Source organism: Hyperolius riggenbachi, chromosome 3, assembly GCF_040937935.1.
Source record: "Hyperolius riggenbachi isolate aHypRig1 chromosome 3, aHypRig1.pri, whole genome shotgun sequence".
Lineage (NCBI taxonomy): Eukaryota > Metazoa > Chordata > Amphibia > Anura > Hyperoliidae > Hyperolius > Hyperolius riggenbachi.
The window spans coordinates 263,919,003-264,165,161 of NC_090648.1; the positions used below are offsets into that span (position 1 = coordinate 263,919,003).

General features: G+C 43.6%; 2 protein-coding genes across 2 annotated transcripts; both read left to right on the forward strand.

Annotated features, from left to right (window-relative positions):
• The first annotated feature begins 37,443 nt into the window (after positions 1-37,443).
• LOC137561390 (pendrin-like) lies at positions 37,444-102,012 on the forward strand. Its single transcript, XM_068272684.1, has 20 exons — positions 37,444-37,581; positions 41,303-41,442; positions 45,128-45,238; positions 51,253-51,431; positions 54,779-54,943; positions 56,358-56,510; positions 59,974-60,056; positions 63,167-63,314; positions 64,201-64,314; positions 68,829-68,906; positions 77,447-77,542; positions 81,795-81,901; positions 82,162-82,231; positions 84,981-85,073; positions 85,151-85,246; positions 90,722-90,940; positions 92,984-93,038; positions 94,427-94,566; positions 98,448-98,540; positions 100,802-102,012. The coding sequence occupies exons 1-20, from the start codon at positions 37,445-37,447 to the stop codon at positions 100,817-100,819; spliced, it is 2,295 nt and encodes a 764-aa protein (XP_068128785.1). The 5' UTR covers position 37,444; the 3' UTR covers positions 100,820-102,012.
• Positions 102,013-119,378: 17,366 nt separating this feature from the next.
• Positions 119,379-219,276, forward strand: BCAP29 (B cell receptor associated protein 29). Its single transcript, XM_068276285.1, has 8 exons — positions 119,379-119,457; positions 126,698-126,804; positions 152,993-153,093; positions 170,647-170,797; positions 175,064-175,199; positions 177,644-177,755; positions 215,943-216,043; positions 217,686-219,276. The coding sequence occupies exons 2-8, from the start codon at positions 126,713-126,715 to the stop codon at positions 217,719-217,721; spliced, it is 729 nt and encodes a 242-aa protein (XP_068132386.1). The 5' UTR covers positions 119,379-119,457; positions 126,698-126,712; the 3' UTR covers positions 217,722-219,276.
• Positions 219,277-246,159: the final 26,883 nt, after the last annotated feature.

Sequence of the window (246,159 nt, forward strand, 5' to 3'; positions counted from 1 at the left end):
ATTCTGTGTATGTGCAGTATGCGAGAATTGCTACTGAGCATGCTCAGAGTGCTTCTGGCAGCTCGGGGCTGCGCCTACACAGTAGCCGCCGACTGGCAGCAACCGGCCAGCTTTTTAAGGGTCGCCGCTGCTTTGTGGAGGTCGCCGGAGCTCGATGGAGGGACTCGGGAGGACGGCAGAGACACAGGATGCCTTTAGGGGCAAGAAGCCCCAGGTAAGTTAAACTAATTTTTTATTTTGACTTTGGTAAAAAGGAACTTCAGCCTAAACAAACATACTGTCATTAAGTTAAATTAGTTATGTTAATTAAAACAGATAGGTAATATAATCTCTTACCCACACTGTTTTAAAAGAACAGGCAAATGTTTGATTTCATGATGGCAGCCATCTTTTTGGTTGAAAGGAGGTGTCAGGGAGCATGAGACACAGTTCCAACTGTCCTGTATCCTGAGCACCTCTCCCAGTTGCTAGGCAACGTGAATAAAAACATAGCAAATCCCATCATGCTCTGCACAGCATCAGGGGAAAAAAGCCTGGGCTTTTTTTCTTTGATGGGTGGAGTTTAGCTAAAAATGCAGCTAAAAATGATGCTTTGGTAAGAAAAACAAAGTTCTGATGCTGTGAAACTGTTAAAGAAACACCAAGCCTTTTCAGTTCTGCTGAGTAGATTTTTAGTCCTGAGGTTCACTTTTAAGTAAATCTGAAATGGGACAAGAATAAAAATGTAGATACCTCAGCAGAAGTTAGTCTCTGGCAAGTTGAGAGGCTTCCCGATTCATCCACGAGGCCACTGTTCCTGCGCAGTGCCCTTCTGAGCATTTCTGAGGAGCTTTTTGGATATGTTCTTGTGGCTGCACACCTCTCCATGTACAAGCTCAGCCGTACTGCGCTTGCATTTCGTGCCTATGCAGTAACAGGAAGCCATTCGTGCTCAGGTTTTATTTTGCACATGTTCAGTAAGGCTTAGTTCACATCTAAAATCGAAATCGCTGTCGCCAGCGATTTTTCTGCATGTATTTTTTCTCTTCCCGGTGCTTAGCTGCGCGCTACAGTTTTTGTGTACAGCACTTTTCAAAGCGCTTTTGCAGAGCGATTTTTTTTCACTTCCTGACTCAAGTCAGGAAGTGAACTCTTTGACCCGGAAGTGAATAAATACAATGTAGTTATTCATCAAAGCGTGAACGCAATCGCTGTACACAGGGACGGATCTAGAGCAAGTTGCCCCAAGTTGCGCCTGGGGCAAGGTCAGGTTTTGGCGCCTAAACTGCCATTCCCCATCCAAATTTTTCCGCCTTTTTAAGAATTCAACAAACTGCGCCTGGGGCAAGAGACCCGCTTGCTCCCACCTAGATCCGTCCCTGGCTGTACAAAGCAATTTTGTGAGCGTTTTGCGCTTTTCCTATATTTTCCATTGTAGCAAAATCGCCCTAAAAATGGTACAGGCAGCGCTTTGCTGAGCGGATCAGAAACAAACCGTTTAAATGTGAACAGTCTCATAGGGAATCATTGCACAAGCGCTTTCGCCGGCGCTAACAAAATAGCGAAAACCCCTTGCACTCCTACATGCAGGCAGTAGATTAGCTTTTTTTTTTTTTTGGTCTAAGGTTTGGATGGTATCAAATCCAATTATTCCACAGGTGGTGGTATGGTATAAAAATAGCAAGTTATCAACACATTTATCTTGCTACTTTCAAGAAACAATGGGAAAGAGCCTACCTTCTTTATAAATAAGTCATAGTGATGCTTCGAATGAGACTTATTTCACAGTCAGCAAATCATGCTCCTCTTTCTGCTTCTCCAGATTTTTCTTACAAATTAGCTGAAATAGCGTCACTGCCACTCCGGTGTAAAAAAGAAAATAGGAGCACAAAGTCCAGCCTGCTTCCAGCTTCGCACTGTGACACCATGGAAGATAGATACCCGCCCGCTTGGCGTCTCTAGTCTTCCTGAAGACTGCCGTAGGCGTTATGGCAAATCAGACCGTGTCCGCGCGTGCTAGCGGTGCACGAGTGAATCTCCTGCACGCCAGAGAGGGCGGCACATCTGTCTGCACTGATTGTATTGAATGCAGAATGGCACATGTCACCGGGAGTACAGAACAGAGCAGAGAAGCTGGCAGCGCTGTGCACTTGTAACTGGCTCCGGTAAGATTACCGCTCGCTCGTCATTGCATGCTCTTGTGTGACTACAGTGATTTCTTTCTGCTAGGACGGTAGGGGAAATCACTTGCAAGGTAAACTTGTAATAAGTTTATATTCTGTCATCCTTGTGTTATGGATGTGCATGACGACCACCTGGAACTTAGCTGGATGTTTCGTTTTTATTATATCAATGAGAATTATAACCAATCTATACTTTGCTTTTGTTATGATTTATAATGGTGTTTCATTATCAATCCTACACTTTAATATTTTTTACACCCCTATTACTGTGCTCACCTCTGTCCTAGTGATGTAGCAATAGGGGTCACCACCAGGTCTTTCAACCACTGTATTAGCTCTTCATTGATGCTGTTACATGTGATTTGGATAGTGCTGAGTCTGACCATTAACAAAATGTTTCCCTCCCCAGGGAGAGCGTGAGAGGCAGGGGGTAAAAGAATTGATATTTACCTGGGGCTTCCTCTAGCTCCATGACTACAGTTGCCCTCCTTCCATTCACCTGCTATCGGTCCTGGTAATCGTCATTCAGTCACATCAGTTTGGCTGTTCTGCACAAGTGCGCGGCTCGGCCGCATTTTTGTCGCTGAGAGCTTCTGTGTGAGGCTCAGTACACTCCAGGCGACTTGAACACGATGGCCACGCTCGGCCGGGTCGCACATGAGCAGAAGAGCCCGACTGACGCGACTGGACGAGGATTACCGGGGCAGATAGCAGGTGAACTGAGCCACCCAGGGAGATGGCGAGGGAGGAAACGGTAGTCATGAGGCTGGAGGAAGCCCTAGGTAAGTATTAATTATTATACCCTCTTTTCAGGTTTTCTTTAAAGCAAACCTATGAGGAAAAAAGGGGGAAAAGTTACTCATACTTACCTAAGTGGTTGGCCGCTGCTGCCCGGGACCCCTGCTCCTTGTTTGAATGAGTGAGTATGGTCCACACCGGTGCCGTGCACAAGTGGGTTTATACTACTGCGCTGGTGTCAACTGCATATGCACAGTACGACCATGCTTATACACAGATGGGAGTGCATTCACAAGAACGTATCTGACAAGCCCTTGTCGGATATGCTTAGAGGACCCCTGTTCTAGATCAGTGGGGTTGAGAATGATGGGTATCTTATTTTGTTTCCTACTCCCACTTTAGGTTCACTTTAACATAAACCTGAGATGAAATTGAGGATTTTACTTACCTGGGGCTTCCCCTGGCCATCAGTAGTCCATCAGTTCTGTCAATATCATTTGGTTTGAACTGCTGTGCTCCTGTGAAGTCCACGATCCAGCTGGGTTGCAGGCCACTGTGCATGTACTTTTCCTGGCTGTTCCCCTCCTCCATTGTGCTTCTATGGCCAGGAGTCTTCTGCGCAAATGCAGTTAGGCATGGTTCCCACTTGTGCATACAGCACCTCTGCTAAACCCAGGAAGCAGATCCTATTTTTAAAAATAAGATCTGCTACCGTGGCAAACAGAACACAGGGTCTGCACCTGCTGCATTTTAACAGAACACAGAACATTGGGTGCATTGACACAATTAAAGCGTATGAGAACAGACAGTGTCAGTTCTCACTATGCTGGTTGCCACATCCACTTTGATCACCGTGTTTGATTGCTGCCACGCAAATACATGTCCTCTGACTCTGGCACTGTTGACTCCTCCTCCAGGCAGCTTTCAAAAGACCAATGGGAATTCTCAGCAACAGGTAGAATTCTCATTGGTTTATTGTTCACCAATGAAAATTGTCCCTGTTGCTAGGTAGAATTGGTCTATTATAATCCTGTGGGGAGCCCTTGCTCCTTCTGGCGTCCAGCCTTTTTATTGTCTTTGGGACAAAGTGGAGGAGTCAGCATTGGCGGAACCGGTGGACGTTGGAGTATTTATGTGGCGGGGGCAGGCAAATCGGACCGTAGAGCAAATGCAAAATGGACGCCAAGGGACCACAACTAAGTGGATTCATTTACCATACTATTTTACTTAAATAGTAAATGGTCATTTCGATTAAATGGAAACTGAACCTTACTGTCTCAACAAACCGCATGCGCAGAACACTCCCAACCACAGGAGCACAATCGGAGGGGTGCATGGGGCCAGGAACATGCATACCTAGTAGTCCGCGACCTAGCAGAGTCACAGTGTTTACGGGGCTGACTGCGACACAAAAGAAGGGATCGGGAGGACCACAAGGGAGCTGAAGGACTACAGCCGCAGTTGGACGGCTTGCTGCGCTAGACCGGGGCCGGGAACGGCGGATCAGAGGAGGACGGCATGGGACATTACTGCTACATGGGGCTGATAGAAGCCTCAGGTAAGTGGCAGTTTTTATCCTCAGGTTCCCCCTACAGAACCCCTTTAAATGGTTAATATGTTTTGCACTGTACATACACGTTTATCTCATCATGTCACACTTTAACCAGATCCCCACCACAGGTTATTTACCCTTAAAAACCAGAGCAATTTTCACACATCACGCTCCTCTTATTCATTTGCCAATAACTTCATCACTACTTATCACACCAAAATGATCTATTTATTTTTATTTATTTATTTTTTGCCCCAAATTAGTCTTTCTTTGGGTGGTAATTTTTTTCCAATTTTTTTCTTTTTTTTCCCATTAAAAAACATTTAGAATAAAATAATTCTTAGCATAATGTACCACCCAAAGAAAGCCTAATTAGTGATCAAAAAAACAAGATATAGTTCATTTAATTGTGATAAGTAGAGATAAAGTTATTGGCAAATGAATGGAAGGAGCTGAAAGGTGAAAATTGCTTGGATGCTAAAACCCCTCAGTTGTGAAGTGGGATGACGCTAAATGAAATCTGCGTTTTGATGCTGTTGTGGCTGCCAAGGCGCAAATTTCAAATCACTGATGCCGTGCATTCTCCCGCTCCCGCTGTCGCGGTTCCCAACGAGCGGTGTGGATGGCTGTTGCGGCGGGTATGTGCGCGAGTCGTTGGTATTCCACGGTTTCTGGTACCAGCGGTAATGCATTTTTATTAAAACATTTAAAAATCGTTTTAACGGTTATGACCTGTTCCTGAACATACACAATCGTACTTGCTCCTCGAAAACGTTACCTTGTGTTCGATAGTATTTTGCATCTACAACCTGTATGCTTGGATTGAGCACAAGTAGACAGATCTGGTGTCGATCCCTGCATACAGCTAAGGCTTAGTTAAGTGTTCTCAGTTTGTTATTATAGTTTACGGTCGTGCGCCGTTACGCAAGTGGTGGCAAGCATTTGAAATTGTATGTGTGTGGTGAATCCTTTGAAATCAGAATGCTCCTCTTGGCTATTGGGTTCATAGATTGCGAAACCACACATGGGCATCTATGCTCAAAGTGACAGCGAGACCGAGTTTCTGAATCTGAGCGATTAACCCAATCACGGATCAGCCCTTGCAGTCTGTGACAATGGTCACATGTGAACAATAAACAGTTAAAAAAACAAGTATTGTCCTGTGAATAAAAGAGATGTTACATAAGATACAGCCTGGTACTACAATAGCAGAATAATCATTATCTCTCTTTGATGAAGAATATAAGGGTATTGTTTTTATTGAGACCCCTAGGCTGAAAAGTTTTTAATTCATATATCCAAAAGGCTTCCCTCTGGAGTAGTCTATTGTCTCTGTCACCGCCTCTCTTGGGTTTCACAACTTGTTCAATAACAATTGATGTACTTGATGTCCATTTTCAATGGAATGTACTGCTGCAGGCTTGGTGTAGTCCTGTTTTTCACCCTTTCTGATTGCTTTCCGAGCTGTATTAATATCGTTCCTGTGTTGTTGAAGTTTTTTTGAAGGGTGAGGTGGTTGTTTTTCCTATATATGCTAGGCACATTTTAACATTTAGACACAATGATCAGTGTTACTTACAATTGTACTAATCTTTAATAAGATATTGTTTACTACTCAATGAGACTCTGGACCAACTATGATAGAGTTGCAGATATTGCAATTCAAACATCTGTAGCATCTTTTTCTTGTGGAACACACAAAGTCCTTTGAGTACTTTAAGCAAGGGTCGGCTTGTACCAGTAGGTTTCGGAGATTCGCTTCTGACCAGTATGCAAACAGAGGTTTTTCTTTCACAAGAGGTGTCAGTGAATTATCTGCTTCTAAAATATCAAGATTCTTAATGACAGCCTGTTTCACGAGCCCTGATGCTCCATTAAAGGTTTGCATAAGTGGAATGCTCTTCTTCTCTGGTTTAAGAGACTCTCCACTGACTCTCCACTCTAAATTTAGCTTTCTCAAGAATCTTTTTAGGGAAACCCCATTTCTAAGAACCTCTTTCAGATGCATGTTTTGGAGATCCGGATTGCTGCATATCTGCTGCACTCTCAAAAATTGAGATGTTGGAAGTCTGTCTCGCAGGAGTTTTGGATGTGGACTTTCATAATGCAGAAGATATTTCTGCCAGTAGGTTGACGATATCTGATAACAAGAACATCAAGAAATGAGATTTGGATGTTTGAGGTTTCGGGATTAAAAACTATTCCGGTGTGTATGGAGTTCAGATAGGTTAGAAAGTTATAGAAATCTTCTTTGCTACCCTGCCATAAGACAAAGATATACAGTGGAGGAAATAATTATTTGACCCCTCACTGATTTTGTAAGTTTGTCCAATGACAAAGAAATGAAAAGTCTCAGAACAGTATCATTTCAATGGTTGGTTTATTTTAACAGTGGCAGATAGCACATCAAAAGGAAAATCGAAAAAATTACCTTAAATAAAAGATAGCAACTGATTTGCATTTCATTGAGTGAAATAAGTTTTTGAACCACTACCAACTATTAAGAGTTCTGGCTCCCACAGAGTGGTTTGACACTTCTACTCAATTAGTCACCCTCATTAAGGACACCTGCCTTAACTAGTCACCTGTATAAAAGACACCTGTCCACAGAATCAATCAATCAAGCAGACTCCAAACTCCCCAACATGGGAAAGACCAAAGAGCTGTCCAAGGATGTCAGAGACAAAATTGTAGACCTGCACAAGGCTGGAATGGGCTACAAAACCATTAGCAAGAAGCTGCGAGAGAAGGTAACAACTGTTGGTGCGATTGTTCGAAAATGGAAGGAGCACAAAATGACCATCAATCGACCTCGCTCTGGGGCTCCACGCAAGATCTCACCTCGTGGGGTGTCAATGGTTCTGAGAAAGGTGAAAAAGCATCCTAGAACTACATGGGAGGAGTTAGTGAATGACCTCAAATTAGCAGGGACCACAGTCACGAAGAAAACCATTGGAAACACATTACACCGCAATGGATTAAAATCCTGCAGAGCTCGCAAGGTCCCCCTGCTCAAGAAGGCACATGTGCAGGCCCGTCTGAAGTTTGCCAATTAACACCTGAATGATTCTGTGAGTGACTGGGAGAAGGTGCTGTGGTGTGATGAGACCAAAATAGAGCTCTTTGGCATTAACTCAACTCGCTGTGTTTGGAGGAAGAAAATGCTGCCTATGACCCCCAAAACACCGTCCCCACCGTCAAGCATGGGGGTGGAAACATTTTGCTTTGGGGGTGTTTTTCTGCTAAGGGCACAGGACAACTTAATCGCATTAACGGGAAAATGGACGGAGCCATGTATTGTGAAATCCTGAACGACATCCTCCTTCCCTCTGCCAGGAAACTGAAAATGGGTCATGGATGGGTGTTCCAGCACGACAATGACCCAAAACATACAGCAAAGGCAACAAAGGAGTGGCTCAAGAAGAAGCACATTAAGGTCATGGAGTGGCCTAGTCAGTCTCTGGACCTTAATCCAATAGAAAACCTATGGAGGGAGCTCAAGCTCAGAGTTGCACAGAGACAGCCTCGAAACCTTAGGGATTTAGAGATGATCTGCAAAGAGGAGTGGACCAACATTCCTCCTAAAATGTGTGCAAACTTGGTCATCAATTACAAGAAACGTTTGACCTCTGTGCTTGCAAACAAGGGTTTTTCCACTAAGTATTAAGTCTTTTATTGTTAGAGGGTTCAAAAACTTATTTCACTCAATGAAATGCAAATCAGTTGCTATCTTTTATTTAAGGTTATTTTTTCGATTTTCCTTTTGATGTGCTATCTGCCACTGTTAAAATAAACCTAGCATTGAAATGATACTGTTCTGAGACTTTTCATTTCTTTGTCATTGGACAAACTTACAAAATCAGTGAGGGGTCAAGTCATTATTTCCTCCACTGTAGATATCATAAATGAATCTAGCCCACCATAATACATGGAGTTGGTATGCTCTGGTCGAGTAAATATATTTCTTCTCAATTAGTCCCATGAATAGACTGGCAAGGGTGGTGCAGCCGAACTGCCCATTGCCGTCCCTTGACATTGACTGTACAATTGATTTTCTAATCTAAAACAGTTGGATGAAATAATCAGTTTCAGTCTGTTCAGGATAAACTCTATTGGTATTCGTGTGTAATCAGATTCCCCCAAGAAGTGTCGGACTGCCTCTATACCTGCCTCATTAGGAATACGGTTGTATAAAGCTCCTATATCCATCTTGTAAAGTAATACATCATCTGGAATAGTGTCCATGGCATGTAGCTTACTCAAAAAGTGATTTGTGTCCTTAAGGGAAGCATCAAGCAAAACGTGTCTCCCCATGATATACTTACCCAGGGTTTCCTCCAGCCCCTTGCAGCTGACATGTCCCACGCTGACAGCTCTGCTGGCAGCCACTGCCCTGGGGTCCCCGTCGGTGCAGAGGCCAACCTCCTCTATGGTGCCTGCGCGAGCACTGCTGTCAATCAAGTCCGGGGGCTGCAAGCGGAGCTGTCGGCGTGGGACATGTCAGCTGCAAGGCGTGTGGATGCATGCATACACTGAAAAATCACCAATACCCTACCCCCAACAGTGACCAGAAAAATGACATCGTGATTAGCATCAACATGTAAACATACCATAAATCTTACTGATACTGCTCATCACCGTTATATGTGAGAGCTATCTATACTACATGACTATTTCATGTTGCTAGTGGAATACATCTTACCTGCTGCTGCTGGCCCTTTAATTGTTTGTGGCCATTTCAAATCACTGCACCGCCTGTAAGCTGTTACAGATGGTGCCGAATGCCTCAAAGTCCCGCCATCATTCCCGTGTGGTTTGCTGTTTCGCCCCCTCTGCTGTGGATGACAGCACCCGATAGGGCAATACTGCCTTGACTGTCGCCGTTCCTATGGAAATTTCTGTCATTTCTCTGGTCACTGTTGGGGGTGGGGTATTAGTGATTTTTCAGTGTATATATGTCTGTTCACTTGACATTACATGCATCCACATGCCTTGATAAAGGGGGACCCTGTTTGGCCCCCGAAACAATTGTCGGTTTGCACTATGTGTACAATGGAACACAAAAAAGCGTGCTGTTTGAATTGCAAAATTGGTGTGCTGATATCGTCTGGATTCTATGAATGCTATGGTGACATTGCCTATGCCACCCTATCAAACACCCAACTGATGGAAGGAGTGCCCACTCAAAGGACTTTATGCTGTTATGACAAAAATTTAAATTCGATTTTCATAAAAGTACATAGATTTTTAGTTCCTTTGAAAAACAGAGCAATGTGAATTTTTCTGTATACTGGATTCATTATAAAAAAAATCAGGTGTGTCACATGATTGGTCAAATTATATAAACACTAAGCTCAATTTTAATAATACATCAAATTAATTTATATCATGAGCCAGGTGAATTTTAAACTCACGTGGAAGCAGTCCTAGAGCTGAGAATAAACACACGTGTTTACAGTCACATGAACTTGTCCAAACACATTACAGCTAAAATAAACAGCTGAAATGAGAACACTTTTTGTAATGTACTGTAATCCAGATTAAAATGTATGTATGAATGTCAGGTTGCTGATCAGCTCAGCTGGACTTCACACAACTAGTACTGGGATTTATTTTTACAGCAAAAAAAGTACTTTACCATGACTATTATCTGTGACCTATTACAGTTTATGATACTGTAAGTTTTCTGTTTCAAAATGTTTATTGACATTTTTAACATAACATAGGTTTATAAATCAGATCACAACGAAGAGCATCTCACATCATACAGTCATTCATAGAAGACTGTGTCTCCATATATTTTCTTGTGTAGGCGTCCTGCCACAGATAATTACTGTAACTATAGCAGAGGAGACACGAAAATAGATGCGGAACTCGACCTTATTTGTTTATAAGAGGCCAAACATGGCCTGTAACTAAAGTAAAGGAAATGAAAAAAGGAGCAAAGAGAGAAGCAGAAATAAAGGAAGAAGGAATTGCGCCAAATCGTCCCAGCCAAGCTCCCTCGCATAATACTGTAAGTTTTCATGACAATTTACATTTTTTAAAATGCCAGGTACCAAAGAATAGTTTCTGACCCTTATTCCACAACTCCAAATTCCACTCCACAGCCCTGCTGTCTGGTGCGTAACACAGCAATGCACATCATTCCAGACAGTGGATGGGCTGCTGTTCATGAGGTGAATGGCATGTGTCTTCACCTGGGCAGCAGTGAAGTGGGATACTGGAGGCACATTGCATTTCACTGATGTATACTTTTGTGGTGGGCATACTGAATGCACATTGCATTCCACTGATGTATACTTTTGTGGTGGGCGTACTGGAGGTACATTACATTCCACTAATGCAGTGGTTCTCAAACTTTTTTTGGTGAGGGCATCCTTGATGGCTTTGAAATTTTTTCAAGGCACCCCTTTGTAAAAACAACCAGAGTTTGTAGTTTGTATGTTCTCCCTGTGCCTATGTGGGTTTTCCTCAGGCATTCTTATTTCCTCCCATATCCCAAGACCATACAGACAAGTTAATTGGCTTCAACATAAAAAATAAAAATTGGCTCTAGACTATGATGGACATACAGAAGTTGGACAAAATAATGGAAACACCTTGAAAATCAACAAAATATATTTTAATATGGTGTAGGTCCACCTTTTGCGGCAATTACAGCCTCAATTCTCCGAGGTATTGATTCATACAAATTGTGAATTGTTTCCAAAGGAATTTTATCCCATTCTTCAGTTAAAATACCCTCCAGTTCTTTTAGAGACAATGGCGGCGGAAATCGACTTCTTACTTGAATCTCTAATAACGACCATAAATGCTCAATAATGTTGAGGTCTGGGGATTGTGGTGGCCAGATGAGATGCTCAACTTCATTAGAATGTTCCTCGTGCCATTCTTTAACAATTCTAGCTGTATGGATTGGGGCATTATCATCTTGAAAGATGGCATTCCCCTCCGGAAACAGTTCTTGAACCATAGGATGAACTTGGTCGCCCAAAATTCCTAAATAGTCTCGGCTGTTAATTCTTCCATGAAGGGAAATCAATGGCCCGGCGGATTTCCAAGAAGTAGCACCCCAGATCATCACAGAACCCCTCCATGTTTTACGGTTGTGAGAAGGCAGTCTGGATGAAATGCTTCTTTCGGCTGTCTCCAAACGTACACTCGGTCGGAGGTCGGAAGTAAGGTAAACGATGATTCGTCAGAGAAAATCACATTTTCCCACTGATTGAGGGACCAACTCTGGTGGTTTCTATACCACTCTAAACACTTTGAAACATTTGTCTTTGAGAGGAGAGGTTTTCTAATTGCAGTTCTACCGTGGAATCCAGAATATGCAGCTCCCGCCGAACAGTTTTTGTGGAAACTGGCTTCTGTAGGTAAAAACAAGGAACACCAAGAGCCCCAATAGTGTAATATGTACTGGTAAATGGTTACTAGATAGAGTAAATATTAATACTCACAAACCAGAGTTACCATTAGGCAACCACTGTAAAGGCAGGTGGGGAGATTTTCCTGACCCCACTCAGGAATAAGAAGTTGCTCTCTGTAGATGAGAAAAAAGGGGGTTCAACCCTCCACCCAGGGTGGACTCTATATTATGCAGGAGAACAGAGGCGCCAAAAGGATAAAAGTAAGCTAAATGAGCTTAAAAACCAAATTCTTGGTAAATAGAGGAGGTAGTGGTAGACTTACCTTTTCCAAGTAGACACACAACGACTGTAGAAAAGACAGTCAATATATTTTATTTATGAACTCCAAATATGCAACGCGTTTCGTAGGTTTGATCCCGCTTCATCAGGCAATAACAACGGAGCAATAGCATATGTGGTCAGTAGAAGAGCCAGGCACCTCTTTGTAGAGGTGCCTGGCTCTTCTACTGACCACATATGCTATTGCTCCTTTGTTATTGCCTGATGAAGCGGGATCAAACCTGCGAAACGCGTTGCATATTTAGAGTTCATAAATAAAATATATTGACTGTCTTTTCTACAGTCGTTGTGTGTCTACTTGGAGGAGGTAAGTCCACCACTACCTCCTCTATTTACCAAGAATTTGGTTTTTAAGCTCATTTAGCTTACTTTTATCCTTTTGGCGCCTCTGTTCTCCTGCATAATTTTGGGTTCTGTAGGTGTTCATTCAGCTCTGCAGTAATTTTAGGAGCTGTGGTCTTGCAAGCTTTTCTAACAATTCGATTTAGAGTCCGACGGTCTCTCTAAGACAACTTAAACTTTCGGCCACAACTGTGCTTTGCTGAGGACGTTTTTCCTTTTCTTTCAAAGGCAGTTATTACTTTTGAGACAGTACCTCTTGAAATGCCAAGGATTCTGGCAGTTTCTGTTACAGTAGCACCTGCCATACGAGCACCAACAATTTGGCCTCTTTGAAAGTCTGAGAGATCTGCCATTTTTATAAATTATAACCAACTTTGGTTTAAATATCTGTAAAAAAAACCATTATTTTAATTAAACATATCATATAACAAAAATAATAAACAAAAGAAAAATAACATATGTCAAGTTTTGATTGCTTAAAGGACTTACGAGGTGAAAAATCGTAATTTTGATCTTTACCTGTTTACTATGTGAATCCATAGGTGTGTTACAATGCATCCTCCGTTGCATTCCGCCTCAAAAGTATCTTTTATATTCCCCCCAGGCTACGACCCGACCCCACAGCACGGGTCGTCTCCTTTGCCACATTCAAGATGGCCGCCGCAAAGATCCGCGGCTGCGCAGTACGCATGGCGGAGACTGCGGCTGCGCAGCTCTCCGCCCTCACTGTGAGCGCGCCCGCTGTCACAGTAGGAGGACGCTAACAGCGAGTACGCGGCTGGGCGAGGGCGGAGAGCTGCGCAGCCGCACTCTCCGTCATGCGTACTGCGCAGCTGTGGATGTTTGCGGTGGCCATCTTGAATGTGGCATAGGAGACGAGTCCTTTAAAACATGTTCAAAGATTATGATGCCAAAATGTTAGGTGTTTCCATTATTTTGTCCAACCCCTGTATGTTTCCTATGCACCATTGTTGTGCTTTTTTTTGTTGCAAAACCTGCATTGGCCGCCTTGGCATGTGATTAATTTCTGTATTAAGCTGATGGAGCTAAAAACAAAGGTATGTGAGGAAACCTCAGTCCCACTTCTAGCCATAGGTACTCACTCTACTTACTAGCCACAGAAAATGCTTATACACTTATACAAATCTGTTATCAATCAGACTGACCATTAGGTTTTCTCAGGGCCGGACCATCAACCAGGCACTGCAAGCACCTGATTGGGGCCCCATGCGGTGTCTAAAGGGCCCCCCTCTGAGCTGCATAGAATGCTGTGGCTGCCGTGCTGTATGTGGATCAGATGGCCCCATCACCAGCATCAGCATGCTGCGCTGAGCCAGTGAATCAATGAGTGCACAATTATCCCTGCCCGGTGCCGTGCCCGCTCACGGCGCTCCGCTCTGCCTACAGAAGAAATACTGAGGCTGGCTGGCTGAGCGTCGCCGTTGCCATGGCAAACAGACGCTCTCCAGTCCAGTCCTCAGCAAGCGCGCGAATCAGCGTGCGCCGGCATCCTCATTCCCTCCTCGTCATCATGTCAGCTGCTGCTGACGTCATTGGCCCTCTCTCTCTCCGCCTCCCTCCTCGCTCAGTAGTTAGAGAGCGCGCACAGCGCAGGCTGAGGCAGGTCAGTGTACATGAGCAGAGGAGCCTGCCATTCAGCAGTGATATTATGACATAATCATTATATACATATATATGTACAGTATGTATATGTATATATATATATATATATATATATATACATGTGTGTGTGTGTGTGTGTGTGTGTATATGCATATATATCATATGTGTATATAGTACAGTGATGCTTGAAAGACTAAGATACTTCTTCCGTGAGCAGCTGAAGATGGTGAGCTTACCGCCTGCCAGCTGCACGCACCAGTTCATCGTCCAGGCACTTGCTAGTATTGTTGCTCTTACCGAGCAGCTACGTACTTATAGCTATTCGAAATATAGATTTAAAGGGAACCAGAGATGAAATAAAGAAAAGATTTTATATGTACCTGGGGCTTCCTCCAGCCCATACGCACGGATCGCTCCCACGCCGCCGTCCTCTGCTGCCTGCAACTACGAGAACCGGCTCCCATCACTGACGTCATCGGAGCCAGGCTACGCAGGAGAAGTGCGCCCTCTACGTATCTCACCAGCAGCTGCTGGAGAGATACACAAAGAGCGCACTTCTCCTACGCTAGACTGGCTCTGACTGCCGGCAGTGATGGGAGGCGGTTCTCGTAGTTGCAGGCAGCGGAGCACGGCAGCGTGGGATTGATCCGTGCGTATGGGGCTGGAGGAAGCCCCAGGTACGTATAAAATCTTTTCTTTATTTCATCTCTGGTTCTCTTTAAATTAGACAACTTTGACCATGGGAGAGGGGGGGTGGGGGTTAACTTACCCATGCAGCTGTCTGATCTGATGCGCTCCATTTGCGGCACACGTTGCATACCACGTCACTCCCTTGCTTCCTCCTTCAACCTGGAAGTAGAAAGTGTGACGTGGTATGCAACAAGTGCCGCAAATGAAACTCATCAGATCAGACGACCGCATGGGTAAATTAACCTCCTTCCAGGTCACAGCTGTCTAATTTAAATTTTGATTCCGAGTAGCTGCGAGTACGTAGTTGCTCATTAAGAGCAATAATACTTGCTAGCATGGGCAGTGGATATCATAGGCACACACCATGTTTGTCACTTGACACCCCAGACACACACACAACACAAACCCCCCCCCCCCACACACACACACACACCCCCACACCACACCCACACCCCCCCAAAATCCCTTTGTAGTAAACTACAAGGGACCGGGCACTGTAGTGTTCTGTATTTGAAAAAGGCATACTTCAGCATATAAAGTATACTATCTGTACTGTATTTAAGAATTGTGAGTCAATTTTTAATTTCATTGCTTCAAGCAAGCACAGACAGTGTCTACCTCCCACTGCAATACCTACTCTCCCTCCTACCTGCTGCAGCTACCTAACTTCAATACAGCCCACCGCAGCTACCTATCCTCCATACCTACCACCTACCTAATCTAGCTACCTACTCTCCATTCGCCTGCCCAGCCCCAGCTACTTACCCACCCTACTGCCTTCCCAGCTATATATGTGGATCATTGCTGCATTTCATTTCTGGAGATGATAAATTAAATGGGGTTTGTAGGGTAATTGCTGCATGTTTAAATGTGTTTGGGGGTAATTGCGGTCATGCATATGTAGTAATTGCTGCTTTTCATATGTGGGGGTAACAGCTGCATTTTATATATGAAGGTAATTTCTGCATTTTATATATGAGGGTAATTTCTGCATTTCATATATGGCAGTAATTGCTGCATTTTAAAGGTAGAGTGGCCTGTAATGTAGGAGTTTTTTCTTAACTAAAACCACCACCGTACCCAGTATAAAATTGCTGTGTTGGCACTCTGTGATAAATAAGTTGATTTTGGGTCGCAGTTTGGTCACTGGGGGGGGGGGGGGGGGGTTGGTTGGGAGAGGGGGGGCCCAAATCTGCCACTTTGCTTAGGGCCCCATTTGGCCTTAATCCAGCTCTGGGTTTTCTGGCAATGAGTTGTGTGCGGGGCTTAGGAGCTGAAGCAGGTATCAGTATACCAGCCTTCTCTATTTTAGTAAACACTCCACCTTGAAGCCCAACTTTTGAGGAGTTTATTCATTCACTTAGAGAGGCAGCACTGGAATCCTCAGCTGACGAGGAATAGAACGCTACTTACTGGCTGCCCATATGTCTCTACTACTAAATGAGACTTGTCAGCATTTCATTATTAGTGTTTTGGCTGTCTATACATGAATGTAGTGCGGTCTCCTTTGTCCCGACACTGTCATTGACATTTTCCCCTCATCTTTTCTAAAAATTGCGGATCTAGCAGTGCTGACTGGACAATTTGGGGACCAGAAGCATTAGAGTTTAGCTATTATATATAGAAACTCTGGTTATCATAGGAGGGGACGAAGTGGCAGCACATGAAGTTCCCCTCCAATGTAGCCAAACTCTAAATAGCGGCGGAGGTCTGTCAGTGGAGCCAAGGGTTTGCCAACCAGGGGTTTAGCAAGGAGCCACCACTCAGGCGCGGCCAAAAAAGCTGTGCTACTACACAGGTGTGAGCCGTCTGTGCACTGTGGCCTAGCTCAGTCGACAAGCCCTAGTTGATGATATTTGAAGGGTCCCAGCACTGGAACAGCAAGGTGGGTGGGGGGGGGGGCAGCCGCTGGATTATCCAGAGGCTTCCCTCTGATGAGGTATGTACCCTATTGGGCACTTTTTTCCCTTCAGGTTTCCTTTAAACTCAAGTCCTGTCTCTTTACAGGTGATGAACAAGGTGTCTTTACTTTTGAAAGCAGATTATAAGGAAGGGGAATGGGAATAGTTAATTAAAATTGCTAGCAGTATTTTTTGGGGGGAATTTATACATTAATGTACCGTATCATCTCCCTCCAACAGTCTAGTACCTGGTTCTAGAATTAAACATACATTCTCCTAAAAATGAGCAATAGAAAAGCATAGTCAAGTCAGGAGTTAAAGCTTAAGTGGCTACTACGCTATTCATGTAAGTTTCCACAATTTTTTTGTATCCTAAAACTTTTTGTTTATATGAGCTTTAAGTCATGTGTGCCTCTTACAACTTCATATCAACATTTTAAATGTGACTTTGATAATAAATCACAGAGTAACTGTAAAATAGTTAGTTACTGGATAACATGTCTTAATGTAATATTGACCTTCTGTTGCCCTGGTGGTTCAGCTGCTTTTTGTGACAGTCTGGCGTTTTGGCTGAGACAATTGGGACAAACAGGGATTATTTGAATTTGGCTGTTTATCTCCATCTTTCACTTGTGGTTGCATTGTTTTTTCCCAATTAGGAATAACAGAATAAGAGGTAAGTGGCACTGTGTACTTATTCATAAACCAAAGGTCTGGCATGTGTCTTGACACATACATGTTTCAAAAGAAGCTTAATAAGATTTGCTAAGGGTTGGAAACAGTGAATAACTTATTGTATGTTATCCATGAAATCTGGCCCATGTTTTATTTTCCAAAATTTTCTGCTATTAGGTTGTTTTCAACCCTCTCCTGGTTATAGCAGGCTCCAGGGAGGATTAGGTCAGTGAACCAGTAGCCATGCGAATGCAGCTGTGTGAACAAACCTGTGATAAGAATTCTAAGTCGGAAGTAATTATTGGGTACCTGGAGTTGGGAGTCTTCAAGATGCACTTACTCTGACTGCTATTAAATTGTAATGAAAAAATACATTTTAAAAAGCCCCGTTTCACAGATAATAATCTTACTAAAGCATGGGAAGGGAGCGCTGGGTTAGGCATGGAGATGGAGGCTAGTGTAAGGCATATAGAGAAATGTTAGTGTTAAAAAGGGAGAGCATGAAGACATTTCTGATACTTTGAATATCTACGACCTCCTTCACCAAATATCAACTGCAGAAAAACTAATTGTCCCCCTTTGCCTGTGTAACTATATGCCCGCCCCCCCCCCCCCCCTCCCATGTCTGACTACCTGCATTGTTTGCGGATCTCCTTGCTGCTGATCCACTGGCTGGCTACCAGAATTGTTATTTACTTGGTCTATCAACAAGCACTCCTGACTTTTGCTACCCAGAGATGCTTTTTTTAAGTATGAGAGCCTCTGGGATGGGGAGCTACAAGAGAAGCTGTTCTCAATATCAAGGTCACCACATTGCAGTGTGCCTGACAGCTCCATAATAATTGATTGGATCCACCATACTTTTTATAGGGGGCGTAGGGAATATTACCAATCTGCAAGTTATCAACAGGTTATAAATCATAGCAGGCAGAAAATGGGTGTTATAAGACCAAGAGAGACATTCATCTCTAAGTAAAGGGTTTATATCCCATCTTACTCCCCCCTATTAGCTAGGAATTAAGTAACGCTCTAACTTTAAAAAAAACAATACTCAACCTAACTAACATCAGTCATAATCCCCTCCTATAATATAGTAGGTGAACACAAATGCATGAGTTGAAATGACAACATAAGATATGAAGTGGATATGATAGTCTAAGGCAGGGACCACACTTATCTATTTTCATGAACTCATGTTAATTAAATGGGATAGTTCAAACTTAAATGCATTTTTCGCACACAGAACAAAACTGATATCCTGCAGTATAATTTTGCATGTTGTGTGCATTTTCTCTATCAATTAATTACATAAGGTCCTGTGAGAAAACGTGTGTTTTTATGCATCCAAACGCACATGATGTGCAGGAAATGTGTGTAGAAAAATGCGCACAGAAAACTGAAAGCCAAGTGTGACCTCAGTCTTATGCCACTTTCACAGCGGCCCTTGCATTCTCTGTAAAAGAGTGGGAAAGTTGCACCGCACATTATCCACACTTTGCATTGCATATAGTGAAGCATAGAGTCAATATTAACAACAAAACATTTGTAAAGCGCTTTTCTCCAGTAGGACCCAATAAAAAGTATGCTTCGCTGTTCCTGTTAACATGCGCCTCTTGCAGTAATGCACTACATGCAGTGGGTTGAGATGCCACATGCCGTTATACCGCACTAGGAACTTTGCATAGGTAGTGCATTGCAGTGCAACGGTTTGTGTTACAATGCAGCAGTTAAGACACAATGGCCTCGATTCATAAAAGTGCTGTCGGTAAGGTAAACTCGAGTGGGGAAACACCGCTGTCGGTATTTCAGCCTTCAGGGTGGTAATTCATAAAAAATTTTCTAGTTGTGATAGGCGTGCGGAGATATTCCGCTGTAGGCTAGCGTTAGGCTGTCGGTAGGCATGCGGAAACATGCGGTGTTTCCCGTGTTCTGCGGTGTTCTCTCTGCAGCTGCTTGGGAGGTCTGTCCCATTCACTGCAATGTATTCCGCACGCTTCTCGCCACATCAGAGGTAGCGGTAATCCCCGTCTGCATACCGCTTCCTCTAACCTTTATGAATTGACATTTGTTACTTTTGTTAAGATAATCACCGCACAAGGCGGTGATTTATCACTCTGCTCGCGAATGTCGGCTTTTCATGCGGAAAAAGCCTTTATGAATACAGATTTTGCTGTGTGGTCGGTAAAGTTAGCCGTTTTCAGCATTTCCGCATGCGGAAATGCTTTATGAATCGAGGCCAATGTGAAGCACCACTGTGAAAAAGCATTTTTCAACACTGTTCATCCCACTTCCAGTATGCGGGATGCAGTCTGGATAAACCATTAGAGGAGATGCTGCAGCATAACTAGCAGTCAATCAGCTGTGAAAAACACCAGAGCTGATTGCGTGCTAGTTATACATTAATTATATTACAGCACTTCCCTGTCTGGTTATCTGATGATCTAAATCTTCCTCCTCTGGCTAATTTCAGTATAGAGTGAGAGAGACAGTGCTGAAGGAGAATCATTTTGAGAACCATGTGAGGAGTCAGGCTTGAATGATTTTAGCATTTCTGTTTTTTTTTTTTTTTTTTTGTAGATTATCAATGATTTTAGCAGCATATTAATCTTTTTGCATGAAAAACTTTTATGTCCCTGTGATGCTCTTAATGGACTAACATATGATTTGGTAAAAATGTGATTGCTAAAAGTTTACATACTGGTCATCTCTCCTCCCCACTGCAAAACACTGTAACCTGAGATAGTCATTTCCTAAAGGGACTCCGAGGAGTAGTTAAAACAAAATCGGAACTTACCTGGGGCTTTCTCCAGCCCACCGTAGGTCGGGAGGTCCCCCGGCGTCCTCTTGGCTCCTCTCCCGGTCCCTCCGCAGAAATCACGAATGGCAACACCGGGGTAGAGTGTCGGGCTGACAATTCCTGAACAATGATACTCGTTGTCATCACGCCGGCCGCTACACGTCATCACGCCGGCCGGCATGACAGTACTGTAAATGCGCGGTTTTCTAACTGTAAACCGTGCATGTGCAGTACTGTCCTTGGAGTCCCTTTAAGTGGTTTGGAAACGACAATGCAAAGAAAAGGACACAGACAAAGCAAAGAAAAGGACTCCTATCTGTGATTACCAGAATATAGGTAATCACAAAGAAGTAATACAAACCAGGGTTACCACAAAGGCAACCACTGTAATGGCAGTTGGGGAGTAGACCTGACCCCACTCAGGTTAAGAAGCCACTCTTTGTAGATCGGAAAGTTGGGACAACACCCCTCCACCAAGGGTGGACTAGACCAGTGTTTTTCAACTAGTGTGCCGCGAGATGTTTCCTGGTGTGCCGTACGGCAGGGGTCCCCAACCACCGGGCCGCGGCAGGTCTGGCCTCTCGCTCCTCCCCGCGGCCGCCGCTCCTGTTACCTTATCATGAGCGGGCGGCCGCTTGTCCGATTAGATTCCCCCGTAGCCGCTCTTCTCAGTGGCATCTCCTATTACAGCAGCGCGCTCGGCGGCTGCTGTGATGAGCAAGAAGCGGTACAGCGGTTCCCATGGTAACGGCGATGCATATCGCCTCTACAGGAAGCCGCTGTACGACTTCCTGCTCATCACAGCAGCCGCCAAACGCGCTGCTGTAATAGGAGATGCCACTGAGGAGAGCGGCTATGGGGGAATCTAATTGGACAAGCGGCCGCCCGCTCATGATAAGGTAACAGGAGCAGCGGAGGGGGGAGGGGCACTACCTACCCATACTAGGAAGCTATATGTAACGATCGGTGTCAGCTCGCAGAGAGAATCTGATTATTGGTGATCTGCAGTATCACCAAGAATACAGATTTATACCTGATTATGGATGATCTGCAGAATCACCAATAATACAGATATAGTGCTAACCTCTGGACACCTCTAATAAAGTATATAGTGAGTGTTTGGTGTAACAGTATGACTTTGAGTAACCCACCTGAAGAGCAGGTGGCCCTAGGCAGTACAGAAACCTTCCAGCAGCCTGAGACTCTCCAAGGGGTGGAGTCAGGCTGAAGGTAGGAAGGACCAGAGAGTGAGTGACACCTGGAGGTGGGTGTCACTGACAGATCTGGAGACTATCTCTTAAGTGGAGAGAGATAGCTCTCAAGGTCGGGCAAGCCAGGTCGGCAACACACGGACAGACAAAGTACAAAAGACAGAAGGCTAATTCGGTATCCAGGGCAGTCAGGGTTTGGCAACGGTGTATCAGATATGCGTGGTACCGAATCAGAAAGCAGAGGGATAGTCAGGAAAGCAACAGGTCATAACAAATATCAAACAATGCCTAGTCTTGGGTGTGAGGTCCGTGGTCTCTACACCCTGGAACTAGTCTGATGTATAACAGAATGATAACACAAGTTCCCTAGTCTTGGGTGTGAGGTCCGTGGTCTCTACACCCTGGAACTAGTCTGAAGTATAACAGAATAATAACACAAGTAATCTGGCTCAGTGTGAATTCCCAGGTCCTCCTGGTTCAAACACACTGTAGGATCTGACTAAGGTCTGAATGCTTCCACGTAGTGATCGCAACGGCAGACAATTTGAGAGTGGCCAGCAGTAACCATATATAGAGCAGTGCTCTCTGGCGCCGCCCTAAAGTGATCAACCAATGGTTACCAGCTCTGAGGTCAGCTGACCAGCCTGGTCAGCTGATCCCCCCTTGGCCATCATAAAAGTTCTACCTTTCAGCGCGTGCGCGTGTATTCCTAAACCTATGTGAACTAACAGGCTCAGCCACCCCAGCTGCACGCTGCTGCGTGCAAACCGCCGCGCTAGACGCGGAACCAGCCGCCTCGCTATCAATACATGCGATGGCTTTTCCGCGTTCTGCCATGTCACTAGATGCACGCTTCCGCGTGCAGACCGCTGCGTTGGACGCGGAATCAGCCGCCTTGCTGCTAGTACACGCGGCGGCTTTTCCGCGTTTCTTCACACTATACTGGGCACTATACTAGCTATACTGGGCACTATACTGGGGCACTACCTACCTATACTGGGCACTATACTAGCTATACTGGGCACTATACTGGGGCACTACCTACCTATACTGGGCACTATACTAGCTATACTGGGCACTACCTACCTATACTGGGCACTATGCTACCTATACTGGGCACTATACTAGCTATACTGGGCACCATACTGGGCACTATGCTAGCTATACTGGGCACTATACTGGGCACTATACTAGCTATCTGGGCACTATACTAGCTATACTGGGAACTACCTACCTATACTGGGCACTATACTAGCTATACTGGGCACTTTACTGGCTATACTGGGGCACTACCTACCCATACTGGGCACTATACTGGAGCACTACCTATCCATACTGGGACTATACTAGCTATACTGGTCATTATACTAGCTATACTGGGGCACTATACTAGCTATACTGGGGTAACTATACTAGCCATACTGGGGCAACTATGCTAGCTATGCAGCCGCACCCCAGCCCCCCTCCCCCCATAACCCGCTGTGCACGACACTGTCCACAAGGTGTCTTCTTGGAGGAGGTAAGTCCACCACTACTGCCTCTTTTTAAACTGTTTTTAAACGCTTGCCACTATGCCACCATGGGCAGCACGGTGGCTTAGTGGTTAGCGCTTTCTCCTTGCAGCGCTGGGTCGCTGGTTCGAATCCCAGCCAGGTCAACATCTGCAAGAAGTTTGTATGTTCTCCCCGTGTCTGCGTGGGTTTCCTCCGGCACTCCGGTTTCCTCCCAGATCCCAAAAACATACAGATAAGTTAATTGGCATCCCCCTAAATTGGCCCTAAACTATGATACATGCACTACACTATACATACATAGACATATGACTATAGTGGGGACTAGATTGTAAGCCCCTCTGAGGGACAGTTAAGTGACAAGACAATATACGCTGCGTAATATGTCGGCACTATATAAATAAATAAAATATTTTTATACTATGTTGCCACCTCTGTTATACATCTTAGTATATTTTTTAAGGGGTGTACACAGCTTTGATTGATGTCACCCGTTGGGGATAAAGACCCGATCCGCTTGGGCGATACTCGGCCAGGCTGCACAGACCCATGTCAACTGTGTTGCCGACGATCCGCTGTCTTGCCATGTGGGGAGGCGGAGGGACGATGAAGTGGCATGTGTGTGATGCGGGGGACGGGGGACCAGCGTGAACAATTCGATTGGCAGTTGCTGGAGGTGAGTTGATCCTCCAGGCGGATCGCTTGGGGGTCGGGGGCCACTGTACCCATACCTGATTATCGGCTGAGACAGTCATTATCAGCTGCCTCGGCTTACTTTTTTGAAAATATATTTTATTGAACTTTTAAATATATTTAACATACAAAACATTACATAACCCAAGTACCTCCCACCCCCCTTCCCAATTGTATTGGTAGGTGATAAAATTGTGTCTCAAACGCATGCCGGAGCTGCAGGTACCTAAAAAACATAGAATTGGGAAGAGAAAATTGAGCTTTTAATACATTCAATGGAAAGAGTCCCTGCTCTCCCACAATATCTCTCAATTTAAGGATACCTTTATTCGCCCATACAGAGGGATCAGGAATTGTAGTAAATTCTTTCAAACTGACATTGTTCCACAAAGGGGTATGCGGAGACCATTGATTATCTTTTAGCAGAAAGCGTTGAGCTATTTCCCAGACCCGTGCTGTAGTCTTCATTGGAACTGTCAGGGAGGGAATGGCTTTAGGACCACGGTATGGAAGGGCAGATAGTGCCATGTAAGATCCTATATAGGTGGCTTCTAATACTGTCGCTGGATTATATATGGATTGTTGAAACCACCAATAGATCGTATGTAGGACTGCTGCCCAGTAATAAAATTTAAAATTTGGCAAAGCCAGCCCCCCCCCCCCTCTCAACAGGCAGCTGAAGAGTGGACAGGGCAATTCGTGGAGTTGATGATCCCCAAAGAAAGGAAGTAATTCGTTTGTTGATAGCAGAGAAGAAGCAGTTTGGTATTAAAACAGGTGTATTTCGAAATACATAAAGAAAATTTGGTAGAATACACATTTTTATTAAATTAGCTCTGCCTATAAGTGACAAAGGTAAGGTGCTCCAGGTGCGGAGTTTTGTTTTAACATGGTTTTGTAGCGGTAACACATTGAGACCATAATAGGAAGTTACTTTTGGGGATATTTCTATCCCGAGGTATGTTATCTGTGTAACTGTCTGTAGTGGCGCAGTAATAGCTGGGTGTTCCGGCAGAGGATCTAGGGGTAAAAGCAACGACTTAGTCCAATTTATCTGCAGGCCTGAGAATTCGCCAAACGTGGATATAAGATTGAGTGCCGATGATAAGGAATCGTAGGGGTCTGCTAGATATAGTAATAAGTCATCGGCATACAATGAGACTTTTTCCTCCAGATTTGATATGCGTAAACCTACTATATTTTTATTAGACCGGAGGGACGCCGCCAAAGGTTCCACCGCAAGTGCAAAAAAGAGCAGGTGAAAGTGGACACCCCTGGCGTGTACCCCGGCCTAAGTTGAAGAAAGAAGAAATTCTCCCCCCAGTTTGCCTCAGCTTACTTTAATCAGGTGTGTTTATGAGCTTTTAGAAGCAGTGGAGTTAGAGATCTTGGGCACAGACCACTTACACACACCTCCTTCCTATGTTCTGGCATTTGTGTATTTATCCACAGTCCTGGCAGACGCCCCATCCGAACGCAGTGGCGCAAATGCCCTGTCCGGAATGGTCCATGTCGGGTCAACCCTGAGGGTAGCGGACCGCGACCTGTCCAGGTGAACCGAGCCGCAGGCTCCAATGGGGGCAACCCGAGACCCGTCCGCCAGGTTAGCGGCGCCGCCACACATCTTGCGGGTGTGTGTCTAAGCCGCTGACAAGAGGGGGGGGGGGCTGTCACAGACGTTGGGGGCCGCAGACGCGTCCTAGAACCACCCATGAAGAAAATGCGATCGCAATCGATTCTCTGCATCGATTAGGATTCAGATCAATAGAATCTGGATTGGTTGTGTAGGGGCTACCTGTAGCAACCTAGAGTTTCCCTTTCTCCCAGCTGTCACAGAACAGCCGGGAGGAACGTAGGCGAATCTGGAAGATTCGCAGTCAGTTTCTCCGATTTCTTGGTCAGATCTACTAGTCATTGCAGCGAGCAGAACTGACATTCCTGGTTTTTCTTTTTTTTAATAAAGACAGTCCGTTCTCTCCTTCCCCCCACAAAGGCAAGAGCCTGCTGCAGAGTGTCCCTGGATTCAAGCTGTGCTGATGGCCCATCCATCAGATGTAGTTGATAAGCAGCATGACAGAACCAATCTAGTTGGGAAAAGTTAGACATTCTGGCTACAATCCCAGCAGGGGAGCTGACACGTAGCTGGCTGCCTCCAAACTTCAAAAGAGCCTTTGCCTAGGAATGACCTGCTGTAAATCCCAGATGTACATCATATTCCATAACTTGCTATATGTGTCATATTTTCTGTATTGCCAGGCTGGCAGACCCTCCAAACTAACAGAGCATGTAGGGCCCTGTCTGGCGCTGGTTCTGAGAACATTTCAGAACATTTTGAGGAAAAGACTGCCAGTTAGGCCATTCGAAAGGGCCCTGATGACACCACAGGGGTCCCACCCCTCATGTTTGGTATCAGACTGCTGGGTAAATCGAGACAGATCTGAAAATGTTAGTAAATCTGCCCTGACCTGTACGGTTCTGTGAGATAGAGCCCATATATGGTTAGATATGATTTCTGGTCCCCAGGACAAGGGGAGGACTCATCTCATCTTCTAAGGGGGTGTGTGGCTCCCGCCCTCACTCCCTCCTACTGGATCAGGGGCATAAGAATGGCAGAGGAGCCAAACTCAGTGTCCTACACCCTGAAACAACATCTTGATCTCATCTGTGCCAGCTTGAGGATATGGTGGCATCCACCTGGTCTGAACTCTGAACTTTGATCTGAAACAAAGGATTTTACCAAAGACTTTATGATTCTTCCCACAAAAGGACATCTTTCCATGCAACTAAGTATTTTTCTCCCTTTCTTTTCTTTTTCATACTGGCTATTACTGTTTTAATAATTGTTGATTTTAATAATTGTCTGTATATATTAATTATTTATATTGCCCGTGAATAAAAGACTGTATCAAAGTCATTCACTGTTCCGTTACCCTATTATTCAGCATACACAGAAACTGAACTCAGGTCTCTGAAGAGACGCTACTATTGTTGATATCTAGACAGAATACAGTGTGTTTAACAGTTTTTATTCGCAGGACCAGTCAGTCAGTCGGGTTCACTGGCCCATACCAGTGGTGGTGGCAGATACCCTGAATTAGTGTGTAAAGTTGTAATTACCATACCTCACAGGCTCCCTTCTGGTCGGGCTGCTGCCCAAATTTCTGTCTGTTTCTGCGCAAAGATCGCGACCAAAGCTTGCATGGTCTGTGTGCTGAAACCTATTGGAAGGCAATTTGCGGTCTGACCACTAGGGCTCCTGTGACAGTGGTGTCTTCAAAGTAGTCAAAACAACTTTGTATCAAAAACAACTATTTCAGCTTTGAGCTCTTACCCTTTGATTTTCCTTGGATGGAAATATAAATCAGGACACAGACAGTATGTATACAGTTCACTATAAATAGTGCAGCTAGCCAATCAGGCTCTCACCCAGTGCCTTGGCTCACAGGACACAGTCAGAAGCAGTACTCTCTTCATTCTCATCTTCTCATCTTCCATTCTCAACCTTTTTGCTTCAGTGCATTTTTGAAAAAACAAAACAAAAACATATACATCTTTTTTAGATCCTAATCTAAATGTGTAACAATGTGTTAGGACATAAATATTATGTTTTGCTTTGTAGTGTGTGTGTGTGTGTCTGTATGTTGTTCATATACCCCTACCATAAAGCTCTAAATTCAATTATATGACTATTATTATACTGTATATGAGGTTGCATAGAACAAACATGTGGTCTATGTCTCTGATTAACCCTCAGATAGATTAAAGTGAAAATAAACTGATGAAATAAACTGTTGTATTTATCCTACTATAAGGATCCCTCCTGTAGCATATTCTGTCCGTTGCAGTGGAGCTGCAAACGGACAGTTCTGGCTTATCTGCTTGCATTCGGTTGTGCATTTGCAATGGGTCTCATTGTCGTTTGCAATCGCTCTGCAGTTCTGGGCAGCTCAGGATGCTGTCATCATTCCACCAATTGCTTGTTGCAGCTGAGCTGCGGCCAGATAGCCCTGGATTTCCTGCATGCATGTTGTTACATAATACTGCATGTATTTCTTATGGGGGTCCTTTGCATTCACAGCCAGCTAGCAAATGGTAATCAAGCCAGCTCAGGATTGAGTGATTACGATTCAGCTGTTCGGAGATTTGCATACCTGCTTCCATTGGCTGATGCCAGCATAAAAGTCTGCCTCCCATTTCATACCGCGCCCGTCATAGTGGTCAGTACGCTGATCTGCTGGGCACCTTGTTACTCTGTATAGTTCTGTTATTGTAGTTCTATGCGACCTTATTACTTGTGCTTTAGTTAGTTCTTGATAAATATATATGCAGACTTGCTAATATATATGTATTCGTTAGTTAAGCCGTTTGTTATTTTTCGTATTATTGTGTATTGCCTAGTTCCATGCTTGATGGACGTTCGCTGTATCCGGGGTGGGTCAGTGAAGTCCGTTATCCAGATAGCTTGGATTCTGCCATCACCACGTTGGTGACTGGTAGTATTCCTGCTACTTTAGTTTCTGGGAACGTAACTATAGGCTGCAGTTGCTATTAGTTACGTTCTATCCTGTAGTCTTGCCTGGGTGGATGCTTGCTGGTGACTGTTGTTATCCTGCTTGCTCTGCTTCTGTGTACGTGACTGTGAGCTGCGGTTGCTACTAGTTACGCCCCAATCTATAGTCCTGTCTCGCACCTGTCGGAATGCTTGCTATCGCTAAGGCAGCACAGTGCGAACTAAGGCAGCGCAACATCGCACTGCGCTGCCATTGTGTTTTATTTGTAGCGATATCGGAAGCCCAGAGCTGCAGTTGCTCTGGGCAGCCTGTGTAATCTCTTCCATTATCCAGCTCTTAGCCTTCTTGCGCTGGGTGGTCAGAAAGTATGACCCCCCCAGCATTACACCTACTTTTAAAAACTACCTTTTTTCAGATATCCCATGGTTTTATTTTATATTCAACCATTTGCAAAGTAGATTGAATGTTTTATTGTCTCTGCACAATGGCAGGCGATTAAGTGTCCCAGAGGAAAACGTTTATGGTTTGTGATTTGCTTATCAGTGTGGTTTACTATATTCCCAACATGGTACTGACAAGACAGACATAAAATAGGAAAAACAGTCTGGTTATTAATGTTTTGCACTGTACATGCACCTGTTTATCTCATCATGTCACATGTCATCTTGGGTACACTTTCAGGCAATTTCATCTTCTTGACTGTTAAACAGTTCAAAACATATAATTATTTACCATATAGAAGTATGGTGTATTGAAATCAACAAGATCAGATTACTACTAGTAATAGGTAAATCATATCCATCCATCTCAAAACACTGTTGTTAGGATTCACCTCTGTAATTGTTTATGTTCATTATCTTATTGATTGTTAGACTCTATAAATAACATCAAGTGTAATAGGGAAAGATTAGTCTCTTTGTAATGGTTTGTATTCACTGTTGTTTAGACTTTTGAAATATCTACATTGTATAGTAGGAGAAGACTAAACAATCTGTTGCCTATCTGCACAAACTCATTGTCTCATATATGTACAGTACATGTTTACATTTTTCTCAGTGATTTCAGCCAGACAAACAGCCTTTCAAGTCTCAAGGCATAAGCATCAAAGATCAGTTAGAAGGACAGCTCTCCATACTGGTTTACCTTCCTCAATCCGGACTTTAATATACAGCTCGTGATTGGACTTCAGCTGTATACATTTTATGATGTCATGATACCGCCCACTTTTTGTATGGTATGAATTAAAGTTCCCACTGTCAGCAAGTCAGATATTATACCATAGACTACTTTTTGTCTTATAAAATCTCCACATGTGTGCAAAATAAATAGTTTTCTTTTAATTTAAAAACTGCTCAACGTCCTTGTTTTTATATCTGAAAATTGACCTCCCGCACATGCGCAGTAGACCCGGACTGACATCACTGAGCCTGTTACCGGGGCTCACTGCGGCTGAACAGCAGACCGCGGGAGGATGGTGTGGTACTTAGACGTGTTTATGGGGCCGGAGGAAGTCCCGGGTAAGTATCAGAGCTTTAGTATTCTTTGTCTCTGAGCCTGTTTAAAGCCCCTATTCTAGCACTTTTTTATTTTTTTGTTAAATACCTTCTGCTCTATACCATTGCTAAGGGCAATCCCCCACCCCTCAATACTCCCTCTATTCATACTTGTCTGCAGTAATTTCAGGGGTCACATGGCTCCACCCTCCGCGAAGACTGCCTCCTAGTCTCCTTTTAGCACTAGGGCTGTTGTGATTACACCCCCCTGGGCACACCTTCTTATATGGAGAAATATAAAAAAAAAGGAGTGGTGGTCTAGCTGCTCTCCTTCCCACAACCCCCAGTAATGCATTCTTGCGCCTGCAGTGCCCCTAATATAAGGCCATACCCCCAAAGTTAAGATATCCTCACCTTCCACCAGACAACAGACTAGGAAAGAGTGTTTGTTTACTGTGACAGCCATGTTCTCCCTCCTGTAGTGGACAAGGGGAGGGGGCAATTGATCCATGTGCCATGCCCTCTCTCAGATGTCTGTAGGAAGCTGGGCTGCTGTAATGACATGGCACCTCTCCTATATATATATATATATATATATATATATATATATATATATATATATATATATATATTGCAGTTTGTTCTGTAATATGTCCTAATATGGATAATTATGAATAATACTGCCAACTTATATACTTAATATGTATATATTGGAGTCTTAATACTCTGCATAGCAAGATAATAAGATTTTTGAGTATAAGTTAGAATTGTTACTGTATCAGCTGGGTTTAGAATATTTTCTGTGTACGTTAAAGAATTCCGAGTGAGATCTTCAGAGAGTGATTCTCGTTTATCCTCTGCTCCTCAAGGAAAGTAACTACTTCTCTTTCCTATACATCTCCTGGCATTAATGGCTGAATAGTTAACTAGTGTGGGGGTATTTTTGAATGATCAATATGCAGATGCAATCACACAGGATCATTCTCACTCCAACTGGCTTCCCCCCAGGCTATGTAGTCTTTACATTCCAAATCCTTTGCACTTTTGTGTTAGTTTGCCTTGGTGACTACAGGGGACACAAAGAAGGTACTGTGATGAAATTTTGTTATTACCATCAGTATGTTCGTTATTCTACTAGCATTGCTTTATGTCACTAAATGTTGATATTTTAGTTCTAAATCTTAAAATCCATGGCTTTATTCATTTTATGCTTTTTTATGTATACTTTTTTTCCATTTATCTTAGGTTAATCATCTCAGATTATCAAATAAGTAATAAAATCAGAGAACACTGAGAATTGTTTTCCTTCAAGTGGTGAAATAGTGATTATCTAAATTCTCCATAGAGGAAAGCATGTAGATTTGTTAACAGAGACTTTTTAATTATGTAAATATGCTTATGAAGATCTACTTGAAAAGTTTACATTTTCCTGAACCTGGGAACAAAGTGGTGGTTAAAACAATTACTTTTTCTTATGTCAGGGATGTGTTTTTATGTAAGGATTCAAGTGATGAAATATTTCCTGTGGCTGTATAGGAATGGCATGTACAGTATTAGCAAAGTACATAGAAAGTTTCACTTCTACCCCTTAGACTGCCAATATAATTTTAAAAAGCCCCACATGGTTGCTGGCGTTATAGCATGTAAGGGGCGTGTGACATTACCTGTGTGGGCCCCCCCCCCATGTGCTATATACCTGTAGTCATGCGGGGCCCAAATGCGGAAATAGGGCACGGACACTCAGCGCAGATGGCGGATGGGTAAAGTATAACTGCACAGGCACCAGGAGGACATAAAACATTAGAAGTACAGTGGCCAGGGGTTTGCGTTGCATTTATGGTTTGCTACCACTGCACACCCGATCTAGCATGTCGGCTCGAGATTTTCCAGTGTGTCTGATCAATACATGCAAAAAATTTCCCACCGAAATTACTTGAATTGTCAATCGGGCATGCACCGATTTTCATCAGATTTGATAATAATTATTAAATCTGATGGTCTATCAGCCACCAAGTCTACAGATGTTTGGCCACCTTTATCTGTTAGGCTTTGGAAATATCTACATTGTATAGTAGGAGAAGATTAAACAGTCTGTACCTGCACCAACTCATTGTCTCATATATGTACAGTACATATTTACATTTTCCTCAGTGATATCAGCCAGGTAAACAGCCTTTCAAGTCTAAAGAAAAACTTGTTAATGATGAATGAGAAGGACAACTATCCATGCTGATTTACCTTCATGCTTGGACTTTAGTTGTATACATTTTCTGATGTCGTGATACTGCCCATTTTAGTTTGGTAAACTAACCCCCCACTCCCAGCTCCCGCTGTCAGTGAGTCAGACATTATGCTATAGACTACTTTTGGTCTAAATATGCAGAATAAATTGTTTTCTTTTAGTCTGGAAACCCGTTCAAAGTTCTTGTTTTTATATATATTAAAATGTCTCCAACACTAGTGCCAGCTATAGGGAGGGAAAGAAGTATCTGATGATTTTGCTTGTTTGTCCCCTGAGCAAGAAATGACCCACTCAAAAACCCAGTGCCCCCAAATCAGAGCTTGATGTGAACTGTAATGAGTGAAATAAGTATTTGTTCCCATATAAAAAGATGATAATCACAGAGATCAGACGTATCATGTAGCTGGCCACCAGGTTTGCATACATCTCAGGAGGGATTTTAACCCACTTCTCTTTGCAGATCCTCTCCAAATCAGTAAGATTTTGAGTCTGATTTTTGGCAACTCAAACCTTCAACTCCCTCCATAGATTTTCTATTGAATTCAGGTCTGGAGACTAGTTAGACCACTCCATGACCTGCATGTGCTTCTTCTTGAGTCACTTCTTTGGCTGTGTGTTTTAGACCAATCAAATCCCACTAATGTAAACATTCATGGTATATAATTGGTCAATTTTCAAGCTGCATAAATTTGCATTCAAAATTTACATAATCCTGCATGTACTTGGAATTATTTGCATCTCATTGATCATTCTTAAAGAGACTCTGTAACAAAAATTGCATCCTGTTTTTTATAATCCTAAAAGTTCCAAAAGCTATTCTAATGTGTTCTGGCTTACTGCAGCACTTTGTACTATCACTGTCTCTGTAATAAATCAACTTATCTCTCTCTTGTCAGACTTGTCAGCCTGTGTCTGGAAGGCTGCCAAGTTCTTCAGTGGTTCTGCTATGAACTCCCCCTTCCAGGCCCCTCTATGCACACTGCCTGTGTGTTATTTAGATTAGAGCAGCTTCTCTCTTCTCTCTTATCTTTTACAAGCTGGATAAATCGTCCTCTGAGCTGGCTGGGCTTTCACATAGTGAGGAATTACAGACAAAGGCAAAGCTGTTTGCAGGAAGAAAAGAGCAGCCTGAAACTTCAGTGCATGAGAGATGCAGGGGAAAGAAACACACAAATGATCTCTTGAGATTCAAAAGGAAGGCTGTATACAGCCTGCTTGTGTATGGATGTATTTTCTATGTGTGGACATACTGTACATCAACCTACTTCCTGTTTTGGTGGCCATTTTGTTTGTTTATAAACAAACTTTTTAAAACTGTTTTTAACCACTTTTAATGCGGCGGGGAGCGGCGAAATTGTGACAGAGGGTAATAGGAGATGTCCCCTAACACACTGGTATGTTTACTTTTGTGTGATTTTAACAATACAGATTCTCTTTAATGTCCAAACTACAGTATATGTTGCCTCCATCTCTCCCCCCGCTGCCTCAGGAAACCTTAGTTCATATTGTTATGGCTCCAGATCTCTTCCTGTGACTTGGGCTGAAAGCCTCCAGGAGTACCCTACTTCTGCTGCAGCATATCTTATATCTTTTAGTACATGAGTATGATTTATAGTAACAAGAAAAAGTATGTGAACCCTTTGGAATTATATGGATTTCTGCACAAATGGGTCATAAAGTGTGATCTGATCTTCATCTAAGTCACAACAATAGACAATCACAGTCTGCTTAAACTAATACTACGCAAATAATTAAGGGTAGGAGTACTAGGCAGAATCGCATATGCGTTTTTCATAGCACATAGTGGAAACGCATATGTGATTCTGCCTACTGTGTTCCTACCCTCAATGTTTCCATGTTTTTATTGGACACACCATGTAAACATTCACAGTGCAGGTGGAAAAAAGTATGTGAACCCCTACTTTAATGACATCTCCAAGAGCTAATTGGAGTGAGGTGTCAGCCAACTGGAGTCCAATCAATGAGATGAGATTGGAGGTGTTGGTTACAGCTGTCCTGCCCTATAAAAAACACACACCAGTTTTGGGTTTGCTTTTCCCAAGAAGCATTGCCTGATGTGAACGATGCCTCACACAAAAGAGGTCTCAGAAAACGTACGATTAAGAATTGTTGACTTGCATAAAGCTGGAAAGGGTTATAAAGGTATCTTCACAAGCATTGCAGTTTATCAGTCCACGGTAAGACAAATTGTCTATAAATGGAGAAAGTTCAGCACTGCTGCTACTCTTTCTAGGAGTGGCCATTGTATAAGGATGACTGCAAAAAGACAGCACAGAATGCTCAATGAGGTAAAGAAGAATTGAAGAGTGTCACCTAAAGACTTACAAAAGTCTCTGGCATATGCTAACATCCATGTAGCGAATCTACAATATGTAAAACACTAAACAAGAATGGCGTTCATTGGAGGACACCACAGAGGAATCCACTGCACCTTTAAAGTTTGCAAAAGAGCACCTTGATGTTCCACAGCAGTACTGGCACAATATTCTGTGGGCAGATGAAACTAAAGTTGAGTTGTTTGGAAGAAACACACAACACTATGTGTGGAGAAAAAAAAGGAACATCACACCAACATTATTATTATTATAGATTTATATAGGGCCAGCATACCAACTGTGAAGTATGAGGATGGGGGCATCATGGTTTGGGGCTGCTTTGCTGCATCAGGGCCTGGATGGATTGCTATCATTGAAGGAAAAATGAATTCCAAAGTTTATCAAGACATTTTGCAGGAGAACTTAAGGCCAGCTGTCCACCAGCTGAAGCACAGCAGAAGATGGATGTTGCAACAAGACAATGACCCAAAGCATAGTAGTAAATCAACAACAGAATGGCTTAAACAGAAGAAAATATGCCTTCTGGTGTGGCCTAGTCAGAGTTCTGACCTCAACCTGATTGAGATACTGTGGCATGACCTCAAGAATGCGATTTACACCAGACATCCCAACAATGCTGCTGAACTAAAACAGTTCTGTAAAGAGAAATGGTCAAGAATTATTCCTGACCGTTGTGCACGTCTGATCTGCCACTACAGGAAACGTGTGGTTGAAGTTATTGCTGCCAAAGGAGGTTCAACCAGTTATTAAATCCAAGGGTTCACATACTTTTTCCACCTGCACTGTGAATGTTTACATGGTGTGTTCAATAAAAACATGAAAACATTGAATTATTTATGCGTATTAGTTTAAGCAGACTGTGATTGTCTATTGCACAGTGGGAGACATGGCAGCGCTTTCAAACAAAACTTATACCTGAATGATTTATCTGCCTTGATGTGTAGAGCTCCAATAACTGGACTATATTACACACCTAGCACTCACTACAGGCAAAGGGGGGTGTTAGCTTCATTGATATTGTGTGCACAGATTATTACCTAATAGACTTCTCTACTAGCTGGGTAATGGAAGAGGCTACACAGGTGGCCACAGGAGTAATGAACAAGGGAGCAAGACTGCCCAGAGCAACTGCAGCTCTAGGCTTCCGATACCACCTATAACGCTAGATGCTATGTGATACAATACACAACAGACGTAGTCGGTAACAGGCTAGGGTCATACACGTTAGATCAAATGGCAGTGGTACAGTGGACTAGACAGAATCAGAGTCAGTAACAGGCTAAGGTCATACACGTTAGATCAGATGGCTACGGTACAATGGACTAGGCGGAATCTGAGTCAGTAACAGGCTAAGGTCGTATCTAAGTAAGTCTGGCAGTCGCATTAAAATACATTAATTGAGTAATGAAAGTCACATTAATATACAATGGCTGCTTAGTGCAACACCGGGCTGAGTAACAAGACAAACAACAGACAGACAGATGGAATGCTTTGCCAATCTAGTCGCTTCCCCAGTGACGGCAAAAATTCACAATGACATAGACAAGACAATCAGGTAGGAGCGTAACTAATGGCAACCGCTGCGATAGTTACATCCTCAGGAACAGACTAGTAGGAATACTACCAGTCACTAACGTGGTGAGGGTAGAATCCAAGCTATCAGGATCAGAAGGACTTCACTGTATCCCTGCGGATACAGCAAACGTCCAAGCAAGAAACAATGTTAAACAATGCAATATACAATTCACATGAATGACCCAGCAACAACTCAGGGAGCTGTACGCTATGTCGGGCGGAGTCTGAAATGGGAGGCAGACTTTTATGTCGACATCAGCCAATGGATGCAGGCATGCAAATTCCCACACAGCTGAATGGTAATTACTCAATCCTGAGCCAGCTTGATTACAAGCTGCTAGCTAAAGGACTCTCATAACAAATACATGCAATATTATGCAACAACATGCATGTAGGAAATCCAGAGCTATCTCGCTGCAGTTCAACTGCAGCAAGCAATAGGAGGAGTCATGACAGCATCCTGAGCTGCTCTGAACTGCAGAGTGATTGCAAATGACAATGAGACTTATTGCGAATGTGCATCCAAATGCAAGCAGATAAGTCAGAACTGCCCGGTTGCAGTTACACTGCAACCGACAGAACATGCTACAGGAGAGATCCTGACATCAGTATTGTCAAAAATATCAGTGCTTTTCTATAGTTACCAAGCCCAGTTTATTTACTGATTATGCCTGATTGCTACCTAACTTGATACCAGCATTGTGTACTGGTCTCCTACTGATTTCTATCTGGTTCTATCTCAGCCTGTCAGGCTCTGTTCCAACTTGAGTGGATAATGGACATTTTTTGTCCATTCTCCACTCATTGCTAAACAGATTTATAAATAGGGGCCATTCACACTTGTCTAGCTAGATCCATTGCAGTGCAATCCGTGATAATCCCAGGCAGGTGGATGAGTTCCCCCCATATAGCCTATGGGGGGAGCGCATCTGCCTTGGGCTACATCCAGAGCACGGATTAGACATTACACTCTCCATTCCCGCTGGCCGCATTTGGTCCTGCCACAAGTGGGAACAAAACCTGAGAGATCCTTGCCATAACCTCCAGCCTGTTCCACGACAATTCTGTTTACCATTTGTATACCATGTACACATTTCCGCTACTGTTAATGTTTACCCAGACCGTTATAGATGGGTGATATGGAGGGTCCACTTCTCTTTCCTAATTTGTAACAGTTTGCTCAAGTCATGGACTCTGCTGGCATGTTGCTACCTGTTGCAGTACAGGACTGGCTTTGACAGGTAAAGCATGAAGAGTCCAGGCAAATTCAGATTATTGACTTTCATTAGAAGATTATGCGCAGACTATATGAAATCCATTTCAAGTTTATCTCTGCTTCCTGTCATGTATTCAGTAAAGCTAACCTAATTAAGGATGCTCACGAGCCTCCTGCCCAGAGGAGGCCTGCCCGATCTAGATTTTCTGCAGTTCCTATAAATCATTTTGATTGTTCAGGTAATCAAATGGTTTCAGTTGATTCTGATGTAGTGAAGCACTTTTTAGCAGATTCGATCAAAAGTATGAAAACTTTTTAAAATTGATCATTTTAGTTGAAGCATATATGGCATGGGTAGGCAAAAATTATTTGTTATATCAGTTTTTTTTTATCCTCCTGACATATCTATTATTGTGTGCCTTTATCAGATTGCACCAGGAAGGATGGATGCAAATACTCTTGAATACGATGGGTATCATGTATCACGATCAATATACTCTGAGCCAGACTTCCAGCAGGAGAACGGCAAGAAGGACAATATTCGAGAGAGTATTTCAGAAAGGCTGATGAAGAGCTGCAGGTAATAATATCGAACTCAGGGCCGGATTTAGAACTCAGGAGCCTGTAGGCACAGGTGCTCTGGCGCCCTAAACCCCGCCCCTTAACACAGGCCACACCTCCAAGTAAAAATATTCTAAACTCTAATCCCTGTGTCATCACTAACTTTCCTTAGGTTTTTACATGCTAATCACTGTGTCATGTCACTAATTATGAAATTAACCAGTGATTAGAGTGTAAGATCCTAAGGGCAGTTAGTGACATGACACAGGGATTAGAGTTTAGAATATTTTTTTAAGGATTAAGGTGTAAGATGCTGGAGGTCAGTGATATTAAGCAGGGATTAGACTGTAAAATCATGAGAGTGAGGAGAGGCAGGGATAGAGGTCAGAGCAGTGAAGGATGAGGATTAAAGAGCAGTGAAGATGGGGGATGAGAAGGAAAGAAAAGTGACGTTGGGGGGTGGGGAGGACAGAGCAGTGAAACAGGAGGATGGGGAGGACAGAGCAGTGAAACAGGAGGATGGGGAGGACAGAGTAGGCAAACAGGAGGATGGGGAGGACAGAGCAGGCAAACAGGAGGATGGGGAGGAGGAGAGAGCAGGCAAACAGGAGGATGGGGAGGAGGAGAGAGCAGGCAAACAGGAGGATGGGGAGGAGGAGAGAGCAGGCAAACAGGAGGATGGGGAGGAGGAGAGAGCAGGCAAACAGGAGGATGGGGAGGAGGAGAGAGCAGGCAAACAGGAGGATGGGGAGGAGGAGAGAGCAGGCAAACAGGAGGATGGGGAGGAGGAGAGAGCAGGCAAACAGGAGGATGGGGAGAAGGAGAGAGCAGGCAAACAGGAGGATAGGGAGGAGGAGAGAGCAGGCAAACAGGAGGATGGGGAGGAGGAGAGAGCAGGCAAACAGGATGGGGAGGAGGAGAGAGCAGGGAAACAGGAGGATGAGGAGGAGGAGAGAGCAGGCAAACAGAAGGATGAGGAGGAGGAGAGAGCAGGCAAACAGGAGGAGGAGGAGAGAGCAGGCAAACAGGAGGAGGAGGAGAGAGCAGGCAAACAGGAGGAGGAGGAGAGAGCAGGCAAACAGGAGGAGGAGAGAGCAGGCAAACAGGAGAATGAGGAGGAGGAGAGAGCAGGCAAACAGGAGGATGAGGAGGAGGAGTGAGCAGGCAAACAGGAGGATGAGGAGGAGGAGAGAGCAGGCAAACAGGAGGATGAGGAGGAGGAGAGAGCAGGCAAACAGGAGGATGAGGAGGAGGAGAGAGCAGGCAAACAGGAGGAGGAGGAGGAGGAGAGAGCAGGCAAACAGGGGGATGAGGAGGAGGAGAGAGCAGGCAAACAGGAGGATGAGGAGGAGGAGAGAGCAGGCAAACAGGAGGATGAGGAGGAGAGAGCAGGCAAACAGGAGGATGAGGAGAAGAGAGCAGGCAAACAGGAGGATGAGGAGAAGAGAGCAGGCAAACAGGAGGATGAGGAGGAGAGAGCAGGCAAACAGGAGGATGAGGAGGAGAGAGACCACTGTAGTAGGAAGATAAGGAACAGGGATCACCTTGATGTTGTAGCTACACTTCTGCTCGGTGACCTTCCATCAGGCACTGCAGCTGAGCTGGTCTGTCCTCCTCTTACTGCTCCAGGAACTCGGCGGCGGTGCTATCGGCAGACATGTGACACTGCAGCACCGAGGTGTGGAGCACGGAGACTGCCTGGCTACCATTACTGCAGCCATGCTGGTTGGCTGCTTTAGTACAGGAGTCAGGAGAGGGGGGCGGGGCGGACCTTTTTGCCTGCAGCCTACCTGTGCTGTGCCGCTTGAATCGTTCTCCTCTTTATCCCCGATTCCCTCTCCATCAGACTGTGGGCGCATCGGTGCAGGCAGGCTAAGCCTGTGCGACTTGCCAGTAAGTGATGCCCGCCTCACCTTGGCCGCCCACCCACGTGGCTCCTCAAACTCCCGGCCAGCCCAGCGGGCAGCAGACAGACAATCGCGCCGCCCCCCCACCGCCTATGCACGCAGCTGTTGTTCACACAAGCTGCAGCACTGCGTGCAGGCATAGTAACGGTGGCCAGTGGGTGGGGAGAGTGGCGTAATGACACTGTGTGTCTGTGTGTGTAACTAGCCGCCCGCGGCCCGCCCCTCACTTTAGTTGTGGCCGCGGCCGCTAGATTATAATGTAAATAAGGACACAAGTGGCTGCTATTGCGTTCTTTCAGTCTTAAATTTACAGGGGACATTACATAAACCCGCCCCTTGACCAATTAGGCGCCTGTAGGCACGTGCCATGTGTGCCTTATGGTAAATCCGGCCCTGATCAAACTACAATAATTTAGAAATAAAACTATAATTTATAGTACATGTCAGTCTCTAGGTCAAATAACTAGTGCAGGAAGCAAATGTTTTCCCCTCCTGAGGCATTGCTGGGGAACAGGTAGATCCAGGCACCCTGGGTGTGGCCATAATAGATTGTGGGTAGAACCAAACAATGGACATATAAAAGTACATGATCTCAGGTTCCAAGTTGTAGGCACTGTATTAAATCCATAATACCAATCAACCCATAGAGTATGCATCACTGCTCTTCCGCAGGCCACAACATCAAATATGCTTCTAAAGAAAAAGATTTAGAATTTAAAACGGAAATAAAAAATGGTAGGAACACACAATTTACTAAGTATAACAGGCAAATTAAACACTGGCATGGATATGGGTCTTGATGACTTTAGTTTGACATCTGTGATGTAGTGGTAGGGAGATAACATAATTATACTACAAAAATATGCAAATGTATACACGTAAGTGCTTCCAGTAATATTTCAAATAATAGTCACAAGCAATTCAGCAGACTTACACTTGACTCACCTGACGTATTGACACAGTGGCAGTGTGGCTACAGATGCAAGCACTGTCCACATCAAAAGTCTTATTTTCAATACATTCAGAACAGCCTGAGTTTAGTAGGAAAGACTTTTAACTGTGGGCACAAGCCTGAGGTTGAAATAACACAACTGTTAGGGCCGCTTCACACAGGCTGCTGCTCAACGTTTACTGCTGGCCGTGGCACGTCATTAAAGTGCTGCCCATTAGCTCCGTTTACCGTAGTTTGTGCAAACACCATACTCTGATCCCGATTTTTCACGCTGTTTCAGCCCATCCTGGAAGCAACCTGCTGCTTCCAGGGTCGCTTACTGCCGCATCTCCATGTCCTCCTGCGAGGTGAAAAACACTGGAAGCCGCTGAAAGCCACCAAAAGCTTTTCTGTACGCTTGCAAAAAAAAAAAAATTTCACTGACACGCAGAGCCCTTAACTTACTAAACCTCCAGCAATCCCCACTGTGTCAGTGTGACAGGTGAGGGCTGCAGTTCTTCATCATATGGCAACAGGTTTTTGTTTTTCATTTTTAAAGGGTATCTGGGGTGAGAGACATATGGTGGCTGACATATATAGTCTCTCCTAAACAATGCACATTGCTTGGCTGTCCTACTGAGTCAATACTTTTAGCCATAGACCCTAAAAAAATTAATTTCTGTCTTTTAAAAATGAAAAACCTCATCTGTTTCTTCATGATTCTCTATGGAAACTTGCTCTGAATCAGATGTTTTACATATAGACCAAATATGTTCATATTCATTATTTGATTAAGTTTAGGCAAGAAAATCTGCTTTGTACTGCCAGTATTCAAAATGTGTAAAAGGAATATCTGTGGTTTATGTAGTTTTATACCAGTAACAGTAACGTTTCTCTGACAGATTCTCACCTGTAACAGCACGTCAGAAGTTTAAGAAACTATTTCCAGTGTTGACCTGGCTGCCCAAGTACCGATGGAAAGAATGGCTTATACATGACCTGATCTCCGGACTTTGCACGGGACTTGTTGGCACATTACAAGGTTAGATACCTCTTTGGTTTGAAAAAGTGCAATACAGATGTTGTTTGGTGCTTATGATCAAACAAAAAGTATCATATTCGGGTTTGGTGTTAGGCTCCTGTAAATCGATTATAGTATCTGAATCAGTACCATACAAATTAATGTGCCAGGAGATTAATCTCAATTTAAAGTTCCTTTATTCTCCAGGAAGAAACCAATGGCCAAGCCAGATCATTTACTGTAATACTAGTAGATGATATACCCGATACGCACCTCTTTAACAATGCCAGCTAAGCATGCATGCACTGTTGTCTTCTCTCCTATCAAAATCCATCTTCTTGGTGTTCATTGTGCCAACAATAGTAATATTAAAAACAGAGGGAGATTGGATGTTTTGTGAATTGAAGAGGACCTGTACTGAAAGTAACATTATGAATAAGATGCTTTTTTTTTTTTTCTTATTATGGTACGGTATATTTTTTTTATTACGGGACTTTATAAATTATTTAGTCAGTGTTTGCACATTGTAAAATCTTTCCTCACCCTTTGCATTTTGAAATTTATCACAGATGGTGACATCTTTAGTGCTAGCAGGTGAATCTCTACTAAATGTTTGTATACTCTATTTTCTGAAAGCCAATAGAAGAAACTCCTGGTCTCCCAAAATACCCTGGGAGGAGAAGTCCACATAGCTAAACAGTCTAGGCTGTGACATCACTGGAAGGGCAGGGCTACATACTGCAATAAATAGAGAAAGTATTTCTCATGCAGAAACTAGGATAATTAATGTGGGTAACCTGAATAATTTACTATATGTACTATATATTATTTAACCATTTCACCACCGCCGGATCGTGTATTTACGCCCCCCTGCTGTCCCCGCGATGAATGAAAAGCCGGCATCATGCTGATGCCGGCATTTCATTCACGTAAACAGATACACTAACTACTTCCGAGTACTGTTTACGTACTCTGAAGTTAAAGGGACACTTAAGTCAAACAAAAAAAAAAGAGTTTTACTCGCCTAGGGCTTCCAATAGCCCCCTGCAGTTGTCTGGTACCCTCGCCGTCTCCCTCCGATCCTCCTGGCCCCGCCGGCAGCCACTTCCTGTTTCGGTGACAGAAGCTGACAGGCTGGGTACGCCGGCATTTAATTGACTACCCTATATGCATTGAGAGTAGCATAGGTGAAGGCAATAGTGTAATTTCTGCAGAAATGAGTCAAGATGAGATGTCAGATGAAATGGACTCACTATCAAAGCACTCCAAAATGTGCAGTCTTAAAACAGAAGGTATTTGCAATAATACAGCTTTAACCACAAATTTTTGTCCAGTTAGGCTGCGCGTGCTCCCGCGCGCTGGTAAATAAAGTACATAGGTTTTAATTATGGTAGCATGTATTAATTTCAAACTATAATGGCCAAAAGCTGAGCAATAATGATTTTTTTTCCATTTATTTCTTAATATTCCTGTTAAAATGGATTTAGAATAAATTAATTCTCAGCAAAATGTATCAGCCACAGAAAGCCTAATTGCTGGTAGAAAAAACAAGATATAGATCAATTCATTGTGATAAGTAGTGATAAAGTTATTGGCAAATGAATGGGAGGTGAAAGTTGCTCAGATGTAAAAAAAATCTCAACCCTGTAGGCTGAAGTGGTTAAATGAGCAAGACAAATCTCCCATGGAGCATCACTGCTCAATATACAAATGACCTGCGTATACCCCTTAAAACCAAACACACATCAAAGCTGGTGTTATGTGTGCCAATGTCTTATAGAACTTACAGAGCCATAATAATCCAACATGCGGACAGCTGTTTGGGAGCTTTTGTGCCCCATCAGTGTAAGGCAGGGATTAAGACGTTCGGACAGGTAAGGTTGGTTTGGACCGTGTAGTACATAGTATTCAGATAGCTCATGGTAACCAAGAACTACGAGGATCTTATCAAGACATGATTTTCATATTCAGCAGTGGTGCATCATGGAAAATCTTCATTGCTCATATATTCCTGAATAACTTCTGTTTTAACCTCCCTGGCGTTCTATTAAGATCGCCAGGGCGGCTGCGGGAGGTTTTTTTTTTTAAATAAAAAAAAACGATTTCATGCAGCCAACTGAAAGTTGGCTGCATGAAAGCCCACTAGAGGGCGCTCCGTATGCGGAAGGAAACAAGGAAGGCCGCAATGAGCTTTCCTCGACGAGCGGAGTGACGCCATGGATGTCAGCCGACGTCCTGACGTCAGCCGCCTCCGATCCAGCCCTTAGCGCTGGCCGGAACTGTTTGTTCCGGCTGTGCTGGGCGGCTGGGGGGACCCTCTTTCGCCGCTGCACGCGGCGGATCGCCGCGCTGCGGCGGCGATCAGGTAGCACACGCGGCTGGCAAAGTGCCGGCTGCGTGTGCTCCTTTTTATTTGATAGAAATCGGCCCAGCGGGGCCTGAGAAATCCTCCTGCACAGGTTACCCCGAGCTGAGCTCGGGATAACCGGCAAGGAGGTTAAGAAACAAAAATATATTAAGCTAATTGCACGCAATAGTGTGTTGTGTGAAAGGGAGGTGGTGTATATACAGTATATTTATTTGAAATAGTATATGCTGGGTTAATTTGCATTTGGACACTTAGGGAATATAGATCAAAATGTGAGACACACTGCAATGTAAGATGTGACATTTGTATAGGGGGCTGGTAAGATTAATAAATATGTTTGGGAGCATGGGATATTGGTTTGTGATGTTTTGGGAGGGTATAATATATTCAGAGGAATTTTATTTGTACAGTATATTATTGCTAACTAACCTTTATGAATGGGAACTATGTTCGTAGTGGTAGGAAAGCACTTACTATTGTATAACAGAAAACCCAAGCAGCGCGGAATCACCCAAAACTACTAGGAATGTATAGGGGGGCCAGAAAGGCCCTCTTAGTTAACCATTGCTTTTTAGTAGGAGGGATTTTAGGTCTCTTTTAGTCCCTTATACTTTCCTAGTAGTTTTGGGTCACCCCAAGCTGCTTGGGTATTCTGTTGTACTGGATCAAGCCCTATCCCATACAGCCATATCAATCCCTGCCATATACTGATGAGGACCAAAAGTCCGAAACAGGCTGTCTGCATGTTGGTATGATGTGGCTCTGTAAAAAATATAAGCTATATCGCGAATACCTTCTGCTTTAAGAAGGCAAATCACATTAAGCATTACTATTTTATGTGTTACTAGTGGAAGTAAGCCTGTTTAAAAACGGGATAGGTCTTCATTGCGCATGCACCCTCCGTGCACGCACCCGAGGCCACGTGCGCCCGCTCGAGCACGCCGCACGTGCCCCCATCGCGCACACCCTTCTGCCCGCCTGCCCCTTGGCCGTGCGGCTCACGTCACTCCCCCTCACTGTCTCTGCGTCCCTGCACATGCGCAGAGCGCAGATGGGATACTCACAGGGACACGGGACGCATAGACAGTAAGGTTTTATTATATAGGATTAAATTATATAGTGACTGGTGCTTTAATGCTTGCATCATCACAGAGATTAGGTCAAGGGGACGTGGAGACTTTTTTTATGGGGACTTTTACCTATGTGCAATTTAATTAGTTTTATTACCAACATTATCTTTGTGCAGTTTAGTTCAGTTTAAAAACTAGGTAAATTGGGGAGTGCACCTTATCTGACCCTGTGTAACTGACTAAAACTGTATTACATCTTTGATTGTAGGTTTGGCCTTTGCATTACTTACTGAGGTCCCTGTTGGATATGGCCTGTATTCATCATTCTTCCCCATCCTCACTTACTTCTTCCTGGGAACATCTAGGCACATTTCTGTTGGTAGGTATCTTCCTCTTCACTGATTACCAAGGTTTGCTGTGGACAGGGGCATTTGGGATTTGTTCACAACATTTGTTCATTTAATGACCTTGAAATTAACTTTGTGCAACAGTGCCACCTGAATCTATAGTTGCTTTTGAGATACATTTCCTTATGTCTACGACTGTAAAGAGATAAGAGATGGGCAATTTCTAATGCTGGGTACACATGATTAAATTGAGACTGGTAATCGGATGGGAAGTTGTATTGCGTGTACATGTCCAAACCGCTCCCGATTGATAATGGGATCGTTTCTCCCATGTTAACTTTGGAAAATCGTTTCCATTATCAGGAGCTGATCAGACATGTCTGAAATAATCGTCCGATTCCCATCAATTGGACAATAAATTGCATTGTGTGTACTAAGCATTACATGTTAATTGCCCTATTCATTTCTAGTTTACTTAAAGGGAAAGTCCAAGGAGGATAAAAATAAAAAATCCATTTACCTGGGGCCTCCTCCAGCCCCAGGGCAGCCGTCCTGTGCCCTCGTCGCAGCTCCGGTGCCTCCCGGTCCCCTCCAGTGGAGAAGCCTACCTCACCAGGTCAGCTTCCAGGTCGGCTTCTCATTCGCTCCAGGATGTGACTCACTGAGTCGCACTGTAGGCAATCGGGCTGTAATGTGCAGGCACAGAGCTAGAGCGCCTGTGCAGTACAGTCCAGATGATGTCTGCGCGACTACATGAGGTGCGCACTGGAACGCAAGCAGGTACCGGAGGGGACTCCAGGCCATTGGCGGGGAGAGGACAGCTGCCAGGGGCTGGAGGAAGCCCCAGGTAAGTGTTTTTTTTTTTCTTTATCCTTCTCGATTGTATCCTTAAAATCTAGCAACACAACTCAAGGTTTGGTTAGTGCGTGCTGGGAAAACAATAGGTACTTCTAGGATGGAGTGCTTGTTAAGAGCAGTGTAAGGTATGGCAGTTTGATTTCTAGATATACAGAGTTACCAAGCAGCTCTGGGTGACCCAAAGCACTAGGAATGCATAGGGGGCTTGAAGAGACCGAAAAGCCCTCCTACTAAAAAGCAATGCTTGGTGTAATTTGCCCTCTTAAAATAGTAGGAAACTTGCAATAATTCAGCTATAAGGGAACATTTGTGGTTACCCACAATGCACCACTACTGTATATGCAAATTATCTATTTTTCTAGATATACAAACTGAGTACAGTGCAGTTCCTGTACCCTTCTGCAGGAAGTGGTATTAAGTGCGTATGGAAACCCTGAGAGGAGCTGATAGTCATAAACAGTATATCTGACAGACATACTGCCCAATGTAGCTTTCCATCTGTCCATTTGTACACTGCATACAGTTTTATTCACAGGGAAATGAAGAAAGATGGTGTCATTCTCAGTTGTGCTTAGAACTTTTATCTTAAAATTTTAGCTATTTGTTATTCTGTATTAGAAGCCCTTTAGTGACAGAATTGAGTCAAATTGGTATGCAATCTAAAAAAACACACATCACATTATTTCAAACTGATCTCAAGAACAATGTACAGTATCTCATAAAAGTAAATACAATTCTCACATTTTTGTAAATATGTTTTTTTTTTTTTGGGGACTACACTGAACATTTGATACTTTGATATACTGTACAGTAGTCAGTGTACAGCTTGTATGACATTGTAAATTTGCTTTACCTTCAAAATAACTCACTACATATAGCCATGTCTAAACCACTGCCAACAAAAGTGAGTGCACCCCTAAGTGAATAATCTCAGAATTGAGCCCAAAGTGTCAATATTTTGTGTGCCCACCACTGTTTTCAAGCACTGTCTTAACTGTTTGGGGCATGAAGTCGACTAGAGCTTTACAGGATGCCACTGGAATACTTTTCCACTCCTCCACGAGACCTGGCCTTTCTCCACCTTCCCTTTGAGGATGCCTGACAGATGCTCAATAAGGTTTAGGTCTGGAGACATGCTTGGCAAGTCCAGCACTTTTGTTACCAGTGGTTAGATCAGGCTTTCTCAACCAGGGTTCCTTGAGGACTCTGCAGGGGTTCATTGGCATTTTACCCCATCATGAGGGAAGTATAATAGAGCACATTATAATATTGGGTATTGTAAAATGAAGCACTAAAATTAGGGTCAGAATAATAATGAGCACAGTATAATGAGTGTCAGTGTAATAGGAGGTAGTGAGATTAACAGCCTCACCTACTTTTAAAGACCATGCCTCCTACAAAATAACTGCAGAGGTTCCTCAAGATCACAAAATTGTTTGCAGGGGTTCCTTGAGATCCAAAAGTTATTTGCAAGATTCCTCAAGGGTAAATAGGTTGAGAGAGGCAGGGATAGATTCAGAATCAGAATCATTTATTTCGCCAAGTACATCGAGGGTTGTACCCGGAATTATTTTTGGCACATACAGGGTCGGTGATGGTACGGTAACAGCAGAATCATAGAAAAAAAAAACAAAAGGTCGTTTCAGAGATATACAAGCAGACATCATGTTACAAAAATGTACACGTTGCACATTGCACAAAACTTAAGCTAGATGGCTCCGTCTGAGTGCTATGTCGAGAGGAGCTGCCTGCACTCTGTGTGGCGCTCACTGCTCTGCAGCAATAACAGGCACCCCACCGCACGTTTTGGAAAATGTAGGTGTGAGAGAGAAGGAGAAAAAGAAAAGGAGCGATAGACAGTGAGAAGAAAGCAGTGAAAGGCAGGACCCCCTAAGATTGCAGCGCAAACCAGTCCATACAAATCAAATGTCCCACCTGGCAGGCCGCTTCGGGTCTGCAGCTGCTGCTCAGGCACTGTGCGGCAAGGTGCCAGTTCGGTGGGCCCCTGCCAGATCCTGGCAGACCCCGTGGGGGAGGTGGCAGCACTCGGTTGTTGGAGCAGGGCCCCGGTAGCCAGGATGGCCTCTGCAAAGATCCTCTGTGGAGGGCCCACAGAGCAGTGCCTGGGCCTATGTTGTGCTTGTGAAGGCTCTGGAGGCGGTGGAGGCGAGACTCCGATGGGGAGAGCAGCAGCCTACCATGCCTGTTTCTAGGGCAGACACAGATCCTGATCTCAGCAGTGGTGGTGAGGAGGTCCCCTTGTGCTGGTCCCAGACTTGTTGATAGTCTCCGGAGCGGCTACGTGGAAGCCAGGCAGGAGCAACGCAGTGGCAGACAGTACACTGGCTCGGCTGAGGGCCAGTGTGGTTGCTGCCGGGGACACCTTTCCACGTGGTGATGTGCGTCGGTGTCCAGGGAGCCGGAGCGGTGCAGATGTCTCCAGGCTGTGCGGTGGCTCAGGCAGCGGAGGAGACCCGGACAGTTGCGGTGGAGAGGCATCGGTGGGGAGCCACGGAGGGCAGTGCTGCGTAGTGGTGGCAGATGAGATGCTGCCGGTGAGCAGAAGCGGTCTGGTTCCGACATCCACGTCCTCAGCAGCTCGGGAACTTGCGATCCCAGCGGAGAGTGGAGAGCCAGGGCCGGCGTCACGTGGGCCATCAGCTGCGACGTCCCACGTGATGAGCCGGTCCTCACAACAAGCGCTGGGGAGTCGGATCCCGGAGAGCCAGGGAACCGGTCGCGGATCCGATGGTGTGGGGAGGCTGGCAGGAGCTCCTGCAGCGATCCATGGCTGGGGGCCCCCCGGAGAAGAGCCAAAAAGAGAAGTTACAGCCGGAGCCCTGTGGCCGTGGCTACCTGCTCAGGCGCCATCTAATAGGTTAGTTGAGTTATTTTGATGGGACTGTTATAAAAGCTGCACTGACTACTTTATATTGTATCAAAGTGTTATACCTTCAGTGTTGTCCCATGAAAAAATGTAATAAAATATTTACATACTAGTAGACCTAAGCCAGTTTAAAAACGGGCTCTAGGCCTCTGTTACATCGCCGCCACCGCCACATGTTAGTGCGTATGTGCGCACCCGCCCGCAAACACACACCCTCCTGGCTCCGTCCTCCTGTCCCAATGCTATCCATGCACATGCGCAGTAGCGCAAACACACGGACAGGATGATGCAGGGACAGTTAGGGTTTTATTATATAGAATATGTGAAAAGTGTACTCACTTTTGTGAGATACTGTAAATGTATCCTAAATGCTGTGGTAAGTGTATCTTAAATGATTCATAAACCAATCTTTTTATTCTTCAAAATTTATGATCTTCCCTGGCTGGTTTTATTTGCTTCAGAGTCACTCCTATGTACGCTCATTTTTGCTCTTAGGGCCCTTTTACACTTAATCAGTTGCAGATTTTCCAGCGCCAGTTGCGGGCGAATGGAGATGGAGAAGAAGACGTCGTGGGAGTGATCAGGCCGGAGGGGGCTGGAGTAAGCCCCAGGTAAGTATATTTTATTGCGGAGTCCTCATCTCAGGTACACTTTAAGGGAGGATTGATAATTTCTGTAATCAGGCCTCAATAGACTTGTAAATGGCTATCTTTAACTACTTGCCGACTGCTCCACTCCAATTGGCGTGAGCAGTGCGGCAGCCCCAGGACCGCTCCACGGTGATCGGCGTGAATGGCCGTCTATGGGGCTAGCAGGAGATCGCGCGCAGGCTGCGCGCGCATCTCCTGCTTAGAAGATGAAGCTCTGCTCTGCCTTGACTGTTACACGGTGAAACCGCCGTCTAATTGCTTTGTACAGCGCTGCGATCTGCAGCAGCGCTGTACTGGGAACAGCCGTGTGACAAGGCTGTCCCCACTGGAGATGCGGAAGTGATCCGCTGTCATAGGCTGAAGCCTATGACAGCCAATCACGCTGATTGGCTGGCGGGGGGAGGGCAGAGGGAGGGGGGGGCAGAGGGAGGGAGGGGAGGGCAGAGGGAGGGAGGGAGAGGGGTAAAGTAAAAAAAAAATTCAAAAAAATTAAACAAATATTTATAAATAAACAAACAAACACTGGGGGGGGGGGGGCGATCAGACCCCACCAAGAGAGAGCTCTGTTGGTGGGGAGAAAAGGGGGGAGGAATCACTTGTGTGCTGAGTTGTACGGGCCTGCAGCTTGGCTTTAAAGCTGCAGTGGCCGATTTTAAGAAAAAGTGCCTGGTCTTTAGGGGGGGGGGGGGGGGGGGTGTTAACACTGCGGTCCTCAAGTGGTTAAGAGATGAGCTCTCTATTATGCTGGATACACATGATGCAATTTTATCATCATTGATCATTTCCAGCATATCTGATTTGCTTCTGATTGAGAAAGGGATTGATTTTGTAAAGTAAAGATTTTGTAAAGTACTAATCTTAAATCAATCCTTTTATTGATCGGAAGCAGATCGGGCATGCAGGAAATTATCAACCATTCAGTCTATCTGACGTGAACATTGCATTGTGTGTATCAGCCTGAGCCTGTTGGCTGAATGAGCAGCAAGTCATAGAGCCTGATTCCAGACAGACATAGCTGAGTAAACAAGACGCCTGGAAGCTATGGGCGTGTACTGAGTTTATAACTAGTGGCTCATAGCTTTCCCTTATTTTATGGATGCAGCAGTAAATTCAGTATGAAATATTACATTTATTCTTTAGGGCCCGTTCAGATCAGAAATGCGGATGGCCATGTGTGCGGAACGCGTGCGGACCGCAACACGTACGAACGCATGGCCATCCGCGTTTGTGTGCGTTGCGTGGTTGATCCCATCACTGAAAAGTGAATGGGACAGCCACGCGTTTTTGCAAAATCTGCGTGCAGCATGCGTTTCCGGACCGCACCGGTCCGGAACGAATGCAGTGTGAACATCAGACATTGCACTCTATGCAATGTCTGATGTCGTGCGTTTTGGCCACCTGCACGCGTTTCCAAAACGCGGCTGGAAACGCGTGCAGTGTGAACGGGCCCTTAATGTGTATCTTTTCTTATTTCTGTTCTGTTGACATTCATGTTCCATGCATACAGATAATGTTTAAAATAATTTAAATAGCTGTGAATGAAATGTACTGTATGTTTCTTTTGTATTATCAGATAGATTGCTACTGTTTTCAGATACAATAGAGACCTGGTATAAAGTGAAGTTTAGTCATACACATTTCTTACCAACAGGACCATTTCCAGTGATATGCTTGATGGTGGGACAAGTTGTGTTGGCCATGGCTCCAGATGAAAAATTCATAATTACCAATTCCACAAACTTAAATGAAACTGTGATCGACTATGAAGCTCGGAATGCAGCAAGAGTTGTCATATCAAGTACATTGAGCGTTTTAATTGGAATCATCCAGGTAGTGCATTTCAACTTTATACTGTGTCACCATACTTTATGAAGAGGTCTATTTACGGTGCATGCTAGCATAGGGGCAGGCGACGTCTACTAATGCTTGTCAGAAAAGTGTGACTTAACCCATGGTATACATTCAGGCTGGATTCACAGTGGTCAGTTGCAAAACGCACGCCTTAAAATGTGTTAGGCTCCCTGCACACTGCAAATCCGTATTCCGATTCCGTTTCCGATTCCGATTCCGTTTCCGATTTTCCTTGAATACATTCAACAGAAAAACGGATCAAAAAACGCAGCATGCAGTTAAGATTAAAAATCTGATTCGGAATCGGATGTAAAAACAGATTAAAAAGCGGAATCGGAATCTGAAATGCATGCAGTGTGCAAGAGGCCTTATAATGAGTGTGAACTGCAATGGAGACTGGACATAGACTTTAATACAAAGCTTGCATGCAGCAAGTTAGAATAACATGATCCATTACAATGCAGTGCAGTGACCAGCTCCATAGAATTGTATGGGCAGTGAAATGACATGCAGAATTATTCTGCAACGCAACTAAACACTGTTAACTAGGCCTTAGTATTACCTTTATGCCGAGGCCATTGTTCTCCTCCTTACTACTCTTGTTTGTCTTGTGCTGTGCTTTGTCCCTCTTCCCTATTAACAGTATGTATCACTACCCTGTGTCTGTACAGCACTCTAATGGAGGGTTCACACTTATCATTGCAGAAAACTAAACTTGTGCATTTTTTCACATTAAAATTCGCATACATATGCATATGTTCTAATGTGGATTTTCAGAACAGCTAAAGAAAGTCAATGGGAAAAATCAAATGCAATGTGCGAATATATGCTGCAAGAAGTACGTTTTCTTCACGCATGCAAAAACTTAAACACGAATTTTAGCATAAGTGCAAGTTTCCATTGACTTTCATTAGATGTGCGGCAGCCTACTTGATCTATTGTTTGAGGAACTGAGTCCCGAGTGTGTACTCACCTTTAAGAAACGACAATTTTTATTAAACACTTTTTTTTGGGACAAAAATGGATTCATAAGCATAGATCCATTACAGGGTCTCTTAAAGCGGATCCAAGATGAAAAACTAACTATAACAAGTAACTTGTCTATATATCTTATGGACCGTTTAGATGGTTTAAACAGCAAATCTGTCTGCATACTGCTTTAATAGAATATGATTATTTCTTCCAATGATACAATGACAGCAGCCATGTTGTTTGTAAACATTACACATAGGCAGGCTTATCTGCATATTGAACACTCAGCATGTGAAAAAAACCTAATCCCCCCTCCTCCTCCCTCCTCCCCTCTGCCTCTGAAATCCCTGGCTAGTAATACCTCCCCCTCTTCCTGCCCAGACTGAGCTCCCATGAGCCCTTGCTACTGCCAAGGCTCTCTGAAAACTGTGGGTGGGGCTTGTTTATAGGGAATTAGAGTAGTAAAACAAAAACAAAAAAGTATTTGGCTTGAGGAATGCCCTATAAACAATAGGAAAGGAACACAATTATGCAATGAGTAAAAGTTCATCTCGGATCCACTTTAAGTGTGCCTGCAGGGAAAAAAGTGCCCTAAATGGGTACTTACCTCAGTAGAGGGAAGCATCTGGATAATCCAGAGGATGCCCTATTCCCCTCCACCTTGCTGTTCCAGCTTTGGGACCCCTTGAACTTCTTTGAAAAGGTCTTGTCCAAGAGGTGTGTGCAGTCGCACTCCTGTCTGTGAATGCGCATGGCTGCACTGCGCAGGACACTCCACGCTACAGTACAAGTGCGAGCCGCTTTGCGCAGTGCAGCCGCGCTCGTTTATATACAGGAGGGACGCTAAATTTTCAGAGGTTCCCAGCGAGAAGCAGTGGTCTGGAGGAGGACATCTGACGCCTCTGGAGGATCCAAAATTTTTCCTCTACTGAGGAAAATCTCAGATTTTTCTCTATTTTAAACTTACAGCGTCACTTTAAAGTGGACACAAGTTCCTGTCACTTTGCCTCACTAATATTCTCCATTAGGAAACCACCTTCCAAGTCCAATATGCAATCAGGCTAGCACTAGTGATGAGCAAAAAATGTTCATAATCCGCACATTTCCACAAACCCCAGAGGAGAAAGAATTTGAGCTTATCAATGCCACCAGGCTGGGTTCACACGTAAAAGGTGTCTAGTCCTGTCCTGTCAGCTTCTGACAGTTGGCATCAGTTTTTTTATTAGTTTTCTATGCCTTGGTTCACACATCAATCTGTACATTTCTGGTTTAGCTCTGTCCTGTCGAGTCAGTTTTGCATCAGTATCTGAGTTTTCTATGGCTAGGCTCACGCATAAAATGTGTACATTTCTGGTCCAGTCCAGTCCTGTCAGATTTGTATCAGCTTTCTATGGGTGTGAACCAGGCCTGACTGGCAGCTGGTTACTTGCCAAAGGCTAGAGGCTTTGACAGGATAAACTAAAATTCCCTAGTGGTTAGTGAAGACTTGCATGCTATTATTATTATTATTGATTTTTAAAGCGCCAACATATTCCGTGGTGCTGTACAAAGTAGGAAAATATTCCCCATGTAGGTCATATACTTAAAGTGGAACTCCAATAATTCATCTCACTATACAAAGGTACCCTAGCCTTGCCTACAAGCCGCTACTAGTAAATGCTGATTTACAATGAAAGTTTGGAATCACCTTATTAGAGCTATAATATTCACATGCAGTTGAATTACAAATTGATAATGTATTAATATTAATTTATCGTCTGTTAAAGTGAACCCGAGCACCTTTTTAGCACTCAGGACATTTCTATAGCACATGAAAAATGCATGCCAACAATCTGTTTCATTATTAAAATAAACTTGTATTTTACCTTGTATTTTACAATCAAAGGAGTTTTAATAGGCTGTTTCAGTAGCCTGACCGTCCGCAGAAATCTCAGGAAGCTAATTGTTTTATTGAGCTAATTACCCAGAAGAAAACAATCTCTTTTGAACAACAAAGGGGGTGGGTAATTAGGACTGTTTCTTTAAAAACATTGTCTGTTTCAAACAGTCCTAATTACCCACCCCCTTTGTTGTTGAAAAGAGATTGTTTTCTTCTGGGTAATTAGCTCAATAAAACAATTAGCTTCCTGAGATTTCTGCTGAGGGTCAGGCTGCTGAAACAGCCTATTAAAACTCCTTTGATTGTAAAATACAAGGTAAAATACAAGTTTATTTTAATAATGAAACAGATTGTTGGCATGCATTTTTCATGTGCTATAGAAATGTCCTGAGTGCTAAAAAGGTGCTCGGTTCACTTTAAATAGTATAGATTTTGAATGAACATCATAAAACTCCTTTCTTTGTTTCCTCCCTAGCTGCTGTTGGGAGCGTTGCAGTTTGGCTTTGTTGTCAGGTATCTGGGAGATCCATTGGTCCGTGGATTTACCACAGCTGCTGCAATCCATGTTCTGATTTCACAAATCAAACTGATACTCAATATACCTTCAACAAACTTCAGTGGAATCCTGTCAGTAGTCTATGTAAGTAGGTTTATATAACATTGATATTACATCTGAAGAAACTTGCTGATAACATTCACAGCTGTGCATGCAACAGTGCTCACAGCTGATGAGAAAAATACTGCATTCTCTACATGAACAAAAGCCAATTAAGTGTTATCGCATTTGTCACTCATCCAAAAAAAGAAAGGGATTTATCTTTATTTTAAAACAGTGCCTTGCAAATCATTGCTATAACACTGTTATCCAAATTGTGCTACTGGAACTACTGGCTTACCCTTTCATTCATAGTGACCTTTATTCCAAACTCATTGTAACAATGTTTAAAACACAATTATGTAGATACTGTAAATAAATGTGTGTGAAGAATGCCAATTTCATTGACTGTGTATTTGAATGTTACCCCCTACCTATTAAGGCATTTTGTCTAGCTGTGATTGAGTTCTGTCTGCAATTGTTCCTTTACAAACATGCATCTATGGGGTGGTCACCCCACCACTTTGTTGTATGAGTGAAGTAGAAACTCAATAGCTGCTCAGTACATTTATAAACAATACTGTATCTAGTTTTTACAACAGTGTTCTTTTAGAAGGTTATTTTAAGCATTGTATCTATGTTGACTTTGCAAGTTGATGACCTTTTTTCATCTCTGCTGTGTAGTAGGAAAATCATGGACTGTGCTGCGGATTCCATAGTCAGAATTCCTATTAGTCAGGTGTAGAACAAGTAGTAAACAGTAAAGTACAATTGATTTATATGTAGGGGAAGAGAACTGCCACTTCCTCCCTGCTCATAATTAATGTTCTGCTCAGTCAAATGTTACAGCAGAGCAGTGTGGGGACATCAAGTGGCACTGGACTGTGAGGATGGTACATATAAAACAGGATTAGAAGTATGTTAAGCAACACTTGGTTTAGGGGTAGTTTAAGTTACGTCTCATCTAGCACCTCCTCAAATCAAATTCAGAATGCTCTGCTTTCCTAACAAAATGAACATAGCATGGGAACCCTGAAGACAGCAATTCATTAACACTGTCCTTATGATTTGCAAGAAACCCAGCCATGGCTGGGTCATAAGAGAAGGACCAGTGGTGTTCAGCTTGTTGGTGAAATCAGTGGCCTCACTTTAGGAAGTTTATATCTGTCGGGTGGTCCAGTAAGACAACCACTAACCAGAAGTGTTTGTGTTTTTCTTTGTATTAGGAGTTTCAGTTTTGCTGGGTAAATATATGGATGAGTTAATGTTCCCTAAAGTTATGGTGTGTACTTTGGCGTTCTATCATATGCCTCTGATATGCTTACAATACATATGGCCTAGAATTTTTTCCTTATGATAAAATATTTGTAAAATATAAACTGTAAAATGATTTATATTTTTCTTATTTTAATTATGTATTACCCATTTGTTTGTTTGTTTTTTGTTTTGTTTTATACAGACAATTATAGACATCTTTGCTAAAATTAGCTACACCAACTTTGCTGACCTTATTGCTGCACTGATAACTTTAGTCTTATGTCTAGTGATTAAAGACTTAAATGAGAGATATAAACATGTTCTGCGTATTCCAATTCCGATTGAAGTGATTGTGGTAAGTAAAGTCTTTTTACTTTGTGTGAAGAATAATTTTCTTATAGAGACATCATAACTGGTATCCCAATGCGTTGAATAAATTGCATGGGCAGTAAATATGCTTTTAATCAATTTATTAGCACAGTTTTGATTTGTTTAAATATGTTTTAGGTTCTAATTAATCACAGTGTTAATAAACACACTTTAGGCTCTTTCTCACTTTGGGCATTTTTTAGGGTTCTCTGCATTGTGGATATGCTTTAAAACTGACAATCCCTGCAAGACAATGGGTTTGTTTTCATATAATGCATTTTTCCATGTGTGTGTGTGTGCGGGGGGGGGGGGGGGGGGGAGGGGGTTTTTTTCTGTACACCTGCCCACTTTTTGTATTAAGGCCACGTTGCCAGTGGTGCGTTACGGTGCAGTGTAAGGCTCCCTGCACACTGCAAATCCGTATTCCGATTCCGTTTCCGATTTTCCCTGAATACATTCAACAGAAAAACGGATCAAAAAACGCAGCATGCAGTTAAGATTAAAAATCTGAATCGGAATCGGATGTAAAAACAGATTAAAAAGCGGAATCGGAATCTGAAATGCATGCAGTGTGCAAGAGGCCTAACAGCCACTTTGTAATACGGCTTACTGAATACACCAGTGTACCATCTATGTAACTTTCATGTGGTATGTTGTGGTATAATGTGTTGCAGCAAGAGGTATAAGGGGGGTACAAGAGGGGCACAAGGGAAACACTAGAATTATAAGGGAGACACAAGAGGTAAAAGAGGGACATATGAAGTACAAGGGGGACATAACAAGGAACAAGGGGGACAAAAGAGATATAAGACAAAACACTGAACATTTATATTACACTTTTCTCCTGACGTAATCAAAGTGCCAGAGCTGAAGCCACTAGGACGTGCTCTATAGGCAGTAGCAGTGTTAGGGAGTCTTGCCCAAGGTCTCCTCACTGAATAGGTGCAGGCTTACTCAACAGGAAGCGATTCGAACACTGGTTTCATGTGTCAGAGGCAGAGCCCTTAACCAGTGCACTATCCAGCCACTGCTGGATAGTGTACAAAAAACAGATAGGTAGCATGCGCTCCCAAATAAACTAAATAGGCACTATTCCTCCAGGTAACAAAATTAGACAGTGTGCCCTACAAATAACATGATTAGGCAGCATATTCCCCATACAACAACACACAGCACAGTGTGCCTACTACAAATTCCCCTATTATATCCACTTCAAATGCCCTATTACCATTTTGTCTCCCACAAATGCTCCAATTATCATTATGTCCTTACTGGTGCCCCTATTATTTTATCTGTTTGGGATTCCTTCTTCCAGCACAGTGAACGACTGGGTGCTACACTAAACTGTGCTAATTGTTACAAGTAGTTAGATCCCTTTCCATACATGTGGTATTTTATTTTGTATTTTATTTTATAGGATGTATTTGGAATTGTATTACATAATTTGAAACCTACACTATGGCTCCACTTAAAATGTTACTTCCGGTGGTTACTTATTCTAATTCAATCAAGAACTGATATAGAAGAGATGTAAAAAAACATTTACTATTGCCCCCCTTCTGTATAACACAAGTCCAATTTTATAATTTGTGTATATTTCGAGAATTTAGGCTCAGTGTAGAACTTTAATAACAGTTGCCTAAAATGGTCATTCTTTTTGGTAGCCTTTCCATGTAAAACATGCTACTGCAGGAAATAACAAGAGTGACCAGGCATGGTTTTCCATTATGACCAGTTGTGGGATGTTGGGGGACACTTGAACACTTTTTGAAAAGGTGCTTGAAATGATCAGGAACAATCGTTTTAGGTGACCTAAATTGAAAGTGTACTAAGTACTAAGTAATCTGATTCTGATTCTGATAAGCACCATGCTCCCAAGATTAGAGTCATGTTTGGTTAATGATTACATTATGATATATGGTGAGCAAAAGATTAGAAATCACACATTAAAAAAGGGATTTAAAGAAATTGCATGTAAAATTGGGGGTTTAACAGCATGACTAGTGCACAGCTTGCATGCTTCATGGAGTCCCTTAATACTACAGGGCTTCTAGTGCAGAAGTCCAGTCGTCCTGTTCGCCACCGCCACTGCATAATTCCCTGCTTTTGCAGTAAAGGTGGGAGTGGTCATGTAGAATGGGGGAAAGCCTGTAGTTGTCCTCGTCTTTAGGCAGTAGCTGGGGCCCAGGAGAGGCCACATAAGTATACAAACTGTGCAGACAGACTGAAACAGATTGTGTATTTTATATTTTGTATCTATTCCAAAACTGCTTATACACTGTAAGTAGGTGTGAACAGAGACTGTGAAAGAGAGATGAAGTTATGAATATGCACAATAAATTTAGCAGAACATGACAAGTTCTTACAAGATACAAAAGTGCATTTTTGTAATATGTGCTTTATGTTGCGTGTTATTTATTTATTTATGTATTTATTTATTGTATTTATAAAGCGCCAACATATTACGCAGCGCTGATATGGTGTTACTCCATAGAGATAGTACATTTGAGGTTAATAATTCCAGCTTGCAACCAGTTTTAATGTAAATTGTATCCTGGAATTAGACCAAACCAACAGCAACAGGAAGTTCATTTGGCCCAGTTACAAGGTGCATGCAAATTGCATGAGCAAGCCAGAATTATTTGTCTCTCATCGACCATCTCCGTTATTTAAAGTGAACCCGAGGTGAAAATAAACTGATGAGATAAACAACTGTATTTATCCTCCTACTCCTAAAATGACTTTTTTTTTAGATATCCCACAGTTTTATTTTATATTTAAACATTTACAAAGTAGATTGAATGATTTGTTGTCTCCGCTCAATGGCAGTCTATTAAGAGTTCCAGAGTTAAAATACATGAACTATTGACTTTTTTCTATCTTTCCCCTACCCTCAGAAGTTGTATTCTGTCAGGAAAACTTGTATGTGCTGTGATTTGATTATCAGTGAGGTTTACTATATTCCCAACATGGTACCGACAAGACTGAAGTTTGCATGCCTGAAAATTAGCTTTTTGGGCAGAAAAATAATAAAAACAGTCTGGTTATTCATGTTTTGCAGTGTACATACACATGTTTATCTCATCATGTCACATGTCATCTTGGGTACACTTTCAGGCAGTTTAATCAAATGTTTCTATTTCCTTCTGAACTCATACATTGTATTCTGCCAGAAAAACTTTTATGGATGTAATTTGCTTATCAGTGATGTTTACTAAATTCCCGACAAGGTACCCACAAGACAGAAGCTGTCACTTCCTTGCCTAAAAATGGACTCTTTTCAGCAGCAAAATAAAACAAAAAAACAGCTTTGTTATTAATATGTTTTGCACTATACATACACATAGTTATCTCATCTCATGTCACATGTCATCTCGGGTACCACTTTTATATGCTTTTTTTATAGTTTGCTTAGCTTATTCTTTTTTCTTAACAATATTCCTCTATAGGCCATAGTTGCTACAGGGATTTCTTATGGGGTCAACTTGGAGGAGAAATATAATGCTGCTATCGTAAAAAAAGTTCCAAGTGGGTAAGTTCTGTCTTGGTATTTACTTAAGTGTCTACTTATTTGTGTAATGCCCCATTCACAGTAGAACATTGCGACGTAATGGACGCATTGTAGCATGGAAAGTTGCACTGCAATGTTAAACCTATACAACGTTTATAGTGCGTCCGGTGCAGGGCGATCGAACGGAATGTGGTATCCTGACACACTGCATGCAGGGCGTTACCATATAACACGGGCGTTAACGTGCCAGTGAAGCATAGTAACCACTTAACGACCGCCTAACGCCGATAGGCATCAGCGGGTTGTTAGTGGTATAGCATGGAAACGTTCGAGCGGCCTTTCCATGCTAGTTCACGGAGGGTGTCTCCGTGAACAGTGTGCGAGCCGCCGATCACGGCTCGCACACGTAATGTAAACACGCGGGGAAGAAATCCCCGCTGTTTACGTCATACGGCGCTGCTGCGCCGTAAGGCAGATCGTCGATCCCCGGCCTCTGATTGGCCGGGGATTGCCGGCATATGATAGGCTGAAGCCTATCCTACAAGCCTGAAGCCCATGATGGGAGAGGGAGGTAAGGAGAGGGAGGGAGCGCAGAAAACGCTGCGGAGGGGGGCTTTGAAGAGCCCCCCGCAAAGCGCAGCAAGCCGGCGGCGATCAGACCCCCCCAGCAGGACATCCCCCTAGTGGGGAAAAAAGGGGGGAAGCCTGATCGCCCTGGCTAAATCCTGATCGGTGCTGCGGGCTGGAGAGCCCACGCAGCACCGATCTCCGGAAAATCCCCTGGTCCCTGGTGGTTAATTGTCTGTATGCAGCACTGTATGCAACCCAGTGCACACATAACTTACAGTGTTTCGTTTCATTCCTATCCAATGCAATGCAAATCCCACTGAGAATATAGCTTTACAGTACAACTCCAGCCTGAACATTGCCTTGTATTGCATAAGGAATTCCCTGTTTCTGTTTATACCGTTACTGGGGACATTTCTCCATACACTCTGTCCCTGTGACAGCTGGCAATACAGTGCAATTAGCTGATTGCCAGAAAAGTACTATGCTTCAGAAATAATAGGAGTTTTCTGGGGATCTGCTGTTAGCTTTTTTTTTTAAGACGGGGATGATTGTCACTTTTATAATGGTATGCCTATTTCCGTGAGCACCAGTTTTCCCAGTAATAGTCACCATATTTATAAAGCAGAGATCATCGTGATCCCCATTTAATAGATGACCACTTTGAAACTTGGAATCAGTGGAGCAGAGTGGAAAACATTCTTTTAATAAACGCTGTTCATTACTTTTGCCAGGCCCAGATTTACGGTACTTCACATAGCCTGTAGGTCGCAGATGTCCTGGCACCCTAGACTTTGCCCTCCATTAACCTGCAAACACCCACCAAACTGCACTGCGAGGGTGCTGGCTGGCACAGCTGTCACTTCTCCCTTAGTTCCCTTGCCCATCATAGGTAGCTACAGGTGCACCTTAGTATTAGGTAGCCAGAGCTATCCTTGATATTAAGTAGCTAGAGGTGTCCTGAAGTATTAGGTAGCTAGAGGTGCCCCTGACTGAAGGGAGATCTGGTCAGTGGAATGCAGAGACCCGGGTGAGTAACCCCTCATCTACACTCCACTCGGGAATATAGCATAGGTAAGGCAGAAGGGAGGCACTTAGGGAGTGGAGTGAGCTGCCTTTCCATCATCAGGCACCCATAGGCACATGCCTACAGGTGCCTTATGGTAAATCTGGCCCAGATTTGCTGCGAATCACAACTTAAAATGTGGTGAATGTCAATACAAGCTGTTTTTTTTTTCTGGTGAATGCCTAATTCCCTCTTCCTTTTTGAGGCTTTATAAAAGTTACTGGATCTGTGGATCATCACTAGGTTAATTACAGTAGACGATCAATGCATTGATCACTTGTCTACAGGATGGCACATGTAAAACCGTCCCCGGCTGCCTATCACAAGCATGTGAGTACATAGTCAGATGTGCGCCTGCTACTCACTCTCTCCCTGCTGTGTGTGGGTGTGGTCTCCAGTTTTCTTGTAGTCTGTCACCTATATCTGCTGCTGAATGAGAACGATACCCATACGGTAGCAAATACCGGCAACACAAAATGCAAATATAGAGGGAGACCACACACTCACAGCAGGGAGGGAGCGAGTAGGAAGTGAACAGGGAATGGCTGGATGAAATCTGCCTATATACTAATTTACTTGTGGCAGGCAGGTTTTATATACACCACCCTGTATCATTGTCTCTTTGTAAATAGAGCAGTTTTAAATCAGTGATGTGATTTGTAACACTAGAGGACAAGGAAATGGTGACCTGTAATCTCATTGCTACTTCTTTATAAGTAGGCACCTTCAGCTGTACATGCAACAGGACATCTGTCTCAATGACAGCAGTAAAACACAAATATATCCCTTTTCTCTGACTTCCTATAGTGTCCCAGTACAACAAGTGGAGGGCAATCTCCTCAGTGAGGACATTGACAGCTGTAAAACCCTGGAACTCATATCTAGAATTCTTCTTTAGGGCCTGTTTCCTGCATCTTGCAGGCGTGAAAGGGTTTATAACTTAGCAGCTCACCTAGTTTTGAAGTTTTACAACATCAAATCTTTAGGAGCATTTATTCTGTTTAGATCAGAGGCGGACATATGCCTGTGCAGGCAGTGCAGCTGCACAGGGGCCCCAAGTCTTCTAGGGCCCATGAAATTGCACCAGTTAGGGCCTGATTATCCTCTAGGCTTTTCCAGATGTATTTTTCTCTGAAACTCAAGAGAAACAGTGATAATAACTTGTGCCCCAGTCATATACAAGTTTAAAATGTGTGCTACATTAATACAGTGCCTACAAGATGGGACTTAGTCTCATGTACTTTTATCCTATTGGCATTGTTTGGATCCAACCGTGATCTGTTATGACCACGCCCACTCACATGGGGCCTACTTCACTCATTCTGCACAGGGGCCGCATCGTTGGCTTCATCCGCCACTGGTTTAGAGTGTTGTGACTTTTTACCTTATTTTATTGTTAATGATCTCTTTAATTAACAGTTTTATCACAGTCACAACTAACAGTATGTTTTTTTAAAAAAATATATAAAACTGGAAACTTTCTGTGTTTTAACTATAGTTTCATACCACCTGTGACACCAGACGTAAGCCAGTTCTCTCAGATGATTGTGCCAGCCATTTCCATTGGAATACTGGCTTACGCAGTAGCTGTCTCTTTGGGAAAAGTCTATGCCTCAAAGTACAACTATGAAATTGACGGAAACCAGGTACCGTAGTAGACAAAATTGGTTATTCAGAGACCAGTTAGGTGAAAAGTGATTTTTTTTTTTTATGCATGAAACTCGAGTCAAAATACAGTTACCCTGAGGCAATTAACTTTTCCCCTGTGTGTTCTCTCAGGAATTTTTTTATATCTTATAGTCATGAGAAGAAAAAAGCATTCACCCTTTCAGTTCTATGGTGTTACGTATCAGAACATAATATAATGATTACTGGCCCTTAGCAGCTTCTAAAAGTATTTATATTTCAAAAGTTTTATGAAAAAGCATAAAACAACTGCATCTGCAGTCATAGGGCTTGATTCACAAAGCGGTGCAAACTGTTTAGCACGGGAGTGCTAAACAGTTAGCACGTGAAGTGCCGTTCGCGGACTTTTGCGCGCACGAATCACGGCAAATTGCGCACGCAAAAGTCCGCAATCACGCGAATCGCGGCACTTTGCGCGCGCAAAAGTCCGCGAACGGCACTTCACGTGCTAACTGTTTAGCACTCCCGTGCTAAACAGTTTGCACTACTTTGTGAATCAAGCCCCTAAAGTATAAAGCATATGAACATGATATATAAATATTATTTATAAAATTATTATAATATATGATATTGGACCCAGTAACTGCCATTCAGTAAGTGCTTTTAAAAAATAATTCAAATAAAGACATTTTTTTACAATTTTGCGCGATGTCCTTTAAGTTAACTTGTGGCAATTTGTTTTGAGGTTTTTGGGGTTTTTTTGCTTGGTGGTGGCTGAAAATGTATTTTGGTGATAAGGTATAAAAACATCTCCTGCGTGAAACCTCAGGAGAAAAGGTAACTGAAAAAGGGCCACTATGAACCTTTCTTAGGAGTGCACTTTATATTAATTTGTTTACATTACAGGAATTCATTGCATTTGGCATCAGCAATATATTCAGCGGATGGTTCTCTTGCTTTTGTGCCTCAACTGCCTTATCCCGCTCTGCTGTACAGGAAAGCACTGGTGGTAAAACACAGGTAAGGAAGCAGTCTAGGTTTTTGCATGCAAACAAAAATGAATAACCCTTTTTTTCCTAACAGCCATAGACTAAATGTTATACCCTGTTTCTCTGAACATGAAATTAATGGCTGCAAATTAACTAGAGGCACACTTCTAACAAAAGCTCTCCACAATTTTTCATCCCTGTATATTTGTTTTTTAGCCTTAAAATTCCATCCCAACCATCACCTCCACTCTGCACAGGACAGTCTGCTTTTGTCACTTGAAATCGCATCCTCTCATTTACGTATACAGGATTTTTCATGAGCCTCTCCCCTACTCTGGAATTCTTTTCCAAAACACACCTGTCACTCTCCAAACCTTTCAACCTTCAAGTGCACGTACTTATGTGGATTTGTTGGGCTCAGGGTGAACCAAATGACCACCCACCCTGCTGCTGCTGAAATTCCCACGGGCATGAAAAACTATTCGTAACAATTTGGAGGGAGAAGTCAATCAGAGTCCGGGTGCACAGGCCATGGACTATAGCACTAGTGTTATAGTAGTGCCCAACTCGTCTACACCAGTGGTGCGATGCACCGAAAGCTCTTGCTTTGTTCAAAAGAACACTAAAAACACCTTTTCAGATAAATGTACAATCTAACCTAGGAAATTCCACTTTCAGCCTCAAGGCATGGATAAGTCATGCTATTTTCTGAATACAGTCCAGAAACACAACTTTGGATGGAAACCTATGTATTTCCTCACCTCTTGTTTTTTTCCCCTATTCTTTAAGATTGTGAGCTCACAAGGCCAGGGATTTCTCCCTTTTGTGTCTTGTAAAATGCTGTATGTTTTGTTAAACATTATACTTTTGTCACTATAATTTATTATACTGTGTACCACTTCCATATTATGTACCAGTGTCTGCTTTGTATGCCGTAAAGCACCACAGAAGATAATGGCGCCATACAAACCATCATCAATAATAATTCCTGTACACATGCTCATGAGCAGTATATTTAAACTTAGCCCTATGAGCAAGTTGGGTGGCCATAAGGAAAAGGCTAGCATGTGGCCCATCCCTCCTGAGCTTTACCAACATGACTATCAGAGTTATAGAGAGGAAAATAAGAAAGTAGCCCCAAATCCCACTCTCCATCTCTAGCACTCTTGTCCCAAAGTTGGGAGACAAGGAATTTTTCCCCAAATCCATGCCCCTTAAGAACGAGGTTGGGGTAACCGAAGAAAAGGGGCTGATGGTGCTTATCTGTTGAGGGACTAATCTTCTCACCTTGTTATATAGCCACCCACTTAGGAGAATAAACAAAAGGGCTCTCTTTTATATCATTTACTTATTCACAGCAGGTAGTTTTAAATCGGGATAATACCATTTATTCACTAAGTTAAAACAAAAAAAAAGTAAACATTCAGTTAATAAGCGTTCTTACTTATTCACAAAAAGTTAAACTGAAAAAAAAGTTTTACAAAAATAAAAAGGTGTACATGTGGATGTTGGGGATAGGTTTCCAAATCTCTTTCTTCTTCTGTGTTTTTTATCTTTAAAGGTCCATTGCCCCAACTCCCAATACTCACTCCATTGCCCCAGCTCCCAACACTTGTGCACTCATAGCACTTTCACAGCTGAACAACTGAAAGCCTGTAAGTAAAAGAACATTAAAAAAAAAAAAAAAAAAAGCCTGTAGCTGGCATTATTTAATTTTCCACTGAGGGTTTCCATTGGTTGGGAACAATTCCTGGGGGTGGGGTGTAACACAATTGTTTTCCTCATGAAAATAATGAAAGGTTGCAAACATTTACATGTTATTATTTTGCTTCTTTGAGGTTGCAGTTATGTTTTATTTACATTTCTTGCAATTCACATTTCTGGCAATTAGTGCATCCATTGCCTGGAAAACATCATGCCATATAAGTGGCAGGCAAACAGATAATAAATCTGGCATTTGACATCATGAGCTCACATACGTCTAGCATCCTATTTGACTTTTTCTTGAATGAATACTATGAGCTAGCTATTATCCACATTATTATCCACATTGTAATGCATCACTACTACTATATCTCTCTGAAAGCTGCAATATTTAATTTGTTAGTACTACAGGAAAAATAAAAAATGTGTGTGTTGCTATTGTATGAGTCTTATAGTAATTTCAGTGCAGTGGTTCACCATTTCCATGAAAGCAGGAGAGTAGCTAAGTCAGAAGTAGTCTTGTCTTTCAGCTCTGGGTTCCTGGGTCAGATTCCCTTCAAGAACTCTACTTGCATACACCTTAAGGGCCCATTCACACTAGAGCATTTTGCCGGCGATTTCGGCAAAATGCTCAAGCGCTAGCACTTTTTAAAGTGCTAGTGCAATAATACCATATGGGCCCGTTCTCACTTGGGCAATTTGAGTTAATCGCCGGCGATTAACGCAAATCGCCAAATGCAAACGTGTAGCCTGCACCATTTACTGGCGATTTCCCGGCAATCGCGTTTCAGTGCTATAGAAGAGCTAAATGCGATCGATAAAAATCAGCAAGTGTGAATGTTGATTTTTTTTCACGCTCAACGCAAAAAATCGCCTGAGCAAAACGCTAGCAAAAGCACTAGAGTTTTGCATTTAGCAAGTGTGAATGTGCCCTAAGCGTACCTCCAGGGTAAAATGCAATGCAATTAATCTTTCCCATATAGTACTAATGTCGATTGGCGAGTGATTGGGAATATAAATCACCCATTTGCCGGGAAATGACTATAATTGGTAAAACCCGACTTCCCCATCACCACATTGGAGGTTTTTGCCTAAAGACCCCGCATTGAAGTTTAGAGCTGTGTGCAGCCCCCCTATCCCAATTTGTTGCTGCGATCCGCTCCCAGCTTGACAACCGCACCTGATAGGCAACATAGTGGGGATGGACACAAAGCTCAAAATTTTACTGGAGAGGGTTTGGGGCAGGGGGTGGGGTTTACCAATTACTGTCATTTCACGGCGAAGGGGTAATTTATATTCTTGTTCATTCACTGAACCTACATTAGGGTGCTATATGGGGAAGACTAAATGCTTTTATTGTACTGTAAAACTATACAGGAGGTACTCTTTAAACATTCTTCCTGTAATTGTGTGGGTTTCCATTTGCTTTCTGTTATCTACTTACGTCCCAAAAGCATACTGGTAAGTTGTCTTGTTTCAGAAGAATGTCACTGGAGTGTGGAAGGAACATTCAGCTGTGAGTGTTTGAGGAACACCCAGTAATGAGAATTGTGCAGTGTACTCTGCAAAGTTCTGCATAATATATCAGCATTATATCATTATTATACATAAATACTGTTTGTATACACAGACATTATTTTTTTGTTATTTTAAAGACCCAAGCGCATGAAAACTGCATTAGTGTCTAGAAGTAGTAACCACTTATTGAGCTCAGTAACAGTTTCTCAGCAGTGCATTACTGACACTGTCATTTGGTAAATGTTTGAAGATGTGAAGTAGAAGTGATGTAATTTCGCATAGTTACCATGGTTTGTCCTTTTCTGGTCCACTTTTGTTTTACTGTTTTCTATAAATCTGTGCAAAAACTAGGAGAAGGTAATGGAAGGCGTACATTCCAAGCAATACACAATTATATATTAATAAAATATGATTTTAAATATGACTTTAAAGAGACACTGAAACGGAAAATAAAGTCATGATATGATTTGTATGTGTAGTACAGCTAAGAAATAAAACATTAGGAGCAGAGACATAAGTCTAATATTGTTTCCAGTACAGGAAGAGTTAAGAAACTCCAGTTGTTATCTATACAAAAGAGACATTGAGCTCCATGACTTTCAAAGTTGCAGAGAGCTCTGTCTTCTAAAGCTTGTTATCTCAACTGTCAGTCACTGTATTTTCTTTTACTCCCCAGATGACAGTTCAAAAGTTGCTCTGTAAAATCATTTAGAATACTGCGTAGTGTGTAAACTGCAAATATTAGAGAATGATGCAATGTTATAAAAAACACTATATAACTGAAAATAAAAATATGAGAATATTTTCTGTGCTACTAAATTTCTAGTAATTATCCGCACTACACAACCAATTCATTATATCATAATTTATTTATTTTTTTTTTGCTTTAGTGTCTCTCGAATAGAAACATTTTAGAAAATACATATAATGAACATTAAAAATAGGGAGACAATCAACGCTGGCCACGCCCACACCTGCACCACCATGCACATCCACATACCCCCTCAAAAACTCTGCACATGAAATTGCATAATGTTGCATCATAGTTGAAATTTCAATGAATTTGAAACTGACTGATGATGTACAATAATGGAGAGTTACGCGAGTGTGGAAAGCGTATACAAGGTTGAAAGGAGCAAAGCCCAGGAGTGGCAGTCCATCAGCAATTAGTTCTAATTGACTCCAAGCAGGAAGAGTTGTATGAATCTGTCCAGAGGAATCTGTTTACAGAGTTCAGGTTTTGACAAACCTTATTGAATGCATATGCATGTTTTACCTTTCTGTTCATCTCCATTGAATGTCGTGTGTTCATGTTTTATTCAGATTGCTGGTTTAATCACTGCAGCAGTAGTCATGGTAGCCTTGTTGTCAATAGGCACATATCTGGAGCCACTGCAAAAGGTAAATCACTCCCAGTGTAAAAGTTTATGCATAACTGGTATTGACAAAGACATTTTCACTTTACCTATTTTCACTTCAAATAACCAACCAAAAATAATGCTTGAAAAATAATCTTTGTTTAAGTATATTGAGCCAGATTGGGCACTTGGGAAGAAAACATGAAGTGATTGTTTTTCTTTATAGCTTCGGGGTGAATAACACATGAAAATGTGGTTGTTCCTGCTTTTCTCAATACAACCCCTTAAAGGGAAGCAAGCTGAAGTTTGGGTTCAGAAAGAGATCCTAACCTAAAGAGACGGTAGCCTCAGAATCCTGATGAGCTCAACCCCCTTGTCAGGGGTTCCGCGCTCCTCTTCTGTGACGAGTGTGAGCACGGCCATAAATGTGCGTTAGCACGGAACCACTCATGCTGATGCCAGAGAAGGTGCACAGCCCCAATAAGATTGCAGGCTATTCATTGACGGCAGTCACCCAGGGGTTAAGCAAGCAAGGGGAGACTGCAGAATGCCAAGGGAAGCCTAAATAGGACTCCTCCCTTTAGGTAATGATCTCTTTGTCCCGAGTTTTGGCTCCGATACACTTTAAGGCTGAATGCACAGTGGTCAGTTGCAAAACGCACAGGTTATAAAGGCCTTGATTCATCAAGACTTATCGAATCAATTACCGACAGCTCAATAACATACCGCACTCGATAAGTTGATTTTAGGATTCATCAAAGTTATCTACAGCTGTTAGCGAGCATTCGGTAATCATTCAGTAATGATGCGGTAAAACGGAAGAAAGTGCAATTCATGAAAATGAAAGTGGGCGTGGTTTAGCGTTAAATTTAGGATTAGTTATCTCCTTCACTGCTCCGTCGTTATTCCTGTCAGATCATTGCCAACAGAGAAGATGGAGCCATTTGAAGTGGTTAGGTATCAGCTGACAGTGATGCAAAGGCGCAGAAGGGCAAGAATAAGGTCTAGAACTACATAAATTTGCAAGAGAATGGATTTATTTGCTATTCCGGGACATCTGCATCTCGTAAGAGAACAGAGGCAGTGGCAGGGTTAACTAAATTGCTAGCTGCACTACATTTTTTTTCAGAAAAGGCTCCTATCAAGCCATAGCTGGCAAAATTGTGGGATTGTCCCAAACCACTTCCAGAATCCTGATCCAGGTGTTAAAGTGAACCGAGCATCATTTTTAACACCCAGTGCAGCTCTATAGCAAATTGAAAATGCATTCTAAGAATGTGGTTTATAATTAAAAAAACCTTTCATTTTACCTCATCTTTTTACATTTAAGGGTTAAGGTTTAAAATACACACTTCTTGCATAGGTGAAAGGACCTGTGGACAGAGAGCAACAGATGATGGAAGGCAGATAAGAAATCACCTCATTAGACTTAATTGACCACAAACAAACCCTGAGCCTTCCCCATTGTACTTCAAACAGAAACCATAAGACACACTTGAAGAATTTCACACCTAGCCTGGATAAGACCCTGGATAAGACCTGTAAAAGCAGCCGGAGTTTTGAACTCCTGAAACATGGCAGCCCTTTCAGCTATTTGAAACCAGGACCTGCTTAAATCACTTTAAGCCCTATTCAGAATGTTGCTATGTGGTGTTCAAAGGACTGCCTTTTTTTTAACAGGTAAACTTTATTTGTTTTGTACAAGACAAGAAAAGAATATATACAGTTTGCACAATAACATTGTTCATCCAGTATTCCCTGAGGTTATACATTTGGGATATCATTAGTGCATACATTATAATTAACAATGATATCATATTTGGCTTATGGTAGAAGTTAGTCTAGAAACTCATAGTACTGTTGATTTCTTGGTGATTCTTCATATCAACATTGTGCATACGAAAGGCAAGTAAGAAAGAAAGAAACGTAGTGACCAGAAGATCAGAAAAGGTAAAGAGATAAGAAAAGAGAGTTGTCAGTCCCGTCCCCCCCCCCCCCCCCTCCAGGCCCCCGACCCCCCCTAGTGTTGCAATATCCTAAGTCTCACTCCAGGATAGGAATAAAATTAGGATCAGTGGGATCCAATATTCTAGATTCCCAGACGCCCCATACTTTAGCGAATTTCTTAGGACTACGTCTATTCAAATATGTGATCCTATATAATGGGAGCTGAGTATTAACCTCCTTGGCGGTAATCCCGAGCTGAGCTCGGGGTATGCCGCCGGAGGTCGCCGCTCAGGCCCTGCTGGGCCGATTTCGGTTCTGAAAAAAGCAGCACACGCAGCTGGCACTTTGCCAGCCGCGTGTGCTGCCCGATCGCCGCCGCTCCGCGGCGATCCGCCGCGTGCAGTGGCGAAAGAGGGTCCCCCCAGCCGCCCGAGCCCAGCGCAGCCGGAACAAACAGTTCCGGCCGGCGCGAGGGGCTGGATCGGGCGGCTCTGACGTCAGGACGTCGACTGACGTCCATGACGTCACTCCGCTCGTCGGCATGGCGACGAGGAAAGCGAAACAAGATAGGCCGCTCATTGCGGCCTATCTTGTTACTTTCGATTGCCGGAGGCGATCGAAAGTACGGATCAGGAGCGCCCTCTAGTGGGCTTTCATGCAGCCAACTTTCAGTTGGCTGCATGAAATATTTTTTTTTTTTATTAAAAAAAAAACACATTGCAGCCTCCCTGGCAAAATAAATAAACCGCCAGGGAGGTTAATTGCTTTGGTCCATAGGCCAATAGTAGGTATAGAGGGCTGCTTCCATAGCTTCAATATTTCTTTTTTTGCCTGAAAACATAGTATCCTGACCAATGTCTGCCTATTCCTTGAAAGGGTTATGCCTTTAAAGTTACCCAGCAGCATCACAGATATTGTAAGAGGCAAAGATATTTGCAGTAGTCTATTAATCAGTGCAAGGACATCCTTCCAAAATGAAGTGATCTTGGGGCATGTCCAAAATATATGCATAAAATCTCCTAATTCAGTCAAGCATCTCCAGCATCTATCAGAATTGATTGTAATCATTCTATGTAGTCTTTCCGGGGTGAAGTAAACTCTATGCAGGAATTTGGTTTGGATCAATTGGTCCCTGGCCGATATTATTGCAGTAGGGAGATCCATTAGTATCGTATCCCAATCTTTACTGTTCATTTCAGGAACATCAATTAACCACTTCCTGTGACACCTATCAAGTCTACAGTTATTTGAGCTTATTAGTTCTGTGTAAATAGCTGATAAGGGTTTAGGAAGATCTTTGGTCATCAGGAGAGGCTCTATTCTATCTGGTTTTAGGTCGGGGGGCTGCGATCCAAACTGGGATCTGTGGGCATGTCTTAACTGCAGATACCTGAATAGGTACTTATTTGGAAAAGTGTATTGGTCTTTCAAGTCAGCAAACGTAAGTAGGGATCTATCACTCTGAATAGCTCTGGCCGCCCTCCACGCCCTCCAAGTGGTCGCCATAGCCACCGTAGCATCAGTATGTGATTTCGGACCTCTGTATGGGAGATTTGTTAGCTGTTCGTACGATCCCGGCACAGCTGCTTGCACATTTATAGCTGGGTTGGAGCTATCCTGCGAGAACCACCATCTCACACTAACTAAGAGGGATGCCCAATAATATTTCTGAAGATGCGGCATGGCCAGTCTGCCTCTGTGTTTGGGGAGCTGTAGTATATCTAGAGCAATGCGCGGCTGTTTCCCTGCCCAAATGAAACCCAGCATAACTGTATCTAGTTTCTTAAAAACCGATAATGGGAGCCAGATTGGGCATTGACGGAATAAATATATAAATTTAGGAAGAAAAATCATTTTCAAAAAGTTGATTCTGCCAATTAGTGTGAGTGGAAGCCTTTTCCATACTGCACATTTCGTTTCTAGTTGGTGGACTACTGGATCTAGATTAAGAGATCTATAAGTGTGTGGGTTTTTAGTCACTTGGATACCTAGATATTTAAATTGGGTTACCACTCGGAGAAGGCAAGAGGTAATTAGCAGTGTTTGCGCTGGTACATCTAGAGGAAATAATAGTGATTTTGAACAGTTAATTTTTATATCTGACATTTTACCAAACTGGTCGAACAAGTGCAAAGCATTTGTAAGTGAGTTATCAGGATTGCTAAGGTATAGCAATACGTCGTCAGCGTATAATGAGATCTTTTCCTGGAGATTGCCCAGCTTCAAACCCTCAACTAAATTTGTTTGTCTAATATGAGCTGCGATAGGTTCCATTGCTAGTGCGAATAGGCTAGGTGAGAGTGGGCACCCTTGCCTGGTCCCCCTCTCTAGTTTAATGTAGGGCGAGATCACGTTCCCTGTTCTGATTTTAGCTTTCGGGGAATCATATAGTAATTGGATCCATTTTATGAAAACTTCCCCAAACCCGAATTTTCTCAGTACTGCCCACAGGTATCTCCACTCCACCGAGTCGAATGCCTTTTCGGCATCGAGGGAGGCAATCACCCTCTTTCCAGAGTTTGAATGTGAAGCAGCTATGTTGGTTAGAAGTCTGCGTATGTTAATGTCTGTGCTTTTGCCGGGCATGAATCCCGATTGATCGGAGTGTACTAATTTTAAAATCACTTGATTCAGTCTATTGGCCAGGGCCTTAGCTAAGATTTTGGCATCGGTGTTTAGGAGAGATATTGGCCTATATGACGAACAGTGCAGCGGGTCTTTATCAGGTTTAGGTATTACTACTACCAAAGCTTCCAACATGGAGGGCGGGAGGGCGTCCCTGGCAAAGGATAATTGGAGTGTGTCTTTTAATTGTGGTGAAATCTGTTTGGAATATTGTTTGTAGAATTCAGTCAGAAATCCGTCCAGGCCGGGGATCTTACCCGCCTGCATGTCCTTTATGGCATCTGATATTTCATCTACTGTCAGTGGAGCATCAAGCAATTCTATATCTTCTGTCTGCAAAGTGGGTAAATTTATGTCTGCTAGGTAATTCTGTAGCTCAGCATCAGAAGCCAAGAGATTACTTGAGTATAGTTTAGAGTAAAATGTGTAGAATGCCTCGTTAATTTTGTCAGGATCGTCGCTTATCGTTTGAGAGTCTATTTGTAATTGTGGGATAGCAGTTTTAGTCTGGGTGTCTCTCGAAAGCCATGCCAACATACTCCCGCTCCTGTCTCCTTGCTCAAAGATCCGTTGCTTCTGCTCTAGTAGCCCTTTTTTAGTAGTGTCCACTCTATATAGTTCTACATTTTGGAGAGCTAGCTGCCAATGTGTATATGCCTCTTAAGTACTGGTACGAACAAGTTCAGCTTCCCTCTCAGCGGCTGTTTTTTCTCTCCACTGTAATAAAGCACGGACTTGTGCTCTGGCAAGCTTGATAGCTTCAATATAATGCCCCCGCAGAAACGCTTTCCCCGCATCCCATACCATTTGCGGCGTGGTAGTGTCCAGATTGGTTTGCCAGTATAGTTTTAGTTTTCGCTTGATTATATCATCTATTGTTGGATCTGAGATCCAATGTCTAGAAAGCCTCCACACCATGTCTGCATGCCGGGTGCCTAGTTGTAGGGTTAGTTCTAGTGGCGCGTGGTCCGATATTCCTCTTGCTCAGAAGCGGGCTTCTCTGACGTCAGAGAGAACATCGCTAGAGACTAAGTTTAAATCTATCCTAGATAAGGTTCCGTGTGAGGCGGAGTGGCAGGAGTATTCTTGTAGAGTGGGATGTTTCCATCTCCAAACATCTATTAGATTACAAGCATCTCGCCACTTACTAAAATCTAGTGTGTCCTTGCTAGATGGTTTAAGTCTGTCCCTGTTTGGATCTAATACTAAATTAAAATCTCCACAAATTAGCAGTTTCTGTGAGGTCATTTGAGCAGTGAGTGAAATTATTTTGAAGGACTGCCTTTTTACCCACAATTCCACGGGAATCTTATGGCCTTGTGTTAAATTACGCTGTAAAATGGAAATATCGACACGTTACCAAATGGTTACCGCATTGTTATCGAATTCACACCGAATGCGGAAAAACCTTGATGAATACAACTAGAAATCGATAAACTTCGAATTCGGTAATTTAACGAACTGGAAAAAGCTATCGCAAAGACAATGATGAATCGAGGCCAATGTGTTGTAATAACTGTGAACTGCAATGGAGACTGGACATAGACTTTAACCTCTTAAAGAGGAACTCCAGTGAAAATAATGTAATAAAAAAGTGCTTTATTTTTACAATAATTATGTATACATGATTTAGTCAGTGTTTGCTCATTGTAAAATCTTTCCTCTCCCAGATTCACATTCTGACATGTATTATATGGTGACATTTTTACTGTGGGCAGGTTATGTAGCTGTTTCTAGCTGTTCTGGCTTTAACAGACAGCTGTAAACAGCCATTTCCTGTCTGTGAACATTGTTACATTGTGGCAGTTTGCCCAGAGTACCGCGGTACCAGAGCCTCTTGTGGGAGGGGTTTCAGCACAAAATCAGTCATACAGCGCCCCCTGATGGTCTGTTTGTGAAATGCAATAGATTTGTCATGTAAAAGGGGGTATCAGCTACTGATTGGGATAAAGTTAAATTCTTGGTCGGAGTTTCTCTTTAACCACTTGAGGACCCACCCTTTACCCCCCCTTAAGGACCAGCGCTGGTTTGATTGATCTGTGCTGGGTGGGCTCTGCAGCCCCCAGCACAGATCAGGGTGCAGGCAGGGAGATCAGATTGCCCCCCTTTTTTTCCCCCTATGGGGATGATGTGCTGGGGGGGTCTGATCTCTCCTGCCTGCTGTGGGTGGCGGGGGGGGGCACCTCAAAGCCCCCCTCCGCGGCGAAATTCCCCCCTCCCTCTCCTACCTGCTGCCTCCCCTGGAGATCCGGGCTGCACAGGACGCTATCCGTCCTGTGCAGCCAGTGACAGGACGTCCCCTGTCACATGGCGGCGATCCCCGGCCGCTGATTGGCCGGGGATCGCCGATCTGCCTTACGGCGCTGCTGCGCAGCAGCGCCGTACAAATGTAAACAAATCGGATTATTTCCGCTTGTGTTTACATCTAGCCTGCGAGCCGCCATCGGCGGCCCGCAGGCTATTCACGGAGCCCCCCGCCGTGATTTGACAGGAAGCAGCCGCTCGTACGAGCGGCTGCTTCCTGATTAATTAGGCTGCAGCTGGCGACGCAGTACTGCGTCGCTGGTCCTGCAGCTGCCACTTTGCCGACGCACGTTATGAGTGTGCGGTCGGCAAGTGGTTAAGGATGGGCAGATTCGATCAAGAGACAAATTTCTCTCTTAATCGAATCTTATAAGAAAGAGATCTGTCAGCTGCCCATACACCGCAGGCAGATTCCCGATCAGTTTCATGCTGAAATCGATCCGGAATTGACCTTGTGACGCCACATCTGACCGCCTCGCCACCCCAACTCTTTCCCCCTAATGTTAAGTGTCCCCCTGGTGCCCCATGCATGTTATACATTACTTGTCCGCGACCTCTGCTTGTCCCCGCTGGCTTCCGGGAGCACTCTATTCTTCATACACGTGCCCCATGCGGTTGCCTAGTAACATGGCCACATGTATGACGTCTGTCATCATACGCGCACTCTTACTAGGAAACCATGTGGGGCGCATGTGTATGTAGAGCAGAATACGCCTGGACCAGCAGAGGACAAGCGGAGGCTGCAGACAGGTAATGTATAACATTAACAAGGCACCAGGGGGACACTTAACATTAAGGAGGACAGCGCTGGTGGGTTTCATCGTTTGTCCTGAAATTGCACACCATTACTGCCGCGCACCCAATCGAGCAAGTTGGCCAAACATCTTGCAGCATACGCGATTGACTATGCGACCAATTTTGGGAACGAAATTAGTTGCATTGTCAAATCGGATGGTCGACCGGCTGCCAAGTCGCATGATGTATGGCCATCTTAATACTTTAAAGGATACCCGAGGTGACATGTGACATGATGAGATACATGGGTGTGTACAGTGCCTAGCACACAAATAACTATGTTGTGTTCCTTTTTTTCTTTCTCTGCCTGGAAGAGTTAAATATCAGTTATGTAAGTGGCTGACTTAGTCCTGACTCAGTCAGGAAGTGACTACAGTGAGACCCTCGCTGATAAGAAATTCCAACTATAAAACACTTTCCTAGCAGAAAATGGCTTCTGAGAGCAGGAAAGAGATAAAAAGGCTCAATAGTTTATAGATTATAGCTCTGGCATATTTTAATCAACGTGTCATTGGGCAAAAACAAAAAAACAGTTAAAACTTAAAAAGTAGATTTAAACATAAACTAAAACTGTGGAATATCTTAAAAAGTCATTTTAGGAGCAGGAAGATAGATACAATTGTTTATTTCATTAGTTTATTTTTTGCCTCGGGTGTCCTTTAAGCCACTGGCTCAGAATGAGCATGCAGATCAGATGTTCTGATTCCGGTCTGACTCCACTGGTTGCATGCTTGTTACAGGTGTATGACTAAAGCCAAAAGCTCAGCCAGGCAACTAGCATTGTTTATAAGGGAATAAAATAGGCAGTGTCCGTATTCCTCTCACTTCAGGTTCCCGTTAATATTTTATCATTACAATTTTCAGTGTTTATTATTTCAAAATGTTTTAAGCATGCAAATCTTTCCTTTTCAGTCTGTATTGGCCGGCATAGTTGTATCAAACCTAAAGGGGATGTTCTGGCAGGTGACGGATGTTCCTCGCTTGTGGAGACAAAACAAGTGGGATACAGTAAGCTCCTCTTACCTCTTTTCTTTACAGTGCAAGCAACCTCGTGACAATATTTGCTGTGTAATAAAGTCGTTTATAAGGTAGAAATGTGTATGATCAACATAACCTTCATACTGTACAGCTGTGTGACAATGAATTCCGCAGATCAGTTCATAAGTCCACAAGCACAGAATTATGTATACAGTGGAATACAGTACGGATCTCTGCCAATTATACCAGCTTTCAGAACACAATGCAGCCCTATGGAAATGTTTACTGTCTCATAAACAGCTATCCAGTCTGTTGAGGAATGTTTGCAATACACAGAGCTGTTATGCACTAACACAATATACAGTATTATTGGATTCCCCAGTGGTGGAATACAGTAACTCTCTATGCAAATGTGAGGTTTTTTCACATGGATCAAACTACTACATGTTTATTATATCACAAAACTAACCAGTAAACAGAAACATGTATTCAGCTGACATACTGTGGCTCCCAAGTACAAATACATATAAATCAAATATCACATATTGGCAGAGCAGCTTCTTAAAGTATAAAACAGGGCAAGAGTACATATTATTAATTCTTTTAAATATATTGTTGGATAAAAAATGTGTTAAGTTGAGATAGACATATATTTTAATGATGTTATGATTCTTTTGTGAATATGTTGTTGTATAGATGTATTCAATTTAAGCTTTCAGTCCCCCTTACAGTTATCTCCTACCTAAACTAAAACATCTATCCAAAGTAAGTAACGCAGTGATCAGGTCTTGTGGCATTACAGTAGAATCCCTTATAGTAAACGCTAAGGTACCAGGAAAAGTAGTTTACTATATCAGAATTTGGCATACATTGTATATTTATACAGACGCATTTGCTGGGACCTGAGTACTGCGTTTACTATATCCAGAGGTTTACTATATCAGAGTTTACTATAATGAGATTCGCATCAGGGAGAGGATACATCACCATTACCTCTTTAAAACTGTTCTATAAGCTCCTGGTGTTTTTACTCCAAATACACTCTTAAAACCAAGGCTTAAACCTTAGGCCCCGTTCACACTTGCGGTTTAGTAAAAACCGCACCGGATGTCCGGACCGGACCTGATCCGTACGGTTCCTATCCGGATCCGGTCCGGATCCGGTCCGTTTGCATCCGGTTTCCGTGCGGTGTGAACACGGTTGCGGTCCGGATCCGGTTTCTTAAGGAGATAACATCCTTTTAATTACCTGGGGTCTGGGAGGTCAGCAGAAGGGTCTGGGGTCATTGTTGGAGACAGGTGGACGTGTGGAGACCATCCGTGGATACAGAGACTGCAGTTGGGACCATGGATCCAGGCATTTTTTACTCGTAAACCTGGGAATTCTCTCTGTTGTTCGCCTCCTTCAGACATATCAGACATGTTGCTGGCAAAAAGAGCTCCAGCATGAAATCGCTGCTGCCCCACTCTTCGCTGGGCCCATGTGGTCCCCATCCAAAATGCATAGGAAGTGGGGTAGAACGTCCGGTTTTTGTAGCCAGTGTGTTGTGCGCTCTCCGGCTCTCATTGCTTTGTATTGGCCGGATGGTGCAGTCCGGCTCCGCTCCGGATACGGCTGCCGGAGGAGCCGGACCAAAAAATAGCGCATGTTGGAACGGACGCCGGAGTCCGGATCCGGCCCGGATCCGGTCCGGCTCCTGTCCGGCAGAACGGACGCATGTGAATGGACGCATAGGCTTTCATTGCCATGCCGTGCGTCCGTTCCGTCCGTTCTGAAAGCGGTCCGGCTCCGGCACGGCGATTCCGGACGGCCACCGCTAATGTGAACCGGGCCTAAGAGCACTCTCCACTGTACCATACTCAGAAGACTCTCCTATACACGCTCATGCACTCTAATTTCATTACTAAATTTGGCTAAACAGCTTTTGTAGTAGGAAGAGTACATCTCCTTGTGCCGAAACAGTTCTAAATCATTGATGCATGGTTTCACAAGTGTTTGAAGGTTTTCTGTGGTATCAGTAGACCCTTTGGGCCCATTCACACTAGAGTATTTTAAGCACAATTTCAGCAGTGCTGCAAATCATTGGCAATTTGAAAAGCGCTATGTCAATGCAAAGTTTATGGAATCGTTCACACCTCACCTGTGAATGGGCCTTTCAAGTCTTTTTAGCAGTCTAATCCAGCATCTGTGGCATGTGCTGGAATAAAAAGTACAATAGACATCAGATTTATTTTTCTAGCACATCCCACAGATGCTAGGATTAGGACCACAAGGATAATGGGATGCATTAAACCAGGCCACTTTCTTCTCATTGTGTTGCAGGCACTATTGGCAGATATTTAGTCATCCAGGTATTAAAGTTTGACCCTTGACAAATATTGTTTAGATCTCAGTGCTGGTCCATTTTAACTGCTTCCAGTATGTCATCTTCAAAATGTTATGGTTCATTTGCTGCAAAGGTGCCTGCTCCTTTAAATGTAATGAGGTACAAGTAGTTCCTGATTTACAAACACCTGACTTATGAACGATCCGTTAATACGAATTGCCCAAAAATGTGAAATTTTATTCTGTGGCATTCCACACAAGTGGAGATAGGTCCTTAAAGAGACACTGAAGTGAAAAAAAAATATGATATAATGAATCGGTTGTGCACTACAGATTATTATTAGAACTTTAGTAGCAAAGAAAATATTCTCATATTTTTATTATCAGTTATATAGTTTTTTTTTTATAACATTGCATCATTCTCTAATATTTGCAGTTTACACACTACTCAGCATTCTAAAGGATTTTACACAGCAGCCTAGTAACTTTTGAACCCCTCTCTGCAGAGAAAAAGAAAATACATTCACAGACACTTGATATAATGAGCTTCAAAAGACAGAGCTCTCCGCAACTTTGAAAGTCAAAGTCGTGGAGCTCAATGGCACTTTTACATAGATAACAACTGGAGTTTCTTAAAGGAAAACTTAAGTCAGGAAAAAAAAATGACATTTACTCACCCGGGGCATCCCTCAGCCCCCCGAAGCTGGATGGTGCCCTCGCAGCCCCGCTCCGATCGTCCTGTCCCCGCCGGCGGCTACTTCCGGGTTTGGCGACAGCCGCCGACAGGCTGGGAACGCGGCTGATTTTCCGCGTTCCCAGCCGTTATATCACCCTCTATGCTGCTATAGCGTATAGCGGCTGGGAACGCGGAAAATCAGCCGCGTTCCCAGCCTGTCGGCGGCTGTCGCCGAACCCGGAAGTAGCCGCCGGCGGGGACAGGACGATCGGAGCGGGGCTGCAAGGGCACCATCCAGCTTCGGGGGGCTGAGGGATGCCCCGGGTGAGTAAATGTCATTTTTTTTTCCTGACTTAAGTTTTCCTTTAACTCTTCCTGTACTGGAAACAACATTAGACTTATGTCTCTGCTCCAAATGTTTTATTTCTTAGCTGTACTACACATACAAATTATTATATCATAATTTTTTTTTTTTTGCTTCAGTGTCTCTTTAATGAATATGATCAGACTTCTACGTATGCTTCCTCCTGCATACACAGGCCACATAATCACTGCTACAGTTTAGAACAGTGGTCCTCAAACTGCCTCCCCCTGAGGCATTTTCATTGGCCCCCAAACACAAAATGTACAACTTATAGATGTGGCCCACTGCACCTTTAAATATCTGCAGCCCGCAAATAGAATAGCAGTGCTGGCACCACCCATCTACATACTGTAGAAGCCAGCGAACATTCATCCGCTGGCTTAAATCTAATTGTGCATCAGATGACACTGCTGTCTAACTGGACGGCAGGTTGTCACCTGGGTATGCTTCACTGTCTGGTGCACAAAGACGTTCTTCGGGCGCCGCATGACTGAATGGCTGCTGCCGGGAGTTCTCCTCCAGGCATGATTGGGGGGAATCTATACCTAGATTCAACGTAATGTTTTTCAACATAATTTTATGTATGTTCGAGCCCCCCAGCAGTCTGAAATATATGTACCCTGCCCTTGATCGGAAAAGTTTGGGGACCCCTGGTTTATAAAATGCTTTACCCAATGTTTTTCATTGTTATCTTACATCTTCTTTTCTTTAGAAAGCAGGAAGGCAAAGAGTCCTCTACTGATGTTTTATAAGAAAACACTTCTCTTTTAAAAAATAGGAAAAGCTATTAGCTGTGAAGAGTTTTTCAGCTGTTTGTCACATGAAATGTCATGAACCATCTTTTTGAATGACGAGTTTCATGTGTGTACATAAGTTAATTAATTATCTATGCTGATTAGATACACATTTCCTTTCAGGCTATCTGGCTTTTTACATTTTTTGCATCTCTATTCTTGGATATTGACTTAGGATTATTGGTTGGGGTCGTATTTGGACTATTTACCATTCTTCTCCGTGTCCAGTAGTAAGTATGATATTCTTTTTTTTTTCTTTTTCAAGTGTCTGTATTTTCAGAAATAAAAAATGAATTCCATGTTAATATGTAGTCTTAGAAAAGCCTGCCTTCCATTTGTTGATTTGTTGGTGCTCCAGGACTGATAGGGCTCATTGAGACCTGCATCACTGACAGTGGTGCAGATTCATTTTGCAGATGGAGATGCAATAATTAAATAATTGTGGTTCTTGCAGAGACTGTTCACTGACTTAAATGTCTTTCCTTTTCAGCCCATCATACAGGTCTCTTGGAAATATTCCTGGTACTGACATCTACAGAGATATGAAAACATACAGAAACGTATGTGTGATATACCTTGTGCCCTTCATTTCCTTTTTTTTTTCCTTACTGGGGAATTTTGTAGCCTTCTGAATATAGTTATATGACATTGTTTTGTTTATGCTGTCAAAGTGGACCCATCACTTAAAATAACAGTTTGTTTTAACAAATCACATTATTTATTTTTTTATGTACCGGTAACTCTTCCTTGCCATTAACAAAAACATTGCCTATTACTTCATGTCATCCATCAAAGCACTTGTACCTCTATTCTGCCACTAACAATGATATTAATGTAATTTTGGAGGGGAAGGAGCTTTTTCGTTGGATATAATAAGCGAGTTGAGACAGAACATACAGAACCTAAATAAGACCCTAATTTACTAAGGTCCTGCTGAGCTGCTGAGCTTGATATCATTGAAGAACATAAATGATCCTGCTGCACTGGTCCGGCTTTACAACCTGTTTGCCCGTGAGCTATCACTTTAAAAAGCCTGTTTTTATGACTATTTAGCCATTATCCCGGTGATTGTATAGGGGTGTTCTTTATTATTTCTTTATTGAATTGCATATGGCTCACAGTGATTTATTCCTCTACCCAACTATCATCAAAGCCCTTTTATAGCATCCCCAAGCTTTAGTCATGTGATCTCAAGGCAGAACTTCCATGCAAAGGCGGCCTTAGAGTATGCGGGGCCTGGGGCAAGTGTCACATGCGGGGCCTAGAGCCATAAGTGTAGGCCATATACCGTATCACCACGTTCATGGGCTTGTCCGCCTTTAATGCAGTATTCCTTATTATTATTATTGTTTGAAAACAATTATGTCAGGTAAAAGCCACTAAGCCAACCAATATAAAAACAAACATTTGCATGGTGGTTTTAAGTGCGGGGGTGGGGGAGCTCATGCTTCAATTAATTTGGAAATTCTAAGGTTCACGTTTCACAAAATTCACATTGTTGTAGTAACTTTTGTCTTGCAAAATTCAGCAAATTCAGCAATCATGAGGCCCCCAACATGACCAACTCAGCAATCATGAGGCTCCCAACAAGACAAATTTAGCAATCATGAGGCCCCCAACAAGACAAATTTAGCAATCATGAGGCCCCCAACAAGACAAATTCAGAAATCATGAGGCCCCCAACAAGACAAATTCAACAATCATGAGGCCCCCAACAAGACAAATTCAGCAATCATGAGGCCCCCAACAAGACAAATTTAGCAATCATGAGGCCCCCAACAAGACAAATTCAGAAATCATGAGGCCCCCAACAAGAGAAATTCAACAATCATGAGGCCCCCAACAAGACAAATTCAGTAACCATGAGGCCCCCAACAAGACAAATTCAGCAGTCATGATGCACATAGACAGCATTTCACATAAATAGGCAGAATGCCCCCTTAATATGATAGACACCTCTCACCTGGCAGCAGTTCCCCAAAATACACTCAATCTGACAGCAGTTCTCCAAAAATAGGTAGCCCCAGGTTTATAAGTGTCCCCAGAATAGGTGGCCAGCGGTATAGATGTCCCCAGAATAGGTGGCCAGCAGTATAGATGTCCCCAGAACAGGTAGCCAGGGGTAGAGATGTCTCGAGAACAGGTAGCCAGGGGTATATGTGCCCAGTATATGTAGTCAGGGGTATATGTCCCCAGTATGTGCCCAGTATATGTAGCCAGGGGTATATGTGCCCAGTATATGTAGCCAGGGGTGTATGTGCCCAGTATATGTAGCCAGGGGTATATGTGCCCAGTATATGTAGTCAGGGGTATATGCCCAGTATATGTGCCCAGTATATGTAATCAGGGGTATATGTGCTCAGTATATGTAGTCAGGGGTATATGCCCAGTATAGGTAGTCAGGGGTATATGCCCAGTATATGTAGGCAGGGGTATATGTGCCCAGTATATGTAGTCAGGGGTATATGCCCAGTATATGTAGTCAGGGGTATATGCCCAGTATATGTAGGCAGGGGTATATGTGCCCAGTATATGTAGTCAGAGGTATATGTGCCCAGTATATGTAGCCAGGGTTATATGTGCCCAGTATATGTAGGCAGGGGTATATGTCCCAGAATAGGTAGCCAGGTGTGCCCCCAGCAGGAGGGGAGCAGCGCAGAGAAGAGGGAGAGCTGTGAGCAGCTGTGGAGAAGGGGGGTCATCTCCCCCCTCACCTTAGGGCTCTCCCTCCCTCGCTCGCTCTCCCCTCCGAACTAATGTGCGGGTGGCTGGCAGGCAGCGGGCGGGACTTACCTTCTGTCTCGATACAGGGCCGGCGTGGGATGGATTTGCCGCTACTCTGGTCAGGTCCAGACCAGAGCAGCGGCACTAGAACTTCCGGCGCTGTCGCGAGACGGAAGGTAAGTTCCGCCCACTGCCAGCTACCCGCACATTAGTTCAGAGGGGAGAGCGAGCGAGGGAGGGAGAGTCCTAAGGTGAGGGAAGGGGGGGGCTCACAGCTCTTCCTCTTCTCTGCGCTGCTCTCTCCTCCAGCTGGCCGCACGGGCACGCGGCCGGGAGAGGCAGCGGGCGGTCAAGTGGCGCGGGGCCCCTTCAAGCGCGGGGCCTGGGGCGATTGCCCCAGTTGCCCCCCCCCCCCCCCAAAGGCCGGCTCTGCTTCCATGCTCTCTTAACTAGCTAATCCATAGCTACATGAGACAAGTAATAAATAAATATCTCATCAAATAATCTACCTATGTATGTCTACCAGCTTATTGACTTTAAGTAAATTATACTATTATAATTCTTGTTTACTTGTGTATTATATAGGTTGAAGAACAAGATGGAATAAAAATTATCAGACTTTCCAATGCTATCTATTATTGTAATGTTGATAGCCTGAAAGATGAAGTCAAATCACTTGTGAGTAGTGCTTAAGTTTTGGATTATCAGCTAGACACTTTGCAAAAAACAAGGTAATTTGCAGAATTTTTTTTTAGGTTGGGTTTGATGCTGTCAGGGTTTTTACCAAGAGAACAAAGGCCCAACAGAAGATAAACAAGCTTCTCTCAACAAAGAAAATGGAAAACGATGAGGTAATGTACATGGTACATTTTAACCAGAGTATTGTGTACTATGTTTAATTTTTGATCAGTAAATTAAATAATTTTGACAATGTTTAAAATTATTTAAGAGTCTTTGAGTTCCAGCTAGTGGCAGCATTTCTAGATTTTACATGAACTTCCACTGTCCACCAGCAGCTGTCTCTCTCATATTGGGAACTCTGCAGTTCTTTGGCTCACCTGCAGATGTAACTCTGAGGCAGGGAACACACTTGACTGTTTTCGTACGCGTTTTCTGCACAGAAAAACTGAGAACTCATGTTAATCAATGGGCTAGTACACACTTAATATTTTGTTCGCGCGCAGAAAAAAGCCGACATTTACATATTTATATATATATACATATATATATATATATATATCATATAGGAGACACGCACAGTGATATTTGAGAAGTGAAATTAAGTTTATTGGATTTACAGAAAGTGTGCAATAATTGTTTAAACAAAATTAGGCAGGTGCATAAATTTGGGCACCACAAAAAATAAATGAAATCAATATTTGGTAGATCCTCTTTTTGCAGAAATTAAAGCCTCTAAATGCTTTCTGTAGGTTCCAATGAGAGTCTTGAAGGTATTTTGGACCATTCCTCTTTACAAAACATCTCTAGTTCATTCAGGCTTGATGGCTTCCAAGCATGGACAGCTCTATTTAACTCACACCACAGATTTTCAATTATATTCAGGTCTGGGGACTGAGATGGCCATTCCAGAACGTTGTACAACACGTTGTTCACGCTCTGCATGAATGCCTTAGTGGATTTTGAGCAGTGTTTAGGGTAGTTGTCTTGTTGAAAGATCCAGCCCCGGCACAGCTTCAGCTTTGTCACTGATTTCTGGTCTCCAGAATCTGCTGATACTGAATGGAATCCATGTGTCCTTCAACTTTAACAATATTCCCAGTCCCTGCACTGGCCACACAGCCCCACAGCATGATGGAACCACCACCATATTTTACTGTAGGTGGCAGGTGTTTTTCTTGGAATGCTGTGTTGTTTTTTCTCCATGCCCAAATAGCTCAATTTTAGTTTCATTAGTCCACAGCACCTTATTCCAAAATGAAGCTGGCTTGTCCAAATGTACTTTAGCATACCTCAAGCGGCTCTGTTTGTGCTGTGGGCGGAGAAAAGGCTTCCTCTGCTTCACTATTGCATACAGCATCTCCTTGTGTAAAGTGCGTTGTATGGTTAAACGATGCACAGTGACTCCATCTGCAGCAAAATGTTGTTGTACGTGTTTGGTGCTGGTCTGTGGATTGACTCTGACTGTTCTTGCCATTCGTCGCTTCTGTCTATCCGAGATTTTTCTTGGTCTGCCACTTTGAGCCTTAACTTTAACTGAGCCTGTGGTCTTCCATTTCCTTAATATGTTTCTAACTGTGAAAACAGACAGCTGAAATCTCTGAGACAGCGTTCTCTATCCTTCCCCTAAACCATGATGGTGAATTACCTTTGTCTTCAGGTCATTGAAGAGTTGTTTTGAGACCTTCATGTTGCTACTCTTCAGAGAAAATTAAAAAAGTAAGAAAACTTACAATTGACCCCCTTAAATACTCTTTCTCATAATTGGATTCACCTGTGTATGTAGGTCAGGGGTCACTGAGCTTACCAAACCAATTTGAGTTCCAATAATTAGTTCTAAAGGTTTTGGAATCAATAAAATGACACCGCTAACGCTAAAAAATATATGTCTTAATGTTCCTGCACCAGCGGGAATGTGTTAAAATGGACGCAATGCGGCCCGCCGACCTCAGGGTCGGCAAAAACTAAACTAGCTGGTGGCTGGGGACTGGAGCAGCAGTGATTAACTACGAGGGCACAGGATGGCTGCATGGGGCTAGTAGAAGCCCCAGGTAAGTGAAACTCATTTTTTTTTGCCTGGCAATTCCTTTAACCTCCCTGGCGGTATGCAGTTTAAGTGGCTGCGTCCGCGGGAGGGATTTTTTTAATTAACATTTTTTTTTGTGTTAGCTAGCACTAGGCTAGCTAATCATGTGGCCGAAGACCCCCAAATCGCCGCCGGCAACGCTCACCCGTCTGCGATCCTGCGAGAGCCGCAGCTTCCCAATTAGCATCACTCGTCGCTATGGCGACGATAGGACATGACGTCACGCGCAGTTCCGATCCTCCCCATAGCGAAACCGGGTGCTGATTGGGAGGCTGCGCCATTGTGGGATCCCTGGGGGGTATGCATACCGGCGGTGATCGGGGGTGATCGGAGGGGACCGGAGGGACTTGGGCAACATAGTTAGCTAGCCAAGTGCTAGCTTAACAATATGTAACAAATTTTATTTTAAAAAATCCTCCCGGGGAGACGGGTTCCCCTGCGGCGGTTAGCCTGACACTGTGTCGGGCTTACCGCCAGGGAGGTTAAGTAGTTAATTGATCTAATGCAAAAATTTGTACAACAGAAAATCTTGTTGGTCAAAGATTTGCCTACAGATCCTTAATTTCCTTCTGGGAAGTAAATAATTTAAAAGTAGTTTTCACCATTTAATCCGTCTGTTATAAAGTGTTTGTGTTCGACAGAAGGGTTCCCTTGATATTTACACTAAGAAAGATAAAAAAATATGGTTCAAGCCTGTGTCAAAAGAGCTTGTTCTTATTATCTGCCTGGCTGGAAAAGTTATTTCCATGCTCCAAATCTTATTCCATGCCCTCCAAGAATCGAGCCAATTTTAATTTTACTGCTGAAAAGAACAATGTTTATTGCAGTTATTTGAAAATTGACAGAGAAGGATTTTTTAAGTTTTACTCTAAGCAGGGTGAAGAGTTTGTCACTATATGCACATGTGCAGTTGAATCTCTGGTTGAAAATGGTATTTGCAAGTATAATTCAGCCTCTGTTTTATTGTCCACCTGGCAGAAAAATTTGAATCCTTGCTCTTTTTCTGACTCTCACCCAGTCAGAAATCAACACAATGCTGACCCAGCTTTAATGCGGGCCAGATTTATTATTTGTGTGATTATTTAAGTAGAAGTAAGAAAGAATTTATTGAATATTATACTAAGCAAGGGAAGGAGTATGTTTCGACATGTATATGTGCAACCGTGTATCTGTATGATTAGCTCTGCAAGTGTGAATCTGCTTCTCTTGGCAACAATTTCTTTTATGTTTTCATTCTCTTGCCTCTCCTGTTAACCCTCCATGTACCTTTTATGCCTGGTACACACCATGCAATTTACCATTGGATTGCCTGTCGAATTGATAATTTCCAACAAGTCCAATCTGATTTCGGATCATTTTTCTGATGACTTCTATAGAAAAAGGATCAGAAATCGGACCTGTTGGAAATTATCGATGCATTTTGTGTACCAGGCATTACCCTGACCAGAATTCACAACCTACAGCCATTAGACAATCTATTAAAGTAACCTCTTTGCAAACTGCTGCCATACTTATGCCCTGGTCGCAACCATATCCAGAGAAAATACAAAAGTTTACTCCTGTTTACAAACTATGTCAGAAAACAACAGAAAAGAAAGCTTTTCCCTACCACCTCCATTCAGCACATACAACCTCCAGCCAATTCCTGTCCGGTGCAGTCTCCAACCAACTCTTGTCCGGTGCAACCTCCAGCCGATTCCTGTCCAGCGCAACCTCCAGCCGATTCATTTCCGCTGCAGACTCCAGTCGATTCCTGTTCGGTACAGCCTCCAGTCAATTCCTGTCTGGTGCAGCCTCCAGCAGACACCTGTCCGGTACAGCCTGAACAGACCTCAGCTTCCCTTGCCCAGTTGCATGAAAATGTACATGTTCCTGCTATTCTCCCTGGAATTTTGCATGCTGTAGACTTGTTGGCAAAGTACCAGCCTGCCAGTTCCATAGTGTGTCAATGTCAGCCTGCCAGTTTTGCAGTGTGCTAGCCTGCCAGTTTTGCAGTGTGCCAGCCTTCCAGTTCCACAGTGTGCCAGCCTGCCAGTCCCACAGTATGCCAGCCCTGCTAGTCCTGCAGTGTGTCAGCCAACCAGTACTGCGGTGTGCTAGCCTGCCAGTCCCACTATGGTCCAGCTAGTTGCCCAGCCTAATGTCCTGCCAGTTGCTCAGCCTAAGGTCCAGCCAGTTGCTCAGCCTAAGGTCCAGCCAGTTGCTCAGCCAAAGTTCCAGCCAGTTGCTCAGCCTAAGGTCCAGCCAGTTGCTCAGCCTAAGGTCCAGCCAGTTGCTCAGCTTAAGGTCCAGCCAGTTTCATGGCCCTCTGCTGGTCCCCAGCTTTCACATACTTTTGCTGACATCCAGTGCTAACAGACTTTTACTGGCACCCAGTTCTACAGACTTTTGCTGGTATCCAGTTTCCACAGACCTTTATTGGCACGCAGTTGCCACAGACTTTTGGTGGCATCCAGTTTCCTCATATCTCTGCTGTTACCCAGTTGTTTAAAACGTCTGCTCCTGCCCAACTGTCATGGATTTCTACTACTGCCCAGCTGTTAAAGACTTTCTCCTGATGATACCAAGTCTGCTGTTTCTCCTGATGGTGCCCAGTTCGCTGTTCCTCCAAATGGGGTCCAGTCTGTCATTGCTCCCAATGGGCAAATTATCTGTTCTCATTTTTACAATAAACAATGACTCCCCACATATTAATCCACTAATTGAATCAGATAAACAGAGATGTAGAGTCAATAACAAAGACATCTAAGCAGGTTCTTCCTTGCATGGCCTGGCGAGCTAATATTTGCCTAGCACTGTTGTGTAAAGGTTCCCATACATCTAGCAATTTTGGGAGCCAATCAACCAAGAGACAGATTTCTCTCTGATTGAATTTGATCTGAGAGATATCTTTTAGCTGCCCATACACCGCAGGCTGATTCCTGATCGATTTCAGCATTAATTATTTCGGGAATTGGCCTCATGACCCTGCCTCGTTGACCCCCTGGCACCTCCCCCCAAATATTTTTATGTGTCTGTGCATTAAGAAACTTTACCTGTCCACTGTCTGCTGTTATTACCCATTGGCGCCCCACACGGCTGACGACATTATAGCACATGAGGCGCATGTGTGATGCTAGCAGGAGGCGTGTCAGGGGTACACATAGAATTTTGGGAGGGACAGCACCTGAGGGTTTCGTCACTCGCGATATCGCACGTCAATTCCACTACAAACCCGATCACGTCGGCCCCAGATTTCTCAGCATGTCTGATCAATTCATTTGGCCAATTTCATCCCAAAATTGGTCGATTTGTCGATCGGGCAAATCTAGTGGCTGCGCCAATTTTCTTCTGATTCAGTAATTATCAACCAATTATCAACCAAATCGCTAAATGTATGGCCTCCTTTTTTGAATCATACAGCTTACTGTTTGCATGAGTTAAAAACTTGCCAGCCTTTAGCATGATTGTTGTAATTGAATTAGGTTCTTGGTGTTCTCATCAAAAAGATCGAATACTTTATATGCTTCGCTTTTATTTACAGAAAAATGGTGTTCACAAATAATAATATTTATTATCCTAGGGTGGGAACAGTATGGAGTCGTCTACTGATGAAGAAATGAATGACTTGGATGATCAAGAAAAGACGAAGGCAAAAACAAACAGCATAAAAATGCAAATAGATTGGAGTGCACAGCTACCTATCAGTGTGTCTGTACCTGTGGTTACTATTCATAGCCTTATTTTTGATTTTGCACAAGTGACATTTCTTGATGTGGTTGCAGTTGACACTTTAAAAGGGGTAAGTAATTTATTTAAGTAAATAAAGCTGGATGAAAGCTTAAATGTGATATTTATCATACAAAGACATCATCCAATACATTCGATTTTTTATTTGATTTTAAACAGGCGTTTATTGGGACAATTATAGCCTTATAAACACAGCATAATAAAGAGGACCTCACAGAATAAAAATATGACTCAATAAGATAGGATACAAAACTGATTATACAAAAAACAGTTTATAGAAGAAACAAAACCAGCAGTTGGGTCATTACACAAGGAGCATTACACTAGCAGTTATCTGTCATCTGGGAGCCAGCAAAATCTGCCAAGGTATAAACAAATATACCGGTAGGGCCCGTTCAGATCACAAATGCGGATGGCCATGCGTGCGGAACGCGTGCGGACCGCAACGCGTACGAACGCATGGCCATCCGCGTTTGTGTGCGTTGCGTGGCTGATCCCATCACTGAAAAGTGAATGGGACAGCCACTCGTTTTAGCAAAATCTGCGTGCAGCATGCGTTCCCGGACCGCACAGGTCCGGAACGCATGCAGTGTGAACATCAGACATTGCACTCTATGCAATGTCTGATGTCGTGCGTATCGGCCACCTGCACGCGTTTCCAAAACGCGGCTGGAAACGCGTGCAGTCTGAACGCTCCCGTAGTTAGCAAAATTAAATACCCCTCTAGACCATCAATTCCTCCCATATAACATTATACCAATCCAGGTTTTCTATACTTGCATAAACTACTCTATAAGTTAGCATTATTAAATCTAATCTGTTATTAACAAGGCCAATATTGAGATCAGAAGCTTTCCACTTAAAGGCTATGCACCAGTGCGAATAGGAGCATGTACCTATACATAACATGGAACTGTGGTTTAGTTAACTGAAGGCCCAATTCTTATTCCCAGGCTTTCGTATAGGGCAATACAGTCTCCTCTTCATGTACATTGAGTAACAGGTTATATAAGAGTGAAATAGTTCCCTTATGTCTAGAGAAACCAAAGTAAAGGGTTTCATAACTAGTGCATTCAAGGAGGTGAAGAAAGTTGAGAGATAAGAAAGTCTTATCTGGCAATGGCAAAAAGCTTCACCCAAAGAAATCTCACGGCCAAGTCAAAATTGATGAAAGAAGATAAATCAACCTCCCTGCCAAAACTTGGCAGTGGTAATAAGACCTTGGTCCTTCTACCAATAAAAGTCCTGAGGCCGAAAGAAAGTGGGGAAAAGGTAGAATTACCAAAGAAGGACAGCCGAGGGGAAAGAACTGATGCAAGTTGAAATTTAGGAGCAATGGTGAACCACAGCTTATACATTAGATATTTTATTAACAAATAGGTTATTTATTTCCCTTACTCATTGAGCAATGTAAAAAAAACAGAACACATCTGTTAAACTGTGACCACTAAAATATAGACTACAAAGGAACAAAACTGTACAGTTAGTTTTTTTTTAACAAAACAGAAAATATCTGAACTATGTAATCATATAATTAACTGTGATAATAGCTAAAAAGACACTGAGGCGGAAAACAGAATTATGATATAATGATTTGTATGAGTAGTACAGCTAAGAAATAAAACATTAGGTGCAGAGACATACGTTTAATATTGTTTCCAGTACAGGAAGAGTTAAGAAACTTCAGTTGTTATCTATGCAAAAGAGCCATTGAGTTCCACGACTTTCAAAGTCGCAGAGAGCTCTGTCTTCTGAAGCTTGTTAACTCAGCTGTCAGTCATTGTATCTTCTTTTTCTCTGCAGGTCAAAAGTTCACTAGCCTGCTCTGTAAAATCATTTAGAATGTTGAGTACTGTGTAAACTGCAAATATAAGAGAATGATGCAATGTTATTAAAAAAACTATGTAACTGAAAATGAAAATATGAGAATATTTTCTTTGCTACTAATGTTCTAGTAATTATCCGTACTACTCAACCAATTCATTATATCAAAAAAAAAAATGTCCGCTTCAGTGTCTCTTTAAGTTTCCATTTTCAGTTTTAAGGAAGCTTTAATCACATGCTTCATTCCATGGGGCTGCTTTCTATTTTTTAGATGTACAAAGAATTTCAGAGAATTGATGTGGATGTGTATATTGCTGTGTGTGATGGTAAGTTGTCTGTGAATTGATTCCTGGTAAAGACTGAAGTATCTAGAATTGTTCAAATCATGATTTTCACTTAATTGCTTAGTTTTATCTATGATATATATTCCACTTATATATGGAAGGTGTGAATGCCTTAAAAATGTGTGGGTAAAACTGATAAAACAGTGTGAGGACAGTAGATTCATATTTTGGACAGAGAATAAGACTGGTCCCCAAGAAGAGTGAATGATTTATAATAAACTCTAACAACCAAATCTAAATAGGTGAGAGAGCCTTTGTCATCTTAAAGAGAACCCGATGTGGGTCTTCAAGTAAAAAAAAACAACACGCTGCCTGATCTGTGGGGGTTGCTGGACCAGGCAGCGCTTATTACCTCCTATCCCCACCGCTCCTAGCTGCTGCCATCAATCACGTTCACTTCGGTGACTCACAACACTGCAGAGGAAGCGTCTGTGCTCTCCTGTGAGAGAATAGCGCTGATTGACGTGGAGGGGGTGGGGGAAAGGAGGGGAGCAGGCGGGGAGAGGCTATTAGAGCCTGTTAGAAGGCTCTGATAGGCAGGGAAGGGGTGTTTTGCGGACATTCCTTAGCCTGCAGTGGAACGCCCCTTCCCCGTTAGTTTACCGACATTTGAATGTTGCCAGATGTCACCAGATTCCAGGATGGCTAGCGGGGCGCAGCGGACACGGAGAGAGCTGCGATCAGGACACACAAAGGCATGTCCTTCAGAGGGGAACATGCCTCTGTGTCTCTTTTTTAGATTGAATAACCCTCCTCGGATTCTCTGTAACCCTCATCACACAAGACAACAAACACACACACTCTCACAAGTGTAGTGGCTGCCCTCCCCAAATGTAAAATGTCCCATCTGGTGTCCATACTCAAAACATTCTCACCTGTCTTGCTAGCGTGACTGTGACCACCATTACAAGTGCTGTACCACATGGCACTTTACAGGCACGCGCGGCAACAGGGGTCAGCGGAGGGTCCCGAGAGTCACACACAGCAGGACAGGTGAGAATTTGTACAGCACAGCCACGGGGGGGACATTTCACACTTTGGGGGTCCCTCGGGCACATTAATTGTTGCAAAATCAAACGTTACCGTTGCGCTCCTGATCGAGAACTTTCGACCGACATTTTCCAGCATTGATATTCTACTGACTTCGGCAAGAAATCGGTCGAATGATTGATGTGGTGGACCTGTTTTTGCGACAATTTTTATCTGATTCAATAAAATCACTAGATGTATGGCCACCTTTATTGTCCTCAAGATTACAGTGTGATTTTGCTTAGATTAAATTGTTTTATTGAAATAGAAGAAGGAAAATAACACAAACTAACTGAATAAGTGAAGATACTTATTGAATACATGCTTTTTACTCTTTACAGATAAGGTTTTGGGCCAGTTGGAGGCGTGTGATTTCTTCAATGACATGATAAAGCCTGGCATTTGTTTCCTAACAATCCATGATGCAGTACTACACATACAGAAGCAGAAGCGTCGCCTTAGCAACGGTGTACATGATATGGTATGATTACATTTTCAGCTGCTTATAGAACAAAAAGAATCCTCGCTAAAGGGGATTCCAGATGCCATGTTGCCCGTCAGTACAGCAAGGCTAATTACATCAACATTAATGGCAACTATAAATATTGCATCCGTTATGTTTATATTTTTGCAGGCTTTTTATCTGATGTGTAGCTGAGCAGTGTGATAGAAATAAAACTTTGGGGTTTTTTTTGTCTTTTTTTTTTAATTATCTCTTGGAGTAGTTTGCAGTTCCCTACACATATTCATCGTATCCAAGTGAAGCATGACCTGTAAGAATGAAGTATGGAAATAAGTGAGCCTACTTTTGTCCTTCAAATTACAATTAGACAGCTTGTCCCCCCAAAATTTAACAAGGCTGCAGAATATCCCCCAGCAACTTGATGTTCCTCTTGTCATAGTGCTCCTATTAGCAAGCAGTATGTACTGGTTTGTTTTGATCCCTGCTCCCCATGTCATGGAATGCCAGAGAGCAGAGTTGATGCAGGGCCCCAACCATCTGAAATCACTGGGGGGGGGGGGGGGGAGGATATGGATCTATACAACAGGAATACTGCATGTAACGATCGGTGTAACACAGAGAGAATCTGATTCTTCGCGATCTGCAGTATCCCCAAGAATACAGATATACCTGATTATTGGGGATCTGCAGTATCGCCAATAATCAAATATGACTAACCTCTGGATACCTGAGTAATATGAGTGTTTGGTGCAACAGTAATACTTTGAGGAGAATACCTGTGGAACAGGTATCAGGACAGTAGGCAATACTGTCCTGGAGAACAAGTACCTTCCAGTAACCTGGGACTCTCCCGAAGGGATGAGCCAGGCTAGGGGTAGGAAGAACCAGAACGTGAGTGACACCAAAGACAGAATGTCACTGACTGATCTGTGAACTATCTTTTAACTGAGAAGATAGTTCTCGAGGTCGGGCAAGCCAGGTCGGCAACACACGGACAGACAAAGTACAAAGACAGGAGGCTGATTCGGTAATCCTAAGGCACGCAGGGTTTGGCAACACAGTATCAGAAATAGCGAGGTACCGAATCAGTAACCAGAAGAGTGGTCAGGAAAGCAGAAAGTCATAACAGATAATAAACAATGCCTAGTCTTGGGTGTGAGCTCCGAGATCATCAACACCCTGGAACTAGTCTGAAGAATAACAGAATGGTAATACAGATTCTTAGACTTGGGTGTGAGGTCCTTAGTTATCAACACCCTGGAACTAGTCTGAAGTATAACAGAATGGTAATACAGATTCCTAGACTTGGGTGTGAGGTCCTTGATCATCAACACCCTGGAACTAGTCTGAAGTATAACAGAATGGTAATACAAGTCCCTAGGCTTAGGTGTGAGGTCCGTGATCATCAACACCCTGGAACTGGTGAAGTATAACAGAATAACAACACAGATTCTGACAAAAGGTCTGAGTGCTTCCACGTAGTGATCGCAACGGCAGACAACCAGAGAATGACCAGCACCCAATATATATAGTAAAGCGCTCTCCAGCGCCTCCCCTAAGTGCTGGACCAATGGTAACTGGTTGAATCATCAGCTGACCGGCTTGGTCAGCTGACTTCCTTCTAGCTGTCATAAAAGTTCTGCCTCTCAGCGTGCGCGCGCGTCCTTCTGAACCTGTGTGGACTATCAGTCCCAGCCACACCAGACATGTGTTGTAAAGCACCCGCCGCGCTGGACGCGGAGCCGGCCGCACCGCTATCAGAGCATGCGGCGGTTTCTCCGCGTTCAGCCATACTAGTGGATGTAGGCCTACGCGTGAAAACCGCCGCGTTGGACAGGGAATCAGCCGCCTTGTTCTGAGTAGACGCGACGGCTTTTCCGCGTTTTCTCACACTGCAGAGCAGGATGCCCCGTTCATAAAAGTAAGAGGCTTCTGTGGCTCCTGCTATGTTTTGTCTATGATCTCTGTCAACTGTCCAGCACCATCCCCGCTATCCAGCGATGGGAGCCCCTGAAACGACAGCCGACAAGGAGTGGAGAGCCACTACTGCGCCTGCGTTGGATCGCGGTAGGTAAATATTTACCTTTCCAATGTTTAGGGGCTTCCAGCGCTGGATTGCCAGGATATAGGAAAACAAGGAGCCTAATTAGCATCCAGAGGCTTCCTCCTCCTGAGGTAAGTATCCCCCAGAGGTTTTTTTTTTTATAATTATGGATTTTCTTTAAATCTGAATTATCACAAATATCTTCAGTTTAAAGAAAATCTATGTAGAGAATTAACACTTTTTTTATTCATTCTGATGGTGAGTAATGAGGGAGGGTACTTGGGGAGGTGTGGAACAAGGAAAGTTGGGGACTAACTGGACATTGGGTCTAATGGGCTAAGTATGAATATGGTGAGACAGCTGTCTTCAGATTTAATGGTATTTAACTTAATAAATATAGTGTATTGCAAATTAAGTTGAGTCTTGATTAATGTGCTCAATCTATGTTCTTAGAAACAATTGCCAACAACTTATTGATCTTATCTTTATACCTATAATGTCTGGAGCTGTGTGATTAGGTTCACAGGGGTGCGGTGCAACTGCTGCCCTGTAATGTACGAAGTGGCTGTTGCACTGCACCACAGTTGCACTGCAATGCACCACCTATAGCAATGCACTCAGTGTGGCTAGTGCATTGCAATATAACAGAATCCCAAAACACTGCATGTTATCGCAAAATGTGTGCATTAACAGTGACAGTGAAGCATACTTTTCATTGACTGGATGTGACGCAATGCACGGATAACATGCAGCACTACTTTCCAGATCTGTTGCATTCTTGCTGTCATGGAAAAAAACTTCCAAAAACTTCCCTAGGCTTACTGTGAAAACTTTTGTATACAGAAAACTTTATTTCTGGATCCATAGCTATCAAAACTACTGGATGCAGAGTGGCAAATGGGCACAGTTCTGTCTGCCTGCCTCCTCCAGCTGTCTGTTCACTTTACCTCCACGCCAGTAGCTGTTTTTGCCTCCTAGAAATATTTTTATTGTGTCTTTATCCAGTCATTGACCACATGCTAGTCATACTGTCTACATGCACAGTCTCTGTCTCATAAGCATGTTTCAGTTTCTTTCTTCACGGGCAGTACCTACATACGGAGACATCTCTTCGATATGCCATTTATGTGATTTTCCTATGTGGTATATACTAGACCGCCTACACACTGTATAAGCATCACTGCAATAATTGGTACTTACATTACAAATACACACTTTAAACAGTGGGACTATATTTTAAAAAGTGGAACAGATATGTAGCTGTTCCCAATAACAGCTAGTCATATTTTTGCTTAACTTGAGTGTTTTATATGCAACACCATCCTCCCTATACTGACACACTTTCAGTCTGTACCAAAAATGCAAGATAAATCACTCTTCACCAGAAATAGGAAGTACATTGTTGATCTTCTCAATCTCTTCAGGTCTGTAACTAATAGGGCCGTTGGAAAATGCAGTTGTACTGACGCCTTGTGGGCATTGTTTAAATTTGCAGCCATATATGGGCTTTTGTGTGTTGTTTTTTTTTTTTTTAATTGCATTACGCTGTTAGCCTTTGTAGCAAGATCCTGGTTACAAAGATGAACCTATGGGCTATTGATAAATTGCACTGCACTGTTTCACATGTGATTTTAATTTGCGCTTTACTTTTTGTATAGCAACATCCCTTGGTGAGCTGATTACATGGCATTTGGGCAGATCTTGAGCTTATTGCACAAGAAACTTTAATTTACTAAAGATTGATCTATGAACCATTTTAACCACCTGAATCACAGGATTGACTAAACAGAATTACATTTTTTTACTGCACATATGTGGAGGAAGTAGTGCATAATGACAAATTATTGTTTTCCAGGCTTCAAATATTCCAGAGTCTGGTTGTTTGGTGGAAATGAAAGAGATGGCGGAATACAAGTCAGCACATATAAAGCTCAATCTCCTGGAAGAGGTGAGATGATTATTTTGTAAGCATTTATGATTTTAGACACATTTAGATCCACAGTGCAAAAGTCTAGGCATTTTCCACCACACGTTATGAAAAGGTAAGCAACATTTCACGCAAACACTTTCTGTAGAAATTATAACATCAAGTAATTTAACCTGATGTGTGTTTCGTCTAATGTGCATTACAGAGTGCAGAGCAGAAAAAATAAGTCTAGACCGTTTCCACAAGGATATTAATGGAAACTATTCCATTGAAATTGCGTTGTTTTCAGTACTAATGCAAATTTGCACAAAAATTCGCATTAGCTCCCAAAACAATGCAATTTCAATGGAATAGTTTCCGTTGAATGCATTTCATTAGTCCTTTCTAGTCAAAAAAAAAAAAATCAGACAGCTTGCTGTAGATTTTTGCTGTACGCATCAGTTTCCGATGTAATGATTGTCAATTACGCTAGTCGCATGTGCAAATTCTCACAAGAATTTGCATAAAACAATGTAAACATTTGCCTATGGAAAACGCATGCAAAATGTAATATCCTTGTAGAAACACAGCCTTAGTAGTAGAGTAGGACTAGATCTAGCTTAATCATTACCTCGTGAGCAGTCAGGATATACAGGAAGTTATTAATGGGTGAACCACATTACTGGTTGAAGAAAAATGTATTTCCTCCGTCCAAAAACAGTTCAATTGTTTAGCTAATGCTTTAAAGACTACCAGAAGTGAAAAAAAAGTTAGATATCTCAGTAGTGGGAAGAATCTGGATGGTCCAGAGCAGTGGTCTTCAAATTACGCCCGCGGCCGAGTGCGGCCCGCCGAGGCTTTTTCACTGCCCCCCCCCAACACAAAATGTATAACTTATACTTGCAGCTCACCGTACCTTTAAACATCGGCAGCCCACATATAGAATAGCAATGCTGGCACCACCCATCCACATACTGTAGAAGCCAGTAAGAAGTCATTCACTGGCTTCCAATCCAATTCTGCATCAGGTAACACTGCTGTCCAATTGGGTGGCAAGTTGTCACATGGGTATGCTTCACTGTCTGGTGCCCAAAGACGTTCTTCGGGCGCCACGTGACTGAATGGCTGCTTCTCCACGCATGATTGGGGGGAATCTATACCTAGATTCAATGTAATTTTTTTCAACATCATTTTATGCATAAAAGGAAGAGACACAAAGAGCCCAATATCGTGTAGTAAGTATTGGATAAGGGTGGACAATGTAGGTAAGTAAAATAATACTCACAAACCAGGGTTACACTCTAGGCAACCACTGTAAATGCAGGTGGGGAGATTAGACCTGTCCCCACTCAGGATTAAGAAGTCGCTCTCTGTAGATCGGAAAGAAGGGGGTATATCACCCTCCACCAGGGGCAAAAACAGGTATCGTAAGAAGTGTACAGAGGCGCCAACAGGATAAAATATGCTAAAAACTTTAAAATTGCTGCAGAGGCAGTGGTGGACTTACCTCCCCGAAGCAAACATGAAACTGTCAGTTTTCAAAAAAATATAGATTTATTAACATACAGTGGGAGGCGAAAGTTTGGGCAACCTTGTTAATTGTCATGATTTTCCTGTATAAATCATTGGTTGTTATGATAAAAAATGTCAGTTAAATATATCATATAGGAGACACACACAATGATATTTGAGAAGTGAAATTAAGTTTATTGGATTTACAGAAAGTGTGTAATAATTGTTTAAACAAAGTTAGGCAGGTGCATAAATTTGGGCACCACAAAAAAAGAAATGAAATCAATATTTAATAGATCCTCCTTTTGCAGAAATGACTGCCTTTAAACGCTTCCTGTAAGTTCTAATGAGAGTCTGGATTCTGGTTGAAGGTATTTTGGACCATTCCTCTTTACAAAACATCTCTAGTTCATTCAGGTTTACAGACTATCCAGCAAGCTCATGGTGAACCAGAACTCATTGGAGTGGACACCTAGAGCTGAAGCATTATGAAATTATTCTGTACTTACTGTGTGAACAGAGCTGCTGAAAGAGAGGTGTGCAGACAGGTGGCTAGCCTTGGGGTAGTGCAGGCACCATACATTGCTGGTGTGAGGCAGAATAGGTATCTGTATTATGTTACATGGACAATCAATGGTGGAAGAGTTTGTGACACTGTCATATTTCCATGCATTTTTTTTGTATCATGACAGACCTACATAAAAGTAGAATTTTTAGTGATTTTTAATATATCATTAAATAAAGTACTAAAAGTGCATGTACAGAATCCTTATTGATCGCATTTTCCACAGGGTGTTTTCGACCCTTGATGATGTCCAATGCAGGACTAAAGAACTATACCAAAGATGTGCTAATGACCAACAAGAGAACATGTAGCTGAAGATACAATCCACTCATTAAATACAACAGAATCAGCTATATTGGAGGAATGAATCTGGGAAGGCTAAGCCTTGCTGTACTACTAACTTGGTGAGATAACACTGAAAACACAGTTAACACAAAAAAACACAGTTGGACCATGGTACACCCATGCACTGTCCAGAGGTCATCATGGAAGACTTGCAGCTTAAAAGCCACACTTGTGACATGGAAACAAGTCCAAAAAAAGAGATCAGCAGTTGCTCTGGACTGATGAGTTCACATTTGAAAGACTAAAAAGCAGTTTGTTTTGTCTCAGGCCTTGAAAGCAGCACAAGGATAAGTGTCTGCAGGCAACTAGGCTAGGTGAAGATTCCTTACAGATTTGAGGCTGCATTTCTGCACACTATGAATGATCTCATCCATGTACAGGGAAATGCATACCCATCCTGCAGTACAATCAGATAAAAATTTGTAGCAGACTAGAAAGCCCTTACTAAAACGTAATTGTTATTTAATCCCTGACGCATTTTCCGGCAATGCAATCTGATGCGGTCTGCAAAGACATCAGAAGTGCATAGACTGCACTGCCTGATGCTTTAATCCATCCCTTGCATTGAATCACAACGCATGGTTGCCGGCAAATATTCGCATACACATTGCAATTTCCATTCATTATAAAGCCAGTTGCGTGTTGTCCGGTATTAGTCATGGAGAGAATAAGAGAGAGACATAACAACAACATTTGTTTAGGTGATGTATTTAATGACTAACTGTCTTTGCAAGCTTTTGAAACTTTAAAGTTTCTTCTTCCGGCATGTTTTCTGAACCAGTTCTGAAACATGCCCGAAGAAAAAACTTAAAGTTTTGAAAGCTTGCAGAGAAATCTTGTACAGTTAAAGTGCCCATACATCAGAAGATTATGGGCAGATTCGACAGAGACAAATGTATCTCTAATCAAATCTGATTAGAGATAAATTTGTCTCTTTGTCAAAGCTGCCCATATACTGCAGGCTGATTTCTGTCTGATTTCAGAATGAAATTTTCAGGGAATCGGCCGAGCTTGCCGCGTCTTCCCCGCCTCTGCCCCCCTAGTGTATAAATGTGCCCCCTATGTGTGCATTTATACATTACCTGTCCTGTGTCAGGCTAGACGCGGTGTCTGTAACCTCTGGGCGGCTCTCCGTACACGCCACTGGCGCATAGCATCTGCTGTTAAACGCTATGTGCCGACCTCAGACGCTATGCTCCAGTGGCGTGTACGGAGGGCGCCCGGAGGTTACAGACACCGTGTGGAGCCTGACACAGGACATGTAATGTATACACACATGGGGGGGGGGGGCACATTAAGGGCCTGTTCAGACTGTCAGCGTTTGTAGAAAGCATATAAATTCAAGGAAACGCAAGTTGAAAAACGCATGCGTTTTCTTGCGTTTTCTATTGCGTTTTGCACACACACGTGACCCAGGAAAAAAAAAGGAATTATGGGAACCGCAGAGGGAAACGTATGCTAAAAACGCAATAGTACGCGTTTTTGATACGCGTCCATAGACTTTCATTGCGTCCGTTTCTATGCGTGATGCACAGAACTGCGTGCAGCAATGCGGAGGAGAAACGTATGCGTCTCATACGCATACATGTGAACGAGGCCATTAAAAAACATTAGTAGCCGTTTCTATGCGGAAAGTCTTCCTGTACGCGTTCTGGAAAAACGGCTAGGAACGCACATAGTCTGAACAGGCCCTTATACATTATGGCGGCAGCGGCGGGGTTTCGTCGCTCGTTCCAAAATTGGCCGATGTACTGCTGCACGCCCGATCAACCAACTTCACCCCGACACCTTGCACCAGGTGCGATTGATGGTCGCATCGTAGATCAGGCCTGCACTTGGTGGCACCGATTTTCAACCAATTCGATAATAATAATTGAATTGGTTGGTCAATCGGCCACTAAAGTCGCTTGATGTATGGGCACTTTTAGTCATTAAAGGTATCACCTACACAGCTTTTGTTGTTATGTCATCGCATCCATTATAATCAATAGAAGTCACTACCGCATTGGGAAGAATGGCATATAAATGCAAGAGCCCTTTCCTGCAGTGTGATTGTGGGGAAGGGGCATTACCATTATAATGAATGGAAATCACTACTGCATTGGGAAAAATCACATAGGAATGCATGGGCCCTTTCCTGCAGTGCGATTGTGGGGAAGGGGTCTTACTCTATGTCTTAGGGTGACCTGTCACATGGACAAGAAGTGATGTGAAATCTCCCCAGCAGGGATGCAGACCACAATATAAACCTTACATAGGTCTTAACGCATTCCTATTCTGTGGAAAAAATGGCTAGTTATATTTTAATTCTTATTATAAATGGTCCACTAAACCACGAGCCAGTATGCATACTATTTGCATAGGGATAGCAAAGACATTTTCCTCCAACAGGTACAGCAAATGGGGTTCTACAAGTTTTTATTGTTCATTTGCAGTTATGTGATGTAAATTCTCAGTGGAGCACATGATGGCAGGCCATGAGAGCCATGGTCACATGACGTGTGCAGCAGCTGAAAGGGGTCATTTCTTGTCATCCCGTTATCCTCAAATATTAAATATGGTTTTAGATTTATGAGCACAATATTTATATAATGCAGATTTACTGTAATGCCTTTATTTAAATAAATATATTTTCATGATGCTGATCTGTTGTTCACTAAGGTTTTCAATGTTATCTAAGCAGTCAGTATTGCATGTTTTATTTATTTAAAAAAAAAATGTACAAAATTGTCATTCAGTTGTTTTTCCATGTTCTACAAAGTTTTCAAAAAGAAAATATTTCAAAGAAATGTAAAGTTTTATTAAAAATAAAACAAAACAACAATCACTCCTGAGGCAGGAGATTCTGGCCCTGGGGATTTCTGCAACTGAACTGCACAGGCGTTGTATAGGGGTGTGCCAAGGTTCACAACCAGTGGTATTTGTACCCAATGGGCATCTTCAAAAGGGTCCAGGCTATAAAAAAATTAGAGTTTTAGAAAATGGTAGTCCTATATAAACTACAACACCAAATTAGTATTTCAGCTTATTAATAGCAACAGTAAATGCCTGGAAACTGTAAAAACAATTACTGTGTACTACTATGAAATGTATCTGTGTTGAGGGATGCTTGAGATAATCTCTACTATATTCAGGGGTATTTGGTGAGCACAGGCTTTCAAAACAGGTGTATATCAAATAATGTTAGATTGTAGGCCTTTGTCGATGCCCCAACCCCAGTATCTCCCTCTTAACCATGCAACTTCATCAATGGCACCTTTCCCAAGGACTGACACATACTGGAACTGTTTGGTCTCTGTAACCAGCTCCCAAATCGCATGATCATGTATCCTGTACCATGTTTGCCTTGTATAACCTTGTACTATGTCATATAACCTTGTGCTACATTTCTGTCTGATAATCCTTGTTAACATTGTATGTGTCCCTATTTATTGTCCAGTGCTGCATAATATGTTGGCGCTAAATAAATAATATTGTTGAGAAACACTGCTCTAGTGCACTTCTGCCCTGGCTATTAGAGAACATAACATTATTTGAATCTGCCATGTTGAGCACTTAAAATAATTTAATTTTTTTTAAAGAAAATGTTTTGCTTTACTTTAATCACATGCACCAAAATCTCACTGACAGCTACTGAACGTCTTTCAGGCTGACCCACAGTTTTCTTAATCCGACTGAAATGTGTAAAGCTCAGTTTTTAGGCAATCCAATTAAAACGGTAGTGGCTAGGACACATCCGGGCACTAATAAAATAAAAAATCCACTTACCTGGTGGAGTTTCCTCTAGCCCCTGGCAACCGTCCTGTCCCCTAGCTGCTGCTCCGCTCCACGCTGGTGGTCTGGGGTCCCCTCTGTTGAAAGATCCTAACTGCGCATGCGCGAGCGGCTCTCAGAGCTGCACTAACATCTGGTCTGCGCAGTACAGTCCAGATGACATCAGTGCGACCAGTGAGATGCATCCTGGAGTGCAGAAGAAGCCAACGCAGAAGCCGATGTGGCCGGAGCTCCGGCGAGGGCACAGGACAGCTGCCAGGGGCTGGAGGAAGCCTGGGGTAATTGGATTTTTTATTTTAAAGTTGCTCGGACCTTCCCTTTAAAGCACGAGGATCATCCATAATATCCCAGGAAAAAAAAATAGATATATTAGGAAACAAATACTAACTACTTACATAATATATGTATTCTATATAGTAAATAAAATGAAAACCATTCCAGACATTTTCCATTTTTACCAGTTCTGACTGAAGGCAAACCTGATGTAATTTACTCCCTAAGGCCAGGAACCCACTAGTAGCGCTTTTCTGAGCGCTTTGTGATTTGAAAGCGGGGGGGGGGGGGGCGGGGGGGGCACTGAACCGCTCACACACAGCCATCTTGGATATAAAATGTAGCATGCAAGATGAGATGATGGCATCGAACAATGCGAAAAGCTGTACCTGTCATTTATGAACTGCTTCCATTCAATCAAATGCAACAGTGGTTGATCACCATACACGTTGCTTTTATTGCCCGCCTAAACCATCACCGCCGCACAGAAGCCTGGGTAAGCCAGCCCTAAGGGCAATTGGGGTCATTCCACAGAAGCAACTGTCCTACAGGATTTATTGGAGCAATAGAAAGCGGAACTGAAGATTCTTGAAAAAAAAAGTTTCACTTACCTGGGGCTTCTGCTAGCCCCCTGCCCTGTGCCCTCGACGTCCTGGAAAGATGCTCCGGTCCCCCACCATGGCTCTGTTTCTGTTTCTCCGACTTTTAAGTCAACGTCCACTGTGCCTGCGCAGCCCTGGCTGCATGCGTCCTCGCTCTAATTCAGGTCACCATGGCCATGCTGCACATGCGCAAAACGGCCACGGTGACATGAGCAAGGATGCGCTCAGCCAGGGCCATGCAGGCGCAGTGGCTCAACAACTGGAAACCTAAACTAAGCCGCAGGGAGCATTGTTTCAAGACGTCAAGGGCACAGGGAGGCTGCAGGGGGCTGGCAAAAGCTCCATGTAAGTGAAATACAGAAAAAAGAAAGAGTACCCGAGAGCACTGCTATGATCATTAAATCTAGGATAATATGTGCGTATCTAGAGCAACAATATATGAAAACCAGTAAGAAGAAGATCTCACAACGCACCAAATTGTCAGAAAAGTATAATAAATAATCTTTATTTTAGCTCAGTAGAAAAGGTAATGAATACACTAAAAATACATATACGTAGCACAATCACAAACACTAGGTGAGGGAAACGTCACAGTAAAGGGTAAAATCACCCTGTAATAAGGGTAGGGTGGCTGTGGCGGCTATCGGGGGCACTGGCTCGGGGCATCTCACAAGTAAATTAGCGGCGGTTTGGCGCGCCTACATCACGCACCTTTACCTTGTGCTGGCTGCTCCAGCACATACTTGACACTTAGGACTTACTCATCTGCATTGTAGTGACCTGCTCTGGGTCACAAGTTTATGCTTGGCACATTTGCACAGGATTTGGAGACTAAAGGCCCATACACACGTCGGATTTTTCCGAACGACGGGTCGTTTGAACGTCCCGTCGTTCATTCATCAGCATGCCAAATCGGGCGTGTGTACAGACTGTCGTTCGGGTGAAAAAGACTGGTCTTCAAAATCAGTCTTATCACCCGAACGACAGTCTGTACACACGCCCGATTTAGCGTGCGGACGACTGAACGACGGGACTTTCAAACGACCCGTCGTTCGGAAAAATCCGACGTGTGTATGGGCCTATAGATATACATATATAGCATTGGATTGTACTTTTATTTATAGAATTGTGAACTCATGTTATATTCTTATTGAACTTAGTTTTGTATGCACATTTGTATGATGATTGTTTCTATCATTAAAAGCGCAGGTCTCATCGCTGCCCATTAACAAAATCTATTATTCCCCACCATATTGCCAGTCTGGGTATTTTACACACTATATTTTTCCCGCAGCCACCCTAGCCTTATTACAGGGTGATTTTACCCTTTACTGTGACGGTTTCCCTCACCTAGTGTTTGTGATTGTGCTACGTATATGTATTTTTAGTGTATTCATTACCTTTTCTACTGAGCTAAAATAAAGATTAATTATTATACTTTTCTGACAATTTGGTGCGTTGTGAGATCTTTTTCTTACTGGCCCCATGTAAGTGAAACTGTTTTTGTTTTTTTTTAATAATCTTCAGTTCCGCTTTAATACAAAGTATTAGAACACTGCAAAATGGCTTTTCAGTTGATGTAGAAAGCAATTTTGCTGTGATTTTACTAACCAGAACCACAAAAAGAAGGAAATCACAATTGCTGTACAAATCCCTAATGTAACGATTGGTGTCAGCAACACAGATTTTTCTGATTATTGGTGATCTGCAGTATCACCAATAATACAGATGCTATACCTGATTATGTGGTGATCTGCAGAATCACCAATAATACTAGTATAGCTAGACACAGGACACCCAATGTGATATAGTGTTTTGTGCAATAGTAATTGTAGAGATTATCTCCCGAGAAGCGGGAGATACAAACACTTCTGCAGCCTAGGATTCCCTGAGGAGCAGGGAATCAGGCTGTACTGCAGCCAGTGGATACCTGAGGAGCAGGGATCACTGTCTGGAGTAATATTGATGATGATTGGTCTGCAGCTAGGGATTCCCTGAGGAGCAGGGAATCAGACTGTACTGCAGCCAAGGATTCTCTGAGAGGCAAGGAATCAGACTGTACTGCAGCCAGTGGACCTTGGATAGGTAGAGACCCACTGACTGTACTGCACGATGGTCTACAGGGGAGCTGGTGACCATAGGCCTGATATAGCAGCTAATAACCACCTGAAGAGCAGGCGTCACAGGTATACAGTAAGGTTGATCACCCAGGGGCTAGGTGACAGCCAGAAAGGTCAGACAAGCCAGGTCAGCAACACACGGACACACAAAGTACAGAAGCGGAAGACTGATTCGGTATCCAGGTACAGGCAATGTTGGCAACAGGTAATCAGATGGGCGGAGGTACCGAATCAGTGAACAGGAGAGTAGTCAGGAAAGCCAAAGGTCATAACAGGTAACAGAAATCTCTCTTAATCCTAGTCTTAGGTGTGAAGTCCTTGGCCTCAACACCTGGGATCTAGTCTAACAGATGATAGTAACAATATAGCAATCTCCTAGTCTTAGGTGTGAGGTCCTTGGTCTCAACACCTGGGAACTAGTCTAATAGATAATAGTAACAATATAGCAATCTCCTAGTCTTAGGTGTGAGGTCCTTGGTCTCAACACCTGGGAACTAGTCTAACACATAAACAGTAGCAAGCAATAGTACTTTAAAGCTATAAAAGGAATCTGACTCAGTGTGAATTCCCAGCTCCGGCTGGTTCTAACACACTGTGGGATCTGTCTCAGGTCTGAGTGCTCACACGTAGATGTTCGCAACAGCAGACAACTTGCAAGTGACAAGCGAGTCCTATATATACTAAAAGCGCTCCACAGCGCCGCCCCAGTCTCTCAGCCAATCCGGAGCATAGCTGGAGTCAGCTGATCGGCATGATCAGCTGACTCCCCTTCTAGCAGCATAAAGGTCCTGTCGCTTGGCGCGCGCGCGCATAGTTCTCCATCTGTGTGCACTAGAAGGACCAGGCAAAGCGGCAGCAGCCGTCGGCTGGGACGCAGAGATAGCCGCCATGCCGCTCTGCCATGCGGCGGCATCTCCGCTATTCATTACACCTAGCATTAAATTCAAAATCAGTTTAAAATCACTAGAAATACCATATATACTCGAATATAAGCCGACCTGCATATAGGCCGACCACCCAACTTTTACCTAAAACAACTGGGAAAAGTTATTAGCTCGAGTATAAGCCGAGGGTAGGAAATGGCAGGTGGAATTCCAGGGTGAATCTTGCTTATAAGTCCTGTAAATAAATGCCCCAATAGAGCTACTGAATGAAAAGTGGAGCATAGGCAGATTCTAACTACATAGAATTGGCACTATATTTACACAGTTCTATCACCATATGCTAGTTTACTCCTGGGTCTACTGCGGGTCACTTTACATATTATAAGAGATAATGTAAGGTTAAATAATAGCTGTATCGTCCCCCTTGTAGTGGATGTGTGCCCCCACTATGCACAAATGTATAGACGATCTCCCCTTCGTAGACACAGCAGAGCTGTGTAAAATCTTACCCACCGTTCTTGTGATTGATACCCACACTAGCAGTGTTCTCCCCACCGTACATGTTATGGATGCGTGCCCTCGGGTGCATGACATTCAAACTCACTGATCCGCGCTGTCAGGTCTTCTAACTTCCGAGTTCCCGGTTGGGGGGTGGGCCAATGTATATGGAGAGCCATGGTTGCCATTCACACTGACAGAGCCGCACTCCGGGTCACCGCAGCACCATGACCTTTGCATAGGCAGAGCAGTGAGTGATTTTACCGGTCTGCGCTGCATTCTGTTCCTTAGCCTGTCAGTCCTGTCGCATCTCTGACGTGATCCCTCTAGTGAGGCGCCATTAGAGGGCATCATAGCAATTAGATGGACTGACAGGCTAAGCAACCGAATGCAGCGTTGGGCCGACCGGTATAATCACTCACCGCTCTGCATATGCGAAGGCCCAGACCCGGAGCTTGGAAGTTAGAGGATCTGACAGCGCGGATAGCAGTATAATCACTCCCCCGACCCGGAGATCGGAAGGATCTGACAGCGCGGATAGTGAGTTTGAATGGCATCTACCAGAGGGCACACATCCATAACATGTACAGTGGGGAGAAGACTGCTATTGTGGGTATCAAAACCGGCGGGTGGGGACACAACCGTTGCCGCGCAGCTCTGTTGTGCATATGGTGGGGGTGCGCTTGGGGGAAGACTCATGTATAAGCCGAGACCCCCACTTTTGAGCCACTTTTTGGGGGCCAAAAATTCGACTTATACTCGAGTATATACGGTAGCTTAGGAAAACCCTGTTAAAATTGCTCCAGAAAGAGGTTAGCAACTGTGTTTTACAATTTCTAGTGGGCCTAGCCCTAATAGTATATTTGTATGTGCCAAATTTGGGATTCTGGCTTTATTACTGTGAGAATGTTAGCCTTTTCCATTTTTTCCATTGATGTGAATGGGTGAAATCTGATTGGCTGTTTGTGGTTCCGCCCAGGTGTGCAAGGGGGGGGGACACGAGACCCCCAGAACATATCCCAGGTACTAAGGGATATGTATACCAAGATATAACATTTACTGAAATCAAAATGTGGACAGTACAATACGTTATTTAAGTAGAACAAGTATTTATCTACAGTACTTATATATGTTTTTTTCCTGGGATAGTATGGCTGCCCCTGCTGCTTTAACTACCTAACAACCGTGTCACGCCAATGGAATGAACGCAGCGGCAAGCCCAGGACTGCCTAACACCGATTGGTGTCAAGTCCTAGAGCTGCAGTTTAGCAGGGAGCGCGCGCGCATGCGCGATCATTCCCTGTCGGTTCAGTGATCAGCCTGCTAGCTGAGATCGCGGTTAGCAGGCCGTTAGTAAACGAAAGGGAAAAGAAATCCCTTTTGTTTACATTGGTACAGCGCTGCTATCTAGTGCAGCGCTGTAGAAGGGACACTCAGCTGTCCCTCAGAGTGGCAGGGGATCGAAGCCCTCTCATAAGCTGATGCCTATGAGAGATGGAGAAGAGGATGGATCGCCGTACTAATCAAATCAGGACGGCACAAGGTAGTGGGAAGGAGATGGTGGGGGAGGTAGGGAAACTCAGGCACTGCAAGCCTGTTGAAAAAAAACCACAGGATCGCAAGAGTGGTCAGAAACCTCCAAAAGAATGTCCTATTAAGGACAATAAAAGTCATTTGTGTGCTAAGTAGGGCTGTGCAGCAACCTGACAAAGCTGCACAGCCCTGTATTGTGAAAAATGGCCTGGTCACTAGGGGGGTGTAAGCCTGCGGTACTGAAGTGGTTAAAAGGAACCTGAAGTGAAAGTCATATTGGTGTCTGTTGGGGGTGCTCCTTTTAAACAATACCAGCTGCCTGGCAGTCCTAATGATCTCTTTGGCTGCAGTAGCACCTGAAACAAGCATGCAGCTAGTCTAGTCAGACTTCAGTCAGAGCACCTGATCTGCATGTTTGTGCAGGGTCTATGGCTAAAAGTTTTAGGTTGGAAGCACACTTTTTTTGTGCGGAAAACCATGTTTTTTTTCTGCCATACATGTTTCTGTTTTTTCCCCTGCATTTGCTGTGTCTTTTTCATGCATTGCCGTTTTTAATAAATATGCATATTCAATAAGTGAAATAATACATTATGAAATCATTTTTTCAGTTTTGTTTTTAAATCAAAAACACATGTGAATCGCATACGTTTTTGATCTATAGGAAAGCACTGTATGCAAATCACATGCGATTTGCAAACAGTATGTGGAAAGAAAACACTTCCTCTTCGATTTAAAACCTTTTTGTGCGGAAAACCATGTTTTTTCTGCCAAATGTGTTTCTGCCTTTTTCCCTGCATTTGCTGTGCCTTTTTCATGCATTTCCGTTTTGAATTTTTAATAAATATGCATATTCAATAAGTGAAATAATACATTATCAAATCATTTTTGTTTTGTTTTAAATCAAAAACACGTGCACATCGCATATGTTTTTGATCTCCTGCAGGAAAGCATTGTATGCGAATCGCATGCGATTTGCAAACATTATGTGGAAAGAAAAAACTTCCTCTTTGATTTAAAAAATGCACATAAAATTGCATTGTGAATCACACAGCAATGCATTTTTGTGCCATAGACTAACATTATATGTAAATTTGCATGCGTTTTCCACTATAAGGCTTAACGCCTGCAATTCTAATAAATGTTCTTTCTGCCTCAGATACAGATGATCATCACGACAGACAGGCTCCATATTCGTTTCACTTTAGATGTGCTTTAAAGTTAGCTCTGGACATAGGAATAAATTGACTCTTACTTACCTGGGGCTTGTTCCAGCCACTCTCTATGTCCTCCGGGTCCCCTCCGTTGATCCACTGTCAGTCATGACTTGCTGGGTCATGCACTGTGGCGCATGTGCTGACCTGGCTTATTGCTTACTTTCATTGCACTGCTATGCTGATGACAAACTGCTATACAGGTAGTCCCCGGTTTTACGAACGCCCGCATTACGAACGACCCGCCGATACGAACACCCCGATCCCGTCGTGATGACGTCATTTCCATGTCGGGGAAGTTTGAAGAAGCGGCTTCAAACGGCCCCAGAGTGCCGGCGCATGTCCCCGCAGCAGTGTTGGACTCACCTCAGAACCAAGTCCAACGCTGTCTGTCCTCTGCTCTCAGTCTCTTGCTCCATATAGCCCCGTACAGCCACCGCTAGATGCAGCATCCACTTGCACATGACATACAGGAAGCGGTGCGATGCTGCATCTAGCGGTGGCTGTACGCAGCTATTATGGAGCAGGAGAGTGGAGGACAGACAGCGTTGGACTCGGGCTGGAAGGTGAGTCCATAGGCAGAGAGCGAGGGGACAAAGCGGGGCACAGGAGTGCAAACATCATAGAGGCACAAGGGGTAAAATCGGAGGCAAAGGCACAGGAGGCACAACAAATCAAAAGGGTGGTACAAATGGAGGCACAAAGGGTAGAATTGGAGGCACAAAGTACAAATGGAGGCACAGGGGTACAAGCAGAGGCACATGGGGTACAAACAAAGGTACAAAAGGGGTATAAAAGGCATAGGGGGTACAAACAGAGATAGGGACATAGGCACAGAGGGGGGACAAACGTGCACAGAGTACAGACGCGCTGAAGGGACAAACAGGCATAGAGGGAGACAGAGAGGCACAGAGGGGGGCACTGGAGGAAAAGGGGGGCACATCGGATGCAAAGTGGACATAGATAGTACAGCGTTCCGACTTAAGAACGGATTCAGGTTAAGAACGAACCTACAGTCCCTATCTCGTTTGTTAACCGAGGACTACCTGTATATGTCATTCAAACCCAACATGACAGACCACATGCCAAAAATAAACACATGCTTAGCTGAGCTTCAAGAGTGGAAGAATGAAAACTGGCTTAAACTAAATGCTGACAAAACTGAGGTTATTGTCATCAGAGGCCAGCGCCTAACAGCAATGCAGCTCCAGACACGGTCAACACCACTGAGGTTAGGGAACTCAGACCTTACTAGCTCCATCACTGTGCACAGCTTGTGTTTACTGAGTGATGTGGAATGAAACTTCAGGAATTAAATCTCAGCTGTGGTGAAACATTCCTTCTTTCACCTAAGGCCCCGTTCACACTGCACGCGTTTCCAGCCGCATTTTGGAAACGCGTGCAGGTGGCCGACACGCACGACATCAGACATTGCATAGAGTGCAATGTCTGATGTTCACACTGCATGCGTTCCGGACCTGTGCGGTCCGGGAACGCATGCTGCACGCATTTTTTGTAAAAACGCGTGGCTGTCCCATTCACTTTTCAGTGATGGGATCAGCCACGCAACGCACACAAATGCGGATGGCGTGCGTTGCGTTCCGCATGCGTAGCCATCCGCGTTTGTGATGTGAATGGTGCCTACGGAATATGAAAAAAATGAAGCACCTCATTCCTACAGACCCTAGTTCATGCCTTCATCACATCACGGCTGGACTATTGCATTGCCCTCTATGCAGGCCATCCAAATAAAGACCTACACCACTTGCAGCTAGTACAGAATGCTGCTGCAAGACTGTTTGCATTGCCACATAACACCAATCCTTTGCTCACTACACTGGCTACCCATAAAATGGAGAATCCTTTTCAAAATTGGCATGCTTTGAAATCCCTACACAACTTAGTGCCAGGATATGTTGCAACTGTGTCACACCTCCCACAGATCAAAAAGATATAATAACTTTCTGTCATGCTGCCCCTACCATGTGGAATAGAATGCGATTTAACGCGGAAAAATCACTGGACACTGGAGCGATTTTTCCGCGATTGCGTTTAGCGCTTCTATAGCACTGAAACGCGATCGCAGGGAAACCGCCTGAAAATAGTGCAGGCAACATGTTTGCATTGCAAATCACCCAAGTGAGAACGTGCCCATAGGGTATCATTGCACTAGCGCTTTAAAATGCGCTAGCGCTTGAGCGTTTTGCAGAAATCGCCAGCAAAAAGCTCTAGTGTGAATGGGCCCTTAAATCAAAACTAAAAAGTCATTTGTTTAGTCTGGCATTTATGATCACCTAACTTTTCCCCTGTACACATCCCTATGTAGTCCTACAGGAGAAAAGCGTATTACAAATGTTTTGTTGTTGTTGACCAAAATATGATTTATTGTAATTGTAATCAAAGGTGTTTTGTTGCTGTGAGAGACAATAACAACTAAAAAAACATGGAAAACCCAGTGCCCCAAAGTCAGAGCTTGACGTGCATTGTAATGGGTGAAGTAAGTATTTGATCCCCTATGAGAAGAAGACTAGGTACTTGGTGGCAAAACCCTTGTTGGCAATCACAGAGGTCAGACGTTTCTTGTAGTTGGCCACCAGGTTTGCACACATCTCAGGAGGGATTTAGGCCCACTCCTTTCTGAAGATATTCTCCATAGGTTTTGAGGCTGATGTTTGGCAACTAGAACCTTCAGCTACCTCCACAGATGTTCTATTGGATTCAGGTCTGGAGAATAACTAGGCCACTCTAGGCCCTTCATCTTCTTTTCCTTGAGTCACTCCTTTGTTGCCTTGGCTGTGTGTTTTGGGTCATTGTCAAGCTGGAATAACCATCTACGACCCATTTTCAAAGCCCTGGCTGAGCAAAGGAGGTGCTCACTGAACATTTGACAGTACATGGCTTTGTCCATTGTCCCTTTTATGCAGTGAAGGTGTCCTGTCTCCTACCTAAAGCATAAAGTGTCTACCTCCACGTTTGACAGTGGAAATGGTGCTCTTATGGCCATAGGCACCATTCCTTTTCCTCAAAATATGGAGATATGGGTTGGGTTGATACCAAAATGTGACGTATAGGCAGATCGACCATGAGACAGATCTTTCACTGATCAAATCTAATCAAAGAAAGATCTGTTGCCTGGCCATACACCGCTGATCAGTTTCCAATAGATTTTAACATGAAATCTATTGGAAATCGGCCAAGCGAGACCTGCCTGGCCGCCCGCCAAGGGTACAATGTCACCCCAATGCCCATGCTCTGTAGACTCCCAGCCTCCTCCACTGTCACCCCTGTGTATGTGATTACTGTGAGCGTGTGTACTACATGCTACAGGCGCTCGCAGTAACGCGGGCACAGTGGTGACGGCGGAGGCCGGGAGTTGTGCCAGTGGACAGGTGAGAATTTCAGACACTGCACAATTGCAGACATTTTACACTTGTGGGGGTCAGTTGCATACATCAGTCATTGTGATATCCAACATCGTTACCACCATACACCCAATCAAGTGATGCTTTAAAGAGACTCTGTAACAAAAAAAAAAAGTTCCCCCGGGGGGTACTCACCTCGGCAGGGGGAAGCCTCAGGGTCCCAATGAGGCTTCCCCTCCGCTGTAGCTGCAGTCAGCCAGCGCTGGCTCCCCCGAAGTCTCCTGCAATCAATCCAGGCTCGACAAGCCTGACAAGGCTTGCTATATTTACCGCCCCTGGCTTCAGCGGGGGTGCTGTTGCGGCTCTCAGCATGGAGATAGGCGAAAATAGCCAATCTCTGTCGGGTCCGCTCTACTGCGCAGATGCTGGAGACTTGCGCCTGCGCAGTAGAGTGGGCCGACAGCAATCGGCTATTTCTGCTTAACTCCGAGCGGAGAGCCGATACTGCGCCTGCGCTGGAGCCGGGAAGGTAAATATTTACAACCCTGCTGTTCGGAGGGCCAGAGCAAGACCGCCGTGGGACGCAGGAGGATGGGGGAAGCCTCGATAGGACCCGGAGGCTTCCCCCTACCGAGGTGAGTACCCCCCAGGGGAACCTTTTGTTGTTACAGGTTTTCTTTAAGGCTCCTTGCACACTGCATTACGGTATGCTTCTCCCCTGCTCTGTGGAGACTTGCACATTTCAGGCAATACGACGCAGTGCGACAGAAGTATCAAAATCACCGCAAACCCAATGCAAAAGTCTGCAGCGCGTTACTGCATGATCCATACCTACTGCCCGGATTATGCAGGAATGCAAGTCAATGAGCGACGCAGGTAGTGTGCATGACGGAAGTATGGTGCAAAGTGGCACACTTGCATGGACCAGCAGGAATCCCAGTGACGTATTTCCTGCTCAGCAGGGAGTACAGTGCTGCCCATAATTATTCAAACCCCTGGCAAATTTACAACCAATTCTGATCGGATTGGTTGTAAATAATCTCCATTGATGGGCACAATATTTTACAAATGATTATAAATTAAAAAAAAAAAAGTCGTCCGATTTAAAGAGACACTGAAGCGAACTCATTTTGCACATTTTAAATAATAATTTGCTTCAGTGCTCTCATGCCAAGTAAACCGACGTGTCCCCGCCACTAAACGAGGGCTGCAGAGCCCCCAAATCCCCGGGGGCAATCCAGCCGGCATTCCTGGAAGGGGCAGAGCTTCAGCTCTGCCACTCCTGACGTCAATCGCGGCGCATCGCCGCCTCTCCCCGCCCCTCTCACTCTTCCTTCACAGAGAGGGGCGGGGAGAGGCGGTGATCCAGGCAGCGATTGACGTCAGGAGAGGCAGAGCTACGGCTGGAAGCTCTGCCTCAGCACAGCAAAATCCACAACCAAGTTGGTCGTGGATATTTGCAGAGGGGTTTGGGGGCTCTGCAGCCCTCGTTTAGCGGCAGGGACACGGCGGTTTACTTGGCATGAGAGCACTGAAGCGAATTATAAGGTAAAATGTGCAAAAATTAGTTCACTTCAGTTATTATCTGATCGCTCCAATGATTTCTCGGTAGAAATTGGATCGTTAGTGGCCACCTTAAGAGGTTTTACATTAATCTCTAGTTAACTGGCTTGCAGTCACTGCCATGTATCCCCTTGTCTTATTTCTCTGCTTCAAACACAATAGGGGAATGATAGCTGAGTGAGTTGTGCGCCCCCTCCTACTACCTCTGAGGCTGGAGCCTCTCTTGCATCTGCCCGGCCCTGGCTTGCAGTGCTTACCACTAAACATGCACGTTAATGGCAAAAAGCAAAACATACCTTTAATTGAATGGGCTCTATTCTCAAAGAGGCAAAATTACCGCAAAATTTTACCGCAAAATTTCCGCCAGCGGTAATCTCCGCATTTTTTCAGCATTCACTAATATTTTCCACATGTTTTCCGCATGCGGTAAAAAAAGTGCGGAAAACCATTATTCTTGCTGTAAACCTGCGGTAAAAAGGTTGCATTAAAAAATGTTAAATAAAAAAAAATCAAAGTCCAGCAAGCACAGCCCTTAAAGAGACTCTGAAGCGAGAATAAATCTCGCTTCAGAGCTCATAGTTAGCAGGGGCATGTGTGTCCCTGCTAAAACGCCGCTATCCCGCGGCTAAACGGGGGTCCCTTCACCCCCAAACCCACCCCCGCAAAACTTGGTCGCAAAGTTAGTCGTATATTTTCTCTTCCTAGAGGCAGGGCTAACGGCTGCAGCCCTGCCTCTAGTCGCGTCTATCAGACGCGCATCGCCGCCTCTCCCAGTGAAGGAAGACTGAGAGGGGCGGTCTGACAGACGCACGTGGGGCAGGGCTGCGCCGGTTAGCCCTGCCCCAATGCGGAAGCGCTCCCCGGCTGCACGGAGGGGATTTGGGGGTGAAGGGACCCCCGTTTAGCCGCGGGATAGCGGCGTTTTAGCAGGGGCACACATGCCCCTGCTATCTATGAGGTCTGAAGCGAGATTTATTCTCGCTTCAGACTCTCTTTAAGCCTCCAGACTTCATTAAAATCAATGGGATGCGGAATATATCACCTACTACTTGTAAGTGATAAAAATTGGTAAATAACGACAAAATGATGCGTCTGAACTGTTTTGTGTATTTATTTTTTTTGCGCAAAATACTAGTGTTGTCCGGATCATTAACGATTCGGATCTTTGATCCGAATCTCTTTTGTGAGTCGAATCATCCGAATCATCAAAATGAGTGATTCGGATCGCAAAGAGGGCGGGGCCAGGAGCGGCACGCCCCCCCTCTCAGCGGGCAGCGGGGTCCTGGAAGCAGAGCAGAGATGGATCGCTCTCTGTTGGAGGGGAGCCAGCCTTGCAGGGACAGGTAGATGACAGAGAGGGGACATGGGTGCCACTGCCAGATATGTGTAGAGCACACATACTGGCTGTTCTGTAGTGCTGCACAGTGAACAAAGTGGAAACTTTTGGCTCAGCTCAGTAACTTTGCAGCCAGCCTAGAAGGGCAGGCACTGTGATTGCAGGACAAAATGATCCTCTTGCACTGCTTTAAACAACTGCACTTCACTTCTGGGAATGCTGTGGGAAATGCTTTATTTCACTGTGCGGACGTTTGCATTCAAAGTATACAGATGAACATATAGGTGAAATATATGTAAAGCATATGATTGCAGCATGTGGGTATTGTGTGCAAAAAAACATTTCTGCTCTCCTCTCGTCCCTCCTCCCTTCTCTGTCCACTCCCTGCCCTCTGTCCATCTTCTCCTCTTATCTGTGTGGCCACCCCCCTCCCCTTCTCTGTCCACCGCAGGGAAAGTCCTGTCCTGCTAGTCATTTCACCCCCCCCCAATGCTTCCGTAGTAAAATGATGCGAGATTCGGATCAAGGATCCAGATCTTTTAAATGTTCCGATTCGAATCATCTGGGTCATTGAAAAGATCCGAACTTCGCATCTCTAGAAAATACCGACTTCTGCGGAACTTCTTCTGCATGAATCCCGCACATTTACCGCATTTTCTCCGCACTTTTTCCACATGCAGAAAATTTTGTGAATGTGAACTTGCCGTTATTTTGGTCCGTAACTTCCCGCATGTCCTTTACTGCATGCGGGAAGTGATTGAGAATAGAGCTGCTTAACTGTACAGTATGTTATGCAACGCGGTTGTACTGCGGCATAACATGCAGAAGGACTTTCTCGTTTTGGTGTGTGACTGTGAACGTACCTTTAGAAAGTCATTTTTATGGCATAGAGGTGACTGAGCATTTCCATTGCTGAGCCAAGCTATCTTTCATCACTTAACGCCTTCTTCTACTCCAATTCCATCTACATTCCATATTTTTTTTAATTAGCTGCTCTCCGGTCTCCGCCAAGCGTTAACCCTCTCCTCCACATAAAATAGGCTGGCATCACCAGAACGGCATAGTATGCCAGCATGCGACTATGTAGCCACACATTTTGTGCTTGGAGCATTTAGTGCAACTCTCCACCACCTCAGCCAAACTTTCGGTACTACTACTTGGTCAGCTATGTGCTCCTAGCAACTCGTGCCCATCCAGCCCATCCATCCCGCTATCCGACCTGATCGCCCCTTGTCTACCCAAACACCCCACTTCAGCGTTACCCTTCTCAAATATGGCCACCAGAGGCATAAGAAGTATCGCCTCTGACGTCATTGTCTCAGCGCCCGCCCTCTTCCTGCCTGACTTGTGACTTCTCCTGGCAGTGAGTGGAGAAGCGCTGGTAAGTTGTCAGCCTGGGATCTGGTGTCATTGATACAAAGCGGTATTCCATGTGATCGTACAGTATAACAATGTAGCAAGTGGCCGTCACAAATGTCCGATTCCCCGAGTAGGATAGTGGAAGCAGCAGCAGACTTACGTATGGATACAAGGAAGGAATAGTAATGAGAGGCGTGCTGTATTGCGGAAGATTTGACGCCGCTCTGCGCATGTTTATGTGTTCAGTGTAACAACATGGACTTTGCGCAGTACAGTACATTGATCTGTAGCCGCTCTGTGAGCAGAACCACGCTAGTTACTTGTGTTATCAAACTAGGTCCATGGTTGTCACTCAGCTTTCTTTCCTATGGCTTTATAGGTGCTTCTGGTCTTGTCACAAAACTATCTTTTTATAAGCTACGAACTGCTTTATAGGCTATAGTTGTACTGTTAACAAGCAGATATAATAGTACCCCTCGGTTTATAGGACATAGGAATGTAGCCTGAGGCAGGGATTACAATACATTTTTCACACAATGCAAAATCGCATATTACTGTATACACCTAAAGTACATTTCTTTCAGAGGAAAATGAGCCATAAATTACTTTTCTCCTATGTTGCTGTCACTTACAGTATGTAGTAGAAATCTCGGAGCAGTGCTTTTCAGCGCTGCTAGATTTGGGCGCAGCCGGCGCCTCCATAGACTACAATAGAAATCATTCCTATTGCAGTGCTCAGTGAGTAACGTCGGCTCCGTCAGAAGACAGAGCCGAGGTTGCTTAAAAAACAATAATTCGGCCTCCAGCAATCGCTGGAAGCCGAATTATTTCATCCCCCCGCTATCCATGGCGGTCTGTAGGGGGAATAGTAATTAAAACGGCCCGGACTTGTGCAGAAGCAGGATCAGCCATATACCGGCTGTATCCTGCGCCCAAGTCTACCGGCGTCTATTTCAAATGTACTCAGAAATCTGACATTACAGACAGATTTTGGACTAGCCCATCTCCTCATGGGGGGTTCTCAGAGTTTTCTTTATTTTTAAAAGCACTTAGTGAATGGCAGTTGCTCCATCCAACTGCCAAAGACGTGCACGATGAGCAGGGAGGCTGGCCAGCATCTTTGTATAAATCTTTTTCAGGGAATATCCTTATAAGGGGCCATTCACACTTGAGCATTTTGCTGGCGATTTCGGCAAAACGCTCAACTGCTAGCGCTAGTGCAATGATTTGCACTAATTGCCGCAAATCGCCCAAAACTGCTAAACGCAAATGCGTAGCCTGCACCATTTTCAGGCGATTTCCCGACGATCGCGTTTCAGTGGTATAGAAGCGCTAAACTCGAAAAAAATCACCAAGTGTAAATGGTGATATTTTTTTCCGTTAATCGTGCAAAATCGCCATAGCAAAATGCTAGCAAAAGCGCTAGCGTTTTGCGATCAGCAGGTGTGAATCGGCCCTAAAGAATAAAGGTCATGGTGAGAATCCCCTAGGGAGAGATGGACTAACCGAAAACCTGTCGGTATGGCCAGATTTCTACTACCTACTGTAAGTGACAGCAACATAGGAGAAAAGTAATGTATGGCTCATTTAACTCTGGAAGAAATGTACTTATTTGTATGTGTTTTAAAATTTTGCGACAGTTCCTCTTTAGACACTATTTTTTGGTTTCCTATAATAGACCTATCCAAACAAAACAATGGCTATCGTTTATAAAGGGGTGTTCGGTAAATAAAATCAGTGCGTGAAAACACCGCATTCGGTAGTTTAGACTTCAGTGTGTTCATTCATAAAAATGTTTACAGTTGCGCTAGCACTGCGGTGATTTCCCGAACGAGGCTGGAGTAACAGGAGAAGCTGCCCGAGTCCTCCGTGCACTGCTCTCACTGCTGCTGCTTGGGAGGTCTGTCCATTAACTTAAAGGAATACTGTAGGGTGGTAGGGGGAAAATGAGTTGAACTTACCCGGGTCTTCTAATGGTCCCCCGCAGACATCCTGTGCCCGCGCAGCCACTCCCCGATGCTCCGGCCCACCTCTAGTTCACTTCTGGAATTTCAGACTTTAAAGTCTGAAAACCACTGCGCCTGCATTGCCGTGTCCTCGCTCCCCCTGATGTCACCAGGAGCGTACTGCACAGACCATACTAGGCCTGCACAGTACGCTCCTGGTGACATCAGCGGGTGTGAGGACATGGCAACGCAGGCGCTGTGGTTTTCAGACTTTAAAGTCTGAAATTCCAGAAGTGAACTAGAGGTGGGCCGGAGCATCGGTGAGTGGCTGCGCGGGCACAGGATGTCTGCGGGGGACCATTAGAAGACCCGGGTAAGTTCAACTCATTTTCCCCCGACCCCCCTACAGTATTCCTTTATGTAATCAGCATGCTTATCGCTACTTCCAAGGGAGCGGTATTCCCTGTCCTCATACCGCCTGCTCTCATCTTTATGAATTGACATTTAGGAACATTTGTTAACATAATCACCGCACAAGGCGGTAATTTATTGCTCTGCTCGGGAATGTCAACTTTTGTTGTGGAAACAGCCTTTATGAATAGACATTTTGCTATGTGCTCGGTAAAGTCAGCTGTTTTCAGCATTTCCGCATGCGGAAATGCTTTATGAATGATAGCCAATGTGCTAGAAGACATAGTAGTTTTTAAAGGACCACTATGGTGAAAAAAGTAGGCAGTTAAAATCTGACAGAACCGACAGGTTTTGGGCCAATCCATCTCCTCATGGGGGATTCTCAGGGTTTTCTTTGTTTTCAACAGCATTTCCAGAACAGCAGCTGCAAAGTGTAACTGACAAAATAGTGTGCAAGGAAATAGGGAGGCTCCCTGGTAAACTACTATTTTGTGAGTTAAACTGATGTTCAGGACGGAACAGTGCTTTTCAGCGCTGCTAGATTTGAGCGCAACCGGCGCCTCCATAGATTAGAATAGGAATTACTTCTATTAGGCTCTCAGTGAGTAACGTCGGCTCCGCCAGAAGACGGAGCCGAAGTTGCTTTTAAAACATAATTCGGACTCCAGCAATCGCTGGAAGCCGATTATATCATTCCCCCACCATCCATGGCGGCCTGGAGGGGGAATAGTAATTAACACGGCCCGGACTTGTGCAGAAGCAGGATCAGCCATATAAGAAGCAGGATCAGCCATATACCGGCTGTATCCTGCAGACAAGTCTACCGGCGCCGATTCCAAATGTATGCGTTCAGGAAATGCTGTTGAAAACAAAGAAAACCCGGAGAATCCCACATGATGAGATGGACTGGCCCAACACCTGTTTTGTCAGATTTTAACTGCCTATTTTTTCGCGATAGTTGTCCTTTAAAGCGAACCTAAACTGAGAAGGATATGGATTTTTTCTTTTAAAATAATACCAGTTGCCTGACTCTCCTGCTGATGCTGTGTCTCTAATACTTTTAGCCACAGCCCCTGAACAAGCATGCAGATAAGGTGCTCTGACTGAAATCAGACTGGATTCACTGCATGTTTGTTTCAGGTGTGTGATTCAGCCACTACTGCAGCCAAAGAGATGAACAGGACTGACAAGCAACTGGTATTTTTTAAAAGGAAACATCCATATCCCTCTCAGTTAAGGTTCCCTTTAAAGTGACCCTTAAAGGATACCACAACTGACATGTGGCATAATGAGATAGACATGGGTATGTACAGTGCCTAGCACACACATAACTATGCTGTGTTCCTTTTTTTCTTTCTCTGCCTGAAAGAGTTAAATATCAGGTATGTAAGTGGCTGACTCAGTCCTGACTCAGACAGGAAGTGACTACAGTGTGACCTTCACTGATAAGAAATTCCAACTATAAAACACTTTCCTAGAAGAAAATGGCTTCTGAGAGCAAGAAAGAGATAAAAAATAGGGAAATTCTTATCAGTGATGGTCACACTGTAGTCACTTCCTGTCTGAGTCAGGACTGAGTCAGCCACTTACATACCTGATATTTACCTCTTTCAGGCAGAGAAAGAAAAAAAGGAATGCAGCATAGTTATTTGTGTGCTTGGCACTGTACATACCCATGTCTATCTCATTATGCCACATGTCAGTTGTGGTATCCTTTAAGCCCCCCAAAAAATATAAGTTTTTCTCACCTGGGGCTTCCAATAGCCCCCTGCAGCTGTCCGGTGCCCTCGTCGTGTCCCTCCGATCCTCCTGTCCCCGCCGGCGGCCACTTCCGGTTTCGCCGTCAGCCGCCGACAGGCTGGGAACGTGAGTGATTCTTCACGTTCCCAGCCACAATAGCGCCCTCTATGCTGCTTATAGCAGCAGCATAGAGGGAGCTATTGTGGCTGGGAACAGCTGCAGGGGGTTATTGGAAGCCCCAGGTGATGAAAAATCATTTTTTTTAGGGGGGGCTTAAGGATCACTTTAACCACTTGCCGACCAGGGGTGATTTGCCTGATCTGTGCTGCGTGGGCTCTCCAGCCCGCAGCACAGATCAGTATTATGCCAGGGCGATCAGACTTCCCCCCCCCCCCCCTTTTTTCCCCACTAGGGGGATGTCCTGCCGGGGGGGTCTGATCGCCGCCGGCCATCTGCGTTTTGCGGGGGGGGGCTCCTCAAAGCCCCCCTCCGCAGCCATTTCCGCCCTCTGCCTCCTTACCTCCCTCTCTCCGTAATGCGCAGGACGGAGTTCCGTCCTGCGCATTGAAGGATAGGCTTCCGCCAATCAGAGGCCGGGGATCGCCGATCTGCCCTACGGCGCTGCTGCGCAGCAGCGCCGTATGATGTAAACAGCGGGGATTTCTTCCCCGCGTGTTTACATTTTGCCGGCGAGCCGCGATCGGCGGCTCTCCGGCTGTTCACGGAGACACCCTCCGTGAACTGACATGGAAAGGCCGCTCGATCGAGCGGCCGTTTCCATGGTAACTCGCAGACGACCAGTTTACGCCGATCGGCGTTAGCTGGTCGTCAAGAGGTTAAGCAGTGTATGAACAGCCGGTACCGTTTATTACCTGATCCTCAGTAGAGTATATGCCAGTGTCAATTATTTTCTTCCACACACATTATGACAGTATGGGTGGATGTAGCCACTGCGTCCAGACCAAGCTCCATGTAACCATGCTGTTTGTTGGTGGGAGCTTGACTGTGAGGAGGTTTCTTCATTGATCCAGACAGTGAACCAATGGGGAGTGCCGGCGGGAGCTCTAGGGCCCTTTTCCACTAGATAGCGCAATTGCACAAGCTGCTCTTTACACTAGCTGCGATTGCGCCATATAGCCTTCGGGAACAGAGAGCGATCACGGCAAGAATCACATAAGTTGGTGATTGCTTGCAGGAAAAACACAGGGCGCACTAGAGGGAAATGAGCACTGTGAATTACATGTAAATCATGGTGCTCTTGTGATTGGCAAACCGGCTGCGATCCACTTTCAGAAGCAGATCACAAGTAGTGGAAAGAAAAATTGTCCCTAATAAAGTTTAATATTCTATTTGTTAACCCTAAATAGGTATAGTGTCAAAAGTGACCCTCTGTACCTATTTACCTGGAACAGACATCTGAGGCTCCCCTTAATAAAGGGGGTTCCCAGATTCTACTCAAGCCCCCCAGGACATGTGCACCCCTACCTCCTCCTTGGCACCAGAGGTGGTGAAGAGACCCTTGTTCATATTTAACATGAACAAGGGCTCTGTAAGAGACAGGTACGTTTTGTCACCCTCTTACAGAGGCCCCCCCCCCCATATCATGTACAGTGTGGGCTGGTATGGCTAATATGGGGGAGCCCTACTGGTTGACTGGCTATACCAGCATACGGGGATGCTAAAAAAAAATTTCAAGAAAAAAACCAATATGGTCCCACCCCTCCAGAGATTTAAAGAGACTCCGTAACAAAAATTGCATCCTGTTTTTTATCATCCTACAAGTTCCAAAAGCTATTCTAATGTGTTCTGGCTTACTGCAGCACGTTCTACTATCACCATCTCTGTAATAAATCAACTTATCTCTCTCTTGTCAGACTTGTCAGCCTGTGTCTGGAAGGCTGCCAAGCTCTTCAGTGTTGTGGTTCTGTGATGCATCTTCCCCCTCCAGGCCCCTCTCTGCACACTGCCTGTGTATTATTTAGATTAGAGCAGCTTCTCTCTTCTCTCTTATCTTTTACAAGCTGGATAAATCCTCCTCTGAGCTGGCTGGACTTTCACATACTGATGAATTACATACGGGCAGAGCTGTCTGCACTCTGCAGTAAGAAACAGCCTGACACTTCAGTGGAAGATAGCTGCAGGGGGAAAGAAACACACAAATGATCTCTTGAGATTCAAAAGGAATGCTGTATACAGCCTGCTTGTGTATGAATGTATTTTCTATGTGTGGACATACTGTACATCAAGCTACTTCCTGTTTTGGTGGCCATTTTGTTTGTTTATAAACAAACTTTTTAAAACTGTTTTTAACCACTTTTAATGCGGCGAGGAGCGGCGAAATTGTGTCAGAGGGTAATAGGAGATGTCCCCTAACGCACTGGTATGTTTACTTTTGTGCGATTTTAACAATACAGATTCTCTTTAATGAACCCCTTGTCACCTATGCAGGCTAGTATAGCTAAGGTGGCTGAGTCAATCTGTGGGGCTCGACCATACTAGCCATATCAGCCCACATGGTATATGATATGGGGGGCTCTATAAGAGAAGGGCTATAAAGCCTCCCCCTCTCCTAGAGAGCACTTTTACATATCGTGGACAAGGGGCTGTTCCCCATTCCGGTTCTCAGGAGGAGGTGGGGGTACAAATGTTTGGGGTGGGGGGGGGGGGGGGCTTATGTTGAATGTGGAATCTTCTATATTCTTCTGTTTTTTCATTTGTCACTTTCTCAAATTATTTTTTTTCCTTTAAATCTTGATTGACGTATACACGGGCATTGGGCCCTGTCGCTTGCCACTCACCTGACGTCTGTGCTGCATGCCACACACTGCTAGGTAGAGCAGGTTAGCTGGCCTTCCTCAAGTGTAATAACTGTGGACCCTTTGGCTGTGAATTGGTAGTACGCAGCAGGTGTGTCCGTGTCATTTGTACATTAATAGTAATATAATATGTACTTGTTCAAAAGACAATACAGCACTAATGACCTTTTAAGCCACTTGGGTACAATGGACTTTCCTATTATCTGTTTGTAAAAAGTAACCCAGCGAATATTCCTTATTGGCTATGTGTATATTTGTCCACCTTTGAACTCGGATTCTTGATGCTAACCATTTTCCTTTTTATTCATGTGAATATACCATTTATATTTGATAATCTTTTCTCTCCTAGACTTAAGCTTGCAAGATGACCTTTCAGTGGACAGCAGTGGCTTCATTTCTATATGGAGAGATAGCAGTCCTCCTAATACTTTGCATCCCATTTGTTTCTCCATTAAGGTATTTAAAAAGAAGTACCGGTAATCTTATTTGCAATGGACATAATATTTTATCATGCTGTTTTGTGTGTGTAACTTAAACATTAATGTCACAAGAACATGTTACTTAAAGAACCACTATCTCGAAAAAAGTAGGCAGTTACAATCTGACAGAACGGACAGGTTTTGGGCTAGTCCATCTCCTCATGGGGGATTCTCAGGGTTTTGTGCAAGTGAATGGGGAGGCAGGCTGGTATCTTACTATTTTGGCAGTTAAACTGCTGTTCAGGAAATTCTGTTGAAAACAAAGAAAACCCAGAGAATCCCCCATGAGGAGATGGACGGGCCCAAAACTGTTCTGTCAGATTTTAACTGCCTACTTTTTTTGCGATAGTGGTCCTTTAAAGTCCAGTGCATGATATTATTGGCCATTACCAATATTACAGCGTTACTGATCTTATTTGATGTTAGTTCAGCTTTAAAGGGTAACTCCACTAATAGTTGACCTGCTTACAAAGTTTAAATCTATGCACACATGCTTAACAAAGGTCAATTGACTGATTTCCTCCAGTGATGCTTCCTCAGGGCCCGTTTCCACTACTGCTTAAATTGGGCTGAAGCCGCAGCATTTCCCCGCAAGCAAATCGCACAGGGAAACTGCCATAGGGGATAATGCTGCCACCCTCCGAATCGCTTGCCTCAGCAATTTGGCCGACATTGCAGCATTTTTTGTGCGGGAGGCAGAGAATTCCATAGCCATGCATGGCACGGCTTCCGGGATTTGGCTGCGTACTCGCTCAACAAGGAAGTGCCATCGGGTGTCTTGCTGGACGCATGGCGGTGAATTAATTCTATACCACACTATGCGCTGCCTCACAGTCCGCTAAAATTGAGGAAGTCCAGAGTCTCACAGTACTCAAAAACAGGTCCTCTTCAATCTTCAAAACGTCAGTCCTCATGCAAAGACAGAAAGAACAAAAAACATCTTCATCGCATAGGCTGCCAATTCAATCGAGAAGTCCTCCACCAGTTATGGCCCGTGCACAGTAACGACCAATATCGCCATCAGCTGTGCACACCACCACCCGTGGTGACCGCTCTCACCTTATGCTATGGCTGCCCAGAATGTTTGGCAGCTAGTTTAATTTTCGGCGACAGGCCTGGCCACGTGTCTGCTTCTTTGCGTTCTAATCCACAATAGCATCCTGTGCCTGTGCAGGATGCTATTGCAGACAGGAATGCAAAGAAGCAGATGCGTGGTCAGGCCTGCGCAGGCGCAGTGCGCCTGTGAGATGAAAACAAAACTAGCTGGTGGCTAGGATCCGCGAGTGAATGCGAGGGCACAGGATGACTGCAGGGGGCTGGTAGAACGAACACGGTAAATCCAGCGCTGGAGACTTGGGCGCAGCAGCGCAGGAAACTTGGGTGCAGCTGGCGCCACCATAGGCCGTAATAGGAACTACGGCTATCGCAGGCACAGGGAGTTACTTCAGCGCCGTCAGAAGACGGACCTGAAGTTGCTTTTAAAACAATAATTCGGCTTCCAGCAATTGCTGGAAGCCGAATTATTTCATTCCCCCACTATCCATGTCGGCCTGGAGGGGGAATAGTAATTAACATGGCCCGGACTTGTGCGGCAGCAGGATCAGCCATATACTGGCTGTGTCCTGCGCCCAAGTCTCCGGCGCCGTTCTCTCTCGTACGCTGGTAGAAGCCCTAGGTGAGTAAAGCTCATTTTTTATTTCAGGATTAAGGATCACTTTAAGGCCCATAGCCACCAGAAGATTGCGTTGAATTGTCAACGTCGAATTACTGTTGGCGTAATACTGTTGGCTGTGTCCTGCGCCCAAGTCTCCGGCGCCGTTCTCTCTCGTACGCTGGTAGAAGCCCTAGGTGAGTAAAGCTCATTTTTTATTTCAGGATTAAGGATCACTTTAAGGCCCATAGCCACCAGAAGATTGCGTTGAATTGTCAACGTCGAATTACTGTTGGCGTAATATCCCATAACATCGTTCAACAAAAATGTAATCGATGTTCAACGAAGGCCGATTCCGATCTCCATTGACCCTTGCGCTAATTACCATGATCATTCAACATTTCGTTGCCGCCCTTTGTTGTTCCCATGGTAAGCGGTTGCTGAAGATTGGGGAACGAACGTTCATCACATCTTTGATCGCTGCGTATCCTCCGCTCCATCTTCCAAAGACGTTTTAGTGGGTATTCAGCCTTCCATCCTCTGATAATCTTCCATAAGATGGGAAGCATCTGCAATGATCAGAGTGGAGAATGTCAGGCTTGCTTGCAGTAAATAATGACCAGCGTGTCTAAAGGCCCGTACATACTTGCTAAAGATGCAGATAATTCTGTGTAATGTTATGTTGCATTTACATTTTCATCTGAAATAATTGTCTAAAAAAGTTGGTTAGTTGTGTTGGGCAGCAATCCAGAAATCTGATCACTGTGCTCTCCGGCTGCCTAGGTTATACTTAGTACAGCTTGGTCAGTTGTGAAACTCTCTGGATGTAATATAATCTCTTCTGTATGGCTTACTAACACTTGAGTCACAAAAACAAGTTTTGAATATGCAGTGACACAAAAACAGATATTGCCGAGGTAATTGAATAAAATCTGAACTAAATGATCTTTTATTATGGAAGGCATAGTGATGTTTGATTTTGGTACAGTGTTATTGGTGCTGAGGCTTTTGCATAAATGAAAGTGATTTATTACGTGAATAATGATTATCTAACACAAGCCATCTAGATAAACACAAGACAAACCTAAATGTTTTAATGAGCCTGAAGCTAACCTTTTAAAGTTAAACCTCATTATAAAGAAAGAGGCACTTCCTCAAGTTCAGTGCTGCTCGGGCCTGTGCTCACGTGGCCGGGAATGTTCTGTGAATCTGTATGTAAAACAGTTCTACCATAATGTTCCTAACTGAATTTATATGAGTGTTGTTAAAGGAAATAAACTTACTCAATGAGACTCCTCCATTTCGTGCCAATGAAAATGAAATCTTTATTCACTCAGCTGAGGACCCTTTTATATACCAGCATTTATTAAGGGAGAAACAGGCTAGCTGCAGCCCGGCTAGTCACAAAAGGGTAGAGACTTCCTTCCTCGGTAAATCTTTATACCCCAGTTAACATGCTAATATATTCCTCCCTCCAAACAGTCTGTAATCCCATAAGTCCAATGAGCAATGTCCAGTTTCTTCTTCTGGGTGTGTCCGGTCCTCCTCTGTGTCCTTCATAAATAATTTAGAAGTCAACAGGAACAAGAAATCTTCTGTTCACCAGTTTCCTGTTTCGTTTCTCTCACCTTCAGGAAACTGGTTTAGACTGGCCCCTTCAACCTGCTCATTCTGCGCCTGGCACAGAATGACACTGGGGGGAGGTTTTGAAGATTGTTCTGGTCTTTTACTGTGAAGGAATATAGAAAGCTGTGCACAGTGAATGGTTCAAAACATATATTCAGTGATATCGTGATAACTCCTTGGTTAACAATAATCCTTTTACTTAAAGTGTCACTCCAACACAATAATCTAATCTTGTGCATGTGGTCTGTATAGTCACATAGGTTACACAGGATATACATGATATACAGGGTATACATAAAGATTAACAGATTTAATTATAAAATTCTTTCCACATTTCCCTCCTGTTTATAATTAATACTGTGGGTTGTGGCTTGATTATATATGAATATCAAAAGGAATATTTACATTCACATTTCTGTGCTTATGCTTACTTAAGCCTCAGGTATCTGCAAATGTGTCTCCACTACAGGGGTCAGAGGTTCAAGCAAACACAGCCTTCTACTCCCCTTTGCTGCAAATGGGTATGCACTACAGCAAGTCAAGGCATAGAAGTTAAATGCTCAAAAACAAAAATCAGGCTCTGGCCGTGAGCTGGAATTATTGCCTCACACGTTGGCCTGGCCATCTCCCTCCAGCATACCATCATAATCTCCTCCCAAATCACCGTATGCTTCTTCATCATGCTGTGCTAAGGCTGCATACATAGTAATACTCATATGCTTATCTATCAACCTTGCAAAAAATGTTCTCAGCATTGGAAAAATACAGCAGGCTAGTAGGAACAGAACCATAAGAACAGTTAGAAATGCGATACCAAAACTCTGAAAAAATGAAGTCCAGCTTCCAAACCAGTTCTGTAACCAGTCTGTTATTGGGTTTGAAACACCTGAGTTTCGTTTCAGCTCTTCGGATAGGTCTTTTAACTGCTGAAGAGCCACTGTCACTTTTCCATCAGGGGATGTATTATCTGGAATGTAGGTACAACATTGTTCCCCAAAAAATTCACATACACCCCCCTTCTCTGCCAACAGCATATCTAATGCAATTCTATTCTGCAATGCTGTTAATGATGTTGCTTTCAGTTGTTCTGCCAAACCTTCGATAGCATCTCTAGTATAATTAACAAATCTTTGCTGATTGTAATAAATGTAATTAATCCAATCTACATTTTTGTTAACTGTTGGCCATAGGAAAATGGACTCAAACCCTGCAGCAATTTGGTTCCTAGCCTTGAACTCGTCTGGCACCCCTCTGGGGACCCCTATTGCATCAATATATACATATGGGTCCAAACTCCCTTTTGGTGCCTCCCTTTTACTCCGGTGTACCTTTTTATCCACCAAAATTTTAAAGGACTCATAGGGCAATATAATGACATGTTCTATCATCCAGACAGGGGCACACAACCCTTTCCATTCTGGTGGCAATGATGATTCTGCTTTGTTGGGTTCACAAGTCCACCAAGTATATTCTAACTGCCATTTTGTTCCTAGGCTCAACCCTTTATCGTTGGTTATTTCCACTATTTCTCCACAATACTTGATCATCGGATGGTTACTGGGGGCAGATCTATTATAGCACGTAAGATTGCTGGCTGTAGCGAATGCACGCTGTGGCGTGCCTGGTACCTTCATACGGACTCTCTCTGTGGTACAGTTCAGTGGTTGATTCACACTTATCATACTTTGTATCATACATTCTAGTTCAGACCCACTCGCCACTACTGGTACCAGAGCAATCTGCGGTCTAGCCGCTGCACACACAATACAGTCAGACACATTCATTTGATTTGCAGTAAAAGTTGCCAAAGAGGTCCAAAGATTCCCCCTGTATTCTACCTCGTTTAATAGATGGAGTAGCTTAGGGGGTAGCTGCTCTCCTTTCACTAAAACCTTGTTACTAGTCACGTCCATTCTGTTAACACTGTTCAATGAGGGTCTGTCAGTAGTCTTTTTGTCTGGCCTACCATTTCTGTTCAATGGAGGTCGTTCAGTGGTTTGTTCGGGTCGAACAGTGATTGTCATTGTCATAATAACATAGGGATCTGTCCCTGGGATCGTAACCCCAAGTACGTATGTGCCAGTATCTGTCGCCTCGGGTCTTTTTAATATTATCCAAACTTCATTTGCGACCTTCTGGATGCTTATTCTGTCGTACAGGTTTATGTCTTTGGGATCTAACTTTGTACTCGATATCTCCCACCCAGATGGATTAGTAGTCTTCCACACATCTTTCCAGCTCAATATGGGTAGTCTGTCCCTTGCTCCCAAGTAAAAGTTGTAGTTAGTTCCATACTTATCCACAAATATTTCAGCGGGCTTTAGCCTAAACACTACATTGTCCATACCAGGTGAGATGGTTGCATTCAAGTCGATCACCCCTGTCCCATACCCGTGGTTAGTATATTTGGACGTTCTTTGTGTGATTAGTTTTCTAACTTGTCTAGTTAAAGTCTCGTCGGTAGGGAGTTGTAACCAGGTGATTCCTTCAACTATGATCACAATCAGGGCCAATGTTACCATAGCAACTATGGTTCCTTCTCCCACTGGAGTTTTAAAGAAACCCACATCCATTATACTCATGTGCGGGGGTGCCCTCTTTCCCTCCTCTACCTCCTTCATCCTGCTTTAAACAAGAACAGCCGTATAGGTGAGAAGCAACCTGCTAATATATTTCTCACCCTCGGCCCCTCTTGACCAGTTCAGGCAAATGTTCCTTCCCTGGAGACAGGTAGGGGGCACCCTTTTACAGTGAATCAGATGGACCCAGGCTTCAGGAACTTGGTAAGGGCCCTCCCACCCTGGGGAAGGACAATGCTCCTTCTTTGTTACCTTGTCCTGTCCTTTTCTGTGGGTATTGGGCCTGGGTAAATGTTTGGTGCTTGCGGGTATGTCTCAGGTTATCTGTCAGTCACCCCTCCTCTGGAGCTATTCCTGTGTATTGAAAAAAAGGACATCTGTTTGTTTCACAGCTGCGGACAACATCTCAAAGCATCACAATTTCTTCCATGTGGTGTTTTTCTAGCTTAGTTACCACACCCTTAGTTACCACACCATACACCCTTTGTTACCACACCATCCCTCCTGTTGACACATGTGTAAAAAACATGTGTCATTACTGCAAGCCAGTTTAAACATCACATCAGTCAAAAAAAAGAAAAAAAAATTAGGAGGTCAGCAGTATACAGGGTGACCTAAAAGCGAAGCCTGAGACAGCAAAGCTGCAGAGGGAGCTGTAGTTGTAGACGTTAGAACTGCCATTTCGTTGCCACGGGAGATGAGGGGACTGGGAGGTTGCACACAAGTGGATGGCCAGTGCTGCGGGAGCCTGCATAACATCCATGGTCCGTAGGACAGGTGGGCTCTTCAGTTGCTGGCACCTAACCCTGCGGACACCACTAAGCCGCGAACATATGCATGATGGGAAAGCATATGGGCTGTTAGTGAAAACAGTGGGGGACGGAATCCCATATAACAGGGTGGCGTAGGGTAAGTGATAAACACACAGCTTGAGCAAAGACGCAGAAAGAAGCTTATCTATTCTACGATGTTCTTCAGCTCACTACTGTAAGACCTGTTGGTGTATTCCCTCCTGTACACATAAACTGATCCACAGAGATTTGTCAATTGCCCTGGGACAAGTCACTGCGCACATGCGGACGGGAAAAACATCCTTTGGTCAGTAAACAACAAAGAAAACAAAAGTACAGGGCCAGGGTGGTGCAGCAGTTTTGGACAATAAAGACGTAGACGCCCAAGCAAACAGGCTGTGCAGCATAAACGGGGGGGGGGGGGGATGGATGGGATTGGGCTGGTGGGGGTGGGGCTGGTGGGGGGGTGGGGTGGGGCTGGTGGGGGTGGGTTTGGGCTCTTGGCAGAGAACTACAATCATGCATCCCTTACTGCAGTCGCCATCAGACAAGGCTTTGTGGTCAAAATATTTCTATGAAAGTCATTTTACTGAACTCCTTCTAACATATCCATGAATTATACAAAAAAATTTAATCAGGTGTCAATCAAAATGGCCAATCAATCGATGACAATGACCCACATACTACAGCAATGCAGCAATCAATTGTTCCCAGAAGCAAAAAACAAAAATCATCATATTTACTCTTATAATTGAAAGTAATATCTGCGGGGTTTCTCTTTTTTTTTTTTTTTTTTTTTTTAATATCCCGCATTCTGGGTTTCAAAACAAATATATATATATTAACTTCTTTTCCCGGATCGTCACTCGGACAGCACCCCTGGATGAGACTTGTCTCCCTCCCCACCGTGGACAGGAACTGCAAAAGAACAAATTTGCATAAGCAACAGGCAGCCTGCTATATAAGCCACTTACTTTGCTGCTATACCTCAGTATAGTTTCCTGTCCCGGACGGAACGGAGGGAGAGGTCTCCAGGGTGCCATCCATGTCAGTCGGCAGGGGCAGCGTGTAGCAGGACTCCCATTAGAGCTGAGCAGTGATCAGTGGGGAGTCCTGCAGCGAATGGGAGGCTTCTCCAAGGAAGGCAGCGGTGTTATGCACGCAGGCGCGCGCATGAAGAGGTCACTTCCGCTTTACCCTGAAGTAGTCACGCGCTGGCGTCCCGCGTGATCTGAGGTCTGCAGAGCGGCAGGGGCCGCGGCGGAGAAAGGTGAATCAGCGGAACAGCTGATTGTAATTACATCAAGACGCCGGGCCAATCAGGCGGCAGGGCCGCGGCGGTGAGAGGGAATCAGCCTAGGCTGATTATTTAAGGTATGTGAGCTGATTTGCATAATTTATGCGGCAGGGGCGGCATTAAGTGTTATCAGCTGGGTCTGTTAGAGGTATTTATTTGGAGGTGAGTCCATGACTCAGATGTTACTGGAAGTCATGGAGGACGCTTCAGGTTCAGCTCCTTTGCAGTCTGCTAAGTCTGGACAAGACCCCTCTCTGGCAAGTAGATGTGGTATCTGAAATACTCCTGCTTGTTATTATTATTTACTATGGAACCTCTAGTAATATTTGTTCCTTGTTTGTGTTTTTTTGTAGCCTAAAAAACATGACAAGTCGGACAAATCTGATAAAAGTGATAAAACTGACAAATCTGCTGCTCAATCGGTCAGCATGGGTCAAGCAGGTCTGAGAAGAAGTGTGCAATTTGTAACAATCGTTTTTCTTCATCATCCTCTAAGAAGTTATGTCAGAATTGTACAGAGAAGGTTGTTAAGGATGAATCACCTGTCATATTTAAAGATTTAATGGGCTGGATGAGATCTGAGATGTCTTCAGCAATTAAAGAGATTAAAGACTCTGCCATTGCTTCACAGTCTATAGTTCCTTCTGATGTTCCAGGAACTAGTGGAAATATGGATTCAGTGCCTACAGTTGTTGTTCCGGCATCCCCTGTTCTGAATTTGCCCCAGCCGGGTCCCTCCGGATCTAAGCGTAGAAGAGAGAGTGAAATAGAAGGTTCTGAATTATCTGAGGGAGAGATTTCTGAGTTAGATCAGCCATCAGATATGGAAGAGGAGGTCTCTAATGTTGACAAATCAAAATTTGCTTTCTCAACTGATTTAATGAAAGATTTATTGGGGGCTATGTATGATACAATGGGTATCAAGACAGAGAAAAAGTCTTTGACACCTTTGGATGAGATGTACAAAACTTTGGCGGATCCCCAGCCTCAGTTTATCCCAGTTCATTCCACCCTAAAGGGTATGATTAAGAAGGAATGGGATAACCCTGAGAAGCGAGCCTTTTGGCCTAGATCCTTATCCAATCGTTATCCTTTCTCTCCGGAGGACCAGGGATTTTGGGGCCCTCCGCCTAGGTTGGACCCATCTTTTTCAAGGGTGTCAAAGAAAACGGATTTATTATTTGAAGACTTTGGTAGTCTGAAAGACCCAATTGACAAAAAGATGGACAACCTTCTGCGTAGAGCATGGGAATCCTCTTCCTTGACTTTTAAACCCGCAGTAGCCTCCACTGCAGTGAGCAGATCATTAAGATCATGGCTAATAGAAATGCAAGATAAAATTGCTTCTGGGGTTCCTCGAGACGAAATTCTTAATGACTTTCCTAAGGTTTTAAATGCCTCCAATTATATGGTGGATGCATCGGATGACACTGTTAAGCTTACGGCTAGAACAACTGCCTTGGTTAACTCGGCTAGAAGAGGCATATGGGTTAAAACTTGGAGTGGTGATAATGCCTCAAAATTTAAATTGTGCGGAATACCATGTGAAGGTGGGCTTCTGTTTGGATCCAAGTTGGATGATACACTAGATAGAACTTCAGATAGAAAGAAAAATGTTCCAGAGAAGAAAAGACCATTCCAGTATAAGCGGCCATTTCGTCCCCCTAACAGGTCAGAGCAGGACTCCAGGTCCTCCAAGGGTAAGCGTTGGGCTCCATACAGACCACAGAAATCAAAACCCAACTTTAATCCGGCCAAAAGGCAGGATAAGCAATGACGCCAGAATTACAGTGGGGGGGAGGGTTGCAAATTTTTTAGAGGAATGGCAGCCTCGGTTTACAAGTCAGTGGCTGCTAAAGATTGTATCAGAGGGATACCGGATCGAATTCAATCAGCATCCTCCTCTGAGGTTTTGCATTACTCCCCAACCACAAGACCAAACAAGGTGTCAGGCATTACAGAACGAGGTCATATCCCTACTAGACAAGGGGGTAATAAGATATGTCCCAAGTTGTCAGAGAGAAAAAGGGTTCTATTCTACAGTGTTTCTGGTGAAAAAGCCGCAGGGATCTTACCGGTTCATTCTGAACCTGAAGAGCTTAAATCTAAATGTAAAATACAGAAAGTTCAGGATGGACAATATAAAATCTGTGATTCATCTCTTGCAGAAAAACGATTTTCTTGCCTCCCTAGATCTCAAGGATGCATACCTTCACCTACCCATCCATCCGTCATCTCAACAGTATCTAAGATTTGCAGTCCACATGGAGGAAGAGGTAAGACATTTTCAGTTTATTGCTCTTCCTTTTGGACTCTCATCTGCCCCTTGGCTGTTTACCAAGGTCATGTCTGAAGTTCTAGCTGACCTTAGATTAAAGGGAGTCAATATCCTCGGATATTTAGATGATTTTCTGATTTGGGGACCTTCAGCAGAAGGGGTAAGATTGCAGACAGAATCTACGTTAGATTATCTTCAGCAGTTGGGTTGGCTCATTAATTGGGAGAAGTCTTCCTTAGTTCCATCCCAGGTCATAGAATTTCTAGGTTTTAACATTGATACTAGGAAAGAGAAGATCTTCATGCCTGATAGAAAAATTACTGCAATTCTAAACGCTATTTTTTCCTTTCAGAATGCAAAGACAATATCACTGAGAAGAGCAATGGCAATACTCGGGCTTCTAACAGCCTCATTTCCCGCAGTACAGTGGGGACAATTCCACGCAAGGGTTCTGCAGTTATGGATACTCAGATCATGGAACAGGAGCCTTACGGTATTGGACAAGAGGATCCCTATCCCTCACAACATAAAAGTATCCCTGCTTTGGTGGCAGCATCGAGTTCATCTTTCGACAGGCCGTTTATGGAAGTACCCAGATCAAAGCATAATCACAACAGATGCCAGTTTATGGGGTTGGGAAACACATTTGGATGCTCTTCCGGCTCAGGGACAATGGTCTGTACAGATGAGCTCAAGGTCATCGAACAGCAGAGAGCTAGAAGCAGTATGGAGGGCACTGCATACACTTCAGGGATCAGATCAAAGGAACGCATGTGATGATAAAATCCGACAACAGAGCGGTAGTAGCCTTTTTAAACAGACAGGGAGGCACGAAGAGTCAGATGTTATGGAAGCAAACATCAAAAATTATGTTTTGGTCAGAGAACAATGTCAGATCGTTACAGGCACGTCATCTAAAGGGGACATCAAACCAGGTGGCGGATTATCTAAGCAGGGAGAAGTTAGACCAGAACGAATGGTCACTCAACCCAAGGGCTTTTCAAATGATAAGTTCTCAATGGGGATGTCCAGAACTGGATCTATTCGCCAGGAAAAAGAACTCAAAATGTCAAAGATTTTGTGCCCTGTATCAGGAGGATTCTCCTTGGGCAGTGGATGCGTTCTCGATAAGTTGGGGCAACATGATGATGTATGCCTTTCCGCCAATTCCATTACTTTCAAGAGTATTGAAGAAGATCATTCAGGACAAAGCAAGGGTCATATTGATTGCCCCATTGTGGCCCAAACGTCCTTGGTTCACATTACTTCAATCTCTAGCGATATCAGAGCCAATAGTCCTACCGCTGATGCAGGACTTGTTATCGCAGGGCCCAGTGTTGCATCCAGATCTGAGTCTACTTCACCTATCAGCCTGGAACCTGAGTGGGTAATACTGAAATCCAAGGGGTTCTCAGATGGTCTTGCAGAGACATTGCTCAATAGTAGAAAGAAGGTAACTAGAGTAATTTACCAGAAGGCATGGAGAGTCTTTAATGACTGGTGCACTAACAGATCTTTCAACAATAGATCACAATAGATCACTTAGATCAGTTTTGGAATTCTTACAGTGTGGCTATAAGAAGGGCCTCAGTATTAGTACTCTGAAGGTTCAGGTTTCAGCATTAAGAAAATTAGCACAGGAAGACTATATTATCCGTTTTTTTCAGGCGTTAAAGAGACTAAAGCCATCTGTAAGATCAAGAATACCTGCTTGGGATCTTAATGTGGTATTACAGGGATTATGTGAGTCTCCATTTGAGCCTTTATCTCAGGTATCGGACAAATTCCTGACATTAAAGACCATATTTCTTATAGCTATTACTACAGCAAGAAGGATAGGAGAGCTACAAGCGCTATCCATAAAAGAGCCGTACTGTGTTATTTCAGAGGATAGAGTAACATTACGTCTGGACGCAGCATTTCTACCGAAAGTTGTTTCTTCTTTCCACAGGAACCAAGAAATATATATCCCATCATTTTGTGAAAATCCAACAAATGATAAAGAGAAGAGACTACATCTACTGGATGTAAGAAGGAGTCTATTACAGTATTTGGAAAGGTCTAATTCTTGGAGAAAGTCAGACGCAATGTTTGTCCTATTTGCTGGGAAGACAAAAGGAAATAGAGCTTCCAAGACAACCTTAGCGCGCTGGATCAAACAGGCAATTGTAGCAGCATACCAGGTGCAGGGGAAGACATTAACATCCTCGGTCAGAGCTCATTCTACGAGAGGCATTTCTACTTCATGGGCAGAGAGGGCAGGGGCCTCCATTGAGCAGATATGCAGAGCTGCAACATGGTCGAGTCATAACACCTTTGTAAAACATTATCGACTCAATGTATCTGCAAGCACAGATTTATCCTTTGGAAGGAAGGTTCTGCAAGCAGTGGTCCCGCCCTAAACCTGATCTCTAGTATATCGTCTCATCCAGGGGTGCTGTCCGAGTGACGATCCGGGAAAGACAACTTTACTTACGGTAACGTCTTTTCCGGTAGTCAGGAGGACAGCACCCCTACAACCCGCCCTTTTTGGGTGGAGCATCAGAGGTTTGTATAAGCATTTTAGTGTCCGTATTATCTTTTATATTAACTGAGGTATAGCAGCAAAGTAAGTGGCTTATATAGCAGGCTGCCTGTTGCTTATGCAAATTTGTTCTTTTGCAGTTCCTGTCCACGGTGGGGAGGGAGACAAGTCTCATCCAGGGGTGCTGTCCTCCTGACTACCGGAAAAGACGTTACCGTAAGTAAAGTTGTCTTTCAAACAAACCTTTCATCTTGCGACATGCATTCTCTTAAATCACCCTGTTCCGCTTCAACACACACACACACACACCTAGGCTGAAATCAGTTTCATCATTTAGCTGGAATTTGTAGTCCATGAGGACTCTTGCCCCCTCCTCAGAAATGTGGGCGTGACTCATACCTTCTCACAGATTCCAGACAGAAACTCCACTCAAATTTCACAGAATTTAACAGTACAAACACATCCCACATAACATTCACAAACAGACAACTGCAACAGTGTAAATGCTTTTAAACCTCCAAACTTCAGACAAAAACATCAGACAAACAGAATATAAAGCTTCTACAAACATTTGTATACTGTGGAAACTTACACGAACAACAAACAACAAACAGACAGACAGCAGCTCATAACTTGTGGATTTTCCCCTGTAGCCCCCCTCCTCCTCCCCCTCTGCTGGATACTTCCAGGGGAGCTCTGGTGATTTAGATTTCAGAGCTCAGAATTCCCAGCTTCACATTTTACACGATCCTTTTAATACCATAGCATAACATTCCATCTTGACATTCGTTTTTTCAGTAATACACTTACACATTTACCTTCAACTAGGGCACAAATGAGTACCCTTAACCACACTTGTCACTTAGTAACCTTGGTGTCTGTCAGGACACTGCTGGACTAGATGATCCTTTTTTCCACATTGAAAACATTCTCCGCGTCGTTTGCGGCCTTTATGATCCCTATATCTGCGCCCTCGTGGGCGAAGTGTATGCCCATGATCATTCATGTAACAGCCATTTTCATCATCATCACAATCATAACCATATGTAGCAACTTTCTTCCCTTTCTTTTCCTTAATCCCACATACAGGGTGTCGGATGCTTTTTAGAAAATCACTCGGTCTGCAGACTCTATGATCCACAACATATTGTGTGACACACTTGCACAATCCTTCAGTCAAAACCTCACGTACAGCAATCCTACACCGTTCATAAGGGGAATCTGTTGTTTCAGCAGCAGGGGGAGCTATACCTCTATATTTGCTAAAAACCTTCATCACTTTACCCAGTAGCTCATCTATGTCTGATGCATTAATACCATATTCCGCCTCATATGTCTGGGAGGTCCCATCCACCTTTTGTGGGAGGGGCTGAGTTTGGTTTTGGGGAAAGTCCCGGGGAACCTGGCATACGGTAGATGGTACCTCCTCCAAGTCTTTGTTCTCTATCCTTAACCAATGTGCTAAGACTTGGCCCCTCCTTGTACATGCTTCTAGTAGCCATCTTTGAGCTTCTGGTAAACCATATTGCTTCTCTAAAACCATATTTCCCTGTGCATCACTTTTAATTTGAGAAACAAGATTTCTGCACCCCTCAAGGTGTAAGTGTCCTGCAAAATCATATTTACTTTTCCACAGGCTGCAATATTTTACCCAGTTTTTATTTTTCTTGCGCATAACACATTCATCATTAGTGGCCATAAGTTTACTTGTACCTTGGCCCATTCTCTCACAACAATCGAACAATTCTTCACTGTTTAACTCGCCCCCCCCCCCCCCTTGTTTACACACCTCTTCGCAATGTCCCGTGGGTCCCCTCCCAGAAAATGTACTGCCCTCTATGCACAAAAATATAACAATTCCTGCATTTACAGCGCAAAGGTCTTACAATTCCCGCTGAGGCAGAGTGCCTGCACTAAGATGAAAACTTTCCTGCTAAGGCACCTCGGGGGCTGCAGCAGAGACCTGACAATGCTCAGTGTAATAAACCGTTACTTAGGACTTAGGGAGTTAAACCTTTAAACACACTTCAACCATCATAACAACACATCAACAGCTTACATTCTAATTTTGCGCATCCCTGTGTATGAGAAGTTACAGAAATAAAAAGTAGTACTTACAATTAAGAAGCTTTCAGGACACCCGAGAAGTTTGTTTTAGAATCCTAAGCAGGCGATTTCACCGACCTTGGCTGAAGAAGTCTCACGGTTCGAAATAAACCGTATGTCACAAAGACGTGAGATCTAGATCTTGCATTTGGCCACCTTTTTAAAGGAAATATAATCCCGGTGGGCTTTCACCAGCTTACTATCAGATTCGCCAGTCGCAAACGCGCTCCTAGGACTCACCTCTCTGTGACTATAGGTTTTCCGGTTCGATGCAGACCAGATGTTAAAGGAAATAAACTTACTCAATGAGACTCCTCCATTTCGTGCCAATGAAAATGAAATCTTTATTCACTCAGCTGAGGACCCTTTTATATACCAGCATTTATTAAGGGAGAAACAGGCTAGCTGCAGCCCGGCTAGTCACAAAAGGGTAGAGACTTCCTTCCTCGGTAAATCTTTATACCCCAGTTAACATGCTAATATATTCCTCCCTCCAAACAGTCTGTAATCCCATAAGTCCAATGAGCAATGTCCAGTTTCTTCTTCTGGGTGTGTCCGGTCCTCCTCTGTGTCCTTCATAAATAATTTAGAAGTCAACAGGAACAAGAAATCTTCTGTTCACCAGTTTCCTGTTTCGTTTCTCTCACCTTCAGGAAACTGGTTTAGACTGGCCCCTTCAACCTGCTCATTCTGCGCCTGGCACAGAATGACACTGGGGGGAGGTTTTGAAGATTGTTCTGGTCTTTTACTGTGAAGGAATATAGAAAGCTGTGCACAGTGAATGGTTCAAAACATATATTCAGTGATATCGTGATAACTCCTTGGTTAACAATAATCCTTTTACTTAAAGTGTCACTCCAACACAATAATCTAATCTTGTGCATGTGGTCTGTATAGTCACATAGGTTACACAGGATATACATGATATACAGGGTATACATAAAGATTAACAGATTTAATTATAAAATTCTTTCCACAGTGTTCCCTAGATTTGCTGCTATTCAGTGGATTAGTGCAGGTGAGCAAAATGAATAGCAACAATAGTTACGCCCTCGCATCCCCAAGTACTTCCAAAGATAAACAGGTCCATACTGCGCACACACGAGTGCGCGCTCTGCATGCACAGTACGGATGGGCCCATCTTCTCAAGCACTCGGAGACGCCAGTTTGTCTGAAGTCTTCCGAGGACTCTTATGGGTGGCAAATTTGAACAAGGGACAGCAGGGGAATAAGCAATTTTTTCTTCCATGTTTGCTTTAGATTTGCTTTAAAGAGACTCCGTAACAAAAATTGCATCCTGTTTTTTATCATCCTACAAGTTCCAAAAGCTATTCTAATGTGTTCTGGCTTACTGCAGCACTTTGTACTATCACAGTCTCTGTAATAAATCAACTTATCTCTCACTTGTCAGACTTGTCAGCCTGTGTCTGGAAGGCTGCCAAGTTCTTCAGTGTTGTGGTTCTGTGATGCATCTCCCTCCTCCTGGCCCCTCTCTGCACACTGCTGTGTGTTATTTAGATTAGAGCAGCTTCTCTCTTTTCTCTTATCTTTTACAAGCTGGATAAATCGTCCTCTGAGCTGGCTGGGCTTTCACATAGTGAGGAATTACAGACAAGGGCAAAGCTGTTTGCAGGAAGAAAAGAGCAGCCTGAAACTTCAGTGCATGAGAGATGCAGGGGGAAAGAAACACACAAATGATCTCTTGAGATTCAAAAGGAATGCTGTATACAGCCTGCTTGTGTATGGATGTATTTTCTATGTGTGGACATACTGTACATCAACCTACTTCCTGTTTTGGTGGCCATTTTGTTTGTTTATAAACAAACTTTTTAAAACTGTTTTTAACCACTTTAAATGTGGCGGGGAGCGGCGAAATTGTGACAGAGGGGTAATAGGAGATGTCCCCTAACGCACTGGTATGTTTACTTTTGTGTGATTTTAACAATACAGATTCTCTTTAAAGAGAACCCATTCCAGATTAATAATAATAATAAATAAACCATACTACCTGATTGAGGGGGGGTGTACTAGCCAGATCAAAAAGACCTCCTTACCACCGTTCCTGCGCCTTGTAATCAATTAGTTTCAATTTCAGTTAGCAAGCTGCCGATGAGCTCCTTGTCTGCAATTTCTGCGTCCAGGGGACCTACAAAAGAACCGGAAGGACACAGAGGTATGCAATGAGATGACTATCAGGCCTCTGTGTTTCAATCATTTTGCATATTCCACCTCTGGTACACTTCAAATGAAGCCTTGAGGAGCACTGATCTGTCTAAAGGTTGCCATTAACGATCTGATTCTTCCTTACCTTCTCATCACAATCTAGGAGAGGTCTGTAAGGTATGAATAACAGGAAGCCAAGATTTATTTTTACATATCAGAGTGCTATATATAGAAAACCATTCATCCATTGATGTTTCTCTTAGATGGGCTTTATATAAGCAGTAAATGCATACTGATCCTGGATCTAGGAAGAGCTATTTACAGAGAAGATGCTAGGAAGAGAGATTTAAGTTAAAGCCTCTAAGTATTGTCCCAGCTGGTACAGTCCCTGTATTTCGGTAGTGGCAATGTGTTTTAATGTAGGAATTCTACATTTATTGTCTTTTGTGATGATGCAAAACGTGTATTTTACAGTTGCCTATGACTATAAAGCATTACACAGACATTTGTGCAAGCCGCCCTGCTTCTAGAGGCAGGTGGACTAGGTGACCACCCGGGGTGCTGCGGGGTAGAGCAGAAATAGAGGTTAACAACTGACCCTGGGTGCAATTTAGCCTAGAAACTGCCCTGTGTGCAAGTGAGGTACATATGCATACACCATCTCTCCACACCCATAACAGGAGATGCTGAGATTACATCTTAGTGGTGCGATGCAACACATACAGTACCTTGGAAGTATGCATTACTGTCACTGTAAACACACACATTGCACAGTAAACACACTGGATGCAGCATGTTATTCCGTTAGAACCCGCTGATGCACCGATGTGAACATACCTTAGAGAGATAATTGCATTGCATTGGGATGTGATTATATTGTACGTTGCAACGCAGCTCAATGGATGCAGTATGAAGGACGCCATGTGAAGAAGCCTAAAGGGCTAAAAAGGCTTGGAAGTGGTAGTGCTGTATTTAAATTTAAAACATTTGTTTTGCTCCATTAATCTTCCGGCAGCTGTGGCCGAATTATCTTGTGTAGATAGGGGGTGGTGCACACCTAAAAGAGCTAGCGTAATTGATTTTTCTAAGAGGTTCCAGGCATGTGCCTAGCAATTTTTTTATTTATTTATTTTAGTTATACTTAGAGATTTTTGCAGCATTTTGGTGTAGCAATTTTTTATTTTTTGTACAATAGAGCTGGAAGTGTACAGCTTTTGAAAAAAAAGTTTGGAAAATCGCTCTGTTCTAGCAATTTTTAGAGCGATTTTCCACTTTCCTATACTTAACATTATGTACTGTACTTGGTTTGCCACCCACCCTCTATGTGCAGAGTAGTGCAGGGAGCATTTTGATATTTCCCCATTCCAAGTGCTGAATCTGGTCTCTTCTTCCACCACCAATCACCCGTTTGTGCGGACATTCTCCTATGGGTCCCAATCACGTCATGTCATGTGATCAAGACCCGAAGCAGGATGTCCGCATATGGTGCCGCTTCATGGTGATGCAGTCCTCTTCCTTCAGGTCCAGATCACATTATATGACATGTGATTGTGACCCATAGGAGCACACAGGACTGCTCCGTGGTAGATAAACTGCAGCCGGAAGAAACCCGATTCAGCAGCCGGAATAGGTGTATATATATATAAAATGCTTCCTGCACTTCTCTTCTTATAGGGGTTGCAGGCTGGGGAGGCAGAAAAGTATAGCATAACATCAGGGGCGCCTCTAGCCTTCTTATCACTCCAGGCAAGAAATCCTGTGGCGCCCCCCCACATAAAAAATAAAACAAAAATCATATACATTATAGAACACTTCACACATGATATAAGCCATCAGAGAGGGATAACTATGAAATGGGGCCCTAGGCAGGATAACACTTTGCCCTTCACTGATGGTCACCTGGCTTATTTAGTTAGATTTGGTGGGGGCTAGCAACCACCAGGCCCCTAAACTCTCTCTAGACCCTAGGCAGCTGCCTAAGTTTGCCTTGTGGATGATCAGCATTGTATGCCATACAGCACATGCTGCCAGTATGCACCTCAAATAAATACAGCATCCACACTACAAGTTCCAATGGCAGTCACATTGCAAGATTGGATTATCAAGCAAGACATTCTTACTTTCAAAATAATTTTTCACAAACATTATGAGATATGCAAATATGTTACCACCTGTTAGGGTAGGACTAGAGTGGGTATATCATGACATTGAAGGGCTGATATGGTAAGGTGGTTTAAGGCCCAGTGCACACCAGCGGTTCAATGGGATGGTGCACACCAGCGGTTTGAGGTTTTTAGCAAACCGCAAAGGTGCCTCCTGCTGCACATTTGCGGTTTGCAGAAGCGATTCTGCCTCAATGTAAAGTATAGGAAAAATGCAAACCGCTCTGAAAACCGCTAGATCAGAGCAGTTTTCCAGGCGTATTTGTTACAGAAGCTGTTCAGTAACATCTTTTACTGTAACAATATTTGTAATCTGCTTCACAAAAACGCTCGGCATGTTTAGAAAATGTCTCTAAACATGCCTAGAATCGCTCTGAAATCTGCTCCAAAACCACTAGCGTTTTGAGGATCTGCTAGCGGTTTTGGTGTGCACTGGGCCTAACAGTTTGATTCATAATCCATTCTGGAGATAAGCACAGTGTGTTTGTAGTGTAAGTGATACAAGAGAAGAGAAGTAGAATGGAGGGAGGAAGGGTAGTAGAGGGTCAGAATTGATGACATGGATGAGCAGATATCTATGAGTAGAATAGAGGCTCAGTGGGTACCACTACTGCATTTTAGTGCTGAGTCCTAGGCTTGAACATTGGCCAGGGCAAAATCTGCATGGAGTTTCTGTCTTCAGACACTTCAGACATTTCCTGCATCCTAAAAAACATACTAATAAGTCAACTGGTTTACCCCAAAACAATCCTATATTGAAAATATTAGACTATAACTGTGGTAGGGATTAGACTGTGAGCTCCTCTGAGGACAGTCAGTGACATGACTATGTACTCTGTAAAGTGCTTCAGGAGATGTCAGTGCTATATAAATAAACAATATTAATATGGTAGGACATTAGACTATGACTATGGTAGGGTTAGATTGTGAGCTCCTCTGAGGACAGTCAGTGACATCACTATGTACTCTCTACAGTGCTGCAGAAGATGTCAGTGCTATATAAATACATAATAATAATATGGTAGGACATTAGACTATGACTATGGTAGGATTAGATTGTGAGCTCCTCTGAGGACAGTCAGTGACATGACTATGTACTCTGTAAAGTACTGCAGAAGATGTCAGTGCTATATAAATACATGATGATAATAATATGGTCGGACATTACAGTTTGACTATGGTAGGGATGAAATTGTAAGCTCCAGTGAGCAGTCAGTGACATGACTATGTACTCTGTAAAGTGCTGAAGATGTCAGTGCTACATAAATACACAATAATAGTTCCAAATGCTACTGGCTCCCCTGAAGAGTGCTCATACTAGTGTACATAGTTGTGCACATTGTTCCCCAAGTAGCAGTTGTTTGGTCAGAGAGACAGTGGGAGAGGGAGCATGAGCAGAGGGTGAGGGCAAGCAAAGTTAAGCTCCACACTCACCACAGTGACTGCAACAACACAGGAAGATGGATCCAGCGAGGTGTCCCTCATGACAAGCGTCCAGCGATTCATCTTCCTGCCAGCGGGTATGTGAGATGTCACGTGACATTACAGGACGGGCGCGAACGAGAAGTCAAGCGACCTCAGTACTTTACTTGATCCTCAGTGACGGTCACTTTTCACCACACAACGCTAAGCGATGTCACGACATCGTGTAAATGACTACTTGTCGCTCAAAAAAAAAAATTGATGAACATCGGGAAAATCGTTGGAAAAATCGTGAGGTGGTACATAGCATTAGAGAGAGGGCAAACAGACAGCATTAATGGAAATACATTATTATGCCATCTTCAATTATAAGTAGTGATGGATATAATTACACACGTTGCTTACATGTCCATTATCATTGTTTGAGCTTTAGATGCTGCCCTCCTATTCACTCACGCACAATGAAAGACAAAACCTGCAACCCCCACTGTGTCCATTACACACTTCAAACACTGTCCTGTTGAATTCAGGGAGAAGTGCAGGCTGTGTAGGGGAGAGGATCAGATGATCCATAGCTAGTCATGGCGATCCTCCTGACATCTAGACATGCAGACATTCTAGCAGAGCACACAGCTGTCTGCAGAGTTTACTGTTTGTTTGTTTGTCTCACTCCCTCTGCAGACTCAGTAACATTTGGGGGTAGGGCGCTGTCGCTGTCTCTGTGGAGAGGCAGAGAACAGCTATAAGCCAGAGACACCTTCTTAGGGAGTATCTATAATTCTGAACTCTGAATGATTCTTTAGTGACTTAGCAGAAGGCTATTTGTGAAAAGAGCAGAGTAACCAAGCAGCTCAGGGTGACCCAAGCTACTAGGAATGTATAGGGGATAAAATGAACCAAATGCCCTCCTACTAAAAAAGCAAAGCTTGGTGTAATTTGCCTTCTTAAAACAGAAGGAAATCTTTTTCTCTCCAGTCCCTTACAACGGTCTTTCAGGACAGGAATTTTTATTTCCCCTTGGACTGACAGTAATTTATTGTGCCTTCCCCATCAAAGCCGCTCCAAGCCGCTGCCTGGGTGGTCAGTAGGTAAAGGCGCCCCTGCATAGCATTCTTTATTCCCAGTGAAGTGAAGTGATGAACACTGTCTCATGCTCTGTAAACCAATGATCAGTTGATTGGGTGGAAAAAAAGATAGTTGCTTGTTGATAATTATGTGCAAAGTAGCACTCGTGGGAAACAGGTGAACCATTATACCATTTACACTGCTCAGTTTTACACTTATGAAGTTTGCAGGTCTCCAGAAATGTGTAGTTGTTCCTGCAGAAATTAGAGCATTTTCCTGGCGATCAACTTCTCTCCGCCTTTATAAACCGACCCACAGTACTCCCGGAGGACAAAATCACATCACTGGATGATTCATAGCCCACCAGAGTCTGTTGTATAACTCTAGCTTCTAGATTTTGGTTTACTGACCGTTACAGAAAGATGCTTAAAAATATGTTGTAATTAACCTAATAATTATTTTAAATCCTTCCCTGTGGACAAAGTGCACTGACTCACTATGCCCTGTAGAGGTCACACATGCAATGTAGTATTTTCTATTGTTTCTGTTTTGTTTTTTTTCTCTTAGTATGAATGCATGCCGAAGCATTTTTAGTTTGCATGAAAGGTACTTGGCAAGAATTTGACTGTACACTACGCATTTATTTATTTATTTATTTTTTAAAATCAGTTATTATTGGGTTTGTCAACATCTACATACATAAAAACAGTATGCATCAAATATGTGACAATCCTAGCGTAATCAGCTGACAGAGATGTGGAATAGATACTAAAAGCTGCAGAACCATTGAACCTAATTTTGTGGCAATAAAAGAAAAGAGGGGAAGAACATGGAGATAGAGAGAAAAGGAAGGGGGGAATTGTAGGAGGGAAAGGGAAAGAAAATTCATCTGCCACAAACGAAAACCTTGTATATTACAAATCTTGAGTCATGAAAGAATCAGGGATGCTACATTAATTTAAATTAAGTATAAATAGATCTGATCCATGTTACTGCTAACACACAATATACACCAACGTACATAATACACATCACACGGCATATTCCACGGGTTACAGAGGAACAGATATGTATTTATACACAGCGATGTAGTAAGCTGTAGGACCAAGAGTAAGACCTAATAGGTCGGTATCACAAAAATCATGACCTATAAGAAGTAAAAGCATCAGAAAAATCCATCCATAGTGCCCAACGCTGAACATATATCTCCTGCTTGCTTTTGGCAGGCAGAATCACGTCATCTATTTTTTTGAGGTCATTTGTGCATTTACTTTTCACAGTATGAAGAATTGCTATGTAACGTGCGTTATTGCACACTTTATCTAGAAATGCACTTGGATAATGGGGTCGATTACAATGCATTGGAATGTGCCTGTATGATTGTATGAGTAGTGCGTTCATTTGCAGCAATGCGTTAATGCACCCTTACCAGCACTACCTATCCAGTTACTCCTGAAAGTGAGAGGAAATTAGCCTAGTTGACTGCTAGTTATCTTTTACAAAAGTTCCACGCCAATTGTAGTATGATACAAGCGCTCTTTTCTATTTAGTGCAAAGGTCGTTATGTTGCAGCCAGAGATATCCTACTCCACAATAAGAAGCAAACTGTACAAAGCAACATCGGCACTTACAACAGCAATAATGATGTCTATTAGCGTCAGGCTCTCATGCCTCACCACAGCAGAATATCTGAATACACCTGCAGTCACCCAGAGCTCAAAAACACATCACAGGTGAACACCACCACAATAGGCAATATCGTAGTGAGGGTTTCATATGTCACAATCGGTATGATAAAAAAGCAGTACAGCATGCGTTCAGGAAGCTGAATACTCACATTGTGGGTTCTGAACAACAGGGACCCATAAAAATAATAGCGCATATAATGGCACTGAAAGTGCAAATTCAGTCAATCAGGTCAAATGAAAGGTAGCCATACATCTAGTGATGATGGGCAGATTTGACCAAGATACAAATCTCTCTCTCTGATCGATTCTGATTAGAGAAGATCTATTGGCTGCCCATACACCGCAGGCCGATTCACGATCAATTTCATGCTGAAATTGATCCGTCGGCCTGCCGCTGTCCTTCCAAATGTGTAATGTGCCCAGCCGCGTCCACTGCTTGTCTGCCGCTTTCTCCGAGCACACTCCTTGCTCCATACACGCGCTTCACCTGGTTACCGGCATAGACCTGGGCGCGTGTGTGACATCACACACGCGCCCCCGTTACTCCGGCAACCATGTGGGGCGCATGCATGGAGCAAGTAGTGCGCCCGGAGCCTGCGGAGGACGAGTGGCAGCCATGGGCAGGTAGTGTATAGTGCCCTGAGGGGGGGGGGGGGGGGGGATTTGGTCGCATTCGTCGCTTGTCCCGATATTGCTTGCTGATACCACCAAACACCCGAACGAGGAAGTCGGCCTTACATCTTGCAGCATGTCCGACCGATTAATACGACCAATTTCAGCCCAAAATCTGTCACAATGTCAATTGGGCATGCACGTGGCAGCAATATTTTTCATCTTATTCCAATTATAGTAATCGAATTGTATGGTTGATCGGCAACCAATTCGCCTGATGTATTGCCACTCTCCAGTTCTTTGGAGAATTTGAGTGAGTACTGAGGTTGCTTTGTACAAAATGTTTGTATTGTGTTTATTCAATGTCTTGCCCAAATCTAAGTGTACCAAAGTCCAAATTAGTCAGAAGAATTGTTATTAAAGTGGAAATAAATGGGAGATGATTAAAAATGATGCTAATTATTGCTAATTATTATGAAAATCTATTGTAAAATGGACCAGTCACATTTTATAGTAAAAGCATTTCAACGGTCCACATTCAAGCTGCACAGATTTGCAGTAACATTTGCATTGTAACGGTTGGGTGCTGCAACTCAGACGTCTGATTATAGGTGGCCAATAATGCAAGTATAGCTGGCAGAGATACTGACAGAGTTGTGTATTAGTGCAACCGTAACTTTAATAGTAGAGAGGAACTTTACCAGAGGAGCTGGTAAAGTACTATCAGTACACTGACTGTATATATATTGGGCAGCACGGTGGCGTAGTGGTTAGCTCTCTCGCCTTGCAGCGCTGGGTCCCTGGTTCGAATTCCAGTCAGGGCACTATCTGCAAAGAGTTTGTATGTTCTCTCCGTGTCTGCGTGGGTTTCCTCCGGGCACTCCGGTTTCCTCCCACATTCCAAAAAACATACGGATAGGTTAATTGGCTCCCCCTAAAATTGGCCCTAGACTACAGTACTTACACTACATAATATAGACACATGGCAATGGTAGGGATTAGATTGTGAGCTCCTTTGAGGGACAGTTAGTGACAAGATATAAATATACACTGTACAGCGCTGCGTAATATGTCGGCGCTATATAAATACTAAATAATAATAAAAAAAATAATAAATATACTAGCACAGACCTTTACAAAGGGCTGGAATAGGTACAAACAGTGAAAGAATAGGAAAATACAGACAAGTCCTTCACCAGAGGGGCTGGCCAGGTACTAGTAGTGAAAGTGACTGTAAAGACTCGATCAGACCTTTCCAGAGGAGCTGGAAAGGTGCTATCAGTCACTAATGGAGCAATAAGAAACTATCTCCCCAGAGAAGCTTGTGAGACAATAGTACCTCACCAGTGGCGAGGGCCCACTGGTGAGTAGAGAGGTCAGACAGGCTAGGTTCGGCAACAGAGAGATAAGTATCAGTACAGAATCGTGAGACAGAAGAGTAATCAGTAATCAGGCAGAGTTTAGCAACTAATCAGATAGGCAGAAGTACAGAAGCGTTAAGCAGGAAGCAAGGTCAGAGGTAGTGCCAGAATCATACACAGGTAATCAAATACAATATAACAACAATCCTAGTCTTGGTGTGAAGTTCTTGGTTTCAACACCTGGCACTAGTCTAAGATCTGAGCGCTCACACAAAGTATTCACGACAGCAGACAGGGAGGGAATGAAGACTGGAGGCTTAAGAAGCGGAAGCACGCTTCCAGCCACTCCCACCACGGAATCTGCCAATCGGCGCGGCGAGAGTCATCAGTGACGTCAGCCGACCGGCTGGTCAGCTGACGCGCCTTCTGCCCGCATAAAGGTCCTGTCTCCGCGCACGCCCGCGTGAGACAGAAACCCTATGAGCTGGAGATAACATCGTTCCCGGCGTGCTAGACGCCAAGAGAGCGGAACACGCCTGAGAGCCAGGGAGAGAGGCGGCTGCAGACCCCCCCCCCCCCCCCTGCGAGTCAGCAGCCGCCAGATCCATGCTTGTTACATGCATATTTGTGCATCAACTTAGAATTATTTGCCTATTTCAAAGTTAACGTTGGCACAGAGCCAAAGCTTTGTACTAAATGCCTTTTAGATGTCAGTGGCAAAGAAATATAGGAACACAAAAATGCCTATTCAAGCAGCAATGTAATCAAGGCCTGCACCGATTTCCCTTTTTATGCCTGATTTCAGTGTATTCTTGATAATTATTTTTTCTGTCATTTTAGGTGGAGAAAGATATTCAGATTTCAGCTATGGAGTAGAATATCTCCTTACTGGAACAAAGCATTTCTGTCAATCATTGTTGTACTGGTTGTTCTTTTTCTTGGTGAGTTAATTAATCTTTGTAGAGGGTTTTACAAAAAGTCTGTAAACTTGTCTACGCTGCTTCTCTAATGCTGGGAATACACCATGAGATTTTTCGGCAGATAAATGGTTCGATAGTTTCCCACAAGTCCGATCTGATTTTCGATCGATTTTCTGATTAATTTCTCATAGAAGCGAATGGAAATCGATCGACAGTAAATCTGCTGAAAAATCTAATTGTGTATTCCCAGCATTATGCTGAAAGCTTTATTTATATATAAAAAGCTTTATTTCTGTCCTCTAGCACCAGTCAAGGCCACACATGTACACATTGTATAATGTAATATTAGGAGGGGAGTTAAACATTCAGGTAGAGGAATTTCTTTGTATTATTTTCTACTGAGTCACTTTTGTTAACAGGATTTATAAATATGTTCAGTGTGCTAACCAAATGTTTATGTGACACAACCTTTGGAGGGTAATGTTGGGCTGGCAGACGAATATTAGTCGTCCAGCACTGTTGGAAAGAATTACAATGAGATTGTGCATGTCTCAGTGCATACATGTGGGAAATGTGCCCTTTGTGGGGACTGGACCGGGGAAACATAGGATGGGGAAGACCCTGAATATACTGGTCTGGGGAGCACAAGGCAGGCAGCCACTAGACACTAGGGAAACTATATGGAGTAGAGGGGGCCACTAGACCACCAGGGAGCTCTGTATAGGGGAGGGGGACCACTAGACTGCCAGGGAATGCTGTGTGGGGAAAATGTCCTCGTTCCAACTCAACCGGATATTTTTTCATGCCACCAGGCTGTAAACATTTTCTGGAGAGAACTGTGCAGTCTAATAGGATGGACTACTATAATGGGAGCCATTCTAATAAGATGTAGCATGGAGCACCATAATGGGGGCTATTATAATAGCAAGGAGCACTATGATTGGCTGATGGTGTAGTGGGAGACACTTTAATGACAAAGTCTTTAACTGAAGGTAGCTAGATCGTGGTTGACCCTTTCATGGGTGAAACACTATAACTGGAGCTCTACAAAGGAATACCAATATAAAATGGGAGTATATAATGGTGGCACTATAATAGGAGGTCCACAATAATGGGGGCATGATAATAGTAGAGAGAGGAACATATTCCATGGATTATACAAAGCTATGACACATTTAAGGCTTGGTTCATACGAGCAGCGCTTTTTTTAATTGCAAGGGAATTGAAGAAGCTCTTACTAATGTAAAGCTATGTGTGTGATCTCACTTGTGAGGCGTGATTTTTAAAATAAATCACTCATAGCATTAATCAGGAAGAGCTTTTCAAATCACTAGTGCTTAAGAAAATCTAGTAGTGCGAACCAGCCCTTAGGCACTCTGGGAGGTGATATGCTTTGAGGAAGGGGGGAGGGGTTTTGAAACCATGGGTGTTTTGCACGAAAGCTGCAACCTGAACAAACTGATAGGTGGTTGCCCAGTTTGTTTAGTCTGTAGTCAGTGATGTTTATTTATATATTGTATTTATAAAGCGCCAACATATTATACAGCGCTGTACATTAGTTAAGTTTACAGACAATATTTAGGGGTGACCTACAGCAATAAGACAATACAGAAATACAAGAAAGACCAGATCATGCAGCACAGTATGAGTACAAGGTAATGCTTAGTCACTGGACGGGAGCATGGAGATTAGGCAAGTTGAGTTCACTCAGATACATGGGATGGTTGTTCGGTGATAGAGGTTCGTGAACAGGTAGACATAAGGAGAGGGCCCTGCCCAAAGGATAACATGCAGTTTTTGGTAAATATGTGTGGTCCAAGTCTTGGCATTGGTCACATTATATCTTACAGACCTTCAGGTGTTTTGAATAAAATCTTTGCATTCTATTCCATGTTTGTTTCTGTTGTCGAGAGGAATGATCCAAACACATAAACTCTTTTGTGTTTGCTTTTGTTCGAGTCACCACTTCTGAGTGTGATTTGATAGAAGTGTGGTTGTTTTAAATTGGCATTTCTGCAAACAACTGAAATTGCCTGTCAAATTGCCACATGTAGACACCATCCCAGATCTGAGAAAACATGTAATATTTGTTGTTGCCTAAGTATGCTTTTAAAGAGTAATCATAAATAACTTCAGAACATCTTGGTGGCAGTCTTCTGTAAGTGACTACAGTACTGCTATTTTATCCTGACACTACAGAGCCATGGCTGAATCCTCACTAATGCATGTGGATTAAATATAGCCTAGTTGTGCAGGATAGAAGATTTCAATGGAAAGCACAAATCTTTGCCAAACTGTTGCATTTCCAGTTAGCTGACAGCTTCTGTGTACTTTTTATGGGGGTCAATTACATTACAGATAAATATTTCAACATGAATGCCTTTATGAAGGATGCCAAGCTCCTCACACCATTAAATGTGCATTATAATCTGAAATGTAGCGCATTGAGCTGTGATTTTAGTTTGATGGAGCGGAAGAGGTAATGTGATATTGCTGCTGCTTTGACTTTACATGCAACATTTCTATTTACAAAACATAGAAGACGTCTGAACTGGAACCACCACACCTTTTATCATTGAAAGGCACATGGAGAGCAGCACCCAATGCCCTTTGTAACTATTTTGCCTTTATTTTGACAACATATCTTCATTTTATTTTTGCAGCAATGTCCTGTGCCTTTCTTGTGTCCTCTGACTAGAAAAATTCTTGTGTGTCTCAATAACAAGAACCCTCCTCGGGGTCAGCGTTAAGTAACCTTTCAATGATCCTAAAGGGTTTTATTGGTTTCGGTAGGTTATTTGTACCTTGATGAAGCTAATTTAGTTTATTGGCATGGCATTCAAAACGTGATTTGCCTTGGTGGTAATGCTTCAGGTCTTTTTAATGCTTCAGATTTGCAAATCTTATGTAATCAGTCTCTTAAAACTAAAATACAGTAGAAAAGGATGGAGGGTTTCAGAGGAACTTCAGAAAATACTTACAATGTCACTTTTTAATTAATGACATAAATTAAAGCAAACCTGAAGTGAAAATAAGTGTATGAGATAATGAACTGTGTAGTACAGCTAAGAAATGGAGCATTAGTAGCAAAGAAAATCCTCTCATATTGTTTTCCAGTACAGGAGGAGTTAAAAAAAACACATCAGTTGTTATCTATGCAAAGAGCTTCGCTCAGCTTTTCGACCCATTGTGTCGAATACAGTCCTGATTTCTGGAGCACTTAAACAGCCAAGAAACCGTAAGAGACGGCTTGAGATAAGATTTTACTGCAGGAAAGTTCAAAGGGCCAATATTTGTGCTTGTTTTATAGCTTAAGACAGAGTGTGGTTTTAAAACTGCAACTTTGACAATAGGATGCAATGTTATAAAATTAGCTATATAACTAAAAATAAAACATGAGACTTTTCTTTGCTACTAATGTTCTTTTCATTTTCCGTACTGCGCATACAATTCATTATATCATTTTTTTTATTCTGGTTTAATTTAAAGGGCATCTAAAGTGCAATGTATTGTGATGAGATAAATATAAATAAATATATATATATATATATATATATAATGCCAATCCTACTAAGATCTTGCTGGTGTTACCTTTTTATTGAAGGGTTAATACACCAGTCGCTGTATCTGAGCCATCCAAGAAATTAAGTAATACAGATAGTAGAGTACCGGTAATTATACAGATATTTTACTAACCCTCTGTACCCTAATTCTTACACTAACTCTACCCTATCTATGCCGAACACTTACTACTCCCCACCTACTTACTCCTACCGGTAACCCACACCTACCTACACCAAACAATAACCACCCTCCACAGTCCTAAAGCTACGTACACACATACGACAACGATCGTTGCGTCGTTAGCCTGCAGGCTAAGTTGGAAGAATAATGCTCCCAGCCATTTCTCGGCAAAGTGATCTGCCAGACAGAGAGGGGTTGGGGGCTGCTGTACACACGCTGGATTCCTGACAGAGGAGCCATCTTGGGCCGAGTTTCCTCTACCAAGTGTTTGGAGATTTGTAGTGTTTCCATGCCTCACATTTTCCCCATTATAGTACATTACTCTGACAGCTGGTCATGTAACTTATCTGCACATCACTGATCTCTGCTTATCCATCCTTTCCAATGCTTACCCCTACTGCTCTCTGCACAGAAACCATGAATAAGATGAGAGGAGTGATTGCACACAGGCTGTGGTGACGAAAATGCAAAGATGTTTTGGACCACAGAAAGTACTTCAAGCATAGAATAAGGAGATTGTTACATTGTAGCTACTTTTTAACATCCCTGTCTGGCTGGGAGATCTCTCATAAATTCTTTGCCAGATTTATGGCAAACAAAGCAAAATGTAGGTGCTACTGGCAACAGTGTCCTTGACATCCTGTGTACAAGCACATCTGTTGTGTTTTGGTTGTATTTGAACTCCTATGTATACAAACAGACCTCTCTTTTATACTTGGAGTGCTGGCAATATTTGTACTTTTGACTAGAGGTGTAACGAACGGTTCGCCGGCGAACGGTTCCAGGCGAACATTGGGGGTTCGCGTTCGCCTGCGCCAGGCGAACTTTTCCGGAAGTTCGATTCGCCCCATAATGCACTATGAGGGTCAACTTTGACTCTCTGCATCACAGTCAGCAGGCACATTGTAGCCATTCAGGCTACAGTAAGCCTTGGAGCCCCACCCCCCCTTATATAAGGCAGCCTCCGGCGGCCATTACAGTCACTCGTGTGCCTGCTAGAGAGAGGAAAGGGACAGCTGCTGCAGACTTTTTCTCTTAGGGACAGATTAGTTAGGTTCTAGGCTGCTTTGCTTGTTCCTGACTGATTAATATTGCTTTTAAAGCACCCAGCAACAGCTCTTTTCAGAGCTCAACCTGTACATTTTTTTTCTGACACTTTTGTTGCATGCACAGCCTTGCTAATTGATAGTGTGTGTGCCACTGCCAGCAGCCCAGCACATTCAGTGACTGACTGCCTGTGTGTGTGACAGGGAGCTGCACATTGTACTACCCAGTACTGCATATACCCCAGTACCTGTTGTGTTTACTTAACCCACCTCATCACTGCATATACCTAGCTTTGTGTTGAGTGAACCCAGCTCACTGCATCTAACTACCCAGTACCTGTTGTGTTTACTTAACCCACCTCATCACTGCATATACCTAGCGTTGTGTTGAGTGAACCCAGCTCACTGCATCTAAGTCTAACTACCTGTTGTGTTGAGTGAGAACCCACCTCACTGCATCTTAAGTACCTTTACTGTATACTGTTCAGTGAACCCAGCTCACTGCATCTAACTACCCAGTACCTGTTGTGTTTACTTAACCCACATCATCACTGCATATACCTAGCGTGGTGTTGAGTGAACCCAGCTCACTGCATCTAACTACCTGTTGTGTTGAGTGTGAACCCACCTGGCCACCTCACTGCATCTAACTACCTGTTGTGTTGAGTGAGAACCCACCTCACTGCATCTTAAGTACCTTTACTGTTAAGTGAACCCAGCTCACTGCATCTAACTACCTGTTGTGTTGAGTGTGAACCCACCTGGCCACCTCACTGCATCTAACTACCTGTTGTGTTGAGTGAGAACCCACCTCACTGCATCTTAAGTACCTTTACTGTTGAGTGAACCCAGCTCACTGCATCTAACTACCCAGTACCTGTTGTGTTTACTTAACCCACCTCATCACTGCATATACCTAGCCTTGTGTTGAGTGAACCCAGCTCACTGCAATTAATTACCTGTTGTGTTGAGTGTGAACCCACCTGGCCACCTCACTGCATCTAACTACCTGTTGTGTTGAGTGAGAACCCACCTCACTGCATCTTAAGTACCTTTACTGTTGAGTGAACCCAGCTCACTGCATCTAACTACCTGTTGTGTTGAGTGTGAACCCACCTGGCCACCTCACTGCATCTAACTACCTGTTGTGTTGAGTGAGAACCCACCTCACTGCATCTTAAGTACCTTTACTGTTGAGTGAACCCAGCTCACTGCATCTAACTACCTGTTGTGTTGAGTGTGAACCCACCTGGCCACCTCACTGCATCTAACTACCTGTTGTGTTGAGTGAGAACCCACCTCACTGCATCTTAAGTACCTTTACTGTTGAGTGAACCCAGCTCACTGCATCTAACTACCCAGTACCTGTTGTGTTTACTTAACCCACCTCATCACTGCATATACCTAGCCTTGTGTTGAGTGAACCCAGCTCACTGCATCTAATTACCTGTTGTGTTGAGTGTGAACCCACCTGGCCACCTCACTGCATCTAACTACCTGTTGTGTTGAGTGAGAACCCACCTCACTGCATCTTAAGTACCTTTACTGTTGAGTGAACCCAGCTCACTGCATCTAACTACCTGTTGTGTTGAGTGTGAACCCACCTGGCCACCTCACTGCATCTAACTACCTGTTGTGTTGAGTGAGAACCCACCTCACTGCATCTTAACCACTTGACACCTGAGGCATTTTTCCTCTTGTGGACCAGAGCAATTTTCACCTGTCAGCGCTCCTCCCTTTCTTTTTCCAATAACTTAATCACTACTAATCACAGCGTAATGATCTATATCTTGTTTTTCTTGCCACCAATTAGGCTTTCTTTGGGAGTTACAGTATGCCAAGAATAATTTTAACCTAAATGCATTTTAACATGAATAATAAGAAAACAAATTATAAAATGCATTATTTTTCAGTTTTTGACCATAATAGTGTTAAAATAAAACACTCTGCTGTGGATAAAAGCCACACATTTTATGTGCCCTTTTGTCCCGGTTATTGCAACGTTCAAAAAATTTCCCTAGTACAATGTATGGCGCCAATATTTCATTTGGAAATCAAGGTGCATTTTTTCAGTTTTGCGTCCATCACTAATTACAAGCCCATAAATTAAAAATTAATAGTAATATACTGCCTTGACATAAATTTTTTTAAAGTTCAGTCCCTGAGGTAACTACTTATATATATTTTTTTTAATGTAATTTTTCCCCCCTTATATAAATAAAAAAAAAAGTTTGGGTATTATGGGAGGGTGTGGGAGGGAAATAGTTAATTATATCAGTCAGTGTGGGGATTTTTATTAAATAAAAAGCAATTTTGGTGCAATATACCATTTGGCCACAAGATGTCCTCAGTCGTCATTTCCGATTCACGTACATAAGCACGTGAATCGGAAGTAATCCGTGGCTGTGTAACGCAGGAAGATACAATGAATACCGGCGTCTCGTAGACGCTGGTATTCATTGAATCGGGGACTTAGATTTATGAATGGGACCTGCGGTCCCATTCATTAACTTCCCCTCTATGCGGCGGTAACGGCGGTGCGCGCGCACGCGCGAACGGGAGCGAGCGGCGGCTGCATGCCTCTGCAGACTTGTTTTCACGGCCCTGGTGCATCCTGTCTTTTTTCCAGGGCCGTGAATATACTGCACGGCATGCAGCAAGTAGTTAAGTACCTTTACTGTTGAGTGAACCCAGCTCACTGCATCTAACTACCTGTTGTGTTGAGTGTGAACCCACCTGGCCACCTCACTGCATCTAACTACCTGTTGTGTTGAGTGAGAACCCACCTCACTGCATCTTAAGTACCTTTACTGTTGAGTGAACCCAGCTCACTGCATCTAACTACCTGTTGTGTTGAGTGTGAACCCACCTGGCCACCTCACTGCATCTAACTACCTGTTGTGTTGAGTGAGAACCCACCTCACTGCATCTTAAGTACCTTTACTGTTGAGTGAACCCAGCTCACTGCATCTAACTACCTGTTGTGTTGAGTGTGAACCCACCTGGCCACCTCACTGCATCTAACTACCTGTTGTGTTGAGTGAGAACCCACCTCACTGCATCTTAAGTACCTTTACTGTTGAGTGAACCCAGCTCACTGCATCTAACTACCTGTTGTGTTGAGTGAGAACCCACCTCACTGCATATAGCTAGCATACCCCCGAGATGGACAAAATGGACAAACCAGGTAGAGGAAGAGGTAGAGGCAGACCCAGAGGAAGGCCACCAGGCACTGGCAGGTCTGTGGCTGTGCGAGGTGGTGTTGCTGTGATTTCATGCTGACCTGCCCCAAAATACAGTGCTCAGAAGAAGGCACGTGCCATCACTTCCCAAAATCGTGAGGAGGTGATTGAGTATTTAACACAGAACACCTCATCTCCCGCAGCCACCAGCGCTACAACAAGCACCACATCCGCTGCATTTGACACTTCGCAGGAGTTATTTGGTGGTGGTGGTGAAATCACTGATTCCCAGCCACTACTGCAACAACAACAAGAAGGCGCAGGTACACCACCTCATACGTCTGAGTTAGGTGGCGATAGTATGGACGTAACGTGTGTGGATGGGGATGATGGTGGACCACCTGAAGTTGGTGCACTTGAGGAGGTGTCTGAGGAAAGCGCAGCTGGCCAGGAGGATTATGATGACGATTATACGGATAGCACATATGTTCCCGGTAGAGGAGATGACCAGGGGGACAGTTCAGAGGAGGAGTCAGAGAGGAGTAGGAGGAGACGACTCCATGATAGAAGCAGAGGGAGCTCGTCCTCAGAAACAGCTGGGGGCAGTGTCCGGTGCCATGTATCGCCAGCTATGGCCAGGGAGCACACATGCCCTTCAACGTCAGCTGCTGCTGATGCCACCGTAGCGCCATCACCCCAGGGGGCCTCAGCGGTTTGGAAATTTTTTCACGTGTGTCTCAGATCGGAGCAAAGCCATCTGTTGTCTCTGCCAGCAAAAATTGAGCCGTGGAAAGGCCAACTCTCACGTAGGGACAAGTGCCTTACGAAGGCACCTGGAGAGAAGGCACAAACAGCTATGGCAAGAACACCTGAGTAAAAGCAGCACTCCTCAAAAGACAAGCCAAACTCCTTCTCCTCTTCCTCCTTCAGGTGCATCGTCTTCATCCACTTTCTCCCTTGCACCTTCACAGCCACCCTCCTCCACACCGCCTCTTCCCTTGAGCGGTTCCTTCTCCTCTGCCCACAGCAGTACCCAGCTGTCCGTGAAGGAAGTATTTGAGCGGAAGAAGCAAATGTCTGCCAGTCACCCTCTTGCCCGGCGTCTGACAGCTGGCGTGGCGGAACTATTAGCTCGCCAGCTATTACCATACAAGCTGGTGGAGTCGGAGGCTTTCCGTAAGTTTGTGGCCATTGGTACCAGGCCGCAATTATTTTTCTCAAAAGGCCATACCCAAACTGTACCGTGCAGTTGAGAGGCAAGTGGTGTCATCTCTGGCACACAGCGTTGGGTCAAGGGTCCACCTGACCACGGATGCCTGGTCTGCCAAGCACGGGCAGGGCCACTACATTACGTACACAGCCCATTGGGTCAACCTGGTGACCGATGGCAGCAAGCAGGGAGTACGTGGCTGCGCAGAGGACCGACTTGTCACACCTCCACGGCTTGCAGGCAGGCCTCCAGCCACCTCCTCTCCACCTGCTATCACCGCTTCGCTGTCGTCATCCTCCTCCTCCTTGGCTGGTGCCGCCATCTCCTCCCCAGCTACACAGCCCCAGCACCCCAGGGCCTATGTTGCATGCCAGGTGCGACGGTGTCATGCAGTGTTAGACATGTCTTGCCTGAAAGCGGATAGTCACACTGGAGCAGCTCTCCTGGCTGCTCTTAACAAACAGGTGGAGCAATGGCTGACCCCGCACAAGCTTGAGATCGGCAACGTGGTGTGTGACAACGGCAGCAATCTCATTGCTGCGTTGAATTTGGGAAAGCTGACACACATACCCTGCATGGCACATGTGCTTAATCTGGTCGTGCAAAGATTTGTGTCCAAGTACCCAGGCTTAGAGGACGTCCTGAAGCAGGCCAGGAAGTTGTGTGGGCATTTCAGGCGCTCTTACAAGGCCATGGCACGCTTTGCAGAGATTCAGCGTAGAAACAACTTGCCGGTGAGACGCCTGATTTGCGATAGCCCGACTCGCTGGAATTCCACCCTGCTGATGTTCTCTCGCCTGCTAGACCAGGAGAAAGCCGTCACCCACTACCTGTATCATTACAGTACAAGGACACAATCTGGGAGGATGGAGATGTTGTGGCCCAACAACTGGACACTGATGCGAAATGCATGCAGGGTCATGGAGCCCTTTGAGGAGGTGACCAAACTGGTGAGTCGCGATGAGGGCACCATCAGCGACTTGATCCCCTACGCCTACTTCCTGGAGCGTGCCGTGCGTAGAGTGGTGGATACAGCTGTGGAGGAGCGTGAACAAGAAGAGTTAGGGCAGCAGGATTCATTGGAGCCATTTACACACGAACCCGATGTTTCCACAACACCGGCGGCAGCACAGAGGGGGGAGGAGGAGGAAAAAGAGGAGTCGTGTGGGGAAGGAGAGGAGTCAGACTCTAATGATGGTGATGATGAGGAAGGTGTTTCTGTGGAGGAGGAAGAGGCGGCGAAAGGAGAACAACCGCGGCAGCCATCACAGGGGGCTTCTGCTGCTCCACGTTCCCGTGGTATTGTTCGTGGCTGGGGGGAGGAAGAGGAGTTGCGTCCCGTCACTGAGGAAGAGCATGAGGAGATGGAGAGTACCTCTGCATCCAGCTTTGTGCAGATGTCCTCTTTCATGTTGTCCAGCCTGTTGAGGGACCCCCGTATCAAAAAACTCAAGACGAATGACCTGTACTGGGTGGCCACGCTACTAGACCCTCGGTACAGGCACAAAGTGGCGGACCTCTTACCAACTCAACAAAAGGCGGAAAGGATGCAGCACTTGCAGAACAAGCTGTCGATGATGCTTTACAATGCGTTTAAGGGTGATGTGGCTGCACAACGCAATCAAGGTACCACTGGCAGTAACCCTCCTCCTCCCAAGTCCACGCAGGCAAGAACAGGACGCTCCAGCGATCTCAGGGTGATGTCGGACATGCGGACGTTCTTTAGTCCAACTCCTCGCCATAGTCCTTCCGGATCCACCCTCCACCAACGCCTGGACCGGCAGGTAGCCGACTACCTGGCCTTGAGTGTGGATGTAGACTCTGCGAAAAGCGACGATGAACCCTTGGACTACTGGTTGCGCAGGCTTGACCTGTGGCCAGAGCTTTCCCAATTTGCCATACAACTCCTCTCTTGCCCTGCCGCAAGCGTCCTGTCAGAAAGGACCTTCAGTGCAGCTGGAGGCATAGTTACTGAGAAGAGAAGTCGCCTAAGTCACGACAGTGTTCAGTACCTGACCTTTATCAAAATGAATGAGGAATGGATCACGGAGGGCTACTGCACGACCGAAGACTAAGTCAGTCCACTCCCCACACACAGCATCTCTGCCTGCAGGCCGCTTGACTGCCTTCTCCGCCACTACCAACAGGGTCCAGGACTCTAGGCGGATTCCTGAATTTTTAAGGCCGCTGCTAGCAGCGGCCGCTACGCTAATTTTTCTGGTGCGTGTACATGTGCCCATCCCCCTTCGTGATCATTACCTTGCCGCGGTGAAGGGGCTTGCGCATCACAATGAAGCAATGACCGCCGGCTATTTGAGTGTCTCGGGTGGGGGTGGCACACAAAAGATATTAAGGTCGTTGCTTCATTGTGGTCAGACCAAATTTGATCAGCTGGAAAGTCACTGTTCTGTCATTCAGCTACATCAGCTGGGCAAGCATATGGGCTGAAAAGCCACCATCACCTGCACTCTCGTCACGGTGCGCACCAGTCCAGCACGGCCGTCACTACACAAACGGCTGTTTGCAGTCACTGCATACCTTTCACTGCATCTGTGACTGCACATTATACCTGGCAGTCAGTGCATAACTTGCACTTGAATGGATACACTTTCAAACTATTTAAAAATACAACCATCTAAACTTTCAAACAATTTAAAAATACAACCATCTAAACTTTCAAACAATTTAAAAATACAACCATCTATCATTTTCAAAAAATTTAAAAAAAGAGCAAAAAAACTTGCCCTCCGTAAAACATTCCTGGCAAATGCTTTCGACTTGGTTTGTCTTCCGCTGGCTCAAGGGTCCATCTGACCACAGATGCCTGGTCGGCAAAGCACGGTCAGGGCAGCTACAGCATGGGTCTCAGCAGGCTCCCACTTCTGGCCGGAATCCAACCTTCATTCCCCGCAGTGACAATGGCAGACTTGCCCTCCATAACGGATTCCCGTTAAAGGATTTAAAGTTAGTTCATTTCAATTAGGGCCGCAAAAGGTCCTCCTGAGTCCTGTATTGTTATTTTTGGTCACTACCTCGGGGCGGGCGTGCATGCCTGCCTGCTTCCCTCCTTGCCTGGATGTGTGGTGGTAGACGTTGATCAGGCTCCAACTCCGGAACGCAATACAAGAGGGAGCTCGTCCTCAGAATCAGCTGGGGGCAGTGTCCGGCGCCATGTATCGCCAGCTATGGCCAGACAGCCAACATGCCCTTCAACGTCAGCTGCTGATGCCACCGTAGCGCCATCAGCCCAGGGGGGCTCAGCGGTTTGGAAATTTTTTCACGTGTGTGTCTCAGATCGGAGCAAAGCCATCTGTTGTCTCTGCCAGCAAAAATTGAGCCGTGGAAAGGCCAACTGTCACGTAGGGACAAGTGCTTTACGAAGGCACCTGGAGAGAAGGCACAAACAGCTATGGCAAGAACACCTGAGGAAAAGAAGCACCCCTCAAAAGACAAGCAGCGGAGAACAACCGTGGCAGCCGTCACAGGGGGCTTCTGCTGCTCCACGTTCCCATGGTATTGTTCGTGGCTGGGGGGGAGGAAGAATGGATACACTTTTAAACAATTTAAAAATACAACCATCTAAACTTTCAAACAATTTAAAAATACAACCATCTAAACTTTCAAACAATTTAAAAATACAACCATCTATCATTTTCAAAAAATTTAAAAAAAGGGCAAAAAAACTTGCCCTCCGTAAAACATTCTTGGCAAATGCTTTCGACTTGGTTTGTCTTCCGCTGGCTCAAGGGTCCATCTAACCACAGATGCCTGGTCTGCAAAGCACGGTCAGGGCAGCTACAGCATGGGTCTCAGCAGGCTCCCACTTCGGGCCGCAATCCTACCTTCATTCCCCGCGGTGACAATGGCAGACTTGCCCTCCATAACGGATTCCCGTTAAAGGATTTAAAGTTAATTCATTTCAAATACACAGCAGGGCCTCGAAAGTCCGCCTCCTGTATTGTTATTTTTGATCACTACCTCGGGGCGGGCGTGCATGCCTACCTGCTGCCCTCCTTGGATGTGTAGTGGTAGCCGTTTCTCAGGCTCCACACCGGATTCCATCCCTCATTCCCCGGCCATTACCCGGGGTCACAAATGACAGACTTGCCCGCCTCCATATGATTCTCGTGAAAGGAATGTGGTGTCATCTTTGCCTGCCATAACTGGTTCTCGTTAAAGGATTTAAAGTACATTCATTTCAAATACACAGCAGGGCCTCGAAAGTCCTCCTCCTGTATTGTTATTTTTGGTCACTACCTCGGGGCGGGCGTGCATGCCTGCCCGCTGCCCTCCTTGGATGTGTAGTGGTAGCCGTTGCTCAGGCTCCACACCGGATTCAAACCTCTCATTCCCCGGCCATTACCCGGGGTCACAATGGCAGACTTGCCCGCCTCCACAGGATTCTCATTGTAGCGGTACTGAACAAGTACACAGCAAGTAGAAAATGTAAATTAAAAACAAAACGTAAGCTTTTTAACAATGCCATGGAAAGTTGAGAAGGAAGTCACACATTACCTGACATCACTGAGTGAGGAAGAGCAATCACGCCATGTTGCGCAGTAGTCCAGCATGGCCGTCACTACACAAACAGCTGTTTGCGGTGCGTTACACAGTGAGTTTGGTGTGTCAGTGTGAAGCAGTACTCTAATTACACTCCCTGTTTGATGTATACACATGCAAGATGTTGTAAAGCACTTTATGCATCCAATTTAGCATTCAATGTGATTTCTGCCCTTAAAACGCTGCTTTGCGTCACATCCAGATTTTTCACCGGGACTTTTGTCATGTATCCCACTCCGCCATGCCCCCCTCCAGGTGTTAGACCCCTTGAAACATCTTTTCCATCACTTTTGTGGCCAGCATAATTTTTTCTATTTTTCAAAGTTCGCCTTCCCATTGAAGTCTATTGCGGTTCGCGAATTTTTCCGCGAACCGAACCTTCTGCGGAAGTTCGCGAACCCGGTTCGCGAACCGAAAATCGGAGGTTCGCGACATCTCTACTTTTGACACTGCTCTCTGCAAAGGTGAGATATGCACAACATAGTATAGCTTTACATAGGCATCACCCTAAAAGACAGGGTATTCAAATTTTAATACCAAGTCCCAAAAAAAAGACCCAGAGGCCTCAGTTGAAGCACATGTTAATGTACGTTTTACACATTGTATAAATACAAAGTTTTATAAAAACATTATATTGTTTGCTAAATAAATGAAATCACTGCTCAACCTGTCCATAAATCCTCAGTGACTGACTGCTTACACCCTGCAACCCTGAATCACTTCCTCCTTTAGTCACATGCGCATGTTTGGGGTGCGCTGGTTGCTCTGCCAGCTTCAGCCATGCCTCCCTGCTGACTCATAGCTTATCATGAGGCATGGCTTCAGACTGACAAGTAAAATAATATTCTGTTAGATGCACTCTAAAGGACTGTGCCTGAACGTTGGCTTTCAAAGTCATTTCAGGATGATGGGGGTGGGGCTATATGTGATTGGAGCAGTGTCCTATGGAGAGGGTACTTTCTGGTTTAAGGAGGCACCATAGTGACATATAGTAATATGTAGTCACTTATTTGGGATACCCACTTTTGCATTAATTATCCTGGTTTCAGCATCAGGAGCACTTCTTAAAATCTATATTTTGCTGTATATTGGTATGTAGCCCTGCACTTCCAGTGATGTCATAGCTTAGGCTGTTTAGATATATGGAATTATCCTCTCAGAGCATTCTGTAGGGTTAGGTTTTATTTATATCCATTTGGAACACAGTAAACAAACGTGGGAAGTACGGTGGTGTAGTGGTTTGCGCTCTCGCCTTGATGCGCTGGGTCTCCGGTTTGAATACCAGCCAGGTCAACATCTGCAAGGAGTTTGTATGTTCTCCCGTGTCTGCGTGGGTTTCCTCCGGGCACTACGGTTTCCTCCCACATCCCAAAAACATACTGATAAGTTAATTGGCTCCCCCTAAAATAATTGACCCTAGACTACAATACATACACTACACGATACATACATAGACATTGGACTCTGGTAGGGATTAGATTGTGAGCTCCACTGAGGGACAGTTAGTGACTAGTCTATATACTATGTACAGCGCTGCGGAAGATGTCGGTGTTATATAAATTCTAAATAATAATAATAATAATTATTCCGCAGAATACCTTCTTGTCAGCACTAAAGATGTCGCCACCAGAGATAAATTTCAGAATGTAAATCAGGGTGAGGAAAGATTTGTACAATGGGCAAACACTGAATAATTTATAAGGTAATATTGTATTAAAAAAAAAAAATGTATTCATTACATTATTTTCAGTGCACTTCCTCTTAAACTATACTTAAACCTAACATTTTTCCAATTACGGTAACTAGCATTTCATAAACTTCTCCATTTATTGTGAGAACAGTAATGAAAATATTTGTACTTCTTGTAAAAGACCTTTATGTAGTTGTGAAGAAGCTGACAGCAGCTTTAGGGAAAATGATTCTGTGAAAAATGTATTAGTGTATTGGGGAGTGGGGCAATACATATGCATTCAGACAGACCTGTGCCTATTATCTTGAATCGCCATATACTGCAGCATGTCAGGAAAGGCATACAAATCCCTTATTGTCCATGGGCCCTTGTTCAATTAGCTTTTTGTCCTAGGAGAGAATTTTTCATCTTCTGTGTAAAATACGGTAACTTTTTAGCAATCTGAAATTGAAAATGTACTAAAATAATAGGTGAAAAGTACAGTCAAAATGATTGTTTGCTGGTCATTTTATTGAGAAGGTGTGGAAATGTCACATTGGAGAAAGCTTAGGAGACAAAGTGAATTGAATAAGGGCCATCGTATCTTTCAAATCTTGTTTATTCCACATACAGAAATCACATCAAATGTGAATGAGGTCTTTGATTAACATGGTGTGTCAGATAATGTGAATTTGATAATGTGAATTTGCATGCAGAAAAATCACATGCGATCCCTGCAAGTGTGCAAAAATGCACGTAATGCTTTCCTATGACGATTTGCAGTGTAATGTGCATTTTTTCCATGTGCGCAGGAAATAAATACTGGCTCTGTTGTTTTCTTTGCACATCACGTGTGATTCCTATCGCCAACAGCCAGCTGCTGTCATCTGGCTGTAGGACAGGTGTGGCAAAAACTCAAAGAATTGTCATAAAAAAAGATAGAAAATGGCCATGGTTTTCCACAAACGGAAGTGTGACCTGTACTAATAGATTATAAAAGCTGTCCTTGCTTTGAATCGCTGACCTAAGACCATTATGAAAATCAGGTGTCCTGGCCTTTATCTATGCTAGCTGTATACGCGATGCAGGTGTGTGACTGGAGCAGCCAAAGTCAATACGTCCTTATTAAAGATGGCCAGTGAGGTGCTCATTTTTTTGGGCTTGCATTCAAACTTTGTGTGCATTGCATGTAGTTTGTAACTGGGCCAATCCCAAAGCTGCTTTAAATCCCAGGTTCTCAACGTGTGGTACACATACCCCAAGGGGTACTTCTGATGGTTCCAGGGGGTACTCGGGCTTGATATATTTAACCAAGATTAACAAATTTAGAGTTTTAGAAAATAAATGATAAATTAAATTAAAGCCACATGTACTACAATGAGTTTTGAATCAGGATGATACCATTTATTGGCTAACTTAGCAATGAGTAAACAGTGAGCTTTCGGCTTATAAAAAGCCTTTGTCGGACTGGTTCCTGACCAAAACTGAAAAACACAGCACAGTTTTGGTCAGGAACCAGTCCGGCGAAGGCTTTTTATAAGCCGAAAGCTCGCTGTTTACTCCTCTCTAAGTTAGCCAATAAATGGTATCATCCTGATTCACAACTCCTTGCTTTTAATGATGGCTAACACGGTACAACACTCTACTGCTTCTACATGTACTACAATTAAATGTATACTTGTCAAGGAGTACTTATGTTAATGTTTACTATGCTAGGGGGTACTTGCTGAGTACAGGGTTTTAAAAGGGGTACATACCAATAAAATGTTGAGAAACACTGCTTTAAATTTGCAAGCAAGCTGTAATGATTAGCGTCTCATTGACCATCTGTAATCCGCATATTATCCACGCAGTTGGCATACTTTTAAAATGAGGTTTGCAATGATTGAACAGAAATTGCAGGTTGCGATTGGGCTGCAGTTTTTCTGAATGAAAATTTTGTGCTGGGATGAAGTTGCAAAGTGCAGTCCCCAAATAATTACCAAATAATAGCATTGGTTTTCAGTGTAAAAGGGCCCTTACAGTTTAGGTTAAATAAGTTTTACAGAGGGCTTTTTGGTTCCTTTAGTTCCTGCTCAGTGCCTGTCAGTTCTGCTTTAGTTACTCTGCTAGTAGTTACTCTGCCTGTTACTTTCTTATATTTTGACTTCTTTTGATTTGCAGATGCTGTAAGGGAAGTTAGAAAATACTCTTCAACTCAATCAATTGACAAGACAGCAAAGCTTCACTCTACATCTTTTGATCACCTGAATATGAAACTATTCAGGTCCCAGCGAAATCTTTATATATCTGGATTCTCCCTGTTTCTGTGGCTGTAAGTATACTGCAGAAAATGACAGCGTTTTATGAACAAACTGTTTTAAAACAAAGAAATTCGAAAAATGTACTGAAGAAGGATGAATTAACAATAAATATCCTCCTGTACATGACGTATACAGGCAGTGGCAGTGCAGATTCATTTGACGTTGTTGTCACTGCGTTATTAAAAGGAACCTAGAGTGAGGGATATGGAAGCTGCCAATACCAGTTGCCTGGCAGTCCTGCTGATACTCTGCCTCTAATGATTTTATCCATAGACCCTGAACAAGCATGCAGGTCAAAAATCTGTCAAGATAAGCTTTATGCTTGTTTCAGGTGTGTGATTCAGACACTACTGCAGCCAAAGAGCTCAATAGGACAGCCAGGCAACTGATATTGTTTATAAGAAAATAAATGTGGCAGCCTACATATCCCTCTCGGGTCACGAGTGGCACGGCCACGCGCTTGCGCAATAGATGCCAGTCAGCATCTGCAACAGAGTGGACCCCGAGCCACCGGGGGAGCAGAGCTGCTGTAAGGGCTCAGGACAGCTGCCAGGGGCTGGAGGAAGCCCCAAATCTGCCTGTTTTTTTGTTTTTTTTTACACCCCGGATCTTCCCTTAAAAGAGCAAATTTGGTCATCACTTTTAAAAATAAGCTGCAGGGAGAGAATATGATGCTCACTTCTGCCTTAAGGCTTTATTATTGTCCTCTTTATTTACCCAAAGTACTCTTTACCCTGCGGGCTCTGATGACAGTAGTGAAGAAGCTGCCATTTTCTACTTCCAAGATGGCTGTTGTCCATTGTTTTCCAGTATTATGTATTACTAGTAAAAAGGCCTGCCCATTAAAAATAAGAGTTAGGGCACAGGAAGGCGCACGGTCGCAACCCCTATTTTTTCTGCAGCCATACAAGTTTTGACTGAATGGTTTCTCTTGTTCCAGGTTGGTATGACTTGTTTTATTTAAAGGGAAGGCACAGATAGAGGGGCGGGAAGAAAGGGGGTCGGCACTACAGCGGGATCAACATCCGATGTGGAGAATCAGCAGGGCCACAGCAAGTCTTACTTGTGGCACAGTCAGCGTGCTCTGACCAGGAGTAAACAGAAGTCAATGGGTGAAACAAAGAGTGCGGAGTCGGCACTGCTGCAAACTGTATTTTAATCCACAAGTGGTAGTACATCACATTGCGTGCAGTAAAAAAGTGGTACACATACCATATGGTGGAGGCTGTATGCTGTGAGCTGGTGGTGGGTGCTGGGTGCAGGAGTAAACTGTAGTTTAGGCTACTCCTGTACCCAGCACCCACCACCAGCTCACAGCATACAGCCTCCACCATATGGTATGTGTACCACTTTTTTACTGCACACAATGTGATATACTACCACTTGTGGATTAAAACACAGTTTGCAGCAGTGCCGACTCCGCACTCTTTGTTTTACCCCTTGTTTTATTTAAACCTAAGCAAACTTTCAAGTTAGATCTGTGGAATACATTTGTTTAAAACCTGTTCTAAAATACTGCAGGCAGAGAAAACAGATGACTTGGATGCAAATTGATTTTTCATCTTGCTTATTTCAGATGATGATCGAGTTATTAGCTTGCAGCAGTATTCTAACTACATTTAGAAGCTGCTTGTACCCATCCTGTCATAATTGTGTCTGCATTCAATATTAAGCATGCCATAAACTGTGCAATGTTTTTAATATAATAGAAGTTGGATTCATTAAAATATTGTATTAATGAGTGTATTAATAATAATCTTGATATCAATGAAACCTTGATTGGCAAAGGCCATACTTAAACTTTGAGCACAGGGGCTGTCAGCAGGAACCGTGTACAATCAACGGCTACATAGCTTTGCACTTCATTAAACGGTACAAAACTAGTGGCTGTGATGATAAAACAATCATTACATCCGATTCCTGCTGGAACCTGAACCATTATCTCACGGGACAGTATAGTTAACCAGACAAATCATTTGCCATATCTAATACTAATTGAATACTATATGGCCTGTTTATTACAACCTAACATGTTCTCTAAAGACTAAAGGTAGCCATACATCTAACGATTCTGATTCAATCGACAAATCGATCGACTTTATTATGGATTCGACTTCAGTATCGTTGATCAAAAGTCGATCGACTAGTGACCCACACACTACAGGCAATATCCTATGCGATTCACCTTTACATTCGATTTGACCAATGTTGTATCTCCATGCTCTGAATACAAAAATTGATTGAATCGATTGAATGACATGTGAACAGTAGGCGATTCCTGTGCAGTCGACCGATATCTTGCATCCTACTCGATCGACTAAGCTGGTCGATTCAACATGATATCAGTCACAATTCAATGGGGAATTCTGGAACACACTAGATTCTCTCTTGACTCCCTCAATTGATTGAATCAAATAGTCGATCGCACAGATGTATGGCTACCTTAATACTTTTAACTTAATACTTTTTGATATCCTCATACATATACAAATATGGTGTAGTCATGGTGTGGTAACAGTTACCAAGCATCTAGGGGTGACCCAAACCACTAGTAATGTATAGGGGGCTAAAAGAGACAGAAAAGCCCTCCTACTAAAAAGCAATGGTTGGTGTAATTTGCCTTCTTAAAACAGAATGAAACTTGCAATAATTCAGCTTTTAAGTGAACATCTGTGGCTACCCACATGTCTGGTGTGGTGGAGCACTAAAAGCAGATATAGATATATGTAGTAGTAGTTTACTCCCCATCATTGCAAATACTGGTTATGTGTTCTAAACATACCACCGTGCTCTGCCATTTGTCAAGTTGAAGCCAAGGTGAAACAAACGTGGACACTGTGCAGTGGGTTTTGCATCATTAAAGCACACCTGAAGTGCTAGGCATATGAAGTCTGCCGTAGCTCCAGTAAAACCTTGGATTGCAAGTAACTTGGTTTAAAGTCCAATCTACACGGTACGATTCTTTATATGATTCGATTACGATTCTATTTACGATCCGATTAAATCCGTCATGTCCGATCGGGATTCGATTCAATTCGATTTGCCATTGTTTTGCAATGGCAATTTGAATTGAATCGAATCCTGATCGGACATGTTGGATTTAATCGGATCCTAAATAGAATCGTAATCGAATCATATAAAGAAACGTATCGTGTAGATTGGGCTTAAGAGCACTTTGCAAGACATGCAAACATTTTTATGAAATTTTGACTTGGTAAGCAAGCAACGTCTTGATATACAAGCAAAGAACGTATATGCACGTCATCACAACTGAGCTGATGGTTCTTTTACCTTTGACGCTGCAGAATTGTACTTGATTTTAGCTGTACAATGTCGGATTTCCATGGAATCCTCAAAAGTAGACCTAAGCAAATGTCATTAGATACATTTCTTCTTAGAGCTACATATAAAAAGGTCGGGTACTGAACCCAAAAAAGAAAAAGAACAACCCATATAAATACACCTCAAAGCAAGCAGGGGGAAATAGTGTGTCTAACTTCCATGGAGGATACGTTCTGCATCCGGGGGAGCCATGCTTTATCGAAATGATGGCTCCTGTCGGTTAAGTTAGCTTTTTTTGTGTGTGTTTATCATGGTGATATGTATGCAAGTAAGCACAAACTGATAAGATAAAGTCTTCTGAAGCCATTGAGAGGCTATACAAGTCTTGGTAGAATTCATAATGAATTGAATAAGTTTGTTTTCCAAGTGGTAATAACTTTAGTGAAAGTCTGTTGTGTTTTTCTTTACATTTGTACTGTATACAGTACAGTACTTTGTTAATATTTTTCTATAAATGTTTTTGGAATGTAGAACAAATTATCGGAGTTTCCTTTAATCCTTATCCTAGTGAGCTTTCATGATAAATTAGAAGGTGAAGGAAAGATACACAGACTGCTGCCAGAACATGGAGAAGTGAATATTAACTACTGGTATGATCTGCACACCCACACACTTTCAATGCATGCTCTACATAAGATTGCGCATGTGTGTGGGTCAATGATTTATTGGGAGGGGGGTTTTGTCACAGTTTGGTGGCTGATTTATCCATGACTGTACACAGTATTTCCTTTAAACTGGACAATTATCAACTGCTTATCAGAGTTCAGGCTGTAAAAACAGTCAGTCACCTACAATCATTGTGACCGCTTTCTATTCCTATGCAAATAAACTGCAAACATAATACAATTTTGAAGTAGTCCTAGTTAGTAAAGTGGATAAGGTACTTTTCCATCAGAAGATGAAATAATGTCTGTTACGTATTATATGTTTTTTAGTGTTTTACGGCGTGCGATATCTCTGATAGATCAGTTGGCATCGGTAATGGCAGACAATGAAGCTTTACAAGCACAAGTAGAAAAGGTCAATGAAGGTTCCAAGAAGCATATGGAAGAAAATGACCACCTAAAAAAGGTAAACAGATATACGTTAATGGCCTTAAGATTTATCTTACTTTGTTTATTTACCCCACCTCCAGCACTATAATACCATTCTGGTGGCTGGATTTTGACCCTTTCCTGACTGGTGCTTAATTTTGATCCTGTTCCTCCATTTTGGTGCCTATCATTAAACCATTTCTTACTGGTGCCTACACATAAGCCACCTGCCTAGCGCCCAGCTAGATTTTGGATAAAAAGCACAACATTAAATGTCTGTATAGTAATATATTCCTATAGCAAATAAAAAGACGGCACAATACCGGCACCTATAATCAGCTGTATTTGAGCCAAGAGTCAGTTAAGGAAGGGCTATGCCTGAGACATGCGTGAGTGACTGTTAGCTGCAGTACAGCTGGTTGCAGCAGCCTGTGGTGTGCCTTCTCATCGCTTGCTGTTAGGGTGGCCATACATGATACAATTTTCATTTTTTTGAGATTAGATAATTTAGTTCGATTATTCCGTTAGATCGAATATAAAGATTTTTCCAGCATGTCCGATCTGATTTTTCTTGAAAAAAACGTGATAATCGTTCGAATTTCTTGATCGAAAAAAAAAATATTCTCAACCTTCATTCGATTCGATCATTTAGAACGAATAAACGGGATAATCGAACGTTTTTATTGTACCATGTATGGCCACCATAAGATCCTTGTATGTGCATGTTTGGTGCTGCTGCTGAGGCCTGGCACCCTCAAAGTTAGACTGAAGGCCAGTATATGGTTACAGGTGGGATACTTTTTTTGCTGTTTAATATAGCCTTCACAACATAAGGGGGGCAAGACATGAAGTATAAATTAAACTTGATTTTGGACTTTGATTGTCCTTCTATCGGGTAGTGCAATGCCTTTACTCTTTTCTAGGAATATAAATTGCGGGCACTCATAGGTGCTATATGGGTACTCTGCTAAAAATAAGCTGTAGGCCTTTGGATATAAATGAATGAATCGGTGTCCTGGCTGGACAATATTTCAATAGCTAGGAGAAATACAGTGATGTGTGTAAGCTGAGGCAGGTTTCAGGACAGTTAAACCAGTAGGGCCATTAAACCATGTACACCACATGGTTTTAAATATATATTATATTAAGAATATAAATACATTACAAATATAATATTTTAGGGCATCAACATTTACCGTATATCAAATACGAGTTGTGCATAGTTAGGTAGTTCGAAGACATAACAACAAAAGTTGTTTAGGTGATACCTTTAACCACTTCACAACTGAGGGGTTTTACCCCTTCAGCATCCTAGCAATTTTCTCCTTTCAGCGCTCCTTACATTCATTTGCCTATAACTTTATCATTACTTATCACAATAAAATGAACTATATCTTGTTTTTTTCACCACCAATTAGGCTTTCTTTAGGTGGGACACTATGCCAAGAATTATTTTATTCTAAATGTGTTTTAATGGGAAAATAGGAAAACATTTGAAAAAAAAAACATTATTTTTCAGTTTTCCGCCATTATAGTTTATAAATAATGCATGCTACTATAATTAAAATCCATGTAACTTCTATGCCCATTTGTCCCAGTTATTACACCGTTTAAATTATGTCCCTATCACAATGTTTGGCGCCAATATTTTATTTGCAAATAAAGTTGCATTTTTTTCAGTTTTGCGTCTATCCCTAATTACAAGCCCATAATTTATAAAGTAACAGTGTTATACCCTCTTGATATAAATATTTAAAGATTTTAGTCCCTAAGGTAACTATTTAAGTTTTTTTTTATTGTAATTTTTTTTTTATTTATTTTAATATTACAAAAAAAATATTGGTAACAATTGGGGAGTGTGGGAGTTAATGAGTTAAAATTAATAGTGAAAATAATGTATTTGTATGTGAAAAATGTTTGTGGGTGTAGTATTACTTTTTGGCCACAAGATGGCCACATTTTTTTTGCAGGCATCCTACAAGCGTCGGAAGGACGCTTGCAGGAAGGAAGGCTGGGAAACTTTTTTCACAATGATCGCGCTGCTTCTCATAGAAGCATGCCGATCATTGCGGGGGCAGAGATCAATGAACGGGAATGGATTTTCCCGTTCATTGATCTCCGGGCAAGCGGGCGGGGGCATGCATGATCGCGGGAGTGCGCGCACGTGCGAGCTGGAGCGCGGACAGCGGCGGCGGTAGCGATATCTACGCTCCGGGCGGTGAACTCAAGTCCAAAGGAGCGTAGATATACTGTACCCGGGCGGCGAAGTGGTTAAACACTAAAGGTGCGTACACACGCCGTACTTTTTCAAACGATGGGTCAGTCAGACCCTCCCGCAGTGCGGTCGTTCTGCTGACAGTTGCACGTGAGTACAAGCAGGTCACATGTAAAAAAGAGGCCTCAATATAGGCTTTATTGCTTTGTAAAAAAATAAAAGTAAAAATATATATTGAATTAAGCAACATACTTTCCATTGTACAGGTTTTAAATTCAAGTAAAGCCAGTGGAAATGAACAAGCAATCAAGGCAGAGAATATAAAACTGAAAAGAGAAATTGAAGTTGCCAATGAAGAACTAAAGCGACTATCAGCAGGTGAGTCCTGATGGGAAATAATAAATTGGGAAGTTGGCTTTCTTTAGTGGCCCCTTCAGCATTGCTGGCCTCCCCTCGGTCTTGGAGCAAAAATCCAACCTGCATGATTTTTCCACACAGCGGATGCTTTTTCCATAGATACCTATAGTGGAAGCACATTGACTGCAGACTCCAATTGGACCACAACGCTCCATCAGAGCAGACGCTGCACTGTCCACTCTGAATGGCCGTTGATGATTCAGCTTGATGTAAACCGAGCCTTTTATACTGCAAAACCAAAGCACAATGCAGTTTTACAGTGTGATTTGTCTGCAGCATGCAGGACGTTTGCATTCAGGCAGAATGAGATTGCAGTGGTATATAAAAGCATTCCTGCGATTTTCATTATTTAGGTGAATGCGTTTTGTGATTTACTTAAGTTAGGAAATGGACTGCAAAATGCAGCAAATCGGGTGTAGCATAAAACAGCCCTTAGGCCCCCTGCACACTGCAAATCCGATTTTCCCTGGATGCTATCAAAACAGAAAAAATGCAGCATGCAGTACCGATTAAAAATTGCAAATTGGTTTCTTGTTAAAAATAAATCTCAAATCGGAATTGCATGTAAAATTGTATCAAAATCGCAAATTGAAATCGCATGTGTTGTGCAAGAGGCCTTAGAAGCACAAAGAAGCATCAATGGTAAGCATAGAAAATGCAGCGTTCAACCAAAGAAACTCAGAGCAGCAACATCATGCTGGCTTCCCTTGCAGTCTGAAGATGTTCAGTGGCAATATGCGTTCAGATCTACCAGAAATCAGTGGGGTTCTGTTGTACAACTATCTACCAGTGGGGTTCTGTTGTACAACCATCTGCAGTCCAGAGAAGTGTGGCTTATTGGAAGACTGGCAGCTTAAAATCTAATGCATCCTTGTGCTATGTTAAAGGGGGCAGTGGTAGGAAGAGGTTCAAATTCCTAGGTTGCAGTGATCATTTGGCGTACACAAATTATAAGCCCTGTGTTCTTTGTTCACTGGAAAAGCCTGGGTGGATTCCCTGTTTAGCTCCTTCCTGGCTCTCTTGTGTGATAATGGCACAGGCGGAGGAGTTTGAACATTGCTGTCCAGTCCAGCCAAGTGCCCCCAGATATTAACATTGGACATTAGCATTGCAAACCACACACATACCCACACACTAGGCCACAATTTTTGGGCTGTACTGAAATTCCTCTTCTACCAATTAAAGGGGAACTTAAGCCTAAACATACATATTGTCATCAACTTACATTAGTTATGTTAATTAAAATAGATAGGTAATATAATCTCTTACCCACCCTGTTTTAAAAGAACAAACAAATGTTTGTGATTTCGTGGGGGCAGCCATCTTTTTGGTTGAAAGGCGGTGACAGGGAGCATGAGACACAGTTCCAACTGTCCTGTGTGCTGATCACCCCTCCCAGCTGCGTGCACTAGGCAACAACAACATCAGAAATCCCATCATGCTTTGCACAGCATCAAGGGAAAAATGCAAAGATTTCTTTGATGTGGTGGAGCTTAGCTTCTGTGCAGCTAAAAATGAGGCTTGGGTAAGAAAAACAAAGTTCTGATGCTATAAAACTGTTCACTTTTAACTATGGAGACCATAGCATGCAGATATAAGTCCTGAAACTAGCAATCATTTTGTACATTGTCAAGACTTTGGGACCCATCGAGAGAGTGTGCGATCCTCTTGGTTTATAGGGACTGCTATATTTTTGCTGCTATTAGATTTCGGGATCAAAAGTCTGCTATTCAGACATGAAGTCATGGTGTAGTCTCACAAAGAAAGTATTTTTACTTACAGAAGTCAGTACAAGAATTTGCATAAAAGTTTTTGGCGGATAATAAAAAGTAATACCAAAATTCGGTCTGAGAATTTGTTTCTTTTGTTTACCGTTTTTAAATGTTCTCTTTACCTGAATAGTAAACGTACTGTAAAGTAAACTTTTTATTTTATGAGATGCATAATGAGATTAATGCACAGTGGTTTAAAAAATGGCACACTGCCCCTGGCATGCAGCGATTGAGGATTTTGAAATGTTCAGGGTATGTTCATTCCATCTGTCCTTTAGTTGCGTGAGCGATTAGCACGGTGCACACAAGTAGCATAGCTTACTGCAGTGTTGCAATTGTGTACTGTAAACATCAGATGTTTCTAGTACACAGTTACATTTATGTAGCTGGGACACTTCTGCTTATCGTTCACCTAGTAGTTTGATACTTTAGACATGCTTTTTTTATTTTCAAGTGACGTTTCTGAGCTACCTTCGTAAATCTCTCCAGTATTCATAATATGAATTCCAGTGAATCTTTTAATACTTTTTTGCATCCTTGTTTACAGTATCTAATTTTTTGTTTAACCAGGGCCGGGCCGAGGCATAGGCTAGAGAGGCTCCAGCCTCAGGGTGCAGTGTAGGAGGGGGTGCACAATTCATTCAGCTGTCATTCCTAATTGTGTTTGAAGCAGAAATAAATAAGAAAAGGGGATACATAGCAGTGACTGCAAGCCAGATAACTAGAATTTAAGGCGTTGGGAACGTTGTGGGCCCTGTGGCACCTCTTAGTCTAATAGCAATCCGTGTGTGACGGCTGGGGTGGGAGAGATGGAGGGGCGCACTTTGGTGTCTCAGCCTTGGGGCCTGGAGGACCTTGTCCCAGCTCTGTGTTTAACTATTGATTTACCCAAGTTTATGGAGCTGATTTGGTAGAGAAGATCAGCAGCTGAATTTCACTGTGAGCATTTCCGTCAGTCTGATTCAGGCAAATTTCCATCGGTCAGGTTCAGGCAAATTTCCATCAGTCAGGTTCAGGCAAATTTCCATCAGTCAGGTTCAGGCAAATTTCCATCAGTCAGGTTCAGGCAAATTTCCATCAGTCTGGTTCAGGCAAATTTCCATCAGTCTGGTTCAGGCAAATTTCCGCCAGTCTGGTTCAGGCAAATTTCCGCCAGTCTGGTTCAAGCAAATGTAAACTCTGTCTTCTAGCACAGATTTCAAAATACCATGTAATAAAGTGGCAATCAGCTCATTTAAATGTTAGCTTTTTGCGTAAAATGAAGCCTCTGTAACTAAACTTCTGTCTTAAATCTTATCGTATGACTAGAAGCAGTTGGGTAGAGCAAGTTAGTTTTCGGCTCTGTGTATGTGGCTGCTGTTCAGAGTACAAGGAGTTAGGTTCAGCTTGCATATCTTCAGAGATTGTACCTGGTAGTCTCTGGTGGAAGAAGTGGTCAGTGTCTCAACATGTACTTAATGAGGAACTCCAGTGAAAATAATGTAATAAAAAAGTGCTTCATTTTTACAATAATTATGTATAAATGATTTAGCCAGTGTTTGCCCATTGTAAAATCTTTTAAATCCCTGATTTATATTCTGACATTTATTACATGGTGACATTTTTACTGTTGGCAGGTGATGTAGCTGCTGCATGCTTTTTTGGCAGTTATAAACAGCTGTAAACAGCTATTTCCCACAATGCAGCAAGGTTCACAGACAGGAAACTGCCAAGAGTACGTACTCAGAATTTCTTTGTGGGAGGGGTTTCACCACAATATCAGCCATACAGCGCCCCCTGATGGTGTGTTTGTGAAAAGGAATAGATTTCTCATGTAAAAGGGGGTATCAGCTACTGATTAGGATAAAGTTCAATTCTTGGTCAGAGTTTCTCTTCAAAAAAAAAAAAAAGTCTCTGTAGCTGAGTGCCTATACAAAATGTGTAAAATATTTGTGTCTGAAATGGTGCTTAAAGAAAAAAAATGTGATGTCTCCTCTACCTCAAATCATCCAAATCACACCCCCTGTGAACCTGTGGCTTACACATACACCGGGTTTGAGAAAGGGTTGCAGGTCGGAACTGTGCACTTCCTGCTGATTAGAATTGGCCCAGTACTATGTTACATTTCAATTTGGACGAAAGCTGGGAAACAGTTGCTTCTCATTAACCATCTGTAAGCGGTACAGGATGTGGCTGGATTTTTTTATTTGACTCTCCCTTTTTTTTTCCCTTTAAAGCTCAGAAGCTCTTTGAACCAACATGAGCCCCCTGTGCCCTGGTCAACTCTCTCAATTAGGGAGACTGGCTTGCATCATTGCTCAGTATATCCCCCCCCCCCCACACACCCAAGAAAAATATATTCTATAATTCAGGGGGGAGTGCTGCACAAACCAAATATATATTTATGCAATGTATGCATGCAGTAATGGAGTTTACAATTCTCCACACAACAGGTAAAAAAGGGCAACAGGGTCTCTTGTCACGCTTTACAACATTAGTACCAGCGCTTAAGTCAGGCATGGGCAAACTCAGCCCTCAAGCTGTTGTGGAACTACAAGTCCCACAATGCATTTGTCTTTATGAGTCATGCTTGTGGCTGTCAGACTGCTGCAATGCATTGTGGGACTTATAGTTCCTTAACAGCTGGAGGGCCAAGTTTGCCCATGCCTGGCTTAAGTTCACCGACTGCACTGAAGTGTCCCCATTAGAAAGATGTTTCTATTAGAAAGAACTAGCATTTTTGCATGGAAAAGAGTTGGAGTCACTGTATTGGGGACACTTTGGCAGTCAGTGAGCTTAAAGGAATACTTAAGTCTCCTAAAAAAAAAATGACTTTTACTCATCCGGGGCTCCCCTCAGCCCCCTGCAGCTGAACGGTGCCCTTGCCGTGTCCCTCCGATGCGCCTGGACTCGCCGGCGGCCACTTCCGGTTTGGCCGTCACCGGCCGACAGCCTGGGAACGTGGCTTCTTAGCCGCGTTCCCAGCCCCAATAGCATTATAGAGGGCGCTATTGCGGCCGGGAACGCGGCTAATCAGCCGCGTTCCCAGCCTGTCGGCCGGTGACGGCCAAACTGGAAGTGGCCGCCGGCGAGTCCAGGCGCATTGGAGGGACACGGCGAGGGCACCGTTCAGCTGCAGGGGGTTGAGGGGAGCCCCGGAGTCATTTTTTTTTTTTTAAGCAGACTTAAGTATTCCTTTAACCTCCTTGGCGGGTAATTTTTTCTGCAAAAATTGCAGAATTCCAATTTTTTTTATTTATTTTTTTAAAGTTTCATGTAAAGCTACCAGAGTGGTAGCTACATGAAACACCACTAGAGGGCGCATGTGGCCCTCTAGTCCGATCGCCGCCGGCAACAATAGCAAACAGGGGAACGCGTATACAACGCGTTCCCCTGTTTGGCTTCTCCTGTCGCCATGGCGACGATCGGGATGACGTCATGGACGTCAGCCGACGTCCTGACGTCAGGGACACACGATCCAGCCCATAGCGCTGCCCGGAACTCATTGATCCGGGCAGCGCAGGGCTCTGGCGGGGGGGGCCCTCTTCAGCCGCTGCGTGCGGCCGATCGCCGCAGAGCGGCGGCGATCAAGCTGTGCGCGCGGCTAGCAAAGTGCTGGCTGCGCGCACAGCAATTTACAAAATGAAAATCGCCCCACCAGGGGCTGAGATCTCCCCCTGCGCGGCATAGCCCGAGCTCAGCTCGGGCTTACCGCCAGGGAGGTTAAGTGCTGGTAATAATGCTGTAAAGCGTGACCAAGAGCCCCTGTTGCCCTTTTTTTCCATTGTTTGCTGCAGCCTTTGTGTGTGTGTGCATATATAAATCTGATATATTTCAGTTAAAGTATAATACTTAATAAGTTAAAAAAGTTGAGGGGTGTACATGTCAATAAATTCGTCTATAGATGTCAGTAAAAAACGTAATGCTTTATGAAGTACTATAGATGTAACCCTAGCAACTGTTGCAATAGAGCATTTCCAAGCTAGCAATAAGTCAGTAGGCATAGTTCCATGCAGTTACCAAGTCTGATAATAGCTTAGAGGGAACCTGAAGTGATTAAAATTATTTAAAATAAACACAAATTAATATTACATAGTAACCTCGCCCTCAGTTCCTCTCAGAAGCTCACCATTTTCTTCTTAAGGTGTCCACACACGACACAATAAAATGATCCGATTTTACAGTAATTCGATAAAAACAATCGTATCTCTCAAAAAAATCAAAAGCTTTTTTTTTCATTTGACTGAAAAATCCGATCGGTTTTCCCGTTTTTTTTTTTTTCCGATTTAAATCGATCCGGAATGCCAGATATTTCTCTTCAATTTCTACTAAAGATTGTATGGTGTGTGTTGGATTGTTAATTTATTAATATACACACCCTAGCAATTTTCTCTGAGTTTCCAATCATTTTTATCATAATTGAGGAAAAAAAATGAACACAGGTGTGTGGTACATTGGTCATATTTTTGAAATGTTACAATCAGTCAGAAAAATTGATTGCAATTCTTAAATTGAACAGATATTTAAAAAAATGTATGGTGTGTGGCCACCTTTACAGTGATCCCTTCCAGTTCTGACAATATTTTGTCAAAACTGAGGTATACCAGTTGCTCTCAGTTATATATCAGCAGCTGTCAGTTACAACTGAATGTGCAAGGTAATGTCCATGTTTCCCTATGGCTCAAGGGGGCGATATTACAGTTTAACAGAGTGCTGACCGGGAAGCTGCTTTGGAGTAACGGCCATTTTTAAAATGGAGGACGGAGAACTCCATTGATCACAGTGGACAAATGGGACGGAGGAGAGGAGAAAGAGTTTGAGTAGTAGACTACACAGTAGGTTAGTATGACCTGTGTATGGTTATTTTGACTTTTTATTTTCAGTTCAGGTTCTCTTTAAAGCAGATCAGAATGCAGCAGGTGGACAGTAAGGCTGGTTTCACAACGGGACGTTACAGGCGCACGTTAGTGCAGCCTGTAACGCACCCCACCGCACAGCAATGAAAAATCAATGGGCCGTTCACAGTGCCCACGTTTCGTTACACTGTAACGCTGCGCCATTACACAACGTACTGCATGCAGTACTTTGTAAGCGGCAAAGCCGCGTTAGACTGCTTGCACATGCTCAGTAATGTTGGGGAGGAGCGGAGAGCGGCCAAGCACATGGCTAATTAATATTCACTGCACTCAGTGACGTGCAGTGTTTACTTCCTGGAGCGGCCGCTCTGTGCGGCGATTGGCCAGGCGGGACCACGTGATGCCGCAGGCGTCCAAGAGTGCGCATCACGGACGCCAGAGTGAGCTGCGCAACGCGGCTTACTCTGACGTCCACCTTAGAGAGCACCAGGCTTTGCGTTAGGGGCACGTTATGCGACCATAACGTCCCCTAAAACGCAACGTCCTGGTGTGAAACCAGCCTAAAGCAGTTTGAATATAGGTAGCAGTATAGCATCGTTCAAGTCCACCTAAGATGCGCTTTGTCATGAAGTAACTGAGCAAAGCAGGTACAGTTCAAGGGTATTTCACTACTGTACAGTTGTTTGGTACAGTAAATATGGTCAAATTACAGGGCTGACAGCATTGATGGTTCAGACAAAGGCAGGCAATCCCTTGTCAATGGGCAGTGTCCACTCCCAGTGGCGATGAGCAGCTTTGGCGACTTGCAAGCAGACTGTGGCTAGTATGTCCAAAGCCAGCAGGGCAGATGGCATGTGCAGGGAAGGACTCGGCACCATCACAACAAGGCGTGGTGAGACCACACACCACCCAGATATGTTTCGCCAGCATCCTTCTGGCTTTAAGGAGTGCCACATACAAACCAAGTCACGTATTTATACTTGAGTTCCACCAATCGCAGCATGTCATCACTGCTCCCAATTTCCACATGACTGCCCGGGCCAATGAAGGCATGGACCTAGAGCCAATCCCAAGGCACCTAGCACCACCTGACTGGCAGCTTCTGTCGACTTTTGTAGTACCCAGCGGAACTACATTGTAGAATTATGGTGTTTGGCATACAGTATATGCTCTTAATTTTATGCAAAAAAAGTGTTTATAACTGTTTGTCTTTTGTATCTTTTTTTGGACAATGAGTACCTAAGGCAGTCAACCTAAAGTTTCTAGCCTTCATTTTTCTAGTTCCCTTGTGGCAGCTACTACACTTCATTGTGTACCTTTTCCTTTGATCTTGTATTATTTGAACTGCAAACACTACAAAGATTGTTTGGCGTCCAGCATGGGCAGTGCGGTGGAGTAGTGGTTAGCACTCTCGCCTTGCAGTCCTAGTCAGGGTTCGAACCCTAGCCAGGACACTATCTGCACAGAGTTTGTATGTTCTCCCTGTCTCTGTGTGGGTTTCCTCTGGGCACTCTGGTTTCCTCCCACTTCCTCCAAAAAAACATACAGATAAGTTAATTGGCTACTCCCTAAAATTGGCCCTAGACTGCAGTATATCCACTACATGATACATCTGTAGACATATGACTATAGTAAAGAGTATATTGTGAGCCCCTCTGAGGGACAGTTAGTGACAAGACAATATACTCTGTACAGCGCTGTGGAAGATGTTGGCGCTATATAATTACTAAATAATAATAGTGAGTATATAGGGGAAACAGTACTGCAACGCACAGTCTGAAGAACAAACCTTGTAAGTACCTACGTAAAAGCTAAAATATAACTTTTATTGATCAATGAAAATACTATATACAATGCAATGTAACGGGCTTGTTTACACAGTACCACAGCACTTCTATAGATGATAGACATGAGGTAGCTTGCTATAGTTTAGCAAAGGAGAGGGTTTGACTGATTTGTGAGAAAGCAACCCCCCCCCCCCCCCCCCTCCAAAACTAGCAAACTAATGCTCTTACCAGTGTTCTGCTATCGGATGGACACTGCAAGCAGGGCCGGATTTGTACTCTTTACTGCCCTAGGCCACTGTCACTAGCTGCCCCCTTCAGTCTAGATAGCGAGATGACCCCCCCCCCCCTTTCCCTCCAGTATAGGTAGCCAGATAACCCCTCCCCCCTTCCCTCTAGTATAGGTAGCCTGATGACCCCCCCTCAGTATAGGTAGCCAGATAACCCCTCCCCCTTTCCCTCTAGTATAAGTAGCCTGATGACGCCCCAGTATAGGTAGTCAGATGACCCCTCCCCCCTTTCCGTCCAGTGTAAGTAGCCAGATGACTCCCTTAATCCCTCCTTTGCCCACTACCCCTTTCAGTATAGGTAGCCAGCTCGCCTTCAAACCGCAGCAGCAATCAGTGTCACTCATTTCTCCGCTCTCCGGTGCAGAAGCTTCCTCTTCCTTTCGATCTCCAATGCTGCCCAAGTCCATAGCTGCCATGCACAATGCAAATGTGCACAGAGAGCAAGGTGGCTGCTGCACAGGCGGCTAGCAGCAGAGTACCGCGGTCAGGAGCTCGCCTGATCTCTCTGCATTGCAGCATTTGCAAGCTTCCAAATGCTACACCAGTTTAGCCTGCTGCTTTGGTGCCCTTGCTCCTGTGTTGCCCTAGGCCAAGGCCTAGGTGGCATTGGCCTAAATCCGGCCCTGACTACAAGAAACATAACCAAGCCTGTTATATTGCATTGTAAATATTATTTAACTTGATCAATTAAAGCTATACTTTGGCTTTCACTTAGGTATTTATAAGGCTTGTCCTTCCAATATGTGTTGCAATATTGTAGTAATTGCTTACCTCTGCCTTTTAACAGGACATCTTTTTATTTTAGTTTTCCACTGTATATTATGGTGTTTGGGGAGCTGAGTCCTGCCATTTACCTCAAACTAGAACTATATTGTTATACATGTCCTTTCAATAAGCGTAAGTAGACTTCCACCTGCATAAAAATGTATGTGTGCTGAGCTAATGTTGCTCAGTTAGGATAAACAACTCCAAGAAAACTCATGACAAGCAGCGCCTGTTTCTCTTGTATTTACTTCATGAATAAAATGTTACAGGGTCAACACAGTTAGATTAAAGCAGAATGGACCTGTTTGACATGTCACGTTGGATGTCACTGGGTGTGTGTTGCATTGCTGTCTACAGTGTAACATTTAACCTCTTGGAAATCAAACCTCTAGTTTTTGAAGAATGTGAACACTATAGAAAAATATTATATCTATTTACTACTGTACGAAACACAGATGTACAAGAAGTTTGCACTTACGTGAATGGTTAGTGATTGTATGCAGCTTCTCTGTAAAAAAAAATAAATAAATGCTGCCTGCTTTTGACATTTCAGCATTTACTGACAAGCATCAAATTATTTTAAATGGGAGTGGAGACAGGTTAGTTGGGGTAGACAATCTAATAACTTTCAAGCTACTAGTAGTGTAAAATGTGTAGAGAGAATAATGGATAGATTTCCACAAGCAGCATAAAATGTATTGTATAGTGGCAGGTAGCTTACCTTCTTCCTCCGCTCGCCGCAATGTTGCCCTCTATACTTCGGAGGGCGGCATTGCAGGAAATTATGCGGCGAGCGGAGTTTGAAGGTAAGCTCCGCTCGCTGCTGCTATACAATACATTCGGTTTTGCGGAAGTAGCTGGAGGAGGTGGAACCTGATGAGGGAGAGGGGGCGATCACCGCCGACTGCTGTCACCCCCGTCCTGGCTGTTACCCCCTCCAGCATGCTACCCCCTCCACCTCCTCCTCACCCACAGGCCGTGACACAGAAGCGGATCCGTTTCTGTGTCCAAAACTGCCTGTGTAGAGGGGGATCTGTTTTCCTATTCCCCTGCACTACCCGTCTGTGTATCCGGATCCATGTGCGGTGTGGGAAAACGGAACAAATCCAGACCGTCAGTTCAGGTTTTTAAAACGGACCCCCTGAACACAGACAGATCCGTTTTTTGTTTTTTTTTTTAAGTCAAGACAGCTACTATTTTTAACATTGGTATTCGTGGCTCCGTTTTTGATCTGGGCTGAAAAACTGAGCCACGGATACGTTTACGGACCTAGTGTGAACCGGTCCTAATGGGTATGAAAGTAGGATTCCTACAGTCCATTATTCTGTCTTCCCATATTTTCCTATGTTACGTGGGCATCTTCAGTTTAGATGTTATTTTATAGAGCGGTAATGTTTTGTTAACTGATTTTGCCCACATTCCAAGTGTTGGGGTGGAGTTCTTTTTTTAAAGGAAATATCAGGCAATTTTAAGAAAATGATATCTACTTACCTGGGGCTTCTTCAAGCCTCTGGAAGGCAGTGTGTCCCTCGCCGTAGCTCCACTCCAGGCCGGTCAGCCTTTCTGTAACAGGCGTCAATCCAGCGAGATCGGCAGCCACTGCGCAAATGTGCAGATGCGCCGCTTGCAATCAGGCACACATAGCCGGGACCGTTCTGTGCACAAAGCTCCCGCCCATGTAAGCGCGATTGCATATGGTGCAGCCGCATGCTCGCACATGCTGCAGCCGCATGCTCGCACATGCGCAGAGGCTGCAGACCTTGCTCGGTCGACACCAGCTACAGACAGGACCATGAAGCAGAGCTGCGGCGAGGGACACATAGCCTTCCAGGGGCTGGAGGAAGCCTCATGTAAGTAGATCTCATTTTCTTAAAATTGCCTGAAATTTCCGTTAAGAATTTCCTTCTTCGCTTGAAAACACAGGACTTGGACTTCCGTTTCCGGCGCCTGTGATGGTGGACGCAGACTAGTAGAGCTCCGACAAGCCAGGCCGCCCGCGGTCATAATCTCCTTCTAGATCGCTTGGATTTTTTACATCCGAGCTGCACACAGCCCCCGCAGCACGGGGATTATCATATGGACCGCTACGTTACTCGCCAGACCAACTCCCGGGGAGATACGCAGGAACAGCAGTCACAAGGCAAGATGGCCGCCAGCGCGAGGAAGAGAGGAAACCGCTCTGAGACTGCTCACTCGCAGAAAGACTGGGAGGAAGACTCTGATGCCCCATCTGAGGAGGATAAGCGTCCTACACCCTCCATTAACTATGAAACAATGGCCAAAGAAATGATGAAGTTGCTAGCCCCAGACCTGCAAGCCACCGTGGAGGCCGCTGTCTCCAGGTCCCTAGCAAGCATGACTAAAGAACTCAGGGCCCAAAGCGCTAGAATAGGAGAAGCTGAACAACGAATCAGGCAGTGCGAACAGGACTGTGACTTTAATATATCTAAGATGGACTCTCTTATAAAAGACAACGCAGTCTTTCATGCTCGTATAGAAGATTTGGAGAATAGGTCGAGGCGCAACAATCTAAGGATTGTAGGCCTCCCTAAAACATGCTGCCCTAGCGCCATCCCTGAGTTCTGCGAAAAGACTTTGCCACAGCTGCTAAACTGATCGGGAGACTTCAGAGTGGAGCGGGCTCATAGAGTAGGGCCCCCGAAAAAGAATCCTGACAAAGCAACCCCCCGAATGGTCATGACCAGATACCTGGATTATAATGCTAAGATCAGGATACTCCGGGCCTTTAAGGCGTTGGCCAAACCTCTTTTATACCAAGAAGCTACCATCAAGCTCTTTATTCGATTACTCCTTTGAAGTGACAGAAAAACTTCAGGCATTCAATAAAGCCTGCTCCTTCCTTGCGCTGAAGAAAATTAAATTCTCTCTGCTTTATCCTGCCACCCTCAAGATTTTTGAGGATGAGGATACATTCAAAATTTTCAAGCATCCCCGGGAAGCGGACAGATACCTTACCACTAGATTTTCGTCCCCTTCTAGACGATCTGCCTCTCCAAATCAATCTTCCAAGGATACATCGGAATGAGGGTCTGTTTGCCTTTCTAATAACTTTGATGTTACTATGGTCCGATATTCCTCCGCGTACAGTCTTTTTAGGCTTCGGATGCTAAGAAGCTTGCTGGTGTCATTCACAGGGAAGAAGAGAAGTTTATTCCTAATGGTTTACTGGCAGCATACGCCACTGTGATTTTTGTAAGCAGGAACCTCAGTCCCTACTAGTGCTGGACTGACTACATGTGATGGAGATAATCTATCACCTATTTACCACCATCTGTTTCTCCTGCAAGTTTTTTGTTAGTTATATTTTCTTTCTCTTTGTGTATTTTGGGGTGTTGCTCTCTCTACCTTGGTCCACATCATACTTTCTTCACTACCTTAGATGCTATCTTATGTTTTATGTTGCATATATTATCTGCTCTTTGCTCACCGGTGCCTAAGACCTATATAATATGAAAATTATATCCTGGAACGTTAAGGGACTACGTTCCCCCATAAAAAGATCTCAAATACTCCGGCATCTGAAATCTTTAGACGCTGACATTGCCTTACTACAGGAGACCTATCTGGGCTCTTCTGAAATTCAATATTTTAAAAAAAATGGGTATCCCACTGCTTTGGATCACCTGCAATGAACAAAAAGCTGGAGTGATAACCTTAATCAGCAAACACCTCAAAGGCACCGTTGAGCAAACATATGCAGATGCTGCAGGACGATGTTTAGCAGTCAAAGTTACACTTCCTGGTGATGTTCTTACCATTTATAATGTTTATGGGCCGCATGAAGGGAAAAAAGTTTTTTCCAACATTTAGGTACTCACTTGTTATTAGAACCACAACATTTAATAGTGGGAGGTGACTTTAACGAGGTTATGCACCCTCTTGAAGATAGAAGAACTGAGGGTCGTGGGCCTTCCTCTCACAGAGCCCAAGATACTTGCCTTTCTCAATTTAGTAATTTATTGATGCTACAAGATACCTGGAGATATCTCTCACCGAGTGAAAGGGAATTCTCGTTTTATTCTCATCCCCATAGGTCCTTCTCGAGGATAGATTACCTGTTCACTTCTCCGGATCTTACCCCTAGACTAATTAAAGCCACCATACATGATGCAGTAATCTCAGATCACTCTCCCATTTCAATAGTTCTACATGAGCTAACCCCCAGAGGCTCCGATTACATATGGCGATTCCCATCACATCTTTATAGTGATGTGGAGTTCCACCCCCTATTACAGAACTGGTGGCTTGAATTTAGTGAGGACAACAAAACCCATAAAATTGACCCTCATTTATTCTGGGACACTGCCAAGGCCGTCCTCAGAGGACGCATCATAGCATATGTTAGCTCCAAGAAAAAAAAAGTAGCAAAGGAATACTCTGCCCAGATAAAAAAAGTAAGACAGGCGTTGCTAGAATATCAGAACTCCCACACACCCTCCTCTAGAGAGCAGTGGCTCAAGGCCAAAGTAGTAGCAGATAGGTGGTTCAAACAAAGGGAGCGTCTCTCTCAACCCTACAAAAAGTTGCTTTTTTTTTAAATATGGCAACAGATCAGGCAGACTCTTGGCCAGACTTGCCAAGGGGGGATACGGCCCCTCCCTCATCTCAGAATGATTCAGAATGCCTTCAGAATGATTTAGGGGAAATTAAGAATCATCCAAAAGACATTAATGATATTTTTCTTTCCTATTACAAGAACCTCTATACCAATTCTCACACTTTCAGTGAAACTGATAGTGCTAGATGGCTAGATTCTGCCCCCCTCAAAAAGCGTAGCAAGGAAGACCTTAACATCCTTAATGCTCCAATTACTACCCCCGAAATAATTAAAACTATCAAAAGCCTGGCCAATAACAAAGCACCAGGCCCGGATGGCCTATCCTCAGAATTTTTTAAAATATTACAAGTAGATATTTCCCCTACCCTTTCTGATGTCTATAATAGGATCCTGCGTGGTGAACAGTTTCTGTCCTCTGGAAATGATACCTACATCAAAGTAATCCACAAAAAAACAAAGGACCCCACTTTAGCTGAATCATACAGACCTATCTCGCTAATCAATCAAGATCTCAAGGTCTTAACCAAATTAATGGCCAATCGTCTAGCTATATTCATGCCCAAGCTCATTCACCCTAACCAGGTGGGCTTTATGAGAGGCAGGTCTGCAGTCACTAACATTCAAAAGTTGCTTTTAATTCTGGAACAGGTAAAAGCGTACCCCTTAACCAATAGGCAGAGTGCTCTTCTTTTACTTGACGCACATAAGGCCTTTGATGAAGTTCACTGGCAATGGTTAGACATGGTCTTAATAAAAATGGGCTTTACTAGTAGTTTTCTCAATCTCTTCAGGTTAATGTACCAAGCCCCTAAAGCACGTGTTTACACCCCAGGATTCCTATCCGCATCTTTTCCCCTTCAGAAGAGAACGAGACAGGGGTGCCCCCTGTCTCCTCTTCTCTTCAACCTAGCCCTTGAGCCTCTTGCTAGACTATTGGATAGAGTGATCGGTGGAATCAGGGTGGGGGGTGTCAGGACCACTCAGGCTCTTTTCGCCGACAACATTTTGCTGTTTCTCGATGATCCCTTGGCTCAAGTACCCAAGATTCTACAACTGATAGTAGAAATAGGAAGGGAATCTGGGTTTAAAGTCAATTAAACAAAAGGCGAACTTATGTTTCTTTCTAACAAATTTAATCTTCCAACAGATATTGATCTTAGAGTTAAGATCACTAAAGGACCGATTACATACCTGGGAGTAAAGGTGGGTAAGGACCCCCAATCACTTTATAATCTTAATATAACCCCACTCATCCAAAAACTAGTCAACCAGCTACACAGCTGGGAAAACCTGACCCTTAGCCTCTCTGGAAGAGCAACTTTATTTAAGATAATTACTTTTGGTAGGCTCTTATACCCCCTGCAAGTACTCCCCTTTCTTTTGAAACACTCCGACATACAAACTTTAAATAGAGCCACTTCACTTTTCCTTTGGAGAAACAAGCGATCAAGGATCAAATTAAGCAGACTTCAAATTCCTAAGAGCCTGGGTGGTCTGGCCCTCCCCAACATTGGACTTTATAATTTAGCCTGTATGCTGCGTCACATACGCAACTGGGTATCCCAAACCTCTGGTTTCTCCAATTATAAGCTTGAGGCAGCTCTAGCAGAACCCTGGACTCCAGTGGGACTGCTGCACTCCAAATGGTCTACTCTCCCTGTTTGTCTCAAATATAATGTCATAGTAAAAGATACCATCGCCACATGGAAAGAATGTAGAAAGTTGTTTCATCTGCCATGGAGGATTACTAAATACATGCCACTTTGGGGCGCCCCTGACTTCTCTCCAGGTATGCAGCATAGCACTTTCCTGGGCTGGGAGGGCAGGGGCGTCACCAAGCTTAGTCAGCTCTTTAATTTCAAGGGTAAACGTTGGTGGAGTTTAACAGAGCTACACACTCTATATGGCATCCCTAGAACTGATTTTTTTAGCTTACTACCAGATAAGTCCTATGTTAAATCACATTTATCTAATACCTCCTGTCTAACGGAGATTACTCCATTCGACAGGTTCCTTAAACCGGGAACCGAGAGACTATCCCTTTCTACGCTACACAATGGCCTACTAGCCATTAATTCAGGAAAATTAGCACAAGCCAACTTTAAACGATGGAACAAATATTTTGAGATTCCCTCAATGGAAAAGCTTATAATAGAAGGCATATCGACATATAGGAAAAACATTATTTGCGAGAGGTGGAGAGATTCACACCTCCTCCTTCTCTTCCATGCAAAGTATGCTTTTAATATTCAATATTCTATCCCCCCTCAGGGATTTTCTCCAGAATGCCCAAAATGCAAATATCCCAGTGCTGATATGGTACATTGCATATGGCAATGCCCTGTCATATCTCAGTTTTGGGATCAAGTCTCTCGCTTCCTCAAAAGGCTCAAATGCAAACGCCCTGAGAAGGACCCCATGCTCTACTTATTCCATAACAGATCTCCCTCACCAACAACTTCAGATAGAGCCCCCTCTGACCCCGATATATTACACGTGACACTTGCAGCGGCAAAAAAAGCTATCCTAAATAGATGGATATATCCCACTAGACCGACTATTCAAGATGTAAAAGATGAAATGTTAGATTTATACTCCATGGACAGGTATGACACACTCCTTCATAAAGAAAAAAGAGCCAAACGCTTTTTTAGTAAATGAAAACCTTTTATTTTAATTGTTTACTCAGGAAGAAATCACTCACTTGGTTGAACCGTTCAAATACTCTTCTTGGTACTGCAACGAAGATCTCCTTGGAATCCTGGGACCTTTTCAGCTCCCTGCCTAACTTACCTATTAGCTTATGGATGCTCTTTGAACTTTGCTTATTTAGAGTCAGTTAAAGTGGACCCAGTGGAGAGAGCACCCCCGGGGGGGGGGACTGTTGAGGTTTAAACTGTTGATAGTACTCGATTACTACTACTCCAAATTGACTCTATCTGGATTCGGACATAATAACCTGTAGGCCTGTAGTCTACATGGCCTCCCAAGATGGAAGGACTCTTGTATTCTCAGGAGAGGAACATCCTCCGATACACATTTCTCTCATCTTGGTGATATATGATAAGTCTGTATTTTTGAGAAAACCAAATAAAAATTGTTTTAAAAGAGAAAACACAGGACTTTAACCACTTTACCCCCGCGCGTACGTATTTCTCCGTCCCTTTTTCCATCCTTTAACCCCCAGGGGCGGAGAAATACGTACTTTCCGCGCTCCCGCCGTTGTCCGCGCTCCCGCTTGTAAACACGCCGCCCGCCGCTAGTAAACACGCCACCGCCCGCTCGCCCGGAGATCAATGAACGGGAAAATCCATTCCCGTTCGTTGATCTCAGCCCCGCAATGATCTGCTGCCGCTCGGCTGAGCAGTGCGACCATTGTGGGGAAAAAAAAAAAGTTCTCAGCCTCTTTCTACTTCCTGCAAGCGTCCTTCCGTACCCAGTGCAGATTTTTGGTTTTTGACTTTGTAGACAGATGGCTATACATGTGTGTTTTAGTAGACTGCTTGCTATACTGTAGATGTTTGATGTAGAATTTATGATTTTGCATACAGGTTGTTGTAGATGTTTGCATCTATGAGGCTGTAAAATGACTCTCTGATGCTGTCACATGTTGCAGGCTGGCAGAGGAGCCCACAAAGAAATGTATGCAGGAATTAACTTTCCATTTAGATATTGCTTATTAACACAGAAAATGTAATCGGTCTTGGAGGAGGAGGAGATTGTATTTCCTAACACGCCAAGCATACCTTTATTACAGTGCTTCAACCCTCTAGGTGTGCCGGAGTCACTTGCATGGGTAGCCTTTGTCGTGAATTGTCTCAGTACAATTTTTCTTTTCTTGTTTCTACAACCCATGGTCCCTTTCCAGCCTGTCTTTATCTAGGTTTCAGCTTATACCCCCATATCCTTTCCCAGTACTATTGGCAGCTTAGTACACAATACATAAGATTACAGACAGGGGTGACCGATAACACAATACAGGCAGTAATACAGTACAATGCCCATACACTGGAGTGGAAGTCCCAGTAGTACAAGTTCACATTACTCTGGGTGGAGTGTACAATCAAGTAGGATACACAAGGAGAGAGGGCCCTGCCAAAGGCTTACAAGCTAATAAATCCGATAATCCGAACATTTGTATAGCGCTTTTCTCCTGTCGGTTTTAAAGCGCTCAAGAGCTGCAGCCACTCGGACGCTCTAAAGAAGCCACCCTGCAGTGTTAGCGAGTCTGGCCTTGAACGTCTTACTGAATAGGTACTGACAGGGCTGTGGAGTCGGAGTCGTGGAGTCGGGCAATTTTGGGTGCCTGGAGTCGGGAAAAAATGCTCCGACTCCTAATGAATTTGTAACTGTAATTAAAATAGAAAATATGATAAAATGTTCTATTTCTCAGATAATAGTCATTAAAAATAATGTATATATACAGTGTATATATACAGTAATAGCTGTGCTTAGTCCACAAAAATGAAATAAACCAATCAAAATTAGTTACTTGTGCTGCTTCAATAAAGCAGTCCCCGTATTTTTAAGGTCAGATATACATATCTGATTGTGACTGTATATATGATGTGTACACAGGAATCTCTTATATATACTAAATAACATCTATGCTGTAAGAATAAAGCCTGATGTGTAGCTGTGTCACTAATAGAGATGGTCAACGAGATGGAAATAATTCTGCATTGATGCTGATTTATGCAAATGTATGCACTCCCTTTGCTGATGAAATCAAATAATTTGATATGTTGTTAAAATTTGGTTTGGTGACTACAAATTAAAGGGTAACTGAGACGGATGAAAAGTAAAGTTTTTACATACCTGGGGCTTCCTCCAGCCCCCTTCAGGCTAATCAGTCCCTCGCTGTCCTCCACCACCCGGATCTTCTGCTATGAGTCCTGGTAATTCAGCCAGTCAGCGCTGTCCGGCCGCATGCCGCTCCCACAGCCAGGAACATTCTGCACCTGCGCAATAGTGCTGCACAGGTGTAGTATGCTCCTGGCGCCGGAGTGTGTGCATGCGCACTACGCCCGACTGGCTCAAGTACCTGGACTCATAGCAGAAGATCCAGGTGGTGGAGGAGGACAACGAGGGACTGATTATCCTGAAGGCGGCTGGAGGAAGCCCCAGGTATGTATAAAACTTTAATTTCATCTGTCTCAGGTTTACTTTGTTACACAGTAGTACTATACTCTACATATGCACTCCCCACAGAGCTGCAGGGAATCCACTGAGAATGCTGTGCACATTGAACACAGAGGTGTTGTCTGTTTACAATCTCCTCATTCCCCTGCAGAGTACCTGCACATCATTCTTACATGTACCCACACTTACATTGCCTAGGGCCTGATAGATGTTCTTTGTTCCGGTTTGTACCTTTTACAAGTACTCTTACCAAGGACTAGTTTTAGTCTAAAGGGAATAAATATAGTAGTCTACATATCCTTCTCACTTCAGTTGTCTTGTAAAATTCCTAAGCGTTTGCAGTTAAGAGACGAATTTCATGTTACATACTTTTAATCAACAAAATTGTAATATGCAAATTAGAGGAGTCGGAGTCGTGGAGTCGGAGTCGGTGGAATCCTAAACTGAGGAGTCGGAGTTGGTGGATTTTTGGACCGACTCCACAGCCCTGGGTACTGACCCTTGCCAGGATTCGAAACCTGGTCTCCCATGTCAAAGGCAGTGCCCTTAGCCAGTACACTATCTAGAACATAATTAGTCTCTCAGCGCAGTTTTTAGTTTTAGAACCTTTTTTGTAGATTTTTAACAAACTCATTAGTAATTGAATTTTTTCATTGTTTTGCCAGCTTTGAGTTATTGGGAGATGTCACGGTGTTAGCTGGTTGGACAGGTCTGGCTAAATCCAAGTGCTGTTTTTCTCCCAAAGGCAGGGGCAGGTAAATTGTATGGTTCCTCATTTAAGATATTTTCAAACATTATGGAGACTCAGTAGTAAAAGGTCTTCAGGGTACAATTTAGTGTTGGGATTCCCAGGTAATCTGTTGATTCTGTTTGGACTTCAGGCTAGCCATTGCATCCCATGTCTATCACTAAGTTTTAGGTGCGCATCACTCTGTTGCTGGTTCACTGGTTGATCTTTATTTAGACTATGTTTTTATTAGTTGGACTATGCACTACCCAACATACCAGAAACACCCCACAAGACCTTTTGTTTTGGAAAGGATTTGACCCGGTTTTGTAGCCAGTTCAATTTGGCCCTTGTCAGTGTTGCCCAGATTAGATCCTTATATTTTCTAATTTTTGTTTTTTGCTCCAACACATCTGCTTAAAAAATGGATTGGGCACTTGCAGCCTTATCCCTTGACAATTGCCATTTTAAAAAAGTAATCAATGCTGTTCACTTTATTTGTCAATGCTTTTAATTTGCAGCTGATCGGTAAAGTGAAAAGAAAGTTGGAGCTTGTGTACTGCTACAATATTATACCTGTCAGTTCGTCTTACAGAATCTTTATAAGTAATCCATATTAGTAATTTAAAATATTTAGCGTAGTTTAGAGAAGCAAGAAAACACATTTAGCTGTTGGCTGATGTTAATTATTTACCGGTTTAAATGTGTCGTATTTTTCTTGGAGCTGGCTAGCTACGAAAAAAGCCTTTAGCATATAACTGAACATGCTTTGATTTTGCTACTAACCTAGTAAGACAAGCCTGGCACATGCTACAGGTTAAACACAGCGTTACACAGCGCTCAGATGAATATACCCGCAATTACCAATATGGTTCAAGGATGTATTTAAATAATCAATGTGATTTATATATACAGTACATAACTAAAAGGGTTCCTATGTTATAGACAGTCCTACGGGTACGCTTCTGAAACAAGGCTTGAGTTAGTCCTTTCTTATCAATAGTATTTCTCCTCCAGAAGCGCTCCACCATAGACAACAATGCTGTCACCACCACCAGGAACACCCTAAAGGATCCTCACTCACCAAATAAGGTGGGCCAGCAATGACATTGGCCTTATCTCGCCTCTGGGGTATTTGATAGGCTCCCCACACCCTGTGGCAGTCAGATGCTATCCAGATATCACCTCTCCTTTCTTCCTGAATGTGACCTCAATGCAAACAAATGCTATCATTGCGCAGGCATCTTAGCTTAAAAGGGTATTTATTAAAAAAGGTTCCACTCACATGTTACAGGTAGTTGGTAAGCCTGTGGAGTGTTAGGAACGGGCTCCACCCCGTGCGGCCTCCCGGGCTGGCCGCCGTGTGCTGGTATCCCAGGGCTTGCTCGCTCCACCACGCCACCGCGTCCCACTACACTGTCCGTGTTACTTCCGCATGTGGCTCCTCCCTATCGATTTCGTCATGAAGATGACTCATTCAGGGGATGGAGCCACCATGCGGAGATTGCTGTAATAAGGCGTCTTGCTACGCCCCTCTGTGACGTCGCACCCCCGCCTCCCAATAGGCTCCGTCCGCTTCCCGGCCAGTGCGCATGCCGTCATTACGCTACACGCCTCCCTCTACTTGAAACTCACTTCCTTGCGTGTCAGTGTGCGTTCCGGAGCCCGGGAGGCTTTTATACACATAAAAAACTTTATTTAAAACTTTATTACAAATTCATATTAAAAAACCTTCTATAAGGATCAGTGTTGGATTCACTCCCCCTAACATGTTTGCTAATTTTAAACATCATCTTACATCATATTATACCAACTAAATTACGTGACCCCATGTTACTTCTCTACAATTCACCATATTTTCATTCAAATTATTTGTGGAGCATCCTCCGCTCCACAAGCTTTTACATTAGAAGCAGCGTATTCAACATAACATCATATTTCATTTATATCACCAGACTCAATCCTCTACTTTATAAACACATTCTTTCTAATTTGTCTATCCCCACATTATTTCCAAATTATCTCCATAATCTCTATTTCCACATTCTTTCCATATACATATTTTACATCTTCATAAGGACGAGGTTATAATCAGTACATTCATTTACATATTTTACATATTCATATTGTCTCCCTCTAGTGGCCTAACCCCATACTGCCATAATATTATTTTATTTCACACATGCAAAATTCCTTCCCTCTCTTAGCTGTCATCAATAAAACAGTTGAGATCTATTTCCACATTAAATCCCTTTGGTTGCATGGTTTCCATCAAGAAGATCCACTCAGTCTCCTTTCTTGAAATCAATCTAATCTTGTTTCCCCCTCGCCATGGTATGTTTATCTTCTCAATTGCACAAAAATTCAGCCCACTTGGGTCTCGGTCATGTTCTTTTCTAAAGTGCTCGGATACACTATGCCCCCTCACCCCCTTTCTTATGTTCCTTACATGTTCAGCTATTCGCTCTGTTAATTCCCTTTTGGTCCGACCTATATATTGCTTCCCACACCCACACCAAAGCAAATATACTACCCCTTTGCTATGACATGTGATGTTTTGTTCTACCTTGAAGGATCTCCCATTCTGAAATGATACGAAGCAATCTGTTCTCACTCCCTTGGCCCCTCTACACGAGAAGCACCCCCCACATGGGAAAAATCCTTTCCTCTGCCAAGGCATCAACTGAGGGGCTTTTGGTGGATTTACACAACTAGGAGCCAATATGTTTTTTAAATTATTGGCTTTCCTATATATCATTTTAGGTTTCTCAGGCAGCAGTTTTTTCAAAGTCACATCTTCCAACAAAATACCCCAATGTCTCGAGATAATTCTCTCCAAATTCTTATGTTTAGTACTAAAATCTGTGATAAATGCAGTTTGATATTTTTGTTGTGAACCTCCTTGATCCCTTTTACCCTGTAATAGATCTCTTCTTTCCCTTTTTCCCACTTCAATCATGGTTTTTTGCAAACTCTCCTCATCATAACCTTTCTCAACAAATCTATCTATCAGAACCTGAGATTGCTCCACATATTCCCATGTGTGAGTGCAATTCCTCCTCATCCTCACCATCTGGCCCCTCGGTATCCCCCCTATCCACCTAGGGTGGTGATTACTATCCACTGGGATGAAACCATTTCTATCTGTGTCTTTAAAGTGACTTTTCGTCAACAATCTAGTGCCTTCCTTCCTTATGTTTAAATCCAAAAAATTAATGGTGCTTCTACTGAACTCCACATTGAGTTCAATATTCCAATCATTATTATTCAATTGTGAAATAAACTCTTGCAAGTGCTCTACCGACCCATTCCATAACCAGAACAGGTCGTCTATATATCTAGACCAGTGACTCAGTGGTATCCCACTCTGTGCTTCTACTTCCAAAATACCCTCCTCCCATCTAGACATAAAGAGGTTGGCCAAACATGGAGCATACCCCGCCCCCATGGCACAACCTCGCTTTTGCAAAAAATAATCTCCTTGGTGCCAAAAATAGTTCCTTTTAAGTGCAAAATTTAATAATTCCAAAAGAAAAATTCTTTGTTTCTGCTGCATTTCATCATCCAGTGTGAGATAGTGTTCAACCGCTTCAAGGGCCAGATGGTGAGGAATGTTTGTGTATAATGATGAGACATCGGCAGTCACCAGTACTGTGTCCTGTCCAACCCCCATCTCCTCAATTTGGTTCAACATGTGTTTTGTATCTTTAATGACATAGGGCAATCTATCCACTAATGGCTGAAGGTACCCATTTAGAAACTTGCCTAACTTGTGGGTGATAGATCCCAACCCACTGATGATGGGCCTTCCCGGTGGGTTGATTTTGTCCTTGTGTACTTTTGGGACCTGGTACACTATCGGTACCCTGGGTGCAGATGGGATCAAATATGAAAACTCCTGATCATTCAGGATGCCCTCATCCAATCCCTGTTTCAGCAGCCCTCTCAGCTCCTTCATATACATGTTTGTGGGATCCCCCCTCAGTTTTACATATGTTTCTGGATCACAAATCAGCCTATCGAGCTCCTTTGTATACTGTTCTTTACTCAAAACCACTACTCCCCCTCCTTTATCAGCTGGGCGAACTACTAGTTCTTTTTTGTCCAACATCTCCTTAGCTATTTTCCTCTCATCACTATGTCCATTCTCAGGGATTTTCCTAATTTCATTCTCCACCATTTTTTTAAAAACCTCAATGGACTTACTCCCTGTCTGGGGGTTAAATGTTGATGGATTCCTCAATCCTGAGTGGCGGTATGGGTCCACTTTATTGGCTCTGTTGTTGGGGCCTTCTCTTTGTGCAAAATATTTTTTGATGTTGAGTTTTCGTGTGAACTTTTGCAAATCAATGTAAGTTTTAAATTTATTCAGTCCACTCCTTGGGGCATATTTGAGGCCCTTATCCAACAGACGGATCTCTCGGTCCTCCAATTCTACTCCACTCAAATTGTATATTCCTTCTCCTCCTAATACCTTCTTCTTTTGAATTCTCCTCCCTCCCCTGGATCCCCTTCTGCCTCTCTTTTTCTCTCTTTTGGTGGTGTGTGAAACTCCACCACTTTCCGTTCCCCAGACTCCTCGCCACCCGGGGTTCTCCATCCTGGAGGGGACCTTCCCCTCCAACCCTCTTCTAAAAAAGGCCTATACTGTTGTTCATTCCTCAGAGGGTCATATCTGTTATAGACAGGAACCTGGTATCTATTATAGTGGCCTCCCCTAGGTTGTGATTGATACGGTGCCCCTCCCCCTCTGTAATAGTGTTGTGGGGGGGTCTTTGGTGGTCCCCAATATCTATTTGGAGGAGTTCGTGGGTTCTTTTTAGGGGTCCTGGGGTTATAATACCTATTCGGTGTTCTCGGGGGGTGATATTTTGGTACAGGCTTTACCTGTTCCCCATCCTCAGAGGTATCAGATACTTGTATTACTACTTCTTTTTTCTTATTAGTCTGGCATCTGTACGCTGTCTTATTTTTAAACGCTTCCAAATCTTTTTCATATCTAAATTTCCTATCTTCTATTATAGTTTTTTCTGACTGTGTCAGTGAGTCACATAATTTTTGGGACAATTTTTTATATTCATCTCTTTCTTTATGGGGGTCAAGTTTTGTTTTTATGTCTTCTATTTCTTTAGATAGTCTTTCCAACCTTGCCGTCTTTCTTTTTATACTAATCCTTACCATAAGCAACCCACACTGAGTGAGCTGTTCCTCCCATTCCTGATCATTTATTTCATTTTCCTCTCCATCATCTGGTAATATGTCCCACCGAAATTTTTTTGGAACATACCCTTTGCCCACATATTTGTTCAATATTGCAATGTCCCACCATGTTGTTTGCTCCTTGTACATAGTATTCTGTAACTTTCTAAAGTTATCCTCTAAGGTGTTTTCATGAGGCCTACATTCATTACCCAAAGCATCATCAACATTAATATGCCTAGTTCTCCTGTACTCAAATACATCCATCATCAAGCTTGCTGTATAAATACTCAATATGAGGAAATGTCAAACACAGCGTTACACAGCGCTCAGATGAATATACCCGCAATTACCAATATGGTTCAAGGATGTATTTAAATAATCAATGTGATTTATATATACAGTACATAACTAAAAGGGTTCCTATGTTATAGACAGTCCTACGGGTACGCTTCTGAAACAAGGCTTGAGTTAGTCCTTTCTTATCAATAGTATTTCTCCTCCAGAAGCGCTCCACCATAGACAACAATGCTGTCACCACCACCAGGAACACCCTAAAGGATCCTCACTCACCAAATAAGGTGGGCCAGCAATGACATTGGCCTTATCTCGCCTCTGGGGTATTTGATAGGCTCCCCACACCCTGTGGCAGTCAGATGCTATCCAGATATCACCTCTCCTTTCTTCCTGAATGTGACCTCAATGCAAACAAATGCTATCATTGCGCAGGCATCTTAGCTTAAAAGGGTATTTATTAAAAAAGGTTCCACTCACATGTTACAGGTAGTTGGTAAGCCTGTGGAGTGTTTGCAAAAAACCATGATTGAAGTGGGAAAAAGGGAAAGAAGAGATCTATTACAGGGTAAAAGGGATCAAGGAGGTTCACAACAAAAATATCAAACTGCATTTATCACAGATTTTAGTACTAAACATAAGAATTTGGAGAGAATTATCTCGAGACATTGGGGTATTTTGTTGGAAGATGTGACTTTGAAAAAACTGCTGCCTGAGAAACCTAAAATGATATATAGGAAAGCCAATAATTTAAAAAACATATTGGCTCCTAGTTGTGTAAATCCACCAAAAGCCCCTCAGTTGATGCCTTGGCAGAGGAAAGGATTTTTCCCATGTGGGGGGTGCTTCTCGTGTAGAGGGGCCAAGGGAGTGAGAACAGATTGCTTCGTATCATTTCAGAATGGGAGATCCTTCAAGGTAGAACAAAACATCACATGTCATAGCAAAGGGGTAGTATATTTGCTTTGGTGTGGGTGTGGGAAGCAATATATAGGTCGGACCAAAAGGGAATTAACAGAGCGAATAGCTGAACATGTAAGGAACATAAGAAAGGGGGTGAGGGGGCATAGTGTATCCGAGCACTTTAGAAAAGAACATGACCGAGACCCAAGTGGGCTGAATTTTTGTGCAATTGAGAAGATAAACATACCATGGCGAGGGGGAAACAAGATTAGATTGATTTCAAGAAAGGAGACTGAGTGGATCTTCTTGATGGAAACCATGCAACCAAAGGGATTTAATGTGGAAATAGATCTCAACTGTTTTATTGATGACAGCTAAGAGAGGGAAGGAATTTTGCATGTGTGAAATAAAATAATATTATGGCAGTATGGGGTTAGGCCACTAGAGGGAGACAATATGAATATGTAAAATATGTAAATGAATGTACTGATTATAACCTCGTCCTTATGAAGATGTAAAATATGTACATGGAAAGAATGTGGAAATAGAGATTATGGAGATAATTTGGAAATAATGTGGGGATAGACAAATTAGAAAGAATGTGTTTATAAAGTAGAGGATTGAGTCTGGTGATATAAATGAAATATGATGTTATGTTGAATACGCTGCTTCTAATGTAAAAGCTTGTGGAGCGGAGGATGCTCCACAAATAATTTGAATGAAAATATGGTGAATTGTAGAGAAGTAACATGGGGTCACGTAATTTAGTTGGTATAATGTGATGTAAGATGATGTTTAAAATTAGCAAACATGTTAGGGGGAGTGAATCCAACACTGATCCTTATAGAAGGTTTTTTAATATGAATTTGTAATAAAGTTTTAAATAAAGTTTTTTATGTGTATAAAAGCCTCCCGGGCTCCGGAACGCACACTGACACGCAAGGAAGTGAGTTTCAAGTAGAGGGAGGCGTGTAGCGTAATGACGGCATGCGCACTGGCCGGGAAGCGGACGGAGCCTATTGGGAGGCGGGGGTGCGACGTCACAGAGGGGCGTAGCAAGACGCCTTATTACAGCAATCTCCGCATGGTGGCTCCATCCCCTGAATGAGTCATCTTCATGACGAAATCGATAGGGAGGAGCCACATGCGGAAGTAACACGGACAGTGTAGTGGGACGCGGTGGCGTGGTGGAGCGAGCAAGCCCTGGGATACCAGCACACGGCGGCCAGCCCGGGAGGCCGCACGGGGTGGAGCCCGTTCCTAACACTCCACAGGCTTACCAACTACCTGTAACATGTGAGTGGAACCTTTTTTAATAAATACCCTTTTAAGCTAAGATGCCTGCGCAATGATAGCATTTGTTTGCATTGAGGTCACATTCAGGAAGAAAGGAGAGGTGATATCTGGATAGCATCTGACTGCCACAGGGTGTGGGGAGCCTATCAAATACCCCAGAGGCGAGATAAGGCCAATGTCATTGCTGGCCCACCTTATTTGGTGAGTGAGGATCCTTTAGGGTGTTCCTGGTGGTGGTGACAGCATTGTTGTCTATGGTGGAGCGCTTCTGGAGGAGAAATACTACATGCTACAGGTTGTTTTGTAAAAACATCAAATCTAATGAAAATGCTTCTTTAAAAAAAAATGGTGATTGATGTGCACCCGTTGAGTGACAAATCATGTCCATTCTTTATTGCATTGTGCACAGGGAGGAGTTCAGCTATAGTACACATTTAAAACCACTTAACGACCAGGCTCCTTTTGCCTGATCTGTGCAGCGTGGGCTCTCCAGCCCACAGCACAGATCAGGTTTGCAGCATGGCGATCAGACTTCCCCCCCCCTTTTTTTTCCCCACTAGGGGGATGTCCTGCTGGGGGGGGGGGTCTGATCGTCGCCGGCTGCCTGTGATTTAAGGGGGGGCTCCTCAAAGCCCCCCTCCACAGCGATTTCCGCCCTCTCTGCCCTTCCCTCCCTCTCCCTCACGATATGGGCTGCGCAGGATGGATATCCGTCCTGCGCCGCCTAGGATAGGCTTCAGCCTATAGGATGCCGGCGATCCCCAACCAATCAGAGGCCGGGGATTGCCGTTCTCCTTTACGGCGCTGCTGCGCAGCAGCGACGTATGATGTAAACAGCGGGGATTTCTTCCCCGCGTGTTTACATTTAGCCTGCGAGCCGCGATCGGCGGCTCGCAGACTTTTCACGGAGACACCCTCCGTGAACTGACATGGAACGGTTTCCATGTAATTCCACTTACGATCAGCCACCACCTATCGGCGTTAGGCGGTCGTTAAGTGGATTAATTGAACTTTATCCCAATCAGTAGCTGATACCCCCTTTTACATGAGAAATCTATTGCTTTTCACAAACAGACCATCAGGGGGCGCTGTATGACTGATATTGTGGTGAAACCCCTCTCACAAGAAACTCTGCGGACCGTGGTACTCCTGGCAGTTTCCTGTCTGTGAATCTCATTGCATTGTGGGAAATATCTTTTTACAGCGGTTTCCAACTGCCAAAACAGCAAACAGCAGATACATCACCTGCCAACAGTAAAAATGTCACCATGTAATAAATGTAAGAATTTAAATCAGGGATTTAAAAGATTTTACAATGGGTAAACACTAAAGACTAAATCATTTATACATATTTATTGTAAAAATTATTACATTATTTTCACTGGGGCTCCTCTTTAAGGTTATTATACCTTTGTACTGCACCAAGCATTACAAAGCTATCAGGTGTAGAATCCATATGGAGTGGTGCAAGGTTTTATATCTTATCCGGTGAATATTCTTCAAGTGGACCTGAACTCTTGCACATCACAGAAGGAAAACATAGTGAAATGCACCCTGTATGTATTTAGAGAGTTTAGCCTTTTTAATTCCCCCTCATTTGTGTCTAATCACAAGTTGTAATTTGATCTCTCCCCTGTCACATGACTGCCATGGCAGAGATGACAGATAAGCTAATTTGAAAGCACAGTATGTTAACAACATGTCTTTTTCCATGAATCAGAAAGTAGAAACAGTGCAGATTTGGGCTACTTTCCCACCAGGACGTTGCGTTTTAGGGGAAGTTATGGTCGCATAACGTATCCCTAACGTAACGCCTGGTGGTGTTGGATGTGGACGTCAGACTGAGCCGCGTTGTGCAGCTCACTCTGGCGTCCGTGATGCCCTGTTGCATACTCTTGAACGCATGCGGCATCACGTGGTCCCGCCAGCCAATCGCCGCACAGGGCGGCCGCTCCAGGAAGTAAAACTGCACGTCACACCGTGCAGTGAATATTAATTAGCCATGTGGCTGGCCGAGGAGGAGGAGGGGAGACCTCCTCCTCCAATACTACTGAGCATGTGCAAACACGCAGCACTTTACCTTGATGTGCTGCATTACAATGTAACGCAACGTGGGCACTGTGAACAGCCCATTGATTTTTCATTTCTGTGCGGTGGGGATGCGTTACAGGCTGCACTAACGTGCGCCTGTAACGTCCCACTGTGAAAGCAGCCTTATTGCAGGATTTGTATCAGCTGTAAGAAAAATGTTTTTTTGTTTTAGGGCCGGTTCACACGGACGCTTGGCGGCGTCTACCGTCAAGCGTTCGGGACCCATCGGCTAAACTCTCCCATTCAAGTGAATAGGAGCGTTTAGCATTGTGCGGTTACCGTCGATTGCATAAACGCGGCGTTCTGATCCCGATTTAACGCATCGTTTCGGCCGTCCCTAGAAGCCGCATGCAACGTCCAGGGACGGCTAGCCGGCGCGGCTATATGTCCCCCTGCGGGGACGAGAAACGCTGATCGCGACGATCTCTGTACCGCCGCCACCGAACGGGACGTCACAGGACGACGCGACTTCCTGGCCACCCCAACGCCGCCTGCCGTCCGTGTGAACCAGCCCTAAAGGTTATCATGCTGTTGTGTATCTTTTAGAGCAGAGAGGACTGGTCCGCTTTAAAAATGGATATGTCACTTATATCATAACTGTTTAAATTTATTTTATGACTTTGATGAATTTTTTTTATATTTCGGTATAGAACAAAATTCTATATTTGCTAAGGAATAGTATTTTATTACAAATAATTAATAAAGCTTTTCATAGGAAAGATTGCCTGGTTAAAAATGTCAAGATGTGCCCAAGAGTTATTAAGGTGGCCACACACCATACATTTTTTTTTTTTAATATCTGTTCAAGTCAAGAATAGCAATCCATTTTTCTGACTGATTGTAACAATTCAAAAATCTGACCAATGTACCTCACACCTATGTTCAATGTTCTGCAATCGTGAATAAAATAATTGAAAGCTCAGAAAACATGATTGGAACTGTACATCAAGTAATTGACAATCCATCATACACCATACAATTCTTGATAAAGTTGGACTGAAATTTCCAACATGTCCAATCTCCAAAAATTGGAAAAAAAAACAAAAACAGGAAATTCGATCGGATTTATCGATAGAATACATAGAACAGGACAACCAATCAAAATTATCGAAAAATCGCATCCTTTAATTGCATGGTGTGTGGTATGCTTATTTCATCGTTAACTTGTAATCTATACATGAAGAGGAAGGGAGTACAGGTACAGGTACATAAGTGGCACATATGACTATGCAGAAGACAGAAGTCCAGCAGTCATGGTGGGGATGTTGTGCATGAGTGTGATGTAGGACCTAGCTCTGTGTCCTGCTGTCAGGGCTTAGCTTTTTTCTGTGTCACATTGTGTCCCTTCCTGCCTTTTCCTATCGATCACCTGGTGACATTGTCATCACTTGGTGACATTGTTATCAGCCTCTCCCTCAGTCCCAGAAATAGTGGGCATCTTCTAGAAATCTTCAGTAGATAGGATAGCTTGTCTAAAGGGGCCCATACACCTAACGATTTTCCCACCGATATACGGCCGATTCGATCACAGTGATCGAATCAGCTGTGAAATCGCCGCACACACCGCTGACAGAACGATAGATTTCCGTCCGAAATCGATAGTTCCCGTCTAACCGTCCGTGTGAAAGATTTTTCTCGATCGCCGGCAGGTCGGGAGTGCGTCGATAGCGGCGTTCGAATGCCCGACGACCGACGCAATACAGCAGGTATACATTACGTGTTCCGGCCGGCGCGTATCCCCACTGTCACCACTGTCTTCTTTCCGCGCTGGATTCCGGACCGGCTGCAGCTACACAGAACTTCCTGTCCCGGCAGGAAGTTTAAACAGTAGAGCGCCCTCTACTGTTTAAACTTCCCCTGGACAGGAAGTTCAGTAGCTGCAGGAACGGTCTGGAGCCCATAGCGGAGAAGAAGACAGCGAGGACCAGGGGACTCGCGGCGGCCGGAACAGGTAATGTATGCGGGGGGGGGGGGCAACAGCGGCAGCTCCTCAGATTGTGATCGGTTTCAGGCTGAAATCGATTCACAATCTGTTTGCAGTAAAGGTGGCCATACGATCCCTCTCTGATCAGATTCGATCAGAGCGGGATCTATCTGTTGGTTGAATCTGATGGCAAATCGAACAGTGTATGGCCACCTTAAGCAGAGCTTTTGCCCAAATACTATCACTGTTATGCTGGCCATACACTCGTTAGATTAGCAGCAGATACATCTCTGATCTATCTGATGTGTTTAGGAACATTTTTTACTAGGAACAGATTTCCAATAGATTTCAGTATGACATCTATTGAAAATCGAAACATTTGGACACAACAGAAGATAATTTTAGACCTCAATTTTTCCAAAAATACAAACATTCTTTATTAGTGGCCATCAATGTGACACATGATCAACACAAAAATTAAAATCCAAGCGTTGAAAACACACAATATTGGACTTCACAGACTTCCCCTCATCCATCCAAGGGGTTCCAATCCACTCTCATACCCACACTTACATGCATCCCATAGATACAATAATAATGGCTGCCTATATACAGCTGCAGCTAGCCTGCATGCTAAGTTGGTTGAGCTTATTAGACTTTGACCATGGTAAACAGCAATGGTTCATTGTGTGTATTTAACGCTTGGATTTTAATTTAATTTTTGTGTTGATCGTGTGTCACATTGATGGCCACTAATAAAGATTTTTTGTATTTTTGGAAAAATTGAGGTCTAAAACTTATGTACTTTATTGAACATGGTATACATCAATATGTGTGCACACTAGAAATGGCCCGAACCTCTGATTTTTGGTTTGCAAACCGCGAACTTCCTGACAATCTTGGGAGTTGATGGGACGTGCCTTCTTCTGAGCACTGTACTTTGGTCCAGGGCCGCACAAAATCACATAATCACGACCTCGCACAGACCTGCCGGGTGGCCTTCCTCTGGGTCTGCCTCTACCTCTACCTGTTTTGTCCGTTTTTGTCCATATCGGGGGGGGGGGGGGGGTGAAGCGAAAGGTATGCACTGACTTGAGTAATACAATGTGCAGTCACACAGGTGCAGTTAACAGGTATGCACGGAGTGGTATATCACACTGCGTGCACTCACGTAGGTAGGTGGGTGCACTGAACACAACAGGTAGGTATATGCAGTGATGGGTATTACAAATGTGCACCTGTGACACACGCGTACCATGAACAGGTACAATGACTGGTGATATTAAATATCACGTTTCGTGCGCTCACGCAGATAGGTGGGTGCTCTGAAGTGAACAGGTAGGTATATGCAGTGATGGGTATTATAATGTGCACCTGTCACACACAGACAGGTACCAGACAGGCACAGTGACACTGCGTGCACTCACATAGGTAGGTGGGTTTTAGTTTTTAGCATATTAGTGTACATGCTGCACCTAACAGGCATTGTAGCTGTGTGCAGTGCAGAGCATATGTTGTATCTCTCTGCTGCCACAGTGCACTGTTGATTAGAAGAGAAGGCTACCACAACAAAGCAATTAGTGCGATCAACTTAAAAACAAACAGTCCTGCCTATAATATCCAAATATCCAAATCTCCCCTGTGCTGTCCCTCACTTTATATTGCACAGCTACCTGCCTGACCCCCTCTCTCCTCGCTCTCAAAACCTTCTCTTCCTTCCATGTGTCGGGATGTGATCAATGTTTAATTGCTTCAGATGGCCTCTTACCATAAAACATTATCTTTGGCTATCTGCCAAGCACTGTTCTGCTCCATGGAGAGGGGAGGGTAGAGGACAAATGGGAGCAGTATAGTACAGTAAGGATTTGGTATGGTTTTCCAGCATTCCCCATCGCTATTGAAGTGTTGTCGGGCCTCAGGGAACACCTGCACACTTGGAAAAGCTGCCTGAAACAATTGTTTCATGCTGCCTGAGCTGCAAGTGTGTAGAGGCCCTACGTTTCAGGTTTTTAGGCATGGATGTAAAAGCAGTAGGACTACTTGGCAACTAGTGATTAGTTTACTTGGCAACTAGTCATTAGTAATTGATTCAGAATGAGGCCTGGGACCCACTAGCAGCCTTTCTAAGTGCTTGTGATTTGAAAATCTCTTGTTAATGTAATGCTACGTGAGTAATGCTGCTTGAGGGCTGTAATTTTTAAAAATCCCCTATAGTATTAAGCAAGAGCTTTACAAATCACTAGCAGTTAGAAAAGGCTGCTAGTGGGTCCCAGGCTTTAAGGTGGCCACACACAATACAATAAAATGATCCGATTTTTACGGCAATTCGATAAAAACGATCGGATCTCCCGAAAAATTGAAAGCTTTTTTTTCATTCGACTGAAAAATTTGATCGGATTTCCCATTTTCTTCGATTTTTATCAATCCGGAATGCCAGATATTTTTCTTCAATCTTTCTAAAGATTGTATGGTATGTGTTAGATTGTCAATTTATTAATGTACACACCCTAGCAATTTTGTCCGTTTACAATAAGTCTATCATAATTGGGGGAAAAATTGGTCATATTTTTGAAATGTTACAATCAGTCAGAAAAATTGATTGTAATTCTTAAATTGAACAGATATTTAAAAAAATTGTATGGTGTGTGGCCACCTTTAGCCTAATATCAGTTGGTGTAGTGCTAAAGCAAGTGACTTCTGCCATCCTCTTATCTAAAAGACCAGTGGCGTAGCTAAGGAGCTGTGGGCCCCGATGCAAGTTTTACAATGGGGCCCCCCAAGCACTCTATACATAGCAATTGATACGGTGCACCAAAACCTGCCAATGGCAACTACAGAGTCAGAGGTGCAAGGAAGGGATGGGAAACAGTTTGTTAATGATTACCACTATTCAAAGTATCTATAGAAGTGATTATTATGAGCACAGGACCAATAGAGAGCTAATACTGTAGTTGAGGGAGGGCCCTCTGATATAATAAACCTGAGGCTATAGTAAACTCAGGCTATAGTAAACAAAAAGTTTTCCTGTAGTAGTCAAGCATACTGAAAACCAATAATTATTACAATGAGTAGGAAGAAATGTCCTTCCTTTTCAGATCGTATTACCTTTGAAAATTATGAGCGCATAATATGAATAAATAAGAATAGTAAGCATGTCTCATAAATCTAATTTGGTAAGCTAAGAAGTCAGTCATAATTGTCTCTGAAGAAAGACCTTTGCTGATGTATTAGCACATATCCAAAACATTGGAACAATGTGCAGTGTTGTTTTGTTGATGGCTACATAGCGTGTCCTTTTGATGAGAGATAATAGCGTTTATACTTGAAACAAAGGTAGTGTGCCTGCTCTTGTAAAACAACATAAAGGATACATTTGGCTCATATTACAGATACTGTATGGAGAGCCTGAGAGTTTTCTTCTAGGTAAAATGATTCTATGAAGATAACCTAGCACAGAAATACCATGGACTTCATGTGCACAACACAACTTGTTCTCTACAACCATGTGACATCAGTCAGTGGGATTATAATTCAGATGGTTGTATAATATAACTAATAAAATGTAATACTGAACTTCAAGGGGCAATAAAACTGAAAGCTGGCCAAATTTATTTTTACTTTTTCTGAGATAGGAGCTTCCAGCAGTGCAGATGTAGGATATTTGGCATCTTTTTCACCTCAGAGGTAGAGAGCCAACTCTTGTGTGGGATGGAGGTAGATTTTATTTTTGATGTAATGTGCAGAAAGTACAACAGTAATACCTAACTAAACCTCACCCACTGTTGAAAATGTCTGATAAGTGTGTTCCTGTATCATATTCAGTCTACCATCACCTGCAAAATTAATCGCAACCTAAAAACGCCAAGCTCAGCCTACAAAAATGCAAACACAAAATGATTCTGGGATAGGTGCTCCCAGGAGCACTTCGAACCATGAGAGCCACAGTGGTAGATAGATAAGGGGGTGAGGGTAATTACTTTAGAGGGTAATAGGAACGGTACAGGGAGAAAAAAACATTTTAGGAGGAAAAATTCAATACCTAGTATATTTGAGGAGGGAATTAGTAACATTTAATCTTGGATCCACTTTACAGAATGTCCCTTTTACCAAGTCCTTTTAAATATGATGGTACTGTAAAAGTACAAGATATTTAATAAAGTACATCATGGTCTGTCATTTTTTTTTTCTGTGGTCATAGGAGGAGTGGTTTACATTTTCAATGCTCCCCAAGTGCTGTATCTTTCTAGAAGTAGTTATTATAACTAGTACACTAGGTTCAAATTGGCACTAGATTTATAAATAAACACACCCATGACACTGTTTGAAGGGGAGCGCAGGTCTATGAGAGGTAATGTAACTGTTTGGAAGGGACAGCCTAAACTTTGTGTGACACGTGGATGATTAGATAAGATGCCCTACCCAAGGGTTCTAAATGCAATACGTAAGCCAACTGAGCAGATGTTCCCATTTTTAATTGTAAAACATCAATGACCTGTGGAAAAACTCCTGCCTTTATAGCTTGAACTGTCTTTATCATTGTGCTGTTTCTACATTAAGTACATTAAAAGACACATCCGAGCTCATTTAAAATAAAAAATAAAAAATCCACCTACCTGGGGCTTCCTCCAGCCCCTGCCAGCCATCATGTGCCCTCGCCGCAGCTCCGCTCAAGGCCGGTGGCCCAGGGTCCCCTCTGGCGCAGGATGTCCACTGCACCTGCGCAAGCGGCTCTCAGTCGCACTGACATCATCCGAACTGTACTGCGCAGGCGCAGTAGTTCTGCGCCTGCACAGTACAGTCCGGATGACCTCAGCGCGACCAGTGAGCCACATGCTGGAGTGCAGGAGAAGCTGACCTGGAAGCCGTCCTGGTAAGGTCGGCATCCCCACCGGAGGGGCCCGGGAGCCACCGAAGCTGCAGCGAGGGCACAGGACAGATGCAGGGGGCTGGAGGAAGCCCCAGGTAAGTGGATTTTTTATTTTTAAACTGCTCGGACCTTCCCTTTAAGTACCTTGATTGCTGGAGAGAGAACAGTGGCCAATTTTACTTGGAGGACCAAAGCTGTAAAAATGGCAGTGTGAAAGAGTCCTTAATGAAAACCTCTGTGAAAGTACTGAAAGGATTGGGGGATGTCCGGGTCAATAACTCACCTGCTCACCTGTAAATTAATATATGTAAAAAAAATCTGCGCCCATTCGGCTCCCCAAAGTATTTCAGAAGCTCTGTGGTCAGCCCACCTGCGTTGCTGTGTCCCATCCGCAGCTTGGCAGCCACCTATTAGGCAGCTCTTTGCCAAACTCGGGACGGACCAACGTAACACAGGTGGGGGTGACCACAGAGCTTTGACAACACTTTAGAAAAAAAGGCTACTGCAGTTTTGTAGAGCAGACGTTTTGCAGTTTTGATTTACAGGCGAGCGGGGGAGTTATCCCCGCACCCTCCGATCCTTTTGAGTACTTTTACAGATGTTTACATTAAGGGTTCTTCAAATTTACAATATTGGTACTCTTTAAGCTTACCATACACTGGTCACTTATGAATTGATAATCATAATAAGTCAGTTGATCCCTTAACAATTGGAATTCCATCAGATAATCTATTCCTTCCTTATGCTGGACATACACTAGTCGTTTCCTCCTTATCAATCGAGCCGCTGATGGCTCGATTGAGAATATCCGACAGGTCCTATGACCAGCCAGATAGATTCTCCCGCTCAATCCCCACAGGCGGACAATAGCAGGGAATCGAGTGGAAGATAAAGAGCGCCCGTGGGGACGAGCGGGGATCGATCCGGGCGCCGGCGGGGACGAGCGGGGCTGTGCCGGGATCGAGCCAGCGGTTCGATCCGGTGCATAATTGCATCCGTGTATGCCCAGCATTACATTGCATGTCCAATCTTGATACTTTTCATGATGCAGTGCACTGCTATGGGCCATGGATCCCCCCACTGCTTATGCCTTGCTTCCATTGCACATAGATTTTACAACATGTCCACACTTTACATCGATCAAAATTAAATCCATTGGATATGCTGGAGCAGTAACAACCATCAGATTAGATCAGATTGAAATGGACAGGTATTGAATGGCAAAATTCATACATGTATGGCCAGCCTTAAGCTAGCCACACATGGATTGCGACCCGATGTGGCAAAGTCATTGATCTTGTGCTGCTCAGAATCTGATCAGAGAGGGATCGATTCCTACCACACACTGCACATTGATTTTCAGTAAATTCCAGCAGAGAACCTATTGAAAATGAATTGAACCACAGCAGTGCACTGCTCGATGCACTGTAACGCTATGGGCCATCGGTCTACTGCTGCTCTTGCCCCACCCTTGGATTTTCTGTCCAATCCAATTGACAGATTTGATGCATTTTGTTACGAATTGATTGAATTTATGATTGATCTAACATTTTGGGGCATAGATTTCTAGCAGATCCGGTGATAAAATACACCAGGAATTGAACTGAAAAATAAAGTGTGGGTACCATTAGCTGTGTGCATCTGGGAGCTTTTGTAACACTGTTTGTTCTCTTATTTCAGCACTTTCCAAATCACAAGCTGAAGTTGTTGCACAGAATAAGCAGACTGAAGGTCTTACAAGAGAGTATGATCGCCTCCTGAAAGAGCATGAGCAGTTACAGGTCTGTATAGTATGTGGTTTTCAGGATATTTTGATGTGAGATTTTAATGTTGACTGGCCAGTTGCATTTCCTCAAAGTCAGGCTCTCGTAAGACGAATCAGGTCTTCTGACCTAGATTTTCCTTACACCAAGCTGCTCCAGACACAATGTATGTTGTGTCTTGGTATAATGTCATCCATGTCAGCAGTACCCTCTACTTGCCAGAATAGAAGGTGACATCCTAGCACACATGAACTGTCATGAGACAGAGCAGTGTCCGCCCAGATGTTCTAGACATGCTGAAGCTGGCATTGTAACTCTCTGCACCATGCAGATAAAACCAACTATTACTGGCCTCATCAACTGCAATGGAGAGCATGCCTATGGCAGTGAAATTGGGAGAATCTGCAGCTGGTGCAAGGACAATAAGTTGTAGAATGGATTGTAGACTTCCAGAAAAACTCTTCCATGTTGTACCCTGTTCTTATTGATGAGACCGAAGTCTTAGGGTATCATATTCTCCCATTGTTCCCCACTGAGTTGTGGGTATAATAGAAAGCAAATTAACTTTTGTTGCTCTACTTTAACATAAATATAATTTATTGAATGCTGTCCCAGCCTTGCATGCAATCCCTGCTCAGTTGTGTCAGTCGGCTCTTCTGTGCATACGTGGAGGGGGCTGCGCATGCACAGAAGAGCCGACTGACGTGACTGAGCAGGAATACCGGGGCTGATTGCGGCTGAACTGAGGCACCCAGGAGGACGGTGGGAGGCACATCCGTGCTTATGGGGCTGGAGAAAGCCCTGGGTGGGTATAAAATACTTTTAACTGTTGATCTCTGGTACACTTTAAAGGGAACCTTAACTGGTGGGGGGAAAAAATTCACTTACCTGGGGGCTTTCCCAAGCCTCCTACAGCCGTCCTGTGCCCGCGCCGGTCCTTCGGTGCCCTCCGGTCTCCCTCCGCGGCTAAGTTTCGTTTTCGGGCGACTGCCAGTCGTCCTCGGGCAAAGCGTCCTCTTCTTCCGCATTCCCCGTCGTAAAGAGCCGTAAAGCGCGTCCGCATGACGCAAAACGCGTACGCGCTTTACGGCTCTTTACGACTGGGAATGCGTAAGAAGAGGACGCTTTGCCCGAAGACGACTGGCAGTCGGCCGAAAACGAAACTTAGCCGCGGAGGGAGACCGGAGGGCACCGAAGGACCGGCGCGGGCACAGGTAAGTGAATTTTTTCCCCCACCGGTTAAGGTTCTCTTTAAGCTGCACATCAACGCTTCACTGTGAATTTAACCTAACATTAACTTGGTCCTTAGAACTTGCTGTATTCCTTACTGTATCAGCTATAACCCAAATATTGCTTTTAATTTTACCCCTTTTACTGCTATGGCTGGATACTGGTTAAGGGCACCAAATCCTGGCTCCACTTATTCAGTAAGCAAGCAAGCATTATTCAGTAAGGAGTCATTGGGCAAGACTCCATAATACTGTCTACTGAGCGTGCCATCAGTGGGTGCAGCTCTCAAGCGCTTTGATTCTGACAGTAGAAATGCGCTGTACAAATGTTAGAATTATTATTATTACTGCGGATAGCCAAACAACAATCCCAGTGCAATGAGGCAGTCTCCTTCTACTATTGTTATAGCTCTTTATTTCTCTTTCCACAGAATATCAAGGAAGAACCTGACAAGAAAGACCAGTAATTCATGCGCTCACTATTTCTGCAAGTAACTGAAAGGATGTGAAAAGCCGTTTTTTATTTTTGCCAAAAGTTAGAAAAAAATAGACGATTTTTGTTTGTTAATTTTATTTGTCCATTTTACGTGACCCTGAAGTGTCACTGAGCAATATAAACAGAGCATATGACTGAATTGGAGGTTGGTGTGAGTAAAAGCTGTATAACAAAATGATTGATCCAGAGAGATGCCTGAGAGAATGATAGGCAAATCAGTACTGTTACTAAGAACGTAAGGAAGTCCTCTCCAATTAGCTCTATTTGTCCTTTAAAGGGATAGATGGCTCCACTGACTCAACTGAGATTATTTCATGACTTCTATAGCGCCAACATCTTCAATGACTCTACAAAAGACTATATGTAACTTGCACATAGAATGATGAACGTACAAATGGTGACACAATTAAGCAGCTCACTCTGTAAAATGTACATCGAGTTGGAATAGCAATGTGGAAACAGTATACGAAGCAGTACTGGAAAAAACTAGTAAGATGGCCTTGCCCTTATGAGCTTAAAATCTAAAGCCCCCTGCACATGCATGCATTAGGAGTGTTGCCTGCAGGGATCGCGGGCAGGACGGTTGACGTGTGGCGCACAACGCATCGGGTTCCATCAGGTGGGGTGAGCAGAAGAACACACTGGGGCTGCGGGTGCCACATACACGCTCTAAATTTTTACTTGAGGGGATCTTTATTGGCCGGGTTATGGTTGCATAGCTTTAGGCTATGCAGGAGCTCTGCTGTCATTTCTTCTTTGATTTATTACAGCTGCTCCAGTTTCTCACAGTGCTGAGAATGTAGGCATGGAGTTTTTTTCACTGTAGGTTCCCTCAGATTGTCATTTATTATCCTATCCTATATTATATGCTCTGCATTTGTGATCCAATATTGCTTCTGAACCACTTTAAACATTTGAATACACTTTCTGAATGTGTTAAAATCACTGTTTTACCTCTGTCACTGAATTTTATCTTGTTACTGAATGTAGATTTCGTATAATCACTGAACAAATCTAGCAAACATTTGTCCTTTAAAAGATTTCTGTAATGAGCACTTGCTTAAAGCGGACCTGAACTCAGAGCTTTCTCGCTGCTCTAAAAGATACGCAACATAATAACCTTTTAAAGAAAAACATTTCTTTGTTACAAAGCTAATACAAATCCTACAATAGAACTACATTGTTTCTACTTCCTGCTTTCATTGAAGCAGACATATTGTTTACAGCCTGTGCTTTCAAATTTGCATATCTGCCTTATCTGACTTGGCAGTCAGGTGACACAGGGGAGAGATCAAATTACAACTTGTGATTAGACACAGATGAGGGGGGGAATTAGACAGGCTAAACTTTCTAAATACATACAGGGGGCATTTCTCACTGTTTTCCTTCGGTCCTCTGCTAGAGTTCAGGTCCACTTTAAGAATTTAATATATCTGGGTATAGTGCAATGCCAGATAAATGTAGATGGATTCTCACCATTCACCTACTGTGGTAATATAAAGAAAGATAAAAATGTAAACCACCAATCCCAGTGTGTGAATTACTTTTGAATAACTTAATAATTGATAAATAGGCTTTTCTCCCCTGGTGTTTATAAAGAACATTTCAGAGAAAGGTATGCTGTGAAAATATTATTTTGTTTAGCAGAACACCTACAGTAGGCTTTGATGTTTCTGCAGCCTCTGTTAGGAGCCCCCCTCCCTCCTCATTTCCCCCTCATACATGAGGCTGGAAAACCCCTTTAAAACCCGGGCTCCTGTTTCACAGGACTGAAGGATTTTTTTCATGACTCCTCCTTTTAATTGCGTTGGGAGTTTTGCTTTAGGTTCTTGCCACAGTTTTGTAGTCCTATAACCGGTTTAGTATCAATTCTTGAATGGCCACTAAACCCAAAATGTTAGATTTCCGTAAAGAACCACTACCTCGAAACATTATATTTTCAAACACCCCCACAGTAGTTATAGCAACCATACAAAATATTGACAGTGTCATTTATTTCAATTTCTAGCATGGCCCTTTAAAGATCCATATGACACTGTATACTGCACACATCAGTCCCTGCACTCCCACTGACGGACTTCTGTATCTATAAACTCATCACAGGGGAAGCCTGGTCAGAGGATGTAAACAAACTAAGTAACTGATGGTATAATCCTTCCCTCGGCCCCAGTCTTTTCCAACTGCCATAAATTCTCATGCTAACTCTCGGCTGACCAGGTCCTGGTCCTGACCTGGTCAGCCGAGAGTTAGCATGAGAATTTATGGCCGAGGGAAGGATTATACCATCAGTTACTTAGTTTGTTTACAACCTCTGACCAGGCTTCCCCTGTGATGGGTTTATAGATACAGAAGTCCGTCAGCGGGAATGCAGGGACTGATGTGTGCAGTATACAGTGTCATATGAATCTTTAAAGGGCCATGCTAGAAATTGAAATAAATGACACTGTCAATATTCTGTATGGTTGCTATAACTACTGTGGTGGTGTTTGAAAATATAATGTTTCGTGGTAGGGGTCCTTTAAAGAGGAACTGTAACGACAAAACGGCCCCTGGGGGGTACTCACCTCGGGTGGGGGAAGCCTCCGGATCCTAATGAGGCTTCCCACGCCGTCCTCCATCCGTCAGGGGTCTCGCTGCAGCCCTCCGTGCAGCGGTGACGTAATATTTACCTTCCTGGCTCCTGCGCAGGCGCTCTGACGGCTGTCGGCGCCAAAGTAGGCGGAAATACCCGATCGCCGACGGGTCTGCTCTACTGCGCAGGCGCAAGTTTCTGGCGCCTGCGCAGTAGAGCGGACCCGACGGAGATCGGGTATTTCCGTCTATTTCCGTGCCGAAAGTCGCCACAGCGCCCCCGCTGGAGCCAGCAAAGGTAAATATTGAACTGACAGTCGGCACAGTCGCCGGCTGTTCGGAGGGCTGCAGCGAGACCCCCGTGGGACAGAGGACGGCGTGGGAAGCCTCATTAGGATCCGGAGGCTTCCCCCACCCGAGGTGAGTACCCCCCAGGGGATCTTTTTAATGTTACAGAGTCTCTTTAATAAACAATGAATTATAAACATAATTACATATAAAATATTAAGATTTTTTTTTAAATGTATTCTATATGTCAGGAACCATGGGAAATGTTTGAATGTTTGTGACTAGTCATATCGTGCTGGAAGAAAGGAGGTAACCCGCACTTGCAATTGATAAGGCAGATGCAGATATAAGGCTAAACCCAAACAAGAAAGAATACAGAAAAATGGCATCCGCCTTTACCTAAAATTAATACTGTATTCTTTATTGGAAAATCTAAACAAAAATATCACACAGCATAGACTAAGTGACATATTTTGGATCAAATTGGTCCTTAGTCATAGCTGTACTGGGCACAAAACTAGACACACACTAATCACACTCTAAAGACCCCGCCCATGAGGCTGGACTAGAAATGACCAATGCCAAGTGGGAAGGGGGAAGGAAAGTGAGCTAAAATACATTTGTACATGAATACATTAAAAGAAACCTCATGATGTGAAGTGACATGGAAGCATAGAGCACACATCCTGCTGTAGTAAGGGGCAAGCGGGGGTAATCGGGAGCAGAGCAGGAAATACAGACAAAAGTGTAGATAAGAAATCTATTCTTAAGGGTGTGATAAATATTTGGCCAGTTTTGTGTCCATTACAGCTATGCCAGTGTGTCATCCAGTCTGTACTGTGTAATGTGTGTTTTTTGATGTTTTTCCAATTACGAATCTAGATGTGGAGTACTTTTCTGAAGTCATAACCTTTGGAAAACCCTAGGCTTTTCCATCATTTCATAAAATAAGTAGCAGCCTGTGTGGTTGGTTTCGATTCGCTTTAAGAGTAATGAATGTATTATTTATAATTTGTTTGCTAAAGTCACTTGAGGTGTTTGTAAGCTGCCTTAAAGCATAGTAGTCTGTTTAACAGAATTCTTCCTAGAAACTATGCATTTACAGATTGTTATAGGAGTCCCAAATCTACAGCCTGTGGGGTTTGCTGCGGGCTCCCTCTTTTTACTGTTCCTCTGATAAATCCACTCTATAATGTGTCCTCAAAGAAGAGAAAAAATAAATTGGTGGTCAATGAATCTACAGGGAGCATCACTAACAGAACCTGCCTGGACCTAGGTATTGGCCCTCCTATACTTCAATTCTCTGGCATCATTAAGGAGGTACGGTGATATATAGGTAGAGAATACAGGAACACTATTACTCAGCTCTGGACTATTATTTCTACAGCTTTAATCACTACTATATAAAAAATTTGGAGAGTATTTTTTTGTGTGACTGGCTAGTAAATTTGAAGATGAAATGGGCATGGTTAATGAGAGAAATAGGGATGAGGAGGTACAACAAACCTAGGGGGATAAGGGAGCTAGTTGGGGACACCATAGTGGGGGGGGGGGGGGACTCTGGTGGCAATGGTGCTTTAATAGTCGGAAGGACAGTGAATTGCTACTGATGTGAGCCCAATATGCATGCTTCTATGAAAATGTTGTTGATTGCAGGAGGTTTGGCTGTAGGTGTAGTCAGTGCAATTAGTATTTTTTAGCCTAAGAAGCTGCCCACTTAAACATTGGAGCTGCTGAAAAACCAACTTGATGGAGGCACAATAATTCTTTATTCCATAAACTTCTGTATACCACTGACTGTGGTGCACACTTCCATAAAAATAGGAAATCCGACATAGGAACAACCAGGTATAAAAAAGGATTCTTAAAGAGAATCTGTACTCTAAAATTCTTACAATAAAAAGCATACCATTCTATTCATTATGTTCTCCTGGGCCCCTCTGTGCTGTTTCTGCCACTCCCTGCTGCGATCCTGGCTTGTAATTGCCAGTTTTAGGCAGTGTTTACAAACAAGATATGGCTGCTAACCAGCTTGTTATAGGCTCAGAGAAGCTCGGTCTGTGACTCATACAGAGCCTGCAGGGGGCGTGGAGAGGGTGTGTATAGCTTCTCCCTATCACAAGCAGAGCAGCACATTCTTGCATGAGCTGACAAAGGAAAGAAGATTAGATTAGATAACAGAGATATTACAGCGACAGTGCAACTAGGAAAGGCTGCAGTAAGACAGACCACATTAGAACAGGTATAGGAATTTATAGGATAGAAGAAATAAGGCTGAAAATTTTGTTACAGAGTGTCTTTAATAAACAAAACTGATTGCACTTAAATGTTTAAGCCGACCAACTATGAGTTCTTTTTCTGGTTAATACTAGTTCTTCTCTGCATTGGGCATGATTCACAAAGCTTTTTCACCTGTTGTCCTCTGTGTTCACCTTATCTATGTCACAATTTTAAGCTTCCAAAGAGCAAAAATTTAATATAATATAATTAAGGTAAGAAAAGTAATATTGTAATGAAGTTAATTAGGAACAACTTACGTTGAGTGATTATTTTGCTTGTAAATGTGCAGAAAGGTTATTTTTATCAGTTAGGTGATAAATTAGTAATTTATGAGAAGTTTTGTGAATAGAGCCCATTGTGTAGGTATATGCTAGATTGCAAAATATTTATGGATTTTGGCACAGTTTGATTTAGTACTGGCTCAGACAAGTTGTTCCTTATACTCTTCTACTTCAGGTTTTACGGCTCTTCCATGCTGAGTCCGTTACATTGCAATAGCATTGCAATGTAGCAGAAAAGATGCACTGCGCATTACTGCTGCGCTGGGACCATACAGTACAATGAAAGTATACAGTACAATGAAAGTATACCGCATTGCTACTGTAAACATGGTTTTCCAACATGAAAAGGAATGTTGCCCATGGAAATGGCACTACTCAATATCCCAAGAATAACTGATTTTATTGTTATCAAGAAATATCTAAAGATGACTGTAAACAATTTTTTTAATTGCTTACAATCCAGTACACTATCCAGCCACCTCTGTAAACGCAGACGTTACTGAAGTAATGCGTAGTATGCCGTGTTAGTTACTCTGTTGGAGCCCGCCACACCGCACTCAATGTGGAATATCATTACGTTGCATTGCAGTGATATTGTCCATTGCAACGCAACGGATGGTGTAGAAGGACCCCAATTCTTTGTTTTCAGATGTGTTTTTGGAGTATCTCATCTGTAAACTACCCCATCTTAACTGATACTCTTATTGCCAAACATTCCTTCTGGCTAATCCTCCCTGTTGCCTAAGGCTTGGTTCACACAGACTTTTCTGTGACAGTAAACTAATGCCCTGGTGCGCATTGCTTAAACGATGTACTGTTGCTTAGTACCATTTATCGTCGTTTGCAAAAATGCAGTGGTTTAATCCCAGTTTTCATCTGTCTGATGCTTAGAAGTTCCTGGAAGCAACAGGTTGTTTCAGGATCATTTACTGCTACATTTCCTTCTCCCCCTGGGGGGATAAAAAATGCTGCACACAAAGAAGCACTGCTGAAATGCTTTTAAGTACATTTGCAAAAAATGCAAGACGCCGGCCTGCTGTAAGTGGCTGGTTCAGACGTTTATCTGACTCGGCACTAATCCTAACATTTATCCCAGTTTAAACTCCTTCCTGAAGCTTAAATGACCACTATCACAAAAAAGTAGGCAGTTAAAATCTGACCGAACCGAGAGGTTTTGAGCCAGTCCATCTCTTCTTGGGGGATTCTTAGGGTTTTCTTTGTTTTCAACAGAATTTCCTGAACAGCAGTTGCAAAGTCTGATCTGATCTGTTGTGTTTCTGCTGCGGCAGGGTATGCAATGTAAGAGCAACTGGGGTCCTAGCCTAAGATATCTGTGTCCAATTCAAGCACTCTGTACTATCAAGATTGGGCTGAAGACACTAAAAGCTATCTATGATTTTCTTTCAGATTTTTAGTGATAAGTAAAGCTAGTTGATGAGATATTAATGTTTCAGGCTTGCATGAAAATTTTAGGCAAACTGTATGCAGCTTGGAAATGGGCAAAGCCAATTGTGATTGGCTCATTTCCAAGCTACCTAACATTTGCATGCAACCTGGAACTGTTAGCAACTCATTGACCAACTCACGATAAATGAAAAATGTATTTTACATTTTTTTGCAAATTAGCTGGATCTATCCAGTCACTGAACAATAAATACAGATCAGCTGCTAGAAGCTATTCTTTACTAATCTCCAATTTGCCTCCTAGGAAGTATTAATTGGCATATATTTATTTTCTATTTTCGGATTACTAAAGAGTACTAATGGCATCGCGATCACCTAGGTAACCAGTTCACCTCAACAGCCAGTGTCCCTCCAGTCAGTTATAGCTGCACAGTATCTTGCTTTAGTGCCACTCATGGACTTTTTGTTTTGTATTTACATTAAAAAGAGGAGCTGTGATCTCATTACGTTTTGCTTTTTATGAAAATTGTGTGTATTTCGTGTTCTTGCTGTATAAAATATATGAAAGGCCGCTTCATGAATCACATTGTTTACAGAAATATTACTTTAGGCCACAACGAATGTGAATACATTCAAATACACTTTTCTGGAAATGTAGAAACTGTTTACAATTCTGTTTGCTTATGCACTTGCCAAACATGTATTTTTAATATACATCTGAATAAATATTTTGTTACTGCATGAGTATGATGTGTGACATCATTCATTCTTTTTTGTGAGAATGCTGCATTTTCCTTTTTAAGATCTAGTATGGGCACTAGAAAATAAAAGCTATAAAAATGGTCCAGCTATAATGTGGATAAGACCTCAGAGACCAAATGTAACAAACTGCAGGGTCAAGCTACGTCTAATTTCAAGAAGACTGGGACATTCAACAGGGTAAGGCTCCTTTCACACCACATCCTTTGCCTTCTGTCACAGTGGACAGTATATATACAGTCAGGGACGGATTTACCATAAGCCACTATTGGCATGTGCCTACAGACACCTGATGATGGAAAGGCATCTCACTACCCCCCCCCCCCCCAAGTGCCTCCCTCCTGCCTTACCTATGCAGAGTCCTGATGAAAGTGTAAATGAGAGGTTACTTAAAGTGAACCTCCAGACTAAAAATCTACTCAGCAGAACTGAAAAGGCTTGGTGTTTCTTTAACAGTTTCACAGCATCAGAACTTTGTTTTTCTTACCAAAGCATCATTTTTAGCTGCATTTTTAACTAAGCTCCACCCAGCAAAGAAAAAAAAGCCCGGGCTTTTTTTCCCTGATGCTGTGCAGAGCACGATGGGATTTCCTATGTTGTTATTCATGTTGCCTAACAACTGGGAGAGGTGCTCAGCACACAGGACAGTTGGAACTGTGTCTCACGCTCCCTGTCACCTCCTTTCAACCAAAAAGATGGCTGCCATCATGAAATCAAACATTTGCCTGTTCTTTTAAAACAGTGTGGGTAAGAGATTATATTACCTATGTATTTTAATTAACATAACTAATGTAACTTAATGACAGTATGTTTGTTTAGGCTGGAGTTCCCCTTTAACTGATTCTCAGTATTCCACTGACAAGATCTACCTTCAACTTTTGGGGAACCTCTAGCTACCTAATACTTTGGGTGACCTCTAGCTACTTAATACTGAGGCTACCTTTGGCTACTAAATGGCACCTGTAGCCACCTACGCGGGGCAAGTGGAGTAAGGGAGAAGTGACAGCTGGGCCAGCCAGCACACTTGCAGTGTGGTTCGGTGTGGGTTTGTAGGTTTGTGGAGGGTAAAATCTAGGGTGCCAGGACATCTGTGCCTATAGACTCCTGTGATGTAAATCCGGGCCTGTATACAGTATTTCTACGGTACATTAACATCGGGGGGAGTGGGTTCTGTCTCAGTAAAGCCTGGTACACATATCCAATGTTGCCAATGACAGACCAGTTTTACCACCTTCATGTAGTATTAAGGCCAACAGATTTTGAATACAATGTACAGATTATGTAGGTAAGCTCTCATTCTACATGGAAGTGGTAAAATTGGCCAATCAAACTGGGGTATGTGCACCCACCCTAACGCACAACTCGCATTTTACCAGACATGTGCATATACAGTGAATGTGACATACTTTCAATGTACTGTATGGTTCACTGTATGTGTCCCATTTCACTTCTAATGTGTGATGCGATGGGATCTTGTTGCAAAACATGTATAGTGTGAAAGGACCCTAAAGCTCATAGTATACAAAGCTACCCAGTATTTATCTTTTTACATTTAGGCTACGTTCACGGTGGAGAGTTGTGTTCAGAATCAGATTTATTTCGCCAAATACAGCAAGCGCCATATTCGGAATTTTTTGTGGTACACATGACATCGACATAGTACAGGTTGACAAGAAGCACAACACAGACAATTTACAATTGACAGGAACTGGGTCATAGGTTAGTGTTAAACCTGCCGTACAGGAGCAGCCCAAGAATAGTAATAGGAGCAGTCCAATAATAGTAATAATAAAAGTAGTAGTAATAATGATGGTGGTGATCGTGGCCCCAGTGCAGACCCTGGGCAGTTGAGAGCTGACTGAGAGACCCCGCTAGGGCATGCCAGTAGGCAGGCCCGGTGGGGGGAGGTTGGAGTTAAGCAGCCGAACCGCTTGGGGGAAGAAGGTGTTCATCCGTCTGGTGGTTTTGCATGGTATAGACCTGTAGCGGCGACCCAATGGGAGGAGCTTGAAGTAGCGACTTCCTAGGTGGGAGGGGTCACGGGAGATCACAGTGGCCCTCTTCCTCATCCTAGCGGAGTGGAGGAGATCAAGAGGTGGAAGAGGGGACCCGATGATTCTCTCTGCATCAGCTATGACTCTCTGCAACTTGTGTTTGTCGCTGGCCGTTGCGCCCACGTACCAGACAATGACTGAGGAGCAGAGGATGGATTCTATAGTGGCAGTCCCTGTAAAGAACAGGAACACAACGGAGGTTATACATGCAGCACAATGCATACAGTGAAGCCTACAGTACCTAAAAAGAATGCTTCACTGCCACTGTTCAGATTTAAACTATGCAGTAATGCACGATGCCCGACAGATCTGTTGCTTCGCACTTCTAAGGAGCCAATGTGAAGTTACAATACAATAGCGGTTAACAGGGTCCGATGCAACTCACCACAATGCACCACCTTGTTGTGCAGGTTTACTTTAAGTGGTTGGTGGCTTTGTGAACAGCAAAAGTGGTAAAATGACCCTGTAGAGGGAGATCTGGGGATTGTTCTGTTTATTTTCTTTTAAAACTTTCCAGTTGTCTACTTAGCCTGCAGATTCTCTCCTCCTAATATTTTAAGCCACTGACTAAAGTGACACCACTAAAGGTGGGTACACAAATCCAATTTTGAGTAGCTAATTTTACAACTTCCATGAAGTATGAGTGCCAAACATTTTGAATACTTTGTACATATTGGGCTTGATTCACAAACCCGTGCTAACTGATAGCACGGGCGTGCTAAGCAGTTAGCACGTGAAGTGCCGTTCGCTGACTTTTTGCGTGGGGAAAAGTGCCACGATCGCGCGATAGCGGACATTTGCGCGCAATAACGCGGACTTTTCTGCGCACAAAAGTCCGACGAGCGGCACTTCACGTGCTAATTTTAGCAGGCCCGTGCTAACAGTTAGCACAGATTTGTGACTCAAGCCCATTGTGTAGGCAAGCTCTCATACTCCATGGAAGTTGTAAAATTGGCAAATCAAGATTAGATATGTGTATGCACCTTAACTACAAGCCTGATTCAGGTGTGATTTAGACACCTGTGAAGCCAAAAAGATCAATGTGGCAGCCAGGCAATTGGTATTATTTAAAAGAGAACAAAAATGTCATCCTCCCAGGGCCAGCGCTTCCATATAGGCAAAGGGGGCAATTGCCCCAGAGCCTGTAGGGGCTCCCCAGTTGTGTCCCCCCCCCCCCTCCCCTCCAGCTATGGCGACCCCATACATGCCAGCAGGGAACAAGGAAGAGAGGCAGTGCAGGGAAATGTCCGGAGCATAAAGCATGTTGCTGCCTCTTGTGTCTTGCCTGGATTAGGTAACACCCCAATGTGTCTGCATGCTGAATTTGTAAGGGAAAGGAAGAAGGGAATAATGGGAGTCCCCAACAATGTTTTTGGGGACATATGGACACCTAATGATTTTGTGTGGTGGGATGGGACCTGGGAGTTTGTAGCTAGAGCTGGCCCTGCATCCTCCATATCCCTCTCATGCTTTGTTGTGTAAATGCTGCTATGCAGAGACACACTATAACTATGGAGTGATTGTGTGAGCATGGAGGGTTTCAGTGCTGAGCAACTAAAGTAGTTAAATGCACTGTGGCTGTAGAAGCAAATAAGGGTGTAGTTGTTTGGTGGCTGTGCAGGCAAATAAGGAAATATTATCTACAACCATATGCAAGACACATTTTTGGAAGCAAAAAAAGTCCCAAAAGTGGGGTAGTGGTTACAGTATATGTGAGTCAGGTGTGTGGGACCCCATATACAGTGCACACATTGGAAGCCTGTCCGTATCTATAGTTACCTCTCTTTGTTCTTATCAGCCATCTTCCTGTCCTTGCAGTTCTGTACTCCCGCTAGAGGTCTAGGCTTCACTGTCATCTCATTATAGGCAGCCATTTCCCTTGCAGCTCTGTACTCAATGCTAGGTCACTAGAGGGTCAAAGACAGTAAACCCTGGCCGTCTAGTGGCAAGTACAGAGCTGCAAGGATGGGAAGATGGCTGTCCAGAGCGAGGAGAGGTAACTATATAATGCACACTCTGCATCACATACTCAGGGGGCTGGGGGAGAATTTAGGTGTTCGGCTTATAAGCGGGTCACACATTATTTTTTTTAGCGCAAAATCTGCTGTCTGCCAGCGCAATCCTCCTGTGTCCTGTCTCCATCCCCAATGATGTGCCTGTTTTCCATAACCAAACAGCATGTACATTACTTGACTACCTACATAATGTCAGCTCATGGGGTACAGGCACCCTGGAGGGCATGGAGATGGAGACAGAGGATCATTCTGCCAGTGGACAAGTGAGTGCGCTCTACTGCTAACACTCTGCACGGGTCCCGGGGTAGCACAATTAGATGGAGGGAGACCTGGCCCATGCTCTGAGGAGGCAGCAGTTGATGGCATCTTCCTGCATCACTCAATTATTTGCATCTCATTGACCATCCCTAGTGAATGGCATACCAAGTAGTATTTTTTTACAGGAAAGTGACCAATGGCTTCTAATATATTCTCACTTCATCAGAAACACAGAGGCACCAAAAGGCTAAAACAATGTTTGAAAAAAACAAAACTCTATTTTTTATTCAAACATTGTTTTATCCTTTTGGCACCTCTGTGTTCCTGATGCAACTATCTTTAGACCTTCTTTGGTGGAGGGGTCTACCCTCGTTCTTCCTGCCTACAGAGAGCGATATCTTCATCTACCCCGAGGGGACGGGTCAAGTTCCCCTAACACCTTTAAGGCTTGAACCCACTAGCAGCCTTTTTCTAAGCGCTAGTGCAGCGCAGTTTCCATTAGTTTAATGTACCTTGCGATTTGCGATCAGAATCAAATCACAAATCGCAGGGTAGTGGAAAATGACCCTTAAAGAGACTCTGTAACCTCAAAAACATCCCCTGGGGGTACTCACCTCGGGTGGGGGAAGACTCCGGATCCTAATGAGGCTTCCTACGCCGTCCTCTGTCCCACAGGGGTCTCGCTGCAGCCCTCCGAACAGCCGGCGACAGGCCCGACTGTAAATTCAAATCACTCTGAAAGCGCTTAGAAAATTGCTTTCAAAATCGCTCAATAAATCGTTCAGTGCTTGCGATAGCGTTGGTGACTCATAATGTGAACAAGGCGGTAGTAAGTGTGTTCAGATTTGTTTTTTAACGTAAGAAGTGTGGTCACTCTTTAGTGAGGAAATTTGATCTACGTATTCATTTTTGGTCACTGGCTTCAAGTATTGGAAGCAGAGGATCATCAGAAGATCCAAGCAGCACCTTGTTTAACCACTTGATGACCCACCCTTTACCCCCCCTTAAGGACCAGCGCTGTTTTTACTGATCTGTGCTGGGTGGGCTCTGCAGCCCCCAGCACAGATCAGGTAGCAGGCAGAGAGATCAGATTGCCCCCCTTTTTTCCCCCCTATGGGGATGATGTGCTGGGGGGGTCTGATCTCTTCTGCCTGCTGGGTGATGCGGGGGGGGCACCTCAAAGCCCCCCTCCGCGGCGAAATTCCCCCCTCCCTCTCCTACCTGCTGCCCCCCCGGCGATCGAGGCTGCACAGGACGCTATCCGTCCTGTGCAGCCAGTGACAGGACGTCCCCTGTCACATGGAGGCGATCCCCGGCCGCTGATTGGCCGGGGATCGCCGATCTGCCTTACGGCGCTGCTGCGCAGCAGCGCCGTACAAATGTAAACAAAGCGGATTATTTCCGCTTGTGTTTACATTTAGCCTGCGAGCCGCCATCGGCGGCCCGCAGGCTATTCACGGAGCCCCCCGCCGTGATTTGACAGGAAGCAGCCGCTCGCGCGAGCGGCTGCTTCCTGATTAATTAGCCTGCAGCTGGCGACGCAGTACTGCGTCGCTGGTCCTGCAGCTGCCACTTTGCCGACGCACGGTATAAGCGTGCGGTCGGCAAGTGGTTAAAAGGAAATAAAGCATTCCTTTATAGGACAACTGAAGTGAGAAGAATATGAAGGCTGCCATATTTATTTCCTTTTAAACAATACCAGATGCCTGGCTGTCCTACTGATTTATTTAGCTGCAGTAGTGTCTAAACAACACCAGAAATAAGCATGCAGCTCATTTTGTCAGATCTAACAATAATGCCAGAAAAACCTGATCTGCTGCATGCTTGTTCAGGGTCTATGGCTTCAGCTACGTTCACAGTGGGATGTTATTGTTACCGCACTGCAATGTTAACCCTATGCAACGTTCACAGTGCAACGTTAAAGTCGTGTTGTAAATGTTACGTTATGGTAACGCACTGCTGCAGTGCCTTACCTCTAAACACAGACCTTAACAGATATAGGGAAGTATATTTTTCATTGCCTGTATGCTCCACTGTATCTACTGTATGCGATGGTAACACAGCATTAATGTACGTTACCACTTTTTTTTTTGCGTTGTGTTTTAATGCTGCGTTGCGCCTCAAACATCGGATCACAACGCAATGTCCCACTGTGAACCAAGCCTAAAAGTATCAGAGGAAGAGGATCAGCAGGACTGCCAGGCAATGTGCATTGTTTTAAAGGAAATAAATATGGCAGCCTCCACCTCTCACTGCAGTTGTCCTTTAACTCTTGTAAAAAGTGAAATACCAATTCTGGAGAATCTAAACCTATAATTGTGCAAATGTTCAACTTGCAAACATGAAAAGTTTCAACATATGCTGCGCTCTAGATGATTAACCACATCCCGACTGCCTAACGCACAGGGGCGGCCGGGAAGTGGAGCCCGCAAGGACCAGCTCACCCACAGAGGTGGCGGTCCTTGTAAGGGCATGGGCGGAGCGATCGCGTCATCCGTGACGCGATCCTCCGCCGGCGCCTGTCTCTGTACACCCGCCGCAACATCCCGCCGGCCATACGGAAGCGCCGGCGGGATGTTAACCCGACGATCGCCGCATACAAAGTGTATAATACACTTTGTAATGTTTACAAAGTGTATTATACAGGCTGCCTCCTGCCCTGGTGGTCCCAGTGTCCGAGGGACCACCAGGGCAGGCTGCAGCCACCCTATGTCGCACCCAAGCACACTGATTACTCCCCCCCCTGCCCCAGATCGCCCACAGCACCCCTCAGACCCCCCCTGCCCACCCCCCAGACCCCTGTTTGCACCCAATCACCCCCCTAATCACCCATCAATCACTCCCTGTCACTATCTGTCAACGCTATTTTTTTTAATCCCCCCCCTGCCCACTGCCCCCTCCTGATCACCCCCCCCACCCCTCAGATTCTCCCCAGAACCCCCCCCCCCCCCCCCTGTGTACTGTATGCATCTATCCCCCCTGATCACCTGTCAATCACCCATCAATCACCCCTTGTCACTGCCACCCATCAATCAGCCCCTAACCTGCCCCTTGCTGGCAATCTGATCACCCACCCACACCAATAGATCGCCCGCAAACCCGACATCAGATCACCACCCAAACGCAGTGTTTACATCTATTCTCTCCTCTAAACACCCACTAATTACCCATCAATCACCCCCTATCACCACCTGTCACTGTTACCCATCAGATTAGACCCTAATCTGCCCCTTGCGGGCACCCAATCACCCGCCTACATGCTCAGATTGCCCTCAGACCCCCCCTTATCAATTCGCCAGGGCATTATTTACATCTGTCCTTCCCTGTAATAACCCACTGATCACCTGTCAATCACCTGTCAATCACCCATCAATCACCCCCTGTCACTGCCACCCATCAATCACCCCCTGTCACTGCCACCCATCAATCAGTCCCTAACCTGCCCCTTGCGGGCAATCTGATCACCCACCCACACCAATAGATCGCCCGCAGATCCGACATCAGATCACCACCCAAGCGCAGTGTTTACATCTATTGTCTCCTCTAAACACCCACTAATTACCCATCAATCACCCCCTATCACCACCTGTCACTGTTACCCATCAGATCAGACCCTAATCTGCCCCTTGCAGGCACCCAATCACCCGCCTACACGCTCAGATTGCCCTCAGACCCCCCTTATCAATTCGCCAGTGCATTAGTTACATCTGTTCTTCCCTGTAATAACCCACTGATCACCTGTCAATCACCTGTCAATCACCCATCAATCACCCCCTGTCACTGCCACCCATCAATCACCCCCTGTCACTGCCACTCATCAATCAGCCCCTAACCTGCCCCTTGCGGGCAATCTGATCACCCACCCACACCAATAGTTCGCCCGCAGATCCGACGTCAGATCACCTCCCAAGTGCAGTGTTTATATCTGTTCTCTACCCTAAACACCCACTAATTACCCATCAATCACCCCCTGTCACTGCTACCTATCAGATTAGACCCCTATCTGCCCCTAGGGCACTCAATCACCCGCCCACACCCTCAGAATGCCCTCAGGCCCCAGCCCTGATCACCTCGCCAGTGCATTGCTTGCATCTATTCCCCCCTCTAATCACACCTTGAGACACCCATCAATCACCTCCTGTCACCCCCTAGCACACCTACCCATCAGATCAGGCCCTAATTTGCCCCGTGTGGGCTCCTGATCACTCGGCCAAACCCTCAGATCCCCCTCAGACCCCCTTCCAATCACCTCCCCAGTGCATTGATTGCATCCATTTTCCCCTCTAACCACCCCCTGAGACACCCATCAATCACCTCCTGTCACCCCTCTAGCACTCCTATCCATCAGATCAGGCCCAATACAACCTGTCATCTAAAAGGCCACCATGCATATGGACCGGTTCCACAAAATTTGCCCCCTCATAGACCACCTGTCATCAAAATTTGCAGATGCTTATACCCCTGAACAGTCATTTTGAGACATTTGGTTTCCAGACTACTCACGGTTTTGGGCCCGTAAAATGCCAGGGCGGTATAGGAACCCCACAAACTGACCCCATTTTTTTTAAAAAAGACACCCCAATGTATTCTGTTAGGTGTATGACGAGTTCATAGAAGATTTTATTTTTTGTCAAAAGTTAGCGGAAATTGATTTTTGTTTTTTTTACCACAAAGAGTCATTTTTCACTAACTTGTGACAAAAAATAAAATCTTCTATGAACTCGCCATACACCTAACGGAATACCTTGGGGTGTCTTCTTTCTAAAATGGGGTCACTTGTGGGGTTCCTATACTGCCCTGGCATTTTAGGGGCCCTAAACCGTGAGGAGTAGTCTAGAAAACAAATGCCTCAAAATGACCTGTGATTAGGACGTTGGGCCCCTTAGCACACCTAGGCTGCAAAAAAGTGTCACACATGTGGTATCGCCGTACTCAGGAGAAGTAGTATAATGTGTTTTGGGGTGTATTTTTACACATACCCATGCTGGGTGGGAGAAATCTCTCTGTAAATGGACAATTGTGTGTAAAAAAAATCAAACAATTGTCATTTACAGAGGTATTTCTCCCACCCAGCATGGGTATGTGTAAAAATACACCCCAAAACACATTATACTACTTCTCCCGAGTACGGCGATACCACATGATTGGCACTTTTTTGCAGCCTAACTGCGCTAAGGGGCCCAAAGTCCAATGAGTACCTTTAGGATTTCACAGGTCATTTTTGTTTCAAGACTACTCCTCACGGTTTAGGGCCCCTAAAATGCCAGGGCAGTATAGGAACCCCACAAATGACCCCATTCTAGAAAGAAGACACCCAAACGTATTCCGTTAGGAGTATGGTGAGTTCATAGAAGATTTTATTTTTTGTCACAAGTTAGCGGAAAATGACAAATTTGAAAATCAATTTCCGCTAACTTGTGACAAAAAAATAAAAACTTCTATGAACTCACCATACTCCTAACGGAATACCTTGGGTTGTCTTCTTTCTAAAATGGGGTCATTAGTGGGGTTCCTATACTGCCCTGGCATTTTAGGGGCCCTAAACCGTGAGGAGTAGTCTTGAAACAAAAATGACCTGTGAAATCCTAAAGGTACTCATTGGACTTTGGGCCCCTTAGCGCAGTTAGGCTGCAAAAAAGTGCCAATCATGTGGTATTGCCGTACTCGGGAGAAGTAGTATAATGTGTTTTGGGGTGTATTTTTACACATACCCATGCTGGGTGGGAGAAATACCTCTGTAAATGACAATTTTTTGATTTTTTTACACACAATTGTCCATTTACAGAGTTATTTCTCCCACCCAGCATGGGTATGTGTATAAATACACCCCAAAACACATTATACTACTTCTCCCGAGTACGGCAATACCACATGTGTTTTGAGAAATTTTGTTTCAAGACTACTCCTCACGGTTTAGGGCCCCTAAAATGCCAGGACAGTATAGGAACCCCACAAATGACTCCATTTTAGAAAGAAGACACCCCAAGGTATTCTGTTAGTAGTACGGTGAGTTCATAGAAGATTTTATTTTTTGTCACAAGTTAGCGGAAATTGATTTTTATTGTTTTTTTTCGCAAAGTGTCATTTTCCGCTAACTTGTGACAAAAAATAAAATCTTCTATGAACTCACCATACACCTAACGGAATACCTTGGGGTGTCTTCTTTCTAAAATGGGGTCACTTGTGGGGTTCCTATACTGCCCTGGCATTTTAGGGGCCCTAAACCGTGAGGAGTAGTCTTGAAACGAAATTTCTCAAAATGACCTGTGAAATCCTAAAGGTACTCATTGGACTTTGGGCCCCTTAGCGCAGTTAGGGTGCAAAAAAGTGCCACACATGTGGTATCGCCGTACTCAGGAGAAGTAGTATAATGTGTTTTGGGGTGTATTTTTACACATACCCATGCTGAGTGGGAGAAAGATCTCTGTAAATGGACAATTGTGTGTAAAAAAAATTAAAAAATTGTCATTTACAGAGATATTTCTCCCACCCAGCATGGGTATGTGTAAAAATACACCCCAAAACACATTATACTACTTCTCCTGAGTACGGCAATACCACATGTGTGGCACTTTTTTGCAGCCTAACTGCACTAAGGGGCCCAAAGTCCAATGAGCACCTTTAGGCTTTACAGGGGTGCTTACAAATTAGCACCCCCCAAAATGCGAGGACAGTAAACACACCCCACAAATGACCCCATTTTGGAAAGTAGACACTTCAAGGTATTCAGAGAGGGGCATGGTGAGCCCGTGGCAGATTTCATTTTTTTTTGTCGCAAGTTAGAAGAAATGGAAACTTTTTTTTTTTGTCACAAAGTGTCATTTTCCGCTTACTTGTGACAAAAATTAATATCTTCTATGAACTCACTATGCCTCTCAGTGAATACTTTGGGATGTCTTCTTTCCAAAATGGGGTCATTTGGGGGGTATTTATACTATCCTGGAATTCTAGCCCCTCATGAAATATGTCAGGTGGTCAGAAAAGTCATAGATGCTTGAAAATGGGAAAATTCACTTTTTGCACCATAGTTTGTAAACGCTATAACTTTTACCCAAACCAATAAATATACACTGAATGGGTTTTTTTTAATCAAAAACATGTTTGTCCACATTTTTCGCGCTGCATGTATACAGAAATTTTACTTTATTTGAAAAATGTCAGCACAGAAAGTTAAAAGAATCATTTTTTTGCCAAAATTCATGTCTTTTTTGATGAATATAATAAAAAGTAAAAATCGCAGGAGCAATCAAATAGCACCAAAAGAAAGCTTTATTAGTGACAAGAAAAGGAGCCAAAATTCATTTAGGTGTTAGGTTGTATGAGCGAGCAATAAACCGTGAAAGCTGCAGTGGTCTGAATGGAAAAAAAGTGGCCGGTCCTTAAGGGGGGTAAAGCCCACGGTCCTCAAGTGGTTAAGCATTGTAAGAATTGGTATGTAGCTGCAGTAAAAAAAAATGTAACAGATTTACACAGTACAAACAGCATAAGATTGTAGAATGAAGAAAAAAATGACTAGTGCAAGTTTTTGCATGAATGTGTTTCTTTTCAAAAAGTTTGCAACACAACCTATGTTTACATGCACACACCGCTACATATAGAACACCTTTACAAAAACCCATAATAAAAGAAGATTAACCAGCCCCACAGGTGCATCTTCAAAACCATGTTACATGGGATAAGCAATGACATGTTGTTACCCATTAACACCAGGTTTTATTAGGTTGTGTTAATAGTGTGTAAGCGCCTTTGAACTGAGACTGATATGGAGGCTGACCTATTTATTTATTTCCTTTTAAACAATGCAAATTGCCCGCTGTCCCTCTGATCCTGTCTCTCTACTGCTTTTAGCTATAGACCCTGAGCATACACATCAGTTGTTTCTGAAGTATGAGGGTGGGAACATATTAGGCAGTGTGAGAAAGATAGATAAATCACTAGGAAGTCAACAGGAAGCAGAAATACATTTTTTTTTAAAGGCATACAAAATGAATAAAACCCGCACTAAAACGCAATACCTCTGCATCACCATTGACTTTCATTATGTGCGTTTTAGATGCGTTTTGGAAAAACATGCAGCAAGACCAGCGTTTTTAAAAACGCACATTGCAGAATACCATTGATTTGCATTATGCACGTTTTCGCTGTGTTTTCCACAATGCTAGCTTTTCTGCCTAGTGTGTTCCTACCTTGACTCAGTTACCACATGCTTGTTTTAAGTGTGTGATTCAGACACTACTGCAGCCAAAGAGATCAGCAGGACAGCCAGGCAACTGGTATTGTTTAAAAGGAAATACATATGGCAGCCTGAATATTCCTCTCAGTTCAGGTGTACTTTAACAGGATTGCACTGCTCAGTGTCATATGATCAATAAGGATGAACGAAAATAGTTTTGCAAAAAGTCCCGGCATGTATGGGGCGAAGATAACGGCTAAGAGGATTAACTTACCTGCTTCCTCTCGTCTATGCGCTCTCCATCTTCCCGACAAAGGAAGATGGAGAGCAGCATTCAGCTCGTCATCGCTACGAGGAGGGAACACAGGTGAGTTAACCGGCTGTGGTCCACGCATGCTGGGACAGGTTTGCATTTTGCAAAACTGTTCTTGCTGATCCCTGATGACCAAAAGTAAATACACTGAAAGCAAACATGAAGTTAGATTTTTCAGTAATGATCTAATCTAAATGAAACTATTCACTAAACTAGAGCAATTGAGAGACCTTTGCAGGAACCAGGAGATGTGGTACCAATCGGTCCTTCAGAGAATATTGTTTCTGGCTTGCTCTGTATAGCACTTCTGCTGAAGCTCTGAGGTGCTAGGAACTGTAACACTCCTGCCAAAATTAGTCAATTCAGTAAATTACATACGTAAGGTATGCATCCATAGGTGCAACAAATATTTTGGTTGCATAGATGTTAGTGGTATTTGATGGAATGTATGACAAAAAAAATACTTAAGAATTAAAAATGTTCTCAAATATGTAAGTGTTTCTTTTGTTTCTCAGATAAGACATGGAGTATAGTAGAAATGTACCCCAAAAATGAACATACAACTCCCAGTGTCTCGCACCAATTGTAAAATTTAGAGGAGGGTCTGTAATGATTAGGGATGCCTTAGCAAAACTGGAAATGGGCAGGTGTGTCTTTGGAAGTATGCATGAATTGAAAACATTTGCTTCATCCTGCTATCAAAACGTTTCCTAACCAAGAGGATTGGTATTTCCAGCAGGACAATGCTTCTGCCCACACGGCCAGAGGAATCAAGGTTTGGATGGAGGATCACCAAATGAAACTTCTCTCTTGGCCAGCCCAATCTCCAGATTTGAACCCTATTCTGGAATGACATGAAGAGTAAACCAATAAAGTGAATCTGAACCAAGTAAAACTATTTAAAATAAACACATGATGTACAGCACCTGCAAATGAATATTATAGACATACTTAGTTAAGCTTTTACACTGTGAGGATGCAGTAAGGTATTTTACTGCAAGAGGCTGCTAACGTAGTATATATCTATGTAGACTTACACATTTAATGCGACAATGCGGTGCAACCAAAGTAATCATATCGCCAGAGTGCTGTTTCAAAGTTAACAGTGTGTTGCCGCATGATCTGTTCCTACCGTCCGGTAAACGACGAAAACGCAATACGATGGAGTGATGTACTTTCTGTCCAGCAAGGAGTACGTCACTGAGCGGAGGGCAGGCCTATGCATATTACCCTGTTGCAGATGTCTGCTACAGGGTAATGAGAAAGGTGCTTTGGTGCAGGACAGGGGTGGGCAAACTTCATTTGCCCGCCGATTAAACTATTTTTTTACAGGTGTAGCACTAGCACTAGGGCTATTGGGGAACTAATGCATCACTATTTTTTTCTGGTGAAATGCTGCCCACATTACGTGTATTTTCTGGTGAAACGCTGCCTGCATTATGTGTATTTTCTGGTGAAACGCTGCCCGCATTATAATTTTTTCTGGTGAAACGCTGCCCACATTATGTGTATTTTCTGGTGAAATGCCCGCTTTGCATGTTTTTTCTGGTGAAATGCTGCCCACATTACATGTATCTTCTGGTGAAACACTGCCCACATGATGTTTTTTTTTCTGGTGAAACCCTGCCCGCATTACGTATATTTTTTTGTGAAACGCTGCCCACATTATGTGTTATTTTCTGGTGAAATGCTGGCCACATTACGTGTATTTTCTGGAGAATTGCTTTGTAATTATGAAAATTTTCTGGTAAAATGTTGAGCCCTTATGTTCATTTTCTGGTGAAATGCTGCCGCATTATGTGTCTTGCTGTCTGACGGGCTCTGCCAGTTGTCCCTATGCCCTTGTCGTTTGTGGGTGGGGGGAACGTTGTCTAATTACCTTTATGGGTACTTTGCCTGTGTTTTGGAAGAAAACATGTGCCCACTGCGTTAAACTGTTAAATTACAGTTAGCTCTGACCATCAGCGGCGGCTCCAGCTTCCGAATTTTGGAGGGGCTCGAAAGGGGCACAATGGCTGGCTGGTGGGGCTCAAGGCGGGGAAGTAACAGGAGTGGGCGTGGTCATGACATCATGTGGGCGGGGCTAACTGTAATGTAGTTGTACCAGCTAATGTAGTTACATAAAAAAAAATATGAAGTAAATGCACGTAATGACAGACAGCCTTTCAATAATAAATCCACGTAATGACTGACAGCCTTTCACCAGAAAATGCATGTAATGAGAGACAGCCTTTCAATAGTAAATGCATGTAATGAGAGACAGTGTTTCACCAGTAAATGCACATAATGAGAGACAGTGTTTCCCCACTAAATGCACATAAGAGACAGCCTTTCCCTAGTAAATGCATGTAATGAGAGATAGCCTTTCACCAGTAAATGCACATAAGAGACAGCCTTTAACCAGTAAATGCACGTAATGAGAGACAGCCTTTCACCACTAAATGCACATAAGAGACAGTGTTTCAACAGTAAATGCACGTAATGAGAGACAGTGTTTCACCAGTTAATGCACATAATGACAGACAGCCTTTCACCAGTAAATGCATGTAATGAGAGACAGCCTTTCACCAGTAAATGCATGTAATGAGAGACAGCGTTTCACCACTGAATGCACATAAGAGACAGCCTTTAACCAGTAAATGCACGTAATGAGAGACAGCCTTTCACCACTAAATGCACATAAGAGACATCCTTTCACCAGTAAATGCACGTACTGAGAGACAGCGTTTTACCACAAAATGTATGTAATAAGAGACAGTGTTTCACCAGTTAATGCACATAATGACAGACAGCCTTTCACCAGTAAATGCATGTAATGATATAGATGTACCCAGTATATGTAGCCAGGGGTATGTGTGCCCAGTATATGCAGACAGGGGTATATGTCCCAGTATATGTAGCCAGTGGTATATATGGCTAGTATATGTAGCCAGGGTTATATGTGCCCAGTATATGTAGCCAGGGGTATATGTGCCCAGTATATGTAGCCAGGGGTATATGTGCCCAGTATATGTAGCCAGGGGTATATGTGCCCAGTATATGTAGCCAGGGGTATATGTCTAAGTATATGTAGCCAGGGGTATATGTGCCCAGTATATGTAGCCAGGGGTATGTGTGCCCAGTATATGTAGCCAGGGGTATGTGTGCCCAGTATATGTAGCCAGAGATATATGTGCCCAGTATATGTAGCCAGGGGTATATGTGCCCAGTATATGTAGCCAGGTGTATAGTTGTCCCCAGTATAGGTAGGTAGGACTTACCATAGGTGTCCCCAGGCCAGGAGGGGTGGAAGCAGAGAGAAGAGGAAGCCATGTGGACAGCGGCGGAGAAGGGGGCCGTCTCGCCCCTTCCCTCACCTTGGGGCTCCCACTCTCTGCCTCGCTCCCCCCTCAGATATCAGCGGCTGACTGGTCAGAAGACTTCCTCTCTTCCCAGCGCGGGAGAGAGAGATCGATCTGTGTGCTGCTACTCTGGTCTAGACTAGACCAGAGCGGTGCACAGATCAGCCGCGCTGGGAAGAGAGTGAGTCTTCTGATGCCAGCCGCTGCTATCTGAGGGGGGAGCGAAGCAGAGAGTGGGAGCCCCAAGATGAGAGAAGGGGGGGGAGACGGCCCCCTTCTCCGCCGCTGTCCACACGGCTTCCTCTTCTCTCCGCTTCCACCCCTCCTGCTGCTCGGCAGCCCTGCGGAGGGGGGCTTTTGCAGGGGCTGACAGCTTGTCAGCTGGGGCTTAAGCCCGGGTAAGCCCCAGTGTAGCGCCGCCACTGCTGACCATGTCATGGCCACACCCATTTTTGCACTCCTCTCCTATTTCTGCCCACATCCTGCCAAGTGCCAAGGCCACACCAATTTGCGCGCTGTACTCCTATTGTGTTACAGCCCCCCAGTCAAACTTGAGAACCCAATGATGTCCTCGAGTCAAAAAGTTTGCCCACCCCTGGCGTAGGAGAATCAAGTGTAAAACTGAATTATTTAAGTTCTGCAGTCATTGCATCATTTCTCTTATATATATATATATATATATATATATATATATATATATATATATATATATATATATATATATATATATATATATATATATATATATATAGTACTTTAAAAGTATGCTCTAATGAACAATATTTTTATTTAAAAATTAGGAGAAAATATTGTTGGCAAAACCAAGGCAGAGTTGTTCAGTTCAACATTTGCATCTATAAAATATAAAAATCTAATTTTTGTTTTACTCAAAAGGGGAACTTGCTCCTCATCTCTCCTGGAAGACATGAGCTGTGAGATGACAGCTTAGTTCCTAGCAATGGCAGGTACGTGTATTGTGAAAACCATCACCATAGATCAGGAGCCATGGCACCTGATTTCTCCTGAGAAATGTCAGCTGTCACATGATAGCTTAGTCCACGGTTGCAGGTGCATCCAACTGCAGCTGGAGGGTGAAAACTGTATTGAAATCGACATCCTTTAATAGTTAACAGTATGGTCCAAAAGGGTTGTGGGGTAGCCATTATCTCAATCCTGAGGTGTGATCACTTGGAAAGGTTGTTACTACCTTCCTGTAGTACATAAAGCAATTATAGGTTGGCACACATTTTAAACTTTAAATCCTTTTATTCATGAAAATGCAGTGTACCGCGAGGGCAGTACACACACAGGTTCAGCGTTTCACCACTTCAGGACCACAGGCTTACACCCCCCTAGTGACCAGGCCATTTTTCAGAACACAGGGCTGTGCAGCTTTATCAGGTGGCTGCACAGCCCTACAACCAAGCACACAAATGAATTTTACCTCCGTTTCTTGTCCTTAACAGGACATTCTTTTGGAGGTGTCTGACCGCTCCTGCGATCCTGTGTTTTTTTTTTCTCAAGCTTTCTGTGCCTGATTTTCCCTCCCCCCTCCTTCCGACCCCCCTGCCCTGCCTCAGCTTAGGACGGCGATCCGTCCTCTTTTCCGCCTCTCATAGGCATCAGCCTATGAGAGGGCTTCGATCCCCTGCCACTCTGAGAGACAGCCGAGTGTCCCTTGTACAATGCTGCACTAGATAGCAGCGCTGTACCAATGTAAACAGAGGGGATTTCTTTCCCCTTTTGTTTACTAACGGCCTGCTAGCTGCGATCGCAGAGGCATAGGCATTACAGACCATGGCCTGGAGTGCTATTGGTCCTAGGGGCGCCATGCCCCTGATTAAGCCCCGCCCCCTGAACTTAGTTTGCACTGAACTAGGCCATGCCCCCAAATAATGCCCCCGGGTGTTTGTACCTTCTTCTGTTCCCCTGTGTCTCCTTCTGTCTCCCTTTCTGCCTCCTTCAGTCCCCCTGTGCCACCTCTGCCAACCTGTGGGTCCAGAGGTGGGTTAAAGCGAAATGGTTCCCTAGGCAAGCAATGACCTTTGGCCCCCAATTGATGACCACCTAGCTTTTTTGGCAAGATTTGTTGGGAGTTAGCATAAACCAGGCCCCTAGACTATATCTAGGCCCTAAGTACCTTCCTAGGTCGCCGTGTGGATGATCCGCCTCTGTGTGCATCCCTCTGTGCCTCCCTCTGCCCCACTGTGCCTCCTTCTGTCCCCCTTTATGCCTCCCTCTGTGTCTTTGTCCTACTATCTGTTCCTGCGCTCCCCCAGTCCAGTGTGTAAAGGCAGAGTATAGTGCAGCAGACGCTGTGCTCTAACCTACCCTCTGGAGTCCAGTGCTGTGCCTGTGTGACCATCCTGTCTGTTTTCTGCTCCCTCTATTGTTGGCTCTCCTCATATAGCATGTAATGACGCTACATGCGGTAGGAGATACTGGGCACTAGGGTGAGTGGTGAGCGGACAGGCGGAAGCACAGCACTGGACTCCAGCAGATAGGTGAAAGGACAGCTTCCGCTGCACTACACTCTGCATTTACACATTAAGCTGAGGTAGTGCAGGAAGGGTGTGTGCATCGAAATGATGACAGGATCCGCAGGGACTCCCTGTATTATGCATCCACCCTATACGGCACATGGTTTGTATTCTCTAATGTGTGGTGTGAGGTTTTTTTTCGGGTGGTGGGGCGACACAAGACTCCTTGCCTGGAGTGACAAAAAAGGCTAGAAACCCCTCTGCACCTGCAGAACCACTCCTTTATTGGGGATGTCTTGCTAATTGCCTATAATTTGCACCTGTTGTCTATTCCATTTGCACAACAACATCTGAAATTGACAATTGAATTGTCCATCAGTGTTGCTACCTACGCGGAGAGTTTGATTTCACAAAAGTGTGATTAACTTAGAGTTACATAGTTACATAGTTACATATAGTTACATAGTTAATTTGGTTGAAAAAAGACATACGTCCATCGAGTTCAACCAGAGAACAAAGTACAATACCAGCCTGCTCCCTCACATATCTCTGTTGATCCAGAGGAAGGCGAAAAAATCCTTACAAGGCATGGTCCAATTAGCCCCTAAAGGGAAAAATTCCTTCCCGACTCCAGATGGCAATCAGATAAAATCCCTGAATCAACATCATTAGGCATTACCTAGTAATTGTAGCCATGGATGTCTTTCAACGCAAGGAAAGCATCTAAGCCCCCTTTAAATGCAGGTATAGAGTTTGCCATAACGACTTCCTGTGGCAATGCATTCCACATCTTAATCACTCTTACTGTAAAGAACCCTTTCCTAAATAAATGGCTAAAACGTTTTTCCTCCATGCGCAGATCATGTCCTCTAGTCCTTTGAGAAGGCCTAGGGACAAAAAGCTCATCCGCCAAGCTATTATATTGCCCTCTGATGTATTTATGCATGTTAATTAGATCCCCTCTAAGGCGTCTTTTCTCTAGACTAAATAAACCCAGTTTATCTAGCCTTTCTTGATAAGTGAGACCTTTCATCCCACGTATCAATTTTGTTGCTCGTCTCTGCACCTGCTCTAAAACTGCAATATCTTTTTTGTAATGTGGTGCCCAGAACTGAATTCCATATTCCAGATGTGGCCTTACTAGAGAGTTAAACAGGGGCAATATTATGCTAGCATCTCGAGTTTTTATTTCCCGTTTAATGCATCCCAAAATTTTGTTAGCTTTAGCTGCAGCTGCTTGGCATTGAGTACGACTATTTAACTTGTTGTCAATGAGTACTCCTAAGTCCTTCTCCAAGTTTGATGTCCCCAACTGTATCCCATTTATTTTGTATGGTGCTAGTCCATTAGTACGTCCAAAATGCATGACTTTACATTTGTCAACATTGAATTTCATCTGCCATGTATGTGCCCATATAGCCATCCTATCCAGATCCTGTTGCAATATGACACTATCTTCCTGAGAGTTGATGATTCTGCACAATTTTGTATCATCTGCAAAAATAGCAACATTGCTCACTACTGCATCCACTAGGTCATTAATAAATAAATTGAAGAGCACTGGACCAAGTTGTTTAAGTGTTCCCTTTATTTTTTTGAGCAGTGTAAATACATTACATATACACACTTTTTTTAATTAAAAGATAAGAAAAATCATCAGAAAATTGTAAAATGCACCTTTATAATTTGATAATACATTATAAAAGGTGGTTGGTAGAAATGGTCAATGATATACTAATCATTTTAAATTGATGCTCATTTTATGTTACATTTATACAAATGTTTGCACCTTAGGATTGGCCCAGTCAAAGTTATCTCCTACTATATTTAATTGGTCCAATTACGAACTAAACAAATTTGTCATCTTAAAATTTGCTTCAGCTCATTAGCATCTGATTTCCCATTTCTATTTGTTGGACGTTAACGAAGCCTTGTGAACTTCCAGTCTGAATTTTGGAAATCTCTAAAAAAGAAAAAAAACTATTTTGTTTTATAAAGAGAAATTGAAAAAAGTAATAATGCTGTGCTACTTGCCTGCCTGAAGTGCTGCATTTCACTCACTTGGCTGATTTATCTTACTTGAGTTTTTTCAACTGTTGTGCTGCAGGTAAATGGAATGTGTTACAACACACAACCTTGGACACGAGTCTGTGTATATCTGACATGTTATATCTATTATACATGGCCAGATC

What these genes read in the sequence shown, in the direction of transcription:
- LOC137561390 (XM_068272684.1), top strand. Translation starts at nt 37,445, where the DNA reads ATGGATGCAAATACTCTTGAATACGATGGGTATCATGTATCACGATCA. An exon ending in GTAAAAAAAGTTCCAAGTGG is followed by an intron (nt 60,057 to 63,166) that starts GTAAGTTCTGTC and finishes TTTTAACTATAG; the next exon opens with TTTCATACCACCTGTGACAC. An exon ending in ATATGAAAACATACAGAAAC is followed by an intron (nt 82,232 to 84,980) that starts GTATGTGTGATA and finishes TGTATTATATAG; the next exon opens with GTTGAAGAACAAGATGGAAT.
- BCAP29 (XM_068276285.1), top strand. Translation starts at nt 126,713, where the DNA reads ATGACCTTTCAGTGGACAGCAGTGGCTTCATTTCTATATGGAGAGATA. An exon ending in CCATTTGTTTCTCCATTAAG is followed by an intron (nt 126,805 to 152,992) that starts GTATTTAAAAAG and finishes CTGTCATTTTAG; the next exon opens with GTGGAGAAAGATATTCAGAT. An exon ending in ACTGGTTGTTCTTTTTCTTG is followed by an intron (nt 153,094 to 170,646) that starts GTGAGTTAATTA and finishes TTTGATTTGCAG; the next exon opens with ATGCTGTAAGGGAAGTTAGA.